General features: G+C 41.6%; 2 protein-coding genes across 13 annotated transcripts; one reads left to right on the top strand and one right to left on the bottom strand.

Annotated features, from left to right (window-relative positions):
* Window positions 1-8,267: 8,267 nt before the first annotated feature.
* On the bottom strand, window positions 8,268-59,536 carry CDC40 (cell division cycle 40). 4 transcript variants are annotated; one of them, XM_045011776.1, is made up of 16 exons: window positions 59,491-59,503; window positions 58,726-58,875; window positions 46,165-46,251; window positions 43,164-43,293; window positions 36,885-36,968; window positions 34,790-34,929; window positions 33,828-33,924; window positions 31,131-31,270; window positions 26,913-26,987; window positions 23,812-23,857; window positions 21,485-21,586; window positions 17,608-17,723; window positions 17,193-17,326; window positions 11,543-11,619; window positions 9,901-10,045; window positions 8,268-8,589 (listed from the first exon to the last, which is right to left on the bottom strand). In XM_045011776.1, exons 2-16 carry the CDS (start codon window positions 58,744-58,746, stop codon window positions 8,412-8,414), a joined length of 1,572 nt encoding a protein of 523 aa, XP_044867711.1. In that variant the 5' UTR covers window positions 58,747-58,875; window positions 59,491-59,503; the 3' UTR covers window positions 8,268-8,411. The 4 variants fall into 4 exon arrangements, with proteins under 4 accessions (XP_044867711.1, XP_044867712.1, XP_044867709.1 ...); XM_045011777.1 differs by lacking the exon at window positions 58,726-58,875 and having other exon boundaries at window positions 59,184-59,536; XM_045011774.1 differs by lacking the exon at window positions 59,491-59,503 and having other exon boundaries at window positions 58,726-59,121.
* Window positions 59,537-59,678: 142 nt separating this feature from the next.
* WASF1 (WASP family member 1) lies at window positions 59,679-247,039 on the top strand. Of its 9 annotated transcripts, XM_045011778.1 has the most exons (11): window positions 59,679-60,163; window positions 77,555-77,624; window positions 77,881-78,091; window positions 175,359-175,517; window positions 211,435-211,569; window positions 235,346-235,499; window positions 237,068-237,185; window positions 238,002-238,174; window positions 240,162-240,341; window positions 242,343-242,953; window positions 246,183-247,039. In XM_045011778.1, exons 4-11 carry the CDS (start codon window positions 175,385-175,387, stop codon window positions 246,338-246,340), a joined length of 1,662 nt encoding a protein of 553 aa, XP_044867713.1. In that variant the 5' UTR covers window positions 59,679-60,163; window positions 77,555-77,624; window positions 77,881-78,091; window positions 175,359-175,384; the 3' UTR covers window positions 246,341-247,039. The 9 variants fall into 9 exon arrangements, with proteins under 9 accessions (XP_044867713.1, XP_044867717.1, XP_044867719.1 ...); XM_045011782.1 differs by lacking the exons at window positions 77,555-77,624; window positions 77,881-78,091 and adding an exon at window positions 169,875-169,962; XM_045011784.1 differs by lacking the exons at window positions 77,555-77,624; window positions 77,881-78,091 and adding an exon at window positions 163,580-163,630.
* Window positions 247,040-248,186: the final 1,147 nt, after the last annotated feature.

Below are 248,186 nucleotides of genomic sequence, written 5' to 3'. Positions count from 1 at the left end.
AAGCAGCATCTTCTCCAGTCAAGATGGAGCAGCAGCCTGCTCAGCTCAATGTGAGGATTCTCCTCCTCTTCCCTTCCCCTGCTGCTTAATACTGCCTTCCTTGGCTCCTCCCCCAGCAACCTCCAAGCCACCCATTCAGAACATAGGAATTACCATGGTGGAGCAGACTAGTGATCCATCTACTCTTTAGCACAAGCCAGTACTAGATGCTTCAGTGGAAGAGGCAACTTCAGTCCAAGTTGACAAGTATGGAATAACACACATCTCCCTCCCACCAAGGAATTTTCTTCTTACTCCCCTCAGTGAGAGGCTACTTTATGCCCTGATGCAACTGGGTTTCTCACTTCCAAACATATAAAACAGGTAAAAGAAGTCCTTGCTATTTATGTGGCTAAATGTCCAGTTCTTTTTTTGACTCCAAGTAAGTTCGTGGCCTCATTGTTATCTTATGGCAGAGAGCTCCACAAGAGGCTGGGGCTTCCAGACAGATCAATGTATAGAGGATCCAGTTTATAGATAAGCATTCAATTTCCATTTCTGTACTAACTTGGGTCCAGGCAGCAGAGCTCCGATGTCATGCTGAACAAATCCCTGAATAAACGCTGTAATTACCAATTGTCTCCCAAGAACAACAACACTGAAGAAGCCCTGCAGCTAAGCACTGCACTGACTGATTCACAACATCTACCTGTAGTTAGAGATTCCATGGAGGGAGCTTTTCATGGGGTCAATCTCCACAAATGAAGTAAATTAGTGTTCTGCTCAAGAAGCTGTGATCCTATGGAATGATCTTTGAATGAAAGTTGAGATGGAATTCCTTCTGTACTACAAGCACGTTGGATGCAAGCTCTTATATAGTGAACAGTAATATCCTTTAGGGGACACAGAGCCATAAGAGTTTGTATAAAAAAATGCCTAAAGAAGTCAGACTTCCTCAACTTTGTTCGCCCCCATGGATCTGACTTACATGTGATCACTAACAATCCTGAGAATGCCTGAGGAGTCATTTTTCAGAAGTCAGATTGGGATAGTATAAATCTGGGTGTGATTAACAACTTGGTTTTAGAAATAGTGCCACATCATCTTTTCCAGTGGGACAGTCTTAGAATAACTAAACTTGTAATCTATAATAACTAGCTCCAGATTAGTAGTGTAAGAAAGCACAAGTTAGAGGTTCAAAACGTGGATTATGTCAACTTTTCCCCCAAAAAATTAAATTAAGATTCTAAAGGAGACGCACAAGTTTGTTATAGTTTATGTCTCTGAAACAATATAGGAGTGTAATTATGGAAATGGACTGAAGTACCATCATGCATCTCTTGATGTTACAGCAGACTTGTAACTTTAGAATACCCAGAGATCATCACTTTTCTTTAGAATTTACTGTCTTAGATTAGACAGGAAACTCTTTAGCATAGTGCAGGTCGTTATACTATTTTGGGGGAAAAAATGAGCAATTCTAGTTTGCCTTATACACTATCCAGGCCTTCAGCTTTAGAGTCCCTGGGTCTGGCTGTAACAGGTAGGTGTCCTCACGATGTTGGACCTTACTTTTGGTCTCCCCATGTTTGTCAAAGCCTATTCTCATTTAAAGGGCCCAATCTCAGGCTGAAGTAGGGGATGAAATTTACAGTCTTTCCATCTTCCCCGTATGCTAATAAATGCGAACAAAGTTTAATTTAAAAATGCTTTTCCCATCACATATCAAACAGTAACATGGGACAAGTAATGCCACATACGGTGCAGAAGGCACTTCACCTGAATCTGCCATTGGAATCTGAGAAGATGACTGTACAATGGAGCAGAACCTGTTATTTCTAGAAAACATCCATCCTGCTTTCCTACTTGTTCCTTGTCTAGTGCACTTACCTTCGCTGAAAAAGAAGGGCCTGAATTATCTGTCTGCTTTATAGGTACAAAGTGGATCATACTGATAATCTTTCAATAGCAAAGGAACTCATTCAAAAGTGTAAATTCAAAGCTCATTGCTTTTGGAAATGGAGAGCTAGAATGTCAGATCATTAATATCATACCACTTAACGGCACATTTGCTTTGCATTAGTAACTGTATTGATATAATTGATTAATTCCAGCCTGAGTGACTGACTATATTTTACTTTACAGTTGTTTTAAAAGCAGTCAATCCTACATACAGCTGGTGCCTTGTAGAGCTGTAGAGTGGCATAGTGATGACCAGGGTTACAAACCATCTCAATTTTCAGGCACCCTCCCTATGGGCATGTAGGACACAGGATGGGTGGTCACTATAGCAAACAGAAGTCCTGTGCTGAGGCATGTTGAAAGGAACTGTTCCACTTTTAGAACAGAGAATTGTTTTATTTACAGGTTTTTAAACCTGATCAGGAAAGACAGTAGCAACTCTGGTGCCCCGGCCCCCTCCAAACATAATTTGTGTTTACACCTCTGAGGCCAGACTTTAATCAAGTCTGAATCATGATGTATGAGTCTATGCTAGCAGGACAGGCATCAGTACTTGAAGGATCAAAGGAAGTGCAAGAAAAACATGCTGATCCTTTGTGCTCTCTTAAAATAATGATTCTTAGCAGATGCAAACAATGTAATCCAAAGGCTCTTAAATCAACCCCCCCCCCCACTTACCACAGGCCTGAAAGCACAGGCTGCATATACAATAGTAAAGCTTTAAAAAAGTTTCAGCTCATGAGTGTCCATCTTTTGATCATAAGGTCCTTTCAGAGCCCTAAAACAAAAGGATTAAAGCCTTTTTCTATAACATATTAATGGAAAGCCCATTTAAGGGACAAAAGCCCAGTTTAAGAACTAGGGTTTGGAATAGCTATGCTTTGTACCTCTCTGGGAATGATGATAGTATCTAAAAAGCCTCAAACTGGGTTAGTTCTCTTTTGAATATTTTTCTGGAGAGGGAAGGCCTTCTTCATTCTTTTCCTTCTTTGGAAGAGTAATTTCAGTGAGGTAGAGTATACACTCTTTGAAGGGAATGATAATGAGACCAAGCTTTCATATTAAAACCCCTTTAATCCACAGTCTAATCCATATAATGTAGAAAAAATGCATAACAGGATAAAGTGTCATGACATCCCTGTAAATCTCAACCTCTTGCTAATAAGCTAACAAATAAACTCCTCTGAGGGGCACAGGGTGAACTAACAGCAGTGGTTACTATTCCATATTCTCTGCCACCTCGCCAGAGGCTGTTTCAGAGCTAACAGGAGAGGCTGTTGTGACTTGGGTCTGCCGTGAGATCTGGAACAGTGGAACCAACAGACAATTACCTTTTGGACAACAGATGCAAAGCCATAAACCCTTCTAAAATAGAGGAGCCACCTCTGAGTGAGACATGACCATACAGTCACTTCTAAAGAGCCTCAATGTGCGCATATGTGAAATGGAAAGCATTAGGAGTCAGGTAACGCCAAACTACTTTTTTCTTAAAAAGAAGAAAAAAAACAGATGAACTCTACTAATTGGAATTTTTCAGTTCCCACTTTTACCTGCCACCCCCAACCCATACTTTTAACTTCAACCTTATTTACCTTTTTGAAGTGGAGCCAAAGCCAAGTTCGTTTTGGAGGAAAGCTGTGACTTCAGACGAACAGGTATGTACCATTCTTTATGGAGATGATGATGAGTGCTCCATGTGAGCCCAGCCTGACTAGTAGAACTGTGGCCCTGAGAAAGTCTTAATCCACAATAAAAATTGAAGGCACTTGTGAATTTATTTCTTTAGGGAAAAGGGCATGACTTGCCACTAGCATTTACCACTTCAAGGAGATAAAGGAGATAGAAAAGGGGACCTGGTTGTGGAGAAAATGGTCTGACAAAAAGCTCATCACCATTTTGGCATCATTGGAGAACTACAGGGAATGGTTCTTTTACCTCTTTTTTTTTTAGGTTTTTTTCATGCAAGCCATCTTGGATTTTGACTAACTCCCCCCAGGAGATAGACAATGTGAAGTACGTGTGCTGAGGACAGATCAGAGCCTGGGAAGTGGAGGGAGAAGTGTCACATGAGGACTCAGAGGCAAAAAACCTCAGTTAACCAGCTATCCTGCCTGAGGACAAATAAGAGCTACCTAGTAAAGGTGTACTGGCATATGTGAGTTTAAAATCACTATAAATTATACTGACAACTCACCATGAAGACGACACTTACAAATGCCCTCATGCTCCTTTGGAGGCACACAGTGAGTTATACTGGTATAACTATTAAGGTACAATTCTACTGTTACAACTTACAAAGTTTCTCATGTAGACAAGCCCTATCCCAGCTCTAGCCTGAGGTAGTCCAGAAACATGTCTAGTTACTGACCATATTTAAGCTTCGTAAGTCTCCACATTATTGAAATTGCTTCCGGTATGGCCATGGAGGAAAATCAAGCTTGATCAGTCCGGTTGCTCTTTTTACTAAGAGATACGGAACTAGGTTTGAATCACAACTTCACATTCTAGTTCTTATTCTGACCATTAAAGTTAAATATATCTAGCACTCTCAACGGCCTATTGTACAGTAATTTAACAGTGCGCCTGAAACAGGAACAATATCACCAAACACTTGAATGTTACTTTAACATTATAACAAGGTAATAAAAGGGTTTATAGTCAAATTTTCAAAAGCACATAAGTGATTGAGGTGCCTAAGTCAAAGAAACATCTAAGTGCCCAAGGCTCCTAAGTCATGTAGGCACTGTTGACAATTGCACCCTTTAACAAACAAGCGAGGTCTTCTTGGACTGCTGCAAGAGAGTCACAGAACTTCCAACATTCAAAGAGCTTGACTAGAGAGAGATTCATATTCATTTTGCTACAGGGCAACAGTCCTCTAATTTACATTTTATAGATACTTTTGTTAAGTCAACTTAAAGTAGTAAGCCCTAAACATTATGCAGAGAAACAACTTACATATCAAAGAAATTTGTTGGTATCCTGATACTAGTCTAGTTAAAGCAGCTTTTCATAGTTCTGTCATCCGTCCCCACCCCGTCCCCCACTCCCTTGTTAGGTCTGAGGTTTTTGACCAACAAAAAATGAGACTTTTGTTATGATTAATTGGGAGAGACAGGGTGAAAAGATTTTGTGCCTGGGCAGATAGATTTTCAAAATGAGTTTGCAAGGCTTGAAGGCACAGTATTATAAACTACTATTCTAAAGCAGCTGTTTGGAGTTGAAAATTGGCTCACATTATAAATTAGTTTGTCTGAGGTACAGTATTTTTGTGCAATGCAATGAGAATGTAAGGAGTAAGCAGCCGCATCTTATTGAAAACTATTACCAAGTCAGTACAAGACAGAAGCTGAGGCCAGTGGCTTCAAAAGGAGGCCGCCCCTTTACCAGCAAGTGGTATGGGTGGTGTGGTGGTGGGAAACGCCCCACACAAAAGGAGAAATCTAGAGAAAGTTGGCACAAGGCTAAAGGAACTTTCAAGTCTCCAGGGCAGAGCTCAGAAAAAATGATTTGGGTAGCTTGTTTATGTGCAAAATCCTCACTGTGATATCCTAAGAAGTGGGTATTCACCCACGAAAGCTCATGCTGCAAAACGTCTGTTAGTCTATAAGGTGCCACAGGACTCTTTGCTGCTTCCTTAAAATTACAGTAGATCAAGTGCAATGATTATGAAGCTGTCATAGGAACTCCATAGGCCGGGTTGTAAATATTAATTCGAACCAATATTGAGACTCACTTGACTCCACCCTTCACAAAAGAACTGCTTTCAGCTTGAAAATTTTGCATGCTTAGGCTTACACCAATGGAGAATTTATTGGGAAAATCTAAGCATGCTGTTTTCTAGTTATGGGTCTCAATTCCCACCTCACCTGCCCCCACAAAAAACTACACCAGTCCCCCCGCCCCCCAACTTCAGCCTCTTTATAAAATTGTTCGGGAGAAAAATCTTACAAATTAAAAGCTTCTGCAGGTTCCCATGCAGGCTTTAAAAATTCCATAAAGGATTAACTCAGTGAGCAACACCAGATGGAGACAAAGGATCTGATCTAGAAGGCAGGTTCTAGTTCACTTCTGTAAAAACCTGCATCAGAAGTCTTTTTGTTGCAGACATTTAATTCATCAACTCCTGTTGTGTGTAAGATCTGCATGTTACTCACAAAAATTTATTTATCTCGTCCATAAATGGAAAATGGCCTATCAGAGTTTAGTAGCTCCCCTGGAGCATTTCTGCACTAGTGGTGGGTGAATCTTCTGACTGAACAAGAGGTTCTTACATATCTATACAGCGAAATAGTTCAAGTAAATATACAGTTAAAGTCATTGATACACAAAATCTAAGTGCTTTCCAAACAACAAGGAAAATCCTAGACAAGAATCTAATTAGGATATATTAAAGATCTGTTACTTTTGTCAAAAATTCTTATGGAATGTTATATCAGGTCTGCCTTGGCTTTTAAAGTTAAGGTCGGCTGTGGGACCCACATTCTCTATATCGCTGAACTCCAATTGCTGTCCATTTTCTACTTAAGAACGTTTCAATTTTACGGTCTACATCAGAGCCACCTGCCTAGCCTGAGAGCTCATCTTCAGTAGGAGATAGCTACATCTCATCTTGCCTCAAAACTGTAACCTGCCCTTACCCACTCCCCATATAGTCAATGGAGTCCAACACTGTCATGTTTCCACCTGCAGCAATATAACCTCCAAACATTCACCACCAAATTTCTATTGCTCTTCATACAGAGTTTTAAGTTTGTACTTGCCTTATATATTTGCATGAGTCTGAGGCTCGCCCATACACACACACACATAGCCTCTGGTACCCCCACTTTCTCCAAAAACAGACCCATCCTCATCTGTCAAGTCACCAAAGTACATGTATTGTAAATACCTATCAGAGGTGCCAATGTCAAATGGACAGTGCACACTATAGTTGGGTATGAAGGCTGAGAAGAGTGAGTGTGTGTGTGGAATCTAAACTCTGAGGTTTCAGACTTTCAAATTTATTTTTGAACAAATTTCACCTTCACTCAGAAATTTCTGGCTTTCAAGTGTAGTTTCCCCTTGCTCCCCACGAGCTAGATGTGAGAGCTGGAAAGGGCTTTCAGGGGCTTATCTTGTCCAACATGACTATTCTTCCTAAGACATGCCTAATAAAACTGGATGATCAAACAGCAATGGTTTGATCTGCAATAATTTTATGATGTTAATTCAATAGTTATCCAATGTGGCTTGAAGGCTGACCAGTTTGTTGTTGTTTCCCTTATTTCCATTATTCATTCATAGTCAGATAATATGGTGCGCAGTGTGGTATAAGAATTTAGAAAGACTTTTCTGCCCCCATTTGCTTAGCAAAATAATCAATATATTGTTTTAGTATCATCCAAGCAAGGATGTACCTTGGCACCACTGGGAGTTAGGAAATGCCAAACCCCAAACTGAAAGGATAATGAATATTCGACTTGGATATGCTAGAAGTAAGGACTAAACTAAACCAGACTTTTGTACAAAAGATTTATTAAAAATAAGTTCTTAAAAAAAAGAAACTGACATGTATATACAGTAGCTTAGCATGGAAACAATATGGTGCATATAATACAGGAACAGTGAATACTAAAGTGCACCCTGTACAAAGAATATGATTAAGGGACAGGGAATGTGGTTTTCTTTGAAATATGTCCCAGAAAAGCATGATAATTAACAGTATATGGAATTTACCTTGGGGTTTTGGGGGGATATTTATTATTATAAAGAAAACTTTCAAATAAAGATGGCCATGTAGAGGAACCTCCATGATCAGTATCATGTAAAATGTTTAAGTCAAGATACCAATATAAGAACGCAGATGGAGGGTCTAGGGAATACAGTCTGCAGGGTATACTCAGTTTGTTCATTGGGTATGTATGCTAAAGCCTTTGATCAGCTCTGTTTCTGTTATGGATCAATAAATCTTAGTCACTGGTTGTATAAATCCAAGAAACTTGGGTGCCACAGAATACTGCCATAAAGTCTATTAATGGGTGCATCTTCAAGATCTACTGCAGTAGAGATTAAAGAGACTTTTCTTCTGAGCTGTGCAGTTACAGAACACAACAAAACTGCTGGTTTTCTACTTCTACACCATATACTGTGTGACATCCAGAATCGCAAACTAGAAAATATCGTTTTATTCTGAAAAAGTGGATCAAACAGAAAATAACTTATCAAATTAATATTTATTTCTGGCCACTTCACATGACTGTTCTCAGCTTCTCACAAACCTTGAAGTCATACTTAGAAGAGTAGCCTTTCAGCTGCGTCTTCTGCGTGGGAGATTTCTCATTTCCAAGAGTGCACAGTGTACTTTAATAGCGAAGAACCCGAAAACAGCTGGAAGTTCAAATCAAACCATCCTCAGCAGAGTTCATGTTTAGCAATCTCAGATGTTCACAAAAAGTCTTACCAAAATTTAGTTCCTTGCAGTACCCACTTCAGTCCCACAATTTAATAAGACCATCCCAGCCACAGGTGATGACCTTAGATGTTTCATGTGGATGCCAGACTGCGCCTATACAAACTTTGTCATGTGCTTTTAACCTACTGTAGAGTTTTGTGGTCTTCCAGTCCCAGATGTTAAGTTTTCCATCTGCATCACCTGATATCACATAGCTGTATTAAAAAATTAAAAGCTCAATTAAAAACTCTCAGAACTACTTTTATTATTTTCCATTTTTTGGAAGATTATTATAAAGCATACATTAAAATAAATGTTTTCAATTAATGCAAAAAACAGATTAAGGATAATTTTGTACTGGGGAATGGAAAAAATTTAGTAATCCAATAAGCTTTCCATTCAAGAGAGAGTCTGTTTCAACAGACAGTAGGAATTCCAAAGAATTAGCATGCATGATGTGTTCTAAAGAGCCCAGGCTCTTGCTGTGCAGTGATTCATCATATCATCTGTGAGGTAAATGTGCTAAGCAATGTGATTATACCATGCATTATGTTGCTTGAGTAATAGAGCCTACTGAGAGGATAAGAGAAAATTCCAGGAAAAAACCCTAATTTGCAGAGATTTTTCTTTAAAAAAAAAATCCCCTAAAAATTTGAACACTTTTGCAGTGCATTATGCTAATCATGCATATACTTGCTTTGTTATCTATAGGAAGTTAAATGGGCATAACTGTCTTAAAATGACACCAATGTGACATCGCTAGTAAAGCTGCAGATGAGAGTTTGCCTAATGAAGTTGTACAGCTAAGTAGAAGAACCAGGCTTCAATCTAGATCCAGTTTTGCTTTAAATTTGAACCCAAGGTATGTGTGTACAGGAAGGCTTCTTGTGACTCTACTGCAGACCTGTGTGTAGGAAGCCAGTTGCTGCTCCCTGGTTCCTGGCTACTTAGCTCCAGTGCTAGTTAGAACAGGAAGCATCCTGCTCAACTCTGTTGCTGCTATAAAGCCCCTTACACCAGCAGAGGATCACGTGTAGTGGAGCTCAGGTCTGATAAGCCCCCTTATAGCTCCAGCCTGCCCTCCTCCATATGCTTCCTCCTCTTACTTTCACTTTGAGGTGGGGCAGAGTGGGGTTGTGGCTGGTATGGGATGAAGTTTAGCTGCCTCTTACAGTAGAGATTCTATCTACCTAGGGAAGGCTTCTGGCTGATTTAAGGTCATAGCAGCACAAAACAGTCTTTGTAGAATGGAGAATTTAGGATTAAGTATTCATTGTGAGTACTTCAACTAAATGTTCATTTCTTATACTACTGGGCTAAATGTTAGTACTGAATCCATTGAAATTAACAAATGGCAAAAGGCAAATTCCCCTTTAACTTCTGCAGAAAACTCTCTGTAGCCACACAGCAATGCTGGGTTAAATGGACAGCAGCAGCACATCAGTATATTACAAAGGGTTTCAAAAACAAATTTAGCAGGATCTCATGACAACTTTAAGACAGAAGTTAGTTTTCATAGAACTTACCTCATGTCAGGTGAAAAATCAACTTGACAAGCATAACCTGCCACCATGTGACCCTTGAAGATTTTCTTTTTGTTTAATCTGAATCTGTTCTGAGCTCCAAAAATCAAAATCTGATTATCCATTGATTGACAAGCCAGCCATTTTCCTGTATGTGCAACAAAGTTCAGGCAGATGTCAGACTACTGCAGTTGAAGAAACAAATCTGACCAAGATTCCTAGAACTTTCACTGTCAGTTTTGGTTTCAACAATATTCTGTGTTAATAAAGCATTTAGTTAAATAACATGCATGGCTTCTACCGTGTACTGTACAACTCTGAGCTAGACCCTAGAATGGTGTATTAGTGGCGTTCACTCAAAGAAGAAAGGTACAGACTTGGTTCATGTCACATGTGTAGAAAAATTTCTAGTGTGGCAGACACAAATTTCATCATACAAAAAAAAACCTAATTCTGTAAGCAATTCTTTCTGACGCCAAGTACAGTTATCAGTCATACTCATGGGAAATTTTCATTGAGATGACTTCTGCCTATTAAAACTAATAAAGGCAGAATCTAATGCTGGAGATAGTTTGGAAGCATATCCCTGCATGTATGCTCAATTGCCTAGAGTAACTTTCTCAGTTATAATCACTACACCATCCAGAGATTACCCATGGTGACTGTCACATTTTAAAATACAGAAGAGGCTTAGACAAAGAACAGGATAGGTGAGCAGATATCCTAACTGGTCAATCAAATAACTGAAACCAGGAGACAAGTTCACAAGATGCAGATCTCATTAATTACTCATTTTAAGTTGTGGAACAATAGAGTTACCAGTGGTTTTCTGGTTTTTTTTTATTTTATTTAAAGAGCAATTTTACTTGAGTGTAAAGCAGGTCTAAAATGTGTTGAAGGATTTTAACCATGTAAATAAATCCTAAATATCTAATTTTCAAACCAGCCTTTTTCTCTCTCTCTCAATTTTTAAGTTTCACAGTTCAAAAGGAGAAGAAGTGTCTGGAAGGCAAAAAGAAAGGCTGCTTTTTTAACCAATCATGCGTCCACCCTTCTTCCTGTTTTGGTGGTGAGTAGGGAAGAGAGGGCAGTGCAGATGCTCCCAGGTGGGCAAGGGGACACGCTGAAGAGAGAAGCTGCTCCTCAATCCTTTTCTGTTGGACATATTCCCTCTACCCTGAGCAGTGACCACACAGTGACTTTGAAAGACTCTTTCAAGGGTCCCAAGAAAAGAGTAGACATGTCCTGGGGACACTATTCTCCTCTTCTGCTCCCTTTTAGCTTTCTTTGCTCCTTCTACCACTTGCAGAAAGATTTTAAAATGACAGAGTTCATAAAAAAGGAAACTAACTTGCGCCTCTCACTACAGAGAAAGTAAACTAAGACTTTTGTCTACTTGGGAACATTTTTTGGTATAACCCTACATGTTAATTTAAACAAATATAGTTATACTGATATAACTCAACCCATTTGGTTACTCCTACTCTGGAGTAAGAGTATCTTTTTCCGGTTTAGCTTATGTCATCTGGAAAGGAATTTAAGCTAACCCCCAAAATGATACAATGATCCATACGGAAGGGTTGATACTGGTATAACCGGTGAAACTTTCCTGTGTAGACAAGGCCTAAGTAAAGTGTTAACTTACCATTTGGAGACAAGGTGACTGCAGGCATCGAGTGCATACTTGGCTCTGCGATGTACTTGAAATCGACAGGAATGTCCCTGCAAAGGAAGAAATGTGAATGGATGAAGAAATGGAAATATTTCAAAGGGCCACCTGAAGTCAACTGATTTAATCAACCACTGTGAAACACAGAATTAGAGGTGGTGTCCAGATGAAAAATGGCTAAAATGGAGTTCAAACATATTAAAAATACCCCCCAGTGAACTCTTACTGTGGTGCTATTGACAAAAGAAAACGAGCCTTGTTTAATACCTCCAGTTGTGAATAGGTTTTGGTGATGGATGTAGGCCAGGGGTTCTTAACCTTTTTCTTTCTGAGGTCCCCCACAACGGGCTATAAAAACTCCATGGCCCACCTGTGCCACAACAACTGATTTTCTGCATATAAAAGCCAGGGCTGGTGTTAGGGGGTAGCAATCAGGGCAGTTGCTTGAAGCCTCATGCCACAGGGGCTCTCATGAAGCTACACTGCTCAGGCTTCGACTTCAGCTTTCTATCCTGGGCCCCAGTGAATCTAATGCTGGCCCTGCTTGGTGGCCACCCTGAAACCTGCTCATGGCTCCCTAGGACCTCTGGTTGAGAACCAGAGATGTAGGCAATGCAGAAAGTATAGATTCCCCCCACAATAGCCCTGTCTACACTAATAACAAAACCAGTTTTCAGTCACACTTGAGGGAGGCTGTGGGGTAAGGGCAGCGATGTTTGAAAGTCAGTGTCAGACACTGCTCCATTCCTAGAATAGACAGGCAGCGTCTGATAGCTTGCATGTCTGAACCTGCTCCCTCTCCAAAAAGGAATCTTCAATCCAGCTAGAAAGAACTCTTATGTAACCTGTAAAGGTTAAAAAATAAAGCCACATTATGGAAAATACACTTCCTGCATTTGATTCTAGTTAAAAGGAATTGAAATGCAATGTGAGTTTTGCTGTCTTCTCTCTTCACAAATTAATGCAGGCTCATCTGCTGGAATTTATTCCAGGCAGCTCTGCTTTCTGTTAAAATGTACCAGATGTAGTCAGGACTGCTGCAGGATATGCTGCCCTAAACTATTAGGCAGAATAAAAGACATTTAAGTTTCATACTTCTTTCAAGCCAAATTGTGAAATAGGAAGTAAGACACGATCAGTTTCTTAAAGGTCACCAAAAAATGCTGCCATGGTTTGCTGACCTTAAAATCCAATTTAACCTCAATGGCTGTTCTAACTGGAAATTCTAAACTGAGAGACCTGGTACATTTTCCTCAAAACATTGTTTTATGAGCTGACAGTTATAAGTGGTGAGAGTTTCTAACCTTCACTGGCAAAAATTAGAGTGCTATATGGTGATTTCTTTCCTCCTGGCAGGAACTAAAAGTTAGGGTCTCTTGAAAAGTAAAGGGAAAGTGTTTGGAACTGCCAGAGATATAAAAGCTCTTAAAAAAAAGACTTCAATTTCCTTATGGGAGCTTGGGAACTATGGAAAGACAGACCTCTGCGGGGAGGTCATCTGAAGGCTATGGATTGCATTAGCCTCGTCATTCTAGCAGAGAATGAAACCAGCATTAGATACCACTGTTGGGTATGGGTCACTAGTGACTTGGGAGGTAGGAAAATTTTGAGCTGAGTGTCATCAACATACTGATGGCACAGCAGCCCAAACCACTTCACTGTTTACCTGAGCAGCACCATGAAAATATTAAGGAGTGAGAATAAAATCCTGTATTTTCCAAAATCAAGGGGATTAGAATACAATGACCACCTCAACTTTAATATCACTGCCATATGGATGCAATAAGCAGAAAGCAGAAAAGCAAACTTCAGAATAGCCCAGTTAAGATTCCACTGAGCAAACACACCTCTACTTCGATATAACGCTGTCCTCGGGAGCCAAAAAAAAATCTTACCGCGTTATAGGTGAAACCGCGTTATATCGAATTTGCTTTGATCCACTGGAGTGCGCAGCCCTGCCCCTCCCGGAGCGCTGCTTTACCGCCTTATATCTGAATTCATGTTATATCGGGTGGCGTTATATCGAGGGAGAGGTGTATAGTTTGTTATCTGAAAAACATTTATTGTTCTATATTCTTACTGTTGCAGTTCCACAAAGGAAGGACACTGCAATCCAGTAAACATGAAAGCAGAATCTGTACACAGCATAACATCCATGAAATTCAGATTCAATGATCATGGATGAAGCTGTTCCCAGCAAAGTCTGACATGTCAAACCACTCCCAGCACTGGCCAAGTGAAAATGCTTACCAACTGAAGTCTGATTACAAAACATCCTAAACATTCCTCTACGCAATTAACAACACTACAAAAGCAATTAAAAACTTGTAATTAAATGTAGCTTTTAAGAGCATTTGCAGGTCATATTTACTTTTAAAGACTGTTGTTTAAAGTTCTTGTTAAAATCAAAATCTTCAGGCTTATTAACATAAAGTAAAGAAAGAGAGATTTGTATATTTAAACATATCAAGAAGTGAAATAATCAATTAACCCTGCCATATAAAATGCCAGTTATAAAACAGAAAAAGGGATTTATTCACAGCAGCATTGGTGACAACTTGACACATGAAATTCTTCAAGCTCCAAAAACTGCAGCACTGAACATGTTCATTTAGTTTTAATGCAAATGTAATTAATTTGGAGGCTGAAATCTGTGAAATTTGTCTACAGACAGATAAGCATATTTCAGGAAATGTTCTGTACCATAGTCCACAGCGATGAATGAGCGGAGTGGGAAAAGCGCTCTACATTAGCTTTATAAATCAGTCTGTTAAGCAAAATTTGAATTATGGAATATGATCTATTCTATAGTTCATAATATCTGAATGAGACACTATCCCTGTGACTTCTAATATAATCTGAAGCTATCTACATTTGGGTCAATCAGGCTGTGATGTTCTGCAACTAGATTCTTTGTGGTGGGAAGGAGGAAAGGGAAGGTGACATTCCATCCTATAGCTATTTATTTTATCAGGGACCACAAGAAACAAGAGCATCCAGTCCCAAGAGCAGTGGCGCAGCCAGGTTTTAAGTGTAGGGTGAGCAAACATAAAAAAGGCGCCCTCCCTTGGCTCCTCCTCTGGCCATGCCCCACTTGGCTCCTCCCATTTCCCCCCCAGATTAACCCCGGACCGGCTCAAGACTCCTGCGGGCTTCCTGGGGGTGCGGATACCTCCCCCCGCCCCCGGGGTCCCGGGAGAGTCTCTCCTGCCCAGCACGCTCTGCAGGTATCCCCCGCAGGGCTGTGCCGCCCGGCCCCACCCACAGGGTCCCCCCCCCCAGACTCCAGGCTCCTGTGCTGCACCATGGCCCCCCCACGTCCAGACAGCACGGCCTGCGCCTCTGCCCTGCGGGCCCAGCCCCGGGGAGCCCCTTGCCCAGACCCCCCAGTGCAAGGCACCAGACTCCCGCCGTTCACCTTCCGTCCTGCGCCGCCGCCTGTCCCCGGCGCTTGGTGCGCTCCATGCGGGGCTCGCCAGCCAGGCGGCCTTAAAGGCACAGGGGCCCTTTCGCCTCCCCCCACCCGTCGCATTAGCAAGGGGCGGGGAGGGAGGCCGGGGAGCGCTTGGCCGCCGAGCCCTGAGCCGAGGAGCCGGCCCCCCTGGCCGCGTCTGCCACCCCCCGGCTCCTCCAGCCATGCTGCTGTTAGCGCTGGCTGGGTGGCGCCGCGTCAGCGCCTGCCGTCCCACGGCTCCTCTGGCCGTGCTGCCGCCAGCGCCAGCCTGGCAGGCACAGCTTTTTGAAAACATGCTGAGAGGAAGCGGCTGCTTGCACTGAACCCCCGCTAGCTACGCTACTGCCCAAGAGGCAGCAGTTCTGTGTAAGACAGACATGGCTCCACAAACCAAACAAAAGAAATCCCTGTTAGTAGTCATCGCACCCAAGGACTTTTCCTAGTCCTAAGGGGTTCACTGAAACTGCTTGGAGATAACTCACCAGCACTTTGTCAGACCGGCAGTCCTTCCAGATGAGGAATTTCAGACATAGCTCCTCTCAGAACCAGTCAAAACACCCACTGAGTCAGCCAGAGAATGATCTGGGCACTTCCTCTCACCTGTGTGGCCAAGTGCATTGCCTCCACATAGCTCCCAAACTGCTAGCCAGGGAGCGAAATCCAGAGTACTGAACAGAGATGACCATGTAACAGTAGAGCTAGCACAAGCTTAAAATGAATCTCAATATACTTTTTTTTTTTTTTTTTTTAAAACAGGCAGTAACTACGTGGTACATTATGGACATCTGAGCACTGCTGTGACCTAGATTCCTCCATACGTGAAGGGCAATGTAGAACTACTGTAGATCGTACAGCTAGCCAGCTGGATTCAATGAAAAAGCCAGAATGAATCATTTTCTTTAATCACCACATGCTTTTTGTAAGTTTCAGTAACTGAACAGAACACCTCTCTCCCAACTCACATTAGAACTGAAGAGCAGTTCAAATAATATTTCTAAATAAGCCTTTTCTTGGATGGAATTAAATACACAATACTGCCACTATAATTTTTTTCCAGTGTTTTTACCGTGCTTCTCAGTGCAACTCCAAAAAGACTGAAAAGCTAGAATGAAACTGTTAAACTATTTGATTTATTAGTTATCTCTACGGTACTCTAAAGTAGCATGGCACAGGCAATTCTTTATATGCTTAATTTAAGTACTGATACACCTCCACTGGGAGAGCAGATGAGAGAAACCATTAACGGAATGTTGTCTGCCACAAGCAGATATGGCTATGCCCATTGTTCCCACGTAACAGCCCATGGCACGACTTTCACTTTATAAGTAAAGTTAAAATAATTTGACTGGTATTCATCTAGCGTGTGTTATACAGAAGTAGGAAGCAAATCATTTCACTGATTAAAAAACACATACCATATGTCTGACTATCCTAGAAAAAAATTTCTAGCAACAACTTTTGTATTGCTGCAGGTGCTATGTTAGATTGATTTTTATCTAAACCAAACAAAATACTTTATTTCATTTGGGGCTAGTACAGTATATTGAATACCTGTAACTTGAATGCTCTTGTGCATTCATACCAATGAAGTCCTCTGTAAACTATGACATTCTCTGCTTTGCTTTTGGATAGAGTTAATGAAATTTTACAGGTTTTAAAAAGCAGCCTCAGATAATAAGTACTGCAACATAGGAGGGTTGTAAGCCAGTAAAAAGAGTTAAGTGTTAGACATTTTAAAAATCTTTACTTCAAAGGGATTTTAAAAATACAATTAATTGTCTTACATCTAGTTTCAAGAAGGGATGTTTCATTTGACTGAACAAATACGTTAAGAACTGGCTCACAGACTATCCTGTGGACTGCAAAAATATAGGTCTGGTGAGAAGTATTTACGATTGGTCAACAGCACAGTCAAATAGACTAGAAACTAGCAGCAGGAACAGCACTGATTTTTTTCTGGCACTGCTTCTTTTTAAATATTTCAATTACTGTAGAGAATAATATAAATGGATTTATGGAAGTTAAATTAATTTAACTTTTTGTTTGGTTAGCAAGAAGTTACTGCACAAAAACTTCAAAGTAATTGCATTGATTTGACTTAACAATTTTTAACTATTTCCCAGTTTGCTCTATACTAATATGAAATCAAACTTTGTGAGGTCTGAAACTTACCATTCCCAGACTCTTAAACTCTTGTCATCAGATGTACTCACAAACCGTCTATTCTCATCCACAAACACAATGGTGTTGACAGCTCCCAAATGCCTATCGTACTCCTGCACAATCTCCCCACTTCGAATGTCCCACTGCAAATGAAACAGCCAGCATCAGAGCCACTTAAGTTCTAATACATTCCTGAACTTGAAATTATAAAGCTTCTGATATTTAGTCAGACTTTCAGGTCGGAGAGCAAGCACTCTAGCAACAGCTTTTGAGGCAGTGTTCATTCAAAAATACTGTTAAGAAAGGAAAGAAAATGTCTAAGGCATTGCCGTTACACAGCAGCTAAATTTAAACTTCAGGTACAAAACCTTTACTTTATAAACCTATGAGATCAGGAAACATTTAATTAAGTTCTGAGTCTTACCTGTACAATTTTTTTATCTGACATTCCTGCCACAAAAAGACTTTGTTTATCTTCATCAGGATTGAATTTGACACAGTATGGAACCTTCCTGTTTGTGAACCTGGAAACACATTGCCCTGTAAACAAACAAGCCATTCAAATTAAATCATTTCAAAAGTTTCACAAGCATAGTTTTATAAATGCTCGCAGTAATAAGCTATCATCAATTATCCATCTTTGTACCTAGAGATGCTTTACTTAGTTTAGATCAGGAGAAAACAAAAACATAGGCTTTCAACTCCCTGAAAAGATCAGAGGTTGGGAATTATTCTAGAGATGACTTGGATCTTGTTTATATTAGATCTCTTCCCTCCCCCCCCCAACTTTCCCACCATTGCTACCTGGTTCAACCCAGGCAGCTGGTCACACGCTGGACCTGATCTTTAGCCTAAATATCAATACTGAGGACATCACAACCCAGCCACTGTCTTGGACAGACCCATCACCTTATTAAGACAGTAGTCAGAAACCTCCAACTGCCAGGCAACAAGACAGACCAATGATCTTGATTCAACCATGAATACTCATGGATACCACCAAATTCCAAAGCTTCCTAAAAGATATCAGCACCCCACCATGAGTCATCAGGGACCTGCATTACTAGATCCATCAGTTGTAGAGTTCCACAAGGAACAATTCTTTCACCAGTCCTTTTCAACATCTATATAGAACCACTAGGTGAACTGGTCAGACAACATGAACTCAAAGTGTCAGCGATATGCAGAGGACACACAGCTTTACCTATCCTATTCCTTCACCGCTACAACCAGCAAGATCCAACACTTGGACAAGATCAGCTGGTTGAAGCTGAACTCAAGCAAGGCAGAAACTATGGTGACAGTCAGAAAAAAACATTTTGAAGAGTTTGCAGCCAGAGTAGATTTTCCTTTGGTTGAAGGTACACCTCCACATTTGGTCAATTGAGTTCATAGTTAAGGAGCACTCCTGGATTCCTCACTGATGCTAAGTACCTGCACAGCCACATCTTTGAGTAATGTTTTCTATCATCACAAAACCCACCACTGCACAAACCTCTCCCCTGGGGAGAGAGCAACCACATGATAGGTGTTAGTCATGTTGCTTAATGCATTACTGGAAGGTATTCGGATACTACCATGAGAAGTGAGGGATAAAAACCTATACAGAATAGAACTGACCAGGACCGATCCATTGGTGGTGGCAACAGTGGAAGCACCAGTAGTATAAACAAGATGTCAGTGGCTGCTGTTTTTTTAACCCACAGTGTCATTTAGACCTGCTCTGGTCATTTAGATGACAAGAGTGGTTAAAATGCTGTCAGACATGTGCATCTTTTTTATATATTGCTATTTCCATTGTTGTCTCCACAAAGTAATTTTAAGGAAAACAATCATAGACATGGCCTTGCAAACTAAGTGCCAGGAGATTATGAAGCCTTCTGAACAAAGATGCACTCTACACAGCTCTTTAATGGTGTCCAGCCTTAATATTGTATGTATTTTAGGAGGGCAGAGTTCGGCCTCCAGTATGTATTGTCAATTAATTTGCATGAGAATAAAAGAATCCATTTTGACTTTCAAAGACCAAGCTGAATTTGCAGGCTATCAGTTAGAAAAAAATATTTTTTCCCTTGTAAACTAAGCAAGGACAGTACACACAACTTGGAGATACAAACCTGGAAGGCCCACAATATCATCATAACAAAGCCAATTTTAAGAGAAGAACTAAAAACGGAATTCATGCAGAACACTTGAGTTAATGGCGCCCAAGTACAGAAACGGTGATCCTCATCTACTTCTAAAGATCTGGGGGAGGCTGCTCTAGCCAATCTGCCGCCCTGGGCAAAACTTCAGTGTGCCACCCCCCCTTCCGACCCTCTAGAACAGCAGTTTTCAAACTTTTTTTCTGGTGACCCAGTTGAAGAAAATTGTTGATGATCGCGACCCAATGGAGCTGGAGATGAGGGTTTGGGAGGGGGCTCTGGGCTGGGGCTTGATGTGTGGGAGGGAGCTCTGGACTGGGGTTTGGGAGGGGGCTCTGGGTTTGGGGGCGCTCAGGGCTGGGGCAGAGTGTTGGGGTGCAGGAGAGGGTCAGGGCTCTGGGCTGGGGGTGCAGATTCTGGGGTGGGGCCAGGGATGAGGGTTTTGGGGTGCAGGTGGGGACTCTGGGTTTGGGGGGCTCAGCGTTTGGGTAGGGGATTGGGGTGGGGGTGGTGGTTGTGGGCTTACCTGTGGCGGCTCCCAGTCAGCGGGGATGCTAAGGCAGGCTTCTTGCCTATCCTGGCACCACGGACTGTGCTGCGCCCCGGAAGTGGCCAGCAGCAGGTCCAGCTCCTAGACGGAGGCGCATAAGTGGCTCCACGTGGCTCGCTCCCACAGGCACACCCCCTCCCCCCGCCAGCTCCCACTGGCCAGTGCAGAGCCGGTGTTTGGGGCGGGGCAGCATGCGAAACCTAGGAGACGGACCTGCTGCTGGCCGCAGCATGGTGTCAGAACAGGTAGGGACTAGCCTGCCTTAGTAGGGCAGCACCACCAACGGGACTTTTAATGGCCCGGTCTGAGATGCTGACCAGAGCTGCCGCAATCCAGTACCTTACATTCCACGACCCACAGTTTGAAAACCACTCTAGAACAGAGCTTCTCATCTGAAATAATGGATCCAGGGTTTTGGCTGAAGTGCGGGCAAGTACCTAGTCACAGCACCACGCATTGTGGGTTTGGCCCAACTGCCCCTCCATCGTGATAGAGGGACGTCTGGGCCAAATTTGAGTGAGTGGCCTTGTGACCTGGTGCACGGGGTCACAGTGTAACTCAGTTTTGGTCCAGCTGCCCCAGGAAGTTGCCTAGTTTGCCTATAGCTGGAATGGCCCCATAGCTTTGATATGCAAGGTATTTAAAAAAAATAAAATAAAAAAAATGTTACTGACAATTCTGTGTTCCAAAGCCTCTTCTCTGGAATTGCCCTATCCAGATTATTTTTTACTCTTTTATTAGCTGTTTTCCTACATTGAGAAAATCTAGGTGAAGAGGACCTTGAACATGATTATTAAAAAAGTGCAAAGTGGAAGATGACTGGCTGCAAGAAAGCTAAGATCAGTCACCACCCAAGTTAAAGTAAAGCAAACTTCATCTATTCGGCAAATGCACAAAACTAAGGAAGTCTTCAGTTAAATATTGAGCATCTGCTAAATACCACTGAGGCACAATGGGAGTAGTAGTGCAGCATTAGATATTTAGTATCTAACAGGATTTAAAATACACCTTTTTTTGTATGTAAATAACTTAGATTTGTATTTGGCCGAGACACTCAGCATTATGGTGAATATTTGTTAACGTTCTTCGCAATGAAAATACAAATGTTGTGAAATAAATGTCGTCGCTTTAATTACTGTTATTTCTTTCCCCAACCCATTTGGGAAAATTCTTTTTTTGTTTTAAATCTGGAAGAATTATGGAGGAATAAATCCTTTACTAAATTATAGTAAAATATTCCATTCAAAAATTTACTTTTAGTACTTAATTTCATTCTTCTAAGTGAAGGGGTGCCAAAAAATTCCCTCTAATTTGGTAAATGTTTGGCCCCATTCTTTGGCTTTCTATGTAAGTTTTCAAGTCAAAGTAATTTTTTAAAATAAACGTGTAAACCCTTGTTACGATGGATTTTTATCTTAAACACCAAGACTACCTTAACTGTAGCTTTACAGTGACAGCAAAAATATCCAGGAGATGAGAAAATTGCTCTCCCTGTGTTTGAAACAGCAGCGTTGCACTATAAGAGAAAGCCTGGCTATTAAACCAGTAGCTATTTAAAACTAGTTACAATGATTAACCTATTTGAACATGTATGTATTTAAGCCTACCTGTTTCAGTGTCCCAGAGTTTAAGATACCGGTCATATGCTGCACTAAGAAACTGAGTTCCAGCATTGTTAAAGCAGATGTCTCGAACTGCTTTACTGTGCCCTAAAAGATAAAAAAAAAAGAAGTGTGGTAGAGAGAAGAATTAACTCTTTACCCCCAATGCTAGGAATTAGGATTTTCTGGAGAACGTTACCACAGATAGAATGCAGATAAATCACAATACTAATGGTGAATTACAGCTTTTAATTACACTCTCTGGCAACACAGAAAACTACTAGAACTTATCTAAGAAAATCTTGTAAATTTAATTCCAACAGACCAATTCAACTGGAAAAGTAACAGTACCTCCTAAAGGCCGTTATGAGATTTGAAAATAAAGCCATTGGGAATTACCTCTGCAAAGAGACTGACTGCAACACTGTGGAAAATTCTAAAACTTCTCCAGATGAAACATAAACCTTTAAAAATAAACATCTATTTGAGGAATAAGACTGACCACAGGAGGCCTCCCTGCACTAGGAAAATCCTCCATTGCTACACCACCATAGTTGCAGCCCCAACAACTATCAGTTACAGGGCTCATACTAAGCCTGTCCTTAACAAGGTTATGAGAGACAGTGGCAAAACATCAACTCCCTCTAGTGGTGAGAATGCAACAGAGGAAATTTCCCAAAGCAGTCTAGTGCAGACAGCCAGTTACTTTGGAACTGCATTGACAGAAGGGTTTGTTTTGGAACAAGTGCATCTTAACACTTAACTAGCCTAATATCTAAACCATATGAGGATGGGATAAGTGCCAGGATGGTAAAAGAAAGTTTAGATGACTAGTTTTGTTGACGTTCATATTAAAAGTCTGTCCCCCGCAAAGCAATTTATTTTAATTAAAATATTTGTTTTGTCTGCATATTCTAGACATCTTAAAATGTAACGCAGCTGAACTCTCCACTGCACTGAAATGACATGTATTGCATTACAAATATGATGCACAAGTAGCACCTCAAAATCCACTATTGCTTCAAAGATTGTCCTGGACATAGTTATAGCAACAATGCACTGCATGTGAAAAATATCACAACAAACATTAACATCTAAGACAAAAAAGTAAGGGAGAATCAAGGACTGAACACTATAGAGGAATTCTGTGAAGAGAATGCCAACTGCTGGGCACAGAAAAATCCTGGGATGGCAGCAATAGCAAGTGGGTAAATAATTTTGGCATGCTTAAATTAAATCCCCTGTGGAATATAGGAAATATTTAGGTCAGGAAGGCATATTGCTCAGGTAGAATCATCTGCCCCGCCTTGCAGAATAATTCGGGTTGGCCATTGTAGCAGACTTATAAGGGCCCTATGTTTTAGCTTACACACACTTTTAAAATAAATACATCAGGTGAATCTGACTCATGACAGGAAAGTTCTGAAACCACAGTTCAAAGACATCCTTTTCTGAGGCATCAATTTAGCCAATCTGCTTGATGCCTTGGCTACTAGGAACATTGATAAAAGGGCACTTCAAATGACAGCACATCATTTTACAAGTGTTTTTCACTTCAAGAGAAAAACCTGCTGCTCATAAACTGCAGCAAAGACTGCTAGAAAGCTCACATTTCTCTCTCTCAATCCTCTACAAAAGTTCTCAATTACAAGGAAAATATTGGACTTGTTCCATTTTTATATTTAAAAGGAGGGCTGAACAGTTTTTGTGAGAAGTCTTTCTCCGTTCCTTTTGCATTAGAAATTCAGTTCTTGTCTAGCCCAGAGGATGGAGGGAGGGATAGCTCAATGGTTTGAGCATTGGTATGCTAAACCCAGGGTTGTGAGTTCAATCCTTGAGGGGGCCATTTATGGGACTGGGGTAAAAAAAAAAAAAAATCTGTCTGGGGATTGGTCCTGCTTTGAGCAGGGGGTTGGACTAGATGACCTCCTGAGGTCCCTTCCAATCCTAATATTCTAGGATTCTGTGATAAAACCTAGTTAAATGACGACATCACAATAGTTAATTTTAGCACACTCAAAAATTAGCACACTGATTGACGCAGTACACTAATATCTTGTTTTATGGTCTAGAAGTCTTCAGTGCCAACACTAAGTCATGTGGATTAAAAACAAAAGAAGGTCATGCACAAATGCAGCCTCTTCAGCTTTCATGCCAACACCATATTGAAAAGCTGACATTTTTCTCAGATGCCTACACGTCTTCTGTGGCACTGACACCCTCCCACCCAAAAATCACAAAGTAATTAAATCTACTTTGGTGGGGAAGGAGACAAGGAAAGAAGGAAGTTGTTTTAATGTATATTAAAGAGTTCAGTAAAAAAGAGAGGTTACCAATAAATGTTCGTAAGCATCTTCGTTCACCGTATACCTCCCATAGCTTGGGGGAAAAAGAAAAGACAGAAGTGTTAATTTCTGCACCACATTCTTATTAAATGACAAGTTTAACTACAGATGTATGAGACACTATATGAGAATTTTGGTCACAACTAGCCTATCTTGAAATTCAGAAATAATGTGAACATTTGCCACAGAATTTCTGCAACTATCTCAACAGTGTGCAAGAGTGAACTAAAATGAAATTTCATTCAGCAATAAGAAATTAAATGGCCCAGTTTCCTAAACTCAGAGCAGGAAATTTTCAGCAAAAAATGTTTTGCTATCAACATTTGTCCCAGCTATAAACTGTAGCTTTACATATAATTGTCTTTTACCAAATGATAGCAGCAGCAAAGGTAAGCTTAAGGACTTGTGACCTTTACAACCTAATTGGATTAGCATTTGAACGTTATTAAGTACCTATACTGTGCTAACACCCAAATTGTTTTAGGCATTTTACATACACACATGAAGCCAGAGTGCCGGCCCCAAAAGGCTTACAATTAGGGCTGTCATATGATTAAAGTGATTTATCCTGCTGTTAAATAATAATCGAATACCATTTATTTAAATATTTTTGGATGTTTTCCACATTTTCAAATTTATTGATTTCAATTACAACACAGAATACAAAGTGTACAGTGCTCATTTGATATTTATTTTTATTATAAATATTTGCACTGTAAAAAGCAAAAGAAATAGTATTTTTCAATTCACCTAATATAAGCACCGTAGTGCAACCTTTTTATTATGAAAGTTGAGCTTACAACTGTAGAAGTGTGTACAAAAAAAGAACTGCACTCAAAAGTAGAACAATGTAAAACTTTAGAGACCACAAGTCCACTCAGTCCTACTTCAGCCAATCAATCACTCAGACAAACAAATGTGCAGGAGATAATGCTGCCTGCTTCTTGTTTACAAGATCATTTGAAAAACGAGAACAGGCGTTCACATGGCACTGTTGTAGCCGGCGTTGAAAAATATTTACGTGCCAGATGCACTAAAGATTTATATGTCCCTTCATACTTCAACATCATTCCAGAGGGCATGCATCCATGCTTGATGATCATGGGTGATGCGTGAACCGCCGGCTGGGGGAGGCTAGCCCCCAGTCCCACCCCTTCCACCCGTGGTAATTCCCCCACCCCAGCACTGGAGCCAAGCTCCCCCCTTCCACCAGAGCCGACCCCCCCCCCCACCACAGCCACCGGCCCAGTCCCATGGCTAGCTCCCCAGCCCCAAAGGAGCACCGGGAGGGTGAGCAGCGCGCAGCCCCATCTTCTCCAGCTGTGGGAGTTGGGCGGCCGGCGTCAGCCTCCCCAGCCCCGGAGCGCTGGAAAGGTGGGCGGCTGCAGCCTCCCCAGCTCCAGAGTGTGGGAAGGAGGGCAGCGTGCAGCTCCAGTGGGGCTGGAGCCCCAGGACTGGAGCCACACACAGGGAGCGGTCACAGCAGGGGGCGGGTTCACGCCTGGCTGTTTGGGGAGACAAAACCTCCGCCCAGCCTATGAGACCTGCTGCCCATGCTGATGACTGGTTCTGCTCGATAATGATCGAGAGCAGAGTGGACCGACACAGGTTCATTTTCATCAACTGAGTCAGATGCCACCAGCAGAAGGTTGATTTTCTTTTTTGATGGTTCGGGTTCTGTAGTTTCTGCATCGGGGTGTTGCTCTTTTAAGATTTCTGAAAGCAAGCGCCACACCTTGTCCCTCTCAGATTTGGACTGCACTTCAGATTCTTAAACCTTGGGTCGAGTGCTGTAGCTATTTTTAGAAATCTCCCATAGGTACCTTCTTTGCGTTTTGTCAAATCTGCCTTGAAAGTGTTCTTAAAACGAACATGTGCTGGGTCATCATTCGAGACTGTTATAACATGAAATATATGGCAGAATGTGGGTAAAACATAACAGGAGACATAAAATTCTCCCCCAAGGAGTTCAGCCACAAATTTAAATTAACAAATTTTTTAAGGAGCATCATCAGCATGGAAGCATGTCCTTTGGAACGGTGTCCAAAGCATGAAGGGGTATATGAATGTTTAGCACATATGGCACGCAAATACCTTACAAGCCAGCTATAAAAGTGCCATGCAAACACTTGTTCTCACTTTCAGGTGACATTGTAAATAAGACGCAGGAAACAGTATCTCCCGTGAATGGAAACAAACTTGTTTGTCTTAGCAATTGGCTGAACAAGAAGTAGGACTGAGTGGACTTGCAGGCTCTGAAGTTTTACATTGTTTTGTTTTTGAGTGCAGTTATGTAACAAAAATATTCTACATTTGTAAGTTACGCTTTAATGATAAAGAGATTGCACTACAGTACTTGTATAAGGTGAATTGAAAAATACTATTTCTTTTATCATTTTACAGTGCAAATATTTGTAATCAAAAGTTATAAATAGAGTGAGCACTGTACACTGTATTCTGTGTTGTAATATAAATCAATATATTTAAAAAAGTAGAAAAACATCCAAAAATATTTAATAAATTTCGGTTGGTATTCTGTTTAACACTGCAATTAATTTTTTAAAGCCTGATTAATTTTTTTGAGTTAATCGTGTTAGTTAACTGCAATTAATTAACAGCCCTACTTACAATCTAAACATAAAAACAGATGAGAAATGAGGGAGAAGAATACAAAACACAGTACATGCAGCGTAGGCAGGGTGGTGATAGGCATCTATTTAACACACACACAGCCAAGTTGCTGAAGAAACCTTAATTTTTGCACTTCCTGACTTTATTTAACTGATCTTTCTATTGCATTAAAATAGTTTCTGCATTATTTATTTTTACATTCAAAGCAGGTAGATATGGCTGCGATTGACAACTTAACTATTTATTTCTACGCAGAACAAAAACCAATTCAAACCATTTCTGAGAGAAAAACTATAATGTAGGATAACTATTTATTTGACAATTTTTAGCCTGATACAAATTTAAACAGAGGTCTCAAACCCTGGAAAAGTAGGTGTTCTAACAGAAATTAGACTCAGTATTTAAATGCTGTGAATGCAACATTTGTATGAAGTGAAGGTATATCAGAAACAACTCACTTTAATTTTACAGTCCATGGAGCAAGATAGCAATATGTGGCCAGAGAGTGGAAACAACCTGACTGCACTGACACCCTGTAAATAAGAACATAAATGATTAAGAAACAGCAAATTGAGCACTTGGATTTTTTTCCTAGCTCAATTTCCCTCTTTTCTAAAATATTTAGATCAAACCCTAAAACACAACCTTTCCAGAAATGTGAAAGATTGAAGAGGAGCCTGTACAATCTCCGGCAATGTATTTTAAACAATTACTCCTGCTGAATCACCAGGGGGCAATCTTGAGTCACTGCAACAGTTGTATGCATGCTCCCTTCCCCTCCCACACTGACACCCACCTACACCATTACCATGGCAGCCCTTGGCAAAGAAATACAAATTGTGGGTTTGGAACGTTAGCTCTGACAAAAGAACAACACAGAGCTCTCCCCCCTGCCAATCTGACCTCTTCATAATACACCCAGTTCTGCACAATCGTGATTACAATCCTTTTTATACTACAATCCTGTGACCACTAACTGGGGCCTCTCTGGGGTCACTTCAAACTCAGGCCTCCTGCATGACAACAACTTCAACCACACAGGCCCTGACCTGCAAACACTAAAGGTCATTTGTAACTTTACTCAGGTGAGCAATCCCAGTGGGCTGCAATCAGAATTTTAAAGAGGTTACTATAAAATCAACAGATATGTATATGGGAAAAAACCCAAAAGACTTTCAGACAGACAATACTTTACACCATTTTACTTTACAGCATCCTGATTCCTTGATGCTAGTTTCCTACAAAAATCTTATTCTATTACACATACCTAAACAGCAAGGGAATTCATAAACATGCTATGTTACGTATGAAGTTTGAAACATCACGAATACAAGGAAACTAAATCTTGAACTCAGAATGGGAGAAGTAAGTGAAGGAAACACTGATTCAGATAGTTTTCAAGTGTGTTTATTTAGACAGCCTCCCAAGCCTGCTTAGTGCTCAACAAACAAAAGAGGCACTAAGTTGATAGATACAAAACCATATTTTCATAGCAGTTAAGTTGTATTGGCAAACTTTTCCCAGTAAAATTTGCACATGTAAACACAGGTAATTGTTCTTATATGAACCATCTGCATGTGCAGTTTTCTGATGAGTAAGCAACAGCTCCACTCAGAGTATACACAATGTATGAGACAAACCTATCTTTTCTTGAGTATTAGGGTTATTCAATGTTATAAAAAGATTTGCAGGGGATTTTAAGAGGTACCACGGAAATCAGTGCATGGAACATAGTGGGGTGAAAAAAAGATTTCCTCAAAAAAAGATTAACTACTGAATAGGACTCTAATAGTGCAGCTCTACAGGGAGCAGTAATGGTGGAAGTGCTAGTGTAGACAGAATGCCGGCATTTTTACCTTCCAACTATCTTCACTAAACAGGATTAGCAGACTTGGTGGCAAGAACTTCTGCAGTTGGTCTATATAAGCTCTCCCACTATTGCTACCATAAATAGAAAGTGCTGGTGCAGAGAAAAACCCACAAGGAATGAAAATCCTAGTCCGACTGATGTCAAAGGGAGTTTTGGTACCGACTTCCATGAGGTCACGATTTTCACCCAAGATTTCTCAAGTTCAGAATTATGCAAAAAGCCAGACACAACAGTTCCAAAAGGAGGCAGAAACTGCCCAAATCATTACAATGTTAATCTTTACCACCCCACTGAGATGTCAACATTTCAGTGCTGCCCCTTTCAGCAGAAAGGCACAGCTCATGTGCTTCTCTCTCTTAGGGCCAAAGCCCCAAATATCCCTAGCTGCCATGATATCTAGCTTGCTCTTTCCCTGCCCTCCTGCAAAAGCTTAGTTATGCACGGTCAGTATAAAAAGTTTGGCATATTAAATACTGAAATGGTGGTATCTATGTAGAAAAAGTATCAAAACACACAGGGGCTACTGCGCTACCTGTATCTTCATTTTCATAGATCATTCATTTGCACTGTTCATTTTTCAAGTGTAAATGATTCTACAGCATAATTTCCAGTCTGCTGCACCAAAATGCTAGAGATTCTAAGAACACAGCCCCAGAATTCAGGCCCAGCTGATCACAGAATATACCAGGCCTTGATAATATTTTCTTCTTATTGCAGATATTCAACACAGTTAACACAATGCCATGTTTAAGCACATTTAACATGATTAGGATAGTACTAATGACCATGCATGAATGAGGAACACATACCTTGTGCTAAAGCTGGCTCATTTTACTGAATGAGATCCAAGACAGTGGATAGCAGCCAGTAGATTAAATGCCTAGGGATTAAACATTAGGAGTCTCCAGAGTTTGCCTTGAGTTGAAAGCTCTGGGTAAGGAATGTGCCTTGAATTTTATCATAAAACTTAATCCAACTTGGGCTCAGATGCATTATCGGCAAAATCAAATTGCAGTGGTGAGGGCCAAACTCTGAAAAATACCAGCCTCTGATTCAACAGCTTCTGTCTAGTAACAGCTAGCTAAAGGGGCTCCTTCAGAGTGCAGTTGTCCTACTACACATGGCAGAGGCAGCCTCTGAAAATTAAGGGTATGTCTACAGTACAAAATCACATCAACATACAGCTATCACACTAATTAAACTGCCTTTGCATGTCCACACTACGCGCCTTGTCGGTGGTGCGCGTCCTCACCAGGAGCGCGTAGACCAATTTAACTGTCAATGCGGGGCACTGTGGGATAGCTCCTGAAAGTCAATCTAAGCAACGCAGTTTCTACACTGACACTGTGTTGACCTAACTACATCAACTACATCACGGTCTCTCTCGCGGAGGTGGAGTTATTAAGTCAGCGTAGTGGGCGAGTTACATTTCAGCATAGACGCTTACAGAGTTAGGTCAATGTAAGCTGCCTTGCATCGACCTAACACTGTAGTGTAGACCAGGGTTAAGGTCCAGACATTTTAAGCTTTATTTAGACTGAAACCAACACTCTGAATTTCACCCAGAAAAGACATCAGCAACCAATTTACAGGTCAGAACAGCGTGCCACATCCGCAGTCTATACTACCGAAAAGGCAAGCAGATCCAGTCTGCATTATCTGGACCTGCTAAATGGTCTTCAAGGCTAGCTCTAGACCAACCATTTGGTAATAAACACATTTTAACCAGAATAAATCTGTATCTAGAAGGGATGGACAGGCGCAATATCCTGGCCAGCTAGAAGTGAAATCGTTGCTGGCCATTCTCATTTGGGTGCATGGAGAACAGTCTAGTAAGAACCTGAGATTTCAAGCCACTCCGATGATTGTAAAAAAATAAACCAGAATTCAAGGAGCAGTTAAATAGCTCTTTAAAATGTTTCTCCTCCTCCTCCCAGCTTCATCTCAGGTTTCTCTGGATTGAGCCTAAGTGAGCTGGTTTTTACCCAGGACTTTATCTCTAAGAGCTCCTGGCAAAGTAGGGAAATCCTTCTGTTACTGATATTTAATGTCACTGACTTTGTGCATTCATACATGAAGTCTAAATAACTAGAGGGTTGCACACTTCATAGCTTCTGTAGGCTGAGCTCACGGCACACACAAGGGGCTCCCTGCATCCCTCCCACAAGCTCCCTGGGTGGTACCCTCCCTCTCTTTGAGGGACTCCCCACACCTTCCACATCAGTGCTTAGGTCAGTGTAATTTTTGTCACTCAGGGGGTGGCTTATTCACATCCCTGAGCGACACAAGTTATACTGACGTAAGTGGTAGTGTAAACATAGCGTTGGTGAAGGAGGACTTCTGCATGAGAAACTGTAGTCAACAACTACATTGTGGGAAATCTTGTGATGTTACTGTTAGTACCATGAAACCGTTTTTGATCGGGAATTGTTACAAATTTTCACAATAAGGGCAAAATTTTCATGATCTTCCAGAATTAAACCCAATTTGTTTATGTACTAGTGTATGAGTGAAATCCTAGTCCCACTGAAGCCAGTGGAAGTTTTGCTATTGACTTCCGGGAGATCAGGATTTCACTACATATGTGCAAAACCTGCAACTATGCATGGAAACTGGTAAATGAACGAATACACATTTGAGTATGCAAATACCCAATTTGTTTATGCACAATTTTGGAAACTCCAGAAAATTTGTCTTGAGTGAGCTTGGGTCCGTTATTTCATAAATAAGGATCTCAAAAGCTAAGACAAAAATTTACATTATGAAAAAAGAAAAACCTCCTCATTTGCAAAACAATGTTCCCTACCTTTGTATGTCCAGACCATACATGGAGCTGTTTCTTTGGGAGATAGCATTTCTCAGGGGGCACTGTAGAACGGAGATTAACGCCAACATCTTGAGGAACATGAAGATAGGATCTTCCCTGGTAGTCATACATTTCTTTCACTAAAAAAAACAAAAAAACCAAAAAAAAAAAACCCAAAGCACTATGAATTGCAGGGAACCTGTAGTTTCAAAGGTTACAGACTTGGGAAGTTCCAACCATCACATACAATTAAGATTAAGAATTAAATATAAGACAGCAGTCCTGCTCTGAAAAGTAACCAAAAATTGCTCTTTGGATTTCTACATTTATTGTGTCCCAGCCATTTGATATTAAATGTGCCCAGTTTACAAATAAGAAGTCAAGTTTTTCTGATTGCTAATGCTGGAAACTGTTTGCGTTCTGAACATTAACCTTTTTTTTGCCATGGTTTGTTTATCGCCAACAGTGATAAAGATTCCATAGACCAAACAGGGCTCTCACTTATGGCTCAATCCAACACTTTTGAAATCAATGGGGTTGTTTCAACAGGAGTTGAAGTCAGTCCCTTAACCCTGAGCAATTATATTGCCTTCAGTGGGGCTGCACAGAAATAACTGAGGACAACTTATATTTCCAACTAGCCCTGCGTATGGAATATAGTGCATCAACTGAATTGTTAACAGGTCAGATAAAGATCTAATTCCCCCTCACAGAACTGTTGGTCAGCCCGGCTAACAGCAGTAAAGCTAGTCCACCCCACCCCTAAAACCACCACCACCAATCAGATACGACTGAAAACACAGAGGGAGCAAGTCATCTAAGTAAGAAACTGTCATATTTAGGCAGTGATGTTTCAGAGAATACCCAGCACTTTGACATTAGCTACTAAGGAGATGAACCTGTGCGACGGAAAGATAAGTATCTTTTAATTTCTAGATTGTCTAATGGGAGCATTTTTGAGGCAACATTAAGTTGTTTGAGTGACCTTAACTGTCTACTTGCATATTACTGAATATTTTAGGTAATTTAATACAATGGAAAGTTAATTTGGAATTTCCATGAAGTTCGTATTTTGAGAACAATAAAGTGTTCCTTAAGGGTATTATGTCTGACTATTTTAGATCCATTCTACCTTAAACTCCAGGTGAAGTCTTTTTGCATGGGAATAAGTTATCAATAATTTAATAAAAGATACACACAGTTAGAGAACAGAAGCACTGATGACTTTCTGGTCATAAGCTTGTTTTTTTTTTCCCTCCAGAGATCCATCATTTACAACTGAAAAGTACAGAACAAGCAGTCCTAACATTTATTCCCTGCTGAAACTTCCTCTGGGAAAACAGAGGAAAAATCACTAGATACAAAATATCACGTCTATTTGTTCTGTATTATTCACTTTGTTGAGTAAGTGTTATGCTATTGACATACCAGGGTCATGAAAAATACAGTAAGTCATAAATATAAGTGATACAGCTCTTTCCTTTTCCTATTATATGACTATGAGAAAAGAATTTCCAATTATGTATTTTTCCTGTTAGTAAGAATTAGCATCATTGAAGGAAGATTCCCAGTTTACAAGTTACTCTCTTTAATTGTATTAATGAAGGCCCTATCTGCATCCACACTAGGAGCTTCTGTCAGCACAGATACGTTGGTCAGATATCATACCTCTTCAAAAGTCTATAGTGTAGACACAGCCTATGGGAGAATCTAACTCCTTTTATAGTTCTATATTGGAGCTAATGGGATTCACATGACATATACATGCAAAACTGTCATTGAAATGATTGGGTATTTTGCCTGCTTAGGGCTTTGGGATGAGGCCCTAAGTAATTATTCTTATGTAATAATGCAAACTTTCAATATGCAGCAACTCTACTTGGCTAAACAATTATTCACAACATGACAGCAAGAAAATTGGTATAAAATAGACTAACAACAAAATTTAAGTGACTGTCTAATGTTTAATATATAATCTATTACAGCATGAACTGTAATCCAAAGTATTACTTGCGGATACAAGATCAAGGCATAAGACTGAACTTGCACCAGTTGGTTAGTGAAGTACTAGATCTGCAATGGGGCAGAACCCAAAACCCTAAAGATTTCATTTTGTAAAATAGCGAATGGCCATTTCAAGGTGACTACCAGCGTTTTTCAAATCAATATACAAACAGGTGACATTGCCACACTACTCTGAGCAATACAAACTGGCACTACTTCAAATTTGCCCCCTTACTGAGGTTTCCTTTTCTGTTAATTTAAAAAAACATTTCAGCTGAGCTTGGTCATGACTTTGTCTATATTAGGGATGCTTTACCCGTACAGAATAGGTCCTATCATGGATGCAGCTATACCAGCACAACTGTGCTTGGTACTGGTAAAACTCCCCCCTCTCCCCCCCATGAAAGAAACAGTCTATACTTGTACAAATGCAAATTTGCTGATATATCTGCATCCACACTAGGAGCTTCTGTCAGCACAGATACATTGGTCAGATATCACACATCTTCAAAAGTCTATAGTGTAGATACAGCCTACGGGAGAATCTAACTCCTTTTATAGCTCTATATTGGAGCTAATGAGATTCACAAGGTATAGCTACCAGAGTGAGTCAGCGGTATAGGTGACATGAAGTCACATATCATCCTTGATGATGAATGTAGCAGAAATTAAAGCAGACTAAAATGGCATTACCATGTAAGATAGTCTTCTCCTCTCCAGGTTTATCATCTTCGTGTTTGCCTTTCTTCTGCCTCTTTGCTGTTATTTCATCCAACTCTTTCTGCTCTTCCTAGAAAAACAAAATATGGTCTTGACTTTTAAAAAGTCACCCTGAAGCTGAAGACAAAAAGCCAAAACTGAAACATTTTTTATTTATTAAAATGAATGTACTTGTTAAATACGAATATTAGAAATATTTTCCACATAGGAAAAAAGCCAATTACAAAAAGTAAAATTTTAACCAAAGCTAGAGCAGCTTAGAAAGTTATACAAACTCTAGAAAGAATTTAAAAACAATGCATTCTACTCATGCTTATAGGCTATAGCAAAGGCTCTCTCTACACTACAGCTTATATCAGCATAATTTATGTCACTCGGGGTGTGAATAAACCACGCCCCTGAGTGATATAAGTTACACTGACATAAGCGCTGGTGTGGACAGTGCTGTGTCAGTGGGAGAGCTTCCCCAACATAGCCACCTCCTTTCATGGAGATAGCTTTATTATGCTGATGGGAGCGCTCTCTCCCATCGGCATAGAGCGTCTTCACCAGCTGCGGTGTGCCTGCGCCACTGCAGCACTGTATGTGTAGACAAGCCCTAAGTGTCAATGATTGAAGAGAGGCAAGCCTTGTCTTTTTTCCTACTAAAGAGTATTTCTTGACTGTTCTTTTTAACTAGATGCTTCTGATATCATACAGCAGCTACCCGCAGGCCAACAAAATAAATACAAAATCTCTTCTAAAGCCACTGTCCAAATTTTCAAACATACAGCACTTAAAGCACTATCTTCAAATGTATCATTGCCACAGTGCGTTTGGTCTCCACTGGCGTATACTGGTGAAGTCACAAGATTTCTTCCATACCTAGGTCCCTGCCATGGTATGCCACTGTGTTGCTAAATTCCTACCCAATACACTTTTAAAAAAACACTCACTTCTGAGGGCTTTGCTACTTCTTTCTCATCCACATATTTTGCCCATGGTCCCAAGAAGCCATCAATATTAGATGCATCATTCTCCTTGAATTTCTTCCTTTTTTCTATTTTCTTTTGTCCTGTTTCAAATACTGTTAAACCTGCAGGAAGAAACATAACACTGTACACACTGACGTTTATGCAACATTTAATGTCAAAAACACAAATCACTGTATTTTCAGTATAGAAACACCAAGTAATATCAGAAGGGAAGAGGTCTTCAGGATCACAATGCTGCTTCACTTATCTGCTTATGAATGTAGCTAATTTAATCCAAAGTAACGAGAAGATGAGTAGGCTGTAAGATTCTAGGTATGGATGGATGGTTGGTTGTTATAAGTTACTTAATCATGCATGAGTCAAAATACATGTGAAGTCCACAAAATATATTTATCATTACTCTTTTGCAGCCATATGAACAAAGTAACTAGGCATTTTTAATTGTTTCACACTTTGCACTCTGTAAAGTTTGGAAAACAATTGAGTCCAGACATCTTGACTTCCCTGAAAACTAAGCTTCCCTGTTCCACCACCAGATTTTTTTTTCAAGATCACTCACTGGAGAAATAATTAGAATCCCCAGTCATCTGCCCACTCTCCCTTCCCCACTTCATCCCAAGCATCTTTCAAGTCTCACACTGAGCTGCACACATTTACTAACCTACTGGGAGTGCTAAGCTCTTTACATTTACAAAGTAAAGTTTGTGTTTTCAGAATTTCATCATTGCAATATACAAGCATTAAGAAAAATAGTGAAGGAAATCAAAGTGACAGTGAGTTTTAGATATTAAGTTTAGATAATGCATTAGTTGTACAAAACTTCATAGGATGATATATATTTGTGATTTTTAAAATAATGTGTACACTCAGAAATCCTAAACATTTGCTGCATCTGAATCAGAAAGCGACGCTTCCTATAAACAGAAGGGAAAGAGCCAGTGTACTGTCAAAGCAAACAAACAGTACACCTTATAAATAAAAATAGAGTTTTTAAAAACTTTAAATTAACTACCGATGTTATTAGTAACAGGTTAAGTTTTAATTTTAAATACGACTTTTATCATGACTGCCTCTCCCCCAATGGAATTGCTGCGAAAGGAGCTCTAAAATCCTCAGCTTCACTTTTAAAGGAGAAAGTGAAATTAAAGCCTTTTAAAAACGTTATTTGAAAATAACGTCATGAACACGGTACAGCAGTATGTATTAATTAAACATAGGAACAAATCTCACGCTATATGGGGGAAGATGTTACTAGTGAGAAGGTGCTTACATGGGCATAAACTTCAAATGTAAAGAAACAACTTTACTAGAACTAAAAACATTAAATATGTTACATCAAAGTAGTAATTACAGGCCCTTCTGCCTCTGGATGAAAATCTTGCCACTGGGCTACCTTTTTCTTTTTGGGGGTGTGGGGAGAACAGCTCCCTTTTGCTAACTATTGACAACACAAAATTGCAAACAGAAGTGTTAAGACAAACTGGTGTATACATCATTTATCAGCTTACCCTCTATCACTGAGTAGTATGATACAGTTGATTAACCTACTTTACGCAGCTATTGCAATGCAGGAAAAGTACAATTTTAGCACAAAGCATGATGGAATAAGGATGACACTACAGCTGCATTGAACTCCAAAAATATATACCTGTTAAGTTCATTTGTATATGAAAAAAATGTTTATTCTAATGTCAAATCATAATCTGAACTCTTATGTTAGAAAAAAAATCAGACGACTATTAAAAAGGTTCACATTCCAGAAAAAAACAAAACACAGAACAATGAGAAACATCCCTCTCCCCACCAAAACTATTCTTAGCCTGACCATGGAAGGGAAACTACAGTTCATTATTGAGTTAAAAAAAACCACACACACACAACATTTCATCCTAGACTTCTGGTCTAAGGAGCATCTCTCTTGACACATCATCGAAAACCTTTGTTAATATTTCCTAGCATCTCACGATAGCCTATTTGTTTTCTATAAAACTGAAACACAACAGAACAGAGTGCCATTAAAACCATTTTGTTTTATATCCAGTTTGACATTACTTACCTTGATTTTTTTCAGCTTCTTCTACAGAACCAATATATTTAGTAGCAACGTCCTGAGTATCTAGAGAGGGATCTAATGCATAACCTATAATAAAAGCAAAAATACCAGTTAGCAGCTGAAATTTTTGCTCTGCATATGTTCTCAGTGACTGATTCTCTTCTTGGTTCTCAGAGGACCTATGCCCCAATATATCTTCCTCAAAGCCCTATATTTAAGATATCTTCCTAAGCCAAGAAGGACTGAATGAGATATGCTTTGAAGTCCATCAACTTTTCTCCCAGCCTAGCTACTGGATTTACTGCAGAGCATTGCCTGGTGCTCGCTTCCCACTAGAGTCTGAGCATGTTGCTTCCAGAGCACTCAAACCTCTTACAAGTTGAAGCAGTCACTGGTCAAGTTATTGAACTCGGCCATGTGCTAAAGTACTGAGTGCTAACCACAGGAACAGTCCTAAAACTGAACTGTTACAGCAACATATTAATTTTTAAATTTGTACCATTCTGCACGGATACACAACACACATCCAAGAAATGCAGCATGATAATACATATTGCATTAAATAACTGGGAATGTGGTGGCACAACCTTTAATGTTATAGTAAAGATAAATAATTACATCTAGTTTTTATGGAATAGGTGCACAGAATATTTACCATCACTAATGCCATTTTTTTGAGAGAGAGTGCACCCTTGTGGACATATAATGAATTTTAATTAAATATTTGAATGGGACAGTGTCCTTTGAAGACCCAAATAAGACCTCAGAATTCAGATAATTAAATCAAGAAAGTGAAGATGACCAGAAAATCCCCAGATAAATGCTAGAGCAAACACCACCACGCAGCACTGTCACATGACTTGACATTTTGCAGATCCACACAGAGAGAACCATGACACTAGAAAAGTCTCTCCATGGATATCCCTGCACCAGCACAATTATTTCCCCCTTCTCTTGGGGAAAGTGCACTGGAACAGCAACACTCCCAGTCTGCCCCCTCACCCACCCCTTTTTTTTTTTAAATGCTGAAAGAGTCAATTGTTCTTGAAATGTCTCAAAGAGTGAGCAGAAGAGCAGGGCAAAACAGCAGATCTACTTTTGGAATCAAGACTTGTGCTTTGGTACTTTAACTCTGATCTGACCCTACAGAGCACTCTATACCTCCAGGTGGTCTACATGCATAATACAGGAAAGTGAAATATAAATAAATCCCTTTGTGATAAAATATGAAGGTCCATCATGCCTGTGTAATAACTTAGTAAAAATTATTCCAAGTTGTTACACAGATTATCTAAATGTTATACTATCATGTGTTCAACACAATCAAGCTGAACAGACATTGCCAATTAGATTTACAGGACAACGGCCTGCTGTTACTGAGCCAGTCATCTAATGGGCTCCTCTAAGCTATAAGGTTTCTGTTATTAAAGCAGAGATTCTACTTTGGATACATGTCAAAAATCAATGCAGTGGTTTCTTTGTCCTTGAGCTGTATTAACACCATCTCTGGGACTCATTTGCTCAGTAGTGGGAAAGAGGGACAGCAAGCCACTGAATGGAGCAACTGAGTCAAATTCAGGCTTCAGTGGGAGCCATGCCTACTTACAAGCAAGTTTGACATTGGTCCAGTATCTTTTCTTATAGAAAAGCTTTTCTACTTTATAATGGGAACGGAAAGCGTCCTTTTCTCCTACTGCGTTAGCATGCTAGGCATTTACATGACCTGCCCTGACTCATTTTTCCTTCAGTTGCAATTAAAATTAGAGACATCAAGATTATATGTTGACATTGATTGGAAAGGCACAACTCCACTCCACCTTATATCTGAAAAAAGTTGGGGGTAAATAAGCACAAACAAGCCTAATGCACATAACAGAACAATTACAGGTAAATAAATCTCTTTAAAGATGCACTCATAGTAGATTACTTCACTCTTGCAGAATGAAACGCCAAGGATGCATATACTGAAATTTTAAACAACCCCAACAGAGTAGGCAATTGAAAGACCTGCCAAAGTGAACTGTACCTTGACAGTGACTCTTGAATGCAAGGATAATATACTTCTAATAAGTGTTATGTGCACACGCTGATAGAAAACACTCACTTTCTAATACTCTTGGGCCCTGTAAAAATTACTAGCCAAATCTTACTCCTGCTTGGTGCTGGATCTGAGCAACAGTGCTTAGCGAATGTATGTAAAAGTCTTGCTTGTCCTTCAGACATTACATGCACAACACTTTCTGAAAAACAAGCCCCTTTAAGGCATCTCAAGTTGTCCAACCAAAAATCTGAGGCACCCAAGATCACCAGTCACTTCTGAAAAAGTTAGGCATCAAACTATATTTATGAAAATAAGTGATTCAGATGTCTAATAACTAGCCACTTAGACCTGGTTCTCTGAAACAACAAGAAGCTACATCGAATAAGTCATATTCACTGTAATATCAAGCTAGTGGAGAAAGCCTTGCCAGGATGGGTATGAGGGCAAGGTGAAAATGTCAGGAAGATGATTGATGAAGTGGGCCTACACCTACATACTGGTTAGTATGGGGAATTTACATATTGCCAGCATATAAGGAAGGGGTGGGCAAACTTTTTGGCCTGAGGGCCACATCTGGGTAGGGAAATTGAATGGCAGGCATGAATGCTCACAAAATTGAGGTTGCGGATCAGGAGGGGGTGAGGGCTCTGGCTGGAGGTGCTGGCTCAGGGGTGGGGCCAGAAATGAGGAGTTCAGAGTGCGGGAGGGGGATCTAGGCTGGGGCAGAGGGTTGGGGTGTGAGGGGGGAGGTGAGGGCTCTGGGGTGGGGCTGGGGATGAGGGGTTTGGGATGCAGCAGGATGCTCCGGGCTGGGACTGAGGGGTTCGGAGGGCGGGAGTGGGATCAGGGCTGAGGGTGCAGGCTCTGGGCAGCACTTACCTCAAGCAGCTCCCGGAAGCAGCAGAATGTCCCCCCTCTTGCTCCTATCCGGGAACTGCGGCCAATGGGAGCTGTGGGGGCAGCGTCTGCAGACGGGGCAGCGCGCAGAGCCCCCTGGCCGCGCCTAAACATGGGAGCTGAAGGAGGGACATTCCATTGCTTTTGGGAGCCACAGCATGCATGCGCGGAGCAGCCCCCAACCCCGATCCCCAGCTGGAGCGTGGGAGCGGGGCAAGCCCCAGACCCTGCTCCCCAGTGGGAGTTCGATGGCTGCATTCAATCGGCTGGTTGGCCGGATGTTGCCTGCAGGCTGTAGTTTGCCCACCCCTGGTATAAGAAGTATGCCCCTGTCCCTTCCAAGAATGGGGACAGAAAGAATATTGCTTACAGGAAGATAAGTACTTATCTTAAGAAAAGTAGAATGAAAATATTTTGAGCCACAAAACTACTTATTTTGTTTGCCAAGCAATATAATAAACAGGGTTTTAGCTGACTGAGTATTAAATTTTAAAGAATCACTCATAAAACAAGATTGTAATTCTAAGTATAGTAAATAGATTAAATGGAAGGCACAGAAATCCTTCACCAATTCCCTTTGCTTCCTTTTACAAAATTATTTCACCTACAAGGCCCTCTATCTTAAAACACACTTAATTTGCATTTCTAGAGACAAGTCACTGGTTAAACAAATGCCAACTGAACAAAATGGGCCCTAACAGCTGAGGTAGGAGGCCTCTGAAACCTGCAACTTTGAAGCAGGGTTACTTTACAGATTTTTCCAGTATGCTGAAGCAGAATCAGTCAGCAACATTGCTTCCCACCTAGATTTATAGAGAGACAGCTACACACTTCTGCTCTGCTACTAATCCAATTTACCATGAGAAATTTTTATCTTCCCTTCCCCAAACTGAAAGGCAATATTTCAAGATAAAGTTTTCTATGGACAATAGTACAATGAGACTCTAGCAACATATTTCATGAATTCTGGGATGTTTTCAAGTAATTCATAAGCTTGCTGATATGCTGAGATATCACAATTCTCATTTACTGCCCCTCCTAACTGAACCATCTAATGCTTCTGTGCCGGTTCTTCTGATTTACCAAGTCTAGCACAGCTTTTTTGCTGCTCCACTTCTGGAACCAACCCCAGAACAATACAAAGATCCTATGGACAAGGTTGCGATTACTTTCTGTTACTCAGAAAAATAGGTATGTCTACACTGCAATACAAGACCTATAGCAAGGCCACGGCTGTCCCAGGTCAGCTCACTTGGGCTGCGGGACTATAAAACTGCAGTATAGACGTTGGGCGTGGACTGGAGCCTGGGCTCTGAGTCTCTGCAAGGGAGAATGTCTACACTGCAGTTTTATAGCCCCGCAGCCCAAGCCCCGCGAGCCTGAGTCAGCTAACATGGGCTCAGACTCGGTGCTGCAGGTGTAGACATACCCAATGAGTTTCGCACTTATAAAATAGTACTAGTGGTAGCTGGTGCATATGGAAACAAGCAACAACAAACCAAAGAGGAAACTGAAAAAGAAAATTTGAAGATACACCTCTACTTTGATATAACGCGACCCGATATAACACGAAGTCGGATATAACGCGGTAAAGCAGCACTCCCGGAGGGATGGGGCTGCGCACTCCGGTGGATCAAAGCAAGTTCGATATAATGCGGTTTCACCTATAATGCGGTAAGATTTTTTGGCTCCCGCAGACAGCATTATATTGAGGTAGAGGTGTATACACATTAAATGGTAATTTATGACATTTGAAAGAATTACTTAAAATTTGATACTTTATCCTCACGATTTTCTGGGTAAACATGGCTCACACTGACTCTAGTTTTCATAATTTAAACCTTGATGTCCCAGTCCTGCAATTGATAGCACACAAGCAGATTGCTGCATGGCCACAGTACCCCAGTGAAGTCCCTGGGGCTCAGCATGTGGGCAGACTGTTGTGCCATGCAATCAATTGCAGGATCATGGCCTTCATAACACAGTTTAATTTAGAAAGCAATCTGCATACGCAGGTCTTTTAAAACAGCGGTGGACTGAGTATTATATGTTATTAAATAATTTGTGTGGAAATTTCAGAACCTACCTGGTGGATAACTTATGCTCTTCAAACTCTCATACTTAGGCAGAAAGAGGCCATGTCTATAGTACCACTTACGTTGACAATACTTATGTTGCTTGGGGTGTGAATACTCCCCCCCCCGCACAACGTAAGTTACACCAGCATAAGCAGTACTGTGCACAGCACTACGTCGGTGGAAGAGCTTCTCCCGCCGACACAGCTACCGCTGCTCCCTGGGGGGTTGATTACTTATGTCGACAGGCGAGCTCTCTCCCATCAACATAAAGCAGCTACACAAGAGATCTCAGAGCAGTACAGCTGCATCGCTACAGGAGCGCCACTGGAAGCTCTCTAGTGTTGACATCGCCAGAAGCATACCAAATTAAACTTTATATTTTAAAACTGATACATTATAAACAAATGTTAAGTGAAAAAATAAAAGCCTTGTATGCTGAAATGTACAAGAAAACTTGTTAAAATTTCATTTAAATACACAGTACATTCTTTGTACCTGAAAAAGCTCAGAAATCCACTTGCTTTTACATACTGTACATTTTCTATGGCACTGTTTCAATCTGAAGAACAAGAGCAAAACGAGCTTTATGCCTTTTCACAATGTAGCTTTTGAAAGCTAAAAAAAGGTCTTTGAGATGAATTAACTGGTTACTATGGCAATTGCCCATATGGATCTACATGCATAAGGAGATGAGTGCCTTTAACAAGAGCTCAAAGCTTCTAGCAAGCATCCTCTGAGTCCATACACCCTCACACTGCTGAGACAGAAAACTTTAAAAAAGGGTGTTGGCACCAACCACCCGTCCATTTCCTTCCATTAATTCAGAAATCATGAACAAAATACTGAAGAAGTGGGGAAGGTGGGTGGGAAGTGTGGATCCATATATGCAACCATCATGAAGAACCAGTTGCTATGGTAAGTAGCTTTTTTAACTTTCAGATAGCTACATTGTGCTAGAATCATAAGCCTATTGTGGGTAGGTTCTGTCACAATTTTTTGTCAATTTGTTAAAATGTGAAATTGTAATTTCTATCTTCTACATAACCACAACTAATGGAGGGTTTAATTAAAGTGGTTCAGTAGGAGGTCTTGAATTTGATTAACATTTCAGAGGGAATAACTGAATAACATTTCCAAAATAAATGCCATGATCTATAACTGTGCAGATTCTCATTTAATATTATTTTGTAAGTCTGTTACACATATGTGACAGTGTAAGACAGAGATCAGCCTCAAGGGTTAAATATAAGGAGTTGTACGTCTTACCATAAGTTGCAAATGTTCTTCTCTGTTGTTCAAACATGAAATCATTGATGTGTGTTGGTTCTGCATATCCAGAAAGCATATTCCTAGGTGCAGCCATCTGCTGAGTCCTAAACGGGTTTTCTGGACCAAACTGCATCAACAAAATTAAAAGTATTTAAAAGGTTGTACACTATTCTAGAAGGAAGTAGTTTCTTGCTAAGTATTTTGTAATCATCTATAGCGTTCTATAGGGCATGAACTGTGCGACTTTCAAGAAGGGCAGTATATAATGGCTTTAGCTTACTTTCCCTTTATGGCTACTGTAACTGTACTATTTGTACATTATATACCAATTATAATAGGAGTTTCTTTATGCATTAAATAATTTTCTTGGTGGAGCTTCTTGCCCACAGCACTGTTGGCAAGGACAATTCAATAATAAAAAATTACTCCATGCGCAAAACCTCCCATTAAATAGGTAATTAATGCAAACATACAGAAGAAAACAGGAAAGGGGGAAGGGGAACCTAAAACCACATAGTATTATCCTTTTTGAAAGTCAAGCCCTAGAGAACTCTTTTACCAATATGGAAATTACCTTGTAAAATCTTTATCACTCAAAGAAAAAATGTGATAATATATCAGCAGGATCAGCACAACTACAGAATATAGACAATTCATACACAAATGAACACTTGTTTTCTAAAGAAAGTGCAGTACTGTACAATTTCATATTTGTATATTGGTTAAATGAAGTATCCACATGGTTCACAGAGAGTTGCATAGGAGAGTTTACAGAACTGGATATAGTGTATAGTTACAGCAAAGTGATGAGTTGGGATAGAAGAGCTGAAATGCAAGAGCAGAAGTTTCTTTAGACCTGCATGGCAGATTTTGACTTGTATATTCTGCCCTATCTGAATGGATTTCCATGCAAGTCAATGGGCTCTCTCAAAATATGGAGAACAGAATATTAGAGTTGAGCACCATTGTGTGGAGCACAAAGGAGGAGAATTTAGCCACTGTCAGAGTAAAAATAACTACCAGCATTGATAAACAATGATACATGAATGTTTGCATAATAGTACATGTGTTTATCACAAACTATCATCACACACTCGAGCAGGTCTGACATTCCATCCAGGAGTGTTGTGGCCAATAAACAAGCCCATTCTGGACTGGGCAAACAGAATGAAGCACAGGTAAGGCTCATTAGATACTTACATCTGAGTACAGATTAAGTATTCCCCATACATGGCAAGAGCACCAGTACTGAAATAGTGCAGAGCTGTCTCCCAATACTGTAACATGTCATGCTCACAGCACATGGATGTTCTCTTCCCATGTTATTCACTCCTCCCCAATTCCCAAGGAGAAATTAGAAACTGAATATTTTATCTGTATTTACCAAAGCAATCTCTCAAGTATTTTTTAATGTAAAATTGACCACCACAAGTAAGGTTTACTATGTTATTAGTCGATTAAACTAGAAACTCTATGGTTGTAATGTTTAAGACACTAAACTATCATATCTTACAGAGGCTGCATATTCTTGCCTCAAAACAGTTGATAAACCCTTTTTGATTCTGCTTCATTTTACCTTGGAGAACTCAAAAACTGTACTGCTTATTGGCCATACATACCAAAATTGGCTCAAGCTTTGCAAAAAAAATAACTGCCGGCTCTGAGCAGCTGTGATTTCAAGACTATGACAGCTGCATGTATTAAAGCTAAGTATATTACCTTTTATACATGTTGCTTATTCCCCAAGGTGTTTTCCTGTGCTGAATACCAATCTCAAGATTAAATTGTTTTTAAATGTAATAATTTGACACATTTTAGAGTGCAGATAATAGAATTAACCAAGCCTCCTCTTCCTTGAAAAAAGTTTCCTATTCTCTCCCATCTTAAAACCTATTTTTTCTCATGAATTTCAAAAGGAGAGAATCATTTAATCCATTAGGTTTTTTTTGTATGCTCAATTTCCAGTCATATGCCAATAAAAGCCTTTAGTGCAGAATTCAAGTACGGATCAACAGAACCATTTCTGAGTCTGTACTTGCTTTCCCATACCAGATCAGGCTATGAATCCAGTTTGTATGTTATATTGTCTCCAGCAATACCTAACACCTGATGCTTCAATGAAAAGAAAAAACATTCATAACTCACCAGCCAATCCCATAATAATTACATAGGAAGATAAAAAAATTCTTTCCTAAACCTTGGCAATGAGATTTTAAACACTGAAGCATAAGGTTTGCTTATTATCCTGTCCTTTGCAGAGATGTGTTTCACATATGCAGCACCAAATGTACTCAACAGGATTTACGCATGCTGAATGCAGCCCAGGATCAGCCCCTTAGGCTTGATCCTGTGCCGGTTTGTTTACCTGCAGCATCCGCAGGTTCAGCCAATCACGGCTCCCACTGGCCGCAGTTTGCTGCTCCAGGCCAATGGTGGCTGCAGGAAGCGGCACAGGCCAAAGGATGTGCTGGCTGCCGCTTCCCGCAGCCCCCATTGGCCTGGAGCAGCGAACCGTGGCCAGTGGGAGCCGCAATCGGCCAAACCTGCGAACGCAGCAGGTAAACAAACTGGCCCGGCCTGCCAGGGTGCTCACCCTGGCGGGCCGCAGGCCAAAGGTTGCTGATCCCTCCTCTATAGTTCGGTAGAGAAGAGCTCTTACAATTCTTCTCTTAAAATAGCTTTAAAATAGTTTAAAAAGTTATATTACAAATGTACGTGACATCCTCAGGGTACCTGTTTGTGTTATATGGTGTCTTTCACAGTTCACCCAAGTTCTTATCTTTACTTTAAAGTCCAGAAGCTGGAGGCATCCCTGAATCTAGGGAGAACTTGAGGAACTCTATATATTTATATTTGAAGAGGATAGGCATTGCAATGTCTGAATTTCACATTAGAACAACTTTAACATGACATTCCTTTTAAGCCACATACTTTTCTCAGTGGAATGGCAATTAATTTGGAAGACTAACATTTCTGGTTTTAATAAAAATTTTCTTACCTCTGGTGCAAACATGGTGTCGTAAGTGGGATTGTACTGAACTTCCTTGATTGCAGGATCGAGGTGGACTCCCGTCTCTACATCTTCCTGAAATACAACAGAAGTGCTACTGAAATGTAACAAAAACTTCTCATATATAGCTAATCTAAAATACCAGATGCTAATTTGACTGTATGGGGCACAGTATGCTTTTTAAATTATACCTATATAATTTTATGTTTAGTTATGAGGAAAAAATTAGGAAAAGCTTGGTGAGAATTCTTATTCATCAGTTAGAAGAACAACAAAACTTTGACAAGTTTTTAATTAAGGCTCAAGTTTACCCGTAAAGTTGTAAGTGCAATTAAAAAAAAACACCACCCAATTTTCTAACATCTGCCCCCATATACCCATTAGCCTATTGGAGAAAAAGCAAAGTACCTTGGGAAAAACAAAACAGCAGGAGCCTGGGAAATTTTTAGAAGGTATTTCTGTAGATACAGGGTTATTAGGAATTCCCTCCATCTATTAATTCTCTTTCATATCCACAGCTTATAAATAGAACCCTATGCAAACTTTCCTCCCTCCCTGATGCAGATGTCTTTGTAAAGATGCCGGGTACCAAGAATCTCTGTTAGTCACTATGTTCCCCTATTTTTCCTTTACAGCTGCCAAGATTTTATGAAGTGACCAGTGATTTTGGGGCATAACTCTACATATACTTTAAAGTGGCCCAATTTTCATCCAGTGCTAAACATCCATCCTCTGAAAATCTGACATCTCAGTTGGGCATCCATATATTGGGGCATTAAAATCATGTATCACTTTTGAAAATCTTGGCCTCCATCCTCAACTCCACTTTGTATCATCCCTCCAAAGTCAGTCAACATTGCTTTTGAGCCAACTGACTGGCTAAAAAGAGAGATTTTTTCACTCCCCCACATGGATTAAGTTATTCTATTTTATACAGGTACTTATACCACCCTCCTCAGTGATAGTACCTGATCACCTTCCAGTAATGCATCAAGCAACACACCTAGCATATTTCACATGCGGCTCATTCGTCATCCTCTCCCCAGGGGAAATACATGTATGCAGTGTAGTGTTTTGTTAGGTTTAATTGTATGCTTATGTTAAAAACATAGCAATATGCACATATATAAGAAGGGAAGGTAAAAGAAGTATGTGTTGAACTGGATCAGAAGGTGGAGACGTTTATGATAGTCCTTGATCCCTGTGAGTTCATTCCACAATCTGGGACCTGCCTTCCCCCCCACCCCGCCAACTCTATCTTCCTGCACAGAAAAGCTTTCCCTTATGCTCCACTGTGCCTGAGAAATAAAGTCATTAACTGTGGTCCACATCCTGGAGCTCTGGATGATCTTTTATGTGTTCTGGACTCGGGACATTGAGCAAGCAATGTTGCACTCAGACTGACTGACCTCATTCCTTTAATCACATGACCTTCCCAATTCACTGGCCCTGGATGACAACAGCTACCAGTACATTTGCAAGCCTGAGTTTTATATCCCATGCTCTTGACTAGGAACAGTATAATGGACACTAATCCATTCATTCAGCCACACACAAAGATACAAACAAAGCAACTACAATAGAACTATACCAAAACAATTCCCTGAATGGTATTACTTACTCGCACGTAAGATTGGGTTTTCCCTCTTACAGTTCCATGACCTAAAGAAGTTTCTGAAAATCTTCTCAAATCATACTAAACAAACAGTTTATGTTGACAGACCAACAAGCATCCCATCTCATTATTTCTTAGATGAAGATTAGGATCATTTATGTTATTTCTAAGGAAAAATAAACTGATCAGACAAGATTTTGACAGTTGTCTGACATTTGCAGACTTGTAATTACTTGATATTAAGCTGCCAGTTGCTTGCTATTCTTTAAATTGTAAGAGTCAAAGAAGACTAGCTTTATAAAATGCCAAGAATTCTTCAGTTCTATTATTTTTATCCCCTTTCTTCTACCTGTTAAGTTCTTCTCTCAGCTACAGAATGGCACACAATAGATGACAGATTGTGATATGAAAGAATCCTCAGGCAGATGACTATAGCAATTTTGGTTCCACTTTACTGTTTGCTGAAGAGTGCTGAGTCATTTGGAAGTCATACAATAAATTGATTTCCATACCACGACATGTACATTCTTTGGATGTGAAAACTGCTGGTCCTTGAAATTGAAGCACATTCATTACAGTTCCACATTCCAACATCTCCAGCTTTATTCATTATTCCATCAAGCAAACTATACTTTTGTGCACCAAGTGATAACCAGCGAGTACACTGTTGAAGTGTGCCTGGTTTTCTCTCCTTTAGTCCATTTCACTTTTAGCTACCCATAAAGAAATTTGAAAATGTGTCCATAACTCCTCTTTATTTCCTTCTAGTGGTCTATTGCAAGTGAGATCTAGATCACATTAGCATATACATGCTTGGTACAGCAGAATGTATGCTCTTGGTAAAGTATATTCTGAAATTTATAACATGTGACTCTTGTGTTAGTTCTATGCTACACAATGCAAACTTATATCATTTGGCATTTTGTCAACATACTGTCCTCTATATGCTTTGATCTTCACAACCCCGCTATGAGACTAGCAAGCTACAAGGGCATGAAGGGTTAGTCAGACTAAGACCGCCAACAATGCTTCCTCCGTCAGCCTTTCTACAGGCTATGTTTTATGTACAGTTTGACTCCTATATAATTGCAATCTTCCATAATGAGGAAGAGAGGTGTCTAGTGAAACTAGAACTTCTTCATTCCTGGGAGGCTCCAGTGGCTGCAGTACACCTTGCTGTTAGCAGGTTATCCTCCTTCAGCCCCATCAGATGCACTTGCAGGATATGGGTCAAAGATAGCAAAAGAACCAGGTATAGGGAAGGGATTCCTGGCCGTTGAGACACTAAATCACGTCAGTGACCCAGGGGCCCCATTCACACTTCACAGTGTCTTGCTGCTTCTACTTCTGCTTTTCTAGCAATGTCATAGTGACACATCACGAAACACTTAAACATTAGAACTATGAAAACAATTTGACAATAAAAATAATAATAATAGAACACAAATAACATACTCTAGCTGTTAATTAAACATCACCACAACAAAAGAAAATCTGCTGGATCTTTCATTCTCTGATGGGGATATGAGACAGTGACAGAAAAAAAATCCTCAAATTAAACATAGCCCATGCCTGCAGGCATTATTCAGATATCAATCCCACCAAAATAAGCTAGCTTCAGTAAGGACTGCAGGATTGGGCTCATAATTGACTAAGGAACAGTATCAGAAGATAATATTCAGTGGTTTATATTAAGACTTCACAATCCTTTGATCCCATAGGAGGTTATAAAATTTTATCTTTAAATGCACAGTACAATAATTTGGGCCAAATTCTGCCATCTAAATGCACAGTACAATAATTTGGGCCAAATTCTGCCATCAGATGTTAATGTATGGCTCCCAGTGAATTTGATGAGAATTGTGCATGCACATCTGAAAGCAGAATTTGGCCCTTAAGCAACTTCTTACTAAGTTCTGGAGTAAATTATGCGTTGTCTCTACATTAAACAGGGTGGATTTGATTTAAATCCTTAATCAGGAAGACACTATTTAATCGTGGATTTCTACATAAAAGTGCACTCTTGTTGGTTGTTACCAGCCTGAAGATCCTGCATGTTCAGACATGTTCCTTTCATTATCTTCAACGCAGCTTCCTCCTGAGAAGGAACACTTCTCTCATGATGTTGTTTCATTCAGACAACCAGGCCTTGCATTTCCTTGTTGCACTGTTTGCATTTTGCATGCATGCCTGTCTTAACCACAGGTAAGGGAACTTCATTAAAATATTCCCAAACTGGGTCTCTTACGGCCTGCTGCCATTATAGGTTTTCCCTTCTAGTGAGAGAATGGTATGGTAGATCTCAAATCAATGAAGGCCACACTCAGAAAGAGCTCAAGACTTCTAGAATATGCTGCTCAAACAGTTTCACTTTTGTTTCTATTGCCTGTCCCTCCCTTCTCACATTTATCTCCTGACTTCTCCTTGTCCAGATCTATTCCGCCCCCAACAATCTTCTATTCATTGAACTTTTTGAAACTTTGCACTTTTAGAGAGAGGTAAGAGATTGACTCTGTGTACACAAATTTACAGAGGGACAACAAGGTTGAGGTCTGTTATTTCTCACCTCTTATTTATTTGAAAACATTTTTGCTGTTAACAAGCATGTTATCTCTGGAGACACAAATCCACAGTCTGAGAACTGCAAAACTAAGCATCTCTGATGGTATCTTCTAGACTGAGCACTGAGTCCCATTCGGTAGATAGAAAGATTAACCTAAATAATCTACACAGAAGCCCCTGGAATCCCATAAAATTGGGTCCCTAATCCATGAACTATTAGAACTCGTTTACAAAACTTCTCAAACATTACATGAATACATTGTCTCATACTATATAATTAGAATTGATAATCCCTATTCCATGAGATATCTTTGAGCTATAATGTATCTTTAGATAGGTTTTTCCCTCAAAAAACATTTTATCAAAAAAATTGGATTTAAATAAATAAAAATCGGATTTTTATTTGTTTAAAATCATTGATTTTTACCCACCCTGACATTAAATAACTTTTTACATTTTTGTTGTACGGTTTGGTCAATAAAACACAGTTTTCAGACCCTAGGATAGTTCAGCACTAACTAGCCAAGCAACTAACAAGGGCAGCCTGCTTTGTACAAGATTTATAATCGGCATGAGTTATCCATTGAAATTGAAGTGCAGTAAATGGAGACCCTATCCCATGGGTCACAAACTTAACAGCCCAGCAAGAAATATTAAGTGACATTCTTGTTCAATGAATGTAAACATTTCCTGCTGAGATTTATATGGTATTTGCAGTGAAGTCCAACACAATACGGATTTGACAATGCGAGTTCTGAAGCACTTTAAGTGTTTTGCTAGATTGGGCTAACCACATGAACAGTCCTACTGACTTCACTGGGACTACTCATCTGCTGAACCTTAAGTACGTGCTTAAATGCTTTGGTGAATTAGGCTAGCGTGCTCTGCACCTTGCAGGATAAAGCCATACGTCTCCACTGTTCACAGGATATTCTATGCTCCATAAACCCAGAATAGTTTTAAATGTTGTATTTAAAAAACATTAAGTAAAGTCCTCCTCACATAAACAGTCCCTTAAAATGACTATCGAAGCTTAGCATAGCCCCACAACATATGCTTAGCAGTTTTCTAGCTCATTAAGGAGAGATGGGATGGAAGGATACTGAAAGTAAAAGCAGAACAAATATGGTCAAAACCTCAGACCTAAGAAACTAATTTTTTTCCAGATGGACAAGGATTATATTTTAAACATAGAATAGATTAAAATTATTGGAATGTGAACATTCATGTCAACTGCATAGATACATTTAAAATGGGATCAGTTTCTACAGTATTATTTTAATGCCTATGTGCATCCAAGTCTCATGTTCTTATTTTGAAGCAATGCTCTCTGTGTACCTGAAGAATCCCAAAAACCTGACTAACTGCACCAGAAAAAACAGACCTTAAATTTCTGAAATATACTACATGGAATCCTTTTGTTGGGATTCAGTTCTTCTTGATACTAATGTTGCACTAACAGCATGGATTTAGGAACTACCATACTGAAGCAGACCCAACATTTATTTAGTCCAGTATCCTGCCTCTGACTGTAGTTAGCACTACAGAGAAAGATATAGGATAATATGCTCCCTACATTAAATCTTACTGTAATCTCCACTAGTTAGAAGTTGTCTTAAAACCTGAAGCATCAGGTTTACTATCCCTTCCAAAACTGAATTCTTGAATTCACCAGTTTCCTGGGGCATTGATGTCCACAGTCTAATTACATGCTGTATGTAAAATATTTCCTTTTATCAATTTGAATACTCTGATGAAGCCATGTGTTAAGAATATTTGAAACTAATAAAAGATATGAATGTTTGTAAGAGACTTTGGATAGTCACCCTCTGGCTTGTATCCTGTGGCTATAGTTTTGATCAGCAAAAAAATTACTGTATATACTCGTTCATTAGCCCGTTTGTATATAAGACGACCCCCCAAGATGGTTAGGTAAAAATAGCAAAAACTGTATGACCCTTTCATAAGCTGATCCTATATTTCAGGGGTTGACAAACTTTGGCTCCTGACCCATTAAGGTAAGCCACAAGCAGGCCTGAACATTTTGTTTACCTGGAGCGTTCACAGGCACGGAGCCCCTCAGCTCCCATTGGCTGGGAACAGCGAACCGCGGCCACAGAGAGCTGAGGGGCTCCATGCCAGCAGACGCTCCAAGTAAACAAAATGACAATGTATTAAATATTCAATTCAATGATTCACAGAGTTTAAAATCAAATTTTGGTGTAGACCCATTTATAAGCCGAGCCCTGCTCTTTGATGCGTCACTTTTTTACCAAAAATATTTGGCTTATGAACGAGTATATACGGTACTCAGTGAAGCTGAAAGGAATTTGAGAATAAAAATGTGTCAACTGACTTAAGTAATTTTTTTCACAAAGTGTCTACAATTAAGATCTTGAATGCATGTTGGCCTCGGCCTTCATACTAATAGGATTCATTATGACCAGTTTCCACAACATCTACTAGCCTGAGGACTAAGTCTTATACCCAGATTAAAAGTACATGAGCCACTATGCCTCCTTACTCTCAAAGTCATACTTATTTGATTTTTATCATCACATCTTTTTCCACCAATAAATCAATTTGCTCACACACATAAAAAAATAATAATAATCAGTGCTGTCACTCTTCAATTCTGAAATATGCATCTTTCCCAGTTAATTTCTGGGCACCCACCAATGAATGAATTCTAGGTTCTTGTTGGTTCCTCTCCCAATAAATACATTCTTGGCTTTCCCTCTCCCCAACTTCAACAATAACTGAAAAATAAGGCCCTTATATGCAAAAAAGATATATTTGCTATGTTAAGCATTTTAATGACCTTTTCATATTCCTATATAAAATTTCATAAAGTACTTTAATAGCCCACTTTTCTTTACTGTAGATTTTATTTGTGTAGATCACACCTGACTTTTTCAAGTAATTTTTAAAAGAGGTCAGTGCACATTCCCACCATTTTTCCTTTTAAATAAAAATCTTCAATAAGACGCAAGACTCAGATGGATGTGTTTTATACACTGCTACTTAAATTTCAATTTCAGTTCTATTTGCTAAGAGTAACAAAGCACTGTTGACCTGAATTTGATGGGTTAGTTATGGCTCACCACTGATCACATCTGACCAGAAGATTTATAGGTTCTCGTCCAATTCAGACTACAGAGTTCAAGAACTCAGAGAGTTCTATATCGGGAGAGGACTCTCGCGGTGCTTGGCAAGAACACATACACTGAGGACAATACCAAATTGATAAAACCTTTACTGAAATTAACATAAAATAAGAAATGCAATGAAACATAACAGCAAAACAGTAAAAGAACTCCAAAACCTTGGTGGTAACATTTCTATTATAAGTACCTTAATCTAACATACTCACACCCTTCCTTGAGGACCCGGTAATAGGAGGTGAAGGACCAGCCTCACTCCTGGCATGCCCGATTATGCAACGATGCTGGCCTCCTCAATGGTTAGGAATGTTGAGTAGTTATACTATACTGCATAAGCTAAGCTGATAGAATAGATTGTCTCTAGAGTATAGGAGAACTGGAAAAAGCACTCCAAGAAACCGAAGCTTCTGGAGTTCTAAGTTCTAGGCTCTTCTAAGAGCTTAAGAGCTAACAAGAGCTCTCTTACAAGGTATTTTATAGGATCCTGACCGATGTAATTCAGGCCCAAACTCCTATATCCAAATCTTATTTCCGTACCCTAAGAAATGTATGGGTACCCTTCTCCTATAGGTTAATGGATTATGACATTAATATATTTAGAAAGTAAATAAGGATTCTCTCACTCCAAAACTGCCAACGTAGGCTCTCTTGATGATCTCCAAGTTGTGGTGTACCCTGCAGTTATCAACCGGTTGTAGATGCCAGATAAACCTATGATGTGGATAGTTCCTCTCTTTGGCTCCCCAAAGTTCAGGGACCATTCTTATCTGTGCCAAAGGTTGCCAGCTTTTATGCTGACATATTCATAATTGATTATACTTTTTGCTATATAGCAGCTCTTGCAAGAAGCCTACAGATCCCGTATTTCAGCAAAATTTATTATTAGGAAACACATGCTTCAACACATCCTAAATTCCAAGGAATTAATACTAATAAAATACACGAATAAAATGAATTAAATTCAGAAAAAGAAACATATTAATTGATACTGCTGGCTGGATTAGTAGGATATAATAGCTCGCAAAATAATCCTATGGGCTACAGTGCAGAGGTCAGCAGTGTGTGGAAGAGCTACTAAAAATACCCTCAAGGATGACACCCCAAGAATTATTATTTCAAATAATAGCTACAATTCATTAATGTAATTTGCATAGATGCAAATGTCATTCTGAAATCAAAAGGGACTATGCAGATGTATGATACAGTTCAAAAGCAAAGACCTTGCCCTCTTTCAACATCAGCTAAGAACGACGCATCTTGGAGTAACATCTTTGGGCAGTACTTGCTGCAATTCATAAAAGTATACGAAAAGGAGTGTGTCTAGTGCACTAGATGTCTGATAAATTACAAATATCAAAAAGCTAGAACTAGCAACTAAGTTTTGCTATTGTAGATACTTAAGAATATATTCCCCTTTTAATACCTATGCATGTCTGAAGTCTTTGCCATTTCACAAAGATTACAAAGCTAAACTAATCAAGAAGCAACAACAGTTATTAAACTAGAAGCCAGACACCAAGCCACTCAAGCCATGCATTTTTTAGTCTTCAGTCCCAACAACCCACTAGACACTAGAGTGGTGCATGGCTACAGTTCAGATCACAGGACTGCAGTGCTCTCACCAAGTGCCCTGCCCTTCCTTTTCACAGAGCCAGATCTCCCATCTCTTTCTCCCATCCAAGCTCATCTCCGCAATACATGGCCAGCATACTACTGCAGCCACTATCTACACCAGCTAGTGCAGCTGTTGTGTGTCAGCAGGACAGTACCTTCTTGACTTTCTCCAACACAGTAATGCCAGAATCATTGTACCATAAGCTCAAGACCCATTTCGTTCTATTTTGCAGATAAAATTGCTCAGATTTGGTTAGAACTGTCTGCCTCCATGGGATAAGAATGTGCTAAAGGAGACAATGCCAAGTCTTCTCTGCTTGAGGTTAAGCCAGGGTCAATCCTTGATCATTTTGGAAGCACTTTGGCCATCAATTTGTGCTTAAAATCTACATCCTTCCTGGATGGTGAACACATGCAGAAAAGTACAAATTATCAATACCTCCCTCTTTCAAGGAGGTCTCTCTTTCACTGAAAGAAGCACAAGTACATCCTGCACTCAAAACAATTACTGCTTGTTACTGAATCTTTTCAGCTATCATGCCATTTTAAGTCTTGCATTGTCAGTTAAGATTATTGAAAAGGTTGTGGTGAGATAACTCAAACACTGTTTAGTAGCCTCAGTTCTTTTCTACACTAGTTGCCAACCTGGGTATAGCAGAGACAGCTCTGGTGGTATCAGGGGATAATTGCCTCCTGACAATAGAGGAAGATCAAGCATCTATCCTGATCTCATTACATCCGTGATCCGTCTTTGATACAGTTCACCATAATTGGATGGTGACTTTTTTGCAAACCATAGCATGGGTGAACAGGCCTATTTGAGTGGCACTTTGATGGGCTCTCTCAGAAGGACACCTGCATCTTCTCCATGTGAGTACTCTCCTGGGGGGTCCTTGTCACTCCTTTTGTTTAATGCATACATGAGGCTATCAGGAGTTTTATATGGACCAGAAGGTCTTCAGTATTCTGAAGGCACTCAGCTTTATCTCTCCATCAGCATGGCTGGAACTGCTGATGGCATTACTTGGTCTGGAAAAGGTTGAGGCACGCACAAGGGCAAGATGGCCAAGACTTAGTCCAGACAAGGCAAAAGGGATGTTGGTTGGTTGTAGGAAGCAAGCTGGAAGAAGTGACAAGGGTAATTTTGATGCATTAAATTGAGGGTGTGCATCTACCTTTTGTTACCTGGGTTCATAACCTTGGGATCTGGTGAGGACTATATGGGATGTATGTGTGTTAGTTTCTTATATTTGTGTTGTCACTTGAGTTTGATTTTGGGGTAACTAATGGGTCTGTTTAGTTGCTAGTATATTTTAAAGAGACTGTCAAGGGTTACCAGAGCATGGTGGAGACACTTATGCAGTAGAGTAGTAAAATCTAAATAAATAAAATAGCTTGCCTGCCAAATAACAGAGCCCCATCTTTTTCGCATTTAGCACAAAATTATACTCACTACTAAATATGATGTTTTGGGATAGCCGAGTAAAATTTCATTTTTTCCCATCATTATCAACAACAAGAGGAGGACTGGGGCACAAGTCGCTGCCATGAAAACACTTTTTAAAGATAATATGAAGGGAATGCATTTCTCATAGGTCTCTAAATATTGACTCTTACAGAAAACGTCTTTTCCTGCAAGTGTTAAAAAAGCCACACCCTCTGTAACAGTGATAATGCAGTAGCCTCTAACCAGCAGAAAGTGGTCCACCAGTACATCAGTGGTTCAGGTTTTTAAGACAGGCACTCTAGGCATCACCTTTAAATTTATGTAAGGCTCTGCTGGGCCTCAATGCATTGTCACTGCTACTTGTAATTTATCATTCATGTTCAAAGCACTTTACAGATGTTAACTAATATTCCTGTCAAACTGCACACTAACATCCCAGAGAGATTAGAAACTCTAATACTGGAGTGTGGTGGTGCTCAAGCATCATAGGATGTACAGGAAAGTGTCAGATGGGCAGCTGTGATAGCACATCCATCTTTAATTTGAGGCAGTGAAATGAAAAAAAAATCCATTCGTCTATTTGGCACTATGAAGTAGGATGCATTCAGTGGGGCATGTGCTTGTGATGGTGCTACTATGGCACCAACTTCTGCAGAATTTATGGTTTCATTTAAAAGTGAATTGTTTCTAATCTTCTGTATTTTAAGGTTCTGAAGATAACTCTCTAAAAGCGAACTAATGCAGTCCTGTTTTTCTGAGCTTACAAAATGAAATCATGCTGCTCATAGCTTCGCCAAGTAGTACTAGAGCAAAATGTATAAAGCACTGGTCAGCCTTCACTGTTGCTATTCACAGCACTGTAGGCAGCAGTTAGAGTGTCAAGAATTATGTCAATTTCATTCTACTGCTACCTGGGAAAGCTATAGTGAAAATACTAAAGACAATAGGGATACACCAAAACAAAAAACACACAAAAAGTGTAAAGATTAAACAGCAGGGCCCAGTATCAAATTAAGATCTTGAATCATATAGTCAGTCCTCTAAATCAGGGTGTAAAGCAATTAGTTAGGAAAGAGAATAAGATGCCTACAATTTGAAGTATGAATACAAAACGTGTGGGGGAAGAGAGCAGACAGGACAGCATCCCAAAAGTCTGTGCATACTCTGGTGTTAATCATCCCTCCACCCCCAAAAGCCTGGGGAGCAGAGAGTGGTGAGCTGAGTAGTGGGTTGGAGACACCTGTTAGCCAAACCAAGGAAGCCGGAGTCCACCACAGAAGGAGGGAGGGGGGTCAGGAACAGCATCATCACATTAATCCCAAACACCCTTCCCCTGCCTGGCTGCGGAGACCTCAGTAAATACCAGAATATCACACTTTGGCCTAGCGGATTCTCCTCTCCCCACCTTTGCCCCAGTATTCCTTATGCACATTTCATATTGTAGGCACCTTCTCTCCTTGCTGACTAGAGATCTGATTGTTTCACGACCTAATCTAGAAGAGCAACTACAAGGTGCAAGATTTCAACCTGGTTAAATCGGTGCAGCAGCCGAAGAGAGCTGCCAGCTGAGAGAAAGAGCCAACTCTAGGCACCTGCAATGCAATGGGCAGCCACCGAGCTATTAGGGGGCTCTGCATCCCCTGCCAGCCCCGACTGCCTTTCCAGCCCAGGCCGGAGGGAAGGGGATTCCCCTGCCCCCTTGCAGCCCAACGCCCGGGGCGGCACCTACCTTCACAGCCACCTCCGGGGCCGAGTCCACCGCCAAGGCCTGCGGGGCAGGGGCCGGTGAAGCGAGATGCAGCACCGCGTCCCGGCTGGCTTCCAGCGCCGAGCGGCGGGAGCTTCCCTCAGTGTCCGAGCCCGAGTCGGAGCCAGAGTCGGAGACACCGTAGGACGCGAGCGCGGCGATAGCGGCCGACATCTTAGCAAGGAGGAACCACGGGAGCAGTGACCCGGAACAAACCGGTCCTGTCAGTTACATAATCCTCTCCTAGATTTTTGTTTTTGCGACTGAATGAAAATTACTCAGATTCGATTTAGAAAAAAATAAATATTATTTATAATTTCTGCGTCTCTAACGAAACTTTTTGGGAAGCAGAATTCCGCTCCCATAAAGCTGAAGGAGGGTTTGCTCTTTCAGGACTCACAGCAAGGACTACAAATCCCATCGTGCAACGCGCCACAGCTGGGCAGGTCGGACTTGTAGCGTCCTGTAGGGTCAAAACACGATTCGGTTTTTCTGAAAAGGAAAACGCTGTTTCTCCCACTTTCAGCAGAATGACACGATCACTGCCTCTCTGACAAGTGACAAAGAATAAATATAGCAATAAATGCCTCAAAGAAAGCACTACAAAACAAGCAAACAAAAACCCCACAACCAAAACGAGAATGTCACTAAAACTAATGACCCCAGTCATCCATGGAAAGTACTGTGGGGTAGACATAAGCATAAAATCCTCTAACAGATACTGATTTTCCAAGCCTACTATTTCCACGTTATCCATAGCTCAAATTTGTGATGAAATCATTAAAAAAATGAAACTTGAATGACGGTTTTCGATGTTTGGGGCAATATTTTACATTTATCTGTAAATTATATACATACAATAGTCCCATAATAGGAACTCTACAATTCTTCCCCTTATTCCATTGCAGCCAGGGAACTGGACAACACCATTTGTCTAATTTTAACCTCCAGCTAAGGAAGCAGATGCCTGGGGTGGCCAATAAAAAGGGGCGGCAGTGCGCCCATTGTTGGGGCAGCAATTCGGCGGTCAGTTCTTCACTCCCTGTCTTCCTCTTCGGCGGCACTTTAGCAGCAGCTCAATCGGATTTTTCTGTTTCTTCCGCCCCCCCCCCGCTGCTTGGAGAGGCAAAAAAGCTGGAGCCGGCCCTGACACCTGCGCACCAACCCGTGGAACAGGCTGTGCGAAATACAGTAGGCGAACTCCAAGCACCCTTTTCTCTGAAACAGCCCCGCCCACTCTCTTTGGAGATGCCAGCAGCCCCGCCCACTCCCAGTCTAGCTCCTCCTCTCCCATTCCCATTGGCTGCCAGGAGCCGGCTTTAGAATACGTCACAATACCCGCGGCCCCTCCCCCTAGCTCGAGTAAGTGAGAGAGCGAACTGGACTATACCACCTGCCATATTGAGGGGGGTGTGTGTGTGGAAATGGGGGTTCCCTGATCCTCAACGCCACGGATGCGGGGGGAAGAGGCACCCACTTAGTCCCTGGGGGAAGCGGCGACGGCCGGTTAGGCGTTGGGTAAACAGCCCCCGCGTGCTTGGAGAGGGAGTCCGGGCCGGGGGAGAAGCCCCTCCTCCCACGCGCACACACGCGCCGCTCTGTGTCTATTGTGAAGCCTTTGGGGAGCTCCGCGCCGCTGCCCCCCCCCAGCTCGCGCCGGGTTCGGGTCCTCCCCCCTCCACAACGATTCTCTCCAGCGGGGAGAGGCGCTTGGAAGGAGCCGTTTGAACTTCGGATTCGTACAGACCAGGGGGCAGCGCGAGCTTCTGGGGCGCTGAGAGGGCGGGGCTGGTCGGCGGCATGAAGGTGTGAGAGGAGCAGCGCACGGACCGGAGAGAGTAAGTGCCCCGCAGCCTGCACCTCCTCTGCCGTGACCCGCGCCCACCCACCCACGGGGAGAGGGATGCCCCTTCATCGGGGCGAACTCCCTCCCCCCGCATGCAGCTCCTCCATCCCCACCCAGTGACACCTTCGCTGTCCCCCCATCGCCTGTGGGGTGGAGGGAGCAATAGGGCTGTGCCACTGTGGGCCCCCTCTCGCTGTCTGTAGCCGGTGGGGGGGTGAGCGCCGAGCCCCCTGCGGCTGTTGCAGGGACAGGTGTGTAAATTCCTCTCCCCTGGCCCGTGTGGGGGCGGGGGGGGGTGCACTTTTAGTAGCGGAGTGCGCCTCTTCACGCCCCCTCCCCCGCCTACTGTACAGTGCCCAGTGCGGAGCCGCGCTCAAGGGGCGGCGGGACCTTTTATTGTTGGGGTCAGTAATCGGGGGCGGGGGGTTCGTTGGCTGTCACAAGGTGCTAGCTACTATGTTGATCTGAAGGGGGTGGGGTTACCCTGACCCAGCCACCTCCGCTTAATTTATGTAATGGGGACTGTAGAGGCCAGAGGTGGGGATGGATGGTGGAGCTAGATGCGATTTGTCTTTTGAAGAGAAGCAGATTCGATCATATTCAGTGGAAATAGCTGCCCATTGAAAGATTGCTACCATTGTTCAGCTGTCGTGGAGATCTCGGCTGCCTGCGAGCAAAAGACCTCCAAACTGCAATCCTAAAAACATGTAGCGTCCGTCTCCTCCAGGCACAAAAATATCCACCCCCCTATGCCGATTTAGCTTGTGGATACACTCATTATAAAACGTAATAGCCTAAAGTAATCTCCATTTGTATATTAAGCATGTACGAAGTCCTTCTGGATCATTACACTTCATGTATCTGTGATTTCGTTTCATTTAGTTTTGTGTTTGGAATCAGAAGTAAATACAGTAATTAGATATTTTAGTTTGATTTACAACATTGGATTGTCAGTCATTCACATTTTTTAGCAAATGTTTCATTTTTAAAGGAAACAGATTGAATTTCTATGAAGATATCAACAGAATAAAGAATACCAAGTAGAAAATGGAGATAGTGAAGCTTTTATATTTATTAAACTTTGTCTTTAGATTTTTTTATTGGTCATTGCCATAAGGAAACCGTGCACTCTAGAACCAAGGTGGCAAAAATAACATTGACATGAAAATAACTTTGCAAGAGTCATTTTAGGGGAAAGTTCTGTATTTCCAGCATTCTGGACCTTTATTTTTTTTTGTTTTTGCCGTTTGAAGCGTACAACTTTTATTTCAGATTTATAAATGGACTCTTTATCAGTGGTGCAATAGCAATACAGGTTATGTGATTTACCTTACTTACACACCTGATGTGAGTCACCCTGTATGTGATTTATTCATTTTGAGAATGCAGCTGTCATTGATTCACACACTGCCTGCCAGCAATTGTTAGGTGATTCTATAGAATTGCATTCCTTATTTTCCTGGCATGCACTTACAGGGTGTTGTCTGTAGTTGCATGGTGTGGTTGTTGAAAGGTAAAGTATTTCAAGGTCTGTTTGCGAAACCAATCTTTAGTGTAACGTTGCTATTTAAATATTGTATCTCAGCTATTATGCTGCAAATGTTTCAGTTTATGTTAAAAGCAATATTTTATTATTGTTGAATCACTAGATTTAATACACAGAGTTTGATTTTTCTCATACTATAATAGAGGAAATTACAGCTTTTAGTTAAACTTTGTTGTGCTCAGAAATGATAATAAAGTGTAATTGTTTAAGGGTTTGGGGTGGATTCACAGTACAGCCTTTAGAATAATTTGCTAGTGTAAATTAGCTGTTGTCCATCTGCTACCACCAATGAGGTGTGTTCTTCAACACACTCTTCAGAATTCAAACAATGGGTAGGTATACACTTGTGGTGACTTGTAGAGTACAGATGTTGCATGTCCAGCTAGCATGGGTATAAATAGTGGTATAAAACAGAAGTTCTCAACCAGAGGTCCAGGGCCTCCTGGGGGGCTGTGAACAGGATTCAGGGGGTCTACCAAATTAACCAGAGAGCAGACCAGTGTTAGACTTGCTGGGGCCAAGGTAGAAAGCCAAAGCCTGAACTCTGCCGCTCGGATCTGAAGCCAAAATCCAAGCAACTTAGTTTCGTGGGGCCTCGGGCAATTACCCTGCTTGCTACCCCCTAACACCAGACCTGGCTTTTAATCTACTGAATATGCAGAACAACAGTTATTGTGGCACAGGTGGGCTGTGGAATTTTTATAGCATTTTGGGGGCCTCAGAAAGAAAAAGGTTGAGAACGCCTGGTGTAGGAGGTGAGGCACAGCTTAGGCAAGTAGATGTATCAGAACCCTAGGGTATGTACTCCTACATGTCTCTATATGCCCAAACTATGCCACCCACATCTACACTGCTGTCCCACTACCTCCCTAGTGCTGGAGACTTTTCCTACCTAATTGAAAGGCAGCAGGTAGAAGGCAGCAGGGAAAGACTCTGGCAGTGGGAAGTTGGTAGAGAGAGGCTCTGGCAGCCCCATGGAAGAATTGAACCTTTAGCGATGCTTCAAATGTTCTTTTTTGACTTAGCAAGCTGCAGTAACTGCAGTTCTATTACAAAAATGGTAGGAAAAAATTATATAGATGGAAAAGCACACAAATCATCTGAGCATCTAGTTTTGATTGAATAAAAGGTTACACATAAAAAAACTCTACTTGGGCTTGCTATAGAATCATAGAAATGTAGGGCTGGAAGGAACCTCAAGAGGTAACCTACTCTAGCCCCCTGCATTGAGAGAGGACTAAGTACCATCCCTGACAGGAATTTGTCCAACCCATTCTTAAAAATCTCCAGTGACGGAGATTCCACAACCTCCCTTTGAAATCTATTCCAGTGCTTAACTATCCTTATAATTAGAATTTTTTCCCCAACTATGTAACCTAAATCTCCCTTGCTGTAGACTAAGCTGATTACTTCTTGTCCTAGTTTCAGTGGACATGGAGAACCATTGATCATTGTCGTCTTTAGAGTAGCCCTTAGCATATTTGAAGACTTATCAGCTCATCCCTCACACTCCTTTACTCAAGACTAAATGTGCCCAGTTCTTCTTCGAGTGTCCTGTGCATATGCCTACTCTTGGGATATGCTGACTGGTGGGGCTGGGACAGTGGAAACTTCTGGTAGCAGTACCTGTTAGAGTTCTCATGCACTCCTCTCCCCTCAGCATTTGAGCATGTTCCAAAACTATTATTGCCATAGGAGCCGACTCTGTAGCACAAGTGCCGGCTACAAAAGTGCTATGCGAACGCCTATTCTCAATTTCAGGTGACATTGTAAATAAGAAGCCAGCAGCTTTATCTCCCGTAAATGTAAACAAACTTGTTTGTCTCAGCGATTGGCTGAATAAGAAGTAGGACTGAGTGGACTTGTAGGCTCTAAAGTTTTACATTTTTTTATTTGAGTGCAGTAATGTAACAAAAAAAAATCTACATTTGTAAGTTGCACTTTCATGATAAAGAGATTGCATTATGGTACTTGTATGAGGTGAATTGAAAAATACAATATTTTTGTTTATTATTTTTACAGTGCAAATATTTTTAATAAAAATAATATAAAGTGAGCTCTGTACACTTTGTATTCTGTGTTGTAATAGAAATCAATATATATTTTAAAATGTAGAAAAACATCCAAAATATTTAATAAATGTCAGTTGGTGTTCTATTGTTCAGCAGTGCAATTAAAACTGTGATTAATCATGTTTTATTTTTTAAAATTGTAGTTGATTTTTTTTTTTAGTTAATCGTGCAAGTTAACTGCGATGAATTGACAGCCCTAGTTTATACACTCCAAAATATTAGCCTTTTCCACACCTGTTATTGTTGCCTTATATTCAATTTGTTATCTACTATAACCCCCAGATTCTTTTCAGCTGTTCTGTTGCCTAACCAGTTATTCTCCATTTTGTAATTGTGCATTTGATTTTTTTCTTTCCTAAGTGCAATAGTTTGCACTTGTCTTTTTTGAATTTCATTTTGTTGATTTCAGACTAATTCTCCAGTTAGTCAAGGTTGTTTTGAATTCTAATCTTGTCCTCCAAGTGTTAGCAACCCCTCCTAGCTGGATGTCATCCACAAATTTTATAAACATACTCTTATCCAAGTCATTAATGAAAATATTGAATAGTATTGGGCCTAGGACAAAAGCCTGCAGGGACCCCACTATGTACATTCTCAAGTTTTACAGAAAACCATTGATAACTACTGTTTGAATATGGTCTTTCAACCATTCGTGCACCCACCTGATAGTAATTTCCTCTAGACTACATTTCTCTGTTTTGCTTATACTATAGGAATGTCATATGGGACTGTGTCAAAAGTCTTATTAAAATTAAGATGTGTTGCATCTACAGCTTCCACTATTCACTAAGCTGGTAACCCTATGACAAAAAAGGAAATTAGGTTGGTTTGCCCTGATTTGTTCTTGATAAATCCATGTTGGTTATTATTTATCACCCTATTATTCTCTAGTTGCGAACAAATTGATTGTTTAATAATTTGTTCCCATATCTTTTCAGGTATCGAAGTTAGGCTAACTGTTTATAATTTCCAGGGTCCTCTTTGTTTCCCTTTTTAAAGATAGGTACTATGTTTGCCCTTCTCCAGTCCTTTGAGGCCTTACTTATCTTCCGTGAGTTCTCAGAGGTAATTACTAACGATTCAGAGGTTGCTTCAGTTAGTTCCTTAAGGACCCTAGAGTGAATTTAATCAGGCTCTGATGACTTGAATACATCTAACTTAGTTAAATATTCTTTAATGTGTTCTTTCCCTCATTTGGTTGTGTTCCTTCCCCCTTATTGTTAATATTAATATTTTTAATTACCTGGTCAAAATTTATCTTTTTTGTAAAGACTGAAGCAAAATAGGCATTAAACACCTCAGCCTTATTGATGTTGTCTGACACTATCTTTCTTTCATCTTTCTCTTGCTCCTAATGTATTTTTAAAAGCTTCTTATTGCTTTTATGACCCTTGTAAGTTGTAACTCATTTTGTGCCTTAGCCCTACATGCTTGTGCTATTCTTTTGTATTCCTCCTTAGCAATTTGTCCATGTTTCCACTTTTTTTAGGATTCCTTTTTGCTTCATCAGGAGCTCTTTAATGATCTGAAGATCAAGATTGGCCTCTTACTATTCTTAGCTGTCCTGTCCATCAGGCTAGTTTGCTGTTGTCATTCATGTGTAGAGAGCAGTTGCTGTGTCTTGAGGTACTAACTGAATATTTGTAAATCAAAAAAATGCTTGTGTAAATATAGTATTTTTAAAAGTCCTTTTGTTGACTCTGGTACATTTAAATAAAAGCAAAACTTTTGCAACTATGACTCAAAAATATACCAAACTTTTCTTCATTTGATGACTAAGCCTATTATGAGGAGGATTGGATAGAACACTGGGTTGGGACTCAGGATACCTGGCTTCTATTCCCCACTCTTCCACTGACCTGCTGAGTGACCGTAGGCAAGTTGCTTCTTAAAGAAATAAAAAATGCTTGCACATGGGGAGGCAGAGTTGTACCGTATGTAATGATAATACATTGTCAAACAGTTACATTTCAAATACATTTAATAGTAACTTGCTATATCTCTTTTACTTTTGTTGTCCCCCTTCCTTGCTTCACTCCAGTTTTTTTCTATAATAGATCTTTTCCGTTGTTTTCAGTGTACGTTTGCTTCCTGTTCTTATTTTTGGTGGGGTTTTTTGTTTTGGTCTCTCCATCAATCCTTTACAGCTCTTTGTCTCTCTCATTTCCTCCTCTCCCACCACTTGATGTGCTTTACCTCCTTCTCCTCTATTTTCTGCTGCTTCTGCTTCCTCCTATAAGTCGTCATATTCTGCTTGTTTTGTTTTTTTTTCTAACTTCCCTATGAATCTTTCACCCATCCACTCATGCAGGTTCTCACCCCCATGTACTCCCTTGCTCCATCCACCAGGGTGGATTTGATTTAAATCACTAGTCAGGAAGACTCAATTTAATCATGGATTTCTGCATAAAAGTGCGTTCTTATTGGTTGTTATAACCTTAATACACATTCTTCACAACTCAGAGATGTAGGTTTCATTTTTACAAGGTACACACTATACATTTTTAAAGTGATTTATTTTGAAAACTTTTCAGATTAGTTTTACAGCTATATCAGAAAATGAATGATTGTTTGGTTATTTCATTTACCAAAGATAATTGAATCAGTTCACCTCCCAATGACTTCATAAATATCTATCTCCAATTGAACAGGTTAATCATTAATATTTGGAGGATTTGCTTGTCATGCTGGAGGGAACATCACCAGACAGACATTTAAATTGTTTTATTTAACTAAAACAACGTTATGTATTCTGGATTTTTTTCTTCAACAGCAAATATATAATATTTTAACAAAACAAGCATATGAATTTTTGAATTTAATTAAACATTCAAGTTTCTAAAAATCAGGTTTGTTTTTGTTAAAATTGTTTTAAACTAAAATAGTTAAATGAAATATTAAAGAAAAAAACAACCACCAAAAGTTAAATCGACTATGGCAGCCAGGTCAACATGAAAAACTTAAAATATTGGCTTCTGCAGCTAATTCAGTCGTCTTCACCTTCATTTTCCTGTTGGTTCATAATCTGGAAAAGAAACACAAGTTTTCCTGCTTTTTCAGGTCCCAAACAATTTCTCAATTTGGAATGAATTAGTCCAGAGGAAGAAAGTATTCTTTCTACACTAGCAGAAAAAGCTACTGCAATTAAAAGTGAGATTATCACTTCAACAGTCTCTGAATCCAAGTGCTTAAGTGACTTCCACCAGTTCACTGGGTGACATTCTTTAAAACATCATCGGCAAACGTATGTTTCTTGAATGGTTCACCCTTAGCTCTGAAGTTTATTATAGTTGGCATTATGGAGGGATGATTGCTGGATGTTCATGAAATAGCCAACTCCTCTTCTTCAGCAGTTAGTACTCAGTACCAGGGTCAAACCTTGAGAGTATCTGCAAGAAAATGAGCTGGAGATAGTGCTTGTCCAATTTTTTTTTTTTAAATACTTACAATTAAACTCTGTCATTTCATATTTCTCTTTTTAAGATATCACTCAGTTCCTTCCAAATTTCAACAGCGTCAGCAATAAAACAGCTATTTCCCTGTATTTTTTTCAAGGCTACAGAAATAGGCTTTAGGGTACTCAGCATGTGTTCAACATTTCTCTTAAGCCCAATGTTGAGAACTTTGGCTGTGACAGTGCCATCTATTTTTTCACAATTTTGTTCACAAACTATCATCAGATTAGGCCAGTTCTTGATACAGTGCTCAAAACAGTCCACTGCTGAGTTCCATTGCTCATCTTGTGGGAGAGTTAGCTTGGTTCCTCCCACTTTTTTCAGAGCAACTGCTGCAGAGTGGTTGTTACGGACGTATTTTGCAATTTCAACAACATTAGTCTTTATTTCTGGAACACTGAAGTCTTTGGCTAGGAGGTGCATCCAATGAGCATTGCAACCGTATGTTATTAGCTTGGGACTCTTTTCACTCTATTCTGAATTTCTTGTCATCTTGGATACATTTGCAGCATTGTCTGTGATCAAGCTGCATATTAGACATTTGGATTTTTTTCTTCACTGTTTGTTATAGCTTTCACTGCTGCTACTTGTAAGTATTCTCCTGCGTGTGCATTTCCTGATGTATCAATTGTTTCTGTAAGGAACATTCCCTTCTGTTGTCACACAAGGACATAGAACAGGATCATTGGGGACATTGCTCCACCCATCAAGCCTCAAGTTAACAGGTTACCCTGTAGACCTTTTGCACACTGCTCAATTTCTCTTTCATATACTTTATCCAGCAATTTGCCTGCGACATCTGCTCTGTGGGTGGACTGTATCCTGGTATCAATGACTGAACCATGTTAATGAAGTGTGGGTTCTCAATCATATGGAAAGGAGAGTTTTCATAAACAAACCGGGCAGTTTTTTCATCAATTACCAATTTTTGTAATCTGCTGATTCTTATCACAAACTTATCTATGGTTGTTTCTGGATGATAGACTTTTTTTTCTCTTTTTGCTACAGGTGATAGATATACTGTGGCAATGTGACATACATGATGTGACTGAAACACTATCATTGGCAGCTAACTCTGAAACTATAGAAAATGATGGTGATCTTGAAGGTGGATAGTCTTCATAATCCTGTATGTTGAGGATGGATTCTCCTAAACAAAATAAGTCAATGCAGTTATTTAATTACTATTACCATACTGCTCATTTAGTATTACTCATTGGATTCACTGACACTCAGTACTACTTTAAAAGTGAAATTGTAAAAGGAAGATCTGCCTATTTCAGCTATTGATTTTTTTATCACAACTGCATCTAAAATGATAATACCATAGAGTAACAACTATATTTTTTGCTCAAACATGAGAATTCAAGAATAGTCCAGAAGGAAGATGGGCAGTCCTTAAGAAAGAAGAATGACAAAAAAGTTTACCAACCTGAAGATCCTGCATATTCAGACATGTTCTTTTCATCATCTTCAACACAGCTTCCTCCTGAGAAGGAACACTTCTCATGATGTCGTTTCATTTGGGCAACCAGGCCTGGCATTTCTTTGTTGCACTGTTTGCATTTTGCACGCATATGTCTTACCCAAGGTAAAGGAACTTCATTTAAATATTTCCAAAATCTTTTACGGCCTGCTGCCATTACAGGTTTTCCCTTCTAGTGAGAGAATGGTATGGTAGATCTCAAATCAATGAAGGCTACACTCAGAAAGATCTCAAGACTTCTGGAATATGCTGCTCAAACAGTTTCACTTTTGGTTCTACTACCTGTCCGTCCCTTCTCACATTTATCTCCTGACTTCTTCTCCTTGTCCAGTTCTATTCTGCCCCCAACAATCTTCTATTCATTGAACTTTTTGAAACTTTGCACTTTTAGAGAGAGGTAAGGGATTGACTTTGTGTACAAAAATTTGCAGCGGGACAATGAGGTTGAAGTCTGTTATTTCTTACCTCTATTCATTATTTATTTATTTTAAAACATTTTTGCTGTTAACAAGCATGTTATTTCTGGAGAGACAAATCCACAGTTTGAGAACTGCAAAACTAAGCATCTCTGATGGTATCTTCTAGACTGAGCACTGAGTCCCATTCGGTAGATAGAAAGATTAACCTAAATAATCTATACAGAAGCCTGTGGAACCCCATAAGATTAGGTCCCTAATCCATGAACTATTGGAACTCATTTACAAAACTTTCTTAAACATTACATGAATATATTGTCTCATACTATAGAATTAGAATTTATAATCCTTATTCCATGATGAGATACATTATAGCTCAAAGATATCTTAAGTAAAACTATCTTTAGATAGGTTTTTTCCTCAAAAAGCATTTAATAAAAAAAATCCTGATTTTTTGTTTTTAAATCATTGAATTTTATCGTCCTTGCCATCCACTTAGACCCTTCTATCCACAGCTTGAAGAAGATACTAGATGCTCAACAGCCTGAGAACTAAACTAAAATATGGGACACCATTGTCCATAGACAATGCCCAGGTTTGCTTAAGCAGTGACCCGAGGAAAGTAAATAAACTGACAGTTTGAGACGGTACTGCTTTCTATATAATGTCATCTCCTCCATCCAGGCTTGTGTGTGCCATCTTTAGGTGAAGATCCAGAATTTAGAAGTTTGACTCATGATCATTGTGTGGCTGCAATGTCCATGGACAATAGCCTGATGAGAATCAGAGCCTTGTTTTTACCCCCATTCTCATATCCCTTCGCTGCTGAGAAAGTGCAGAGTGATGGAAGCCTTACCAGGCTGCGCTCCTTGGATCCTGTTCGGACTTCATGTTTTGAAACCTGGTACTACTTGTCTGATAAATTTGAAGCCTTTTCTACTTGTTGTTACTGCTGGAAGGAAGAAACATTTTTGTACACCCGATCCCTGCCTGCTGCAAAGATGGTGAAAGGTCTTCCTCAGCCTTTGGTTTTGGACTGAGCTCTTTGAGGCAGGGACCTGTTAATTGTCCGACGCAGATCACACCGTGCTTATGTGCAACACTGCTGAAGAACAGAACATTCTGGAAAATTATATCATTTGTTTAAAAACACTTCTCAAAATAGAAGTCCTCATCATTAGAGACCACAATTCTTCCACTGCATTCCACTGAGACTGCTCTAAGGGATTGATTCTGTGAGTTGCTAAGCACCACATAGGATCATGATCCAAATGTCCAGATTTTGGAACATTTCCTAAAGATGGCAAACACAAGCCTGGATAGAGGAGGTGACGTTGTATAGAGAGCAGTATAGTCGTAAACTCTTAGTTCATTTATTTTCCTGGAATCACTGGAGAAGCTCATTCTTAACTCTATTTTTCAAAAGCATGTGACCTAGATTTTCTCTTTCACTGTGTGTTTTCTTAACCTTCTGAGCTGTTATTTTTAAAATCTACTGGGGACAATGTCATATTAGAAATCATATTTCTAAAAATTAACATCTCTATCCGTTATCAATAACAGATGAATATCACTGAAATTGTCAAAAAATAATTTTTCACCACTGAATGAAGTGGCTGAGCTGCTAGCACCAATATGCTACCTTGCATTAAAAATAGCTACTATACCAGAGTATTGGATGGTAGCAAATGTAACTATTTTTAAAAAGGCTGTGTAGGGATGATACAAAGATTTATAGACCAGTAAGCCTTACATTTTTAATGGGTAAATTGAAGGAAAAAAATTACAGAATATAATTCCTGGAAGATCATGATCTGAGAGGGTCTAATCAGTGTTTTTTCAGCAAAGGAAAATTGTCTTGCTCTAATCTATTAGAATTCTTAAATGGGTCAATGAAGTAGTGGATAAAGTAGAACCAATTGACATAATGTATGTAAACTTTCAAAAGTCTTTTGACAGAGTCCCTCACAAGTTTAAGTTCTATGCTGCAGCTCTTTGAGATTCTGTGCTGCACCTCTCTCGGGTTGTTCAGTCTTACATTTATTTAGTGCTCACTGTGAATGTCACATTTGTAAAGAGCCACACTTGTTCATCTTCTTTGCTCATTTTTAAATGTAAACGTATGTCAAGGTGTATCCTACTGTAGGTGCATATAAACCTCATGCATATAACTGGAGTCTTTCTGAATAGTGGTGTCCATTGGGGATGTGCATGCTCCTGTCCCTGCTTGTGTTTGAGTATAAGGACATAAAGGTCAGGGTGGCTGTGACCTTCCCTCCCTTACTGTGCATGGTAGTAAGACAGAACAAGGGTCTGGCCTGCTAGTTCTTAGTGAAAACTAAATCTCTCAGAACTTGTAAATCTTCAGAACTCTTCTGTTCTACTGATATACAACTGTTGGGAACATTTTCAGTTCATCTGGACTGAAAGCTGATGGTCAGCTCTCCCTTCTCCCGGCATATATCCCTCCTTACTACCCTGCATCTCAACATGAGGGATTAAAAACCTGTGAACTTCAAGCCCCACCTATCCTGTGATGAGTTCATCATCATCATCATGGCAAATCCCAAAGGGACGTGGCCTCCTTGAAGATCAAATGCCTTCCAGATGGATCTCTGGCAAGATGGTGGTGTATTCAGTTTGTGTCCACCAAAGCTTTTGATGCCATGTGATCTATGGCCACATAGCAGTATTTCTTGGTAACCGTGCTTTGGAATTCATTGGTCTTTCCTTCTGATAATGACTATACTAAGAAAGCTGCTGAGATCAAATCAGTGATGATGGAGGCGATTGCTGGGTTTGCCTTTGTCTTCGAAGATCATCATTTCTGATCTTTCCTGTCACTTGATATTGAGTAATGATGAAGACAATGAGAATCAAAAATGTCACTCTGTTGTTCCTCGGCACCCACATTTCACTTCCATTCAGTAGATTTGGTATAACCGTGGTTCTGTAGATTCCCAACTTTGTAGCCAGCTTGAAGTCAAAATGTCCCAATAGAGCCATTGAAGGGCCCGAAACATGGAGGTAGCAGCTGTTACATACGTGTTCACATCTTGTGAGCATTCTCCAACACTATCTATGACACTGCCAAATATTTGACAGTTGGCACCTACTCAATTTGCATTATGTACTGAACAGACGTTTGGGTGCATATCTTTCACAGGACCTAAACTCAAACATGATGATAATGATAGTGAGTATGTGTCTGGGACTGCTAGGCCATATGTCAGTGTGCATATATGTGACAACCTTTACCGGATTTCACCTCTGACCCTCACAACTATGTCTGAGGTCAATATATTTCCCATCCTTGCATGACATGACCAAGCATGTCTTTTCTCCTACACCAGATCCTACAAGAACTTATTTGGTTGCAGGACCCGAAGAGCATACAAAAGGAATGGTACCCTTCTTGTCCCCTCCCCAATGATGCTGTTCATCCCAGCTGCCTCAGGAACAAATTCAAGTGCCCACCTCAACCATTTACAGTTCCAAGGGACCTGGTCCCAGGATGATTTGAAGCTGCATGTTAACATCTTGGAGCTCAGGGTCATCTGGCTAGCCTGAATGGTATTCCTGCCTGTCCTGTGGGGCTCCACAGTGCAGATTGTGACTGACAAGATATCTGCAATGCACTGCATCAGCAAGCAAGGAGGCCCTTGGTTATCCCCTCTCTGCCAAGAAACCATCAGGCTACGGACTTGGTGTCATTACCATGACATAATCCTATTGACTCTACAACTTTCGCTACCAGAAATACCTGGCGAACTTCTTAAGTAGGCACGTTGCAGCAACCACTCATGTTTGGTTACAAACATCCATCAGAGATGTGATATTTTCCCAATGAGGGGAGTCCCATGACAGATCTCTTAGCTATAAAGGACAATACCAAATGCTAAAACTTCTGCTTCAGAGAGGGAATGAGCCCAGGTTCCTTACCAGGCACCTTCTTGTTACCTTGGTCAGTCGGTCGGTCTGTCTGTCTAATCTACATATGCCTGATCCCCGGGATGATCTCCAAAGTCAGACGGGACCAGACCATACTGACTGTAATGGCTTCCTACTGGCCAAGATAGTTCTGGCCATCAGACCTCTTGCAGATATCTGTTCAGCCTCTCATCCAACTCCAGCTCTACCTCGACTTGAGAGCTCAGAATCACTGTCTGATATTGGATCCAGACCCACGGTTGTTGCTTTTGTTAAATTGGATGTTGGCTGGTTGAGCACTACTGATGGAGACTGTTCTTGACAATTCAAGAAATCGTGTAAAGCACAAAACCATTTACTTGGAAGACCTACTCCTCTAAATGGAAATAGTTCTTCTTATGCACAACCCAATATACCCTGGACCTAGTTGAGGCCCTGATACCAAAGATCCTTGACTATGTGCTGGACTTGAAACAAACTGGTTTGACTCTTAGCTGTGAGATGAAACTTGAAAGCTCTATCAGCATTTTATGCTTACATACTCACACTATCTTTTCACATCTAGTGGGATCTTGACATCATCCTCTTGAAACTCATGGAGCCTCTGTTCACGCTGATACCAAATTGTTCAGTACATCACCTGCTTAAGATAGTCTTCCTACTACCTATCGCTTTGGACAGGTGGTCTAGGAGTTTCACTTAGATCAATCAATTAACCTGCTAGTTTTATTGAAACCAGAACTGATACTGAGAGAGAAAAAGCTACATACTTTGGACATTTCAAAACCCTTGCTCTATTAAATTGACAGGACTAAACCTTTCAGGCTGTCTCCCTGCCTCTTTGTGGCTGTATCTGGCTCATCAACAGGTCAGACCATTTCATTACAGAGGCACTCTAAGCAGATCATGCTCTGCATTTCTCCCTGTTATCAATTAGCTGGTGAGCCTTATCAAGTCATACATTGCCAAAACATAAGCAGCATTGTCAGTCTGCTTCAGAAACACTTCTGTAGCTGAGATCTTTGGAAGTTTTGTTAAATGTTTTGCTTTTGACATGATGGATAGGTTGATGCCAAGTTTGGCAGTGCAGTATTTCAACCTCTGATTGATACAGCTGATACTCCTCTTTCCCACTATCCAGAGTGCATGCTGCTTGCTTGTTGCCTCCAGTAGGGATCCACACTGACAAATATTCAAAGAAAGTTACTTACCCTACAGTAATTGTGTTTCTTCAAGATGATGTTGTCAGTGTGGATCCTACAACCCATCCTCCATCCCTGCTTTTCAGAATCCTCAGCTATGCAGGCTTTGTATTGGGAGGGAACTGAGTGAGGGTTGTGACCCTGTATGGGAGTATGAAGAGGCAATAGGGCATGTGGGCAGCCCTCACAGACACTCAATTAAAAGACTCAGGGTGTGCATGAGGCGTTGGTGCACCTTCAGTGGGATCCAGGTTGAGTACAGCATCTTGAAGAACCATAGTTACTGTAGGGTAAATTATCATTCTTTAATTCAAATGATATAAAATCTATAAGTAAAAAGATGTCAGTACATAGCAATATAAAATCTCAGTAATTAAATACGCTGCTACCTTGATATAACGCCACCCGATATAACACGAATTTGGATACAACGTGGTAAAGCAATGGTCCGGGGGACGGGGCTGTGCACTCCGGTGGATCAAAGCAAGTTCAATATAACACGATTTCACCTATAATGTGGTAAGATTTTTTTGGTTCCTGAGGACAGCGTTATATTGAGGTAGAAGTGTATTGGTAAAATATTTAGTAAGAAAGAAGTCAAGCACCTTTTTAAAAATAAATTTACTGAGAGTTGTGCTGGTTCACTGGAAAATGTTAGACAAATCTGAGCACTGAGAACGGTAAAGGGGAACAGAGCAACAGAGTGTAATGAAAATCATTGAGAAAAGACACTTTAACACTTCTGGCTATTTCAGGTGTTGTCTAACTTTTTGAAGAGCAAATTTCAAATCTGAGCATGTTGTAGTGAATGTGTTAATTATCACAGAAGTGAAGATGGGGCTTTGTAAGTGTAATTATGTGCAAACCAATTTAAAAAGTATAAATCTGTAAATCAAATGAGGCTAGCTTTAGTTGGGAAAGCAAGAACAGCCTCCTACTGTGTTTAGAATGTAAGGAACCCGGTGGGATGGGGATTGACTGTGTGCATATTTTGTGTTGTTGTGTGTGAGTATCTTATCATTATCCAACGTTGTTCAAAGTTTGTTTGATTAGTAAGCTTAAATATGTAAATTGTGCATAATTGCATGCAAATATACTGCTGGTTTTTTATTTGTGTAGTTTAGAAGTATTCTGTTTTAGAAAGGTTTCAGAGTGGTAGCCGTGTTAGTCTGTATCAGCAAAAACAACGAGGAGTCCTTGTGGCACCTTAGAGACTAACAAATTTATTTGGGCATAAGCTTTCGTGGGCTAGAACCCACTTCATCAGATGCATGAAGTGAAAAATACAGGAGCAGGTATAAATACATGAAAGGATGGGGGTTGCTTTACCAAGTGTGAGGTCAGTCTAACGAGATAAATCAATTAACAGCAGGATACCAAGGGAGGAAAAATAACTTTTGAAGTGGTAAGAGAGTGGCTCATTACAGACAGTTGACAAAAAGGTGTGAGTAACAGTAGGGAGAAATTAGTATTGGGGAAATTAAGTTTAGGTTTTGTAATGACCCAACCACTCCCATTCTTTATTCAGGCCTAATCTGATGGTATCCAGTTTGCAAATTATATCCAGTTCTGCAGCTTCAAGTTGAAGTCTGTTTTTGAAGGCTTTTGTTGAAGAATTGCCACTTTGAGGCCCAGAGAGACTGAAGTGTTCTCCTACTGGTTTTTGAATGTTCTGATTCCTGATGTCAGATTTGTGTCCATTTATTCTTTTGCATAAAGACTGTCCGGTTTGGCCAATGTACGTGGCAGAGGGGCATTGCTGGCACATGATGGCATATATCACCTGGACATCTACCAATGCATCTGATGAAGTGGGTTCTAGCCCACAAAAGCTTATGCCCAAATAAATGTATTAGTTTCTAAGGTGCCACAAGGACTCCTCGTTGTTTCTGTTTTAGAAAGTTTTCCATAAGTGATGACTATCCTGAAGATGGAAATTCTTTACTGTTAGACACAGTACTAATGTGCTTTGTTTAAATTTGTTTTTACGTGGATTGGATAGTTCAGGGGGTGGTAACTGTCTAGTTTGAATCCACTCCAGGTTGATAGTGGTTGAAAGTTGAAAATAGAGCTTTTTCGTTGTCTCAGTACAGTTCCCAATGGATGAGTCTCCATGTTATAAAAACCTCCATCACAATTGGCACTAATTGTCATCATTTGTTTTAGCAGAGAGGCCAAAGACTGAATGAATACAGAGGTTGAATTAGCCTCTTAGACATGGTTATACTACGAGGCTTTTAGTGACATGGCTTTGCCGCTACAGTTGTACCACTAAAAGGCACGCAGTGTAACTGCTGTTTGTTGGCAGGAGAGAGCTCTCTTGTTGACAAAGTGCTGTTTACACCGGCACTTTGTGTCGGTAAAACTTTTGTCATTTTGGAGTGTGGTTTCTTTTAACACCTCTGAATGACAAAAGTTTTGCTTATGAAGTGCCTGTGTAGTCAAACCCTTAGAAGTGTTTGCTCCTGGGTGAGAATGAGGGACATAGTTGAAGGAGAATCCTGTATTGCTTTACGCTTTTCTTTTTCTCTCTTTTTTTTTTTTCTTTTTTTCTTTCTCTCTCTCTCTCTTTTTTTTTTTTGGGGTATACTAAGGAGTTGTATCCTGAACTAATTTGTCTGACAGTGTTCACAAGCAGAAAACTCTCAATTTTTTTTGTCATGTAAATTTTTCTTGAACTAAGAGGCTCAAAAATAATTGTACATACTCATAATGTTTTGAGCTTTCTCTTAATCTTATTTTGCATTTGTGCTTAGTTCTTTTTTAAAGAGAGATTGATTCTCCTTGACTGGTAACAATTAAAATGTTGTTTTGTAACTAAATATAGCCTTTACACTAAATTTGGTACTTTTTGCTAACCAGGGAGGATACACTATATCCATTCACATTTATTTAAGCAGTTCTACAATTTAACAGACATTTGATTCAGATTCTGATTTTTTTATTGTTAGAAATGACATTTGCCATTTTTTATTTAATAGGAGGTTTTTACTCGTGATTTGTGCCTAGCTGCATTTGATTGAAAATTGGAGTTCAATTAAAACCAGCATTTTGAAATTGTTAGCTAAATCAAATGACCTCATGTGCTGTATCTATCTGGGGTGGGGAGGGGAGTAAGTTTATTAAAACATGTCTTGTATTTCAAACTAACTGATTTATTAAACAAAGGAAGAATTATCTGTGGTTAGTTATTTGAACTGATTATTTCTGTTCATGATGTCCATTATGATTTTATAGTTAGTAGGTCTCTCTGATACACCTAATTTTTATTCATAGGTTGGAAGAGAAAGATAAGCTTTCTCAACTTGGAATGAACTAGTCATTGAACTGATCTAGTTGGTTTCAGGTACGTTGCCAGTGGCTTCCACCAATTCAAAAGTTTGCTGCCAAAGTGTTAAAGAAAGTCAGACATGGCCTGCTTGACTCATGTTTTATTTAAGTGATTTGTAATAAATTATAAGAAGTTTGTCATAATTTCAAATTTAATTTTAAATAATTTTTATTTTTAACAATAGTCATATTTAATTTAAAATCAAAATCAAATTAGTTTTTTTTTTAAGAATCTGATTGTTAAATTAAAAATAAATTTTTATCTACCCTAGAACCCTCAAGCCATGTCGAAGGGCATTGTTTGGATTTTCTACCACAGTATTCGTCTCAGTTTCTGAAAGAGATGGCTGGACTTCTAATCAGAGCATTGAACCTGGACCTCACTAGTGACAGCTCCTGCCATTCTTTTGTATTTACTGCTGGCCAGTTGGTTTAAAGTTCTCACTAGTAAATGTCTGACAGATTTTCAAGTATAGACATTTGGTATGTCCAATATCTAATATCTCTTTTTCCAACTGAATTAAATTAAAATATCAATGCAAAACGTTTTTGAAAATGCTATTAAAGTACTCTGCAAACATAAAATATACTTCATTTAAATCAAAATTATTAGGGGGTTGATCACCTACTTATATTTTGTAACTAATTTTTATTTTTGAATGTGAAATAATAAAAGAATATCAGAACCATGCTTTATATGAAATGGGAAGCTTTTTTTTACCAATTTCTAAAACTAAAAGATAAATTTATGTGATCTAAATAATTTGCTACCGATTAAGCAACATGCAAAACCACATGGACATAGGGTCTGAAGTTAGGTCCATTTAAATGTATTAAAATACTTCGGTTCAAAGACACTGGAGTCCCTCCTGAAACTTGAGGGTGTTAGATGCTGTAAAATATGTTCTGGGATTTTTTGGCTCGGTCACTTCCCTTATACTACACCTCTACCCTGATATAACGCGACCCGATAGAACGCGGGTTTCCATACAGCACGGTAAAGCTCTGACACGCTGCTCAGAGCAGCGTGTTAAGGGTTTCGGGCCAGGCCAGGGCTGAGGTGTTTGATAAGGGGAAGAGGGTCTCGGGTGCGGTAAGGGGCTTCCCCCCCCCCCAGGATCTGGGGGGCAGGAGCTGTGGGAGGGCACGTTTGGGGACCCTGCAGTCCCAGAGTGGCCTGGGGTATTAGCGGGGGGCTGGGAGCAGCCCGCTCTGCCTCCCTCGCCCCGGCCCCAGCCCCAGCCATGTTGCTCAGGGGAAGAGGTTTGGGGAAAGGGATCGCGCCCCCCTCCCCCTGCACTCACCAGCAGCAGCGGAAGTGGAGCAGCCCAGCCCCAGCCCGCTCCACTCCACCAGCTCCCAGCTGCAGCACTCCGCTTCCTGCCACAGGTGAGTATGGGGGGCGTCCTTTCCCCAACCTCCCTGCACTTACCTGCAGTGGGAAGTGGAGCGCTGTGGCTGGGAGGTGGCAGAGTGGAGCGGGCTGGGGCTGCGTTGCTCTGCTTCCTGCCGCCGGTGAGTGCAGAGGGCGTCCTTTCCCCAACCTTCCCTCACTCACCAGCGGAGGGAAGTGGAGCAGCCCAGCCCCAGCCAGCTCCACTCTGCCAGCTCCAAGCTGTGGCGCTCCACTTCCCGCCGCAGGTGAGTGCAGGACCTTTCCCCAGCCGCCCCCCAGTGACATGGCTGGGGCCGGGGCAAGGAAAATGGAGCAGGCTGGGGCCGTGTCATTCCGCTTCCTGCCACAGGTGAGTGCGGGGGGGCATCCTTTCCCCAACCTCTCCGCACTCACTGATGGTGGGACGCGGAGCGCCGTGGCTGGGAGCTGACAGGGTGGAGCGGACTGGGGCCAGGCTGCTCCACTTCCCACTGCTGCTGGTGAGTGCCTGTCAGGGGATGGGGGGGGGTGGATAGGGGTCGGAGCAGTCAGGGGAGAGGAGGGTTGGGTAGGGGGTGGGATCCTAGGGGTGATTAGGGATGGTGGTCTCTGGAGGGGGCGGTCAGGGAACGAGGCGGGGGCAAAGCAAGCTTGATATAACGTGGTCTCACCTATAACACGGTGAGATTTTTTGTCTCCTGAGGACCACGTTATATCGGGGTAGAGGTGTATACGTTAAAATTTTAAGCAGGGTAGTTAGTGAGTTTCCTTTTAAAAAATAAACAAACAAACAAAAAAAACCACTGATGCTGTGCCCTGACATTTTGCTCTTCAGGAACAAAAGTGGCAGATGCATTAAATTTTCAAATATTTAAACTAAAATAGAATCTTTTAATCTGGAGAGTCTTAAATACAATATTCATAGAACCATTTCTCAGGCCAAGAAACCACTCCTTTTAAGTGCACATAAGTGGATATAACGCGGTAAAGCCGCTCCCCCGCAGCAAGCCTGGGAGGGAGAGGGGAGAAGGGGAATTGTGGCGCTTGGGGGATGTCGGAGGTGGAGTGATGGTGAGCTGGGGCAGGGTGCAGTTCCCTGTCCACCCCCCCACCCCCGAAGAGTTACTCCCCGTGCCCGCCGGCCCCAGGTCACCTCCGCTATCCCCCAAGCACGCCGCTACTCGCTTCTCCCTCCCAGCGTGCACTCGGGAGATGGCAGCGGTGGAGCGGAGGTGAGCTGGGGTGGGGAGCAGTTCCCAGCGCTGCCCCCCCCTCCGGGTTACTCCCCGCGCCCGCGGGCCCCAGCTCACCTCTGCTCCGCCTCCTCCGAGTGCCGCTACTCGCTTCTCCCTCCCTCCCAGCGCTTTCGCGCGGCAAGCCTGGGAGGGAGGTGGAAGGAGGGAAGTGCGGCGCGCTTGCGGGAGGAGGCAGGCCAGGGATTTGGGGAAGGGGCAGAGTTGGGGAGGGGGCACAAGCAAATTTTCTGCCCTCGGCCCAGGCCTTGTTGGCCTAGGCGATAATACACTGCTGTTACAGGGTCTAAGATGTTGACAACTTAAACATCAGAAGGCTATTCAAGTGCTCATCTGCCAAATATTTTTCTCATGCAATGGGAATAAATAGAAACTCTCTTATTCTGTTTCTGTGAACTTGTTGCTGCTGAAACTAAAGATTCAGTTTAATGGAATATCTTATACAGTGACTGTTTTAGTAAGAAATTCAAATTTTTTGTTTGTTTGCCTCTGCACATTAGTAGGTCTTTGATATGAAGGCTGCTGAATATCAGTTTAATTACATAGTATTAGAAAACCTATAGATTTATAGAATGTAGTTTAAAATATGAGTTATCATTGTCTTAAAACAGCTTACTGGATAACTTGTCAGTTTCACAGCATGATGTTAAATACCTTGAATACTTAGTAGGGGTCAGGCAATTCCAGCAATCACACTGTGTAAGTGAACCTGAATAATGACAATCATTGCCTTGCTTGACAGGGGAATGAGGATCATTGCAGCCTGGATTCATCAATATTTCAGGCCCCTATATAGACTTTTCTCTCTCTATCAGATCCTGAGTTAGGATGGATTTTGTTTCTCTGCCATTGTCCTCCACCCTGTCCCCAATCCTGAATCCATACTATTACTTCTAAGTGAGGGAGCCCAGCCCTCAGCCAACCAGTTTTCAGCTCATACTCACTGCTCCATGAATAGGGCCCTGATCCCAAGGATCCTGCCTTAATATGTACTTGTTGTTTAGACAGTGTTTGTTTTCAGTCATTTCCTGAATTAGCTTCAGTTAAGGATTCTCACTACACTTTTGACAGTGTTTTTTTTTAATCTGAGCTCATGTGGTAGAAGAAGGAAATGTCTAATGGGGTCTCATCAGGTATTTAAGTCAATACATGCGTATCAAAAGCTACTCATGTCTTAGAACTTTTAATGACTTGTTGAACTTGACTGACTCTTGATATGGCTGTACTGATTGAATGGGGCAACTCACTATTTATCAGATATCTTGAAATCTTGTTCAGTGGTAGAGGGGAATTAGAGAGATGGCAACTGCAGCAAAGTGAGAGTGGAAAGTAAGTTCTGGAGAGATTCTTCCCACATTTCTGCCTAGATTATCAAAGCTCTAGATATGTCCTTATGTTGCCAGTAATTTAATAATTTAGTCTTTTTGTTTTAAAAAATGTGCCTGTGTACTAGGATTGAGAGCCAGGCCTGGGAAGGGAATGTAATATTGAGGCACAGGTAGGAGAAAAGAACAATTAATAAATTCCCTCAAGACAAAAAAAACAAGAATTAGTACATTTTTCATATGAAGTTATCAAAGTGCTTTACAAAGATGGGTAAATTACATCTCTACTTTACAGATAGGGGAAATTGAGGCATAGAGTTGACTTGCTCAAGCTCATATACAGGTCAGTGGCAGTGTGTCTGTTCATACTACACTTATCACTGTAAATCTGAGACCACATCTACGCTACAAAGTTTTTCTGATGCAAGTTACACTAATTGCAATGGCTGTATGCTGATGTATCACTTGTGCATGTGCACACTTGGAGTGCTTGTGTTGATGCACTGTGTAGTGCATCATGGATAGGTAGGTATCCTAGTGTGCAACCCACCACTGTTCAGCACACTGTCTTTTGGTTAGTTTTGGCAATACATGGTGCGGCGGAACCGAGTCTTGCAGGTGTGACTGGTTAGCAAGGAGTGAACTTCCCATACTGCAGTGTTCTCCATCCCATAATATCTCTATTCCATAATTTTTGCACCTATATTCAATTTCTCACCAAGCTGCATGGGACTTGTTGCTGTCTCCCATCTCTGACAGAAGCATGGAGCCTGCACAGCTCTGCACTATTTTCATGAGTGTTGCAAGCACTCACGATCCTCTAGTATTTACAGAGCTGCAAGAAGAACTGTAAGGAACATGATGCGTTCCAGGTAGTCGGTTTGCTGTGAGACATAGCAAGAACCAATGCATGGTGGTTGGTGGCATTCACGGAGTAGCTGCAGATGGTGGAGCACCACTTCTGGACCCGAGAAATGAACACTGACTGTGGGATCGCATCATAATGCAGGTTTGGGATGACGAGCAGTGGCTGCAGATCTTTTGGATGCATAAGGCCACATTCCTGTAACTGTGTGCTACACTCACCCCAGCCATCCAAAGCAGGGACATCAGACTGAGAGCTGGTGGTCATACTTTGGATATTTGCAACACCAGATTGCTTCTGGTCAGTGGGAAGTCATTATGGTGTGGGGAAAATCCACTGTGGGGGCCATCATGCAAGTGACCATTAATAGTCGCCTGCTATGCAGAACTGTGACTCTTGGCAATGTGCAGGACCTGGTGGATGGCTTTGCAGCTGTGAGGTTCCCGAATAGACAATGCACACATCCTTATTTTGGCCACGAAGTACATCAAAAGAAAGGGCTACTTTTCCATGGTTATGCAGGTGCTGGTGGATCACTGGGAATGCTTCACTGACATCAACATTGGCTGGTCAGGGAAAGTGCATGATAATCGCATATTTAAGAACGCAAGTCTGTTCAGAAACCTATAAGCAGGGACCTTCTTTCTCAACCAGTGGATTACCATTGGTGATGTTAAAATACCAAAAGTGATCCTGGGGCATCCAGCCTACTCCTTAGTCCCCTGACTTATGAAGCTGTACACTGGTCACCTCGACAGCACTAAGGAAAGATTCAGCTACAGGCTCAGCAGGTGCAGGATGACAGTTGAATGTGCTTTTGATAGATTGACAGGGCGCAGGCAGTGTTTACTTACCGGATTGGATCTCAGTGTGAAAAATATTCCAATGGCTATAGCTGCCTGTTGTGTCCTGCATAATATTTGTGAAGCAAAGGAGGGAAAATTGCTGCAGGGGTGGAGGGCGGAGTGGAGTGCCTGTTTGCTGAGTTTGCACAACCAGACACAATGGCTATTGGATGTACTCCATGAGAAGAGCTATATGGCTTAGGGATGATTTGAAAGAGCACCTTAACAGTGAGCCACAGTAATGTTCTATGGTGTACTGTGCTCAGTATGGTGCTGCATTTTGGGGGCCTGTTGGGAATTGTGTTGTACTTGCTGCATATATCACTGACAGTGCAGCAAATAATGTTGGGATGCTTGTGTACATTTATGATAACTACACTGTTTGGCACTGATCTTGTCGGTTCTGAATGTACAAGACCACTACTTACACTGCCAGCAGGCTTTATACACCATGTGTTGTAAACTAATAAAGATGGAAAAACTTTCAGAACAAGAGTTTTCTTCAAATATGAAAACAGCTCAAAAAATCTTAAGAACTTTTAAAGTAAATAAATTTTAACTTAAAATTTTTTATGAACCTTAACAAATAAAGGCAGGAACACTGATGTCATTGTAGCTACACTTACATCAACCCTGGCTCTCACAAGTCAGTGTGTATGAAGCTGCAGTTGTCAATGCTTCTCCCAGGGTGGAGTGGTAATGGTAGGCACGTGGCCTCTGAGGCGATATGAAATGCTGAAGGAGAGTGTAGGGAGATGCTACACTGCCATTCTCTACCAAATGCAATGGCAATTGAGTCTGCAGTTGTTGAACCTGGAGGTCCACAAGAGTCTACATCATCTATCTTTGCTGATGGAGAAGCTTCTTTATGTCCTGGTGTATCTCCTTCTCCTTTCTCCTGTTCATCCTATCCTCCTCCATACAGTCTGCAATATTCACCCTCAAGGCCTTCTGTCGAAGGTCTGATGCAGCACTGACTTGCAGGATCTCGCAGAAGGTGTCCTCCTGTGCCCTCTTTTTTCCCCCATCCTTATCTGGGTTAGTCATTCTGATGGTGTGGAGAAGATACCCTTAAAGGTTGCAATGGCTGCATCTATAGATAAAATGCACAGAGGAACCATTGTCAGTGGAAGAAGAATGGAAAGTGAAACTTAAGATTCAGACTCTCCCCTTCCCTTGCTCCCCTAAAGTGTTAGACAAGACATGCTTATTGGCATTTTGCTTTGGAGTATTTGTTCATGGTGCCACTCAGCCCCAGCCATTGGGAGTATGACCCGCCATGGCTGAGGGAACAGAGGAGGGAATTGCTTGGTTGCATGAGACAAAGTATAGGGCACTGGTACTGAATACTGGCTACATTTTCCAGAGATGATGGTGGTTTTAGCTGATATCTCGCTCCTGAGGGTACCAAAGGCCCAGAGAGCACAGCTGTTACTGGCACCCTGAAGCCGCTTGGGCCCATATAGTGCCTGCCAAAGTTATCGCCGAATGTCATGAGAAAGTGTCCTACCACAGAGGAAGAACTAAGGTTGCCATCCCCAGAAACCTTGTGGAGAGGATTGCAGTGTACATCCATGAAAGTTTCATTGAGCTCTCAAGAGGATTCAAGGAACAACCCTGTGTACATAAACAGACTGCTCCTCATGACCCCCTCCGCCTACCTCTGGAGGGGAGTGAAAAGCAGATAACTCTACCTCTCTTGGTTGTACCTCTATATCTTATAGTATGAGTAAATTAATGACGATTCAATAGCTGTGTCCTCTTAAGTTGGGGGTGACATCACCATAAAGGGAAATTTATTTACACACTTACCCGAGGTTCCTCCCTCTGCTTTGGGCTTGCTTGCACTCAACCACAGAGTTCTGACTGGACTGTGGTGGAGTCAAAAATAGGTCCTGGCTCAAGGCCCATCTGGACACCTCCCCACACACATGTCTCACATCCTCTTCCTCCTTCTTATCTACCTCCTTCTCGCATGGTAGGTACTTGTGACTCCTGTTTCCTGGTAGGGTTGAACACCTGGTCGAAAAGGGATCCTGGTGGCTCCGGTCTGCACCACTGACTGGGCCATTAAAAGTCCGGTTGGCAGTGCAGCAGGACTGGCAAGCTCCCTGCCCGGCTCTGCATGGCTCCTGGGAAGTGGCTGGCATGTCTGACTCCTAGGCAGAGGGGTGGCCAGGGAGGCTCTGCGCGCTGCCCCTGCCTGCTGGCTCCGCAGCTCCTATTGGCCCAGGAACTATGGCCAATGGGAGCTGCGGGAGTGGTGCCTGTGGGTGGGGGCAGTGCATGGAGCCCTCTAGCTGCTCCTGTGCCTAGGAGCCGGAGGGACATGTCTCTGCTTCGCGGGAGCCGCCTGATGTCAGCGCTGCCCAGCGCCTGCACCTCAACCCCCTGTCCCAACCTGGAGCCCCCTCCCACACTCCAAATCCCTTGGGCCCCATCCTGGAGCCCCCTCCTGCACCCCAAACCCCCAATCCCCAGCCCGCATCCACAGCTGGAGCCCTCATCTCCTCCCATACCCCAACTCTCTGCCCTATCCTGGAGCCCCCTCCCACACCCTGAACCCCTCATTTGTAGCCCCACCCCAGAGCCCATACCTCCTCCCACTTCCCAGCCCCCTCCCACACTCCAAACCCCTCGGTCCCACTCTCCCAGCGTGGAGTCTCCTCCTGCACCCAAACCCCCTTCCCAGCCTGGTGAAAGTGAGCGACAGTGGAGAAGAGCGAGAGAGGGAGGGAGAGAGGGAGGATGGAGTGAGTGAGGGGCAGGGCAAGGGCGTTCAATATTCTGCAATTAGAAAGTTGGCAACCCTACTGTCTGGAGGTATCCATGGTGGTGTGCAGGGTGATGGCGGGGTTTCCACCAAGCATGGCATGCAACTCTTTGTAAAAGCAGCAAGTCTGTAGCTCAGCACTGGATCAGTTGTTGGCCTCCCTGGCCTTTCGGTATGCCTGCCACAATTCCTTGGCTTTTACATGGCATGGTACAGGTCCCTGTTGTACCCATTTTCCTGCATTCCCTGAGCAATCTGCTTGTAGATGTTGACATTTCTATGGCTGGTTTGGAGCTCTGCCTCTACAGTCTCTTCTGTATAGAGCTCCTATATCTCCTGTATACTTCAGGCTGGTGTGTGTCTGGAGCATGTAGATGACATGATCAGCTGGGCAGTTACACACAACAATGGAAAGCAGATAGAGGTGTGCTCGCCAAGCTGGACAACCAGGAAAAGGCATTTCAAAAATTTGCAGGGTTTTAAAGGGTGGGGGCAGTTTCCTATGTATGTGACCCCTGGGTAGTGGAGTTGACAGTTGTGACCAGAGCAGTTTGTGCTGGGCATTGTGAGACAGCTGCTGAAGGACTTGTTAGGGTCTGCATAGGTAACCCAGCATGTATACTTGTGCTGTGTCAACCTCCGTACATCAGCTATGGCTCAACACCACTAAGGGAGTTGATGTTACTATGTTAGCTTACTGGGGTACTTACATCGGTGGGAGACAAATTTAAGTGTCAACACATACACAAGTAGGTTGATGCAAGGTAACTTACGGTGACCTTCCTTTGTAGTGTAGACCAGGCCTGTAATATCTAATCATAAGGGTGGTTCTCCCTCTCTCTCCTCTTCTTCCTCCATTAGCTGTTTTTTGTTCTCTCTTACATTAGGCAAGTAGGTAAAACAAGTGAGTTTTTTCCATTTCATTCAGAAGGCAGCAAAATTTGTTGTTGGCCTTCTGATTCCCAGTCTTATGCCTGATCCATTAGACCACTTTGCAAGTTACATGAACTGCTGCACAACTTCTTCCAAAGAGGACTTTCAGCATTCTATATGTGCAAGGTGTACATGTCAGTTGGTGATGCCTTCATGGGTTACCATAGTCTTTCTGTTCCCTTCTCCTGACCATTGGAGGAGGTCCACCTATCAGATAGTGACAAGTGATTTTGAGGGTTTGAACTCCTGATGATGATGGAGTTCCTCACTTTAGTAAGGTGCCCAGTCTGGTGCACTAGAGCCTAGTTAGACTCAGTCTCAAAAAGGGGTTGGCTTACTCTCCTGGGTGGGAGAAACTGATACTGATATTCAGAAGCCAGGGCAAGGAGCTGTGGAAATATAAGTCCTTCCCTGTTTTTAATCTGTTTTGTGTACATATTGTTTGGACTTTACACAGTAATCTACAGGTAGGGAATGTAGTCAGAGACGTCACTGGTTTGTTTTGGTTTTTGAATAAACCACAAAAATTTTGGTTTTTGAAAAAAACACAAATTAGATGGAAATCCAAGAGACAGATGAATTATGTGATTTTTGTTAGGTTTTTTGTTTTGTTTTAACCTGGGCATCCAATGAACTTCCTCTGCACATGCTGAGCTTCAATGCTGAATACTAGTTTCAGTGTAATCTGAAGCCTACTGTGATAGACACTTTTTTCCCATTTAAACTCTATCCTTTCTACTGCTTAATATGGCTTAGGAAGATGGGGTCCTAACTTAGAAGAAGAAACATGTGGCCCTGCAAGTGCTCTGCATAGTAACAAAATACTGATTGTAGCTTTTCTGAATTGCTCTCTTGCAATAGTTTGTGCACTTGAGCATATTTCTTTAAGTATGTCAAAAACCTTAATTTAATTTTTCAGAACTTCTTGGCCAGCAGTAGAAGCTGAACAAGAACTTCCCCATGTTCTTCTACTCACCTATGTAATTTACAAAGGCAAAGGTGATCCTTCTTTATAAGTTTGCTTCTAATTTCAGATGCATACCTTTTGCAGGGGGGTCAGCACTTTAGAATTAGATTTTATTTTAAAAAGTTAGGTTTTTTTAAAAAAAATTTTGTACAAAACCTGATATGAATAGCAATGTTCTAGTAAAATGTCTTTTAAAAACATGCTTAACATTTTATTTTTTAATCTAAACATTCCCCTCTCTGAAACTGAAGAAAACCCGCCTGGTGCTAGTGCACAGGAAACAGGCTGTGACAGTGAGTAGAAACCAAAGTGAAACTGAGTAGTCTAGTTGTATTGTCTAAGCTAGTGAAAGGCAAAGAGCACCATTAATTAGCACCATTAATGGGACCTTTTTTCACCTTGATGTTGCCCCTTGACTGTATACCCTGAGTTAGTGCAGAGACATAGAGTATGTCTACCCAGCAATTTAAACACACACAGTTGGCCCTGACTTGGGCTCACGGGGCTGTAAAATTGCTGTGTAGATGTTCAGGCTCAGGCTGGTGTGCAGGCTCTTTTCCCCCCAGAGTCCTCGGGCCTGGATCCAGCCCAATCCTGAACGTCTACACAGCAATTGTTAGCCCTGTGGCCCAAGCCCTGTGAGCACAAATCAGCTGACCCAGAGCAGCTACGACTGTACTGGCCTGGGTCTTTCATTCTAGTGTAGATGTACTCGTAGTGGTGGGTGTTTTTGTTTTTAAATGGTAATAGTCTATAGGTTGGCATTATATTAGTATCTAAATAATTCAGACCTGTAGTAATCTTAGTACAGTAAATAATTTTACATTCTTATATCCTCTTCCTTCACTCATGGTACAAGAGATAGCCAGGAATACTATGTTTGTTAGTCTATAAGGTGCCACAGAACTCTTTGCCGCTTTTACAGATCCAGACTAACACGGGCTACCCCTCTGATATTTGACACCATGCAAGGCACTGCATTTACCCGTCTGGAGTGGAAATCCATCAGCCTCATGAAGAAACTTGCACAAGTACAGACAGTTTGTTAGTCTATAAGGTGCCACAGAACTCTTTGCCCCAGGAATACTTGGCATTATGGCTCCTCAACATGAAGCCAGTAAGCAGAAGAACTTAGACTTCCTCCTTACAAGATCTGGTCTGTTCCTTTTGCCTCTTGGTCCCCCCATGTTTGCCTCTTCTTCCTCTACTTTCCCTTTTTTTTTTTTTTTTTTAGCCTAGGCTATTTAAAGAAGATGGAGAAATACAGGACCTCATGCCTCCCACCAATGCAGCCCAATGGGGGAAACCCAAGCAGAGGGAGAAACTGGAAGCAGAGTTTCCAAAACTGTCTGAGCCCCCTACTGAGAGTGGGTGCTGTCATGAGGGGGAGAAACCGAGGAATCCATTTTCAGAGCCATTCTCTTCAATTTTGATAATGAGAATCCAGACGACAATCCCCCTCTATGAGGCCCATGGGATTTCTTGCCTAGTCAGACACCGTTCAACTTCCTGTCCTGCCTGTAGACTGAAGACAGCAGAGACTCTTCTCTTGGATCCTCCCTCCTGCATTGCAGCTCAGTACAGACCAATCTGATTCCCTTCTCCATATCTCTGGGATAACTGTAAGTCTCATTTTCACAGGCCTTTCTCAACCTTTCCAGTTTGCACACTGGTACTTGGCATTCCCAGCGGTTGATTTCCCCTCCAAACCTGTATGCACCATTATGGATGCAAGCCTCATGGATTGGGGAGCCCACCTTGGTCTTCAGTGAGTGCTGGGTCTTTGGACCCCAGAGGAATGGAAGTTAAACATCAGTATCATCAAGTCCTTTAATCCTCCAGCTGTGGGAATACCTAATTCTCAGGTGTCATATGCTCATTAGATGTAGCCAACAGGTCATTAGGTACCAAAGTGAATAGCCATGAGTGCACCTGGAACCAGCTGTTTTTCTGAAGCTTATGGTGATGTCCTACCTTTTCAGAGACTTTGGAGGAAGACACTGGTCTACTCTTTTTCTTCCTTAATCTTCTACTTTTGTGGACAATAAGGAAGTTTTGGTCAGGGCAATGGTGATATTGTTGGTGGCTCTACCTTGTTCTCTTCCCTGAATTCTTGATCTCCTTTCCCAGAGTCTGGTATTGCACTGCCAACCTCACCTCCACAAGTTAACAGATAGGAAATTAAGTGTAACCATTTCCTAGACTGAGAAATCTCTATGGAAGTAGTGTGGCTGTTTGGATTTGTAAGAACAGAAAAGCTTCCATAATTTTAACTTATTTACTTATTTAAGGCATCTTTAGGGCATCTTTACTTAAATAGATTATGGTGTGAAATATCAGTCATTCCTGTTCCCTACAGAACATTCTGCACTTTTTACTGATAGTGTTTAAGAAGGGATTTGAGGTTAGCACCCTCAGTTCATTCCTTGACTATCTCTGCAGTCCTTTTATTTCTTGCGACAGAAAGCTGCATTCATTGGACATTAAACAAGTTCTAAAGTTTTATTATGTCATTGTCAATAGTTCAGAGAAGACGGAAAAAGCATTGTGGCTTTTTGAGGGCTGCCATAAAGGAAAGGGAATGGCTAAGGCTACCAATGCCAGATGGCTTAAGGCTTTATCTGTCTAACATATGAACAGGTTAACATCATCCCTGAGTATCAGGAGATGTTCTTCTAGAAGTAGCTCTACTTCCTGGGCAGAAAGAGTTGAGGAATATAAGGTGCATAGTCAATTCATCATATATTATAATCTTATAAATTTATCAGCTGGATTGCAGTCTGCACTGTTGGATAGAACGTACAGCAGACAGCACAGGGAGATATGTAAATTCTGCTCTTCAAATGCTGCTTGTTACATTCAGCTATGTCTTGTATTAGAAGAAGGGGGACATATAGCAATTGAAAATTACTTGCTAGTAATTTCATTTGTCATCTTACTTTCACCCCACATTCTACCCTCCTCTCCCCTAAGGAAGTGTGCAATTTCTTTCCTTCTAATTTCTGAAACATTTCCTGCTATAGAAATGTCTAACTGGAAGGTAAAGGAACAGACAGGGGCTTATGTGGTGGAAGTCTTGTTCACAGATCTTTTGCCTCCTTGCTTCTAGTAGAGAAGCTGTACTTCCAACTGTCCTGTACAGTCTTACATGTAGGATTGGAGAATAGGAGACAAGAACAAATGAAAAATTACTTACAGATAATTCTCATGTCTTCCCATCTTTGGAAGAGTGGAGTAAGTTTTTTGGGTGCTGGTAAAGTGGAGTAATGATGTAGGTTTTGTTCTGGACTGTTTATGTCAGGATATTAAACTGATTCTTATACAAGCCTGCAGGGTGGATTTGATTTAAATCAAATTGATTTAAATAATGATTTAAATCACTAGTCAGGAAGACTCGATTTAATGATGGTTTTCTACATAAAAGTGCATTCTTGTTGGTTGTTATGGCCTGAATACATATTCTTCACAACTCAGAGATTGATGTAGGTTTCATTTTTAGAAGATACACACTATACATTTTTGAAGTGATTTATTTTGAAAACTTTTCAGATTAGTTTTATAGCTATATCAGAAAATGAATGATTGGTTATTTCATTTACCAAAGGTAATTGAAGCAGATATTTATGAAGTCATTGGGAGGTGAACTATCTCCAATTCAACAAGTTAATCATTAATATTTGGAGGATTTTTTTGCCATGCTGTGTTAGGAGGAGAACATCACTAGACAGACATTTAAATTTTTTTATTTAACTAAAACAACGTTATGTATTCTGGATTTTTTTCTTCAACAGCAAACATATAATATTTTAACAAAACAAGCATTTGTCCCTCGCTTCTCACATTTATCTCCAGACTTTTTCTCCTTGTCCAGATCTATTCTGCCCCCAACAATCTTCTATTTATTGAACTTTTAGAAACTTTTTGCACTTTTAGGGAGAGGTAAGGGATTGACTCTGTGTACACAAATTTGCAGAGGGACAGTAGAGTTGAGGTCTGTTATTTATCACCTCTATATGTTATTTGTTTATTTAAAAACATTTTTGCCGTTAACAAGCACATTACCTCTAGAGACACAAATCCACAGTTTAAGAACTGCAAAGCTAAGCATCTCTGATGGTATCTTCTAGACAAGGGATTGGTAAGCACCCTGGCAGGCCGGGCCAGTTTGTTTACCTGCCGCATCCGCAGGTTTGGCCAATCACAGCTCCCACTGGCCATGGTTCACTGCTCCAGGTCAATGGGGGCTGCGGGAAGTGGTGGCCAGCACATCCCTCGGCCCGCGCCGCTTCCAGTGGGAGCCGCGATCGGCTGAACCTGTCGACGCGGCAGGTAAACAAACCGGCCTGGCCCGCCAGAGACTTTCTCTGAATAAGTGGCGGACCGGCTTTGAGAACCACTGCACTAGGGAGGAGGATGCAAAATAAGACTGCTGGAGTCAGGGTGGATTATCAACGAGAACATAGTGCAACAGTTCCAGAGGTTCTTTAGGGATACTATTTAAAATTGTACTACTAAACTAAAGGGAAGTTTGGAATGATTTACCTGCTTCAGATAGTCACTCTCTGGACACTACTAAATCACCCCACTACATGTGATTTATCCGTAGGTCTCATAAAAACTGGTTTTCAGAAATATTTTTGCATTTGGAATGAGCTGGATTTCACAAAATAACAGATTCTTGTTATTGACTCTGATGAGTACGCCTAGGCATCCTCCCTCTCCAACCCCATTTGAAATGTGTTGCAATACTAATCTATATTTGCTATTGTTTTTAGAAATAATGTATAAATCCAACAAAGTCTATCTTATTATATGTTTGTTTGCTCTGTGGTGCTGCCATCCTCCTTAACTTAGAGTTATTAGAAAATGTTTGTCTATCTAGTAAGACTCGTATTTTCTATTTAAAGAGGAACTGATCACAGAACTAAAAATTAATGGTAACTTAGATACAAGTGATCAGGACTTGATGACATTTAAAATGTACAATCAGAATAAAGCCGAGACCAGTAACATATATACTTGGTGATTTAAAAAGGCCAATTCCAGCTTTGTGAAAACAATGAGCCAGGTCAGCTGGGAGGAAGAACTTAATCAGAAAAAATGTGAATGATAGTTGGGAATTGTATGAGAACACTTTACTTTTACTAGATTTCCCAAAAGCCACAGTCGAGGAAGAAGGCTATATTGGTTTAAAAGCTGGCCTGATTTAAAGGGGAAGTGAAGGTAGCTATAAAAAAATTAAAAAGTATATATAACAAATGGAAAAAAGGGGAAGTTGATATCAATGAATATAAATTGGAAGCTAGGAACTGTTTAAAAAGAATTGAAAAGGGGAAGTAAAGGCACATAAGGAGAAATCTCTGTCTAGCAGAGTTAAGGACAATCAGAAGGAGTTTCGTAAGTATATTAGGAACAAAAAGAGTCCTAACAATAGTAATGGTCCATTACTAGATGGAAATGGTAGAATTATCAATAATAACATGGAAAAGGCAGAAGTATTAAATAAATATTTTTGTTCTGTATTTGGGGGAAAATACAGATGACATCATAATTTGACAACATTCTTTCCATTCTACTAGTATCTCAAAAATATGTTAAACAGAAGCTACTAAAGTTGGATGTTTTTAAATCAGTGGGTCCAAATAATTTTCATCCAAGAATTTTAATGGAGGTGGCTGAGGACCCTGGTGGACTGTTAATGTCGATTCCCCTCCACACACACACACACCCCATCTTGGAATACTGGGGAAATTCCAGAAGACTGGAAGAAAGCTCAAGTTGTGCCTCAAAAAAAGGGTAAATGGGTGACACAGGTAATCATAGGCCTGAGTGTCAGACATCAATCAGAGGAAAGATAATGGAGGGTCTGATATGGGTCTTGATTAATTAATGCCTATCAACATGTGTTTATGGAAGACAGATCCTGTCAAACTAACCTGATATCTTTTTTTTTTCCTGATGAAATTACAAGTTTGGTTAATGATAGTGTTGATATAATATACTTAAACTTCTGTCAGGCATTTGACTTGGTACCTAACATTATTTTGATTTCTAAAACTAGAACTATATAAAATTAACATAGCACACATTAAATGGATTAAAACATGGCTGACTGATGGGTCTCAAAGTGCAGTTGCTAATGGGGAATTGTCATCAAAAGGCTGGGTTTCTAGTGGGGTCTTACAGGAATCAGTTCTTGGCCCTATGCTTTTTAACATTTTTATTAATGATGTGGAAGAAAACATAAAATTATTATCGATAAAGTTTGCAGATGACACACAAATTGGGAATGTGCTAAATAATGAAGAGGATGGGTTACTGATATAGTGTGATCCTGGATCGCTTGGTAAACTGGAAGTAAGCTATCAATATGCATTTTAATACGACTAGATGTAAATGTATACATCTAGGCTCAAAGAATGTAGGCCATATTTATAGGCTGGGGGACTCTATCCAGAGAAGCGATGACTCTGAAAATGATTTGGGGATTATAGTGGATGATTAGCTGAACTCCTGGTGGCAAAAGGACTGATGCATAAACAAGGGAATCTATACTGTATCCAGTTGTTGTCCCACAGTTCAAGAAGGATGTTGATGAATTGGAGAGTTCAGAGAAAAGCCATGAGAGTGATTAAAGGTTTAGAAAACCTGCCTTATAGTAATAGACTCGAGGAGCTCTTAAACTTCTCTTTGTTAAACCAAATAGATAAGGGGTGACTTGATTACAGCCTGTAAGCACCTACATGGGGAACAAATATTTGATAATAGGCTCTTCAATCTAGCAGAGAAAGGTATAGCACAATCCAATGGCTAGAAGCTGAAGCTAGAAAAATTTACCAAGGGTCATGGTGGATTCCCCATCACTGGCAATTTTAAAATCGACTGGATGTTTTTCTAAAAGATATGCTCTGGGAATTTTGAAGAATTTCAATGGCCTGTGTTAGACAGGAGGTCAGACTAGATGATCACAATGGTCCCTTCTGGCTTTAGAATCTCTTAATCTATAAAAAAGACTCCCAAATCCCTCATACCTTTCTCTGAAGTCAGAGACCCTTCATGCGCAGGGTTTCTCACAGGATGAGGAAGACAAGTTTTGAGAGCCTCTTGTTAAAATATTGGCAGTTTATGCCTGTAGCATTGGTGGGTGGAAAAAAATAAAGGAGGCTCTGAGTTGCAAGGGCTGATCTTTTTCTCACACCTGTCACTGATAGACTACTGTGAGAATTGTGGAGGGGTGTGTGTGCATAGTAGCTAGAGAAGAGGTAAATATTGGGGCGGGGGGAAGAGAGGTAGAACGTTACCAGACGCTTGCTCCCATTACAAAAGTGCTCTCTATATGGGAGGCTGAAACCAGAGAGTGGCCAGTAGCTATGTTAAACTACCTGCCTCTTTTCACCTGCTTTTTAAAAATTTTCTCTTTGTACAGTTCTCCACCTGGTATACCTTTTTTTTTCTGCCCCTTTATCTCCTTGCGTGGATTTGTCTGATAGGTGGTGGGAAGAAGGAAAACTACTAGCATACCTTCCAATAGCCCAGGACTGACTAAAAAAAGAGCAGGCTTTGTAAACCTATCCCAGTAAACTGCTGTCCTGGTCAATGTCCCAGGAATGCATGGATGGAAGGTGTTCAATGACCTACTCTCTGACTGCTGCTTTTTTGGCAGCTGGTTCCTAGCTCTGACCCCTGATGGCTGCATCTAGAACTGTGTGAAGGTCATCTTGATGGGTGAGTGAGGATGGATGCAGTTGAGAGAGAGCTACCGTTCTCAGTATAGGCAAAAAGAGGTCAGTCACTCGAAGCAGAAGGGTCAAGTAGTGTTGGAAGGAGAGCTGTGTGATTTTATTTTAAGACTGTCTTCAAATTGGCTGGTGGTTTAGGGGCCACTGGGTGGTTTTTATTTGAAGTCTGGTGAGATTAGGGTGTTTTTCCTCTGGGTTGTTTTTTCTCTTGTTTCAAAGAATGCTTACAGAACTGTCCATTATCCCATTACTAAGGCCATGATCCCACTGAAGTCAATAGCAAAATTCTTCTTGATTTCAATGGTGTATTATCAGACCTTAAGAGACTTGTACTTGGCAATATATGTGAAGGTTGACAACTATGTACTGGGAAGAGAGGAGGAAAAGAGAGCAAAACCATGGCAGTGAGTTAAGAAGAAAATAAGGCAGGGAACTAGAAGAGAGGGAAGGAAGGTAGGAGAGAGAGAACATAGGGTATGTCTACGAAATTAGTATCAGAGGGGTAGCCGTGTTAGTCTGGATCTGTAAAAGCAGCAAAGAGTCCTCTGGCACCTTATAGACTAACAGATGTATTGGAGCATGAGCTTTCGTGGGTGAACACCCACTTCGTCGGATGCATGAAATTAGGTCAATTTAATAGAAGTCGATTTTTTAGAAATCTATTTGATACAGTCGATTGTGTGTGTCCCCACTAAGCTCATTAAGTCGGTGGTGTGCGTCCACAGTACTGAGACTAGCGTTGACTTTCAGAGCGTTGCACTGTGAGTAGCTATCCCACAGTTCCCGCAGTCTCTGCTGCCCATTGGAATTCTGGGTTGAGCTCCCAATGCCTAATGGGGCAAAAACATTGTCACAGGTGGTTCTGGGTACATGTTGTCAGGCCCCCCTCTCTCCCTCCATGAAAGCCACAGCAAAAAATAGTTTCTCACCTTTTTCCTGGGTTACCCGTGCAGACAACATACCACAGCAAGCATGGAGCCCGCTCAGCTCACTGTCACCGTATGTCTCCTGGGTGCTGCTGACAGACATGGTTAGGGTGACCAGACGTCCCGATAAAATTGGGAGTGTCCCGATATTTCGCACTCTTTTTTTTTTTTTTGCTTCGCCAGTAGCTCCCTCTCCCCCATGTGTCCCGATATTTTCTTCCTCTCATCTGGTCACCCTAAACGCGGTACTGCAGTGCTACACAGCAGCATCCCCTTGCCTTGCCTTGCCTTGCCTTGCCTTGCGGACGGCAGAGGGTGCAATATGACTGCTAACCGTCATCGTCGTCCCGTGGGTCCTCCTGGCCAACCTCGGTTAGGTTGGTTGGAGGCACCTGGGCAGACATGAGTGCTCCTGGGCAGCCTTGGTGAAGTTGGTTGGGGGAGCCTGGACAAAAATGGGAATGACTCTAGGTCATTCTCTTCTTTAAGTTTCGTCTCATGGATTTTCAGTCCTGCCTGGAATATCATGCCAGCTGGAGGCTTCTGCCTCAGGCTGCTCTCTCAGTTGGCAGCACCACGCTTTCGCACCTACCCTTGCTCCCATGGCTCATGAAGCCTGGACAGTAGTAAGGAGCAATTCAACTAAAGGCTGAGCAAGTGTATAATGGTGGTAGAATGCGCCTTTGGACGTTTAAAAGCTCGCTGGTGCAGTTTACTGACTCGGTTAGACCTCAGCGAAACCAATATTCCCACCGTTATTCCTGCTTGCTGTGTGCTCCATAATATCTGTGAGAGTAAGGGGGAGACGTTTATGGCAGTGTGGGCAGTTGAGGCAAATTGCCTGGCTGCTGATTATGTGCAGCCAGACACCAGGGTGGCGCACAGCAGGGCGCGCTGCGCATCAGAGAAGCTTTGAAAACCAGTTTCATGACTGGCCAGGCTAAGGTGTGAAAGTTTTGTTAGTTTCTCCTTGATGAAAACCCACCCCCTCAGTTCACTCTACTTCCCTGTAAGCCGACTGCCCTTCCCTTCCCCCTTTGATCTCCGCTTGCAGAGGCAATAAAATCATTGTTGTTTCAAATTCATGCATTCTTTATTAATTTGTCACACAAATGGGGGGATAACTGCCAAGGTAGCCCGGGATAGCTCCCGGAGGCCAATACTGTCAAATTGCGTCCACACTACCCCAAATTCGACCCAGCAGAGTCGATGTCAGCCATAATCCCCTCTTCGGGGAGGAGTACAGAAATTGATTTTAAGAGCCCTTTAAATCGACAAAAATGGCTTCGTTGTGTGGATGGGAGCAGGGTTAAATTGATCTAATGCTGCTAAATTCGACCTAAACTCATAGTGTAGACCAGGGCTTAGAGTAAGGGAATGGGGAGAGGGGAAGGGCTTTAGATGAGGAAACAGTGAGGGAACTGGGGAAGAGAACTTTCACAGAGAGCAAAGGAAGATGGCTGGGCTGTGTTTCTGGGGAGAAGTGGGAGAAAGGCAGTGATAAGAAGAAAACAGATGTGAACATAAAGATAAAAGGTAAAGAACAAACAGCAAACAAGAGAGAATGGATTAAAAACAGGTGAGATGCAACAAAAATGCCAAGGATGTGGAGGGCCTAGGTGCAGATCCATCACTATTTGGAGCTTCATGCCAGAAAGGCTGTGAAGCACTGCTCTGCATACACTGATATAAGGAAAAATACATGCTGAGAACTGTTGCCATATTCAGCCATTTCTTTACAGGCTTCTCTAACAAAAATAGAATGGAAAAGAGTAAACACAAGCTACAGTCCAACTCTCAGAAGAGCACAGTACAGATCTTGGAGATGTGAATATACCAAGTTCAAACTTCAGTTAATGTTTTTTAAAAGCCATATTTGTAACCGCTAGACATTCAGTCTAAATAAGTGGCTCACCATTGTGATTGTTCCATAGCGATAGAGGGTTCCAGATGCCTTCTGGTATAAACTTTTTTCTTCAGGAAGTAGCAATGCAAGATTTTGTGCAGCCAGTCATCCAAGTATGGGTGTGAGATTTCATAGCTTCAGTGCCTTACGGTACGCTTGACTGAACAAGCTAACAATCTGCACAAGGTCCCAGTGACATATAATTGTGGGAATATTAGTAATTAAGTATCAGCAATTCTAACTGCAGTTCAAGGCTGATATCATCTTCTAAAAAATTGGTATGTTATTGACACACTGAACTTGTGACAGGGATCATGTCTTCTTCTGTGACTTATATAGTATTATTGGTCCTTAATGTATTGTTCTTTTATTATTTCTAATCAAAGAGCATTTTGTAAATGGCTTTAATGATTTTCATACTCTTGGGCATTCTTAAAAAATGTGCTGGAGAGAGAGATCTCCAGTAAGTATCCTTCCTTTCTTGGTGGAACAGCCTAGAGCTACACAGTAGCAGGAGTCAAAGATGAGCAAGAAAATAATGCATCAATTTATGTTTAGAATTATAAGAACAGATATTAATGTTTTGTTTTGGGGTGTTAGTTCTAGGAAATGAGGAGGGACTTGGGGGTTTCTCAGCACTCTATCTCTCTAAGTTGTTAGGCTACCCTGGATCAATCTATATGCTTAGGTTATGCATTTAGAAACTTGCCTACAGGAAACATTTACAGGAGGATGGAGATTGGGGAGATAATCAGAATTATTTCTCTGCCTCAGTTGGAGCTATTGCTAAAATTGCTTATAGTGGATAGTCCAAATTGCTGTAAGAGATCAAATATTTTGATTTTTTTTCCCTAGAGGTATAGTTGTAATATATCCCCTTGCTTCCCAAAATCATGCTCTTCTCCTGAAAAAGAATTCTGGCAAATAAGTGTTGCTGCAAACTGGGGAGAAGCTCTTTTGGGAGCTTCCTTAAATATCCTCCAAAACTCCAAGTGCTACCTTCTAGATTGAGAACCTTTTACTTTTGTTTATTTATATTTATTTATATTAATATTCCAGGGTGAATCTAGAGTAAAGTAGGTTACAGGTATGAAGGTTCTTAATGAAACGAGATATCATGCTGTACCTGCTTGTAGTTGCTTGTGGTGGGGTGGGAGAGATTATTCTAAAATAAAACAGTTTGCATCCTAGCAGCCCAGTAATACAGCTAAATGTCAAGCAGCAATAAAGTGCCCCTATAACAAGAAAGTGAACCTGACGTCTTTTTTATTTCAATTTTCCAGAAGAATGATATGCATAATTTCATTTTTTTTTAAATTGAGTTTAAGTGGAAAAGGGACCTATTCTTGGCACTCTGCTCACAAGGTGTATCCCTGTCTCTGTTACTATAGCATCCAGCTTTGATTGTATTCAGTGAACAGACCATTCCTTGGTGAAACCCATCTCTTCAGATGAAATGAATGTTTCTACCTCAAGACTAAGTCAGAACTTTTTTCTTTCTCCCCCTTAAGGGAAGAGTTCCTTTGAAAGTTCTTAACTGATTGTCATGCCACTAGGAAAGTTGACTGGCTGCATTCCTTTGGAGCTGCCTCAATCTAATCCCTCCTCTAAAGCTTCAAGCAGCTGTGTTGTCATTAAATTTACTCCTTTTTACTCTAATAGGCCCAAAACATTTGCCTGATCTCCACAAAGAAATACTCTTTCCTGTATGCTCTGACTAGTTACATTGGTTGCAGTTCTAAGGAATAACCCCCATCTTTCTTCCACTATCTTTGGTACTCCAAACAAGCTCCAGGAAGTATAATGAAGAATCTGAGTGAAAGTTTAGCACTGAATGTCTTACTGAAGGTCCAAAACAGGATGCATAGATTCCTAACTTAGAAAAATCAGAAGAAAAATGTCCAAATCTAAGAAAAAATACATCAGAGGAAGAAGGTCCTGAGGAGAATTTTTCAATAAGCTTCATTGAAAAAATTGATAGTTGCCTTTCCCCTCAGACCGTAGCGCTTCAAAACAGTGGTCCATAATGGGAATAAATTATTCAGGAAGACTATGCAGTAGAACCAAATCTTTCTCAAAACACTTGTCAAATCTCCAGAAAGAAATAAGGGAAGCAATTTTTCCTATACAGAGTGTAGGAATTATTAAAAATGTCTATAAGAGAGTTGTTTTGTGGTTTATGTTCAGTGTTTATAGGATCTGGTGCCTGTAGGGTAGAACTGGACCTCAAACTGCTTTTGTTAAAAATACTCTTGAGTGTTTTAATCCTGTCATTCATCTTGCCCGGTGCAGCCTAAGGGGATAGAGGTTTGCCTCTGGAGCATTGCAGTAGAGAAAAGCTACTTCTGACACATCAGATTGGACACTTAAGGAACAAAAAAAGGTTAAATCTTCAGAACTGCCAGTGTGAAGATGATTTCATCTTATTCTCTGGCTGAAAAACACAAGGAGTGGGAGAAGGTAGGCTGGAATGATCTTCTTGCTTCAGAGAGGAGGTAGAACTGTCTCATGGTAGAATTTTCAGAGTGAAGCTAAAGGAAATTAACAGATTTGGCAATTTTTCTTTACTATATTACCTGCAGATTTCTCCTGGTATGAATATAGGACATAATCATACCCATCACAGAGGCCTTGAATGTCTTCCAGTACTTTGACTTGTCTGTCTTTTTGATATATTGGAAATAATTTTTTATTTTAAGTTTAGTTATTGGCATTTCAGAAAGCATACTGAGCATGTTCTGTATTTCCTTCACTTCAGTAAAGTACACCATGATGCAATGCTTCAGATGTTTTCAAATCCACATGTTTGATATGGCTGTATAGCAGTGATATGCCTAAGTGGTTCAGTTAGATTTTCAATTTGTTTGACCAGCTAGGCTGCAAGAAATTCATTAGAAGTTGGCCTGTTACAACTATAGTGTAATATCTAAGACTGATTTGTTGTACTGTCTAAGTGAAAGGTTTACTTTGCAAGAAATGAGAAAAATAACTATTGATAATGTGTATAAACTTAAATTTTATAAAAGAATGCATTTCTAAACAAAATAGATCTGTTTCCGCCTTTATTTAACTGCCATAACCTGAGTTCAGAATTCTCTGTTCCTCTTACAAGGGTTGGTGATATTAGTTAACACTTAACGTACTGTCCAAAATGCAGTTCTTTTCATTGTTTGAAAGTTTGTGCTGTCATCAAGTGATTAGGAGAAACACAGTCAAATTTTCTGCTGGCATAACTACTTAATGGTGACAGGTTTCAGAGGGGTTACCCGTGTTAGTCTGTATCAGCAAAAACAAGGAATCCTTGTGGCACCTTAAAGATTAACAAATTTATTTGGGCATAAGCTTTCGTGGGCTAAAACCCACAATGCATCTGATGAAGTGGATTTTAGCCCACAAAAGCTTATGCCCAAATAAATTTGTTAGTCTCTAAAGTGCCACAAGGATTTCTCATTGTTTCTACTTAATGGATTTATCCTAGCAGAGAATTTGGCCTGGAACCTTTACAGTCTGAACTCTGGTCCATGTAGGCCATTGGTTCTCAAACTGGGGGTCGCGACCCGGTTATGTGGGGGGTCACGAGCCCTGACTCCTGTGCCAGGCTGTGAGCCCTGACCGCGACGCATGGCTGTGAGCCCCGACCCCTGTGTGGAGCTGCGGGACTGCGAGCCCTGACCTGGGTGTGCGGCTGTGAGTCCCGACTCCAACCCCTGTACCGGCCTGTGAGCCCCGACCCTGACAGGGATGCATGGCTGCGAGTCCTGACCCCGGTGTGCAGCTGCGAGCCCCGACCCCTGCGCCGGGCTGTGAGCCTCGACCCTAGCATGCAGCTGCGAGCCCCGACCCCGAGCTGCGAGCCCTGACCCTGACAGGGACACATGGCTGCGAGCCCCAACCCCGGGCTGCGAGCCCCGACCCCGAGCTGCGAGCCCCAACCCCAACCCTGGCCAGGAGCAGGGCTGTGAGCTCCAGGCAGGCGCGGGGCAGCGAGCCCTGACTCCGACCCCCATGGAGCTGCGAGCCCCGACCCCAACCCTGGCCAGGAGCGGGGCTGTGACCTCTGGGCAGACGTGGGCTGCAAGCCCTGGCTGCGAACCCTGACCCCAACCCTGGCCAGGAGCGGGGCTGTGAGCTCCGGGCAGGCATGGGGCAGTGAGCCCTGACTCCGACCCCCAATGGGGCTGTGAGCCCAGACCCCAACCCTGGCCAGGAGCGGGGCTGTGAGCTCCGGGCAGGCGTGGGGCAGCGAGCCCTGACTCCGACCCCCGATGGGGCTGTGAGCCCAGACCCCAACCCTGGCCCGACCCCCCCATGGGGCTGCGAGCCCAGACCCCAACCCTGGCCAGGAGTGGGGCTGTGATCCCCGAGTCTGACTGCCACGCAGGGTTGCGAGTCCTGACCCCAACCAGGAGAGGGGCTGTGAGCCCTGAGCTGGGGCATCCAGGACACTGTGAGCCCCGACCCCTGTACTGGGGTTGTCAGATGGAGTCCAGCCATGCGGAGAGTTATTACTTGCTTCAGGTCATTAATTGCTGTCAAGTATTAAAATAAAATTCTACTTTAAAATAACTTTTCCACTTATATTTAATTTGATAAAAAATGTATTTTAGTCTTAATTTAAAAGCAGTGAGAAAAGATAAATTCATTTTAAGCAATAGAGTTTAAATTTAGTATTTAACATAGTGTTAAATATAAAAAATGTGTTTTTAATGTCTAAGGGTGGGGGTCGCATTCAGATGCTTGGTGTTCAAAAGGGGTCACCAATACAAAAAGTTTGAGAACCACTGGTGTAGGCTTTAAAAAATAGATTTTTACTTTATCTATAAATTGTAATTATTTGCAATGCGGCTGTACGTGCATGTCTTCTATAATTTGAGATTTCAGGATTTGTTAATGTAGCATTTCAGTTCATCTATAATGGATCAGTGACTAAATCAAGTATTCTAATTGTTTTCTTGAGAGGTAATAACTGGAGGGTGGCAAATGTGATTTGTCTAAATTGTGGGGAAAAATATCAGATTTGACTTTGTTGATTAGAGCAGCTTATTGCTCACTAATTACTGAATGCCTCAAATTAAATTACTATCAAGTCCCTTCTCCTATAGCATTCTCCATGTAAACCTCAATTCCATTGTCTCAGAATCTTTCTCAGAACCTAGTCTGAATATTGCAGTTCTCTCTGCGATTTACAGCAGAGCAGTGATGGAAAAAATTCTGTGAATAAAGAGAATTAGACAGGGATCAGTTCTAAGTATGATTTTAAACTTTATTTGTAATTATTTTATGACATTTTTAAATCAGTATTTTTTAAAACCCATCATAATTGAAACTAATCTCTTTCATAGAAACAGAGAGGATTGGAAAAATGTTTGAATTGCAAATATCAAATATGAAAGCTTTTGTAACAGTCCCTTTACACACTGAAGGACTCCAGGGCGACACTGAGGTCCTCGACATATACATGCCTACACAAAAGGAAAAACGGGAAGTATTACTTGACACAAAGATCTAGATCCATGCTCTACACCCAACCACAGAGGCAATATGACCCACAAAGGTGGAGGCTGAGACCTGCAAGACAGAGACCACTCCCTTCTCAGCCTTGGACATCCCAACAACCTCCCTCTAAACAACAGTTTTGAGGTTTTGGTTGAGGACCAGAAACACCTCTCACATCGTCTGTTGCTGGAACCATCCAACGCCATCCATCCATTCAGAGATCATCTGACTCCATTCCACCCAGTGTGGCGAAACATCACGTCAGACAAACGGGTACTAGAAATTATCAAAACGGGCTATTCCATCCAATTTACCTCCATTTCCCCTACCCTCCCTCCCTTCCCATCCCTCTTCAGGGACCGCTGTCACAAACACCTACTATGACAGAAGGTAAACCATCTCATATGCCTGGGCACAGTTGAACCAGTACCAGCACAACACAGAGGGAAGGGTTTCTACTCCTATTATTTTCTAACACAGGGAAAAAAAACAGAGGATGGAGGCCCATTCTTGACTTAAGAAAACTCAACAAATTCGTGAAGACTCAGTGATTCAGGATGATCACGCTAGCCATGATAATGCCAGCATTTGAATGAGGGAGCTGGTTCTCAGCCCTTGACCTGCAGAATGCATATTTCCACATAACAATATGCAACATAGGAGGTTTCCTCAGTGTTGTTCTGGGAACAGAACATTTCCAATACAAAGTAGTCCCTTTTGGACTATCTACAGCTTCACAGGTATTCCCAAAAGTCCTTGGTAGTGACAGCTCACCTCCACGGACAAGGGGTCATAATATTCCCCTATCTGGATGATTGTTTACTCAAAGCCTCAACTCGAGAAGAGGCATTAGAAACTACCCAAAGGACAATAGCTCTCCTTGCACAGCTAAGTCTACAAATAAATAAAGATCAACATTCACACCTGTGCAGAGACTGGAGTTCATCAGGGCCTACCTCAACTCTCTGGAAGCTATAGCCTCCCTGCCATGGCACATATTTACCACTCTAGTCAATCTAATCGCTACAACGCATGCCAGCCCACAGACATCAGCCAGGACCTGCCTCCAATTGTTAGGCCGCATGTCAGCAATGATATTAGTCATCAAACATGCCAGACTGCACATGTGATGCTGCAAGACTGTGTGGGATATATACTGTCCTGAGCCAAACACAGTGTAAACAAACATCTTACGATGCCAACCAAAGTAAAAATTCTCTATATTGGTGGACTCAACCACATTTGCACAAGAATTCCCTTTGCACAGACTTCTCCATTGATAATACTCATTACGGATGCTTCTCTCCTAGGCTGGAGAGCACACTTGCACAACCACACAATCCAAGGCCACTGGTCCCCATCGCAATCGACACTACACATAAACCTACTGGAACTGCGGGAAGTCTGCAATGCATGTTCATACTTACTACCCATGATCAGGGACAAGACCATAAAAGTGCTGGCAAGCAATGTTGCTTTTTGTTTTGTATGTTTTATATAAACCATCAAGGAGGGGCACAGTCAGACTTCCCATGCACAGAAGCCATCCTACTATGGAACTGGTGCATCCACCACAACATCGACATCTCAGCCTCCTATCTATCAGAATGCCAAAACACCATTGCAGATGCACTGAGCAGAAATTATTCCCAGGACCACAGTTGGGAAATGAACACCAGGATACTGCAAAACATATCCAAACAATGCGGGTTCCCAACTATAGACCTATTTGTGACGAATCAGAACTCCAAGTGCCCACACTTCTATTCCAGTGGGAGAGTGGGACCCCATTCTCTCTGTGACACTTTCCTCCTGAAATGGGATACACATCTGCTGTACGCTTTTCCCCCAACCCCTCTCCTAGCCAGGGTTATAAACAAAATAAGGACCAACGAATCCAGAGTCATCTTGATAGTCCCCACGTGGCCCAGACAAATGTGGTTTCCTTACCTCTTGAAGATGGCTGTGAGCCCACCACGCACTCTTCCACTTCTACCTCATCTCCTGTCTGAAGATGTGGGCCAGGTCTACCACGTGAACATGGCAAGACTGCACCTGAAGGCATGGTTACTTCACGGTTCCAAGACAATGAAATGACTTGTTCAGAGGAGGTAGGGGACATTCTTTTAAACAGCAAAAGGTCTACTATACGGTATACCTATCTGCACAAATGGAAGAGATTCCATGTATGGTCCCAAAATAGGCAAACAATGACAGTGACCTCTCCTTTACCAATGGTATTGGACTGCATGCTGGAACTCAAAAAATCTGGCCTCTCAGTGAGCTCAATCAGAGTACACCTCATGGTAATCACGGCATGCCACCATGAAGTGGACGAGTTCTCAGTCTTTGCCCACCCTACCATTAAACACTTTCTCAAGGGTCTTCGTAACATTTACCCTGAAATACTGGTACCTACTCGATCATGGGACCTCAATCTGGTGCTGTGATGCCTCACAGGGGCCCCTTTTGAACCATTAATGATGTGTTCACTTTTCCACCTTTTCGATGAAGGTGGCCGTTCTCATTGCTGTCACATCTGCCTGACAAGTAGGGAACTGGGGGGCCTCAGGGCACACCCCCTATACACAATATTTTTAAAAAACAAAGTTACCCTAAGACCACTTCCAAAGTTCTTGCCTAAAATAGTTTCATTATTCCATTTGAATCAACCCATCCATCTCCCATCGTTCTTCCCAAAACTTCATGGGAACAAACGAGAAGCAATGCTTCATATCCTGGGCATCTGAAGGGCACTTTTTACGTTGAAAGGACAAAGTCTTTCATCAAGTCACCACCATTATTTCTCTCCATCACAGAACAATCTAAGGGAGATGCCATATCCAAACAGAGGCTGTTGAAATGGATCTCTAGTTGCACTGACTTTTGTTATTGCCAGCAACAATTGCAACTCCACACTGGAGCCACCTCACACTCAACCAGAGCACTGTCTACGTTGATAGCCTTCCTCAACAATATACCTGTCAAGGACATTTGCAAAGCAGCAGCTTGGGCATCCATCCATATGTTCACACAGTACCATTCCATAGAGCAGCACTCGTCATCGGACACCCTACTGGTACTTGTGGTTTTATCATCTGTCAAAAGTGCACCTCCAAAGTACCTTCCTTCCACTGAGGGGCACTGCTCTATAGTCACATAAAGTGGAGCCCCCACAGGGACACTCCTCGAAGAAGAGAAAATTACTCATTCTTTGCAGTTTCTGAGGTTCTTCAAGGTGGTTTGCCCTGTGGGTGCTCCACTATCCTCCCTCCTCTCCTGTACTTCAGAGTTCTTTTGCACCAAAGCCTGTGCGGTAGAGATGGAACTGAGGGAGGGCACAGTGTTATGTAACCTCGAGAGGCAGCATGAGACGGGGACAGCGCACATGTGACCCAACCAATTACAAACTCAGGGTCACAGATTCACGTAAAGTGGAGCACCCACAGAGACAACTATCTTAAAGAACCTGCATAGGGTGAGTAACCACCTCTTTCTAGCAACGAATTTGTCAGTGCTCAGCTGAGTCCTACAGCCTTGGCAAGAGCTGGCACCTTGTCTGCCAGTGTCACAGCAATCACGCAAAGAAGAAAAAATGGTTACTAATCTTTTGTAACTGTTGTTGTTTGAAATGCGTTGTACATGTCCTTTCCACAACCCGCCCTTCTACCCTGCTATGTTGGAGTTTCTGGAAAGAAGAAACTGAGGGGACTTGGGATCGGCTGGGCCCTTTATATTGCAGCAGAGGGCATTTGAGCCACCCCAGCGGGCATCATCGAGGGGAAAAACTTCGGGTGACTGTGTGCAGAGTGCATGCACACTGAGAGTGGAGTAGACATGCACAACACATCTCGAAGAACAAAAGTTACGAAAGGTAACTTGCCCTTAGGGATTAGGGAGCGTTTTTGATCGGCTCTGAAAGGTGTTTGTTTACATCTAGTTCTGCACTTAGCTAGAAATATGGTGTCTACAATGTGGAGCCTTCGGAAGGAATTATAGATTTCCAGTGCACCAAACAGGGAGCCCAGAGAATTATCTGCTTTGTTTTTTTTCTCCCCCTGTCTGAGTATGGTAGTATCTGTTTATATCTTTCCATCTCGTCTCTCCATCATTATTCTGCCATGAGCCAGGTAACTTAGACAGGACTGGCCTCCCTGAAGGGTTCATAAAGATCCAAAGAATTAGTAACACTGACAACAAGCTACTACAGATTGGATTTGTATGTCTCTTGGTTTGTGCTCCGGAATAAACAAAAGTGTATTTATTTACATACAATTAATACACCTGCTGAAGCCCAAATCCCTTCCTAAGCATTTTAGCTCTGCAACACCCTTTCCACAACTCTCTTTTTCAGTCACAAGAGTAGCAGGGGGAATAATGCATTCTAATGTATCAACCCATATTTGATTTGTTGCTTAGCAGCCAAAGCAAATTATGGAAATTGAAATCTCTGAGACAGATTGAACATTGCTGTAGTGAAGAGGGTTCATTTCTGTTTGCATTCCTTTTTGTTTTATTAAATAATATAATTTCTGTTCTGAGGTAACTTCACCCCCCCAACCTGTTACATTTAGGCAAAATCATAGGATTAGTATCAGAAATAACCTGCTTAAAAATTGAAGTGTGATATTATAAAGCTGTGCCTTTGAAATCTCAACAGATAAGCACTTTAATTAGGTACATCAATGAGAGAGCCCAACAAATCCCCAGCATGGTTGTTTAGGGAATTCCCTTGATTCTGATTTAATTTACAAGTTATTTCACCATATAATTTCAAGTGTATAAAAATTACATTAAACCAGCCTTTTTTTAAAGTTATAGGCAATTGAATTTCATATTGTGCAATTGAAAAATCAGTTCTTTATTTTAATTTTTTATCATTTGGACTTGATCTATAGTTAGCTGGATGCAAAATATTCAGATCAGAACAGCAAATATAAACAAAACCATTACGCATGCACAATGCTTCTACCTTTCTCTCAGTTACCGCCATTACATACTCAGTCACAAGGGAGAGCTACAGTGGATCTATTTTATAAACAAGCTTATAATTATGGTTTTTTTGGTAATTAAATAAATACAAAAATATTTTATTACATTAAAAAGGGCTGCCATATATTATAGCTTTAGCCAACAGCTGTAATATAGGAAAATGTTAGTAGTTAGGTTTGCAAAACTGTTGTCACTATAACCTTCTGTTTTCAGATAGACAGAATATTATGGGGAAAAAATTCCCTTTAGTCTCAAGATTTCCATGCTTGGCCTCAGCCCAAGTGTGATTTTTAAAAAGATGAAAAGGTGTGGAAACTTTCAGCCAAATTTTGGTGTTTGACATGGATTGTCTATCCATTTTCAGTTAATTTAAATACATTTATTTCTAGTTACAACAAAACCAGCTGATGACTAAAACTTGAAATTTTTCATGTAAATAGTTCTGAACAAGGAGTAGAGTCATTGATAAGCTTGGAGGGGAGGGTCGAAATATAAATTTGAGAGAGAAAAATCACTTCTGAACATGCTCAGTAAACATCTGCTATGACTTTTAGTAAAGCCTAATGAACTCTTTGTGACATCACATATCTGGCAGGGAGAATCCTTGTACTGTCCTTTTTCTTTCTGCATCAGGAGAGATGCAAGGGATGTAGCTCTCAGACTGTTCAGGGGTGATATTATTCCTTTTACTCTTTCTCACCTGGCTCCTGAGGCTTGTTGTCTATAAACCTCTCCTTGTTTAAGACACTTCTCACACCTGTTTAAAATACCTTTCCTGGATTAAATGATTAATCCTGTAGTGTGTGGGTAGCATCACTTTGAATATGGATTTTAATGCATATGTAAATGCTACAAACTGCTATTGAATATGTATGAAAGGATTGTTAAAAGAACAGAACATTTATTATCCTAACTCTTACAGTGAAAACCCAGTATAGAGAAATGAGAGATGTTGAAAATGTGCATGTCCTTGACACCAAACTTAATAAGCAATTATACAAAACAAATGAAACCAAACATTGAGGTTTCTCTGTAACTTGCTTACAGTGCCAACTCACAATGTTCCAAAGACTCTTCAGGCTTCCACAGAATTCTGTGTTGCTATAGCGTCTTTTATCTAAAGATCTCTGAGCACCTCCCAAACATTACTAATTAAACCTAATAAAACATCTGTGAGCTAGGGAAAGTGTTTATCCCCATTTTACAGATTAGGGAGCTAAAGCACAGAGATTTTTAGAGGGCCGGGATAAGAACCCAGGTCTTTTGACTTCTAGTATCCTAATCATAAAACTATTCTTCCTTCTTTTTATTTTCTCTCTAAGAGAATTTGATCGCAGATCCCTCTTTCAGCTAGCTGCAAGGTTCTAGGTTATGGAATAGTGCTGACCTGAACATTAGTTTTGTGGAGAGGATGTTCAAATAGTGGTGAGATCCACCCAGTTAGTTGGATTCAGGAAAGGAGCATTTATCTGCTGGGATTTCTGGAAGGATCAGATTTCATGCCTGTAGCTCAAATACAATCTCAATTTCTGTCGCAGGAGGAATTGTGAAGGGAACACTTCCTGCTGTCCCATTACATATAAAATCACCCTTGAAGTTATAGCTGAACAAGGAACATCGGAGGAGCATCTTATGAGAACAGAAAGGTTCATTTTACAACTGATACTGGCCTAAAGGTGTGGAGTCTACATATAAGCAACTGGATGACCCAAAAGAAATAGTTAATAACATAAGAACGGCCAAACTGGGTCAGATGAGTGTTCCATCTAGCCCAGTATCCTGTTTTCTGACTGGCCAGTGCCAGATTCTTTAGAAGGAATGAAAAGAGCAGGCAGTCAGCGAGTGATCCATCCCATGTCATCCACTCCCAGCTTCTGGCAAACAGAGGCTAGAGACACTCAGAGCATGGAGTTGCATCCCTGACCATCCTGGCTAATAGCCATTGATGGACCTATTCTCCATGATCTTATCTAGTTCTTGTTTGAACTTTGTTATACTTTTGGTCTTCAGAACAGCCTCTGGCAATGAGTTCCACAGGTTGACTGTGTTACGTGAAGAAGTACTTCCTTCAGTTTGTTTTAAACCTGCTGCCTATTAATTTCATTGAGTGACCCCTGGTTCTTCTTTGAGTGGAGTCTCTGTGGGTGCTCCACTTTAGGTGATTGTGTGCCTTGCACCTCTAGTTGGAGAATTTCAACAGCTGTACCTGGCTGGGCCGCACATACACTCTCCCCAAATCACGCCTGCAGTGGCAAGTAACTAGTACCATGCGGTTTCCTCTCTTCCCCCCTCCCCAGTTCCTTCTCAACCACCCTTGTTCCGTGTCAGAGCTCCAGCAGTGTGCTTGTTCACTTTACTTGAGATTGATTTAGTTTGGTTAGATTAGTCAAATAGTTTAGTGTAGTTAGGTTAGTTGGTTAAGAACCTATTCTTTCTCCCCGTTTTAAAAAACAAAAACAAAAAACCCCACCCTTTTTCCTTTTGTCCCCTTAAGGGATGTTATTTTTCTCAGAATGCCAGGGTCGCCTGGCCTTAAATGCTGCTTCTTCTGTTGTGAGGCCGTTCCACTTTCTGACAGACACTTGCAATGTGTCCGGTGCCTGGAGGAAATCCATGTGCCCCAGAAGTGCACCCATTGCCACAGTCTTAAGACCCGGACAAGGAAAGCGAGGGACCTTAAACTTATCCTAATGGAGAAGTTCCTCCATCCCGCCTTAGACCTGGGCTCGCAAACTTCTCCTGCCGCCCTATCACCGCAGGTGGCTTCCGACACACCCTTCCCCCCCCCCCCCCCCAAAAAAGGGATCTGTCTCCTAAAGGACATGGAAAGAGGAGAGCTAACACTCCCCCTGTCAAGACAGCATCAAAGAGGAAACATTCCCTGACTCCATCCACTACATCGGTACCGACTGCACCATGGCTTAGTACCTTTGAGTCTGCAGGGACCTCTGGTACTGGTGGTACCTTCACAGTCGCAGACCCTAAGTGGGCAGGCTCTAAGAGGGCAGGCAGAAGACCGCCTCCTCCACCTCAGCACCGGCAGCAACTCTGCAGTACAAAGGCAACAGCACCACCTGCTGGCCCTATGTTGAATAGCACAGACATTCCACCACAGATTGCCACACTGTCCTTGGCATGCTCTCTGTTGGCTTCTTCCCCTGGTACCTCCACAATTCTCCATACCATCTTTCACACAGGTACCACAGCCTCAACAGTTTTTTGCTCCGAAGGGACCTGAAAACTGCCCTGGTACCAGAATCCACTCACCTTGGTACCGATACTGCTTTGGTACTTTCGCTACTGCTCACTCCACCAACTACATCCGCTCCTCCTTTCTCTAGTGAGGAGGATGAAAATGAGGAAGGGGGGGCTTTCTCCTCCCAACACTCTTCACCTATGCAAGGCAGTCTTCAATCTGCACATCAGGAGCGCCCTAAGCCTACACCAGGGTCTGAATTTTTAAAGGTGGTATGGTCACCCCTGGGTATGCCCTTCCCACCTCAATGGGCATTCTGGGATCCATGGGAAGTTTATAGACAGTTTTACCTCAGACCCCTGGCACCACAGGGGTACATAGGCACTCTTCACCATGATTCACAGTACCACCAGCTGCCTCTCCCGAACAGAGCATTGAGGAGACAGAAGTTTTAGCTCAGGAGGTAGCTCCTGCCACTTGCACTTTATTCTCACCGGATGAGACTATTATGTCCCTTACGCCTACTGCTGGAGATGATTTCAGGAATTTCCAGATAACCCTAGAGGAGGTCTCCGAGTCAAGTCACGAGCCCTTGGACATACTTCACGTGTCCACCTCCTCCAAGATTGCCTTTCTGATTAACTCAGCAATCCTGGAACCCACCACAAACATCTGGCAGACCCCAGTTACCATCCCGCCCACATGTCAGAGGGAGGAGAAAAAAATTACGTCCCTTCAAAAGGGATGGAATTTCTATTCATGTACCCTCAGACAAATTCATTGGTAATCGATGCAGTTAACGAACGGGGCAAACAGCATTATTCTAGATCCACCCCTTATGGTAAAGAGTGGAAAAAACTGGACTTACTCAACTGCAATATCTATTCATCAGCGATACGGATCGCCAATTATGAAGCCCTTATGGCGAAGTAGGACCATGTAAACGATTCCAAATTTTCTGACTTTATTGACTACATACCAGAGGACAAAGGAGAGCAGTTTACATTGCTCATTTCCAAGGGCCACCTCTTGCCTAGAACTGCCCTTCAAGCCCCTTTGGACTCTGCTGACATGGCGGCAAGGGCTGACAGCATAGTAATGTGCAGGGCCTCCTGGCTTCGCCTGTCAGGCTTCCCTAGGAAGGTCCAAACCACAGTAGAGAACCTACCATTCAAGAGTCCAAAGCTGTTTGCCACCAAGACTGATGAGTCACTCCATTTGTTGAAAGTTTTGAGGGCCACGCACAGGTCTCTTGGCATCTATACATCTGCAACAAAATGCAAACAAGGCAGGCATTATACATCGCAACGTCCCAGACAGGTCCCGTACACACAGCTGCCGAGACACAATATGATAACCAGAGGCATAGACAGAGACTGCCCAGACACAGAGCAAGCTCCTCCCAACCTACCACATCTCAACAATCAACCTCTAAACAGCAGATTTGAAGGTTTAGTCGAGGGCTTGCTAAATCTCCCCCAACTTTTGCTGCCACCACTACCTACCACCAACCATCCCTTTACCAATCGTCAAATACCATTCTATCCAAACTGGCGAGCCATCACTTACAACAGATGGGTATTGGTAATCATCAAGACCAGCTTTGCCATCCAATTCCTCCCCACCTTTCCTCCCCATCCCTCTTCAGGGACCCCTCTCACGAGCCCTTCCTGAGTCAGGCAGTGGAGCATCTCCTACAACTGGGCGCAGTAGAGCCAGATCCAGTGCATCACAGAGGGAAGGGCTTCTAATCCCATTATTTTTTAACCCGAAGGAAGTCTGAAAGATGGAGACCCATCCTCAATCTCAGGAAGCTAAACAAATTCACCAGAATACGATTCAGGATGGTTATGTCAGTTACAGTCATTCTAGTTCTGGAACAAGGGGATTGGTTTGCAGCCCTCCACCTGCAAGAGACACATTTTCACAATACTATATGCCCTACTCACAGGAAATTTATTTGGTTTGTACTGGGACAGGACCATTTCCAATATACAGTACTACCCTTTGATCTCTCCATGGCCCCCTGAGTATTTTCAAAGTCCTTGCTGTGGCAGCAGCCCAGCTTCGCAAGAACAGGGTCATTCATGATATACCCCTCCTTAGACTACTGTCTAATCAAGGCTTACACTCGGGCAGAAGCTGTTGCAGTCACACACCAGACAATGTCGCTCTTCACCAGTCTCAATCAACAAATAAACGTCTAAAAGTCCACACTAATGCCAGTCCAGAAACTGGACTTCATTGGCGTGCAACTAAATTCGCTAGAAGCAACAGTGTCATTACCTCTTCAGAGAATCACCACTCTAACGAACCTCATCAATACCTCGGTGCACAGCCCAACGATATCGGCTGGGACCTGTCTTCAGCTACTATGTCACATAGCGGCAACTACATGTGGTGAAACGTGCCAGACAGCACATGCACTGCTTGCAGGGTTGGTTCAAGATGGTGTTCACACCGCACAAACACAATTTGAACAAACTTCTGAGTATGCCAATGAAGGTCAAGGACTCACTACAATGGTGAACTAACCTGTACAACGTCTGCACAGGTGTCTTTTTCCTTCAGCCTCCTCCCAAATTGATAATCACAATGGATGTCTCTCTACTGAGTTGAGGTGCTGTAAATGTGCGGGACTCACCTGGCAGCGCCTCCTGTTGGTCATCCGTGGGAATTAGCTCACCAGCCCTCTGGAGTGCCCTCTGCAGGCCGGTGTCCCTACATACAGCATACTCACCAACTGGATCCTACTGGCCCTTCCCTTCCTTTCCAGGACAGGTTATCCTATTTCTTGCTTGCACGGCAGGCCATCACCTCAGGCATATGTGTGCTAAGCATGGTGAAATTGAGAAATAAATTGCAGGGTATATTCATGTGCCCTTCCCAGCCCCTCCTCAGGGACCCCTCTCATGAGCCTGTACTAAGGCAAGAAATGCAGACTGTAGATCCTCTGCTTCCTCAGGGGTAGGGTGGTTTATTCTTGATAGCTTTTAATACCCAAAGCCAGAGAAGGGTCTCAAACCCATTCTAGACTTTCAGAACCTAAAAAATGCATCAAGAAGTTGAAGTTCCACATCATAGAATCATAGACTTTAAGGTCAGAAGGGACCATTATAATCGTCTAGTCTGACCTGCACAACGCAGGCCACAGAATCTCACCCACCCACTCCTGTAATAAACCCCTAACCTATGTCTGAGCTACTGAAGTCCTCAAATCATGGTTTAAAGACTTCAAGGTACAGAGAATCCTCCAGCAAGTGACCCGTGCCCCACGCTGCAGAGGAAGGCGAAAAAAACCCAGGGCCTCTGCCAATCTGCCCTGGAGGAAAATTCCTTCCCAGCCCCAAATATGGCAGTAAGCTAAACCCTGAGCATGTGGGCAAGACTCACCAGCCAGACACCCAGGAAAGAATTCTCTGTAGTAACTCAGATCCCACCCCATCTAACATCCCTTCACAGGCCGTTGGGCATATTTACTGCTAATAAGCAAAGATCAATTAATTGCCAAAATTAGGCTATCCCATCATACCATCCCCTCCGTAAATTTATCAAGCTCAGCCTTGATGCCAGATACATCTTTTGCCCCCACTGCTCCCATGGGAAGGCTGTTCCAGAACTTCACTCCTCTGATAGTTAGAAACTTTTGTCTAATTTCAAGTCTAAACTTCCTGATGGCCAGTTTGTATTCATTTGTTCTTGTGTCCACATTGGTACTGAGCTTAAATAATTCCTCTCCCTCCCTGGTATTTATCCCTCTGATATATTTATAGAGAGTAATCATATCTCCCCTCAGCCTTCTTTTGGTTAGGCTAAACAAGTCAAACTCTTGTGTCTCCTTTCATAAGACAGGTTTTCCATTCCTCGGATCATCCTAGTAGCCTTTCTCTGTACCTGTTCCAGTTTGAATTCATCCTTCTTAAACATGGGAGACCAGAACTGAACACAGTATTCCAGATGAGGTCTCACCAGTGCCTTGTATAATGGTACTAACACCTCCTTATCTCTACTGGAAATCCCAAGACCAAATTAGCTTTTTTCACATTGGCGGCTCATAGTCATCCTGTGATCAACCAATACTCCGAGGTCCTTCTCCTCTGTTACTTCCAACTGATGTGTCCCCAATTTATAACCAAAATTCTTATTAATCCCTAAATGCATGACCTTGCACTTTTCACTATTAAATTTCATCCTATTACTATTACTCTAGTTTACAAGGTCATCCAGATCTTTCTGTATGATATCCCGGTCCTTCTCTGTATTGGCAATACCTTCTAGCTTTGTGTCATCCACAAACTTTATTAGCACACTCCCACTTTTTGTGCCAAGGTCAGTAATAAAAAGATTAAATAAGATTGGTCCCAAAACCGATCCCTGAGGAACTCCACTAGTAACCTCTCTCCAGCCTGACAGTTCACCTTTCAATATGACCCATTGTAGTCTCCCCTTTAACCAGTTCCTTATCCACCTTTCAGTCTTCATATTGATCCCCATCTTTTCCAATTTAATGAATAATTCTCCATGTGGAACCATATCAAATGCCTTATTGAAATCAAGGTAAATTAGATCCACTGCATTTCCTTTGTCTAAAAAATCTGTTACCGTCTCAAAGATGATCAGGTTGGTTTGGCACGATCTTACTTTTGTAAAACCATGTTGTATTTTGTCCCAATTTCCATTGACCTCAATATCCTTAACTACTTTCTGCTTCATATGGTGTCCCTTGCCACTATTATCCCTTCCCAATATCTGGGAGATGGTATGCTGCCCTTAACTTCCAGGATGCCTGCTTCTGTGTGATGATCCATTTTGGTCAGAGGAGGTTCCTGAGGTTTGCCCTTCAGTCTGCCATCGGCACTGACAGTTTTCACCAAGTACATAGCAATGGTAGCAGCCTTCCTCCACCAGAGAGATGTCCACACATATCCTTACCTGTACAGTTGGTTGATTCAAGGTCGTATCATATGTCAGGTAGAGGCCATTATCCCTCATAGTCTGTTCAGCATCCTAGGATTGAAAATAAGCAAAGAAATCCATGTTATCACTTCTACAAAAAATAGTTTATTAAAACAGTCCTATACTCAACAAGGCCTTTGTGCCTTCTCCCAGATTCCAGACTATATGGAACCTCTGTGCATCTCTCAAGGATTAGTCACAAACCACAGTGAGGAATTTTCTCAGGCTCTTAGGTCACATGGCTGCATGTACATATGTGACCCCTCATGCCAGGCCCCACCTCAATGTAAGATAGGCAAGGCTCAAGTCAATCTATTGCTTTCAGATTCACCATGTAGACAAGCTGGTATGCACCTCAGACAGGGTGTTGTCATCTCTGAGCAGGTGGATGAGCCAAGATGATGTTTGTGAGGGAGTCCCCTTCTCTCTACCTCTCCTTTATGTGACTTTGGTAATGGATGCTTCAGTCATGAGGTGGGGAGTGTATTTGGGTGATCTTCTGACTCATGGTTTGTGGACTGCCCATGAGGCCAGGTTACACACACATGTTTTTCGGTTGCATGCAGTATTCTGTGCGTGTCAGCAGTTCCTGCCTCATGTGCAGGGCAAAACTATGTAGATGCTCACATATGTGAACAAAGAAGGAGGCGCCTAGTCAGACTGCCTGTGCACAGAGGCAGTCAAGCTGTGGAATTTCTGCATACAGAGCTCAGTCACTCTCAGGGTCTCATTTGCCAAGTATTTAAAATGGCCTGCAGATCACTTGAGTAGATTCTTCATCTTTGATCATGAATGGTCTCTCAATGTGGCCATTCTAGCTTTGGTGTTTTGTGTAGAGGGTTTTCAGATGGTGGATCTGTTTGAGACTTGGCAAAATAGGGTCATGGCCCTGGGATGGGTAGCAGTTGTGGGTCAGTCTCAGATGCTTCCTGTTCCATGGAATGATCCTTATAGCTCCACCCTGGCAAAGGCAGCTGCAGTGGTCTGACCTGCAAAAGCTCTCTACTTAGGAAGCCTTTCTCTTGCCACTAACCAGAGACCTCATAACTTGGAATCATGAGCCAGTGCTGCACCGACCCCTCAGGTGCTACACCTCACAGCATGGTCATCAGTGGTTAAATGCAGAGAAGGCACACAGTTAGGTGGCAGTCCAAAATGTCCTCAATAATATAAAACCTTCCACTGGAGAGGCTTACCTTAGTACATGGAAGCACTTCTCCATCAGGGTGACTTCCCTTAATGTGTCACATGCTCAAACTAAAATTCAATCAATTCTGGACTCTCTCTCACATCTTAAGGAGTCAGGTCTAGCCCTCAGCTTCATTAGGGTGCATCTGGCTGCTACCTCAACTTTTCACCCTTGAATTGATGATGGAACTATTTTTACTAATCCTATCACAACCATGTTCCTGAAAAGTCTAGATAGATTATTCCCACCCATTCAGGATCTAGCACCACCTTGGGATTTGAACTTAGTTTTTTCTGCCCTTATGGACTCCCCATTCAAGCCTTTAGCTTCCTGTTTGCTTCTACACTTCTCAGAAAAGGTGGCCTTGTTAGAGGCCATCACCTTGGCTAGGAGAGTGGGAGAGCTAAATGCACGTGTCACAGATCCATCATATATACCATTTTCTACAAAGATAAACTCAATTATAGACATAGATATAAGGTTTTGTCAAAGATGGTATCTGATTTTCATCTGAACCAGTCTATATACTTACCTGTTTTCTTCCCAAAGCTGCATGCTGACAAGGATGAATGAAGGCTGCATGCTCTGGATGTGTGGAGAGCTTTGGCTGTTTACCTGGACAGGACAAAAGCCTTTTGGGTTTCTTGGACTATAACACGGTTCAAACAAGAACTAGATAAATTCATGGAGGATAGGTCCATCAAAGCTTTTAGCCAGGATGGGCAGGGATGGTGTCCCTGGCGTCTGTTTGACAGAAGCTGGGAATGGGCGACGGGATGGGTCACTTGATGATTACCTGCTCTGGTCATTCCCTCTGAAGCACCTGGCATTGGCCACTGTCAGCAGACAAGATACTGGGATAGATGGACCTTTGGTCTGACCCAGTATGGCTGTTCTTATGTTCCAAGCTCTACCTCCTCCATAACAGCATGGCAGTATCTACAATATAATGGACATATGCAAACACAAAGAAGGGAAAAAAGTTACTCCTCTTAACTGGTGGTCTTCAAGATGTGTTGCATATGTCCATTACACAACCTGCCCTTTTTTCCCCCAGTGCATCAGAGTCTACTGTCAGCATTCTGGTGTGAGGGAACCAAAGGTGGGGTGCGGTGGCGTCCACCCTTTATATCCTCTGTTCAGAGCATGAGGAGCCAGGGTGTGAGCCCCATTACTGTTACCACTGGGGAGAAAACTCTGGCATGGGCACATTAGCTGCACACACACCTACAATGTAATGGACATACGCAACATGTCTCATGGAACAAGTTATGAGAAGGCGAGTAACTTTTTTCCCCTAATTTATTGCATCGGGGGGTTCATAAAAATTACAAAAGCTGTAAGACTAGCCCCTCCAGCTATAAAGGACACTAGCTTTTCCCAAAACCTACTTTTAAGATAGTACACTATGAACAGAGAATCATATTTGAATTATCAGGGAAAGGAGTCCCTCATTCAGGAATTGGTCATTTTGTTCTAAATGGGCAAAAAATCAATCTGCTATTCATGTCTATTCTTCATGTGTTTGGGACTAGCAGCCAAACAACAAAGTTGATGAGTGGGAAATCATTCAGCAAGGATAATGGTGTCTGAAGTTTTCTAAAAAAGTGAGCATGGCCTACAGGATTGGAATTCATGAGATGTGGGTTTTATTCCTGGCCCCTGCTGATCTTAATACTTAAGCTTACTGGGCTTAAAACTGTGTGGTGTTGAGCTCTCTCGACTTGTGTTGAAATTGAGTTGAAAGCATTCATCATCTTGCAGGATTGGGCTGTTAATCTCTGTATTTCAGTTTCCCAATATATAAATTTGAATGTTTACCTCCCTCTTAGAGCTGTAGTGAAGCTTACTGCCTGTAAGGATTGATGTCCTTAGATGAAAGGTAGAAGTGCAATGTATGAGGTCCTAAGCTAGCCGTGGAACAGCTAGGTGGTGGGTATCATGTAGAATTGCAAAGCTGTGACTTGTAGCAAATATATAGAGCTATGGGCTTTTGCTTAGGATGTTTTGCCACCTGACACCCTATTCAATACAGCAAGTGTGTCGTTATTGCATGAATATACAATTTTGGTTTTAACAGCATGTTTTGATGTGGTATTACTTAATTGTACCCATATGTCTTATGGATCCAAATAACTAATTTTTCTAGTGTGTACACTTGAGTTGTTGTCTTGAAACTGTTTAAAATAAATCCCTTTCATGCCATTCTTCTGTGTGTGTTCACCACTGTGCTTCTCAAAAGCAAAATGAATGTAATGATGCCGCTGAATGTAATTGTAAGGCATACACTGGACAACCATATGGATGCTGTTTTGATGCAGTTACGTTCTATGTTTGTTTGGCACATGCTAGATTAATAGTAGTCAATGAGCATTGTGTTAGCCATTATGATGTCATTAGAAGTCTATTAGTATTGTAGTAAATGAAGCAGTTCATTATATTCCAGTGTCAGTTGAAGTCTGTGGAAATGGGGTTTATGCAAGCATGTCATATTGAGATACAATGTGCTGTATATTTTGTTAGATTAGTTTCATCTTCTTTGTCATTTAGATGACTGTGCTCTGAAGATCCTGCTCCAAATAAGTAATCAAGTACAGATGTCTTCAGCCATGAACAGTTTTTTTGATGGTATTCTCTCAGTGCTGCTGTGTTGCTAAATATTTCTTTGCGATCACAATTTGTATAGGAAATATATAAATTATTCTTTAATCCAGTATGTCTGACTATCCTGTACTGTCAGCAAAATCTACATTTACTGTTCAGTTGCTCCTAATTTTCATTCCAAATTGTATGTAAACTGGAGCGAACCTAATGGGTTTTTATGTTTTGCAAAATGGGTCTTTTGAAATGGCGTCTTCTGTAATAACAGATGTAAGCATGTTCAGCAGGATTCAAATAGCAAGTTTGAGTAGCAATTTTAACTTTGTAAATACCTTTCTAACTTGTCATACTAATAAAGATTTTTAATTTGAATCCCCCCCACATATTTACCTAGACTAGAGGCTAAAGGAATCCTGTCTTAAATCAAACACAGTTTTTTAAAAAAGGGGGTAGGTGGAGAAGCCCCAGTCGCTGCAAGATCAGTAATTGTATAACTTTTTCACATCTAGTCTGTTAAAATTTGTCAATTTACAACATGTAAATAAAATTTTCAAGTTGGCAATAATAATAGACTTTCCCTTTCTATGATGCAAACTTAGTGTTTTTTGTTGTTTAATTTTTCTAGTGCGTACACTTGAGTTGTTGTCTTGAAACTGTTTAAAATAAATCCCTTTCATGCCATTCTTCTGTATATGTTCACCACTTTTTTTTTTTTTTATTCCAGGGATATTTATTGCAAATTCTGGCCTGATATTATTTTGTGAAAAAGGTGATGGTTTTAAAAAAGTCTGATTAATGTGTAATTCAAAGGTGAAGAGCTAAGAATTTTTTTCCCAAAGAAAATGGCAATCCCTCCTCCCTACCACCTCTTTTTAGATTTTTTCTTAAAATAAAGTTCTAACATATAAAGCACAAGATGGAGTACTAGCTGTATTTGCTACAAGCTACCAAATCACACTGGGAAAAAAATTACTGTCTCATGAAGCACCTATCTATAATACGTCTTTGGGAGAAAAAGCTGAATTTTCATGGGGACTTCAGTGTGAGTGACATATGCTGGTGGTCTCCTGCTGGTAGTACTAAAACATCCTCTAAATTTCTAAAAACTATGGATGACAATTTCTTAATTCAGTGTTGCATCCAACATAGGGAAATTCTATATTAGACCTCATATTGACAGATAAAGAGGAATTGATTACAGAACTAAAAACTAGTGGTAGCTTAGGTACAAGTGATCATGACTTGATTACATTTGTTATGTGCAAACAGAATAAAATCCAAACAAGGGTTGTGTGTGTGTGTGTGTGCGTGCATGTGTATGTGTATATATGAGGGTTTTAAAACAGCTCTCTGGACTGTTAATGTTGATTTCTTCCAATACATCTTGTAACACTAGGGAAGTTTCAGCGCACTGGAAGAAAGCTAATGTGCCAATAATTAAAAAGGGGTACATATATTAATGAAAAATAGATCTTGTGAAACTAACAGTATCTTTTTTTTATGAGACTACAGATTTGGCTGATAAAGATAATAGGGTTGATGTAACATACTTAGACTTCTGTAAGGCATTGATTTGGTCCAGCACAACACTTTGATTAAGAAACTAAAATAGTACAAAATTAATACAGCACACACTAAATAGATTAAAGACTGGATAACAGAAGGTTTCAAAATGCAATTGTAAACAGGGAATCATCATTGAGCAAATGTGTTTCTAGTGGGGTCCTGCAGGGATTGGTTCTTGGCCCTATGCTTTTTAACATTTTTATCAATGACCTGGAAGAAAATATAAAATCATTGCAGATAAAGTTTGCAGATGACCGCAAAGATAAGGAGAAGGTTAATAATGAAGAGAACAGGTCACTAGTGCAGAGCAATCTGGATCACTCCAGTAGGTTCCTTATGTGAACCTTATGCATTTTAATATTACCAAATGTAAAGTCATACATCTAAGAACAAAGAACGTAGGCCATACTTACAGGATGGGGGACTCTATCCTGGGAAGCAGTGACTCTGAAAAGAACTTGGGCATCATGGTGGATAATCGGCTGAACCTGAGCTCCCAGCAGAATGCTTTGGGTAGAAGGGCTAATGTGATTCTTGGATGTATAAATGTGAGTATCAAGTAGGAATAGGAAGATAGTATTATTTCTGTATTTGGCACTAATGTGACAGCTAGTGGAATACAATATCCAGTTCTTGCATCCACAGCTCAAGAAGGATATTGATCAATTGTTTGCAGTGTGATTGTAGCTGTATTGGTCCCAGGCTATTAGAGAGACAAGCTGGGTGAGGTCATATCTTTTCTTGGAACAACTTCTGTTGGTGAAAGAGACAAGCTTTCAAGATACACAGAGCTCCTTTTAGGTCTGGGAAAGTACTCAGAGTGTCAGACTAAATAGAAGGTGGAACAGATTGTTTAGCATAAGTAGTTAACACATATTTTAAGAGACCATTCAAGGTGAAGTGGCCAGTTAGCACCTCTGCAGTCATAGGACAAAAAAAGGGGGATTAGTGGGTTACAGATTGGATTTATGGCTTATTACCACAATGTCTTTATTAAGAACATGATTTCTAGTGTTTAGTTGCAAAATTATTAATTTCAGCTCCCAGGCTCCTCTTTTGAAGTTGTTGTGCAGGTTTCCTTTAAGGATGAGGACTGAGAGGTCAGATATGGAGTGATCGTTTTTATTTTTAAATGTTCGCCCACAGGTGATATAGTGTTTTTATCTTTTATCAGTTTTTTGTGAGAGTTCATTTGAGAGACTAGTGATTGTCCCAAGCCCCCTCTTCTGGCCTTCAAACAACTCTGCAACCTTTCCAAGCTCATCAGAAGCAAGCTCCTGACAGACCAGGAAACACCAACTCAAAGTGGCACCAGACCCTGAAGTAACAACAGATGCAAAACCTGCAGATATAGCCCCACTGTTATGATGATCAATACTCCCCACAGCACACCTTTCAAGCTCATATACGTGCCTATCACAACATGTCGCATACTTCATCCAGTGAAGTAAGTGCTCCAGTAACTATGGAGGTAAAACTAGACAATCACTGTGCTCTTTTCCAGATGTGAAGAAGAGCTCTGTGTAGCTCAAAAGCTTGTCTCTTTCACCAACAGTAGTTGGTCAAATAAAATATATTACCACACCCACTTTGTCTGATTGATCAGTTGGAGAGGGTGCACAGAAGAGCCACGAGAATGGTTTTAAACGTGGGAAAACATGTAGTGATAGACTCAGAGTATAATCTATTTACTTTAGGGCCTGGCTACACTTGCAGTTGTAGCGCGCTGGGAGTTAAACCAGCCTTCAGAGACCGCAGCAGGGAAAACACTGCCTAGTATTTACACTGTCAGCTGGAAGTGCACTGGCATGGCCACATTAGCAGCTCTTGCAACGCCACAAAGAGCAGTGCATTGTGGTAGCTATCCCAGCATTCAACTGGCTCCAACATGCTTTTCAAATGCGGGGGTGGGGTGGGGTGTGACAGGGAGTGTGTTGTGTGTATGTGGGGGGAGAGAGAGAGTGGGTTTTTGGGGTGCTGAGAGTGTGTCAGCATGCTGTCTTGTAAATTCAGACCCTCTTCCCCCCTGCGCGCCTCTCACGCTCACAGCAAGCAACATTCCACACTAATGGCTTGCTTTGTCCTGGAGCAGATAAGCATGCCAGCTGTCAGAAACCGAGCTTTGAAAGGGCATATCCGCATTCGTACAGCTGATTCCAAAACAATGACAAGGGTGGCCACTTGACTTAAGGGGATTATGGGACATTTCCGGAGGCCGGTCAAAGCACAGTAATGCAACACGTCTGCAGCTGCAGAGTCCAGGCTCTCTAAGTGCCTTGCCAGTGTGGACGGGTCGGGAGTTAGGGTGCCTGGGGCTGCTTTAATGCACTCTAACTTGCAAGTGTAGCCAAGCCCTTAACAAACAGAAGATTAAGGGGTGTCTTGATCACAGAATATAAGAATCTCTATTCTATGGGGAACAGAAATTTTATAATAAAGGGCTCCTTGACCTAGCAAACAAAGGTGTTACAAGATCCAGTGTCAGAAAGTTAAAGCTAGACTAATTCAGACTAGAAATAAAGCATAGATTTTTAAGAGTCAGGTCATTTTTAACAGTCATTTGGTGGACTCTCCATCAATAGAAATTTTAAAATCAAGATTGGATATTTTTCTAAAATATATGCTCTAGTTCAAACAGGGAAGACCTATGGCCTGTGTAATACAGGTGGTCAGATGATCACAATGGTTCATTTTGCCCTTATAATCTACAAATATGGTTTCGGGAAGTGCAGCTTGAACCAGAGGGAAAGAGTAGGATCTGCAACCCACTTTTTGCCTTAGTTCTGGGAAAGACCTATACAAGACCCCTGTGCTTATAGCCAGCCATCTAGGAGCAGCCGCAGATGTCTAGGGTGAGAGGCGAGCTGTCACGGCCTCAGTTGTCTCCCAACATAATTTGAAGCAAGTAGCTCTGAACTGTTTTTATCTTAGAGTTTTACTAAGATTACTATTTGACAGGCATTTATATTATGTTTCCCATATCCTGCCATCTGACTTTTCTGGACCCTGTATCCAACCCATCATGTTTTTCGCGCTCCTTCACACCCTGACAGCCCTGTCATCCTCCTTTTTCTTCTTATACCATATCGTTTCTTTTCCTGTAATACCTCTCACTCCTCCAGCCTCAAGAAATATCACTTACAACTTTATTAATACATATAAAAGCACACCCTTAAATAGAACTATTGTGAACACATTCAGAACTAACTAGAGTTACCATATGTCCTGTTTTGGATGGGACAGTTCCCTTTTTTAAGCCCTGTCCTGAATGTCCTGAGTTTTTTGTCAAAACTGGGCACGTGTCCTGCTTACTCTTGCCAACTGATGATTAGTTGGCAAGAGCAAATGGTGCAAATGCCCAGTTCTGCCAAAAAAGTGGGGTGCGGCCCCCTAACAGGGCATGGAGGAACATTCAGGGTGGCGAGCGGCTACACCAGCTCTGTGTGGTGGGACTTGGATGAGTGGCATGGGCCAGCCCCGCATGGCGAGGCAGCTCGCGTGAGGGTTTCAGGCCAACCCCACACATGAGGGGAGGAGAGGACTGGGGGTAGTGGAAGGCTCAGGCAAGCAGCTTGGGCCAGCCCCACATAGTGTCCTGTTTTCACTTTGAGAAATATGGTCACCCTACAACTAACTGAATCTACCACCTGATCTTTTGTTGTAATATTTATTTCATTCTTCTTCCTTTCCATCTCTGTTGTCTTTGCTTGTCACATTATGTTTATACTTTATATTATAAGCTGTGTGGGACAAGCATCAGGCATCTTTGTCTATAACACACCTATACATGACAGGTGCAAGACGAAAAACAAAGAGAAAAATTGTGGTAGTGCTTATTTGTGCTATAGGAGAAAGTTAGAAGGGGAATGCACTGTTGCTTGATTGAAGGAAAAACAAAAACCTTGCTTTGGATCCCATGTACAAAGTAAAGATTTTTTGCATTAAAATATGAAAGTAGATAGTCTTTTGCTCAGTCACTGTTTCTAAGATGTATTATAATATGGTGGTTGAACTACAGTTGTAATGCAGCTGTGAGGAGAATGGTATGAATAAAACATGTTCCTGCAAGCTGCTGGTGTATAAATGTATAATTTTTTTTTTAAAGAATTGAATGTTCTTTCATAGCAGATAAAAACAATTGATATTTTAGTATGTAGAATATAGGGTGACCAGATGTCCCGATTTTATAGGGACAGTCCCAATATTTGGGGCTTTTTTTTATATGGGCTCCTATTACTCCCCACTCCCTGTCCCAATTTTCACACTTGCTATCTGGTCACCCTAGTAGAACACATTAGCTAAAGCTGACATAGCATGAGTTGTGCAATTGCTAAGTGTAAGAAAATACTGTCTTTTAAACTGTTACCGAGACCCTCATATGTCTGAGTAATCTGGATCAATATTGAAAAAGCCTCTGGATCCCTCACAGTTAATTAATCAATCCTTTATAGGGGGTGGTGGGGATGCAAGCATGGGTGACCAGATAGGCCTTGCAGCATGACATGAGCTGAACTCTAAAAACAGGGACACCTTGCTGAAAACACCCTGTTTCTAGCCCCCTCCTAACTAAGGAGCTTCTAATTTAAGAACCTCATCTGATTACAACTGCCCAAATCTCTGAGGTATACAGAACCCAAACTATATAGCGTTCTAGGTTAAAGCAAACACCTGAAATTGGATCGGGGAACAAACTAAAAGCCAGTGTAGGAACAGAAAGGAAACTAGAAGATGTACTGCAATTGTATCATAAGGATATCTTTAAGCATCCAAAGATACGTCCCCATCAGAAGCTCACTGTTGTTTTATTTATTTATTTTTGTTGTATAGGGACACAGCACTTCTAATCTTGTCTTTTGGCCTAGTGTCTACTGTACATGCATACTGATTAGCCACCAGAGTATACTTATTCTGTTTGTTCAACTGATGAACTATTATTTGGAAGAAGTCGAGAGATCAATGTATTGGATTTAGTAGGATATGTAAAACTATTTCAGATCTCATCCTGCACTTGAGTGTATGGCAAGTGTATTCACACTTTTGAATTCTAATGAAAGTCAAAGTTTTCCTCTTTTACATACGAGGCAAAGAAATTGTCTCCAGAATGTTTCAGACAAGCTGTTAATGCTATCCCAAAGGCCTCAACATTATCCCTTACATTTTAGGCCTGTTTCTTTGCTACATCTAATAATTCATACTACGTCTGCCTTATAGCACTTCAGCAAAGATCCTTGTCAGGATCTCTTGCAGCAAGGGTTTAATGATCTTGGTTGGCTAAAGCACTGATTTCCTTTTCTGCTGAAAGGAGCTATTACTGTCTCAAACTCATAGTTTTTCATAGCTTCTAGAAACATCATCTCCTTTATAAAGTTTGTCGTTACAGACTTGCTGTGGAAGGTGGTAGAGAGACAATGAATCTAGGTTAGCAGGAGTTCGCCTAACTCTCTCTCTCTCTTACCCCCCCCTCCCCAAAATCCATGTCACCATAGAATTTGGCCCGGTGACTAGTGCCAAGTCCTTCCCTATCTTGTTTCCTTTTAAAAATAAATACTTTTCCTACATATTTCAAAATACTTCTTGTGGGTAACAAAGGCATTGAATTTTACTTCATCATCAATCTTCTTCATCTCTATCATGGTAAATTATGTGGGGGTTTTTCTCCCATAAACAGGATTTTAAATGCTTTGTTAATCTACCTGTTCAAAATAAAACGTGAAACCTCATGCTGTTTTTTTCATTCAACATACTACGACATCATGTTTGTTAAAACTGTTATAACAGTTGTGTTCTTTTATATTTGATTTTATTATCTTATAATTGAATATAGTTTGTGGAAAACGCTAGACGTGATAACATCGGAAGCTGAAGTTCATGCAACAACAGTTCATATTTTATCTATTTTGCTCAGTCTTTGCACCCCAACCATAACTTGCAGGGATTTCCATTAGGAGAAAGAGTAACTTGTCTCTATACCAATTCAATTCTTAGCTTCTCTGCTAATTAGTATACTGGTTTGACGTCACCAGTGTCGATCACATAAGCCTCTGACTAGACATTTAAAATAATGGTAAGTTTTGGTGACTTACCAACCTGTGTTCCATTTTTAATTACTCGTTTATTTTTGAGTTGGTGATCACATGTAAACTAATCTCCAGCTTCCTTTGCCTCCACTCCTATTATTTTAATGTGATAGCTTCTTGAAGATCATGTTAAAGCTTGTTAATTAACTATCCTGTGGAATGGTAGGTAATTTCAAGTTGTATCTGTCCCATAAGAAATATAGTTTAGTTTCAAGTTAACAGTACCACATGTTGTAATCTTCGTAGCTTTACCAGTCAGTATGGCTTAGACATCTAGTTGAAACAGGAGTCTAGATTTAAGTGTCCTGTCTGAATGAATAAGGATCTAATATTGGTGTGTATAATCATGAAATAGAAAAAATTGAAAAGAACTACATTTTAAAAAGTTGTCTTTGCAGACAACTTGTTTATCTAGTTTCAGGACAATTACTGTGAAAATGGCTGACTTCTAAACTTCAGAAAAATTGGGTTCATATATGAAACATCAGCTAACCATTAACTAGCTGTGCTAACTAGTCTAAAAATAGTACATAGCTCCAGGGCCGCCCAGAGGATTCAGGGGGCCTGGGGTCTTCGGGGGTGGGGGGCCCCGCTTCAGAAGTAATTCGGCGGCGGGGGGGTCCTTCCACTTCGGGACCCACCGCCGAAGTGCCCCGAAGACCTGCGGCAGGGGCTCCCCGCCGCCGAATTACTGACGAAGACCCGGCACTTCGGCGGCAAGTCCCGCTTCAGCAGGAATTCGGCAGCGGGTGGTCCTTCTGCCCCGCTGCCGAAGACCTGGAGCGGAAGAAGCTCTGGAGGCCCGGGCCCCGCGAGAGTTTTCCAGGGCCCCCGGAGCAAGTGAAGGACCCTGCTCCAGGGGCCCTGAAAAACTCTCATGGGGGCCTGGGGCAAATTGCCCCACTTGCCCCCCCTCCCCCCAGGCGACCCTGTATAGCTCTACCTGCCCATTATCTAGGTTTTATGCATTGACAAGCAGGTTGGTAGAGGCTGATAGGATACATTTTAAACTGTCAGGAGTTCTTAATCACAAAAATTGCATTTTCCCTATCACTTGCAAGGAGTTTACTAATCAGAATAAGTTCTTTTATTGACACTTTTGATCTTAGTATTTGAAATAATAAAATTAAGGGTGAATACTTTATAAATGAAAACTAATTAAACTATTTAATGTAATAATATGTAAATTTGCACTGTGCAGAATGTTTTGCAACCTGTGGGTTGCTAGACTAGTTCAAGGAGCTATGGGGCATAGAAAAATAAATTTAGGTGGAGAAAGTTGCAGATCCACCCAAACATGGTGTGCTGTCCACAGGGAAAGCAGCAGGTGCCTTCTCAAAAGCCAGCCACTTTCCCTGCCAACTTCTGTTGTCACTCTTAATATAGCTGACTGCAGGAGCTGCTCAGAAGACAGACCACGCATCCAAGCTTCTAGTCTTTGTTCCTACAACAATGAGCTCTGCTTGAAGTAGTACATTCTGTACACCTAGCAACTGGTAACCTTCTTGTGAGTGGAAGAAGAGACTGAGAACATGAGCTGCTAGAGCTGAGTTGAGATGCAGGGAAGAAGTGAGTAGTCAGCAGAAAGCATGTAAAATCAAAAACGAATAAAAGAAAACAAAAATGACACTAGGAAAATAGAAAAGAGGAGAAATGAGAAAATTGACAACCAAAAAAAAAGAGTGCTGTGCCATGACAGGGTGCGAAGAGACATTCTTCGAGTAGTGTCCCTATGGCTACTCTGTTTCAGATATACATGCTCCTCTAGAGCCCTGGTTAGGAGATTTCTAGCTAGCAGCATCTGTTTGGCCCATACATGCACCATCATGACAGAAACTACAGCTATATAGGGGTGTGCAGGCAAACCACCCTTAGTTCCTTCTCTGCTGCCACCCCCTGAAATGGAATGCCTAGAGTGTATTCAGCCTTTTCTTTTTCTTCAAAGTTAGTTAGTTTATAGTTGTAAGTTACTGTTTAGTGTTTAGTATAGTTAGTTTTAGGTGAGAGGATTATTTTTCTCTCTTTTCCCCCAGGAGACTTGTCGGTACAATTGATATCCTGAGTACTGAGCATGTGTCAGCACGTGGCATCTGCAATGCATGCAATATGCACATCATTACCAGTACTGTTGGCTCCAGCTATGGCAAAACTTGGCTGTGGTCTTGGTACTAGGGTCCTTTGCAGTACTTCAGGAGTTCTGATATTCAAGGGACCTCTCTGTCTCGGATGTACCAGAGTCCCTGTTTCTTGTCAGGTACTGAGCATCTCTTAGTATTGAGACCTCAGTCTCTGAGTGGCCATTCCATGGAACAGGAGTCTCCTCCGTTCTCACTGACTGCCCCATCCCCCAAGAGCTGGATGTGGAAGATGACGTTTCCCACCTGGTCGCCTTGGTTTCCTTGAGGGGTTCTCCTACATGCCTTTTTAGGAATCCGCCTTCCTTCAATTGGGAAGGGGCTTCCTACAATTGGCTGATATAGAAAGGTTATGGGCAGCTCGTCATAATCTATTTTACCAAAACAAAAAACTTTCTTATTAAAAAAAAATGCATTCTTAAGAGGTGGTCAGTGACCACCTTGACCACTTTATTGATGTATTTTATTACTATCCTCTGCTTCTTTCATCAGTTTCTGCCTGTTTGACTTTTTGACCCTAATCCTGCAAGCTGTTTTGTACAAGTGGATTCCTGAACCCATGTGACACCCATTGAAAGGGTCAGCCTGTGCAGAGTAGCTTGCAAGATCAGGACCTGTAAATTCTTGGGGCAGGGATTCTGCCTTCCCCTACTGCTGCCCTAGGGTTCTCACCCAGACATCACAGTAATGGACAAATTTTGATTTCTGTTGTGGGGTTGAGGTCTCCTGGGGGCCCCAACCCAAACTGACTCCCCCATTAATTTGTTGGGGTTTTTTTTCCTCTTTTTTTTTTAATGATGTCCATGTTGGGCAACTACAGACTTTTGATAATCCTTTGCTATGAGAAGGTCAGGGGGAAAACTAAGGATAACAGCAAACTTAATCTCCTAACACTATGCATGTTGTAAACATCTCATATTTCATACAATAGATTTTAAAATTTTAAGGTGCCATGTAAATTTTATTTCAGACACTTTAGTGTTTTGTCTGGTCAAATCTATTAAGATATATAGACTACTAACGGGTGAAAGACTGATGCTTTGGTTGATTTTTACTGTAGCAGTGAATGTCTGAATGAATTATTATCTTTAAAATGTTTATGTCTGGTGTGAAGGTGAGTGTCTTCATACATATCTTACTGCAAGTCTGTTGTAACTTAAATTTTTACAGTAGTGATTGTTAGGGTAGTTTTATATCTTCATATTTTAGTTAATCTAAAATTATTTTTTATATTCCTTCTTAGTTTTTTCTACATTTCTTTGGGCTTTTAAAGATTATAATTGAGCTACTTTGCATCATTTCAATCTGCCTGCCTAATGTGATTAAAATGAACTGTTATGAAAAATACATCTGATTACACTAAGAGCTCTGTACAGATCTGTAGTTTACAAAGTTGTCATTATGTTTTGCAATTCCTTGTACATACCAATTCTGCTATGTGGCTGCAATACAATACCCAACCTCCAAAACATGCTACGACATCTACCAGTGTTTTCAAAAGATTTGAGCTAAAACATGCATGTTGATGACAAAGGAGAACAAGTTGGATGTGACACTGACTGAGAAACTGGTGCTTTCTTTCCCTTATTTAGGGGAAGAAATTACTACAGCAAGGAAATGTGAATAACTCTTACTATTCCTTCCAGGCATTTCTAGTTTATGATGGTTAGCAGGATAGCAAGGTCATATTAGTTTTACCATTGATTTGCAGACATCATTGCTTGCTTTCAAACTTGCTAATCAGCATATCTGTTCTTTAGGGGTGGTTTGGCTGTATTATGTTTAATAATAATTTAGCTGTGTAATGTCACTCAGGGAAAGGATAAATTGCCCTTTAATAATGAGGCATTCTTTTCTATACTGTGACCCATTTTGAAACAGTTTACAGGAATAGTTGCGGAACTACCCTCTTGTGTATCCATGGAGAAGGTTAGGGTGATTGTGATCCTCCAGGGACAGTTTGCAGTCCCTTAGGCTGAGAAACCCGTATTCTAGAATAAGCTCCGTCAGGTGGAGGCTGGGTAGAAGAGCAAATTGCAGAAACTGAAGATACCTATTTAATGTCAGTAGTTCATTGCTTATTTATTTATTTATTTATTTCATTTGATAAATATGAACTGACCTTAAACTACTTACCTTAAGTCAATGGATCTGTGCTGCCTGCTGCAGGTGTCCACCTCGCATAGGACTGTGGGAAGGGTTTGGTTAGAACTCTGAACTCCCGTGAAGCCAGGATATGTTCTCATTCTGCGTTAACTAAATATCATCCCATGTTTCCAAATGTTTGCAGACCTGACTTGATGTTGTCTTCATAGTCTTGCATTCCAACTTTTCGTCAGTGAATGTGATGTTTTCTTGGGTTGTTTAAAAACAAAAACAACAAAAAATACACACACACACCCTTTTTTTTTACAAGCTAACATGAAGGTTTGTATGTCCATTCTAAACTCCAACAGAAATTGAAAGATGTTATTTGGCTATGATAGTAGAGCGTAAGTTTTTGTGTAATACATGCATGAATATATGTATATCTAGCAGACTGCTTTGTCAAATAAATTATTAACAGGGAAAGATGCATATTAGACATTCAATTAGAGGTCTTTGATCACAATGGAGCACTATCTCTATGGCCCACTGATAAGATCCCACTCAGATAATTTTTTTAATCTACTTCATTTCTATGCATAAAAAAGTGCTAACAGTCCTTTTGAAAGAAATGGTTTGTGTGGATGACTCCTTACTTGCACCCTGCTCAGAAGGAAAATGTTCAGATAATGCCATCTCAATTTTGCATCTGCCTTTATAAACTTTGGCTTGATTGTGAGCATTTCAAAATCGAGATTATGTACCATTCAGCATTAAACAAAACAGTATATAGAACCAAAGATTAATATTGATGGTAGTCTTGAAAACAATAACAGTGTAAATACCTCCGTGTCCTCATTCACAATGCACAACAGCTGAGGAGAAAAATTACATGTCCAAAAGTTCATGTAGGGTTGAGGTGGGCGGGGTGTGTGTGTGTGAGAGAGAGAGAGTGAGTGTATGGGGAACGCAAACTGAACAGGGCAGTAATAGTTTCCACCCTATTATATAGGTCTGAGTAAAATTGGTAGAAAACAAACACTTTTTTCCAGTGGAAAAGCTCTTAGATTAAAAACTTTCATTCAAAAATATATATAGAAAATTTTCAAAATAAAATGAAATTTTTTGGTTTTTTTTTAAATCACACATTTTTGTTTTCCCCTTTCTCCCCCTCCCCACCCCCATTTGTTTTGCCACTGAACATAATAGAATGAATGATGTCTATAGTGTTTTCTTGTTTCTTGAAAATGAAAACATTTCATTTCAAAATTTCCTGATGAAAAATTAAACAATCATTAAATGTTTTCCCACAAAATCTTGGTTCTTGACAAAACCCTGTATTTCAGCTGAAAAATTTCAGCTAGATCTGTTGCCGAGTGATGGACTTTTGAAAGTGCTAGAAAACTTACAGCTGCGACATCTTTGGTCTTTTAGTGGAGTAAAATGTTAAACTAAAATAACCACCAACTCTGTACTGAAATGTTGTGGTCTTATACTTCCCCCCTCACCAGTAGCTTCCCCCTTTATGTTTCCCAGTTACTTCCTCCCTCTCCATTTTTTTCTCCAAATACTCCTTTCTGTCTTTTTCTCCTCCTCCCCCATGCCCGGCTTCCCTGATTTTGCTCTTCTCTTTTCTCTTCTACTTCTTCACTGCCACTCTCTTACCAGAAGGATACATGCTGGGGACATGGGGCAGGTAGTGGCTGATGGAGAATCCATAGTTCTTTGTGCTCATGGGAGAGCAGAGAAGCAGCGATGGACAGGCAGAGGAGGGAGCACAAAGAAAAGTCAAACAGGTGACTGAAAAGAGTCACTGGCCACTCTCTCCTCTCCAGCTTCAGCCTAGCTATGGAGCATGGCAGTTTCCCCATCCCCAATGCTTTTCTTTCTGCCAGCAGCTGCTGGTCTGCCCATCCCTCCTTGAATCTCAAAGGGACTGAGCGGAGTCATGGGATGGTGAAAGGAGCAACCCTTTGGAGCTCAGAGTCTTTTTACAACTAGTGGTCTTTTGCAGCTGGATGAGTCATTTCCTTTCTGGAGTAGTTTTACGTGCACTAGAGAGGCTTGGTCAACAGACTGGGAACCCCTGCCAATGAAGTTTCATGGATAGGTAAGTATTATAAATCAAAGGAGCTGATTTATGGTGAACTGGCTGATGAAAAATGGACTCAAGATTGCCAAAGGAAACCTCTAAAATACCCTATTAAAAAGGAACTTATAGCTGTATAATATGGGAAACGTTAACTATTATTCAAATTAATTTGTGATGAACAGTAAAACAGTGCAGAAATGTTGTATGAAACTAGCCATCATTGTGACTGTAAAATAAAGTGGAAACTATGTCTTGACAGCATTCACATCTTTTGTATTGGCCTCACCAGAATGAACAATACATCTACATGGGGCATTGTAGAATGTATAAATCCCAAATGAGATTTAATAGCCATGGTCTGTCTCAAAGACATAAAACCTGCAACCACAGAGGTAGTTACATTCAAAATTGCTTAAGCAAAGGAATATAATTATTTTCAAAGGTGCTGAGCACATGCAGCTCCCATTAACTTCAGTGGGAGTTTTGAGTGCCATATTAGGCCATAACATGCTTGTATTGCCCAACTGTGCATCTGATATTCCACCATCAATTGTCTGAGCAGTCTATCATAAGATTTTCAGCAAACTTAGGGTAAAGGCCTTTTCCAAGACATTCAGTAGCTATCCTTTAACTTTTCTCTCCTCTTCCTCAAGACAGCATGAAGAAACTAAGCATTCTGGACTGTGGAGGGAATCTCCTTTCTCTTAGAGCCATTAAACATAGTCCCATCAAAAGAGAGAGTTTTTATTTTCTATTCCAGGTTCTTTGTGGTGATAAAATGATAGATTTTTTTCTGAATCTGGACCTGTCTATCCTCAATCTCTTTTGAGCATGCAAAACTCATTTTAAGATGGAGACTGAATCTTTTCAGATCTAGGAAATATACCCTACCCCCAATATTTCTTATGCTCCATAAATATGAGTCGTCATGCTCCAGTATATTCTTGCCACCATTGGTCTGTGTAATTTATAACTTGGAATGCTCGGTATCTGTTCCAGACAATGATTTTTCAGTTTGTCATCTCTTTCTTGCGTGTTTACAGATATAATGGTGGTCGTAGTAGAATGATCTATCTACTGGTGAAAAGAACAGGAGTACTTGTAGCACCTTAGAGACTTACAAATTTATTTGAGCATAAGCTTTCGTGGGCTACAGCCCACTTCATCGGATGCATAGACTGGAACATACAGTAAGAAGATATTTATACATACAGAGAACATAAGATGGAAGTAGCCATACCAACTGTAAGAGGCCAATCAATTGAGATGAGCTATCATCAGCAGGAGAAAAAAAATGACAAACTTTTGAAGTGATAATCGAGATGACCCATAGAAGGTGTGAGGATACTTAACATGGGGAAATAGATTCAATTAGTGTAATGGCCCAACCATTCCCAGTTTCTGTTCAAACCAAAGTTAATTGTATCTAATTTGCATATTAATTCAAGTTCAGCAGTCTCTCTTTGGAGTCTGTTTTAGAAGTTTTTTCGTTGTAAAATTGCCACATTCAAGTCTGTCACTGAGTGGTTAGTTGAGGTGTGAACACAAAGGGAGGAGAAACTGCTTTTGTAGTTGGCTAGCCATTCACAGTCTTTGTTTAATCCTGAGCTGATGATGTCAAATTTGCAAATGAACTGAAGCTCAGCAGTTTCTCTTTGGAGTCTGGACCAGACCTCAACTGCTAGAAGAGGGCCTCATCCTCCCTGATTGAACTAGCCTCGTTATCTCTAGACTGATTCTTGCCTACATATTTATACCTGCCTCTGGAAATTTCCACTACATGCATCTGACAAAGTGGGTATTCACCCACGCAAGCTTATACTCCAATACGTCTGTTAGTCTATAAGGTGCCACGGGACTCTTTGTTGCTTTTTACAGATCCAGACTAACATGGCTACACCTCTGATCATTCTCCTTTTGCTCTTTCCCCTTAAAATACAAACATGCTTTAGTGTCTCCCATTTAAAAAAAACCCACACTTGACCCCACTTGCCTCCAGCTACTGCCCCTTCTCCCTTTCATCTCTAAGCTCATTGAACACACTATTTACAATTGCTGTCTAAAGTTCTTTTTCTCAAGTTCCATCCTAGACATTTTTCCAATCCATCTTCCATCCCTGGCAGTCAAATAAAATTGCTCTCACCAAAGTCTGTAATGACTTTGCCCAGACAGATCTCACAACAAATACTCCAGCAATATCTTCCTGGACCTGTCAGCTGCCTTTAATACCACTGGCCATGCTCTTCTTAAATTGTTATCCTCCGCTGGTTTTTGTGACTCTGTTCTCTCCTGGTTTTCCTCTGACCTCTCTAATTGCTCCTTCAGTGTGTCCTTTGGAGAATCCTCCTCATCCAACCTCTAGGCCTGTGTTCTTGGTTCTCTCCTCTTAACCCTCTATATCAGGGATCCGCAACCTTTGGCACGCAGTTCGCCAGAGTAAGTACCCTGGTGGGCCAGGCTGGTTTCTTTACCTGCCGCGTCTGCAGGTTCGGCCGATCGCGGCTCCCACTGGCTGTGGTTCGCTGCTCCAGGCCAATGGGAGTGGTGGGAAGTGGTGGCCAGCACATTCCTTGCCCCGTGCCGCTTCCCACCGCCCCCATTGGCCTGGGATGTCGAACCGCAGCCAGTGGGAGCTGCGATCAGCTGAACCTGCAGATGCAGCAGGTAAACAAACTGGCCCGGCCCACCAGGGTGCTTACCCTAGCGAGCCATGTGCCAAAGGTTGCCGATCCCTGCTCTATATCTTATCTCTGTGTATCCTTGGTCCTCTCCTCTTAACCCTCTGTCTTATCTCAAAGACAAATTCAGCTACCATCTGTATGTTGATGACTCACAGATCTAAGTCTCTACTCCAGACCTGTCTGCTTCTGACCAAACCAAAATCTCAGAGTGTCTCTCTGACATCTTCCTGTCAATGTCTAGCCATCAGCTCAAGCTCAACGTGGATAAAACAGAGCTCTTAACACCCCTCCACCCCAAAGAAAATCCCAAACCAACCAACCAAAAAACACCAGCTTTCTGCTACCTCTTTTCACAATCACTGTGAAAAACATCATCAGCTTGCTTGCCTGCCCCTCAGGTTCATAACCTGGGCATCATTTTGACACAGATCCCTCTAGGTCATCACATCTAGGCTATGTCCAAATGTTACAGATTCTTTCTACATAACATTTCTAGCATATGGCCTTTACTATCTATCTATCCACACAGCTAAAACTTTTGTCCAGGCTCTCATCATCTTGTGTTTTAGTTATTGAAAAGTCCTTTTCTCTGGCCTTGACAAATGCAATGATTATATCCATTCAGAATCTTGCTACAAAGATTTTCCTAACCCATTGCTTTGACCCTTTCAGCTCTTTTTTTGCATCCTTCTGCTTGGGTTCCCCTTCTCTGTCTCATCCAACATAAGCTACTTGTCTTAACTCTCAAGGCCCTTTCCAGCCTATTCCAACCCTACTTATTGTCTCATTTGTTATTGTGATAACAAATCCAGTCTCTGGTTGGCCCATGATGCCAGCCTCCATTGTCCACTTGTTAAACGTTCAAAGATGCAACTTTGCTGTTCCTCAAGCTTGGGGGAGGTGCTCCTTGTAAATATATTAAAGATACACCGCTACCTCAATATAACACCACCCGATATAACACGAATTTGGATATAACGCATTAAAGCAGTGCTCCGGGGTGGGGGAGCGGGGGGCTGCACACTCCAGTGGATCAAAGCAAGTTCAATATAACACGGTCTCACCTATAATGCGGTAAGATTTTTTGGCTCTCAAGGACAGCGTTATATCAAGGTTGAGGTGTACTTAATTATTCTCCTTAGAAAATTCTTTTTCTGTGTTACTTACAAATTTTTTGACAAAGGCTAAGCCAATGGTGTGGTGAGACCACTGCCTACCATACTGACCAATATTATTTTACTGTTTCCTTGTACTCTCCTGTCAGTCTGTCAGTATCCATCTCTTGTCTCTGCCCTAAAAAAACTTAGACTGTAAGTTTTTTTAGGGCAGAGGACTGTCTTTTTATTCTCTGTTTGTACAGCATCTAGCACTTTGGGTTCCCAGTCCATGACTAGGACTCCTACGATAGTAAGTAGTGAAGAGCACTTTTATCCCTACTTGTGAACTTTTATATCAAAATTCAAGCTCTAATCAAATAATTCCTCAGTAGCCCCGGACATCAGCATGTTAAAGTCTTCAGTTGTTCTTCATGATAGCTGGATTGCCAAGAATATCTTTTGACCCTGGAACAGCAAAGATATTTTGTAATCTGAGGACCATCACTGAACAAGTAGCTCTTGGTTTTCCAGACTGAAGTATGTTACAGGTAGTATCCATGGCGGACATTCCACCTCCTTATATCTTATTCACTGGTCCCCTTAAGCTACCTACACCTACCACATCTGAGGTTCACTGCATGGTATCTAAGTAGTCATAATTCCTAAAACCTAGTTCCCCCAACAGTTGGATGACTTTCTTCTCAAATTCAGAAAACCTTCCATCAGCCAAGCTTATATTGGTATATGGAAGATGTAGTATTGATGGTGCATGAGAAGGAAGATAAATGCTCTGGACTCATCATAGAAGAAATTCTGGACCTTCATAAGGGTCTGAACTTGCAAGTCTCAGTCCTGATAATCATGGGTCTTATCCTTTTACTTCTAGTCATCTGCTTCATCCACATAACTCCCATTTTCTAAAAGCAGCATTGCCTCAAATGTCCCCAATCCAATGACCAGTGGAACAGTGGAGTTTCAATCTTGTATTACAAGCACTTACTAAATCACCTTTAGAACCAATGGGGAAAGGTATCATTGCTCATTCCGTCAGGGGAATGACTGCTTAGTGGGCAGAGAAATACAGAGCCTCTTTTCAAGATTTGCCAGACAGTTATTTAGAACATAAGAACAGCTACACTGTGTCAGTCCAAAGGTTCATCTAGCCCAGTAAACTGTCTTCTGACAGTGACCAATGTCAGGGGCCCCAGAGGGAATGAACAGAACAGGTAATCATCAAGTGATCCATCCCCTATCACCCATTCCCAGGTTCTGGCAAACAGAGACTAGGGACACCATCCCTGCCCATCCTGGCTAATAGCGATTGATGGACCTATTCTCCATGAACTTATCTAGTTCTTTTTTGAACCTTGCTATAGTCTTTGCCTTCACAACATCCTCTAGCAAGGAGTTCCACAGGTTAATTTTGTGTTGTGTGAAAAAATACATCCTTTTGTTTGTTTTAAGCCTGCATCTTATTAACCTCATTTGGTGACCCCTAGTTCTTGTGTTATGAGAAGGAGTAAATAACACTTCTTTATTTACTTTCTCTACAGCAGTCATGATTTTATAGATCTCTCATATCCCCCTTAGTCATCTCTTTTCCAATCTGAAAAGTCCCAGTCTTTTTCATCTCTCCTCATATGGAAGCCGTTTCATACCCCTAATCATTTTTGTTGCCTTTTTCTGAACCTTTTCCAATTCCAATATATCTTTTATGAGATGGGGCAACCACATCTACACGCAGTATTCAAGATGTGGGTGTACCATTGATTTATATAGAGGCAATATGATATTTTCTGTCTTATTATTTATCCATTTATTAATGATTCCCAACATTTTTTGACTGCCGCTGCACATTGAGTGGATGTTTTCAGAGAACTATCCACAGTGACGCGAAGATCTTTCTTAAGTTATAACAGCTAATTTAGACCCCATTGTTTTATAGGTATGGTTGGGATTATGTTTTCCAATGTGCATTACTTTGCATTTATCAACATTGAATTTCATTTGCCATTTTGTTGCCCAGTCACCCAGTTTTGTGAGATCCTTTTGTAGCTCTTCGCAGTCTGCTTGGGACTTAACTATCTTGAGTAGTTTTGTATCATCTGCAAATTTTGACACCTCACTGTTTACCCCTTTTTCCAGATCATTTATGAATATGTTGAATAGGACTGGTCCCAGTACAGACCTCTGAGGGACACCACTATTTACCTCTCTCCATTCTGAAAACTGACCATTTATTCCTACCCTTTGTTTCCTATCTTTTAACTGTTACCAATCCATAAGAGGACCTTTCCTCTTATCCCATGACAGCTTACTTTGCTTAAGACCCTTTGGGCATCCATACGCTCATTCATGAAACACTACAACATGGATGCTTTTGTCAGATGCTGCTTTCAAAAGTAAGCTCCTTCAGTCTTCCCTTGTACAAATGTTAGTCTATTTGTCTTGAAACTATGTTTACATCTGGGATGTTTTCATGTCTCCTTCCTAACTGATCGAGGATGTTTTTTACTGCTTGCTGCTGTTCAGTTCCAAGACTGATGGAGCAGTGGTTTGCTGTGCTAGAGAATGAGAAAATTGATACAGTAATATCCTAACTGTAATTTCATCTTCTTTGTCCTCTCCATCATCACCCTCCCTTATCTATTGTCGTAGGTATTCTGTGTTTGGTGTTGTAAATGATTGGCTGCGCAGAGATGGCAGTTGATCCTTCTTTTGCAGATTTTCTGGTCAGAGAGAGGAGATGACACATCTACATTTTATTTTCATTCTTTTTTCCTGGAGGTGGGAAATGTTCATCCTGATGTCTCTTCAAATTTTTGTTGTTCTTTGTAGTTTTGGTGGTATGGCCTGTGGAGCAATTCAGATGGTTCTGGGGATACAAGAGAAGAGGAATCTCTTGCCTTCCCCCAGGATTTGGAAAAAGTGCCAAACCCAGACATTCTAAGCCTGCTGGAATAGCAGATTCCTGTTTGGAGAAAACAAAATTATAGGTAAAAAATAGATATTTTGTTAATGCACACTACCTTCTTTGAGTTGGGACAAATATTGCTTTTAAAATAAGTTAAGAATGTTTGAAAATGCAGGGACTGAGCAAGGACAATAGAAGTTTATTTCAGCTATTATTAGCTGCATACTTAAAGATGGATGTGGCACATGGGTAATTAAATGACCAGTTATTTGACTGCAATAATTTACAAATTGAACTATTGAAACAAGAGGTGACTAAGTTGTGATGCTTAATAGTTCTGGAGCAAAGGGTAATTGTGCCTGTATATGCAGTAAGCAGCTGAGTTTCCAACTAAGGAGATGACAAACTCCAGAGGCATTGCCAGTAGAACTTGTTAGCTATATAGGCCGAATAGTGTAGTTCAAGAGACTTGTATACTCCATGGGTAAAGCCTGGGAAATTTGTAAGCTGATTAACTCTAGTTATTTCTTCTTCTCTTGCCTTAAAAGCACAGGAAGATTAAACTAAAATAACTTACAGTAATGCCTCTTTACAGTTACAAAATTAAATGTTCCAAAGTCAGGAAATGTCAAATGATAAGGTTTTTCTTGGAATATTAGCTTAGCTACATTTCACATATTCTGGTATTGTCAATTCCTCTTTTCATTGCTAAATATAGACTTTCATGTATTATGAATGATTAATGCATTTCATAAGCTATGTGCAACATGGACAGCTGATAAGAAATAATTGTATTTGTTTGGTAAAATTTAAGTTAAAAAGAATAAGCACATTTTAAACTAAATGAACATTGCAATCTTGGTACATAAAATAAAAATTAGAAGAGAGCAAATAGCACTGTGAAAGGAACAGAATTAAGGAGTATTAAATGTGCTGTTGCATTGCAAGTACAAGTTGTAATAGGACATGCTGTTAATGGCAGTGTAACAATATGCAAATGTGTACTTTTCCAGCTGTTTTATTGCAATGCACAAAACAATAAAATAGCACAAAATACTGAACAGATCAGTATCAATGTTAACATAAAGAAATTGGTCTGTAGAGCATTTTTATTTGTATAAAAAGCATCTTTTCTCCTTTTATGATGAAATAACTAATTTCTTTAAAGGAAATAGCTTTTCCATGCCTCCACAATTCCCACCACTGAGTCTCATCTCCCAAGTGTGAGATAGGCCAAAGCTCCCTCTGCTCTTAGATTTTTGGCCCCTATAGCAGCGGTCCCCAACCTTTTTGGCACCAGGGACCGGTTTCGTAGAAAAAAAAAATTCCGCGGACCTGTGGGATGGTTTTGGGACGATTCAAGCGCATTACATTTATTTTTGTACTTTTATTTCTATTATTATTGTAATATATAATGAAATAATTATACAACTGACCATAATGCAGAATTAGTGGGAGCCCTGCCCCCATCTGACCCCCACCCACTTCCTGCCCCCCCGACTGCCCACCCCCCTCAGAATCCCCGACCCATCCTGCTCCTTGTCCCCTCACCATCCCCCAGAGACCCCCACCACCCTGGGACCCCACCCCTGCTCCCTGTCCCCTGACTGCCCCAACCCCTATCCCCCCGCCGCTGACTCCTGACAGACCCCCCCGGAACACCCACAATCCAACCCCCCCCATTCCCTGCCCCCTGACCGTCCCCCCAACCTCCGCCCCCTCTCTGTGCCCTGACTGTCCCCAGGACTCCCTGCCCCTTAGCCAACCTCCCTGGCCCCAGCCTCTTACCCCCGGCTTCCTCCTCACCCGGAGCCTCAGCGCCTCGCCCGACAGCTGCAGTGTGTCCCCGGCGGGGCCTGAGCTCCGTCCCGCTCAGAGCCGCGTGGTGAGGGGGCGGGGCTGGGAGCTCCACGCCGACCGGAGGCAGCTGAGCTCAGCCCGGAGCTCGCAGCCCCGCCCCCTCACCACGCGGCTCTGAGGGGGCGGGGCTCAGGGGCCCCGCCGGAGACACGCCACTTGATGTGCTAGGGGTCGGTTCGCGGCCCGGTTCCTAACAGGCCGCGGACCGGGGGCCCCTGCCCTATAGCACTGACAGATGAGCATGAGTCCTGCACCTGTGTTCCATTCTAACTGCCAATGCCTCTTCTCTCTGGAACCTATTCAGTCAGTTGCTTAATGAGTAAGGGACTCTCATTCAGCATCTTTACTTTAGAGAGATTCTGCCAGTGAACAATATTCATTTTGGGGGATGTACCTGGAAAATGGAAGGGTCCAAAGTTCCTAGAGGTAAAAGCAGCGTGTTTAGTCCTCATCTCTCTCTTTTTACAGACGTATCCCAGAAAACATTGCCACGATTGCATATATTAACCAATATGGAATAATTCACGGGCAGGCAATGACGGTAACATCTAATATGGCAGTCAAATTGATCTATTAATAAATTTGTTGCAGTTAATTTGATTATTTCCCTGTCTTGATGGGAATCCTAAAAGAGAAGGATTGCCCAGGCATTGGTGGACATGCTTGCTAAAAGAGTGTGTAAAATTTTCATTCCGGTTGATTTATTTTTTCTAAAGAGATAGTCTGGATTCTCCCTGGAAATGTAATAAAATGAGAAAGATCTGGTTCCAAACGCACACCTTATTTTCTGTTATTAAATTTGTTTAATTAGCATGCTGTATATGTTAGTCTTACAGCTTTGGGTAATTTTTATGGAGAAAAATTCTGTAAGTGGGTTGTTAGTGCTAGGTAGCCCCAGATGGACAGATCTGAAACTGTTCCAGTATTCTGCAGAGAAGAACAGCACCCTATTGAGACAAAATCATACTTACAAGAAAAGGAGCATTCAGATTAAGAAAATTTGCTTCCTTTCCCTGTTTGTGTCTCCCCTTTTTTCTAACACTTATTCTGCCTCACACTGAAATGTCTGCCCTGTGTACATACTACAGTAGAATCTCAGAGTTATGAACACCAGAGCTACGAACTGACAGGTCAAACACACTCCTCATTTGGAACCAGAAGTACGCAATCAGGCAGCAGCAGAGACCAAAAAAAAAAGGGGGGGAGAGGCGGGGGGGAGAAGGCAGTACAGTACTGTGTTAAAAATAAACTACTAAAATAAAGGGAAAGTTTAAAAAAAATTTGACAAGGTAAGGAAACTGTTTCTGTGGTTGTTTAATTTAAATTAAGATGGCTAAAAGCAGCCTTTTTCCTTCTGGATACTAAGGGTTCAAAGCTGTATTAAGTCATTGTTCAGTTGTAAACTTTTGAAAGAACAACCATAGCAAACAACCTCCATTCCCGAGTGTTTGTAACTCTGAGGTTCTATTGTATGTGCCAACTGCTCTGAAGACAGATGCAGTATTAGGCTACGTCTTCACTACCCGCCGTATCGGCGGGTAGCAATCGATTTCTCGGGGATCGATATATTGCGTCTCATCTGGACGCGATATATCAATCCCCGAATGAGCTCCTGTCGACTCCGGAACTCCACCAACCCGAACGGCGGTAGCGGAGTCGACATGGGGAGCCACGGACGTCGATCCCGCACCGTGAGGCCGGTAGGTAATTCGATATAAGATACTTCGACTTCAGCTACGTTATTCACGTAGCTGAAGTTGCGTATCTTAGATCGATTTCCCCCCGTAGTGTAGACCAGCCCTCAGTTGGCTCTGATAGCACCACCTAGTATTAAGGTTGCTGAAACTTCCCATTATAAGGTCTTGTTTTCAGTTGCTTATGAGTTTGCCATACTTGAAACATTTGGGCTGAAATTTCTCATGCTGGTGGTCTGCATCAAGCTGAACATATTTAGAAATTTTCAGCCAAAACAGATCAGCCATTTTTGAGAACAAGACGAAGGAATGATACCTTGTTTTGCCCACGTTAAAAGAAACTCTGGCGATTTTTTTCTTTGATCATCTCTCATGCCCCCATGCTTTGGATTTTGGACTTGAAATTTGGCAGGGGATTGGCTTTTATCAGGAATGTGCCTTTTGTTGTCCTCATGAAAATCTTCCTAAATTTGGTCCAGTTATAAATCTTTGAAAAATCACAATTTGCACATGCTCAGGGGACAATTGTTAAACCATAATAGATAAATTCCCTGAAGATTCTAGCCACAATGAGCATGCTCCAGCCTGCGGTTGAGCAGGACTTTGCCTGCAGTTGTAACTCTGGACTTTGCCTGGCCATGCTGAGTCCTGGTCCAGGCACCGAAAGTAAGAGCAGGTAGACTGTCTCTCTTTGTGGACTTTGGGCTTGATCCTCCTCTCACTGAAGTAAATATTTAAACTTCCATTAACTTCACAGGTGCAGGATCAGGTGTATAGCTGGAATTTAGCTAGCAAATAACAGCAGAGGACAAGGTAACCATGTGAATTTACTAGAGTTACCATTTGCCTTCCTCCCTATTCCCTCCAATTTTTTGTCACGCTTGTTGAATATTATCTTAAATTAGATGAGTTACTATGAGTAAATGTCTATGGGATCTAACAGCCTAAGTGATTTAGGTAATTTTTAATTTTTTTCCCAGTAATCTTCGGGGCAGGAAATGTCTTATTGTGCATTTGTACATTGCCTTACACAATGGGAGTCTGGTCCTAAATGTGGTGCTGCCGTACAAATAAATAAGTAACGAAGTAGTACCTCACAATTTTCATTCCTTCTCTCCATTTCTTGATTTCATACCGTTCCTATTCATGAGCCACCTGAGAAGGTTAGGGTGGAAATTTCTCCCAGCTTTTTCTGTGCAATTCTGTCTAATCTTAAAGATCGGTAATATGAGAAAGGAAGTGGACTGGCAGAATTCATAATGAAATAACATGGCTGAATCCTCCTATGCTAATTATAGATTAGTACACAATGACTTGCAGCAGATTTTTTTCTACTGTGACTGGGAATTATCCTAGAACAGATAGGAAACTTTTGACCCATGCAATGGGCTATATATTTTTTTTCAGACAGGGTTTATGGAAACCTTCGTTTATAATGAAGTGCTAACAGTTATAGAACAGCCATTCTGATTTCAGTAGGCAAACTCTAAGAAATTTGCAATCTGAATTATGTAAACATCATAGTTGAGCCACAGCCTACATATCTGTACAAAGGAGAACTTTCAGATTTTTGAACATGTCTGCATTGTTTGGGGGGTAGCAAAATAAAATTATGAATGTTGTAAATAAACTCCTAAAATACATAACATTTTTTTGTACAGAAGCTTTCCTCGACTTCCTAATTATCTTGTTGTGTCACATTCCATATTCTATTAGTGCGCTGGGGAGTCTCATACAGCACCTGGGAGTAGACAGTTCCCTCATGCTCATTCTTTGCACGTTGAAACAATCTGTTTTAATACAAAATGGACATCAAATATTTTCAGTAACAGAACAACAAGGTAATTGCTCCATGTGATAGTTTACCACTGCCTAGCCAAAGATCATTTTAAATGTGATTGTCTATCCAAATAGAATAGATGAATTGTTTATCTGCCGTTTGTTCCAGCAGCAATTTCAGCTTATGTACCTCAGAAAGTGGCTGGAGTTTTTATGCATTTGTTTGTTTGTTTTTGTTGTTCTACCTACCCTTGCCCAATCTCCACCCTTTTCATCCCGCCACCATGTAGCTGGACAAGAGTTACAAATCTCACACATAAAAATCAGTAATCCTGAAGTTTTCCTCATACAGGTTATGTATACACTTACGTCATGAATATTAATCACTAGTTTTATATATGCTAACTTTATTGATTTTCTTTTTACAATATCACACTCTGATATGAAGTATATTAATTTGTCTTAATACCCCCCCCCATGCACACACACTAATATTACTCCCACTACTGCTTAGTGTTTTGAACTGGCACCACCTGAAACAATGTGGACAAGTAGGTCCTTCTCTAGCAAGATTAATTTAGAGAGGCATTGGCAGACAAATACGCCCTCTTATCCCCAATCCCTTTCAGCATTTGGACGGTATTAGAGAATCTCTTTTCTCTACCTGTATCTGAGGATTGTAAAGGGCTTCATGCTACAGAACAGAACCACCACTTTTATTAAAATGCTTAAGATGCTGTTATAGTATTCACAGAATAGCAATTGAATGATAGAGTTGTTCATTAGAATGTCAGAGTGAGAACTATGGGACTTATTGCCATGACAATAGTGTCAGACTATGTTAGTGTTCTGAATCCAAAACAAGTGAGTTTCAACTTAACGGGATACTGTACAATGTATAATCATGTTTGACAATAGTATCTCCACCTTTTAGATGACCAAAATGGATAAACTGCATCATGGAAGTGAGGACTAAGACAAGACAAATTTCTTTAAATAGTTACTTTAAAAAACATTTACTTAAAAGTAGTAAAGGGCATCTAACTACAGTCTGAAAATTAATAATTGAATGTAGCGTACCATTAAAATACTGTGTACAAATAGCAGAATCTTGAAAGTGGAGAGTCTTTAGTATGAGTCAAGAAACACTAATCATAAGAGGAGATTCCAGGTTTACTCATGATGATGTCCTTCTTACCAAACAGTTTGGGATTTCAGACTGTGGGAAAGTTTGCCACTCTCTCTCCTATGGGCATGTAGTAGATGATGTAATGAAGCATGCATCTCAAATGGTCTACAGTTTTTTCAAAAAGGTATATTGATTTTTTTAAAAGTTTATGTAATGCTTGTAAAAGGTGCAAGATAGGTATCCTGAGAAAAATGAATTCTTATGATTTAAGGAACACAAACAGCAGTGGGAACTGTAAGCTTCCCACCTTGTCTTGTCCAAATGTCTCACCCTGACCTTGGAGGAATGAAACGGTATTCAGTCTCGGAGCCAGATCCTCACCTGCGGTAAATCAGTGTGTAGCTCCATGAAGTTATGTTGAGTTACAGTATCTGGGGATCTGGTCCTCCATGCCCATTCAGTACTTGACTTTTCTGCTGTGGTGGGTTTTTATCAGGTAGAGACCAGTCCACTAGAAACTAGATTGAAAGCAGAAACTCAATTCATACTGGTCACCAAACCATTTTCAGATAGTAATTATTTTTAGTCACTTCCTCCCTGGTCTGGATTTTAACTGATAATTTAGAGGTGAAAGATCATATGTTTATTTATCAATCCTTTTAGCCATCTAGCAACCTGGCTTCAGACGTTAGTTCAGTTTGGGTAAAAGCCCAGACATTCAGATGCTATCAGAATTAACTAAGTTACTTGGACTCAGATGCATTTGAGAATTTTTAAAAAACCCAGGCTTAAAAAAATACAAAACCAAAAACCTGAAAATTAATATTTTGACATAAACCATCTGCCCTATGTAAGTGAGGAATGGCAGACTCAATTAATTATCAGCTCGGCAGTTTCTTGGAATCAGTGCAAATCCCAGAATTACTGATGTTTATGCAGTGAAGATAGATGAGTGAGTCTGAGATAGGCTGACCAGAGTTTTAAACAGAAAATTAAGACACATTTCGTAGAGCTGGAGTATTCCCCGAGGCAGGCTACTTCCGCAAGCAAGCAACAAAGCTTCAAGTTTCCCTGGAATTTTTTAATCAGGTGAGCAGGGTTTGACCTGACTTCTGCAGATCTAGTCAGGGATTCTAGTTCATAAACCTGCAGATATCCTATGCCTCTGCAGTGTCTACAGCCTCCTTCTACTCTTTCAGGATCCCTTTCAACATAGCTCTTATGAGAGCTACTTATGATGGATTCCTGCAGTGCACATGGTCCCCTACCGGCATCAGTGTTTCAGCTGAGAGCTGAAAGAAGTGGCTTATTTTAAAAATTACAGTTCCCATCTACAGTTCTGTTTGGAGAGATGGGGGAGGGCTTGGAAGCATATTTGAGCTAGTGGGTAGGGAAGGGGGGTGGTAGGTGGTGTAACCTGATCTGGGGGGTGTGGGTAATGTTAATTTAATTTATCAATTTAATTTAATTTTATTTTAATTAATAATAATAATATTAATTAGTATGGGTTTAGGCTTGCCAATCTGTTTGATCAGAAGATAAAATTTCTTGTCCTAAATCAGGCTCCACAGAATTTATAAGGGACCCTTGGGGGTATGACAGGAAGCTCACACTCAGACAAATATAGTCATAAAGACTTTTTATTAAAATCAATGAAATAGTAAGCAAATGGTAAAATAGAGTTACAAAATTACAATTGTATTACTGTTATTTAAGAGATACATATGGTAATACAATATTATGTGCTGCAAAATTTTGGTTAATACTCACACCCTGTTTAGATAACCTGGTGTTGAAAGACACAGGACCTCGCCTCTGGCGGTTCTGGTTTCACACCTCTTGTAGAGGTGTGCAGAGGTAACTAATGCGAAGAGCTGTCAAAGCTGCTTTAGAATTTATTCTCTAACTTACCCAAAATAAAACCTAATACACAAACTGAGAATAAAGTTTAGGGAAACCAAGCTTGGCCTAGTCACTTTGGAACTTAAAGTTTGAAAAGAAAATAAGTACGGCCTATTAATAGTTAGTAGCTGTCGTAGATGGATAGCATCGATACGTAGTTGAAGATAATGAAGATAATCGAGCGAGGTGAGTCACCTCTTTATAGGGCATAAGTACTAGAAATCCTTCCTCTTATGCCCAAATTTCATTCCTCCCCCTCAGAAATGTTAGGGCACACTTACCCCATAGTATGTATATGTGTATAGATGACAGGTACGTGCGCAGTTGTGGTGTACTTGCTAAGTCTGTGGGTACAACTTTGAAACATCCCCTATACCATTCTTCATTGTCTATTGGTCTAGGTCAGGGATCGGCAATCTTTGGCACATGGCTCACCAGGGTAAGCACCCTGGCGGGCCGGGCCGGTTTGTTTACCTTCCGTGTCTGCAGGTTCGGCTGATCACGGCTCCCACTGGCCGCGATTCATCACTCCAGGACAATGGGAGCTGCGAGAAGTGGCAGCCAGCACATCCCTCGGCCTGCGCTGCTTCCCGCAGCCCCCATTGGCCTGGAACGGTGAACTGTGCTTACCCTGGCGAGCCGCGTGCCAAAGGTTGCCGATCCTTGGTCTAGGTAAAGACATAGCCGTGGGTACTTTATCTCTTTAGGGAACAAAATGAAGGTCAACTTTACTTTCTGGGCAAAAGGGCCCACTATAAATATGATAGCTTTGCTTTAGCTTAATGTATAGGTTTTTGGCCTGTAGGTCTCTTGCATTACAGCCAAACTTATTTTTAATATAAATCTATAAACCTATTACAATACATCAAATAATTAAACTTATAAAAATATTTATCTATGCAAGCAAGCAGATTAATCCTTAGGGCTACAGTGGCATATTGCACAAACACCCTCGTGGCCCTCAGGCCTGTAGTTTTATTGGAAGAGTAGCCTCTGGAAACTAACTGTAAAATGCTGGCTAGTAGAAAGCTCATACTATCTAATTAAGACAGTGGGTGAAAAAATGAATATGAATGAACACAAAGTCCTTGAGTGGTTTTCTAATATTGCTACTATTATCTTCAGTGAAGAAGTCGTAATGCAATCCAAACATTAGCCAGATATTCCATCTTCTTTCAAATCTTCTCAGAGTGTTCTTTTGTGTGAAATGGTCTACTTCAAGAACAGCCATTACCTGCTATTGATGCTGCTGCAGTTCCAGTGTAGTGGCTGTGGCTGATATGCTGATAGCAGTCTCAGAAACTATGCTAGAAGTAAGAACCTCCTTACCCTGCCTTCAAGCTCAAAGCTAATAAACAATCTGCTATTAGACAGTGTTATACAATCATTTTGTTGTTTATCCACATTCGAATGCTAAAATATACAACTTTTCTCTCTGGCTGCCTGGCAGTATGCCTACCTTTGATCAATAAGAAATAATCATTTTGAGGCACAGCAATATTGGAGAAGAATTTTCTTGCTAATAGGAATAGCATGGCTCAATAAGCTGTAATAGCCTTTTGGAAGCCAATATCCTGTATGCTAATCTATGGCTGCAAATCCAGGACAATAGCTTCTGCTGCTTTTCAGTTAATAGATTGGGTTGTTTAATAATTATATGGGTAATAACACTTACCTGCCTTATTGGAAAACCTTGTATAAGGAAAGTTGTCTTATAGAGTTCTTGCCTGGTGACTTTCAGTAGTGTTGATAAAATAGTAACAGTGCTGGTGCTTGGTACCATCAGGCTGATATAGCTATATGCTTTGAACTTGTACAAACTTGAACTTCCACAGCAAATCAGGAGGAATTCTTCCCTGGTTGCTGCTTTTTCCTTTTAAGTTCCAGCTCTGCTATGCTGTACTCTGGAGAAACATAGGTCAATATTTGATTAGGATGGTGGTTCTGAATATACCTCATTTCATCATAGCTGTCGTATCAGATTACCTATCTTTTTGCTTCCCTTACTTATTTACATGACATTTCAGCACAGAAAAAAGTGACCCAAACATCAGGGAGAGTCATAGGAATTGCCGTGCAGATCTTTGGTCCATCTAGTATGGTGTCCTGTTTCTGACAGTAGCCAGTACCACCTGCTTAAGAGAGAGGTCCAAGAAACATGGCACTAGCTTGTTACAGAACAATATGACCACAAGGAGAGTTTCTTCTTACCCTATTAGTTAATGGTTGGCTTATTCTCCTGGAGCATGAAAGTTGATTCCTTCTGGGACTCTGGATTTGCTTTGTTTTTGTTTAATTTTTGCTGTAATAACTAAACAGAAGTTGTGGGCTTGATACAAGAATTACTAGGGGAAATTCTATGGACTGTGTTATGTAGGAGATCAGACTAGACGATCTAATAGTTCCTTCTGGCCTTAAAATCTATGAATCTATTAATTCTGGATGTACTTGTCAATGTAAATGTCCAGTCCCTTTTTTGAGTCCTCCTGAACTCTAAGGTCATGGATTGTGAGAACATAGAAGAGTGGTAGCTTTGTGGGTGGGTGTGTGAAATGGAGAGAAGCAGTACTAAACTTGTTCTGGCACTGTACAAGTTTTAGTTCTGGGAATTAATATTCTGGGCTCTTTTGGGGTCCTTTTCCTGGATGGTATTGGTAAGGACAAACAGAAAAATACTTGCTTCTTTGAGGAGTATCATAGGAGCAACAGCGCGGCATTCTCCATCACAACTTCTACTGTGTGTCTCTTGACCGCTGTCGAGAGCCTCTATTCACCACTTCATTGTCGTTATGCATCTTGCTGTCTGTTTTATTTTCCAGTACTGATAGACTTCTGGAAACTTGCAAAAGGCTTTACTACTCTTACAGTCCTCAGTGGCTGCTAGAGATTTCATTCGTTGCAGTATGAGCCACTCATCACAGGCAAAGGGGTTTGGACCTGCTGCCTCTGGCTACCCGTGGCTACCCCTCTGTAGCCCCAGTACCTGTCTGGCCTTACACTAGGCCGCAGCCTGGAGGTTTTACCAGGCGAAACCCTACAGCTCCCTTGCTCTATTCCCCAGCCCTGTTTCCCTCAGGTACTCTCTCAGCTTCCAGCAGCCAGGCCCTTCTTTCTCTGAACGCAGAGAGAGACTGAGACTGCTTCAGCCCAGCAGTCCCTTTATAGGGCCAGCTGAGTCCGTTTGGCTGCAGCTGTTTCCCCACTCAGCCTAGGCTGTTCTCCCTGCCTGCCAGCCAAATCTGAGAGCTGGTTCCAACCCTGTCAGCGGGTCACCACCCCGCTACATTTAGTCACAGAAATACAATTTAGAAGATCACCTTGTCTTTACTGAATAAGTGTGCCTACTGAGCTGTGTGAGATCTTGATGGATATGCTTGCCACTATTGCATCCCCTCACACCTTCATGAGACATTAGAATACAGCTTCTGTGTGCACTGAGAAAATAAAAACTTCCCATATTGGCTTTGCTTGTCTCCCTGCCATGAAGTTATTGAATTTCCCCACCTCTATGAGACAGTGGGTGGTATCTCATTACTATTCATGTTGACATTGAAACTTCTTTTTTTAAACTGAGCATGACAGTAAGCTAAAGGTTGTCATGTTTGTTGGTTTTAATTACCTTAAATTGTGTAAAAATAATCATTAAAAAACTAGATATTTCTTTCCCCACCCCCACCAAAATACTAGAGGCAGAATAAACCAGCCTTTTTGAAGAGATATTAATGATAGGCTTGCCTCCTCCTCTACTCCCCCTCCGTCTGGTGCTGGTCCTTTAAGCAACTGCTCAGACAGACTGAAATCTCTCTCTCTCTCAAATTTTAAATGATTATTTCTATTATTTACATTGTTGTAGCACCCAGAGGTCAAAATTAGGATTGGGGCTCTATTTTGTTGCCAAGCTGTGTGAACTTCCATTCTAAAGTCCCCCATTATCCTCTCATGGCTGGGGCTCTGGATGTGTCCCCATGCTCTACTATTTCCCACTCCCCTGTACCAGGGTCCCCCATTCTTTCACCATGCCAGAGGCTCTGTGTGTTTCCTCCTCCCCTATACCAGGGTCACTCAATCTACCCCTGTACCTGGGGTTGTGTGTAGACCCCCATGTTAATGGGAGCCATCAGCCAGTCTATAGACAACTGCAGAGGTACTTGTAGCTGTGGCTGTGCTAACAGAATGGCAGGGGTTCCATGTGTCCCTCATTTTTCCCCTTTCAGTTTTCTGATTTTCCACAAAATCAATACAGTTTTGGCCATTATGCCTAGAACTTTCCCTGAACTTTTGGAATTGATCGGATGTCATTCAAAAAGTTATTACATTACAGATAAACAGACAAACAGAGAAATGCTGTCATGTTGAGTGTAATAACCTTTACAAACTTGGCCAATTATCTTGGTCAATTATCTAGTCGGACCTGCATAATACCATTATAAATGTTCACTCAGTAATTCCTGCATCAAGACCATAGTTCAGGTGAGGTATACTGCTAAGGGACAGACTGAGTGAGGCTAGGCTTCTGAAGGGTTGCAGTGGTAGGAGAAAGGCAAGATGAAGGAGAACTCAACAATTCCATAGCAAAACAATAAGGGCGGAGGGGTTGGGGGAGGAATCCAGATTCCAAGTGTCAGAGTTGAGTGAATGATGATGTTGGAAAGCTTTAAATTAACGGCTTCTCTCACCTGCTGCTCTCAATGTTGAGGAGACAAGGCTTGTAGGTCCTTTTAGGTCTAGTGGATGGACTGACTTAACTCCAGAACCCTCAGCTGTGGTGCTGGCTGCCTGAGTGAGAGTACTCTTAGTTGTAAGCACAATGAGCTTGATCCAGTACCCACTGAAGTACTTGAAAAAGCTTCCATTGGCTTCCATGGAAATTGAACTAGGGCACTTACGCTTGTTAATTTTTTGCAGGATTGGACCTTCTGTTGTCAGGGCCTGTAACTCTGCCCCATTTAGGCAAATGTTTACTCAGTAGCACAAACCTGTTATATTTTAAAGTGCTTTTGTTTTCAGCACACCTCTTGTAGCAACCTTCCCTCTCTCTTTCTTATCCAGAGGAATTTCAGAGAAGTGTACAGTTGAAAATTTGCCTAAGATCCCATGGAGACAAGCTTTCTCATAAAATTTTAAGCACTCCATGATTTTGTCTCCATTTGAAATACTATCAGAATAGTGATTTTTGTGGTATTTTGGTAGCTTCTGGTTGAAATCAGTAAGTACAAGAATGTAAAAACGTTGGGTATGATTCTGACATTCCTGTTGAACAGCCATTTTAGGCTTTGCTTATTTGAGACTGCTCAAATAAGTAAGAGCTACTCACTGGTTGTGACAGAATCAGGCTCTTACACAAATTCATTAGTTAAGATTTTGAACCAAACGAAAAGTACAGGTTTACTTCAACAAATATGAGAGGTTGATTATTTTATCTGCAACATTTTGCTCATCCCTAATATGGATATTTCTCAAATGTATTTTTAGACACTGAGACTAAATGATGGTTAGAAGTAATTTTAGAATTTAAACACAAGAAAAATGAGGAGAATTATATCTTGTAGATACTTAAGTTTGTATAATGCACATCTCTTAATAATTTCATATCTGGAAGATGAACTATTTTTACAATGTGTTTTTACTTAGACCTGATAAATTGAAGGCTCCAGAGGATTGTAAAAAGCTAGAAATTATGTACCATTAATTTTAAGAGGTAAAAAAAGCTTTTACATAAAAAACACTGCAACCTACATAAATTAACAGAGAATGGCATCTCTTTGTTAGAGATCAAAAAAGAACATTTTATTTATCTTTATCAGACTGTGGTAATAGAGATGCAAATATTGGTGCCACATTGCTCATTTCAATTGGTTTATGGTATAAATAGTTTCTTCAGATTCTTGTAAAGAAACATCCATTCTAATGAACCTCGGTAACATAAAACCACAGTGTAAATCACCTGCTAAAAACTATGGGCACAGTCCCACAAACTCACTCCTGTAAGGAGTCCTATTAACTTCAAGATGACTACTCACAGGGACAAAGATTTGTGTTTGTGTGGCCCTAAGAGCCTGATTCTGGAGGGGTATAGACAAATTAGAAACATAGACAGAAAATAGCAAAATGAGATATGACTTTCAAAACTGCAAAATAATATGACTGGGAGGGGGAAAAATCTGGAAGGGACAGGAGAAATCTTTGTTGAGCCATGATTCAGCAAGGTATTTAAGCACATGTCAAATATTAAGCATAAGTAGTCCCCTTCAAGCCAATGGGACCCTCTCATGCTTAAAGTTAGGCATGTGTTTAAAAACCTTGCTGAATCAGCACCTAAGTGCTACAGTGCACCTACAATACGGAGTGAACAGCAAGTTAGACATAAGTTTAGAATTTGTAATAGATTTAGGGCTTCAAATGCACAGGCATCATGTCACAAAGCAAGGAACTAATAGTCTCTCCAAATTGCTCTGATATAGCAGTTCATCCCTATTCTGCAAAGCACTTCAGTACACATGTAGATGCTTTGCAGAATTGGTCCCTATATGCCCCAGGTACAATTGCACCTGGAGTCTGGACTTAATTTCTGGCTACGATCTGACTAAAAAAATATTGATCAGTTAGGGGGAGTTCAGAGAAGAGCAACAAAAATGATCAGAAATGGTAGAGGTGATTTATGAGGAAAACATTACAAGAAACTAAATATCTAACGTGGTTAGGTGGCTGATGGCAGTGGAGTGGGGGGATTACAACAAGCCTAGAAATATGTGAAAGTAGTAAACAATAAGAAAGAAGAATTGTATGTGAAATATGGAAGTACAGAGGAACGAAGCCAAGAAAGAGCAGAAACAGAGAGAGAGAGAATTTAGGCTAAATAACAGGAACACTTTCCTATTACTGAGATGTACTAGGCTTGTAATAAACTTCCTAGGGAAGTGCTGGAAGCTCCATCACTTAAGACATTGAAAAATAGACTGGACAAAACACTAGAAAATAAACTGTCAAGAATAATCGTATACTTCCAGGGAAATGGATTGGATAACCTTCAGGTCTCTTCCCTCTCTAACTTCTATGAGATATTCAGTCTTTACTCAGTCAAATTCCTCATTGACTTTACTGTGGTGTTTTGCCTTAGCAAGGACTGAAGGATCAGTGATCAATCCCTATTTTTAAATAATATATATCACCTGTTTCTTTCTCGAGTGATTGCTCATGTCCATTTCACTGTAGGTGTGTGTGTTCATCACACGCACCGGTGCCTGAAGTTTTTCCCTCAGTGGTATTCGTAGGGGACCGGCTTTGGCACCCTCTGGACTGGCGCGTGTATGCATCGGTATAAGGGATGCTGCTGGCTCCCCGCTCCCTCAGTTCCTTCTTACTGCCAGTGACGGTGCTGGAATGTCTCCTTGCTTCAGCAAGCTTTGCTGTCTCTATTGTGTCTAGTAGTGAATTTGTTTAAAGTTGTATAGTTAGTAGTTCCTTTAGTGTTAAGTTAGAAATAGTTAGTTAGACCCATACAGGACTCAGCCTAGGGATGGGGCATGCCTTGTGATTGTTGCAAAAAAAATCCATGCCAGTCAGTGATCCCCAAACAAGCTACCTGAAGTGTTTAGGGGAAACCCACGTGAGTGACAAGTGTTGCATTTGCAAGAGCTTCAGGCCGTGGACCAGACAGGAGCAGGGCATTCATCTCCAAGCGCTCCTCATGGAGTCAGCCCTAGCACCAACCTTGGAGCTGACGAGATCGGACTCTGCTCCAAGCACTGCAGCCTCAGTGCGGAGTGTGCCGCCGGCACTGACCTCTGACTGGCACCTATCCCCATCCCCAGTTCCACCTAAAAAGCAAAGAAAGTCTGGGAGCGGGTGTTCTCCTACATCCTGTAAAGGGAAGGAGAGAGCCGGAGGAGACCAAAGACCAATGTGGGGCAGCTCTTCCCTTCTGGACGGTGGCCAGGCTCTGACTCCAACTGAGCTGTTGAGCCCACTTTAAGACCCACTCACCACCCTAGGAAGTGGCAGAGGCACTCGGCACCTGGTGGTACCGTCCACACCAGAGGCCTTTCAGGCTGCTAAGGGCATACTGTCCCTTCTGGTACCACCCATGCCAGCTGCTGAGGTTCCCCATTTGAGGGGTAAACCTACCTTGGGTCCCTTCTAGCGGTCTCCATCAGTGCAGCACTACTCCTCGCCGCATGGGGTGCCCCGTCAGTGCTCATCTGAACAGCACCACCAGCCCTTGGGCGTGGGTCGGCTTACCTGCCAGAGTTCCCGGTGTTGGTCCCTGGACTCTAGGCAGCGTTCCTCAGGCTCTAGGTGTCGATTGGCAGCGGTCCCCAGAGCCCTGGTGTCGAGTTGCCCAAGCCGGTGTCAAGTCTCCCAGCTCATGGCACCATTCCGGAGGGTCGAGACACCAGTCCCCAGAGCCCCATCACCAGTGGCCGGATTGCTGGTACAGTTCACCATGGGCACATTGACAGTCTCTCTCACGTTGGTCTGCTCGCTCCCGTTCCCGCTCCTCATTTATGCAGTGGCACCGCACTGTAAGCATGAGGCATTGATCGCCGGGGTTCTGTTGCTGATCTGACGAATGCCACCGCCTGTCACTGGGTTTGCGGCACTGAGAGCCATCATCCCGGTACAGGTCTTCAATGGAGGTCCGCGGCCCGAGCCAACGGGATTAGGGAAGAGAGGCGGCCTTGGTACCGTCCTGGTCCTCAGACAAGTTTCTCTCTCCTCGGGATTGGACAGCGTGGAGGAGACCCTGCTCGCAGGCCAAGGCCGCCCACCAGGGGCATTGTCATTCCCCCCCGTCCACCAGTGGCAGCATGGCCCTAGGGCCAGTGCCCATCCCTCTGACAACTATGGAACCCCTGGGGATTCCCCACCCATCGCAGGGGCAAAGTTCGGTCTCAGGAGCATCTGAAAGATGGTCAGTGGCAGTCTCCCGTCCACTCCCTGACTTGGACACGGAGTCAGAGCAGGCTCCCCAGGGCCAGCCAACCTTGGCTGAGGCTTCCCTAGCAGAAGTGGCAGAGTTGGCAGACCCACCTGTACCTGCCTCCTCCTCATCTTCGCCCGATTAGGCGATAGCGGGGCGCTCTCACTCGGTTCCCCAGGATGATGCAAGGGCCCACCAAGAGCTTTTAAAGAGATTTACCTCAAACCCGAGGCTGGAAGCTGAGGAACTGGCAGGAACCCTTAAACTCTCTGTTCGATGTGCTAAGTGCAGCAGCCCCCTCCCAGGTGGCATTGCCAGAGCACAAGGGAGTGGTGAAAATTACTAAGGCCCTGTGGCAGACACTCATCTCCTTGCCCCCATCTCCAAGCGGGCAGAAAGAAAATACTATGTCCCTGCTAAGGGGTATGAGTATCTTTATACCCACCCTGCCCCAAGCTCACAGGTTGTGTTGGCAGCAATGAGCGCAATAGACAGGGCCAACTGGGATCAACACCTAAGAACAAGGAGGCAAAGAGCCTCAGTCTCTTTGGTAGAAAAAATTATTCTACGTCCAGCCTCCAGATCAGAGTGGCCAACCATCAGGCCTCGCTTGGCCATTATGATTTTAATATTTGGCAGTCGATGGCCAAGTTTACGGATTCACTGCCAGAGGAGCCCGGGAAGGAAATCCTGGCTATCCTCACTGCCCACCAAGCGGGGTCAGATGCGGCAGACTCTGCAGCCCGGACTATGGCTTTGGCTATTTCTGTGAGGCGGGCATCCTGGTTACAGTCATCAGGCCTATTGATGGAGGTTCAACAATCCATCCAGGACCTCCCATTCAATGTCCTGGCACTGTTTTCAGAACAAACAATAAATTACATGGCCTGAAAGACTCTAGGGCTACCTTGCGCTCCATGGGCCTTTACACACCGGGGCCGGCAAATAAGCAGTTTAAGCTGCAACAGCCCCACAGGTTTGGGACCCAACCTCAGTCAGAGTGCTTCTGCAAGAAGTGCAAGGGCTATAAGCGCCAGCAAGGCCATCAGCCGTCACCTTCAACTCTCTCGAGCTCCACCCATAACCAACCGGGTAACAAGCAGGCATTTTGAGGGTGCGCTTGAGGGCGATCTTCCAGCCGGTGTCCTGGATCCTGCTCCTCTGCTATTTTCCAACTGTTTGTCCCCCTTCCTCCCTGCCTGGGTCTCTATAACATTGGGCCAGTGGGTCTTCAGCACAGTAGTAGGGGGCTATACCTTCCGGTTTATTTCTATCCCCCCTTCACACCCTCTCTCCCAATCCTTCTTCAGGGACCCTTCTCACGAGCATCTGCTTGCTCAGGAGGTGCATGACCTTCTGTGGGTGTGAGCTGTGGAGGAAGTCTCTCTGCACTTGAGGGGGAAAGGGTTTTACTCTTGCTATTTTTTATCCCAAAAGCCATGGGGGGGCGGGTCTACGTCCCATTCTCAACCTGCAGAGCCTCAACAAGTATCTCAAGAAGTAGAAGTTCCGCATGGTCTCCTTAGCCTCCATCATTCCTTCCCTGGATCTGGGAGACTGGTTATGCCACCCTCAATCTGAAAGACGCTTATTTTCATATATCAATATTTCATAGACACAGACGGTTCCTACGTTTCGTAGTTGGGACCGCCTACTACCAATTTGCAGTGCTCCCTTTTGGCCTAGCAACAATGCCAGGGGTGTTTACGAAATGCATGTTGGTGGTGGCGGCCTACCTCAGATGTCGTGGTATCCAGATTTACCTGTACCTCAACGACTGACTCATCAAAGACTGCTCCAGGGTCCAGGTCCAGCGCAGTGTCGAGATGTTGCAAGCCACTTGTCAAGCTCTGGGCCTGTTGATAAACGAACAAAAATCAGCGTTGATCCCGGTCCAATTGATAGAGTTTATCGGAGCGGTGCTCGATTCTATCCAACCCAGAGCATTCCTGCCAGAGGCTAGGTTCAAGGCAATGTCAGATCTGATTGCCAGCATCACTGCCCATCTGCTAACCATGGCCTGGGTCTGTCTCAGGCTATTGAGGCACATGGCAGCATGCACATATGTTTTCCAACATACGAGACTCAGGCTGCATCCTCTCCAGATGTGGCTGGCGTCGGTCTACTCTCCGGCCAGACATCACCTAGACAAGCTTATCACGATCCCACCATAGGTGCTTATCTCTCTGCAGTGGTGGTCTGACCCCATCCTGGTATTGGAAGGTGTGCTATTCGTGAGCCCTCAACCCACGGTCTCCCTGATTTCGGATGCGTCCAACCTCTGTTGGGAGTGCATCTCGGTACACTGGGGACTCAAGAGTTATGGTCTCAAAAGGAGTTCACGTTGCATATAAACGTCAGGGAGCTCCGGGCCATCCGTGTGGCTTATGGTGTCTTTCTTCCCCAACTGTCCGGCCAGATGGTGCAGCTGTTGGCAGACAACATGGCCTCCATGTTCTATGTCAACAGGCAGGGGGGAGCTCGATTGTCGGCTCTGTGCCAGGAGGCCCTCCATGTGTGGGACTTTTGCATCCAGTATGCAATCCACCTGAAAGCCTTGCACCTCTCCAGCATCTGGAACACGCTAGCCGATTGCCTCAGCGGGTTCTTCTTCTCTCACCATGAATGAAGTTTGTCAGAATGTTTTTCCAGAAGTGGGAAGCTCCCTGAGTGGACTTATTCGCCACCAGACAGAACGGAAACTGTCATCCGTTTTGTTCTCTCCAAGGGCTCAGCCGAGGCTCACTATCCAATGCCTTTCTCCTGTCTTGGTCAGGGGACCTGATGTATGCCTTCCCACCAATTCTGCTCATCAGCAAAGTCTCTCAGAAATCAAGAGGGATAAGGCACGGATCATTATGATCGCCCAAGCATTGCCTCGCCAACATTGGGTTGGCATGCTCGTGGACCTGGCTGTTGCAGCCCTGTGGCCACTTCCTAGCCGCCCAGACCTACTCTTGCAAGATCACGGTCGACTCCTGCATCCGAACCTTGCCTCTCTCCACCTCACAACTTGGATGCTACATGGCTGAATCCAGAGGAACACGCCTGCTCTAGTCAGGTACGGCAGAATCTCTTGGAGAGCAGAAAGCCCTCCACCAGAGCAACTTACCTGGCAAAGTGGAAGCCTTTCTCCTGCTGGGCGTCAGAGCGGAATATCTCCCCTACCCAGTCATCTCTGCAGTCCATCCTGGATTACCTGCTTTCACTTAAAGTACCAACTTCTCACCTTCTCTTCGGTACAAACATTCACGACGCATTAAGCCATCACCCAGCAAGCCAGAAATGATGCTGGATTTGGCAGAGCTGTGTTGCAATCGACACGTTCATGAACTCCTACCCCCCTCCGATGGTACTGCTTGGGAGTGACCGACAATGAAATGGACGTGAGCAAGCACTCGAAGACGAAAAGATGGTAACCTTTCGTAACTGCTGTTCTTCGAGATGTGTTGCTCATGTCCATTCCATGACCTGTCATCCTTCCCCTCTGTCGGAGTTCCAGCAACAAAGAACTGAGAGAGGGGGAAGCTGGGGACACCCCTTATACTGGTGCATATGCGTGCCACTCCAGAGGGTGCCAGAGCTGGTCCCCTATGGATACCACTGAGGGAAAAACTTCTGACACCAGTGCATGTGGCTAGCACACACACCTACAATGGAATGGACATGAGCAATGCATCTCGAAGAACAGTTACGAAAGGTAAGTCTTTTCAGAGCTTTTAATAACATCTCTGCTTGAAAGTAAACAACCTTTCCTGTCAATTTAGATAACTTTTTTTTTCAACAGAACACTGTTCAAACAGGCACTTTAAATAACGCTAAAATGTGAGTCACCATTATAGAGAAAAAAAGGTTTCAGTAGACAAGGCAGCATGTTATTTATGGATATTGGCAGGCTTGTGCAACAAGCCTGCCTTCTGAGGAATTTTGTTGTTTGCAAGGGAAGAAATCCATATAGAATCAGGAGCTGAGCTAGTGATAATGAGCTGATCATTACTGCCTATCTGACTCAATATGTGACATATCTTAACTCTTCTTTAAAGCTGAAAAAAAGTTAGCAGTAATCATCAAATTAAAATCCTGTAAATATTTAGCAAATTCAAAGTGTCTGTTTTGGGACCTAAGTATACAACTTACTTTGGAAAGCTAAAAGGCTGTTATTTAGAATTATGATTTATTTTAATATTGCAAAGAATGATTGATCACCTTTTTCAAATGTCTGGTTAAGCTACGTCTTTTGTGTTTTGCATAAGAAACTTAAAACTATCCAGCTGCAAAAAGCTTTAATAAAGTAATTTTATGACACTGTCTACTGTTTAGTCAAATGTGTCTGAAGCTATGGTTGTAATAATTAAAACAATTGTATGTCACTTGTGGATTAATATATAGCAACTGCATAATTAGCTCCCATGTTGTGTCAGGTTTCCTAGTCACAGACCTTTGTACGCTGGACCTCAGTTCTATTGTAGGTGTCTGACATTATTTATTATTTCATTAGCATCCAATTTCCTTCTTGGATTCAACAGTAAGGTCAGTGCAATGAGCTGCATAGACTGTGTCTTATTCCCCCCCTCTCCCTCCTCTTCTCTCCACCCCCAGCATAGCCACTCATTTCCCTCATTTCTGGCATGTCATAATTTAATATTTAGCAATTATGGCTTGGAACTAAAGGAATAATTATTTCTTAATCATTCTGCCTTTAGGGGGTTCCTTTCACGTTTCTGAGGAAAAAAGGAAGTCTTTGGTCACTGGGGGTGAGTGCTTCTGTGTTTTCTTTGTAAAGATAGCTCTGTTGTTAAGGCAAGACACTGTGTGTTGAATTCTAATTCCTTTGTGCAAGAGCCAGCCCGTTTCAAAGCAATCCAATGACTGGAGGTGTTCGGTATGATTAATAGTGCTACAGTTCTGTGATTGACTAGGTTGACTGTGCTTTCTGTGTGTGTAGAATTCTAAAAGTTGATACACCGTTGATGAGTAACAGTGAAGTTTAATGCTGTAGCGGAGGTGGGAACTGAATATCTTCTCTATGCCAACCAGGTTTTGTCTGGGGTTATATTACATTTCTTAGCTGCTGTGAAGTTCAGGTACTTTTTCTTTAAATATTTATTGTTACTGCAGCACGCTACCCATTTTAGGGCAGGTTTGTGTCTCTGTGATAATTTTTTTAGAATCAAGTTGTAAAATTGGTGTGTGCATTTGAAAGATAGCTGTCTTCAAGTGGTAGATGAATATCTATGGTATTTAACTGTTGTGTGTTTTAATTCATAGAATTTAATTCTTTGATAAGGTTATCCTGTAATTTAATCAATGATAATATATTATGATCAATTTGATAAAACCTCAGAAGTTATGCTTTATTTCTGGCTTTAGAGATGTTGAATTTAAATTAACACTGGATTAGTTATCTATCTCTGTCAAGATTACAAAGAGTTTTTGTTGTGATCCATCATAGGGCTTTTGTGTGATATACTGTATGCAGAAGCTGTTAACAGAATAGATTAATGCTGTGAGGAAAAAATATCATCAGATGAACACTAGGTCTTAAAAAGCTATTTCAAATGGCATAGTAAGTTATATATCGTTAATACATTTTTAGCCTTTTGGGGGTGGCGAAGAACTTGTAATTAAAAATTAATTTATTAATTCTTGACTGTGCTTAAATTAGAACCCAGGTTATACTTACAAAATGTTTTGAAATCAAATTATTTGAATAGGCTCTCCAGAACAAAAATAATGAGCCCTGGATAATCTGAAGAATTTTTAGTAGTGTTACCAGAAAACTCTGCAACTGTCTTTTGAGGTCTGTGTATATATGTTATGTGTAGTAATTTTAAATGATATATCTAATACAAAGATATACCATAGTTATATAAATATATAATACAGATAAAATTGTGGATGTATTCTCTTTTTAAAATTATGCTACATATTCAGAAGCTTCAGTAGAAGAATGACTACAAGGAGCCATCAGATTCTTCTTGGTTAAGACCATATGCTGCAAAACGTCTGTTAGTCTATAAGGTGCCACAGGATTCTTTGCTGCTTTTGGTTAAGACCATAACAATAAAACTGGGCATATATGTGCAATATGTCTCTAGGTATGTGACTTATATATTTGTGTTAATGTATGCATGGCATATTATGTATTTAATTATTCTTTCATTCTTGCCACAGTAATATATAATTAAATCTTGTGCCCATTTTTGGAAGCCATCCCTTTTGTTTGTAGTAAACTATTAGAGGGAAGGTCTTTTATGTGTTTCTACTATAGTTTAGTGTGATATCTTCAGTATCTGAAAGAAATGTTGTTTTACCATTTTCTGCCTTTAATATTTTCGTTTGGCCATGAAGCTTTATAATGATATTGGCTAATTGAGTCTCTAACCTTTTAATCATCTTGTACACTTAATGTATCTTGGGCCAGCAAAGAAATTCTTTCAGCAAATATGAAACGGAGAGAAGTTCATATTAAAAATATCTAGAAGCATTATTATAACAAAATATGAAATATCAGTTAAATAGTGCAATGTAACATTTGCTATTCTTTAATTCTATTTTGAGTATCCTGTTGTTTGAATGTATTTTAGTTACTTTGGTTTAAATCAAGAATTCTGTTTGTTGTAACCTCGGTGTGTTTTACTTTTAGGAAAATATTTTTACATACTATTTTACTGAAAAATAGCTAAATACATATTTTTTAATTTCAAAATTTGCTTAAAATATTTAATTGAAAGGAAATGAATTTTAAAAATTGAAGTGTTACTTTCTATTTACGTCTGGTATTTAACACAACATGTAACTTAGCTTATTGGAAAAAAAAAAAGGGGGTGGTCATGTGTGATGCGGGGAGTAGGGGAGATGTCAAAGGGCTAGATATGCTACAGGCTTAGGCCTGGTCTACACTGGGGGAGGAGGGATCGATCTAAGTTATGCAACTTCAGCTACGTGAATAACATAGCTGAAGTCGACGTACTTAGACCTACTTACCACGGTGTCTTCACTATGGTGAGTTGACTGCTGCTGCTCCCCTGTCAACTCTGAATGTTACTGGATGTTACTTCAGCCTCTCCCCGAGCTGGAGTACAGGAGTCGACGGGAGAGTGCTCGGGGATCAATTTATCGCGTCTAGACTAGATGCGATAAATCGATCCCCACTGGATCGATCGCTGCCCACCGAGCCGGCTGGTAGTGAAGACATACCCTTAGTGCCTTACTGTCTTCAGTAGTTCTGCTACTGATGGTAATAAGTGCTTCAGCCTGTGACCGGTCTTTGTAGGACTAGGCTCATAAAATAGTTTATTTTCTTAGACAAAAACAAATTACAGCTAATAACAAGATAGACACCAAGTAAATCTATACATCTTTGTTAATTAAATATGGGTAAGTTTGTTGGGAGCTGATAGTTGGTTATTTTTGTTTCTGCATTAAAAAAAGTATTAATCTTTAAAGTCACAAATAACAGTTTTACATTGTAGATAACATAAAAGTAGGTGCAGACCAAAACTTGAATACGATGATATGATTAAAAATAATTATTGCATAACAAATTGAAATTCATTTGCTGCCCGTTTAAGATACAGAAATCCAGAAATGAAAAGAGAAAAACCTCTTAAATTAAGGATTTTTAAAAATCTTAACCCTATTTAGACTTGCAAGTCAGAAAATAATCTAAGAGAACAGCAACAAATAACATTCCCACTTAACAAAAGTGTGGATGTTGGCAAAGTGTGGATGCTGTTTATCTCACCTGAAGCATTTGCAGGTGTTGTTAACAAAAAAATTGGAAGGCTTTTTGCTGAATGCTCCATCCTAATAGCAAGGGTAAGAAGGACATTCAGCACATATCTCAGCATTTACTGTTTACAGAGGGCCAGTGCAAAGTCCTTCATCTTGCAGAATTCTTCACACTGTAGAAGCCCATCCCCCTCGTAGTCCTGAGATGGGGTGTATAGGTGAAGTCGATGCAAAGTTGACCTTCCACATGTCCTGCCCACTGGAAGTTTGAGCTCAATACGAGTTCCTAATAGGTCTGCACAGAAGGGAAAAGTTTAACTTATACTTAAGGAGTAGCCCTCTCTTCCTATCTGTATAAGCATAAATCCAGTGGTCTGGAAATCCCCAAGTCCCCATAGGCAGCATGGTGGGAAGCAGTTGCTATTCAAGCTTATACACTTGCATGCAGAGGAATTAAAAGTGTAAATCTCCTAGTAACACTAGTTGAAGTAATATGCAGTTATAGGACATGAGCCCAGTACTGGTTTGTTAGACACATAATTTTAACTTTTAAATGTAGTTAACACACTACTAAATTACACACACCCAATTTGAGTAGACTAGTATAATGCAGGTTTCTCCAAAGTGTAAATATTATAAAACTTCAGTGATAGCTTGGTACTAAGCACCATAATTAGGCGTTTACACATTTGCATTCTTCTCTGAAATCTTGTTGCTACCGCTGTGGAGCTGTTCTGGCAAGATATCAGAATTTGTCCCTAAATCTGAGGCTATGATATCAACATTACACAATAAATCCATGGCAGCTAAGTTTCCTGTAATGTCATGGATGTTACTTCAGTACTTGTATAGTAGAATATTTTGAAAGTTAATCACTAAAAAATGGATTTTTTTGTGAAACTTTATTATCCATGGTTCAATAAAAGAAATATAGTCATTTGGGGTGGGGGTGGAGGGTTTGGGGGGAGGAGAGTAGTTTCCTAAAACTTGTACCACCACCCATCCCCCCCCCACCCCTGTTTTCATAAAAGAGACTTTGGGTTTCATATGCTAGCAACTTTCAGAGTATCCCAAAATGCATTATAAAACAATGAGTTGGGTACTGGTAGTGCATGACTGTGTAGGCAGGCACAATAACTGTTATGTACTCTATTGCTGGGTTTTTTTAATCTATATAATAAATTTGACTGTCACAAACTTTGAAATGTAACATTCTGTTAGCAGTCAGAGAATGCTTGATTGAAAATTGGGGATGTACAAGGCATTATGGGCCGTTTATTTTAAAACATAGGTAGCAAGAATCATGGCAATATTAAGGCACAAAAATATATTAAAGAAAATATAAGTCTGATTTAAATCTGTTAAAGCAAGAACATTCAGTGCTACTTTTTCAGCACACTGCGTAGAGATATAGATACATGACTTTCGTTAACATTAAGGAAATACTATCAAGGTTGATAGTCCCCAAATGGAACTTAATCAGAAGTAATTTTTTAAAAGTCCTCTTGATCTGGAAGATTCTATGAGCTTTCCAAGAATAAGACTGAAATGTAGATTAAATACCAGTTAGTTTTGTGGGCAGCAAGTCAGCAGCAAAGGTGGAACATTTGGGTTTTTTCTCAGTTATATGTACATTTGCCATCCTTCCACTCTTCCTGTCTGACTGTCCCTGATAGGAAATGTGACCTATTTCCTGACAATTGGGGTTTACATTTGTCACAAGATTGCAGCAGTTTAACATTTTCCCATACTCCTTACACTTCTGAAATAATTCTGTAGGCCAGTTCTGCAAGGGAAAATAATGCCTGTGCCCGTGCTCATGATATGCAAGCCATTTGTCCGTTTTTAAGCTGGACAGCCCTGCTTTTTTAAAGTTTGTCCTGGTCCGGTATAAGACAAAACAAGATGTGGTTTTTGACCGAGACCAATGCAGGTTTGAGTGAAATATTTGAGTGAGAGAGGAAAATCAAGGCGTGACAATTGAAATTTCAAACCACGTGGCTGTTTTTTAACAAGGGTAAATTGCAACTTGGGCTGGGGAGGAGCGATTTTACCAGCCAATAATATTATCAGAACAGGAACACACACACAACTCGAATCAAGAAAAAAAACAAGTCACCAATCAAAAAATATCACCAGAGCAGCAATATACACAACTTGGAACAGTCTATTTACATCCAACAACAAGAAACTAAACAATCTGTGATTAACCGCTCACTAAAATCCGGAATGGACACGCAAACTGAAATACACCAACTAACTACAATGGCAATTAATACAGCAATATGGCTCTCATATACTATGTACACAACTTTGCATCAAATAAGGAAAGGGAAAAGGGAAAGAAGCTAAACCAACAGAATATTTACAGAAATTAAAATGCACATACCACACTCCAGGCGCAGCTGACCAGCAGTACAGACACCAAGTGCATGACGAATTGGAGGGGGGTAATCCAAAAATGACACGACACAAGCCGGCAAAATCCGGAGGAGACCCTGGCTGAAAGGGTGATCAGGCCTTTCAGCTAACACGCGGATACTCATGCAGTTTTTGGCGCGGGGCATAGTTTTATTCGAAGACCCTTACTTGTGTCAGCATTTGATTGGTCCCCAGCTCCTACATCAACAGGTACTGCACCCGGCACACTAAGTTTATGCACACGACACGCTGGTATTGTAGCACACGGTACCAATGTGACCTACAATTGACCAGACAGAAGGTTCGAGAATAGGCACACGGCACTATAATGTTGCACACCGCACCTTAGGGTAGCACACGGCACCATGGTGTTGCATACGACACCAATGTGACCTTTTGACCGACAATTGGCCATACAGACGCCATGTTTGAGCATAGGGTTGCGACAGTTTTGTCCAGTTTCAGATGGTGAATGCCATTTTGAAGAGTGAGCCACCCTGCCCCCACCTGTGTGATGTGCGCAAGGTCACATGTGGGGCAAGGCAGGGCGCTCTTCAAAATGGGGCCCCCATCTGTGTGAATATTTTGAAAGTTAAGTTAACTTGCAATTTTTGGTAAAAAGTTGTGTTTCTTTTGCTAAACAGTGGGTGTTGTGGGAGGGGGAGATTCCTAAAAATTCCATACACACCCTATTTTCATAGAAGAGACTTTAGGTTTCATATGTTGGCAACTCTCAGACTATCCAAAAAAGCTTTATAAAGCAATGAGCTGGGGTGCTCCCCAAAGAGTTCCTTCAGCATTAGGAGCAGAATGAAACTGACATAATCCGTGTCATTTTAACAGTGTTGCTCCTACTGGAGATGTAGTGCATGGACAGGGCAGAAGTGCCATAAGCAGGTTCCTCTGCAGCTGCAAGAGGCATTTGAAAAAGGTAAGAATGAGGAAGAAAAGTTAGCTGCTGAAGGCTTTTAGAGGACAGAGGATGCATCTGTGCCTGCATGTAACATAGTGGATTACGTAACTATCTCACTTTTCAAAGGTAGTTCATTCAAATGTCATTAAATTGTTTTTAAAAATGTGTTCACTTTTTTCACCAGTGCCATTATACATTGGGGTAAGAATTAAACAAGGAAAAATCAGATCCAAAGCATTTTCACTGCTTAAAAAAATTGGTGACATCTGTCAGAATTTAATGGCTATTGTAATGAAAGCATTGCACTTAAAGACTATTAACTCAATACATAAGTATCACATTGTGACTAGCCTTTATGCAGGTGGCAGAGAAGTTTTCAAGGAGCCTCCTTTCTCCAGGCATCCCATATAAGGGTCAGTCACAATCCCAGTCTCTGTATTTGAGGAAGCTCAGGGATTGCTCCCTTTGAGGGTAAACACTACTCCAAATGGCGTGGGGAGGAGGCAGAATCTGGTTTCACTCCCTTTGCATACTGGCATTGGTGAGTGACCTGTCCACCAGGTCTCTATAAAGAACATGGGATTAGGTCAGTTCTACATAATCCTCAGTGTAGACCTGTACCACCCCCTGCCTCACCCATAGCCTCAGAGGTGAGAGGCTTTGTGTGAGCTGACGTAGAAAAGAAAACCCTTTGCCCCTTTAAGGATTTTACACACACCCTTCCCTTCCTCATGGCCTTCTACCTCCTCATGGGCTTGATGAAGGGAGGAGAGCCTGTTGACTATAAGCCCCAAGGGGAGGGGCTTATAAAGTCTTCCACCTCCCAGGAAGTAAAACAGCTTTGGGGATCAGAGAAGGACTGGGTTTTGAGGCCTTGTTGCAGGCATTATGTCTAGTCATCTTTTTGCGGCTACAAAGGAATTTTTCCTTCTCTCCCAGATTGTCCTGGGCAGGGCAGGTGAGTTATTGCTGGCTATTTCCTAGATATGTTACTTAATAAAGTTGTGGCCTTGTTAAACTTCGTTCCTGGTGGCTTGTCTTGTCTTTCTTTGGTGTCTGGGAACAACACCTGCAAGGTAAAATTTGACCCCAAACAGACACCCTCCACTAAGGCTTGGTGCGTAGACAACACAGTTTTGGTTAACCATACAGCATTGCCAACTCTTGTGAGTCTCAGGATCTTTGGTATTTTCCTTAAAGCTTTATAGGTTCACGTGATTGCGTGGGGATCTCAACTGTCATTTAAAAATAAAAAGCCATCCCTCATGGTTGTAGAGAAAAGCTTGAAAGTATTAAATTAGTTCATCCCAAGTTCTCAAAAGATAGAAGGTAAAGTAAAAGAACTCCAAATTTATTTATTTGTTTAAAAATCATGATTTTTTTTAAACCAATCCCATTAATTTTGGGGGTCTAGCCCATTATTGTTGAACTCTTGGGTTCCTGTGTATATGGATTTGCTTTGGGCACAGGAGGACTGTCATATATCTCTAGACATAAGATAAGTATGAAGAAAAAGAAATAAAAATGGAATAAAGTACTAACACAGTGCCTTAGTTCTTAGAAAGCTCTATGTGCATAAAAATGTATGAAAACCAGGCCTAATTTATTATTGTTGAAGCAAAGTATTAAGCAACAATAAAGAGGAAAAGTTTCCCTACAATTTAGTTATGACTAGGAAACCTATAAAACCGATTTATTTTAATTTAATTTTATTTTATTTTGGTGTGGGGGAGAAGGGGATCCAGTGTTAGAGTGAATTATTCTGTTGAGTTTTTTAATGTAAAGTAGTTATTGTACAAAACTAACACATTCAGAGTAATTCTCCCAGATTTGACAATGAAGGATCTAAACTTGCAAGTACTTTACTTGCAGAGCTTCATTGGGAGTGTTAAACAGGGAGGGCTTGCAGGACTGGGTCCCACGTTTGGTCCTTAGGTAAACTGTAAATATAATACAAGTATTTCACATTATATGTTAAAAGTATAAGTTAGAAAATTGTGTGTTTTTTTGCAGGAGATAGTTCAAAGATCATTGAAGTCAATGGAAAGACTCCCATTGACTTCAGTGGGCTTTGGATCAGGCCCAGAGAAGAGGGGACTCCTCTAACATTGTGCACTCAGAGCTTGAGCCTGCATTCCTTGTGAATGCAAAACTTCAGTGGGCATTCTGGGTGTCAAATGAATAAAAGATCAATCCCCAATTTTTTTAAATTAAATTATTTTGTGTATTTTTTTTTTAATTTCTCTTGGACAGAGCCAATATCTGACAAGTTTATGCAAATATCCGTCCTCCTTTGTAAAATGAGTTTTATCAAGTAAACCCTTTAGACAATTCAGTTCCACTAAATATACTGACAGGTTCCATTATTATTTAAAAATGTTTACCTAACTGCTAAAGATTACATAACATAGACGTTAATTGCACTTTATTATTCTTGTTGTTACACACATTTATAAGTATCAGAGGGGTAGCCGTGTTAGTCTGGATCTGTAAAAAGCAACAGAGTCCTGTGGCACCTTATAGTCTGTTAGTCTATAAGGTGCCACAGGACTCTGTCGCTTTTTAGATATTTATAAGAAACCCATCAACCCACCATCTGAGGGCCGAAGTTTGAGATTATATATATATTATATATTTTATTTAATCACATTGTTTCATCACTGATGTAAAATCAGTGGGAAAAATAAAACTATATAACATTCAGTCATACCTTGATTGGACAATTAAATATTAATAAATAAATAAAAAAGACAGAGAAAATAATCCATTTGGTATCAATGATTAACAGATTTACAGATTTTTTTTTGCCTCCTTTATATCCATGAACAGTGAGAGCTGTCAACTTTCTTTTATATATAAATTTTTACTAGTTATGCTTTTGGAAGTTTGAAAATGAAGTTTCTTTCCATACCGAATTTTACCTCTACAGACACCCCCCATTACGCAAACCCAACTTACGCAAATCTGCACTCAAGGAAAAAGTTCCCTAAGCTAGAAATGCAAGGTTTTTTATTTTATTTTATTTTAATTTTTGTTGTTGTTGTTTGCGTAATGGTTGGGTATACACTTTTCCAACTTACACAAAATTCGAGTTATGCAAGGCATTCCCGAACAGAACGCTTACATAAGTCAGGGAGCATCTGTATTTAATAATAGTCACTGATTTCCCTTCCCCCCCACCCCCCGTGTTTTTAATAGAACAGTAGAATCTGCTTCCATTTGTGCACACAATAGCATAATTAATGAAGTAATCAGGAAGGTAATTAATATTTAATTGCTTCTGAAGAACATTACTCATACATTGGATGTTTTGTTTATATGTACAACAGACTGTCACATTTATTTTCTATTATGGAACTATAAGAGTGAATCCATAGTTAATTTCAAATGTGTTGTATTTACTAAATCTCAATCAGGACTCTTGCATCGGTTTTATTGAGTTATGCTGGGTTAATAGAAATGATACTTGCTATAGAAAAAATACACTTCTGGAAACTATGCAAAATCTCCACAAATTTATCTTCATGAGTAGTTCTGTAAAAATAACACATGCTATAGGCATAACTTGCTGGTTTGGAAACTCCTCCCACCTAAGTGCTCCAGAAAGTTACAAGTGTTTCAGTCCCAGCCTGCAGGTGCTCCTGAAGTGTTTGTAAGATTTATAGGGACTCCTGAATAATTTACAAACTTCAGGGAACTAGTAAGAACACTCAGGCAGGATTCCTGCAGATTGACAAGTACTATAGGAAGAGTGAGCAAACTAGGCGACGGCCAAATCTCCTCCTTATAAGCTCCAGAGATGTCCCAGGTCCACCTGCTTTTTTTCTCCAAATTGTAGTGACTCCTTCAACATCAAGTTTTCATTCATTAAAGAAGAGGAGGGGAGAGACCCTCAAGAAATTCCCAACCAAAAATGGAATTACAGTTGTAAATATTTTTAATTTAAAACAGCATAATGAGACTCTTGTAGTCATAATGTAAAACGCATGTAAAAATTACAAGGTTCTGATTTAGGGTTTAAAATACAATGCTTAATTTTTTTTACTTAACTCCAAATTTCCCAACAGAGTCAGCAATTTAGAAGTGTGTAATTCGAATTCAAAACACTTAAATATCAGAAAATCTAGAAATACTCATGTAAGGTTCCAGTATAAGATTTAATGCAGTCCTCCCACCCTCTACTGCGAATACACCGTCTAGCTTTCATCTATAAGCCAAAAACTTCCACTCTGCCAGAGAAAGCTCTATAGACCCACCTGTAAACTGAACATGGAAAAAGTCTCCTCTGCTGCAAAAGGCAGTTAATTTACTATTTTATGCCTTCATCGGTTGGAACAGCCTGAGGATGCTCTACCACAAATGGAGTGGAAAATCTCTGCTTTTACCAGACACATTTTAAGCCGAGCTAACTGTCTCACTCATAACCTTGCAGCTGGCTAGGAGATCCATCAGTCTCCTGTTGTTTCCCCTGAGTTAGGTGTGATACAGAAATTGCAATTAGACTTCAAGAGGAGGGAGATACATGTTAGCAACACCAAGTTTTCCTACCAACTGATCTTTGGAATATGCTTCTCACACCTGCCTTTCAGACTGAATGATATGAGCGCTGTGCCTGTCTCAATAGGAGGGAGTTTGATTTAAAAACAACAACAAGGAGTCCTTGTGGCACCTTAGAGACTAACGAATTTATTTGAGCATAAGCTTTCGTGGGCTAAAACCCACTTCATCAGATGCATGGAGTGAAAAATACAGTGAGCAGTATAAATATTACAGCACATGAAAAGATGGGAGTCCCCTTTCCAAGTGATGGGGCTCAGTGCTAATTCACTGTCCCCCACCACTTGGAAAGGCAACTCCCATCTTTTCATGTGCTGTAATATTTATACTGCTTACTGTATTTTTCACTCCATGCATCTGATGAAGTGGGTTTTAGCCCACGAAAGCTTATGCCCAAATAAATTCGTTAGTCTCTAAGGTGCCACAAGGACTCCTCGTTGTTTTTGCTGATACAGACTAACACGGCTACCACTCTGATTTGAAAAAGGGAGTATGACTTCCTCCCCTAAATCAAGATTTGCCCATTGGATTTTGCCTGAGTAAGGAACTAGTGTGTCGAGAAAGATACAATTACAGTACAAAAGAGGGTTTTCCATCTTTTTCAGAAAAACATGAATAGTAACAAAATGTTCATCGTATCATTGACACAGTAGTCAGATAAAAGTTCAAAAGGTTGAAAATCAGACTCAAACATACAGGTTCATGTAATTAACCTTTCAAGCCAAAGAAATCCCTTCTTCACCTAAATGTGAAGGTATTTTAATCTTGCCAGTATTAATGACTTGATTGGGTGTAATGATCTGTACCAAAATAGTTAAGGAAAGCTATAATAATGCTTCTGTTTAATTTCTTCACAGGTGTGCTAGCCCTCTGATATCTCAAAATGCCATTAGTGAAAAGAAACATAGACCCCAGGCACCTGTGTCACACAGCACTGCCCAGAGGCATCAAGAATGAACTGGAATGTGTCACCAATATCTCGTTGGCAAATATAATTAGACAACTGAGTAGTCTAAGTAAGTACATTGTGCTATTAACTTTACAATTCATTTCAAACTAAAATGTCATTTGCTTACAGTTTTTATAGATGAAACAGAACCACATTTTCAAATTTAAAATGAAACAAAAAACCTTATTTCTCTATCAACCTTGTATTACACAAACTGCTCTGAACCTTATGTTTTCTTTTGTTATCTTGTAAATTAATTTAGTCCTCATGAAAGGTGCTGACTGACAGTTCTGGATACACAAGCCTCCACAAAACAGGTAGATAACAGGCAAAGAGCACTCTTGGCTTTTCCAGATTTACAATGTGAGTGTCTCTGTCTTTACATTACTGACGGAGTGAACAGTAAAGTTAGCATCAAAAATGAACAGCACAGTTAGCATGCTTGAAAATATAGCTGTCGTGTTGGGGAGCTGTTTCTTCTGCCTCTATCATCCCAACCACCTTTCATCATTTCCTCCCCCTTATTGATTTCCACTTTATACTTGTTCTCCCCCTTATACTGGGAATTGTGCCCCTTCAAGGGGTAAAAAATTCTGGAAACTTGATATCAAGAATAAGGAAGGCATAGGAGTTATCATGGACCCTCGTACCTGCTCCTGTTGTAGTCAGTGATTATTTTATCATTGACTTCAGTGAGAGCAAGATTGGGCTAAAAAAGGATCTTTCCCAGTAACAACCCTCAAAGGTATTCAGCTATATGGCACTACAGTTAGTCAAAGGTAACAATAAGATATGGCCTTCTAGCTATATAAGTCAGTATTGGCTAACCAAATGCAATTTTTGAGTAAGTAATAGGACATAATTGGACTTATGTTAAAGTGTAATTATGATATGGCCTTAATGTATGGTTTGTTAGGCTTGAAGCTGACAGTAAGTGCTATCAGTCACCTAATTATAACAGTATTACACGATAACTGTTGTGGATTTTTTGACCTGGATTATGAATACACTGGATTATGTTGTGATCATTAAGAAAATCTATGGTAAAAAGGAGTTCAAAAGGGTTGGCAGATTCTCAAAGAGATAATATTAAAGGCAGAGCAACAAACTAATCTGATGTGAAAGAAATACAGAAAGAATACTAATATTCTAATACTAATATGACTCCATTAGAAGCTCTTTAATAACCTGAAAGTAAAAAAGGAATCCTACAAAAAATGGAAACATGAACAAATGGCTACAGTTGAGTACAAAAGATTAATACAAGCATGTAGGGACAAAATGAGAAAAGCTGATACAAAGCAAAGGACATAATGTAACCCACACACCTTCTGGGTGTGGTGTTCTGTCCCATCTAGTGGCACTGAGACCATTTAGCGAGAGAGTTAAATGAATCTGCTCTACAGCCTTAGCTAACAGCCTTTTGGCTCCAGAGGTCCCCGGTTCGATCCTGCCTGCCACCATAAGAAGAGGTTCAATAAATACATGAAGAGCAAGAGAAAAACAAAGGGAAGTGTTGGCCCCCTACTTAGAGGGGAAGGAGAGCTAATAATGGATGATATTAAGAAGGCTGAGGTGTTCAATGATACTTCGCTTCAGAATTCATTTAAGGGTACTTAAGGAACTAGCCAAAGCAATCTTGGAACTGTTAGTGATTATCTTCGAGAACTCTCAGAGGCTAGGCGGGGTCCCAGAGAACTGGAGAAGGGCAAACATACCACCTATCTTTAAAAAGGGCAACAAAGAGGACCCGGGGAATGATAGACCAGTCAGCCTACCTTCAATACCTGGAAGGATACTGGAACAAATCATTAAACAATCAGTTAATAAGTAACTAGAGGATAATAGGGTAATAGGGAATTTGTCAAGATGGCTTTGTCAAGAACAAATCCTGCCAAACCAACCTAATTTTCTTCTTTGACGAGGTTACTGGCCTAGTGGCTGGGGAAAAGCAGCTTTAATAAGGATTTTGACACAGTCCACATGATATTCTCATAAGCAAACTAGGGAAATTTGATCTAGATGAAATTATTATAAGATGGGTGCATAACTGGTTGAAAAACCATACTCAGAGTAGTTATCAATGATTTTCTGTCAAACTGAGAGAATCTAGTGGGATCCTACAGGGGTCCGTCTTGGGTCCAGGGCAGTTCACTATTTTCATTAGTGCCTTGGATAATGGAGAAGAGAGTACACTTATAAAAATTACAGGTGACACCATGCCGGAAGGGGTTGCAAGCACTTTGGAGAACCGGATTAGAATTCCCCAAAATGACTTGACAACTTGGAGAATTGGTCTGAAACCTGCAAAATAAAATTCAAGAAAGAGAAGTGCAAAGTACTGCACCTAGGAAGAAAAAAATCAAAAACACAACTACAAAATGGGGAATAAATGGCTAGGCAGTAGCACTGATGAAAAGGATCTTGGGGTTATAATAGATCACAAATTGAATATGAGACAACAGTGTGATGCAGTTATGAAAAAGGCTAATATCATTCTGGGGTGTATTAACAGGAGTGTCATATGTAAGACATGGGAGGTGATTGTCCCACTCTGCTTGGTGCTGGTGAGGCCTCAGCTGGAGTACTGTGTCGAGGTCCGGGCACCACACTTTAAGACAAATATGGATAAACTGGAGAGAATCTAGAGGAGAGCAACAAAAATGATAAATGGTTTAGAAAACCTGACCATGAGGAGAGGTTAGAAAAATAGGTACATTTAGTCTTGAAAAAAGATGACTGAGGGGGAGACCTGATAACAATCTTCATATACTTAAGGGCTGTTATAAGGAGGGTAGTGATTGATTGTTTTCTATGTCCTCAGAAGATCAGACAAGAATTAATTGGCTTAATCTGTAGCACAGGAGATTTAGGCAAGGTATTAAGGAAATCTTTCCAAATATACTGACAGTTAAGTTTTGGAATAAGCGTCCAAAGGAGGTTATGGAATCACCATCAGATTAGACAGACACTTGACCGGGGTTCATGGCTCAGTGCAAGGGGATGGAATACATTATTTGTTGAGGTCACTGTGACAGTTCTCCCCATAAGGCTTTATGGAATATGCTTATGAATGTATATATGACATAACTAGAATATGTTTTGTGCTACATATGGCATGTAACATATCTCTGTAAAAGTTATGATCTACTGAATCTATTAATCCTATTTGTATGTATGTATCATTTCTGTACTTGAAGTTAGGGATATTGGCTGTATACTTGCTTGATTTTAACTAGCTTAGTAGAGCACTTGGTCAGCTTCTTGGGAAAAGTGCAAATTAAGTGCCCAATCAAAAATCACTTAAGCCAACAATGAATTCGAAGACGCCAATCCACATATGAACCTTCCCAGGAATGTGGCTTGGCTGGAAAAACTGAGTCATGCATGGACATGTGGCTTGCCCATGTGACTCCAAAACTCCATCTTGGAGCTGGACTTTGCATAGGAGTGAGGACGGGGGTATCCACCCACAAGAGAAAGTCTATTTAAACCCCTGGGGAACCCCTCCATTTTGTCTTCAGCTGGCTAAAGAGAAAGCCTCTCCACCCCCAAGGATACCTGAAAGATACTGGAACAAAGGACAATAACTACAGGGGGTGTGAGCGATTGCTGGACCCAGACTAGCAGGAGACTAGTCTGTAAAAGGAAGCTTATTGGAACTGGTGAGGTTTTATTTTTAGTCAGTTTCTTAGACATAGACTTGCGTGCTCTGTTTTATTTTACTTGATAATTCACTTTGTTCTGTTACTACTTGGAACCACTTAAATCCTACTTTCAGTATTTAATAAAATCACTTTTTACTTATTAATTAACCCAGAGCATGTATTAATACCTTGTGGGGGGAGGGGCAGACAAACAGCTGTGCATATCTCTCCATCAGTGTTATAGAGGGCGAACAATTTATGAGTTTACCTTGTATAAGCTTTATACAGGGTAAAACGGATTTATTTGGGGTTTGGACCCCATTGGGAGTTGGACATCTGAGTGTTAAAGACAGGAACACTTCTGTAAGTTGCTTTCAGTCAAGCTTACAGCTGTTAGGGGACATGGTTCAGACCCTGGGTCTGGGTTTGCAGCAGGCTAGCTGGTCTGGCTCAAACCAGGCAGGGCACTGAGGTCCTAAGCTGCCAGGGCAGGAAAACAGAGGCAGAAGTAGTCCTGGCACGTCAGTTGGCAGCCCCAAGGGGTTTCTGTGATCCAACCTGTCATAAGCCTGGTCTACACTAGGCGTTTAAACCGGTTTTAGGAGCGTAAAACCGATTTAACGCCACACCCATCCACACTGAGAGGCCCTTTATATCGATATAAAGGGCTCTTTAAACCGGTTTCTGTACTCCTCCCTAACGAGAGGAGTAGCGCTAGTATCGGTATTACCATATCGGATTAGGTTTAGTGTGGCCGCAAATCGACAGTATTGGCCTCCGGGCGGTATCCCACAGTGCACCACTGACCGCTCTGGACAGCAATCTGAACTCGGATGCAGTGGCCAGGTAGACAGGAAAAGCCCCGCGAACTTTTGAATATTTCCTGTTTGCCCAGCGTGGAGCTCCGATCAGCACGGGTGGCGATGCAGTCCGAAATCAAAATAAAAAAAAGAGTTCCAGCATGGACCATGCGGATGTGATCGCAGTAAGGGCAGGCAAATCTGTTCTATCAGCGCTCCGTGACAGAAGACGAAATTCAAAATCATTTTTAAAAAATCTCCAGACAGACGCCATAGCAGGGACTCAGCACTGCTGCGTGACAAGCGTAACGGAAAGCCAAAGAATCAAATGGACGCTCATGGACTGGAGGACTCAAGCTATCCCACAGTTCCTGCAGTATCCGAAAAGCATTTGCATTCTTGGCTGAGCTCCAAATGCTTCTAGGGTCAAAAACAGTGTCCGCGGTGGGTCAGGGCATAGCTTGGCAATTTACGCACCCCCCCACCCACCCCCAGAAGTGAAAGGGAAAACAATCCTGTCTTGACTCTTTTACATGTCACCCTATCTTTACTGAATGCTGCAGATAGACGCGATGCTGCAGCACTCAGCACCAACATCCTTGCTCCCGCCCCCCGCCATGGGTGGCTGATGGTGCAGTAAGACTGATACCCATCGTCATCATCAGCCTATTGGCACATGGGGCAGTGCAAAAGGACTGGTAACCATGCCGACTAGCATCCGTTAGGTCTATCAAGGGCACCTGGCCCTAATTTTTCCTGGTAGATGGTGCAGTATGGCTGGTAACCGTTCTCATCATAGCAACAGGGGGCTGAGCTCCATCAGCCCCCACCCTTCATGTATAAAGAAAAGATTCAATTTCCCCTGGACTAGCAGCGCGATGCTGGGCTCCTCTCCTCCACACTTCTTAATGTCCTGTCTGGACTATCATAGCAGCTGGAGGCTGCCTTCCACTCATTTCTCACTAACAAGTCACTGTGTCTTATTCCTGCATTCTTTATTACTTCATCACACAAGTGGGAGGACAATGCTACGGTAGCCCAGGAAGGCTGGGGGAAGAATGGAATCAACAGGTGGGGTTGTTGCAGGAGCACCCCCTGTGAATAGCATACAGCTCATAATTTCTGCTGGATCTGACACGGAGCAGCTGTGCTCTCTGGTTCTATGATACAGTGGTTCTCTAGTACACTTGCCCAAATTCTAGACAGGACTGATTCTATTTTTAGATACCAAAAAGGAGGGATTGACTCAGGGAGTCATTCCCAATTTTGACTTTTGCGCCCCTGGCTAAGAGCAGCCAGGGGCACTTATGACAGCAACAGATGGTGCAGTGCAAAAGGACTGGTAACCATGATCATCTTTTTACCAATTTATGGATTGGTAGATGGTACAGTATGGCTGGTAACCATCTCTGCTGTCATGCAAAAGCAAAAGCATGCTGCTGTGTAGCGCTGCTGAATCGCCTCTGTCAGCGGCATCTAGTACACATACGGTGACAGTCACAAAAGGAAAACAGGCTCCATGATTGCCATGCTATGGCATCTGCCAGGGCAATCCAGGGAAAAAAGCCGCGAAATGCTTGTCTGCCGTTGCTTTCCCAGAGGAAGGAGTGACTGACGACATTTACCCAGAACCACCCGCGACAATGATTTTTGCCCCATCAGGCACTGGGATCTCAACCCGGAAATTCCAAGGGGCGGGGGAGGCTGCGGGAACTATGGGATAGCTACGGAATAGCTACCCACAGTGCAACGCTCCAGAAGTCGATGCTAGCCTCGGACCATGGACGCACACCACCGATTTAATGTGTTTAGTGTGGCCGCGCGCACTCGATTTTATACAATCTGTTTTACAAAACCAGTTTATGCAAATTCGGAATAGTCCCGTAGTGTAGACGTACCCATAGTCACGTCCATCCCTACATTTCTATGATTAAGGAAAAAGATTGTTGTTTTGTAAAGAATGTGTAATTTCTAAAATGTAATTATAATATAACTACTTTGAATTACTACTTTGTAGTATAATTAAAGGCAGAGGAATAAATAGCATTAAAGATAATAAGCAATGAAGATTTTTTTTTGCGCTCTCAAACATTTTTTCTATATTTATTTTAAATGAATGAGTACTTCACAAGGTTTAGAACCCTTCAGGAGCCTTTCTGAAAAGGCTGTCTTTTCCCTGGAGCCATAGTAACGTTAAACGCCTGTCAAGTGAACCAATGTGGCACTAGTTTGAACTGCCAGTATTGTAAGTGCTTTTTAACCACTAGGACACTAACATTTTTCCAGACTGCCAGCCCAATGAATGCTAAAGAAGGCATACATATATATTCATATTCTCAAAAGGATAAAGAGCTTTCAGCTCCATCACAATCATTGAACCTGAGGTACATTTTAATTTCATTGAAAAATTAAATGCTATAGAAAATGTATCTGTTTTTTCCACTATTTTAATTTGACCTTTGGTTGCACAGTAATATGACAGACAGTAATGGGGCTGATGATTTCTAACCAGTCTTGTTGTGGCTTTTAAAAAGTAAAATGTTTGCTATTTGTACTCCTTTTTCTTCCTCTGGGAGGCGGATTCCAGACAACCAGTCTGATTCTACCAGGAAGCAAGGAGGCAAAGACTAGGGAAAGGCCAAGGATATATAAAGCAAACTCCACTTCCCTTACCTTAGACCTTTCAGTGTACTTTGCTTTCTCTCCTGGAAGTATAGAGCCTCAGCTCTGAATGCAGTTCTTTTACCTCTAACACAGTGGTCACCAATCCATCGATCGCGATCGACTGGTCGATCCTGGGGACTCCTCCAGTCGATTGCCATCTCTGGCCATTGCAGCGCAGTGGAGCTGCCTGCCGTAGCCCCATGCTGCTCCCGGAAGTGGCCAGCATTGGCTGGGAATGAGGAACTGTGACCAATGGGAGCTTTGGGGCAGTGCTACAGAGAGGGGCAGCACGAAGAGCCACGTGCCCCCACTTCCCCCTCAGAGTTTGCAGGGGTGTATTGGCCCCTTCTGGGAGTGGCATGGGGCCATGGCAGGCAGGGAGCCTGCCTTAGCCTCACTGCACCGCCGACTGAGATAAGTGCCTCCCTGTGAAAGGCCGCACCCCTCAACCCTGAACCCCTCCTGGAGCCAGCACCCCATGCCCCCTCCTGCACCCCAAGCCCCAGCCCATAGCCCCCTCCCAAAGCCAGCAGCACCCCATATCCCCTCCTGCATCCCAAGCCATGCCCCAGCCCTGACTGCCCTCTCAGAGCCAGCACTCTGTACCCTCTCCTGCATCCCAGCCTCAGCCCTGATCCCACTCCCAGAGCCAGCACCTCATACCCCCTCCTGCCCCAGGCTTAGTCCAGAGCCACCTCCCACACTGCAAACCCCTCGCTCCCAACTTAGAGCCTGCACCCCATCCCGACCTCCAACCCCCTGCCCCAGTCCAGTGAAAGTGAGTGAGGGCGGGGGAGAGCAAGTGAAGGAGAGAGGGGGGATGGAGTGAGCGGGGCGGGGCCTCAGGGAAGGGGAGTGGTAGATCCTGGGTTGCCCTTACATTCAAAAAGTGATTTTGGGCAGAAAAAGGTTGGAGACCAATGCTCTAGCTCTTCCTCAAGGGGATTAGAAGAGAAGAGCAAGGACAACTTCAAGAAAAGTCATTACAGCTTAACTCTGATGTCCCCTTCAGCTTCTTCTGCTCTCTCTTGTTTCTCGGTGCCAATTGTAATACTCCTGCTTGGAGCCCTTTTTCTCCCCTCTCTTCATCCCCGACTTGGTAGTTGGATGCAGGGCTGTGTTGTCCCTCAATACAATGGCTCAACTCCTATCTAAGGTTTCCGTTTTTGCTGTCTGTTGGATAGTTGATGTGTGGACTGCCAGCCAATGTACCTTTTTTTCTTCCTAGTGAGAATGTCCCAAGGCAACCGCCTTCTACTCAGGGTGAAAAATAGGACCGCCCTTAAGGAATCAAAAGAAAAGCATATCATGGACCCTTCATATGCCAAAGACCCAGTGAACTGGGAGCAATGGTTGTCTCCCACATTTCCTGTCCTCTAAAATTCCTGTCTTGACCCTAACTGGCAGGTCTGTACTGAAGATGGCTCTCTGTAGCAGTAAGTGCTGATGCTAGCCTGCAGCACAACATGCAAACTGTGAGATCCTATCTGCCTTCAGTTGTGTCTCTGCAACAATGAATACAATGCTCTGGTGTGGTCTTTCCTTGGGGATTAAAACATGAGTGTATGATGCAGTTCAGCAATCATTTCGCAAAGCTGGACATGTTAGCTGCCTCTAGCTCCTCAAGTATCAGAGGGGTAGCCGTGTTAGTCTGGATCTGTAAAAGCAGCAGAGAGTCCTGTGGCACCTTATAGACTAACAGACGTATTGGAGCATGAGCTTTCGTGGGTGAATACCCACTTCGTCGGATGGATGTATAGCTCCTCAGATGCTCATACTCTGTTTCTCCCTTCCCTGTAACTGACTTTAAGTGTCTTCTCTCACCAGCTGTGGATGTAGGAGCCAAGATTCCAGAACTTTTTGATGAACAGAAATTTCTATTTGTTTCTCAGTCACTGGATGCCCACTCCCCTAATCAGTGTTGGGCTGTCCCTCTGATTTTCTGCTCTGACCCAGGTTCTCTCTGTCTGTTGGTTCAATTAGAGCTTCTCTTTGTCTCTTCATCTTCTCTCCTTTGACCCTTGTTGGCAGCCAGCAGCTCAGATTTTCTGCCTTGGACAGGAGTTCAGGCCTCTGTTGGTTAATTAAGAGCTTTTGTATTCCTTTCAGGCCACTGGGTGAGGTTAATCACATCCCATCCCCATCCTCACTGGCAGGTTTCCCACAAATTTTCTTTTGTGCCTTTCTTTTCTACACTCCCTACCCTTTGTGCAGAAGGCTCTATGGAGTGCTCTGATAGTTGATCTTCCACAGCACTCCCCTTTAGCTACCAAGACTGTAAGTCTCCCTGATTGTGCCACCATGAAGTTTTCTCAAGATTCCTTAACACCCACTCTGGTACCCTTTCAAAGTCTCTCTGCTACCCTCAGTGGAGGGAACTCCCTTGGTGTATTAGTCTGCCTGCAGATCCTATGCCAAGGTTCCTTGATTATGATTTTGGACCATGGATCCCTTGGTTTGGGTGCCTTCAGCTGACATTGGAGGAAGGGATTTGGTTATATATTGCCCCTGCTTCCTTTGATTCCATGGATACTATGCAAATTCCAAGTGGACAGGTCAGTTTCCATCCTTTTTACTCTCAGATGTGCTCAGATGCCCTGACCTTCAAGCTCCTTGGCCCTCCTATGGAACATATATGGGCCTCTCAGTCTGTCCTGATATTCTTCTCCAGAGGCCAGTCCTCTTCCTCAGTCCGATCCCGTTAAGCCCCCTGGCCTGGAAGATGAACAAAGCAGTTACAGAAAAAGGCTTCTCCCCTGAGGCTGTAAATGCATTGTCTAAGTAGCCACAATCCCTCAACCAAAAAGCTTAATGAAGATTATGTATGACCTTTTCTGTTGAGGGTGCGTGAAGGGGTATCACACTCACCAGCTGTTCTTTACAACAAGTCTTTGAGATAGATTTAGCCATATTCAGTTCCTGCCTTTGAATTCAGGTTTCATCCGTCACTGCATTCTGAGGTTTGATGACTCCAAGTTTTTCAAGTCCTTAGAAGACCAGTTTTCAGAACATCATCCTTCAATAGTACTTGCCTTCTATTATTCAATCTGAGAGTATATGCATGAAAACTCTCCCTGCATCTGTTTATGGTGAAAGTTGCTCTTTTATAACCTCAGTTCAGCATGTTGAAGAATTAAGCTCTCTAGTTATCGAAACCCTGTTTTTACTGTTTCCCTAACAAATTTGTTTTGCAGTTGCCTTTGGAGTTCCTTCCTATATGGCTTATTCCTGGGAGACTTCTGCACCAAAAAATTAAAACTTCAGCACACATTTTAAAATTCTGCTTATTTTATTTGTCAAAATAACACAATGTAATCACACCAATTTCAATTATTTTGGTAATTTATTTTAAAATACCTGTCAGCATGTATATCTGTAACAGTACAGACAAAAAAAATCACCTTTTTTTAAAAAAAAATAGATTCTTTACTAGGCATATTAATACAGAACTTTAAGTAATTCATTTAAGCTACAATACAGAAAATTATTTTCTGCACCCCTCAGAAGCAGTGCAAAGGCTTGGGGCAGTTGGGGTAACAGAGGAGCTGAGGGAGAGGGAAGGAGCCTGGGAGTGAACCTGGAGGGTTGTTGGATGTGGGTGGCAGACGTACGGAATAGATTTTGGGGCAGGGGGAGAGGAGGGATTGTTAGGGAATTGGGAAGTCTCCTCCATGCAGACCCTGAGTGACCACAAGCCTCTCCCATTCAGTCAGGCACATCTGCCCCATCCCCATGTGTCCCTGCACCCCCCCCCCCGTTCCCTTGTGGCCCTGCAGCACCCCTCCCATTCAGCCCCTGGCTCAATGCTGTCACCCCACTAGCTCCTGAGCCCGTGCCCCAGTCTGTTCCCCCCACTAGCCCTTCTGAACCCTATCTGTGACCCCCCCCCAGCAGCCCTGTGTGCCCCACTCTTTCTGTCCTAACCTGGCTCTGGCAGACATGGTGCTATGATGATCGCAGCCGGCTGCTGGATGTTCTGATGCCACAACGGCCCCTAATGAGTGAAGGACAGAACTGCAGCACTTCTCGGGCAGAATGTATTTTCTGTGGGGAAAAAAATTCTGCACCGAATATGAATTCTGCATGTGTGCAGTGGCACAGAATTCCCCCAGGAGTAATGGCTTTATACTTCCATGTAAAGGAGCCCATGGTCCTGTTGACTGTTTATCCATATCTTTCCTCTGTTCTTGAGAACAGACTACATGCTCTGGATGCTGAGAAAGCCATTGCAGAGACAAGAAACTCTATTATGAAATTCAAGGTTCTTCTTCAAGTGCTTGCTCATATCAATTCCAATTAGGTGTGCACACGCTGCGTGCACGATCGTCAGAAGATTTTTACCCTAGCAACACTCGGTGGGTCGGCTGAAGTGCCCCCTGGAGTGGCACCTTTATGGCGTCGGATATATTCCCCAGCCAGCCCAGCGCCCCCTCAGTTCCTTCTTACCGCCCATGATAGTCGTTGGAATTGTGGAGCACGACTTAGCTGAAGTCCACTTCCCTAACTTGTAGTGTAGCACTTGTTTATAGTTGTAAATAGTTTTACAAGTAGTTGTTATTAGTTCTTTAGTAGTAGTTAATAGTTATTGTTCTTAGTGTAAATAGTAGTTGGGGGTAAGAGGCTTCTCCCCTTCCCTCCCGGTACCCAGGCTGATGCCTAGGTCTCTGGGTTTCAAACCGTGCTCGGCCTGCCTTAAACCGATGCCTATGGGAGACCCCCATGACTCCTGTTTGAAGTGCCTGGGGGAATCCCATCAATCCGATAAGTGCCGCATTTGTAAGGCATTCAAGCCTCGGACTAAAAAGGAGCGGGATTTTCACTTGAAGCAGCTCCTTATGGAAGCAGCACTTAGCCCGATGTCCTCAGCTCTGTGCTGAGATCCGGCGCCAACCTCGTCGGTTCAAAGCGTGCCTGCCGCACCAGAAGGGTGAGCATCACGTCTGGACACCGGCAAAGATTCCCGGCACCGGACGTCTCCGGAACCTCTACCAGCGCGGCGCTGCTCACTGTCTCCAGGACCGAAGCACAAACAACCTGCTGCTCCCTTGCAGTTGCCGGCACCGCCTGTGCCTCCCTCAGAGCCGTGTCCCGTGTTGGACCGTCCTGCAAAGGCACCAACCCCAGTACCGTTGACTCTAGCGCCACAAGGGCCGTCAAGTCCGGTGCACATAAGCTCCCCAGTGCGTACTGTGGTCGAGCTCGGGCTGCTCTCCACTCCAGAGACTTTCTCCACGGCATGCAACCTGATTGCGCTCACCGAGCCAAGACCGTTGCAACCTTTGGTACCGCCGGTACGGGCTGTTCCCTCAAAAGGAAAGTCCCCCATGCTGCATCCTCCGTCACAGAGTGAGATAGGACGGCACCGATCCCAGTTTCGATCCAGACGCTGGTCTCGTTCATGGCACCGCTCACAGTCCTGGCACCGATCACCATCTCGGCGCCGGTCACACTCGCGGCGCCGCTCCGCCTTGCGAAGATCTTCTTCCCGGTACGGTCGATACCGGTCCAGCTCCCGGCACCAAGACCATGGTGCCAATCTCCATCTCCACGGCGTGGTGTTGTACCACACGACAAGGCAACCCAGCATACGTGCTCGGTTCCACCTTGGCCGTCCCGTCCCACCTCAAGGTCGTCCCAGGCAGAAAGTAGCTACCATGTCCAGGACCAAGATGCGGACGGTGCTAGCCAATGGCGTGATGAGGGACACGATCCTGGTCAGGGACCTCTGCAATGGTCCTTTTGGACCCCTTGGGCACACCATCAGGCCCAAGGTGTCCCCATGGGGCTTCTCGCTCTGCCCACTTGGAGCCCCTGGTACCGGAGGCCACTGTGAGTTGCCCTCCTCCGGGTGGTTCGGAGGTGACGGCCCTGCCCTCAGTTCAGGCCCATGCCCCTACCATGGTGGACCTAGGGCAGCCGGACCCTCCCCAGCAAGACCTTCCCCAGGACCCATTAGTCCCAGGAGTATCCTCCTCATCCTCACCCAATGAGGTTGTGGCGGGTACGTCCTCCTCTGGCCCCCACCTATAGACCTCCGTGCACACCAGGAGTTGCTCCGCAGAGTGGCACAAAACATGAGCCTCCAGGTGGAGGTCAAGGATACTGTAGTGGACATTCTATCTGCCGACACCCCGACCAGAATAGCCTTGCCCTTTATCCGGACTATCCAGGCTAATGCCACTACTATCTGGCACTACTATCAGCCTCTATTCCTCCTACTGCCAAAGGAGTGGAGAGGAAGTATTTGGTCCCCTCCAAGGACTATGAATACTTGTATATTCACCTCCAGCTGTGCTCTCTCATTGTACAGTCTTTTAATGAGAGGGAAAGACACAGCCAACAAGCTCCCGCTCCTAAATCCAAGGATGCTAGGCTCCTGGATTTATTTGGGCACAACATTTACTCTACTGGTGGTTTGAAGCTCAGAGTGATTAACCAGCAGGCCCTCTTGGGCCGCTACAATTGTAATACCTGGAACTCAATGCAAAAGTTCAAAGAGCTTATTCCTCAGGAGTCCAGGGAGGAGTTCAGGGCCCTACTAGAGGAGGGCAAGAAGGTAGCCAGAACATCTTTGCAAGCCTCAATAGATGCGGCAGACTCAGCGGCTAGGACTCTAGCCTCGGGCATAGCTATGTGCTGCATCTTGTGGCTATGGGTCTGCAGTCTCCCACTGGAACTTCAGCAGATTATTGAGGACCTACCCTTTGATGGCCATGGTCTGTTTTTGGACAATACGGACTCCAGACTTCAGAATCTGAAGGACAACCGGGCCATCATGTGTTCACTGGGCATGCATACCCCGGTGACGCAACATAGGCCCTTCCAACCCCAACCACAGTGCACCTACCCTAATCCCCGCCGAGACAGGACTTCTCTAGAAGACGCGGCTGGGGTGGTAGGCGGAGACACTCTGGTCCTCAGATGGGCCAGAACTAGGGCCCACCCCAAACCATCTGCGGGGTCCAAACAAAATTTTTGAAGATGCACCCAAGAGTGGAGCACCAGTCTCCTTCCAGGATCCTTCCCCACTTTTCAACAACCGCCTCTCCTATTTCCTCCCTGCGTGGTCCCGTATAACGTCAGACTGCTGGGTCCTATGTACAGTGGAAAGTGAATACAGCCTTCAATTTGTTTTTTTCCCACCCTCCCTCCTCATCCCTTTTCAGGGACTCCTCTCACGAGCAACTCCTTCTATAGGATGTGCAAGTGCTCCTAGCTATCGGAGCTATAGAGGAGGTTCTAAGAGAACTGAGGAGCAGGGGGTTTTACTCACGTTATTTCCTAGTTTCCAAGGCAAAGCGCGGGCTACGGCCCATCCTGGACCTGCGCGGACTCAACAAATTCATGGTAAGGTTGAAGTTCCGCATGGTTTCCCTGGGGACCATTATTCCTTCCTTGGATCCTGGAGACTGGTATGCCGCCCTTGACATGAAGGACACATACTTCCACATAATGATTTAACTGCCACACAGGTGTTTCCTTTGCTTTGTGGTCAACCAGCAGCACTTCCAATTTACCGTTCTTCCCTTCGGCCTATCCATGACACCAAGGATCTTTACAAAGCGTATGGCTGTCGTAGCTGCCTCACTCCGTCGACATCGGATCCAAGTGTTTCCGTATCTCGACGACTGTCTCATTTGGGTTCGCTCCAAGGACCAGGTGCAATCTCATGTTCAGTTCACCATGAGCTTGTTAAGACAGCTGGGCCTGCTGCTTAACGTCAAAAAGTCCACTTTGGAGCTGACCCAAAGAATAGACTTCATCGGAGCAGTCCTAGATTCAAGACTCACCCGTGCATGCCCACCGCATGCCCGCTTTCAGTCCATGGCAAGTATTATCCACGGCCTCCAAAGCTTCCTGACTTCGACAGCACGAGCGTGCCTTAGTCTCCTGGGACACATGGCGTCTTGTACCTTCGTGACCAGACATGCCAGACTGCGCCTCCGTCCACTTCAGGCCTGGCTCTCAACTGTATACCGCCCAGGCCAGGACAACATGGGCACAGTGGTCACGGTACCGCCGGAAGTCTTAACCTCCCTGGTCTCGTGGCTGAACCCCAACTCGGTATGCGAAGGGGACCATTCCATGCCCTGCAGCCCTCCCTGGTGCTAACCACGAACGCATCATCTTTGGGTTGGGGCGCTCACCACTGGTCCACACGAGATATCCCTGCGCATCAACGTATGGGAGCTGAGGGCAGTGCGCCTGGTGTGTCAAGTGTTCCGCAAGCACCTTCAGGGCCGTTGTGTTGCAGTTCTCACAGACAACACAACGGCCATGTTTTATATCAACAAACAAGGGGGAGCACGATCGTCCCCCCCTCTGTCAGGAAGCCATTCACCTGTGGGAATTCTGCATAGCTCACTCGATCGACCTGGTGGCGTCTTTTCTCCCAGGAGTCCAGAACACCTTGGTGGACCACCTCAGCAGATCCTTCCAGGCTCACGAGTGGTCGATTCGCCCGGATGTCATCCACTCTGTTTTCCGGAAGTGGGGGTTTCCCCAGATAGATCTATTTGCCTCTCGCAAGAATCGGAAGTGCCAGGTGTTCTGCTGTCTCCAGGGATGCTCCCCGGGTTCCCTGTCGGACACCTTCCTGATACCGTGGAAAGACCGCCTGTCCTTCTCAAGTTGCACAGAGACAGGGCCTGCTTAATTTTGATCGCCGCAGCATGGCCCAGCTAGCATTGGTATACCACTCTCCTCGATCTGTTGGTGACCACTCCAATTCCACTTCCATTGTGGCCGGACCTGATCACTCAGGAACACGGACGACTCTGTCATCCCGACCTGCAATTCCTCCACCTCACAGCGTGGATACTGCATGGCTAACTCAATCTGAGCTATGTTGCTCCCGCTCAGTGCAGCAAGTACTTTTGGGTAGCAGAAAGCCCTCTACCAGATCCACGTATTTGGCCAAGTAGAAGCGTTTTTCCTGCTGGTGTGCTCTGAGCAATACTGCCCCACTGGAGGCGCCAGTACCTACCATCTTAGACTATCTCTTGTCCTTGAAACAGCAAGGCCTAGCAGTTTCATCCATCAGAGTACACCTAGCGATGATTTTGGCCTTCTACCCGGGCGAAAATGGGCGCTCGGTCTTCTCCAATCCCATGGTTCCTCAAGGGATTAGAACGCCTGTACCCGCAAATTTGGCATCCAGCTCCCATGTGGGACCTCAACCTGGTCCTATCTAGACTCATGGGTGCCCCGTTCGAGTCAATGGCCACCTGCTCGCTCCTGTAACTTTCCTAGAAGACAGCCTTCTTCGTAGCTATCACCTTGGCAAGACGTGTGTCGGAGCTTAGACCCCTCACGTTGGACCCACCGTATACAGTGTTCCATAAGGACAAGGTACAGCTGTGACCACACCCTTCCTTCCTTCTTAAGGTAGTGTCTGCCTTCCATGTCAACCAAGACATCTTCTTCCTAGTCTTCTATCCGAAGCCGCACGCTTCTCAATGAGAACAACGGCCGCACTCCCTAGACATTCGCAGGGCCCTCACCTTTTACATTGAATGAACGAACCCTTTTAGGAGGACGACTCAGCTGTTCGTCACTGTGGCAGACCAGATGAAGGCCCTTCCAGTCTCCACCCAGTGCATCTCGTCCTGGATCACATCTTGCATCCGGGCATGCTATGATTTAGCTGGTGTCCCAACTACGCACCTTACTGCCCACTCCACTCGGGCTCAAGCTTCATCCTCCGCCTTCCTGGCTCATGTACCCATACAGGAGATATGTAGGGCAGCAACTTGGTCATCAGTGCATACCTTTGCTTCCCACTATGCGATCGTCCAGCAGTCAAGGGGTGACGCGGCATTTGGCTCAGCGGTTCTGCACTCCGCAACACCTCACTCCGACCCCACCACCTAGGTGAGGCTTGGGAGTCACCTAATTGGAATCGATATGAGCAAGCACTCGAAGAAGAAAAGATGGTTACTCACCTTTGTAACTGTAGTTCTTTGAGATGTGTTGCTTAGATCCATTCCAAACCCACCCTCCTTCCCCTCTGTCGGAGTAGCCAGCAAGAAGGAACTGAGGGGGTGCTGGGCCGGCTGGGGTATATATCCAGCTCCATAAAAGCGCCACTCCAGGGGGCGCCTCAGCCGACCCACCAAGTGTTGCTAGGGTAAAAATCTTCCGACAATCGTGCCCGCAGTGCACGCACACTTATTGGAATGAACATGAGCAATACATCTCAAAGAACAACAGTTACAAAGGTGAGTAACTGTCTTTTTCAGTACTTTAAATGAAACTGATGTTTATTGTGGTTTTGGTTAGATAATTTATGTATAGTTTTGTTCTGAGTTCATATAGATATTACAAAGGAAGCAAAGGGACATAAAGCTAAATAAAGATAAGATACAAGAGGTGTTTGATGACATTATAACATGAGAGCAAATCTGTTGTCGTGTTGGTTTTAATAAAGCATTTTTATTGAAAAAATTAGAAGAAGAGAGAAAAACAGCAATAATTGAGAAATTAGGATGATATGTTTGTAATTCTCTGCTTGGGACAATTCTCAAAAGAAACTGAAACAGGGCAAGAGCCCTGTTTGCTCTAGCACATCAGTCACTGCAGTGGTGTTAGTAATGGTAATGGCAAAAAGCAACAAAACAAAAAGCCCAGGATAAATTTGTGGAGCACATTATCTCAAGTTTTCAGTACACACAGTCCTGCCATGAACCAGACCACATGTCAGTTTATGTCTCCAGCAGGCAGTTCTCCTGTCACATAATAATCCAGAAATTGTCATAATGTTATTTTCAAAAATAATTTGGCTGATGTCCCAGCAGTTGTAGGAGCAATGGGTAAGCAGACTATAGATCTTTCTTTATCTTTCTCACATATTGTCACCGGAAAGGTAATGTCCATGATACATGCTGTGGTATAACAGTAAGCTACTGAACAGGCTAGTGGAGGCTTTTTGGTGATCCACTTCTGCTTTTTGTGTATATGCATAGAGATCACAATTGCCCACTGAAACTCTGTGGACAAATGTGTGATAACACCTATTTCGTGTGGTTTTATATCTTCTATTTAAAGGAAGACTTTGTAACCCAGTTAGTTCTTGAAATATTTTCCTTAAAGAAAAGTAAATGCCATCCTGCATCCGTGTAAAATAAAATTAGAAAAAACAATTATTATTTTGCTTTGGATCCTTAGCAGCTTATGCAACGTGCAGCTAAGTTGGTTACATTAGCCTGACAGGTTTCATTGGCTAGTGAGCCTTAAGTAAATGACTGGGAACCAGGAACTCTTGAGTTCAAATCCCAGCTCTTCCACTAACTCACTCTGTGGCTGTGGGCAAGCTAATCTTGTGGCATCTATTTCCTCATCTGTAAATAATTTTCTCTCTCACAGTGTGTTGTGGAGATCCATTTCCTAAAATTACTATATGTTAGTAGTCTGAATATACTTGTGCATGGCCATGTTTTCATTGCATGACCACAGGGAAGGCTTTGACTACATTACCCAGTTTGGGTTCCATAAGACTAGAGGTGGCTCCACCAGTGGAGTGTGCTAGTGTAGTTCCCATTCAAAGAGTAGCTTGTGCTGATGTGGTGTTATATACTGAAAGATCCTTCTGCTGTTTGGGATATGTTGAAAGAGTCGCAGCTTCATGCCTTCCCTCATAACACTGCTTACATTTAGAATTTGCTTCCCATTTCTAAGCACAAAGCTGCCTCCTTTCACTTCATCATGACTTTTTCATGAAGTCTTTCTCTGTTGATCTTCATAGACTGTGCACCTATTTCTTTTTACTTTTATATCATGTGTGTTTGAATACAACTATAAGCTGGTGTAAGCTCCTTGAGGCAGGACCTTGTTTAAGTATTCTTGTAAAATATCGAAGGAAGGTGGTGTTTAAATATTAATATTAGTCCCGGTGATATTGCTTACTGGTGTGACAAAGTTCCTCCTCTATCTTGGTGGGTCCTGCACTTATTGGCAGATTTACTCACCTCAGTGATCTTCCCCACAGTCTGGGTCAACTTCTGTGTCTGATCAGGAGTTGGGAGGTTTGGGGGGAACCCGGGCCCACCCTCTACTCCGGGTTCCAGCCCAGGGCCCTGTGGATTGCAGCTGTCTATAGTGCCTCCTGTAACAGCTGCATGATAGCTACAACTCCCTGGGCTACTTCCCCATGGCCTCCTCCAAACACCTTCTTTATCCTCACCACAGGACCTTCCTCCTGGTGTCTGATAACGCTTGTACTCCTTAGTCCTCCAGCAGCACACCCTCTCACTCTCAGCTCCTTGCACCTCTTGCTCCCAGCTCCTCAGACGCACTTCCTCTCCTCTGGCTCCCCCCTGGCCTGACTGGAGTGAGCTCCTTTTTAAACCCAGGTGCCCTGATTAGCCTGCCTTGATTGGCTGCAGGTGTTCTAATCAGCCTGTCTGCCTTAATTGGTTCTAGCAGGTTCCTGATTACTCTAGTGCAGCCCCTGCTCTGGTCACTCAGGGAACAGAAAACTACTCATCCAGTGACCAGTATATTTGCCCTCTACCAGACTCCTGTACCCCACTGGTTTGGATCTATCACACTGGATTTTTTAAAGTATTTTAGCTGTCCATTTTGGGGAATTATGAGGATATGAACTGACCCAGAAGACAGACCATCTTAGGAGGTACTCCCCTGAGCCCTTGTTACAGTGCTGTTCAAGTCAGAGATCTTTACATTTTCTCTTAATTATGAGCAGACAACCTTTTAGTTAGCATATTATAATCTATGATATTTACTCTGCTCCTTGTGTCTCAGTACAGGTATTATATCCTACAGTTGCGCAGGTGATCCCTGGAAGAATGATATTTAGTAGTAATCTGGGAACTGTAGGGTGAGTTTCCACTTGATTGTGGGCCTCAAGTCAGTGAGGTATTGAGGAAATAGGTTTAGTTTGCATTGAGACTGACCATGGTTCTTTGCCTATAATTTGAATGAATGAATTAGCTGATCGATTAAAGAGATGCCTTGGTTTTGACATCTTTGAGTCTAAGCATCAACCTTTTGCGTTTTTTCCTTCCACTATGGAAGGCTGTAAAACGGATCTTATTTATGAGCCCACTGGGCTATTTGGGGCCTTTATGCTCTGAAAACTAGGTTTTGATGATAGTAGCCCCTTGGGCCCGCATTTAACAGCTTTAGTGTTTAGCAAGTGTTTTAACTTTTAAATAAACTTTTTTAGCTGGCCTTTTCTTCTGTCAGATTGAGTTGGAGAACTAATAAGTTTTAGTGTGTTTGTCTTTTGTGTTGGGTAAAAATTATCCTTATTTGCATTTTTTTTTTTTTTTTTAGGGAAGTTGATTTCGTTAATCTAGAATTAGGTCCTAGATACAAGAGGCTCACCTGAATTGGCTCTCACACTTTAAGAACTTGTCTTTAGATTTTGGGGTGCTTGTTTTACTTATCGTTTGGAACCACATGATTTCTTTGGGTTGTTTTCTTGTGAGTCAGCCTAGTTCAGGGATTACAGAAATGGTTTCCTCATGTGTTTATACAATAATGTATAGGATGAGAGGAAAGGCATTATAAAATGAAGTTATTTACCAGTGTTCTATTTGCCATAGTTGTCATCTTCCCACATAAAAATTCCCAGTCCCCTGTGTAGTTCATTTGGGTGGTTGGTTTTAATTGATTAGCTTGGAAAATTTCTTGGCAAATGGAAGTTGGGGGGCAAAAATATCTACAGGTATATGTCTACTTTGAGTGACAATCCTTTCTCCCTGGTTTATGGAGCTGTATCACTCTGTGTGTGTATGTATAATGGGGGAAGATGTAACTGCAACATAGAGAATTGCCAGTAAGTAATGTTTCTTTTTCTACCTATTTCTTGCATGCGCTCTCTCTCTCTCTCTCTCTCTCTCTCCTTTTCTCGGCTTTTGTAACTTGATAAAATAATCTATCATTTGGCAGCTCTTCTTACTGCCTTAGCAACAGTAGCTCTCCGAACACCAGCAGCTGTTGTTTCAGCTTCCTAAACACTCTTCTCTGTATTACTTGCTTTCTGATTGCATCTATACAAGAAAATTGCATATCCATTTTCCAGCAATGGTGCAGCTGAATTGACATTAACAGTGGTGCAAAGTTACCATAGACGAGGCTCAGGCATGAAACACAGCTGCTATCACCTGTGTAGCTGCACCATTGCTAGAAAGTGTGTATCCAGTTTTCTTGTGTAGATGCAACCTCTGTGTTTCTTTCACAACTGCCTGTCAGGCTTACTTTTCTTTTAACTAAGCTGCCCCTAGTATACAGTGAACATATGCCACATGAGAAATTCAGCTCTCTACTTCCATCAGGGTGGATAAAAATCAATTAATTTTTTTTAAAAAATCAAAAAAAGTCAGATTTTTTAAATTTAAATCAGATTTTTTTGATAAAATGCTTTTTGATGAGGAAAAAGCCTATCTAAAGATAGTTTTAATTAAGATAGTTTTAATTAAGATCAAAGATATCTCATCATGGAATAGGGATTATAAATTCTAATTCTATAGTATGAGACAATATATTCATGTAATGTTTAAGAAAACTTTTGTAAATGAATTCCAATAGTTCATGGATTAGGTACCCAATCGTATGGGCCTCCACAGGCTTCTGTATAGATTATTTAGGTTAATCTTTCTATCTACCCAATGGGACTCAGTGCTCAGTCTAGAAGATACCATCAGAGATGCTTAGTTTTGCAGTTCTCAGACTGTGGATTTGTGTCTCTAGAGGTAATGTGCTTGTTAACAGAAAAAATGTTTGTAAATAAATAAATAATATATAGAGATGAGAAATAAGACCTCAACTCTATTGTCCCTCTGCAAATTTATGTACACAGAGTCAATCCCTTACTTGTCTCTCAAAGTGCAAAGTTTTAGAAAGTTCAATGAATAGAAGATTGTTGGGGGCGGAATAGATCTGGACAAGGAGAAGAAGTCTGGAGATAAATGTGAGAAGTGAGGGACATATGCTTGTTTTGTTAAAATACTATATGTTTGCTGTTGAAGAAAAAAATCCAGAATACTTAACGTTGTTTTAGTTAAATAAAACAATTTAAATGTCTGTCTGGTGATGTTCTTCTCCTAATACAGCATGGCAAGAAAATCTTCCAAATATTAATGATTAAACTTGTTGACTTGGAGATAGTTCACCTCCCAATGACTTCATAAATATTTGATTCAATTACCTTTGGTAAATGAAATAACCAAACAATCATTCATTTTCTGATATAGCTGTAAAACTAATCTGAAAATTTTTCAAAATAAATCACTTAAAAATGTATAGTGTGTACCTTCTAAAAATGAAACCTACATCTATCTCTGAGTTGTGAAGAATATGTATTAAGGTTATAACAACCAACAAGAATGCACTTTTATGTAGAAAACCATGATTAAATCGAGTCTTCCTGACTAGTGATTTAAATCATGATTTCAATCAATTTGATTTAAATCAAATCCACTCTGACTTCCATTCTTCTCTCATCTCACCATCTGATGGAGAGATCCCTTTGCCATTTCAATAGGGATTTAAAAAGTCCAAAAGGCAACACTTTAGGTAAGATCGGTTAGACAGATGATCCACTATAGTAGCTAAAGTAACACCATCGGGTCAAAACTCAAATTTTTTAAGTATGTTTTTAACTTGACATTTTTACTGTTAACACTTCAGATAACTGAAACTGAACTCTGCTTTAAAATCTAGTTTATCTATTAATTTTTAAACTTTTCATATGCTGACTAATGCTAATATTTATGCAAACAACTGTTTAAACATCCTGGTACATGTGCTGTAGCAAAATTATGTCATTGTACACACTGTACAGACTGATCTACACTGGGCACCTACATGTGCTGTGTTTTCAGAGATGTGAATGCAAGTGTTTAGATGTATTACGGGGGTGGGGGGGGAGGTTTGTACTGAATGCTGTAATTAAAGATGCAAAAAGTTTCCAGTGTAACTTACTGTTTTCATACATTCATAGCTTTGAAATATTCACTTCTGAGGTAGAAGCCTTCAGTGTTTCTGCCCAATGGTGAGTTTTGTCAGAAATGTGAGCAAAATCCTTTAAGGTGAAAAAATTATTTTTGAATTTAAGAAATTTGTTTTCACTATGATCAGTAAAGGTTTATTGTACCATATTGATACAATATGGTACAATAATGGTACATATGGTATTCTGAGCTATATTATTAAGGTTTTTAACTGGTCTCTACTTAGCCCCCGGTTATATGCCCACTATTAATGGGAACATTTAAACACCTATCTGTTTTAATTACAGAGCATGACATCTAAAGTTTGTTACTTTTGCATGCAGTTAATTGTAACTGCAAAATTGCAGGTTCAAAATTGGAGTCTGATCCATAATATCTAACACACCTTGTTCAATCTTCAAGGTAAATGGTGACCAGATACTCAACTAATATTAACAAAAAGGGAGAAGGAACGCAAGCCAAAATAGGGAAAGAACAGGATAAAGAATGTTCAGGTATGTTAGATGTATTCAAGGTGGCAAAGCCTAAATTACTTAAAGGTGCTGGCTGAGGCAATCTTGGAACCATTAGCAATTATTTCAGGAACTCATGGAGTACTGGTGAGGACCTAGAGGGCTGGAGAAGGGCAAACATAGTACCTATCTTTAAAAAGGGGAGCAAAGAGGACCTGGAGAATTATAGATCAGTCAACCTCACTTGGATACTTAGAAAAATACTGAAACGAATTATTAAGCATTTGTAAGCACCTAGAGGATAATAGGATAATAAGTAATAGCAGCGTGAATTTGTCAAGAACAAATCATGCCAAACCAACCTAGTTTCCTTCTTTGACAGGGTTATTGGCCTAGTGGATGGGGAGAAGCTATAGACACCTAAGGCTTCTGTCACAGTCTCATTTGACATTATCATAAGCAAAACTAGGGAAACGTGGTCTAGATGAAAGTACTATAAGGAGGAGCCATAACTGGTTGAAAGACCATACTAAGAGTAGTTATCAATGGTTTGCTGTCAAACTCAGAAGATGTATCTAGTGGGGTTGACCAGGTGTCCCAATTTTATAGGGACGGTCTTGATATTCGGGGCTTTATCTTATATAGGTGCCTGTTATCCCCCACCCCATCTCGATTTTTCACAAGTGCTATCTGGTCACCCAAAGTCCTGCAGGATTCTGTCTGGGTCTGGTACCATTCAATATTTTTATTAATGACTTGGATAATGGAGTGTTGAGTATGCTTATGAAATTTGAAGAGGATGCCAAGCTGAGAGGGACAGCTGTAAACATCTGAAGGGCAGAATTAGAATTCAAAATGACCGTGACAAATTAGAGAATTGGTCTGAAATCAACAAGATGAAATCCACGGAAGACAAGAGCAAAGTTCTACACTTAGGTAGGAAAAATCAAATGCACAAGTACAAAATGGGGATTAACTAGCTAGGCAGTAGTACTAATGAAAAAGATTCTGGGGTTTTTAGTGGATCACAAATTAATCCAACAATGTGATGTAGTTATTAAAAAGGTTACTATCATTCTGAGGTAGATTAACAGGGGAGTCATATGAAAGACACTGGCGATAACTGGCCCATTCTACTCAGCACTGGTGAGGCTACTCGGCTACTGTGTCCAGTTTTGGGTATCACACTTTAGAAAGGATGTGGGCAATTTGGAGAGAGTCTAGAGGAGTGTAACAAAAATGATAAATGGTTTAGAAAACCTGACCTATGAGAAAAGGTTAAAAAATAATTAGGCATGTTTAGTCTTGAAAAAAGAAGATTGGGGCAGGGGGAAACCTGATAGGTCTTCAAATAAGTTAAAGGCTTTTAAAGAAAGGATGGTGATCAGTTCTCTATGCCCATGGAAGAATGCCAAGGACAAGAATTAATTTGCTTAATCTGCAGCAAGGAAGATTTAGGTTAGACATTAGGAAGGAGTTTCTAACTATATGGGTAGTTAAATCCTGGAATAGGAGTCCAAGGGAGGTTGTGGAATCCTGTCATTAGAGATTTTTAAGAACAGGTTGGACAAACACCTGTCAGGGATGGTCTAGGTTTAGGTCCTACCTCAGTGCAGGGGCTTGACTTAATGACCTCTTGTGGTCCCTTCCAGCCCTACATGTCTATGATTCTGTGTTGCCATAGAGATTATATTATACAACCTATAAAATGCACTAATTTACTCTTGTTTGATCATCACTTTAGATTACTTTATATTTTAAGATTTATTATAATTTCTTCCAGGTTTTAATATAATCATTGTTTCCTTCCTTCCATCCACTGTATTGCCATTTTTTAAAGTAAGAAATGTAATTAATAATCCTGTGACAGACTGCTTCTAATTCAATAAATTAGACATTAACACACACAGCTTCAGGGATTAAGGTGAAACACCTGTATACTTCCCTTTTATCTTAGGCATTAAATAAAAAAAAAAGTTGAATGAAATCAGGACGCAGAGCTGCATAAGCCCGTTGCCAGTCTTAGTTCCTAATAGGTATGTCAGGAGATGCTCTTTATAGATTTCAGATTTTAAAAAATGTCAAAGAAACTGAAAATATGTACTATTTTAAAAGCTCCACCTGTGGGGATGAGGCTGTACTGCAGCTTGAGAGAGAATCTATTTAGCAGAAACCTCACTTGAGACCTATTTTTAAAAACTGTAACATTTCTGTAGCCAGTTTTCTTGGACTTGTATAATATAAGGATACAGGAAGTGCCACATTGAATCACACCAGCAGTCCATCTAATACAGTATCATATTTCTGATGCTATTCAATATCAGCTATTTCAGAGGAAGATGCAAGAAACCCCGTATTGGACAATTATAGAACAAACTGTCAAAGTTTCTTTCTAACCTTTTGTTATTTTATGCTCTCAAGCATGAGAGTTTATATCCTTAAAACTCAACTCAACCTTAATTGTGGAATTCCAACCGGCAGATTCATAATTTAATCCTACCCAGTGTGATTATGCATATTCTTGATATCCATATGTCTAGTTCTTGTCAGCAGCTTAGCCATTTCTTTCTTAAGTTTCTTCAGAATTTTTGGATGAATACCATCCAGTCCTGGTGAATTCTTTTTCTTTAATTCTTCTGTCTGTTCTAGCAACACCTCTTCTATCAAACTGGACTCTTGACACTGCCACATCTTTATTACTTGAAAAGAATAGATACCTCCTCACCATCCTTTGTGGTGCTGTCTGATGCGAAGAAATCATTTAGCTTCTAAGTATTTCCTTACCTCCTTAATTGTTCCCAGGTAGTCCAGCAGACCCACCAATTCTGCCATAGGGTGGCTTCCTGCTTCTGATATCATTTTAAAAAAATTGTATTTCTTTGTCTTTGGTTAATTGCTCTTTTAAAATATCTTTTAGCACTCCTAATTTCTCTTTTAGATTTTATGTGCCATAATTTGTTTATTTCTGTAGGGTTTTCTTGTGTTGGATTTGTGTTTTGCTCAAGCAACCTTTTGTATCTTTCTATGTAACTCTATTATTTTTTCCTTCCCTTCCTGGTTCCCTTTGTATGTACGGGTCTGTATTCCTTCTGCAACTGCTGTTTAAGTAGCCTTCTTGCTGAATCTAGGATTTTAAGATGATAAGAACTAAGGAACTAATCCAAACCCCCATGAGAATCTTTTAAGTGACTTCAAAGGACTTTGGATCAAGCCCTTAGACCCTTTTGGGAACTGAGATAGAGCAAAAAAAAAGCCCCAAAATAAGCAGATCCCAATAACTAGCAGTCTGGAGCAGCTTTCTACGAAGCTGAATGCATATTTTCTCTCAAGGATTTCAAGTGATCTTGGTGTACAGATGTTGTCTAAAATCATCACTTCTAATAATGGACATATTAATGAATCTATTCATTACAGAACTTTTAGTGCACGGCAGAAAGGTCCACATAACTACTTAATGCACAGCAGGCTAGTGCAGGGTAGATTCACTCTCCAGCTTGTCACTCACTACGTCTCTGTACAGGCAAGCCATGACTCTCGGTGCTAGAATTAGTTTGGTGGAAAGCATCTTTTTTGTTTCTAAAATTGTCCCTGGAAGGGATAGGGATCCTAAAGTAAGTCTATTTTTAATTTTTTTAAAAAAATTACAAATAAGGAGAACTGACAGCCTGTAGGTGTTCAGCACCAAAAATGTTGAATTTTTACCAAATGCTAGCTTGAATCATTTGGTTTAGTGAATCCTCCAAAACCAATAAGATGGAAAATTATGAGTTTATTACTCCTTAAGAAAATGAGGAGAGCCACTGATGGAAATCGTGTTAATAATGTGCCCCTTATTGACTTAACAACTTGTGACTCATTTTGAGAAAGATGATTTTGAAATCCTGAAAGTGACGTTGCCAGGTGGAAATCTAGTCAGTTTCAAAAAATGACTTAAGAGCAGAGTCCAGTACTACACTGGCCGCTGAGTTCTCCTGCAAAATTTTTACAGTTACACATTCCTATTTAAAAAAAATAACTCCCTTATAGCCGTGTAAAACACCCACATGAAAAGGAGAAACTCACTGACTGATTATGCAGGGGTAACAGTGATATTGACTAAACCCAAAGTCCAATCAAATTACACAAAGAAAAGAACATGAGAATATTTTGTCTAATCTTTGTTTTAGGAATGTAACACCTACATTAAAAACATCTGTTCTCAATTTAGGGAATTATGTCTAACAAAGATAATTACCTTTCTGGAGCTACAACAGAAGTTAATACATTTTTGGACCAGGACCAGTATACAATTGAGGCTGTGGAGCAAATAAAAGGCTGGATGGAGAACTTTGACATAAGACTTTGTTAAGGAAAGCATATAACCCCTTGTGGCTTATTCTCTGCAAGAATAAGTGTGTGAACAATTTTTCTTCTGTACCTTTTTCTGAGAGTTGGAAACTTTATTTGTTGATAAGTTCATAAATGCATATGAGGTGGCAAGTTATATTTAGCAGTTGTTTTTGGCCTGTGTAGTGAGGAGTTCCTTCCCAAACTGGTTTGCTAAGCTGCCACCCTCCACTTCTTCAGACCGATTTCTAGTGATTTGGCCGCAAAAAGACATTTTTTATTTTGACATATTTAGGAAAGCAACTGACAAAAAAATTTTCAACTGTACAATGCATGTGTCTTTGTTGAGTAAGTTTGTAATTGCTATGGCCTTTCCTTTGTCCTTACAGCTACACTTCACTGTTTTGTTGTCTCTCTCATTTGTGAAAATAGATTTGTAAGACATTGAGGCAGGGACAATTTATGCATGCTGTGAAGTGTGTAAAATAGTTTTGGGCACTGTAAGATAGTAAGTTGAAAATGAATACATATAGCCAGTATTTGATCTGTCCACACTAAAGGTTGAGACAGCTTGCCAATGGTTTGTGCTTTGGAGCAAGGTCAACAGTGCTACACTCAGTCCTAAGTCTCCTGGGTTTAAAACCATGCTGCATCTCAAAAATGTCCTATCTACGATAATGTCTACCATAGAATTTCATCAAGATGTTATGCCAAAACTTCTAACTCATTGGACCTGTGGATCCATTTTGCTGATTTGCACCTGGTATGGTACCATTCTGAAGAGTAGTTTTGTCTTGAGAAGTTAATAATATATTTGTTTACTAAGCATGAGCTGAATATTTTGGCTGTTTATTATTTTTATTATGAAGCCTTCATATAGTAGGAACTTCTTGGATGTCCCTCTTCAGTTTTTCCCATCTGTAGCATATAGAAGCAACCTTCTTGATGGTCTGGAATATCTCCTGGCCAACTTTGAGGACTGAGTTCTGGAAATATTTTATTCAATTTAGATTTATTTATTTATTTATTTTTTACACTTTTTCAGTCAGGACAGCTCTTCAAAGGGGACAGTGCCTCAGCAGCCTTAGTCAGTGACTATCTTAGTCAGTTCGTTAGTACGTTTAAGTTGGGGGGTTCCTTACCCCCTCCCGATATTTTTCCCCATCGCCGGGGCATGCTGCAGCCCCAGGGATTTCAGCCATGCGATATTAATCCTGCCCACCTCCCCTCTGTCAGAGTATTCCAGCAAGAAGGAACTGAGCAGGCAGTGGGTCGGCAGGGAACTATATATACTGCCACAAAGGCGCCACTCCAGGGTGCTCCACAGCCGACCCAATGGCTACCGCTAGGGTAAAAACTTCTGACAATCATGCACGCAGCACAGCTATTGGAATGGACATAAGCAACACATCTCGAAGAACAACATTTAAAAAAGGCAGGTAACCATCTTTTTATATGAATGAAATAAATAGTAGAATTCAGAATTGATCATTCAGAATAACAGCAAACCCAAACTGTATTGATGCTCTTTTTCCATTATTTACTTATTGTGACATTTTAAAATATCATGAGCTAGACCAAAAGTGAGACCTGTGATTAGAATTAGTGTAGTATAGCATTGTGTGGAGGAGTCACACAGAAGACAGAGCTGCAACACAAATTAAGGTTTGAATTTACACTATGTAGCTTATTTCTCTCAGATCTGTGTGACCAAGATTAACTTTTAGTTCAGACCTGGTTCAGAATTTGATTGGTGGGCATAATAAAATTAATGGTGACACTCCCATGCCTAAATTCAGAATGGGTTTTCTTCTTTCTTGGTTTACTGAAGTGAAAGCTATATTGACCCCACCTTTGAAGGTTTACAAGCCTATGAAAGAATCATGGAAAGTTTCTTAAGAACCTGATTTAAGAAACTCATAAAAAGTACCCTGCTTCTTTTTACAGAGGAAAGCACACTAGAATTTTTTAAAAGGCTTCATCAACTGCAAAAAACATGGATTTTTTTCGTGTGTAATATGTGATGAAAGCAATTACCAAGTACTGTAAGTTGAAGATCAGAGTATATTGCCATTTTCAGAGGTACTCAAATTACTGCTAAAACACTCATTATCTGTCATCAAGATGCACTTGAAAATCACAAACGTTTTTTTCCTAATCTCTGCCTCATATCTCCTTTACATTTTTAGTGAGTAAATGACAGCCAATCACAAGAGCAGAGTTCATCCTTTTTGCTTGCATATTTGTTAAAATCTGGGAAATAACTATTATTATTTTAGCATAGCCATGGAGACATTGCCTCCAAATTCTGTTCATCTCCCAAACAATTTCCTGTAGAAATGAAATAAAATACTACCCAGATGCTAACAAAAGACAATGGTTTATGTGACTTATACACAAATAAAGTTATGTATATGAGGTGATATCACTGGAACAAAACACTGCATGAGATAATTGTCTGACACTGCTACAGAAGTGAAATGAAGAAAAGATGCTACTGACTGAAAATAGACATTAGGCAAAAACTTTTCAAAGTGGGAGACATTTTCCTGCAATAATGCTCTGTTCCAAGTGAAGTAGGATTAACATAACCCAACATGACCCTGCCCTTTCTTAATAAATAACGCCAATACTAATCATGCTGCATGCTTTGCAGTAAAATCCACTACTTCACTATATTGACAGTCACTTTGGGGAGATGTGATGGCCTGTGTTATACAGAAGTTCAGGTTAGATGATCACAGTGGTTCCTTCTGGCCTTATTATCTGAATGTATAAGCCCTGGAAGTACTGGTTTTGGTACTTACATAAAGGATGATATAATTGAATAGTCCAGTGGTTTAGAAGCAAGTCAGGTAGTTAAACTAAACCCCTAGGCCTTCTAAATAGCCTTGTACATATACAAACCTGCCAAATCAGTTCAGCCTAAATGATTTTTTATATTAGTGGTTGGCAGTAGCTATAGGAAAGGTAAACAGTGTTTCTTTTATGAATTTCTATGCTGTCTTGCAGATATATGTAACGACTATAAATTGAGTTTTAAAAGATTGCTGTTGCAGTCTATTTAAAGCATTCCTGGATTTGTAACTGGTGTTTTTAAATATGAAGAGCTGCAGAGTTTGCTGAATGATTTGTACCTTTTGTAGTGTGTGAGTGGCTTCTTGTCCCCCGATCTGCCTTTTCAAAACAAAAAGATTACCCTAGTTTGGAGTCACGATAAAAAAGATTTGGTGCTAATTCTTGGTCACTCTGCTTTAGTGCCTAGGATTCCATGTATCTCATAGGTTTTCTTTCTGAGCCACAGATAGAGTTTGAGATATCTACAAACAAATGCCAGTCAGCTTTTCATAACTTCCTTAACTCCTCTGATATGAGACATTATAAACAGCAATGGTCTGCAAGTTTTTCACTTGCTCTATTCTTGTGAAAGTGTCTGTTACATATAAAACCACCTCTGAATTGAAGATTGGCTCCTATATTTCACATCCATGGGAGCTGGTCTCATTACTCTCCACTGAGGTGTTACTATCCTGGGGCGCCTTGGCATCCTCCAGCTGGAATAGGATCAGGCATGTAGCTGGGGAGTCACGGGGGCTCACTACTGGTCCAGTAGTGGCCCTTTTGGAACCCAGGGGGACTCCCCCTGGTTTCTAGGTCATACACCAGGTGTTCCTGCTCTGTGTCCTGGAAGAGGTGTGGGAAATCTACTCACCAGGTGCCACCTGTTTCTGAGCCTGGCACCAGGCCCAGAGCCAAGCAGCAAGAGGCAGTTCAGGAGGGTCCTGTTGGACAGCTAGTGGAGGAGGCGCAGCCTCAGCTTGTGCTGGCTTCTTCATTCTCCTCTTCTGATGAGGCAAATTCCTTGGGAGGCATCTTACCTCATCCTGATGATTATAAAACTCACAACAGCTATTGAAGAGGATAAGTTTGGGGATCCAGGTAGAGGAGGTTAAGAAGTCCTCAGACCACTTTATTGATATTTTAGCCACCACAGGGCCTTCGCAGGTGTCCTTATCTATTAAAGAGGCAATTATGAAGCCCATTAATCTTTCTGGAAGATCCCTTCCTCCCACTTCAAAAAGGGCTGAATGTAAATATTACATACCCTCCCAAGAGGTTGAATATCTATACTTTCATCCCCACCAGGCTCTCTGGTGGTGCCAGCAGCAAGTGAATGGGAATGACAGGGACAACAGGCAGCAAGTCCCAAATCAAACAATGCAAAAGAATCTAGATATATTTGGTAGAAAAGTTTATTCTACTGAGGGATTGCAAATTGGAATTGCCAAACAACTAACTCTTTGGGACATTATGATTGTAATGTTTGGGACTCCATGTTAAAGCTTAGGGACATGTTGCTGGAGGATGCGAGACAGGAGTTCTCTTTAGTTGATGAGGGGAAATCTGTAGCAAGAACTTCACTACAGCCTGCACTAGACGCGGCAGACTCAGCTGCTAGCAGGGCCGGCTCCAGAGCCCAGCGGGGCAAGCACCCGCCTGGGGCGGCCCTTTCCCGGGGGGGCGGCAGGCTGGGCCGGCGGACCTGCCGCAGTCATGCCTGCGGGAGGTCCACCGGAGCCCCGGGAGCAGCGGGCCTGCCGCAGGCATGACTGCGGAGGGGACGCTCGGCCGGCGGCTCCAGTGGACCTCCCGCAGGCATGCCTGCAGCAGCTCAACCAGAGCCGCCGGACCAGCGAACCGCCCGCAGCTGCGGGAGGTCCAGCCGAGCCGCGCGACCAGCGGACCCTCCGCAGTCATGCCCGCGGGAGGTCCGCTGCTCCCGCGGCTCGGGGGCGCCTCCCGGGCATGACTGCTTGGGGCGGCCAAATTTGTAGAGCCGCCCCTGGCTGCTAGGACTGTTGCTTCTGTGGTTTCCATCTGCCCATGTTTGTAAACTACCTTTCCCGCTTTCTCAATGTTTGGTCCTAGATTACACATTTTGGAGAACAATAATTATGGAAGATTAGTAACCATTTGTTCACCACTAGGAACCCAGTTCTCTGCGTGCAGGATATGAATAACTCCTAGTCACTACAATGGAATTACTCATCACCTACAGTTTAAGAATAAAGATTTAGCAATTATTAGAGTTCTGTAGGAATCAAATAAATTAGCAAATTCTGTTTTTTGCTGAGTAGGTTCTTTTGTTGAATAATATTTTATACCTTAGATAAGCTGGGTCTCCCAGGATCACGATTGGAATTTCAACATCACCAATGGTTATTTTGCAGTCTGGAAAGAAAGTCCCTGCTTACAGCTTTTTTAAAAGACTTGTGTTCCTAAAGATGCCTGCATCATGCACCTTTCCCGACCATCTCACGTTGGTGTTGCTAAAACAGCCCCTGTGATCCACCAGCGCTCGCAACACCATTGAGAAGTACCCCTTTTGGTTTATGAACTTTTTGGCAAGGTGGTCTGGTGCCAAGATAGGCATATGTGTTCCGTCTGTTTCCCCACCACAGTTAGGGAACCCCATCATGGCAAAACCATCCAATATGTCCTGCACGTTGCCTAGAGTCACTACCCTTCTTAGCAGAAGTCTTTTGATGGCCCTGCAAACTTGAATCACAACAAATCCCACGGTAGATTTACCCACTCCAAATTTATGCTCCACTGACCAGTAGCAGTCTGGCGTTGCAAGCATCCACAGAGCTATCACCACTTGCTTCTCCACTGAACTTCTTGCTTCTCTGGATGAACTACACTGTACTAGAAAATGAGTGCACAACTGGTTGGAAAAGTGTACTCCAAGAATAGTTATCAATGGTTCACAATCAAGCTGGGAAGAGTATATTGAGTGTGGTCCCACAGGGATCTGTTTGGAGTCAAGTCCTATTCAATATCTTCATAAATGATTTTGATAATAGCATAAAGAGTACACTTTTATAAACTTTGCAGATGATACCAAACTGGGAGGGGTTGCAAGCACTTTGGAGCACAGCCTTAGAATTCAAAATGATCTTGACTAACTGGAGAAATGGTCTGAAGTAAATAGGATGAAATTCACTAAGGACAAATGTGAAGTACTACACTTAGGAAGGAACAATCGATTGCATGAATCACAAAATGGGAAATGACTACCTAGGAAAGAGTAGTGAAGACAAAGATCTGGGGGTTATAGTGGACCACAAATTAAATATGAGTCAACAATTTAATACTGTTGTAAAAAAGCGAACATCATTCTGGGATGTATTAGCAGGAATGTTGTAAGCAAGATAAGAGAAGTAATTCTCCCACTCTAGTCAGCACTGATAAGGCCTCAACTGGAGTACTGTGTCCAGTTCTGGGTGTAATGCTTTGAGAAACATGGACAAATTAAAGAAAGTCCAAGGGAGAGCAACAAAAATGATTATGGGTCTAGAAAACATGATCTACGAGGAAAGATTAAAAAAACATGTTTTGTTTAGTCTGGAGAAGAGCAGATTGAGGGGGACATAAGTCTTCAAATACATAAAAGGTTGTTATAAAGAGTAGAGTGATAAATTGTTTCCTTAACCACTGTGGATAGGACAAGAAGTAAGGAGCTTAAATTGCTGCAAGGGAGATCTAGGTTAGATATTATGAAAAACTTTCTAATTGTCAGAGTAGTTAAGCACTGGAACAAATTACTTGGGGAGGTTGTGGAATCTCTGTTATTAAAGATTTATAAGAACAGAGTAGATTAAACACCTCTCACAAATGGTCTAGGTAATACTTAGTTGTGCCTCAGTGTAGGGACTGGATTAGATGACCTATCAAGGTTCCTTTCAGTCCTACATTTTGCTGATTCTACAAAGATCGGGTAATTAGAAGTCTATATGACATGCTTGTGATGGCATCTTAAAAGAACACACTTTTCACATGAAATACATGCACACAAGTCCAGGTTGCAGTCTTCAGAAAATGGGGCCCCAAGTCTGATGTATTTGTAGTAGCATTGGCAGACTCTGCTCAGGACAAGCTTAAGATGTAAAAAGTGTTGCAGGTTAGGATGGAGGAGGAGTAGCAGAACTACATGGAGAATTTTGTACTGTATCTTTCTACGTGATACCTAGCTATAGGTTGCGTTATTAGGGAAAGGTCCATTGACTACTGAAAGTCCATGGAAGGACTCAGTGCATGTTAGTCAGTTTCTACAATATTGAGCACTCAAAGGAGGAAAATAATTATTTTTAATTGTATCTATGAATAATCTGATTCAAATTATACTGAAACTAAATACCTGGGTTTCTGTTTACAAAAACCTGTCAGATTATATAACTGACAAGTTTACCTTAGTATTTTTTAATTACACTTGAAAAGATTACTTAATCCAGTTATAGGGCTCCTCAGATAGTATACATGGTCCTAGCTGAGCACAGATGTCACTGTAGCCACCTCAGTTTACACCAGCTGAGGAGCTGTTAGTGTATTGGATATATTAATTTTATTTTTAGTAAATACATTGTCAGATGAATAAAATCCCTTTTACTTCTCTTTCTTTCATCTAACATTCTTAATTAACTCAGTAATTACAAGTTTTTGTTAAGATTGGCACCTTTAACACCTGTCAGCCATAGGCACCAACTTTTCCTGGCGCCAGCAGAGCTTGTGCCTCCCTGGCGCCAGGGGAGCTTGTGCCTCCCTGGCGCCAGGGGAGCTTGTGCCTCCCTGGCCTCATCCCGACTCCACACTTTCCCTGCCCCGCCCCCATTCCAACCCCTTCCCCAAAGTCTCCACCCCCTCCCTGCCCCTATTGGACCCCTTCCCCAAATCCCTGCCCCAACCCCGCCTCTTGCCCGAGCACGCTGAGTTCCCCTTCCTCCCTCCCCACGCTAGCAACACAAATCAGCTGTTTCACGGTGCATGTGTTGGGAGCCAGGGGGGAAAAGTGGGCAGACTGTGCGCCCAGGGGAGGGAGGCAGAGCGGAGGCGGCGGTGAGCTGGGATGGGGGAGCGGCGCAGGGAGCTGCTCCCACCAATTTTTCCCCATGGGTGCTCCAGCCCCCGAGCACCCCCGGAGTCGCGCCTATGCTGTCACTGTTAAAAATAATCTTTTTAACATAGCAGTAATTCAGAAGACAGTCTTTTTTAAAAGCATTCATTTTGGATCACTTGTGCCATTCTTGAATTCTGATTTTCCAACTTTTTCTGTTGCAGGTAAATATGCTGAAGATATATTTGGTGAGCTTTTCAACGAAGCACACAGTTTCTCCTTCAGGGTTAACTCCTTACAAGAACGTGTGGACCGTTTATCTGTCAGTGTTACACAACTTGACCCAAAGGAAGAAGAACGTAAGTTTACTTCCACACATGACTGTGATTGATACATTGAAGAGTATTTCCTTTGTGCTGTAAATAAATTGATATGCAAAATGGAAAGAAGGATGATTTTGGGGTTAAGGCACAGGACTGAGGATGGGAGGCACAGGTTCTCCTCTTAGTTCTGCAATAGACTTCCTATGTGATCTTGAGCAAGTCATTCAGCCCAAAATTTTCATACCAGGGTGCTGAACACCTACAGCTTCCATTGACTTAGACGGAAGGTGATAGAGGAGTGTGACAGGACATTACTATATATTATATTTTTGTTTTTTTTATTGTCAAATTCTGGGAGTAAACCTGTACTCAGTGTTTACCTTCATGAGTGAGATTTATAAGCACTTGTGTGAGTGCAGTCTTCAGTAATTGACACATTGTCATTCTTTATTAAAACGTGTACAGCTTTGGGCTCATGGTGAAGTTTGAATGGTAACTCTGTTTGTCAAAGATTGTTTCACACATCTGTCCCAGGACAGGCATAATGCTGTTCAGCTCTCCCTTCTCATCCTTCTCTCATCCATACTGTCCATCATCTACTGATCTTCAGTGAACAACTCATCGTTTAGCTGTGGAACTTTGACATCAGAAAATCAAGGATTAGCCTTTGCCACCTCTACCCCCATCTTTTTGGTCCTTTGTGTCTTTTTCGAGGTTGTGAAAAATTGACCAATCAGCACTCTCCCTGTCTTTTCCTGTCCCACTTCACCCTTTTCTCCCCTTCCTTTTCTCATGCATATTTATTAAAGTAGCTTATACTTGTTAAATCTTTGTTATATTTTGCTAAAAAATAAATAAATCTTTGATCCATATTTATTTAGGATTTATTTATTTTTGCCTAAGTGAATTTATTATTCAGGAAAGGTTCTGGATGACTATCCTGAGACTGAAATCCTCTGCTTTTCCATTCTGTTGGGTTTCAAAACTTAGTCATGAGATTTGGAATCTAACAAGCCAAAATAATGGAACCTTTTGAAGAGGGCAGATCATGTAACCTGTGAAAGTACATAGAATGCTATATTTTCCAATTCCAGTTTCTTTTTGACCACACAAAAAACTCTAACAGCTAAGGCCATAACTGTTGTAGAGAAAGATGGGTGAATATAAATCTGTCGTAATCGCTTCTTTCTAAGAACAAGAATGACAAGTAATTTCCTTTTCTCCACAGCTTTGTCTACTGTAACAGGCTTCATAGTTATAATTCTCTATGTGTGACAGCAGCAGTAGAAGCTGCAGTGTAGACAAGGCTGTTTCACCACTAAGGGTACGTCTACACTACGGGACTATTCCGAATTTGCATAAACCGGTTTTGTAAAACAGATTTTATAAAATCGATTGCACGCGGCCACACTAAGCACATTAATTCGGTGGTGTGCGTCTGCGGTCCGAGGCTAGCGTCGGCTTCTGGAGCGTTGCACTGTGGGTAGCTATTCCCTAGCTATCCCATAGTTCCCGCAGCCTCCCCCGCCGCCCCTTGGAACTTCCGGGTTGAGATCCCAGTGCCTGATGGGGCAAAAATCATTGTCGCGGGTGGTTCTGGGTAAATGTCGTTAGTCACTCCTTCCTCTGGGAAAGCAACGGCAGACAAGCATTTCGCGCCTTTTTCCCCTGGATTGCCCTGGCAGATGCCATAGCATGGCAATCATGGAGCTTGTTTTGCCTTTTGTGACTCTCACCGTATGTGTACTAGATGCCGCTCACAGAGGCGATTCAGCAGCGCTACACAGAAGCATGCTTTTGCTTTTGCATGACAGCAGAGATGGTTACCAGCCATATTGCACCATCCAAACCCTTCCATAAATTGGAACTAAGATGATCATGGCTACCAGTCCTTTTGTACCATTTGCTGCTGTCATAAGTGCCCCTGGCTGCTCTTAGCCAGGGGCGCAAAAGCCAAAATTGGGAATGACTCCCTGAGTCAATCCCTCCTTTTTGGTATCTAAAAATAGAATCAGTCCTGCCTAGAATATAGGCAAGTGTACTAGAGAACCACTGTATCATAGAACCAGAGAGCACAGCTGCTCTGTGTCAGATCCTGCAGAAATTATGATCTGTATGCTATTCACAGGAGGTGCTCCTGTAACAACACCACCTGTTCATTCCGTTCTTACCCCAGCCTTCCTGGGCTACCATACCATTGTCCCCCCACTTGTGTGATGAAGTAATAAAGAATACAGGAATAAGACATGGTGACTTGTTAGTGAGAAATGAGTGGAAGGCAGCCTCCAGCTGCTATGATAGTCCAGACAGGACATTAAGCAGTGTGTAGGAGAGAAGCCCAGCATCCCTCTGCTAGTCCAGGGGCAACTGAATCTTTTCTTTACACATGAAGGGTGGGGGCTGATGGAGCTCAGCCCCCTGTTGCTATGATGACGATGGTTACCAGCCATATTGCACCATCCACCACCAGAAAAAATTAGGGCCAGGCGCCCTTGATCGACCTGACGGATGCTAGTCAGCATGGTTACTGCCCCATGTGCCAATAGGCTGATGACGAGGACGGTTACCAGTCCTTTTGTACCATCAGCCACCCATGGCAGGGGGGGAGTGATGATGTTGGTGTTGACGGCTGCAGCATCGTGTCTATCTGCAGCATTCAGTAAAGATAGGGTGACATGTAAAAGAGTCAGAGGATTGTTTTCCCTTTCGCTTCTGGGGGTGTGTGTGGGGGGTGAGTAGATTGCCAAGCTATGCCCTGACCCACCGCGGACACTGTGTTTGACCCTAGAAGCATTTGGAGCTCAGCCAAGAATGCAAATACTTTTCGGAGGCTGCAGGAACTGTGGGATAGCTTCAGTCCTCCAGTCCATGAGGGTCCATTTGATTCTTTGGCTTTCCGTTACGCTTGTCACGCTGCAGTGCGCTGAGTCCCTGCTATGGCGTCTGTCTGGAGATTTTTAAAAAAGGATTCTGAATTTCATCTTCTGTAACGGAGCACTGATAGAACGGATTTGCCTGCCCTTACAGCGATCACATCCGCATGGTCCGTGCTGGAGCTCTTTTTTTATTTTGATTTCGGACTGCATCGCCACCCATGCTGATCGGAGCTCCACGCTGGGCAAACAGGAAATATTCAAAAGTTCGCGTGGCTTTTCCTGTCTACCTGACCACTGCATCCGAGTTCAGATTGCGGTCCAGAGCGGTCACTGGTGCACTGTGGGATAGCTCCCGGAGGCCAATGCCGTCGATCAGCGTCCACACTAACCCTAATCCGATATGTTAATACCGATACTAGCGTTACTCCTCTCGTTAGGGAGGAGTACAGAAACCGGTTTAAAGAGCCATTAAAATCGATATAAGGTGCCTCCTAGTGTGGACGGTTGTGGCGTTAAATCGGTTTTACGCTCCTAAAACCGGTTTAAACGCCTAGTGTAGACCAGGCCTTAGTCATTAACCCTACATGGAATAAAAGGATGTGGGTTCTGTGACTGTTTCTGTAATGGATCTCCTGTACAGTTAAGCAACATGGTTAAAACACCTGTTCCCTGTCTATACTGAGACAGAATCCACCATTTTACCATTAGTGAAGATATGAAGTTTGGTAGTATAGATGCAATGCAGAAGTAAATGAGTTATTAGAGAGCTGAAGACTTGAAAAAAATGGAGAAGCAATGTTTTAGGCATGTTTCTCTGGAACACAGTTTGACCTAAGGTGCAACTGTCAAAAATAAGGCATAAATGACTTGCTTAAAGAATTGTTACCAGAACGAGTATAAGAACATGTAAAATATTATTTGGGTGATTGACTGATTCAATGTACAGTTTCAGAGCTAACTATGGAAGAAGTTTAGGAGGAGCCCACAGCATTACTTTATTGGTATGAAAACTAGTGAAAATTGGATCAGTTAGAATGACAGTGTCTTATTATAGAGGCTCATTGCCCAGATCCTCAGCCGGTGTAAATCACTGGATCTCAGTTAACTTCAGTGAAGTATACTGATTTACATCAGCTGAGATTCTTTACTTTAGAAATAATGTTGAGCCCTGAGAAAACAAGTAGTTCAAAAAACATCACTAGGATGACTTAGATAGAGGACTAGCAGGTAGCATTTATGTACAACTTAAGTGGTATATAGGCATTGTGTCGGCCCTCAGCATGAGGTCAGTTGCACCCCAGCTGAGCAAGATCACACAAACCTTTCACCATACAGACTTAGCGTAATTTCCACATTTCCTGAAAACCTAAGTAGGGAAGCTATTGTTTGTAGACAGAAACAGACATAAAATATCTAAGAATCCCAAATCAGACCACTCCACTTTTTGGAATGTAATCTCAGACAAAGATTGAGATTCCAGTTTTCAATAAAAAGATGTTCCAGTTCTGAATGATTAGTTGCTGTTAAAGCTCCATTCATGGGGATAGAAAATGTCGACTACACTAGAGTGAGGATTCATGTTGCATCCTATAGGGACTGTGGAGTTTATATAACTTCACTTTCCAAAACTAGAATGAGTAGAAGGAAGTTTTGCATTCTTATTGTGATGCTTTTTTCAATTCTGGTGGATAATGTTATAGCTATTCTGTTTAGAAATGAAAAACACATTTCTTTTGAGATAGCTGCATCACCGATGGATCATACCATTACGCTGAGACAGCTTGTGATCAAAATTCTCTTTGTGGGACAAGCAGTTGCTAAAATTGATAGACTGGACAGTTTGCTCAGTCTTTTGGCTCATTGTAAAACAACAGAGTCTGAGGCCTGTTCTACAATGGGTGTGGGGGGATCGATCTAAGTTACACAACTTCAGCTACATGAATAATGTAGCTGAAGTCAGCGTACTTAGATTGACTTACTGTGGTGTCTTCACCACAGTGAGTTGACTGCTGCCACTCCCCCGTCGACTCTGCCTGCACCTCTCACTGCAGTGGAGTACAGGAGTCGATGGGCGAGTGCTCGGGGATCGATTTATTGCATCTAGTCTAGACTAGACATGATAAATCGACCCCTGCTGGATTGATCGCTGCCCGCTGATTCGGCGAGTAGTGTAAACATACCCTGAACGTTTGGTTGGTCTGTTTTATAAAATTAGATAAAAATGCACCAGATTTCCAAAACCTAACAGGCATACCAGGCTCATACTGTGGAACCTAGTCTTGTGGAAATTATCAAGTTCTTCGGCTTTATAAGATTGTTTGCTTGAAATAGCCTACCCTATTAGCAGGTGTTTATTCTTCTGTGGAATGTTAAGTGTGCTCTCCTGATTCTAGACAGGTGACTTGTAACTGACCTGGATATAGGGAAGGAAGGAGTAACCTTAGAGGGAGGATATAGGGCAGGGGTTCTCAAACTGGGGGTCAGGACCCTTCAGGGGGTCACAAGGTTATTACATGGGGGAGTCGCGAGCTGTCAGCCTCCACTCCAAACTCCGCTTTGCCTCCAGCATTTATAATGGTGTTAAATATATAAAAAAGTGTTTTTAATTTATACTGGGGGTGGGGGTGTTGCACACAGAGGCTTGCTATGTGAAAAGGGACACCAGTACAAAAGTTTGAGAACCACTGATCTAGGGGGAAGGCTGAGCAGTCCTAAGGTAGGAATCCTAGGAGCAGCCAAACCCAGTGTGAAGGTCTGAACTGAATTTTATGTTTTTAATTTCAGTGTTAATAAAAACTAAACCCAGGAAGGGTGAGTTGTTGACTCAGACATGTTTGGTATTTGTTTTAGAACAGATTTTTAAAAGTAACTGCTCACAGAATTACTGCTGATTTTCCACAAACTCATGATTTGCCTCACATTCTCCAAGTCTCTTGACAACTGAGAGTAAAACCAAACACACCTCCCCTTTTGCAAGTAAAGGACTATGCTTACAATGATTGGATAATGAAAGATTTCTTAGTGATAAACTGTAATCTTATGTGATGGTGGGGGTGTCATTTTCATGTTTACTCTTGGCAATTTAGTTATTTGTTTAAAATTTAAGTATTTGGGGAAATTATGTCTGTGCAGATGTGGTAAACATTCAAATTTCAGAAAAATACATAGGGCCCATTTTGCTTGATGGAGTTAAGATTCTGAGGATATTACAGAGTAGTGGGATGGGTATTCATACTTTCTTACACAAATGACCTTTGACAAGTTCAGTTATAGGCTTACTTACATACTAGGCACTAATGGATGTTTGCTGCCAGAGACTCAGGAGAGAGATTGTTAAAATAATAATTAGCCCCAAATGCACTACAAATGCTTTTGACAGTACTGCATATATTCTTGCTATATATTCTTTACTAAACCACACTGATAAGGAAGTAGAAGAATGTTGCAGTTAAACAAAACAGGGGTAAGAGGGGGTGCCAGTCCACCAATTTCATGGTTATGCAGCATGATCCAAGTGGCAACTCAGTATTGGTTCCTCATTCTCTGGGCTAGCAGTGCCTGGCAGTACTTTACAGGAAAGGTTGGGGTACTTCCTGTCTTCCTAAGTAAGCCCGTCTTACTGATCCAGGGTTGTCATTTAACAAGTTCCTTGAAGGAGCTATATCCAACACTCCTTGCTTAGAAGAACAGGCTTGCCCAATGTGAATCCTTTGACAGGGGAATGAAGTGGGGAGATGGGGGACCCTACAGTACATCTCTCCCCAAAATGAGAGATGGGGGAAACCATTCATTTTTACCAGGCTTCTCTGGCTTTGAATTTTAAGGCTTCACTTCCAAACAGTTCTTGCTCTCATCTGGGCTAAAATAATATCGAGGTTTTTAATGAAGAAAAATGGCTTATGATTTAAGTAATAAAATCTAAAAAAGTTTGGCAAATTAGTTTGGTAAGTTACAGGAGTGTAAGTGTAGAGCCTCCTGCCTTAAACCCCTATGCAAGATTCAAGCAAATCTCAGCCCTTATGCTCAATTGAATGCATTTATTTAGAGGTGCTAGCCACTCCAAAACGGTTAGGAAGGAAGCGTTACTGTGGACCCACCCTCTGACCAGCTATGTAGCAGAGCACATGCTGCACCCTCTGAAAGTGCGTTGTAGTGACAGCACTGCCCCTACGCACCATGGACCTAGGAGAGGGTTTATATCATTTTTTTTCTTCAATTAGAAATGTTTACCATACAAAACTGAGTGATTTACAGAAGCTCTGTAAAAACCTCACTTCCCTTCTGTTAGCCTTAACTTGTATGGCAAGAGGATCATCTATACCAGGATACACATCAGGTGATTCTCTTTTGATATGTCACTCTGGAATTCTCTTTCGGCAGACAATAGCAGAGAGAGCTTTTAAAATGTACTGTTCTGTGTCCATACAGCAACAGAGAAAAGAAGAAAAAATTCACTTTTAGGGGCTCACAGCATAAATGAACAGCGAGAATGAAGTACATTTGGGCAAAGATACAAATACTTGACATGAACTTTGATTTAGGGTTGACAGAAGAAACTGAAGTTTTGAAAGGACTTTGAATTTCCCTCATAATTTTGTATGAATAAAATCTAATGCAAAAGAAGAAAAATCAAATCAGGAGAGTGACTGGATTGTGTTTGCTACGCACTACCCTGAAGCATAGAAATATATAGTTCCACCAGGAGCTCCAGGAAGCATTTTACCTCAAGGGTGAAACCAGGAACACAGAGAATTACTGACTTTTTCTACAAGAAAAAATGAGGAGAGGAAAGAATAAAAATTACATGGTGTTGTGACAGGCATTCATACATAGATTTTATAAAGCAAATCAGAATATTGCATCAATTACTTTAAAAATTTGATTTTGTTTGAATCAAATTTGCTAAGTTTGTTAGAAGTTATTAATTTCACAAAATCAGTGATCAGACATTGCAATCAAACAACCAAAAATGGGTTTTAATGTTATCAGAGCTATCATTTGAATTATTTCTGCCTTATGTATTTGATTAGTATACTGTAAAAAGGAAATCAAAATGGTTTCCAACACTGAAATGCTCTGTTTAAATTAGTGAATTCATAACATCTGAAAATTTTTAGCTTGGAGAGGGAGTGTCTGTATGTTTTGAATATAAGGTATCTTCCCATCATTTTCTTCTCATCACAAAGACTTCTATATTAATTTGTTCTCCCCATACCAGTGATATTATTTTTGTACATAGAGGAAGAATAATTGCTTGTTTTCAATTAAGTGGAATGAATATGTAGAATTAATATGTTTCTTTATACATGGTAATAGGCATGTGTTAATAAAATTAATTCTTCAGTGAAAAATAATAGAAGCATTCAGCCTGTTTTGGCTGTGACTAGCATGGTATTACACACTAGATATGGAATTATTTCATGAGAAATCAGTGCTCTAAGTATTATCATAAGTTAACTGAAGAAGTACCTAATGAATTCTCTGAAATCTTTTCTTTTAATAATTTATTTTTAGAACATAAATGTAGTATGATAAGGTATTGATGGGGATTTTCAGGGACCCTGCATGCCTTGCCCCAAACTGTGTCCAGCTGGCCCCAAGCTAAGTTAGCAAAGCATAAGTAACAGTAGGCCATTGTAGGCCAGCTTAACATTAAGGCATAGGAGAATTTGCAATAGCTTGTATGGCATAATCAAAAGGCCAACAGGAAAAAAAGGGAACCAACGCCTACTGGTAATTGTGTAACCTGGCCTAGTATAACAGCATATTAGCTATGGAAAATTAATAAAGCAGAAGAGTCTTGTACAATGAAACCGCATGTAGGTGGGCGCATATACAGTTAGGAAAGAGCTTACTGTACAACTCTATTGAAAATAGTTGCATTAAGCAATTTAACATACAATAAGGTAACGCAAGATAAGGTAACGCAAGAAGAGGGACGTGGCAAAAGCAGGAGCCTCTAGGGACAATAACAGGAAAACCCCTAGATGGTGAGGGGCACTGATTGGCTTGCTGATAAAAATTATACCAAATAAGGCTAATAAAATTTGTAATATGTAATTACACGTTGCGGTTTTTACCTTTATAAGCTTGAAGCAATGTAACCAACGTAAGGCAGCTACCCCCCCCCCTTTTGCGTGGGGCCATGCTGACCTTCCCTCTATGCATATCTGTATTCTAATAAAGGTGCCTTAAGGCTGTGTCTGACCCAAAATCAACGGTGTGGTCAATTTTTCCACGACAGTATAAAATTCCTTCTTGTAGTAAAAAGAATTTAAATCCATTGCACTGAAGATGTGGTTTCTCTGCCATCATGTTTTATTTAATTTCCTTATTTAACATAGATTGATTTCTGAGGAGGTTGAAGGTGTGTGTTTCACATACATCCTATAATAATTGACATACTAGTGAGTTAGCTGTTAGTGGTTATTTGTGAAAGTTTGATGGGGGCTAATTTAGCTATAACGAATCAGGAAAAAGATCTTGGAGTCATCGTGGATAGTTCTCTGAAGACGTCCACGCAGTGTGCAGAGGCAGTCAAAAAAGCAAACAGGATATTAGGAATCATTAAAAGGGCATAGAGAATAAGACGGAGAATATATTATTGCCCTTATATAAATCCATGGTACACCCACATCTTGAATGCTGCGTACAGATGTGGTCTCATCTCAAAAAAGATATACTGGCACTGGAGAAGGGCAACTAAAATGATTATGGGTTTGGAACGAGTCCCATATGAGGAGAGATTAAAGAGGCTAGGACTTTTCAGCTTGGAAAAGAGGAGACTAAGGGGGGATATGATAGAGGTATATAAAATCGTGAGTTGTGTGGCGAAATTAGATAAGGAAAAGTTATTTACTTATTCCCATAATACAAGAACTAGGGGACAACAAATGAAATTAATGGGCAGCAGGTTTAAAACAAATAAAAGGAAGTTCTTCTTCACACAGCGCACAGTCAACTTGTGGAACTCCTTGCCTGAGGAGGTTGTGAAGGCTAGGACTATAACAGCGTTTAAAAGAGAACTGGATAAATTCATGGAGGTTAAGTCCATTAATGGCTGTTAGCCAGGATGGTAAGGAATGGTGTCCCTAGCCTCTGTTTGTCAGAGGGTGGAGATGGATGGCAGGAGAGAGATCACTTGATCATTACCTGTTAGGTTCACTCCCTCTGGGGCACCTGGCATTGGCCACTGTCGGTAGACAGGATACTGGGCTGGATGGACCTTTGGTCTGACCCAGTACGGCCGTTCTTATGTTCTTATATGTTAAAGTAATTGTGTCCAAACTATAAAGTAAAGAATACGTGATCATTCATATTGTTGCTCTTGTAAAGAAAACTTGTCAGTTTTACCCGCAGTTCTATGAATTTCTTAGTGCCATTAATCTTGAAGTGCTAGTACAGATAAATAATTTAAAATCTGTGTAGGTGGAAATTTTACAGTGCTTTTGTTAAGAATCATCATCCTAGCTTTCATGCCTCTCTCTTGAGATACTGATATACAGTACAGTACTGATACCAACTGTAACAAGTCATTAACAAATAACAGTTGTGTATCACTCCCTTAAAAAAAAAATTGGTGTCCTAGAAGAAGGAAAATGTATAAGCTAAGAGCTGATCTGTCTATTTTGCTATTTTAATAGAACAGAATGCCTTATAATGGTGTTTTTAATTTTAACAAATTGGAAGCCAAACATAGTACATAAGGTCTTTGACTTTTGCTGCACACCTGTGCTAAATGCTGTGAAAAATGGAAAATTCCATGGTAGTAGAGAAATAAGTGGAAAAATTAAAAAACTTATGTTATTGAATTAAAATGAATAAAAGTCATTAGTTGAATTTTTAATTCAATACAAATGTCTCTCTTTAATGTTTAAGTGTACCTGTAGGTTTTTAGTGTTCTAGAAACGTCAGTTTGCCACATAATTTAGTTACCATCTGGGAAAGATTAATAGCTGAGAAATGTTATCTGCAGTGGTGGGCAACCTGCAGCCTGTGGGCCGCACGCAGCCCATCAGGGTAATCCGCTGGCGGGTTGCAAGACAGTTTGTTTACACTGACTATTTGCAGGCATGCCTGCCCGCAGCTCCCAGTGGCCACGGTTCACCATTCCTGGCCAATGGGAGCTGCAGGAAGCAGCACGGGACACAGGGATGTGCTGGTCACTGCTTACCGCAGCTCTCATTGGCCGGCAACGGTGAGCCACTGGAATCTGCGGGTAGCCGTGCCTGCAGATGGTCAATATAAACAAACTGTCTTGTGGCCTGCCCATAGATTACCCAGACGGGCCACGTGCGGCAGGTTGCCCACCACTGTTATATAGCCTTAATACCACAAGAGGTGGGGGTAGACGCTTTTGCTGTAGGAGACAACGGTGGCATTGGCAGGGGAAACCTGGAATGGTTGGCAGCTATGAGGCGAGGCAATTGTGGTGATAACTTGAGGGAGCAGCAGCTGGGATGAAAAACTGGCCTTGGGAAAGGAAACAGAAACTGGAAGCTAGAGTTTTGTTTATTGTAAGACAAGGAGCAGCACCTGGAAAAGGGGTTGGGACATTTGAAAGAACAGGTTCTTCAAGAGAGATGTTCTTGTGGGTACTCCACTCCAGGTGAAGGTGTGTCCCTGCACCTTGCTCGGAGAGTTTTGCAGCAGTGCCTGTGTGGGTTGCACATGCACGGTGCCTGCCTCGCACACCGTTGGCACTTCAACTAGCGTGCACGCGACCTGGATTCCTCAGTTCCTTCTCAACCATTGTTTTCATTGATGCTGGCCTCACTGTGGCTCAGCACCTACGGCACTCTAGGCAGCTCTGGCACTGTCTGTGTGGCGGCGGCCACTGGCACCCACCACTCCGGTGCCGAGGCTAATGGCTTTAAGCTGTCTGTCTCCACCACAGCACCGTTGGTACCTCCAAAGGAGATGGCACCAGCAACCGTTCCTATTTCCATGCCACAGACTAATGCCACTAGCACCACGACGCTGACACAAGCGACATCAGCACCGACTCAGCACACCACACCACTGGTGCAATCAGCACCCAACCCTGTGGCACCGGTGCTTTTGGCACCATGCCATTTTCCACACCATAAGGATTTGTTGGTCTCCCCGACCCCGGTCTCTTAGGCACTGATGTCTCACCGGGGGCCAGCGGTACCACACCAACAGCTATCTCCCATGTCATCATAGTTTTCGAGTGATGAAGATGAGGAGGTTGAAGGGGTAGTCTCCCCTCACCATTCTTCCCCAGTCAGGACACCTATTGCTGCCAGACCACTACGATCATGGTCCATATACACTCACGACATGCCACCTTGGTATGACCACCCATGGATGGAACCACCCATGCCCTTCCCTGGTCACTGGCCATATTGGAGTCCCTGGGGGTCTTACAGAAGACACCATAACAGGTGCCCTAGCGCACATAGGAAAGACACCAGATTCCCACCTCCACCTTTGGAGACTGTTGCAGTGGACATACAGGAGGAACCCATGGCAAATCAGGAAGAGGACATTGCTCCCGACACCTCGCCAACCAACAATAATTCTTCCTCCTCACCGGATGAGGCTATTATGCCTCCACCACCAACCCTGGCAGATGACTTTACTCACTTCCAAAACTTGTTCAAAAGAATGGCTAATGAGGTTAAGATTGCTCTGGAGGAAGTGCCAGAAACTCAACATGAGTTAACTGATATCCTACAGACATCTTCCTCCTCCAAGATAGCATTGCCAATCAATGGGGCTATTATGGAACCCGCCAAGATAGTGTGGCAAACTCCAGCCACAATACCCACAACATGCAAAAGGGCGGACCTAAGATATTACATTTCCTGCAAGGGATCCACTACCAGCATCCAACTTGCTGGTAGTGGAAGCAGCCAACCAAAGGGACAAACAACATCAATTTTGATCCACCCTTTTCAATAAGGAGAGTAAGAGTTGGACCTATTCAGCCACAAAGTATATTCATATCCACACTTCAATTTAGAGTGATGAATTACGCAGCATTACTTGCCACATACAACCACAGGAACTATGGCAAATGTATGGACTTCATTAACGACATTCCTGAGGAAAAGAGGCAACAATTCAAATCTCTGGTCTCTGAAGGACAGATGATTTAACTCATGGCTCTGCCTCACCGAACGCTGCTGACACGGCCATTGTTATGCGACGAGCCTCATGGTTTAATTTTTTGGCATTCCCACGGGAGATACAAAATACGGTCGAAGATCTCCCTTTCAACAGACAAAAATTGTTCGCAGCCAAAATCAATGAAGTGCTGCACACCATGAAGGATTCGCAGGCTAGCCTCCGGTCCCTCGGCATTCATACATCTGCCACAAGAAGGAGATAATACAGGTATCAACTATATCAGTGACCTAGTTACCCGACATACATACAGCAACACCAGAGGCCTTACGAACAACACCTGCAACGACAGAGACAGAGACCACAATGATGCCGCCCTCCACCACCAGCGGCGTCTCAACCTACTTCCTCTAATAAGCAAATTTGAAGGCTTGGTCGAGGGTCTGTAAGACCTCTCCCACATTCCAGCACATATACCATCCACCCAGCTATTTGGAGACCATTTGCTCCCATTCTACCTCAAGTGGGCAGCTATCACCATGGACAAATGGGCTTTACAAGTCATCCAAATGGGCTATACCATTTCTTTCCTGTCTATACCACCCATCCTCCCCGTTCCTCTTCACGGACCCCTCTCACCAATATTTACTGCGCCAAGAGGTAGATCATCTCCTCCAATTAGGAGCAATAGAGACTGTTCCTGCTCAACACAGGGGGAAGGGATTTTACTCCCACTATTTACTCCCACTAGACTGAAGCTAATACTAATGGAGCATGCCCTAGCTCCTGAGGGGTCCACTCTCCCCTCACACACCAGTATATTGGCATCTATTTTGCAGACAGCCTTAGTCACTGTTGCTGCTTCTTCTGCAGCCCTGGACAATAAGACCTCAAAAAAGAGGAAGCAATCTTCTTCCAGCAGGGAAATGAAGAGGAGGGAAAGATCACCGCATATGACCCACTCCTGGGAGACCTCTCATCTTTCTAAGGGTACGTTAGAGTCTCGGATTGGGTCTGGTATTGAGGTATCGGTTATGAGGAAGAAGACCCACTCAGGTGTGTCTACCTCAAGAGCAAATACCACAGCACCACCATCTACTCCCTTTAGACATAGTGAGACCCACAGGGCTATCATTCACGCCCTGCTACCAGTATCTCGCAATATCTCTGAAAGAGGGCAGGACACTACAACCATTTTGGTATTGCAATAACCTCCATCTCACCACCCAGTACCGACCTGAGCTTCAGGTGAGGGATATCCAAGCCCTCCACCTCCTTCCAAGTTCCTTTCTTCAGAAGATCTTCTTATCTCTGAACCTGAATCACAAATTATAGGAGAATCTACCACCATCGCCTCCATGGTACCACTACAAAAGCAGGATGTCGGGACTGGTTTACACCTCCAGCTTTCAGTACAGATTAAAACATCAGAGGGCTCCCCCTGCCTTTGTTCAGAGGACGACGCCTCCGACTCAGAGATTTCAGTACATGGATCCATCCCAGTTCTGTACGATCCTACCCCACCCCTCTGAGCCCCTTGCATGAACACAAGCCTGGGGAACCAACCAGATATCATAGGCTCAGAGACTATGATTATCATTGGGTCCCTCCCCAGTGGGGTCCCTGAGACCACTGGGCCACTACAGTGACCAACTTCATTGGATGCCTAGGACAAAGCACCAGTACCATACCAACCATGAGCTTCTACAGAATGTCCTCACACCTCTGCACTTCTCCAGGACTGGAAGATGTACAAAAGGAAGAGGAGACTCAGGCAGAGAAGATCTCGTGTCCATCTGGAAAGTCTTCATCTCTAGATGAGGTAGTAATGCCACCATCAGCCTCTTACAAAGATGATTTCAAAACATTCCAGGAACTCCTGACAAGGCTAGTGGACTCCCTTCAAATACCACTAGAGGAGATGCAAGAGCCCAAACATTCCCTGGTGGACATCCTGACATCCTTAGATAAACATTGTCCTACCTATATCTCCCACATATGCCCTGTGGCAAACACATGCCACAATTCCACTGATCTGTAAGTGGGCAGATTAAAAAAAAATACTGCATCCCACACAAAGGAATGGAGTGCATCTTCTCCCACCTTAACCCCAATTCCTTTATGGTGGAGGCTACCAATGAGAAACAGTCAAACATGATTTACGGTCTCTCTATCGGATAAGGAATCTAAATGGCTGGACTGGATAGGAAGGAAGAACTTTTCATCAGTCACTCTCCAATTTCACATTGCCAAATGCTAGGCTTTGATGGCAAAATATGATTTCAGTACATACTTCAAGTTTACACATTTTATTGAGCATTTGCCACAAGACCAGAAAAATCAATTCCCGTCTATCATCACTGAAGGACCATTGATAGTGAAAACCTCTCTGCAAGCTGTCTTAGATGCCATTCATACACCTTCCAGGTCTATGGCCATGGTGATGGTCGTGAGAAGAGCATCCTGGATCCAATCCTTAGGACTTCCAAGAGAAGTTCAAAACATGGCAGTAGACCTTCTGTTTGAAGGACCTAAGCTCTTTCCCAAGCATACAGACTCCTTTCTCTACACACTCAAGGACTCCAGGACAGTGTTGCAATCACTGGGGATTTATGTGCCTGCAATGAGAAGCCAGTTTAGTTAATCTCAAACTGCTCATAAATTGAGACCTTTCCACTACCATCAGCACACTTTCCCTAAGCCTCAGGATCCTTCAGGAGAAAGGCTAGACCTCAGAAACGAGGGACTCCCACCCCTACTTCTACCCAATCAACCCCTCTCTCTTAAGAGACACTTCTGATGCCTTCATTGGTAGCATCAAGTATTCCACTCCACTGGATCGCTAGTTGTGTGACTACCCCTCCTTTGGAGACCCACTCTCTTACTACCTACCTGCCTGGGAGTACCTTACTTCAGACAAGTGGATACTGGAAATCATAAAAGAGGGCCATTCTATTGGCTTCCATTCTATTCCTCCATCTGACCCCTGCTCTCTGTCCCTCTTCTGGGATCCATCTCACGAGAAACACTTAAAACATGAGGTCCACTGTCTCTTTCTGGGAGCTCTAGAACCGGTCCCATTTATTGTCTTTGGGGTCACAAAATGGGAGTAGGTGAATTGTGAATGATGATTTAGTGAGTTTCAAAACAAAGAATACAAGGTAGTTGAGGCCTGACATCCACATACAGTATGCTAAAATGCATAATTACAATCAGTGCTTACTTTGTAATGAAAGAGGTGCCAGGGTGAAGCAGTTAGGCTCTGGAGCTCAAGCAATTTTTTTACTTTCATAATTGACACAGCAAGCCCAGAGGTGCCTGGGCTCAGCCCTGGCAAGTCCTGGCACAAATTAAGCACTGGTTACAATATGATCAGAGCATAATTAATGCAGACAGAATTTTGGGACCAAACCTAAGTAAAGAACAATACATTAGAGCTAGAATTGCAGAATGCAATCATTTCTCCATCAAAGATTGCATCTATGGATCCCCACTTGTTTTGAGCACACATTCCTATGTGCTGCAAATCCTAAAACCAGTTAAAGCAGTAAAACATGTTTAGGTTGGACATTAGGAAAAAGTTCCTAACTGTCAGGGTGGTTAAACACTGGAATAAATTGCCTAGGGAGGTTGTGGAATCTCCATCTCTGGAGATATTTAAGAGTAGGTTAGATAAATGTCTATCAGGGATGGTCTAGACAGTATTTGGTCCTGCCATGAGGGCAGGGGACTGGACTCGATGACCTCTCGAGGTCCCTTCCAGTCCTAGAGTCTATGAATCTATGTCCCTCAAACAGAGCCAGACACTGGGGGTGAGGGCCATGTCCCAACCATCCTTAGTGCATTTCATCCAGTCGTCCTGCCCTTTGATACAATTTATTAATGGTTTAGTAGCTAATCAGTTTTAAATCAGGAAAACCCACCCACCATTTGATAAAGATAGTTAATTTACCGAGAGATCTGTGCTTCTTTACAGTTGGTTTTCTATTTATAAAAAGGGGGCTCTGGACAAAACGTCAGGTTTTGAGTGATGCATTTTCTTGTCAAAATATTTGTGATGACCCAACCAACACATTTGCTGCTTGAAATGCCTGGGTGAGAAGGGCATTCCCTGAAGTGCTATTCAGTGTTTCACAGGACATAGTTCTACACCTACATCCTGAATTTAAGGTGGTTTCTTAACTCTGTCTCAATCAGTACATTAACCTCCCAGGTCTTCTCAAAGCCTCTTCAATTTATGTAGCTTAATTTCCACATGTAAGTTAATGTCCAAAGAGCATATGAGCTATTATTTTCATTAAAACAAAGCCTTTTAGAAAATTTGAGGTTGCTCATTGTCTTCAGGGACAAGTCTAGGGGAAAGTAATTTCTGGTCCAAGGGAAAAGTAATCCCTGTTTAGCAACTATCAGGACTACTATGGTCAGACAGGAAATCTGGTGGCAGAGGGGTCACTCTACTAAATGTAAGGTGGCTTCTAAGCATGCTTACAGAATATCACCTTTTCTGAAATCTGTAAAACTCCTACATGGAGCTCAGATCGCAACGATTACTCTCTCATGGGAGCTGAGGCAGATGCTCATTTCTGGAGAGAAATTTTTTAATAAAGAAAAGGTGATTACTTACTGGTAACTAGAGTTTTCTAAATATCCACCGTCATTCCCTGCTTCTCCCAAGTCTTTGGACAGGATTTTAAATAGAGGAAGGGCATTGAGGGCATTTGGGTCCATGGACTGTTTATATAAAATTCTCACAAAACATTCGGATCCACAAGGGATCATGCTTGTGACGCTCAAGAACTCATGGTTTTAAATGGTGCCGGGAGTGCAATACTGAGGTAAGAGTTCACAGAACTGTAGCTCTGCACAGACATATTTGCCAGTTCCAAGTGAATAGCCTCTTTTCTGGAATGTTTTTGGTGTAGAATCTTTTCATTAGCTGTACATTGGAAATACTGTAAAAACTCTAGTGCCTAACAGATTTCTGTTAAAATGAGCTATAAAATACAAGATTTAATATTTCTTTGAAATGCAAATTATTTCTATCAGAATAGCTAGTTTCTGTCAGCATGCTGATATGCTACATAGCTCATCCATTGCTCTAAACTGCAGGTCATACTTTAAGGATACTAAGGAGAGTGAAATCTAAGCAGCAGCTTACCAGGTGGTAAAATATTGTCACCAATTTATAGTACTGATGGGTTTTTATTTCATTCATGAGGCAGCTTCAAACAAAACCCAATTACTATATGTTGCAGTACCACTATTTAAATACTTGCTTTTTCTATTTTTTTCCTTGAGTTAAAAAGATAAATGGACAAGGATCTCTCTTTCAGAACCTCGCATACAATATGTTGGCAATGCCTGTCAAAAAGATGAGCTATTTTAAATTGCTTGGAAACTCTGTATTGGCAGGGAGCAAGATTAGCTGATGTAGTGGGTCTTTTCACAGAATCCTAGGAATAGAATTGGACAGGACAAGCTTGCACTTATTGTGTTAATACAGATCCTCAAATGAGCAAGTACATTTAATGTAAAATGAGAGACATTTAAATGTTGAATAAACAGCATATATAGGGTCTCATTGTTTGTGTACTACAACTGGGATTTCCACATATACAGTGAGTTTGTGCTTCCTGAGAAATGTATCCACGAAACATTTTGGATATTGGATTATTTGTACTTGCAGTGTAGCAAGGCTTGTTATGACTTTCAAAGGCTAATTATTTCACAGTATGCTATTTCTACATATTCTTTGCTTTGTGACCTTCCATTTCCTTTAATGGTGTCATAATGTGGTCAAATGTTTTGAACCAAAAGGCTGCTTTTTCATGACAGGATCAAAGAATGTTAAAGAAGGAAATGCTAGTAGCAGTTTTGAATTCCACAATATATAAATAGCCCTCAGATCAGATAACTTCTTAAGTTTAGAGGAAAGATAATCTGTTGAGCTTTATGAACTAATTGCCCTGGGGAGTGATCTTCCCCTTTTGTGAGACTTGTGTACTGCTGTACTAAGTGGGGAGGGGAGGTCTGTATCTAGAAGAGATGATTTGGACATTTTAGGCCTCGAAAGGTGGAAGACAAGGTCATTCATTCTAAAGACTTAACAAGACAATTGATGATAGAAAAGAGAGGATATAGAACAGTGCATGTCTCAATAATTTGGCAATGTTTTAGGAGATGTGCTTACATATTTTTATGAAGGTCAGATATCAAAAGCAAAGAAACATTTTGTATGCGTTTTATTTGACCAAAAATGTTCCAAATTAACCCCTTCATTACTGTCTGAGGGTACGTGTTTAAACAGATTTTTACTGATTTTTTTATTAGAATGTGTTTCAAACTAAACTCCTGCAGGGCATTTAAGACTTTAAGGGAGTGCTGTGCAGCACTGAACACGGGCAGTTGTACATATCTTCAACAGAACTTTGAAAGCAGAACAGTTAATTTTATGAAATAATTCAAGGCCTGATTTTAGATCAAGTTAGCCCCAACCTCTGTTTAAGTGCAGTATTTAGCAAGCAAATTACTTGCAATTCATGGCAGGTAAATATATACATGGTTGAATGCAAAATTGTGTCTGCAGAAATGGGAATCCTCTCTAAAATTCAAGTCCCCATTGTTCATGGAATTCAAGATTACTGTTGATGCCATTGTAAATTGCTTTACTTCCATCTAGCTGGGATTGTCTGTTAGTAATAGTATTATTCATGAAGTCTTGAAAAGGCTTCTGAGCACCTAACTAGACAAGGTTTTCACAGGGATAAAATATCCCATAACCAAATAGATCCTGTCATGGAGTTCCCAGGCAATGTTCTGGAACTGCTCCCCACAAAGCCAGTCAGGACTTTGGGGAGCCTTCTCTCCCTTGGAGCAGACTGTCTTCAGGGCAAGCTTACACCTTCCTGGGTCTGACCTTGACGCATTCAGCATATACCCCTCTGTGCGCTTTTCACAGTGAGTTCGCCCAGGCGGGGTCCCAAGAAAGCTAGAGGGTCCTGCACGCACCCCCACTTCGCAGTCAGACGTGACTCTCAGCCAGCCAGTAAAACAGAGGTTTATTAGATGACAAGAACACGGTTTAAAACAGAGCTTGTAGGTACAGAGAATGGGACCCCTCAGCCAGGTCCATTCTGGGGCCCAGCGAGCCAGACAACCCAGTCTGCCCTCACTTCCCATCCCCAGACCGCTCCAAACTGAAACCCCTTCCAGCCCCTCCTTTCTGGCCTTTGTCTCTTTCCCGGGCCAGGAGGTCGCCTGATCTCTTTGTTCACCTTTAGCCATCCCCTTGCAGGTGGGAAGGGCCCCAGCTATTTGTTGCCATGAGACAGAGTGTCAGCCATTTATTCATGCTGGAGACTTAAAAAATGCATAGGGGAAACTGAGGCACCCACACAGTATTCAGAGGAAACATTAAGAACAGTCCCACCTCGTCACAGATCCTAAGACAAGAGTGGGGGTGAGGGGAGAACCCCCCCCAAAAAAAACCCCACCAAAAATAAAACCTCAAAAGACAAAGTGAACAAAACCATCTTTAGCCTCACAAAGAATGTCGTTGATTTGGTAAGTGAGGAGAGCATTCCAAAGTTGCAGGCCCTTTGTGGAGAAAGTCCTGCCTTCTGCCCTCTTGTGATTATACAGTGGAACTACCAGCTGTTCCAGTAATACTGTTTTCAATTGCTGTGATGGGAAGGAAGTAAGGTGGCAGATAGTGCCTCAAGTAGATTGGCTTTTATACGCTAATACTAGGGCTGTTGATTAATAGCCATTAACTCAAGTGATTAATTAAAAAAATTAATCACGATTAATCACAGTTTTAATTGCACTGTTAAACAATAGAATACCAATTGAAATGTATTAAATATTTTGGATGTTTTTCTAAAATTTCATATAGATTGTATTCTGTGTTGTATTGTAAACTGTAGTGCAATCTCTTTGTCGTGAAAGTGCAGCTTACAAATGTAGATTTCTTTTTGTTACATGACTGCACTCAAAAACAAAACCGTGTAAAACTTCAGAGCCTACAAGTCCATTCAGTCCTACTTCTTGTTCAGCCAATCGCTAAGACAAACAAGTTTGTTTACATTTAAGGGAGATAATGCTGCCCACTTCTTATTTACACTGTCACCTTAAAGTGAGAACAGGCATTTGCATGACACTTTCATAGATGGCATTGCAAGGTATTTACATGCCAGATACGCTAAACATTAATATACCCCTTCATGCTTTGGCCACCATTCCAGAGGACATGCTTCCATGCTGATGATGCTCATTAAAAAAAATAAGCGTTAATTAAATTTCTGACTGAACTCCTTGGGCAGAATTGTATGTCCCCTGCTCTGTTTCACCCACATTCTGCCATATATTTTCTGTTATAGCAGTTTCGGATGATGACCCAGCACATGTTGTTCATTTTAAGAACATTTTCACTGCAAATTTGACAAAACGCAAAGAAGGTACCAATGTGAGATTTCTAAAGATAGCTACAGCAGTCGACCCAAATGTTTAAGAATCTGAAGTGCCTTCCAAAATCTGAGAGGGATTGCTTTCAGAAGTCTTAAAAGAGCAACACTCCAATGCGGAAACTACAGAACCTGAACAACAACAACAACAAAAAAATAAAAAAATTCTGCTGGTTGGATCTGATTCAGATAATGAAAATGAACACATGTCAGTCCACACTGCTTTGGATTGTTATCGAGCAGAACCTGTCATCAGCATGGATGCATGTCTTCTGGAATGGTGATTGAAGCATGAAGGGACATATAAATCTTTAGCGCATCTGTCACATAAATATCTTGCGACGCCAGCTACAACAGTGCCACAAGATCTCCTGTTCTCACTTCCAGGTTACATTGCAAACAAGAAGTGGGCAGCATTATCTTCTGCAAATGTAAACAAACTTGTTTGTCTGAATGATTGGCTGAACAAGTAGGACTGTGTGGACTTGCAGGGTATAAAATTTTACATTGTTTTATTTTTGAATGGAAGCTTTTTGTAGGTAATTCTACATTTGTAGGTTCAACTCTCAGGATAAAGAGATTGCATTACAGTACTTGTATTAGGTGAATTGAAAAATACTATTTCTGTTGTTTTTTACAGTGCAAATACTTGTAATAAAAAATAAATATAAAGTGAGCACTCTACACTTTGTATTCTGTGTTGTAATTGAAATCAATATAATTGAAAACAATATATTTGAAAATGTAGAAAACATCCAAAAATATTTAAAGAAATGGTATTCTATTATTAACAGTGCGATTAATTGCGCAATTAATCGCCATTAATTTTTTAATCGCTTGACAGCCCTAGCTAATACACTACAAAAATCAGACTGAAGAAAACCCTTAAAATGTAATCATATGAACTCTTTTTAATCATTATTTTAAAAGACTGTAGTGACATTTCTGAATGTGTGAGCAGGGATCCTGGAACAATTTTTATAGTAGGGGTGCTGAGAGCCATTGAACCAAACTGTTCCAGCACCTGTGTGCGTGAGACTGCAGGACCGCCAGAAAAAAAAACAAATTTCTAGTGGGGATGAGGGGAGAAACACAAATCTGTTTCTTTAAATATTAACAGGACTGAAAGTTCTGTTCAAAAATCAACTTTTTATTACTTAGATTAAATTTGCCTTGTTGCAGTATAGAATGATTTTGAAGAGAAAAAACACCACAGCTTGCTGGTATAGGTTGTACTCCTTTTATTTGTCAAATCTGAAAAACTGACATTAGTTGGGGGGGGGGCGGGGGAAGAGGCCAAGTAGGCAACTGGACTCCATGGGAGGAGTGTTTGGAAATAAGGGAAGGAGAAAGATGTGATGTTGAACTATTCCATGAATTTGCATTGCATATGTCATCTGTGGCCATCATTTTTTTCAATTAACCTTCTGAGGCTCCTAATAAGAATTCTTGTAGCGCAGCCTGCCTGATGTTCTTTAAACCATAAAGGTTGTATAATAATATAAAATGTCACATTGACCTTCATCTTGATTATTGGCTAAGGATTTATTAAACATATATGCTAGTTATGAATCAGTGTTTAAGCTTATCACTGTTACACGGGGCTCTTGCCCATTCTCTTTATTTGAATCTTGCATACTAAAGATTACCGGATTTTTAAAAGTATGTTGGTAGTTACAAGAAATTAAGTTACCTTGAAAAGTCACATCCTGATTCAGAAATCTGTTTAGAAAGATATTTTACTGGTTTCATGGAATGGAATGGAAGAGAGCAAACTATTTACCAGAAAGTTCCATTGACTTCAATGGAACATGCTTAAGTGCTTTGCTAAATTGCGTCTTCGGCGGGACTTCAGCGGCAGTGCTGCAGATGCTAGGAGTGCAAATTTGTCTCTATTCCTGTTAAGGAGAGCTAAAGGCAAGAGCCCCCACATTAAGATGAGCCAGCTTTTTGTACCATAGGATCATGAAATGGAATGGGTTAACTTTAGCAGGTACCTCTGAAATCTAGAACCACATTTTTTGTGGCTGTGGTGGTTCAGCTGGGATAAAGTCAACTTGTCAGGAAAAACAGAATTCTGTTACCAACCTGAGTCCAAGTGAGCAAAAGTTTCCTGTGATAAGTCACTGATAATACAACAGAACATACAATACATATTTTCATGTTGTCTGACTATATCACTAAAAGCTATATGACATTATATTCCACTGGAAAAATGGGGTGCTAATATGACAAATAAATAATTAATAGTAATGCTTACCACTTATAAAATGCTTCACAAGTTCACAGTGATTTTCCAGCATTAGTATAATGAATCCGATAGATGCAACCAAATCAAGTGTTGTTAGCGACTCTTTTTTTTATTTTGATGTCCCCTTTCAGTGTCATTGCAGGATATTACAATGAGAAAAGCTTTCCGGAGTTCCACAATTCAAGATCAGCAGCTGTTTGACCGCAAGACTCTGCCTATTCCTTTGCAGGAGACTTATGACACTTGTGAACAACCTCCCCCACTCAACATACTCACCCCTTACAGGTAAGTGTGAAAAAATCATGAAAAAAACCCTTCCCCCCCCCCAGTAACTTATAGCAATATTCTGACAACCTTACTCATGTTGAGTAGTACCATAGTCTTGGAGTAGTGCCATCCACAACAACTAAACTACTTGAGGAGTAAGGATGGCAAAATCTGGCCATCAACATTAATACTACTGTGAATGTTATGCCCAGCTAACACTGGTAAGAAAAGCCATTCTAAAGCTCCATATTTGTTAAACACTGTTTCTACTGAAAAAGAGAAGGAAAATTAAAGCTGTATTCCTTTAAAGATGCATTCTGTTTCTGCCAAGGAGTACCGGATAGTGTATACACTCCTGTGACTTGAATCTCATATGCTGTGACCAATTTCACAATAGCATCTATGAGAAAAGGAAAAAAATAATTCCAAAAGGAATGTGCATTGTTGCCATGTTCAGTGGTTTCTGGCAGAGCACAGTCAAAACCACATTTCATTCTAAGACTTGATACAGCAAAATTAATTGGAAACAAATTATTCTCTTCCTGTGACATTGATATTCAAGGCAAATTTGATGCTGAAGAGCACATAATAAAATGGAAAAGACATTGCTTTTTAGTCCATTAAAGGTTTCTATTTGTTGGATAATAATAATATAACATGACAGTTAGTAAGAAGCTAATTTAAAAAAAACCAAACAGGTCATTACACTGTTGTGGTTAGTACAAAAAATGAGCTGAGGGTTTGTTGCTTCCCTAAAATTATGCTGACTGCCTATTTACATGAAAAACTGGTCCCTCAACTTGTACTTACTGTTTTGGGAGATAAATTAGAGTCACATTTTAAAACAATTTAGGGCGAGTGGGTTCATTTATTCGGGACACTTGTTATCCCACAACTAGCATTAAAGCTTATTTCTAAAATAAGGATCTGACTAGAAGGAATGATGGGGGAGGAAGGTTTTAGAGGCACCAACATGAGAATATTAGTACTGGAAATAACTAACTGAAATAATAAAAGCTGAGCATACAGAGGAAGAGAGAGATCAGAAAATATTGCTCCCACAGTGTTATCCTCAGAGGCAAGGTGTCTAGATTTTCCAGCATAAAGGTTTAATACAAAAAGCAGGAGAATTAGTCTATCATAGATTCCTAGCCTCAATAGAGCTGTTTGCAGATCTTACAAGTCAAAAGGGACCCCTAAAATGCTCTAGCAAACTAAAACAGGAGAAAAAGTGACTTCACTGAGGTAGACTTTACCCTGTAAAATACACATCATCTTTTCTTCTTTCAGTTCTGTTTTTTGAGAGTCTCCAAATCAATCTGGCTAACCATGTTAGAGAGGCTTATTTATTTATCTTTAACGTGTAATGATCTTTAGTATAATTTTAAATCTAATTATTATGCATCAGGTAAACTTATGTGTTGCAATAATTTTTTTGATAATGTACTTGAGGCAAAAACCCTGATTAGTGTGTTTAAAAATGATGGCTGCAGCTACCTGAATAAGCTGTCTTTACATTGCCTCAGCATTTAGTCCCATGTGCTACCAAATAAACAGTATGTTCTATCTTGATAAATTTACCTCAGAGATGACGGAAAAGAAGGTTTGAAGTTTTACACCAATCCTTCATATTTCTTTGATCTATGGAAAGAAAAGATGTTGCAGGACACCGAGGACAAGAGAAAGGAAAAGAGAAAGCAGAAGGTATTATGTTCCAAGCTAAATAGCTGTGGGTTATGTTTGCTTGCACATATGATACTTCAGTGGTTCTGCAATTTAAAAAGTTCAGTTCTTTACATAGACAAATAGAGTTTTTTCAAGCATATCGAAACTGGCTCAACATCATTAAATTCAATCAATTTTTCCTTGCCTTTTAAATAAGACACCGTTAAAAGAGTCCAGGGTTTTAATGCTGTCTCACCATAGTTAACAGCAGGTTTGCCAAATGTTATGAATTCCTCACAACAGTAAAAAAGCTCTTACAAGAAATACAACAAGAATCCAAGGATGTCTCTGGAGTCTTCTTTTAAAATATGAATTCCCAACAGTTTTATAGAGGGTGTTGCTTGGAACCTTTTTGAGAAATGTTTACTATAAATTAGCATTAATATGGCAGAAAGGGAACATTTTAATTGTAAAGAAAGGATAAAAAACTGAAGGGAAGCACTGCTACATGCTTATTTTTTGCCATTTATATTCTACATATTTCATAGCATAAGTATGGTATCGTGTAGAATGCAAATATGAGAGGCAGATTCAGAATCTCATTTAAGACATATTTCAAGCCAGATTAGATTTAGATTTTGAATGAATTTAGTACCATCATTTGGTTATTCTTTAGCTAAGTATCGTATAAAACTGAAGTGTTTCCCTCTATTACGCCTTCATTTCCTGTTCTGGTTTGAATAATTTTTTTTCTTGCACTAGAATCAAGTTTTCTCTCTCTCTCTGTTTTGTAACTGATTTTAAAAGCATTCCTCTTTAAAAAGACTGTCAGTTTTGTTTGCATAACTCTTACAGCAGAAAAATCTCGATCGCCCTCATGAACCGGAAAAAGTGCCCAGGGCGCCTCATGACAGACGGCGAGAGTGGCAGAAGTTAGCCCAAGGTCCAGAACTTGCTGAGGATGACGCTAATCTCTTACATAAGCACATTGAAGTTGCTAATGGCCCAGCCTCGCATTTCGACTCAAGGTTTCTTTTGTTTCGTTCCTTCCTTTATTTTGAGACATTCATCTTACCCTTGGCTAAATATATTTATGATGTAAATGACTGTATATGTGGTGCAGTACTCAGAATGCAGTGGTGATAACAGAATTGCCTCTACCAAAAGAGAATTTTGAAGTTCTTTCACCCAGGTGTTTTAAAGGGTTTATTATTACCTTGTCATTTTAAAGAATAATTTGTATCTCTGGAATTCATTGTTATGGGGAATGTGGAGGTGTGTTTCATTGTTACCCATTTATCAGTCTAATATCATTGGTGTAGGCTTGCACACAGATTTGTCACTGTATTTCAGTCCTGACCTACAACAACCCCTGTTATTCTAGTCTTCTGATTTACTTGCAGAAACTGCCAGTATTATGTGGTGGTTTTGTGATGTGAACAAATTATCCACTTGGATGAGATCACTGAACTTATTTACTCTTGCTTGAATCTAGAATTTGATTGAAGTTTCTGCAAACCTTAACATGCTAAATTCTCTTTTCATAATATACTTCTGCAGGTGGCTGACGATAGCATTTCAGGTGACATACCTGTGGTGTTTGTGCAAAACCAAAAGCATGTAACCAACTGAGGAACTGTACTAGGAAAGAGAGCTGACACTCAAATAACATTTATCTTGAAAATTAAAAAGAAATAGGTTTTTTTTGGGGGGGGTGCTTGTTTTTTTGTTCAGCCTTTTAAATAAGACAATTTTTAAGATTATCTGGTAGCCCTATTAATAGTTGTTGCCTGCTGCAGACTGTAGGATCTAGGATGTTGTGTCTGAAATAAAGAACCTGTCTATTGAGAACTCTGACCTAGTAAAAACTCTACTTATAATGATGTAGAATGAAAAGTCAAAAATGGTTTCAAGTGCATTTCAATTTGTAATTTACAACTCAGGTTATGATGAAACCCTCCTTAAAGTGCGGCTCTTCAGTGAAAAAAACCACATAGGTGTATTCCACTGTGTTAGCTCCCCATAATGAGTATATCACCCTCCCTGCCCACCCCTCATGCAAGTGTGTGCCTGATTCCACAGCAGAGTGATTGCAGAACCACTTGAAACCTCAGAGCCCCAAAGATCAACAGTGACTCTCTAATACTGTGCTTAGACATTACAGTCATGAGCACTATCCAGAAACCTACAGTGGAACCACCAGCAGTTAGAAAGTGTTCTGCAAACACTTTTCCTCTGACTTCAGAGAAATTGTGATCTTTATCAACATTTTAATTCAACAGTTACATCTGTAAACATTTCTTAATTGGTGTTGGATCAGATCTTTAAGACAAAAGCAGGGGTTGATTTTAACAGTAGATTGAAGTATTTTAAGCTGTTGGATGAGTTATCTTCATTTTACTGCTACAACATTATAGTACACTTTAAGTTACCTTGTTAAAGTATATTAGCTTGCAACATTGCGTTTGGGAGGAGATCAGGGCAACTCTACTTTAAGTTGTGTGGCCACAAGACAGTCAAACACAGTAATGCCTTGATAAAATGGTTTATAAAATTGTTAGAAGTACTACAATATGTGATGTATTGCTATACAATTTAGGAAAGTAGTAAAATAATGTTTGCATATGAAAAGATTTTGAATCACAAACCACTACAGGCACATGACTGTTTCATACTGTAAACCTGTTTCTAATAACACTGTTATATTTGTTTAATTCAGTAAAGTCTGAATAATAAACACTAACATCACAGACACATACTATAGGAATTGTATGGTTTACCAATGGAAAACCGTTTAACATTTGAACTGCAGTAGGGCAGAAAGGGAAGAGAAACAAGATTAAAAACCACAGTTCGATTGGCATCTCTTGTGCAGAGAGGGAATTTAATTCAGAGATCAAACTGAAGTATAATACAGTAGCTAAGCTAAGTAATGAATGATTTCTTCTAATGCATGTGTCTGTGATCATCAGCAAGACAATTTTTAAGTGGAAAATGTCCTTTGTTTTTTCTTAGACCTCAGCCATATGTGGATCATATGGATGGATCCTACTCCCTTTCTGCATTACCCTATAGTCAGATGACTGAACTTCTGAGCAGAGCTGAGGAGCGAGTGTTGGTCAGACCACATGAGCCACCACCCCCTCCACCAATGCATGGTGCAGGGGATGTGAAACCCATACCTCCTTGTATTAGGTAAGGAGTCCGGTTTGGAACAACTTTCCAACAATAAACTGACGTACATCTCTGAAAAAGATACAGATATGCAAGACTTTGCTTTGAAGAAGCAAGCAGTATCATCATTGTACTTGATTTCAGCCCAGAGAGCAACATAGACCAGAGGTTCTCAGACTGGGTGGAGGGCTGACCTGGGCGGGATGTGTGCAATGTATTCTAGGGGGCATGAGAAGCTTTAGGGGGGAAACGGACTGTGCGTATTTTACCCACAGCAATGAATAACTAGCAAATCTGATTCCTCCAGACATACCAGGTTCTCAGATGGCACCGTTCATTTTGACAGATTTCGGTTAAGCTTGCATAGCATTGTACAAAGTCATTTGTTACTATCTGTATGTTATTCCATTTGTTACAATGCAGTCTGTACATTTAATTGTAAGTTTCAACCACAGTCACAGTTTTCCTTTTGCTCTTATTACAATGGATCGTTGGCTCTGTTTGAATTAATGGCTTACTGGTTTTAGTATTTAGTCAGAGTTGCACATTAATTTTTTTTTAATTGGTATATGTACTTGTGTGGTGGGGTGGGTTTAAACTGCAGACAGAGAGCGGCGGTGCGATCAAATAACTTTGAAAACCATTGACAGACAATAGTCTACAAAATAGATTAAATTATAGACATTTCTCTCTTAGTTTATTTTTCTGCTTCTTTATGTCTTTGTATCCCAATATTCCATCCAGTGTTAGAATCTAAACCAATCATCCTGACAGTATTTTTCCACGTAACTTTATATCCAACTTTATGGATTAGATTTTTATAGGGTTCTCCTTATCTTTATCTGGAATATACAAGAGTAGATCTAGATTATGTTGTTACGTCAGCAAAATATTTTCATCTCTGTCTAAATGAAAGTATTTCACTATCCAAGGAACATACACAGAAATATACCTCTTTTATTGGGTTAACATTTGTTATGAGTGTTACATTTTCCTACCTGAGTATTCTGATTGAGAAATTCCTCTAGCAGCTTGTACTTTAAAAAATAACATTTACAGTCATCTCTTGTCTCTTTGAGGAATGAAAAGGTCACTGAACTAGACAGGAGTGTCTTATGTGTAGATATACTCCTCTGTAGCTATGCATGACTGATCTTGTATGGTACCACTGGACCTGTCAATGAACTTAAACCCATATCTCAGTTTCAAAGTCATTTTATCTAGTTAATCATTCCGTAAAAATAATCCCTTTAGAATAGGGCTTTCAAACAATTTTAAAAAATAATGGTGATTAATTGTGAGTTTTAAAAAATAACTGCAATAAATCACAGTTTTAGTTGTACAGTTAATACATTTATATAAATATTTTTGGATTTTTCTACATTTTCAAATATAACAGAATACAAAGTGTACAGTACTTATTTTATATTATTTTTATTACAAATATTTGCACTGTAAAAACGATAAACATGCTGATGACATGTTCATTTTCATCATCTGAGTCAGATGCCACCAACAGAAGGTGGTTCCGGTTCTGTAGTTTCTGCATGTTCCACACCTTGTCTCACTCAGATTTTGGAAGGCACTTCAGGTTCTTAAATCTTGGATCGAGTGCTGTAGTTATCTTTAGAAATCTCACATTGGTACCTTCTTTGCGTTTTTGTCAAATCTGCAGTGAAATAAAGACTGCCACATTCTACTAGCTTGTCCTCATACTTTGAATAAATCTCTGGCTTTACTGCTATGTGTAGGGAAAATCTTACTGTAGGAAATCTTAGATAAGAGAAATAAACTTGGGTATTTGCCTGAGTACATTTATAGGCTAGCAAGAAAAAGGCTGATGTATGTTCTACCCAAACAATAAAAAACTATACTGTGCCTTTAGACTGGGTAAATTTAGTTTTTATAACCCTAATTACTGATCTTAAATATTAACAAGCAAAAAAAAAGTGAATATAATTATATTAGTCAGTTTTTCCACTTCGTGGTTTTAATAGCTTGCCCTACTATTGTGTATTTCAGCTCCACCACAGGTTTGATAGAAAATCGTCCTCAGTCACCAGCAACAGGCAGGACACCAGTGTTTGTGAGCCCCACCCCACCCCCTCCTCCTCCTCCTCTTCCATCTGCTTTGTCCACTTCTTCATTGAGAGCTGCAATGACTTCCACCCCTCCTCCACCCATACCTCCACCACCACCACCTCCAGCAGCTGTTTTGCAAGCACCAGCAGTGCCACCTCCACCAGCTCCTCTCCAGATTGCTCCTGGAGTTCTTCATCCAGCTCCTCCTCCAATCGCACCACCTCTAGCACAGCCCTCTCCTCCAGTCACTAGAGCTGCCCAAGTATGTGAAACTGTACCAGTTCAGCCAGTTCCACAAGCTGAAGTGCAAGGACTTCCTCCTCCCCCCCCACCTCCTCCACTGCCTCCCCCTGGCATTCGACCCTCATCTCCTGTCTCAGTTGCCACCCTCTCTCATCCTCCCACAACCATTGTTCCTGGCCCTCATGCTCCACTAATGCCTCCATCTCCACCATCCCAAGTGATTCCTGCTCCTGAACCCAAACGCCACCCATCAACTCTACCTGTAATCAGCGATGCCAGAAGCGTTCTACTGGAAGCAATACGAAAAGGTAATGTTTGGCCACTAAAAGAACAACAGAAGTTGGTCTCAGCAGTTTAATAAAACCAATGTACTTTTAACGGATGGAATAATTTACTCCTCTGGAAAAAAGATTTGACAAGAGTATCTTAAATCCGGTGCTGCTTTGTATTCTGTACAATATGCAGTTTGCCAAGTAGACGAATTTTTTTCAGCTCATAATTGCACCTATCAGGAGTGTAGTAAGAGTTTTGTTTTGTTTTGTAACCCTGAGCTGCTTAGTGGAACAGTGGGTCCTAGAACCCTCTTGCCAATATAAGGCAGGAGAGCAAAAGGGATGGGGGAACCTTCTGGGGCAGCACCTTACTGATGCTCTCCTATCTTGCACATGCTTCACATCACAACATGTGCACTGGTGGTCTAACCATGAACCCTTAGGACTGTGGGGTGCTGGTGCATGGTTATAGGGTCTCTTCTAGTACTGCCCTGAAAACCAGTTGGAATCCTTCTCCAGTGTTTTTAGGTACAGTGGGAGAGGCTTCCCCGCATCCTCTTAAATATACAGAGCAGAATTTGTACTTAGAGATATAATATGGTTTACAATAAGCAAATGTTTTCTAGTGATTAGAGCAGAGAAGTGAGAGGGGAGAGACTCCTGGGTTATATTCCCTGCTGCAAATCATGTTAACCTCTTTATACCTCAATTTACTCAACCAACAGGACCCTGAACAGTATAAATCAAAGGGTTCTGAAGGAACTTCAGAATGAAGTAATTGAGGTGCTTTAAAACAAATGCAATCTTTCTGTGAAGTAAGCCACTATACCAGAGAACTGGATGGTCACTAATGATAAATATATCTGTACAAAAACTGGTAGGGATGATCCTGGGAATCAGACTAGTTAGCGTTGCTCTAGTACCAGTAAATGGATTGAAGTGACAACTAAAAACACAGGTATAGAACACCTACATCTAATAACTAGCATGAATTCTCTAAAAGGAAATCATTCCTCTCTATTCTGTTAGAATTATTTGAGCAGGTCAGCAAAAAAGCATACAAGGAGAGCCCACTGGCATAATTCATTTGAGTTTCTAAAAGCTTTTGACAAAATCCTACAGAAGACACTATTAAGGAAACTAAGTAACCCTGGGGGTGAAAAGTAGAGCCGAGTCACAGATTAAAACCTGGCTAGGAGACAGGAAATGGAGTAAAAATAGATTTTTAAACTTTTGCCCTGTTGAAGACTGACTGAGTGCTCAGAAGCTCCCTACTAGAATCTTTATTGTTTAATATTGTGGAGGAACCCGTCGGCACTCCATAGTTAAGGATGAGTTCCATTTTTTGCTTAAAGCAGGGATTCAGCCTCCCCAAACTAACATTTACTCTTTGAATATAGAATGAATTTTCTGAAATTAATCAGTTAATGAGTTTGCATTAAAATCACATTTAAAATGAGCTGTGTAAGACATAACATTTGTCAGTCTTTTCTTGTCCCAAATGATTTTAACAGTAGACTTGCAAACCCTTCAAATTTCTTCAGTTAAATTCACTGAAATATATTGTGCATATACTATATACTTGGAAACAATTAGGTTGCAGTTAAGTGAAGTTATTAATGATTGTTATGATTATATAAGTTACGGTCCGCATCTGCTCACCGGTTCAGGTAACTTAAATGAGGCTTTTGTGACATTAGAAATAACTCTACCAATCACCACCCTTTCTCTAGCTATTTTGCATGAGGAAAACTGGACATGTGTGCCAAGAATTCTAATTGGTAGGAAGTTATTTTTAAAGGGTCCATGGACACATGCTACCTTGGACCTCAGAGTTTGAAAGGCCTCCCGTGGCACTGCTGCCTCCACTGCACTGCACAACAGACAGAGGCGATGCTTCGAGGGGGGCACGCAGGGTCAAGTGCCCTCTCCCACAGCAGCCAACCAGGTGGGAAGCAGAAGGGGTGGGGCCAGAGCTACTTCTGGCAGTGCTGGGACATTGCCCAGGTCAACACAGCAACTGTCTGGGAAAGTGCCTGGCTGTAGCAATGGCAGGCTGCCCCCTGCCCAGGCTGGGCTTCCCAGGACCGTGGCTGAGTGAGCCGGAGCCCCCCTGCTCAGTGGCATGCTCGGAGTTGGCCCCTGTGCCCGGAAGCCGCTGCTGCCCCTCCCCAGCCAGCTCTCTCCCAGGGAAGGAGCAATGACCCAGAGTGGCTCGGGCCTGCTCCCCGCCCGTCCCTGGCTGCCAGGGAGGGCAGCCAAAGGTGCCAGAGGTGGGAGCCAGCACAGCGGGAGGACAGAGCACCCCCTGTCAGGTAACATGGGGCAGGGGGGAGCACAGAGGCACAGTGTCAGGTCACATGTCCTCCACTTTAGCTGGTGCCCCCCCAGTATGGGGAGGTACCAGTCATGTATGATTCACCAGGGCAGCCCTGCTGGGGGAACTGAGGTTCCTTAAAGTGCAGACACATTGGAACTCAGACTCAGATTTCCTCATCCCTGCTTTCACATAGAGAGAGGTCTCTGTAACACACCCTTCTATACAAAAAATCAATTGCAATTGCCAGATTCACCAGTAGACTTCAGCTGTTTTGCCCTGGCCTTAAAAGTATATATATATTTTTAAAGATTCATACTATACACCTTCAAATTACGAGAAACATCACACAGTATTTTCTTTGGGAATGGACATTTTTAGTGTTTTATTTTTTAAACAAGGACATTCCCAAACAAAACTCTGTTAAGAGGGAGTTGAGGTTGAGAGTGTGAAACTTAAGATAAAAAATACAGCAGAGATGTTTTAATTATTTGAAAGCCTAGCATTCCAAATCAGGAAATTCAGATTTAAGATTACACATAAAGGCAATCCAAGTATGTTAAGGTACCCAAGCAACCTTAAGTGAAACCACGAAGAGAAAAAATATACGAAAAAACTGTATTTAAAAATCAGTTTAATCTGGGAACACAGCTACTGAAATGTTTTGATCATAATCATATAGTTATTGTAGTGTCACTGCAGAGTTAAGGTTTTTAGGGTTTATTTCTCAGAAACATCTGCTACGAGCTACTTTCAGAGGCAGGATAGTGATTAGATGGACTTCTGATCTAGTACAGCAATTTTTTCTTAAAATGGATATAATATTAGTTACGTCTCTGACAGGCAGTGTTCTCGATCAATTTGTTTTTGTTTGCTAAGCAATTTGAGAGCTGTGGGTAAGAGTATTATGCATAAGAACAAAGAATGATTATTATGTTTGTGATTTAGGTATTCAGCTACGCAAAGTCGAAGAGCAGCGTGAACAAGAAGCTAAACATGAGCGCATTGAGAATGATGTTGCCACTATATTGTCTCGCCGCATTGCTGTGGAATACAGTGATTCAGAAGATGATTCAGAGTTTGATGAAGTGGATTGGTTGGAGTAAAATAGATACATTGATATACACTGAATGCTAATGTCCATTGTGGTGATTGTTCTTTGAAAACATTTGATGGTCATTTCTAGTGGGTTTTGGATTTTTTTTTCTTTACACTACACATCATTAATCCATGTTTTTCTACTTTTCCGTTTTCTTGTAAACTACTAGCACATCTTTGAAACTAAATGTTTTACAGTGGCTTTTCTTTTCTTTTTTTGAAAGAACATATTTTGTTCCAGTAGACCACTAAGTATTAAGCATGGGCAGCTGTTGGTAGAGTAGCAGTTTCAATATTTTGGCATATCTTAACTGTGCACTTTGTGAATTTTAAGTTAATGAAGGTAACTGAGATTGAAATTCCGAGGGCAGCTGTATGTACTAATGAGCCTTATTCCATTTTTGATAAATGTTTTTAAAAACCTAGCTATCAAAATATACATCTGTACACTAAGAAGGTACATATAGTTAGCAGCACTGATCACAATGAAAGGAAAAAAGGATCTTTGGGGGCTTTTATTGTTTTATTGTTGTTTTTTAAATAATTATGGCCTTATTTGAATGTTTAGAGGTTTCCCCCTCCCTCACAGGTACATATCGTGTGGTACTATTTTGCCTGCATACAAAAGTTTAAATTTTTTCTGTGTGAAATCTTCTGACTTAAACATGCTGTGTAACTTATGTAACTGTTAAAAATAACAGTTTGGTTTAATAAATGGTAAATGTTCTTAGCTGTTGCTTTTTTAATAAAGTCGCCCTTTTTCTGGCATTACTTAGGAGCTGAAGGGCAAGATTTTCAAAAGTGCCTAAATCACTTATAAAAAAGACTACTTCTGCTTCTAACTAACTTGGGTTAAATTTTCAAAAGTACCTATGGTACATAGGGGGGGCAATAATCAGAACAATATGTTCGTTGAGGGAGAAACCTGTGACACAACACAAAGAGAACTAGATGCTATTGCAAAATCATGTCTCATGCTGTCTAATTTATACTGCATGTCAGCCACATCCATATACACAAAAAGCCAATGCAATTTTGGACTCAATTCAGAGTTCTTCAAGTAGATGCAACCATGTATTCCACCTAGGTGTGTGCGCGCCCAATGCACCGGAGACAGAGACTTTTGTTTCATAATACCCATAGAGGGGCAGCTCTCGCCTCTCATTGCCATATCCCCTGGCTGTATGGGGCAGTGCTGCCCTGACCCCCCTCACTTCCGTCTTACCACCAGTGGCTGGAATCGGAGCTCTGTATGGTCTGTGTTCTTGCAACCTCTCTCTTTCTTAGTGACTTTTTCTAGTTACATATAGTTAATTAGTACCCTTGGTATAGTGTGTGTGAGATTTTGTTTATTTCCCTGGTGATGCCCTCACCGTTGTGTGGGGGAATATTCCCCACACCAAATGCTTGCTGTGCTTAGGCAAAGCCCACTTCAAGGAGCAGTGTTCAATTTGCAAATCATTCATGAAATGGTCTCAGGTTGCAAGAGATCTTTGTCTAAAGCAGCACCTACTTGAACAGGCCATGCAGCCTGCTTCAGCACCAAGGCCTACGCTGGATTGGAGGTCACCCTCAGGTTCTGAGTGTGCTGCCACTTCGCATCCTCCAACTGGTACCTCTCTGAAGAGACTGAGAAGTTGCTGCCCATCAAGTGTGGCAAGGAAAAGGTCACGCAAGACTGATCATGGCCACTCCAGGTCACATGGGGACTTGTCTGCCTCCTCCAGAAAGATCACAGACTGGTATGGTGTGAATGCCGGTGCACAGGAGTAGGTCCCCTCAAACACTACCATGGTGGTAAGTCAGACTCCATACCATTGACTCTTGTTCTGGGCCTGGGTCATCCATTGAGTC

This window comes from Mauremys mutica, chromosome 3 (assembly GCF_020497125.1).
Source record: "Mauremys mutica isolate MM-2020 ecotype Southern chromosome 3, ASM2049712v1, whole genome shotgun sequence".
Classification (NCBI taxonomy): Eukaryota; Metazoa; Chordata; order Testudines; family Geoemydidae; genus Mauremys; species Mauremys mutica.
This window is presented reverse-complemented; position numbering and strand designations above follow the sequence as displayed.

Excerpts from the sequence above, each read along its gene's own strand:
- CDC40 (XM_045011774.1), bottom strand. The coding sequence starts at position 59,082 with ATGGATAACGTGGAAATAGTAGGCTTGGAAAATCAGTATCTGTTAGAG. Across the intron at positions 21,587-23,811 it reads ATGCTTACGAACATTTATTG|GGCACAGTAAAGCAGTTCGA; the intron begins GTAACCTCTCTT and ends TTTATCTTTTAG. Across the intron at positions 10,046-11,542 it reads AGTCACCTTGTCTCCAAATG|GAAAATGGCTGGCTTGTCAA; the intron begins GTAAGTTAACAC and ends TTGCACATACAG.
- WASF1 (XM_045011779.1), top strand. The coding sequence starts at position 175,385 with ATGCCATTAGTGAAAAGAAACATAGACCCCAGGCACCTGTGTCACACA. Across the intron at positions 235,500-237,067 it reads AACATACTCACCCCTTACAG|AGATGACGGAAAAGAAGGTT; the intron begins GTAAGTGTGAAA and ends AATTTACCTCAG. Across the intron at positions 242,954-246,182 it reads ACTGGAAGCAATACGAAAAG|GTATTCAGCTACGCAAAGTC; the intron begins GTAATGTTTGGC and ends TTTGTGATTTAG.